The following is a 242493-nucleotide window of genomic DNA, read 5'->3' on the forward strand; positions in this document are numbered from 1 at the left end:
TTCATTGACTCTCTACTTTACCAAGCATGATGTCCTTCTCCAGGGACAAATCTCTCCTGACAACATGTCCAAAGTATGTAAGACGCAGTCTCGCCATCCTTGCCTCTAAGGAGCATTCTGGCCGCACTTCTTCCAAGATTTGTTTGTTCTTTTGGCAGTGCAGTCCACAGTATATTCAATATTCCTTTGTCTTGTTTTGCTTTAAGTGAAAGTTTAAAAATCAAGTCAGTCTCTCATAAAAAAAAATTTATATATACCTTGCTATATAATCCTAGTTGCTCTCCCCCTAATGAGACAGCACACTCCTCTCCACCCTCTATTTCTGGTCCATTCAGCCAGTTTCTGTCCCTCTCTACCTTCTCATCTCCTCTCCAGAAAGGAGCTGCCCACATAGTCTCATGTGTCTACTTGAGCCAAGAAGCTCACTCCTCACCAGTATCATTTTATATCCTATAGTCCAGTCCAATCTCAGTCTGAAGAGTTGGCTTCGGTAATGGTTCCTGTCTTGGGCTAATAGAAGGTCTGGGGATCATGACCTCCGGGGTCCTTCTAGTCTCAGTCAGACCATTAAGTCTGGTTTTTTTACTAGAATTTGAGGTCTGCATCCCACTGCTCTCCTGCTCCCTCAGTGGTTCTCTGTTGTGTTCCCTGTCAGGTCAGTCATTGGTTGTATTATTTTGTGTTTTTTGCATTAATGCCAGCCTTGATGGAGTGAGATAGCATCTCATTGTAATTTTGATTTGCATTTCTCTAATGGCTAATGATTGTGAGCATTTCCTCATGTATCTATTAGCTACCTGAATGTCATCTTTGGTGAAGTGCCTGTTCATATCCTTTGCCCATTTTTTAATTGGGTTATTTGTCTTTTTGTAGTTAAGTTTGTGCAACATCATGTAGATTTTAGAGATCAGACACTGATCAGAAATGTCATAGCTAAAAATTTTTTCCTAGTCTGTAGATAATCTTCTTATTCTTTTGGTAAAGTCTTTGGATGAGCATAGGTGTTTGATTTTTAGGAGCTCCCAGTTTCTAGTTTCTCTTTGGTGTTTGTGCATTGTTAGTAATGTTTTGTATACTGTTTATGCCATGTGTTAAGGCTCCTAGTGCTGCCCCTATTTTTTCTTCCATGATCTCTATCATTTTAGATTTTATATTTAGGTCTTTGATCCATTTTTGAGTTAGTTTTTGTACATGGTGTGAGGTATGGGTCTTGTTTCATTTTTTTGCAGATGGATATCCAGTTATGCCAGCTCCATTTGTTAAAGAGACTGTCTTCTCCCCATTTAATGGACTTCGGGTCTTTGTCAAATATCAGCTGCTCATAGGTGGTTGAATTTACGTCTGGATTCTCAATTCTGTTCTATTGGTCTATGTATCTGTTGTACCAGTACCAGGCTGTTTTGACTGCTGTGGTGGTATAATAAACCAAACCCACTGCCGTCGAGTTGATTCCGACTCATAGCGACCCTATAGCAACCTTATAGGACAGAGTAGAACTGCCCTATAGAGTTTCCAAGGAGCAACTGGCGGATCCGAACTGCCAACCTTTTTTAGGTTAGCAGCTGTAGTACTTAACCACTACATCACCAGGGTTTTTTGATGGTATAATAGGTTCTAAAATCAGGTAGTGTGAGGCCTCCCACTTTGTTCTTCTTTTCCAGTAATGCTTTACATATCCGGGGCCTCGTTCCCTTCCACATTAAGTTGGTGATTTGTTTCTCCATCTCATTAAACAATGTCATTGGAATTTGGATTGGAATTGCATTGTATCTATGGATTGCTTTTGGTAGAATAGACATTTTTACGATGTTAAGTCTTCCTATGCATGTGCAAGGTATGTTTTTCCACTTATGTAGGTCTCCTTTGGTTTCTTGAAGTACTATCTTATAGTTTTCTTTGTATAGGTCTTTTATGTCTCTGGTAAAATTTATTCCTAAGTGTTTTATCTTCTTGGGGGCTACTGTAAATGGTATTGATTTGGTGATTTCCTCTTCGATGTTCTTTTTGTTGGTGTAGAGGAATCCAACTGATTTTTGTATGTTTATCTTGTATCCTGGTACTCTGCTGAACTCTTCTATTAGTTTCAGTAGTTTTCTTGAGGATTCTTTAGGGTTTTCTGTGCATAAGATCATGTCATCTGTAAATAGAGTTACTTTTAGTTCTTCCTTACCAGTCTGGATGCCATTTATTCCTTTATCTAGCATAATTGCTCTGCCTAGGACCTCCAGCACAGTGTTGAATAAGAGTGGTGATAAAGGGCATCCTTGTCAGTTTCCTGTTCTCAAGGGGAATGCTTTCAGACTCTCTCCATTTAGGGTGATGTTGGCTATTGGCTTTGTATAAATGCCCTTTTTTTTTTTTTTAATAATTTTTATTGAGCTTTAAGTGAACGTTTACAAATCAAGTCAGTCTGTAACATATAAGCTTATGTATACGCCTTACTCCATACTCCCACTTACTCTCCCCCTAATGAGTCAGCCCTTCCAGTCTCTCCTTTCGTGACAATTTTGCCAGTTTCTAACCCTCTCTACCCTCCCATCTCCCCTCCAGACAGGAGATGCCAACACAGTCTCAAGTGTCCACCTGATACAAGTAGCTCACTCTTCATCAGCATCTCTCTCCTACCCATTGTCCAGTCCCTTCCATGTCTGATGAGTTGTCTTCGGGAATGGTTCCTGTCCTGGGCCAACAGAAGGTTTGGGGATCATGACCGCTGGGATTCCTGTAGTCTCAGTCAGACCATTAAGTCTGGTCTTTTTATGAGAATTTGGGGTCTGCATCCCACTGATCTCCTGCTGCCTCAGGGGTTCTCTGTTGTGCTCCCTGTGAGGGTAGTCATCGGTTGTGGCCGGGCACCAACTAGTTCTTCTGGTCTCAGGATGATGTAAGTCTCTGGTTCCTGTGGCCCTTTCTGTCTCTTGGGCTCATAGTTATCGTGTGACCTTGGTGTTCTTCATTCTCCTTTGATCCAGGTGGGTTGAGACCAATTGATGCATCTTAGATGGCTGCTTGTTACCATTTAAGACCCCAGACGCCACATTTCAAAGTGGGATGCAGAATGTTTTCATAATAGAATTATTTTGCCAATTGACTTAGAAGTCCCCTTAAGCCATAGACCCCAAACCCCCGCCCTTGCTCCACCGACCTTTGAAGCATTCAGTTTATCCCGGAAACTTCTTTGCTTTTGGTCCAGTCCATTTGAGCTGACCTTCCGTGTATTGAGTATTGTCCTTCCCTTCACCTAAAGCAGTTCTTATCTACTAACTAATCAGTAAATAACCCTCTCCCACCCTCCCTCCCTGCCCTCCTCGTAACCACAGAAGTATGTGTTCTTCTCAGTTTATACTATTTCTCAAGATCTTATAATAGTGGTCTTATACAATATTTGTCCTTTTGCCTCTGACTAATTTCACGCAGCATAATGCCTTCCAGGTTCCTCCATGTTATGAAATGTTTCACAGATTTGTCACTGTTCTTTATCGATGCATAGTATTCCATTGTGTGAATATACCACAATTTATTTAACCATTCATCCATTGATGGACACCTTGGTTGCTTCCAGTTTTTTGCTATTGTAAACAGAGCTGCAATAAACATGGGTGTGCATATATCTGTTCGTGTGAAGGCTCTTATTTCTCTAGGGTATATTCCGAGGAGTGGGATTTCTGGGTTGTATGGTAGTTCTATTTCTAACTTTTTAAGAAAACGCCAGATAGATTTCCAAAGTGGTTGTACCATTTTACATTCCCACCAGCAGTGTATAAGAGTTCCAATCTCTCCGCAGCCTCTCCAACATTTATTATTTTGTGTTTTTTGGATTAATGCCAGCCTTGTTGGAGTGAGATGAAATCTCATTGTAGTTTTGATCTGCATTTCTCTAATGGCTAATGATCGTGAACATTTCCTCATATATCTGTTAGCTACCTGAATGTCTTCTTTAGTGAAGTGTCTATTCATATCTTTGCCCATTTTTTAATTGGGTTGTCTTTTTGCAGTTGAGTTTTTGCAGTATCATGTAGATTTTAGAGATCAGGTGCTGATCAGAAATGTCATAGCTAAAAACTTTTTCCCAGTCTGTAGGTGGTCTTTTTACTCTTTTGGTGAAGTCTTTCGATGAGCCTAAGCGTTTGATTTTAAGGAGCTCCCAGTTATCTAGTTTTTCTTCTACGTTCTTTACAATGTTTTCTATACTGTTTATGCCATGTATTAGGGCTCCTAACGTTGTCCCTATTTTTTCTTCTTCCATGATCTGTATCGTTTTAGATTTTATATTTAGGTCTTTGATCCATTTTGAGTTAGTTTTTGTGCATGGAGTGAGGTATGGGTCTTGTTTCATTTTTTGCAGATGGATATCCAGTTATGCCAGCACCATTTGTTAAAAAGACTGTGTTTTCCCCCATTTAACTGTTTTGGGGCCTTTGTCAAATATCAACTGCTCGTATGTGGATGGATTTATGTCTGGATTCTCCATTCTGTTCCATTGATCCATGTATCTGTTGTTGTACCGGTGCCAGGCTGTTTTGACTACTGTGGTGGTATAATAGGTTCTAAAATCAGGTAAAGTAAGGCCTTCCACTTTGTTCTTCTTTTTCAGTAATGCCTTATTTATCCGGGGCCTCTTTCCCTTCCATATGAAATTGGTGATTTGTTTCTCCATCTCATTAAAGAATGTCCTTGGGATTTGGATTGGAATTGCATTGAATGTATAGATCGCTTGTGGCAGAATAGACATTTTTATAATGTTAAGTCTTCCTATCCATGAGCAAGGTATGTTCTTCCGCTTATGTAAGTCTCTTTTGGTTTCTTGCAGGAGTGTACTGTAGTTTTCTTTGTGTAAGTCCTTTACATCTCTGGTAAGATTTATTCCTAAGTATTTTATCTTCTTGGGGGCTACTGTAAATGGCATTGATTTGGTGATTTCCTCTTTGATGTTCTTTTTGTTGGTGTAGAGGAATCCAACTGATTTTTGTATGTTTATCTTGTATCCTGGTACTCTGCTGAACTCTTCTATTAGTTTCAGTAGTTTTCTGGAGGATTCCTTAGGGTTTTCTGTGTATAAGATCATGTCATCTGCAAATAGAGATACTTTTACTTCTTCCTTGCCAAGCTGGATGCCCTTTATTTCTTCATCTAGCCTAATTGCTCTGGCTAGGACTTCCGGCACAATGTTGAATAAGAGTGGCGATAAAGGGCATCCTTCTGTGGTTCCCGAACTCAATGGGAATGTTTTCAGGCTCTCTCCATTTAGGGTGATATTGGCTGTTGGCTTTGTATAAATGCCCTTTATTATGTTAAGAAATTTTCCTTCTATTCCTATTTTGCTGAGAGTTTTTATCATGAATGAGTGTTGAACTTTGTCAAATGCCTTTTCTGCATCAATTAATAAAATGATGTGATTCTTGTCTTTGGCTTATTTATATGATGGATTACATGAATTGTTTTTCTAATGTTGAACCATCCCTGCATACCTGGTATGAATCCCACTTGGTCATGGTGAATTATTTTTTTGATATGTTGTTGAATTCTATTGCCTGGAATTTTGTTGAGGATTTTTGCATCTATGTTCATGAGGGATATAGGTCTATAATTTTCTTTTCTTATGGTGTCTTTACCCGGTTTTGGTATCAGGGATATGGTGGCTTCATAGAATGAGTTTGGTAGTATTCCATCCTTTTCTATGCTCTGAAATACCTTTAGTAGTAGTGGTGTTAACTCTTCTCTGAAAGTTTGGTAGAACTCTGCAGTGAAGCCGTCCGGACCAGGGCCTTTTTTTTTGTTGGGAGTTGTTTGATTACCTTTTCAATCTCTTCTTTTATTATGGGTCTATTTAGTTGTTCTACCTCTGTTTGTGTTAGCTTAGGTAGGCAGTGTGTTTCTAGGAATTCATCCATTTCTTCTAGGTTTTCAAATTTGTTTGAGTATAGTTTTTCATAGTAATCTGATATGATTCTTTTAATTTCAGTTGGGTCTATTGTAATATCGCCCATCCCATTTCTTATTCAGGTTATTTGCTTCCTCTCCTGTTTTTCTTTTGTTAGTTTGGCCTATGGTTTATCAATTTTGTTGAGTTTTTTTAAAAACCAGCTTTTGGTCTTGTTCATTCTTTCAATTGTTTTTCTGTTTTTAATTTCATTTAGTTCAGCTCTAATTTTTATTATTTGTTTTCTTCTGGTGCCTGTGGGTTTCTTTTGTTGCTCTCTTTCTATTTGTTCAAGTTGTAGGGATAATTCTTTGATTTTGGCCCTTTCTTGTTTTTGGATGTGTGCATTTATTGATACAAATTGGCCTCTGAGCACCGCTTTTGCTGTGTCCCAAAGGTTCTCATAGGAAGTGTTTTCATTCCCATTGGATTCTATGAATTTCTTTATTCCATCCTTAATGTCTTGTATAATCCAGCCTTTTTTGAGCAGGGTATTGTTCAGTCTCCAAGTGTTTGATTTCTTTTCCCTGCTTTTCCTGTTATTGATTTCCACTTTTATGGCCTTATGGTCAGAGAAGATGCTTTGTAATATTTCAATGTTTTGGATTCTGCTAAGGCTTGCTTTATGAGCTAATATGTGGTCTATTCTAGAGAATGTTCCATGTGCACTAGAAAAGAAAGTATAGTTGGTTGCTGTTGGGTGGAGTGTTCTGTATATGTCTATGAGGTCAAGTTGGTTGATTGTGGCATTTAGGTCTTCCGTGTCTTTATTTAGCTTCTTTCTGGATGTCCCGTCCTTCACCAAAAGTGGTATGTTGAAGTCTCCTACTATTATTGTGGAGCTGTCTATCTCACTTTTCAATGCTGATAGAGTTTGTTTTATATATCTTGCAGCCCTGTCCTTGGGTGCATAAATATTTAATATGGTTATATCTTCTTGGTGTATTGTCCCTTTACTCATTATATAGTGTCCTTCCTTATCCTTTCTGATGGATTTAACTTTAAAGTCTGTTTTGTCAGAAATTAATATTGCCACTCCTGCTCTTTTTTGATTGTTGTTTGCTTGATATTTTTTTTTCCTTCCTTTGAGTTTTAGTTTGTTTGTGTCTCTAAGTCTAAGGTGTGTCTCTTGTAGGCAGCATATAGACAGATGGTGTTTTTTTATCCATTCTGCCACTCTCTGTCTTTATTGGTGCATTTAGTCCATTTAATTCAGCATAATTATGGATAGGTTTGAGTTTAATGCTGTCATTTTGATGTCTTTTTTTTGTGTGTTTTTGACAGTTTCTTTTTCCCACTTAATTTTTTGTGCTGAGTAGTTTATCTTTATATAGTGCCTTTTCCTCTTATTCGTTGTTGTTGATTTTGTTTCTGCTGGGTCTTTATTTTTTTTCTTGTATTTTATTTTGATGAGTAGGGTTGTTAATCTCCTCTGTGGTTACCTTAATATTTACCCCTATTTTTCTAAGTTTAACCTTAACTTTTATTCCTTTATATCACCTTGACTTCCTCTCCATATGAAAGATCTATGACTACATTTCTTAGTCCCTCTTTATTGTTTTAATGTTGTCTTCCTTTACATAATGACATTGCTGTTTCCCTGTTTTGAACATTTTTTTATTCTTCATTTGTTTTCGTGATTTCCTATCTGGGCTGACATCTGGTTGCTCTGTCCTGTGTTCTAGTCTTGGGTTGATACCTGATATTATTGATTTTCTAACCAGAGAACTCCCTTTAGTATTTCTTGTAGTTTTGGTTTGGTTTTTTTTTTTTAATAACTTTTATTAAGCTTCAAGTGAACGTTTACAAATCCAATCAGTCTGTCACATACAAGTTTACATACATCTCACTCCCTACTCCCACTTGCTCTCCCCCTCTTGAGTCAGCCCTTTCAGTCTCTCCTTTCTTGACAATTTTGCCGGCTTCCCTCTCTCTCTATCCTCCCATCCCCCCTCCAGACAAGAGTTGCCAACACAATCTCAAGTGTCCACCTGATATAATTAGCTCACTCTTCATCAGCGTCTCTCTCCCACCCGCTGACCAGTCCCTTTCATGTCTGATGAGTTGTCTTCGGGGATGGTTCCTGTCCTGTGCCAACAGAAGGTCTGGGGAGCATGGCCACCGGGATTCCTCCAGTCTCAGTCAGACCATTAAGTTTGGTCTTTTTATGAGAATTTGGGGTCTGCATGCCACTGATCTCCTGTTCCCTCAGGGGTCCTCTGCTGTGCTCCCTGTTAGGGCAGTTATCGATTGTGGCCGGGCACCAACTAGTTCTTCTGGTCTCAGGATGATGTAGGTCTCTGGTTCATGTGGCCCTTTCTGTCTCTTGGGCTCTTAGTTGTCGTGTGGCCTTGGTGTTCTTCATTTTCCTTTGCTCCAGGTGGGTTGAGACCAATTGCTGCATCTTAGATGGCCGCTTGTTAGCATTTAAGACCCCAGACGCCACATTTCAAAGTGGGATGCAGAATGATTTCATAATAGAATTATTTTGCCAATTGACTTAGAAGTCCCTGCAAACCATGTTCCCCAGACCCCCGCACTTGCTCCGCTGACCTTTGAAGCATTCATTTTATCCCGGAAACTGCTTTTGGTCCAGTCCAATTGAGCTGACCTTCCATGTATTGAGTGTTGTCTTTCCCTTCACCTAAAGCAGTTCTTATCTACTGATTAATCAATAAAAAACCCTCTCCCACCCTCCCTCCCTCCCCCCCTCGTAACCACAAAAGTATGTGTTCTTCTCAGGTTTACTATTTCTCAAGATCTTATAATAATGGTCTTATACAATATTTGTCCTTTTGCCTCTGACTCATTTCGCTCAGCATAATGCCTTCCAGGTTCCTCCATGTTATGAAATGTTTCAGAGATTCGTCACTGTTCTTTATCGATGCGTAGTATTCCATTGTGTGAATATACCACAATTTATTTACCCATTCATCCGTTGATGGACACCTTGGTTGCTTCCAACTTTTTGCTATTGTAAACAGAGCTGCAATAAACATGGGTGTGCATGTATCTGTTTGTATGAAGGCTCTTGTATCTCTAGGGTATATTCCTAGGAGTGGGATTTCTGGGTTGTATGGTAGTTCTATTTCTAACTTTTTAAGAAAACGCCAGATAGATTTCCAAAGTGGTTGTACCATTTTACATTCCCACCAGCAGTGTATGAGAGTTCCAATCTCTCCGCAGCCTCTCCAACATTTATTATTTTGTGTTTTTTGGATTAATGCCAGCCTTGCTGGTGTGAGATGGAATCTCATCGTAGTTTTAATTTGCATTTCTCTAATGGCTAATGATCGAGAGCATTTTCTCATGTATCTGTTGGCTGCCTGAATATCTTCTTTAGTGAAATGTGTGTTCATATCCTTTGCCCACTTCTTGATTGGGTTGTTTGTCTTTTTGTGGTTGAGTTTTGACAGAATCATGTAGATTTTAGAGATCAGGCGCTGGTCAGAGATGTCATAGCTGAAAATTCTTTCCCAGTCTGTAGGTGGTCTTTTTACTCTTTTGGAGAAGTCTTTAGATGAGCATAGGTGTTTGATTTTTAGGAGCTCCCAATTATTGGGTTTCTCTTCATCATTTTTGGTAATGTTTTGTATTCTGTTTATACCTTGTATTAGGGCTCCTAGGGTTGTCCCAATTTTTTCTTCCATGATCTTTATCGTTTTAGTCTTTATGTTTAGGTCTTTGATCCACTTGGAGTTAGTTTTTGTGCATGGTGTGAGGTATGGGTCCTGTTTCATTTTTTTGCAAATGGATATCCAGTTATGCCAGCACCATTTGTTAAAAAGGCTATCTTTTCCCCAGTTAATTGACACTGGTCCTTTGTCAAATATCAGCTGCTCATACGTGGGTGGATCTATGTCTGGGTTCTCAATTCTGTTCCATTGGTCTATGTGTCTGTTGTTGTACCAATACCAGGCTGTTTTGACTACTGTGGCTGTATAATAGGTTCTGAAGTCAGGTAAGGTGAGGCCTCCCACTTTCTTCTTCTTTTTCAGTAGTGCTTTACTTATCCGGGGCTTCTTTCCCTTCCATATGAAATTGGTGATTTGTTTCTCTATGCCCTTAAAATATGACATTGGAATTTGGATCAGAAGTGCGTTAAATGTATAGATGGCTTTTGGTAGAATAGACATTTCTACTATGTTAAGTCTTCCTATCCATGAGCAGGGTATGTTTTTCCACTTAAGTATGTCCTTTTGAATTTCTTGTAGTAGAGCTTTGTAGTTTCCTTTGTATAGGTCTTTTACATCCTTGGTAAGATTTATTCCTAAGTATCTTATCTTCTTGGGGGCTACTGTGAATGGTATTGATTTGGTTATTTCCTCTTCGGTGTTCTCTTTGTTGATGTAGAGGAATCCAAGTGATTTTTGTATGTTTATTTTATAACCTGAGACTCTGCCAAACTCTTCTATTAGTTTCAGTAGTTTTCTGGAGGATTCCTTAGGGTTTTCTGTGTATTTAATCATGTCATCTGCAAATAGTGATAACTTTACTTCTTCCTTGCCAATCCGGATACCTTTTATTTCTTTGTCTAGCCTAATTGCCCTGGCTAAGACTTCCAACACGATGTTGAATAAGAGCGGTGATAAAGGGCATCCTTGTCTGGTTCCCGTTCTCAAGGGAAATGCTTTCAGGTTCTCTCCATTTAGAGTGATATTGGCTGTTGGCTTTGCATAGATGCCCTTTATTATGTTGAGGAATTTTCCTTCAATTTCCATTTTGGTAAGAGTTTTTATCATGAATGGGTGTTGGACTTTTTCAAATGCCTTTTCTGCATCAATTGATAAGATCATGTGGTTTTTGTCTTTTGTTTTATTTATGTGGTGGATTATATTAATGGTTTTTCTGATATTAAACCAGCCTTGCATACCTGGTATAAATCCCACTTGATCGTGGTGGATTATTTTTTTGATATGTTGTTGAATTCTATTGGGTAGAATTTTGTTGAGGATTTTTGCATCTATGTTCATGAGGGATATAGGTCTGTAATTTTCTTTTTTTGTAATGTCTTTACCTGGTTTTGGTATCAGGGAGATGGTGGCTTCATAGAATGAGTTGGGTAGTATTCCGTCATTTTCTATGCTTTGGAATACCTTTAGTAGTAGCGCTGTTAACTCTTCTCTGAAAGTTTGGTAGAACTCTGCAGTGAACCCGTCCGGGCCAGGGCTTTTTTTTGTTGGGAGTTTTTTGATTACCGTTTCAATCTCTTTTTTTGTTATGGGTCTATTTAGTTGTTCTACTTCTGAATGTGTTAGTTTAGGTAGGTAGTGTTTTTCCAGGAATTCATCCATTTCTTCTAGGTTTTCAAATTTGTTAGAGTACAATTTTTCATAATAATCTGAAATGATTCTTTTAATTTCATTTGGTTCTGTTGTGATGTGGTCCTTCTCATTTCTTATTTGGGTTATTTGTTTCCTTTCCTGTATTTCTTTAGTCAGTCTAGCCAATGGTTTATCAATTTTGTTAATTTTTTCAAAGAACCAGCTTTTGGCTTTGTTAATTCTTTCAATTGTTTTTCTGTTCTCTAATTCATTTAGTTCAGCTCTAATTTTTATTATTTGTTTTCTTCTGGTGCCTGATGGATTCTTTTGTTGCTCAGTTTCTGTTTGTTCAAGTTGTAGAGACAGTTCTCTGCTTTTGGCTCTTTCTTCTTTTTGTATGTGTGCATTTATTGATATAAATTGGCCTCTGAGCACTGCTTTTGCTGTGTCCCAGAGGTTTTGATAGAAAGTATTTTCATTCTCGTTGCTTTCTATGAATTTCCTTATTCCCTCCTTGATGTCTTCTATAACCCAGTCTTTTTTCAGGAGGGTGTTGTTCATTTTCCAAGTATTTGATTTCTTTTCCCTAGTTTTTCTGTTATTGATCTCTAGTTTTATTGCCTTGTGGTCTGAGAAGATGCTTTGTAATATTTCGATGTTTTGGACTCTGCAAAGGTTTGTTTTATGACCTAATATGTGGTCTATTCTAGAGAATGTTCCATGTGCGCTAGAAAAAAAAGTATATTTTGCAGCAGTTGGGTGGAGAGTTCTGTATAAGTCAATGAGGTCAAGTTGGTTGATTGTTGTAATTAGATCTTCCGTGTCTCTGTTGAGCTTCTTACTGGATGTCCTGTCCTTCTCCGAAAGTGGTGTGTTGAAGTCTCCTACTATAATTGTGGAGGTATCTATCTCACTTTTCAATTCTGTTAAAATTTGATTTATGTATCTTGCAGCCCTGTCATTGGGTGCATAAATATTTAATATGGTTATGTCTTCCTGATCAATTGTCCCTTTTATCATTATATAGTGTCCTTCTTTATCCTTTGTGGTGGATTTAAGTCTAAAGTCTATTTTGTCAGAAATTAATATTGCTACTCCTCTTCTCTTTTGCTTATTGTTTGCTTGATATACTTTTTTCCATCCTTTGAGTTTTAGTTTGTTTGTGTCTCTAAGTCTAAGGTGTGTCTCTTGTAGGCAGCATATAGATGGATCGTGTTTCTTTATCCAGTCTGTGACTCTCTGTCTCTTTATTGGTGCATTTAGTCCATTTACATTCAGGGTAATTATAGATAAATAAGTTTTTAGTGCTGTCATTTTGATGCCTTTTTATGTGTGTTGTTGACCATTTCATTTTTCCACATACTTTTTTGTGCTGAGACGTTTTTCTTAGTAAATTGTGAGATCCTCATTTTCATAGTGCTTGACTTTATGTTAGTTGAGTCGTTACGTTTTTCTTGGTTTTTATCTTGAGTTATAGAGTTGTTATACCTTTTTGTGGTTACCTTATTATTTACCCCTATTTTTCTAAGTAAAAACCTAACTTGTATTGTTCTATATCGCCTTGCATCACTCTCCATATGGCAGTTCAATGCCTCCTGTATTTAGTCCCTCTTTTTGATTATTGTGATCTTTTACCTATTGACTTCCATGATTCCCTGTTATGTGTATTTTTTTTTTAATTAATCTTAATTTGTTTGTTTTTGTGATTTCCCTATTTGAGTTGATATCAGGACGTTCTGTTTTGTGACCTTGTGTTGTGCTGATATCTGATATTATTGGTTCTCTGACCAAACAATATCCTTTAGTATTTCTTGTAGCTTTGGTTTGGTTTTTGCAAATTCTCTAAACTTGTGTTTGTCTGTAAATATCTTAATTTCGCCTTCATATTTCAGAGAGAGTTTTGCTGGATATATGATCCTTGGCTGGCAGTTTTTCTCCTTCAGTGTTCTGTATATGTCATCCCATTCCCTTCTTGCCTGCATGGTTTCTGCTGAGTAGTCAGAACATATTCTTATTGATTCTCCCTTGAAGGAAACCTTTCTTTTCTCCCTGGCTGCTTTTAAAATTTTCTATTTATCTTTGGTTTTGGTGAGTTTGATGATAATATGTCTTGGTGTTTTTCTTTTTGTATCAATCTTAAATGGGGTTCGATGAGCATCTTGGATAGATATCCTTTCGTCTTTCATGATGTCAGGGAAGTTTTCTGTCAGGAGTTCTTCAACTATTTTCTCTGTGTTTTCTGTCCCCCCTCCCTGTTCTGGGACTCCAATCACCCGCAGGTTATCCTTCTTGATAGAGTCCCACATAATTCTTAGGGTTTCTTCATTTTTTTTAAATTCTTTTCTCTGATTTTTTTTCAGCTATGTTGGTGTCGATTCCCTGGTCCTCCAGATGTCCCAGTCTGCATTCTAATTGCTCGAGTCTGCTCCTCTGACTTCCTAGTGCGTTGTCTAATTCTGTTATTTTGTTGTTAATCTTTTGGATTTCTACATGTTGTCTCTCTATGGATTCTTGCAACTTATTAATTTTTCCAGTATGTTCTTGAATAATCTTTTTGAGTTCTTCAACAGTTTTATCAGTGTGTTCCTTGGCTTTTTCTGCAGTTATCCTAATTTCATTTGTGATATCATTAAGCATTCTGTAAATTAGTTTTTTATATTCTGTATCTGATAATTCCAAGATTGTATCTTCATTTGGGAAAGATTTTGATTCTTTTGTTTGGGGGGTTGGAGAAGCTGTCATGGTCTGCTTCTTTAAGTGGTTTGATATGGATTGTTGTCTCCGAGCCATCACTGGGAAACTAGTTTTTCCAGAAAATCCACTAAAAAAAAAATGCAGTCAGATCCCTATCAGAGTTCTCCCTCTGGCTCAGGCTATTCAGATGTTAATGAAGCCGCCTGGGGAGGGTGGGGGAGGGAACAGAGAGATAGGAGAGTAGCACCTCAGAATATATCCAGAGTTGCTTGTCTTGCTTGGAATGACTATTATATCTGAGATTCCCGCGGGGCGCGTCGCCTATGTGTGCTGGCTGTGTGGAGATTGCCCCTGGGGGGTCTGGCCTGCTAGAGTCAAGGTCAGGTCCTCTGCTTCCAGCCCCACGCCCAGCGTCAAGGCTCCCCTACTGGGACGGTGCACTCTCGACTCCAAAATCAGTCGCTGCCTCCCGGGGACTTCTCGTCCCTCCAGTCGCGTGGCCGTGCCGCCTCTAAGAACCAGTTGGGTCTCCTCCCGGGTTTAGTTCAGATGGGTGGAGCAGGTCCCCGTGCTTGTGCCGTGCCCGAGTGTCCCGGCTGGGACACTGTTCTCCCCGCTCCAATACCAGTCGCTGCCTCCCAGGGACTTCTCCTACTGGCTGCGTCCCACGCCGCCCCCGCGACCCGGCTGGTCCCCTTCCCGGGGTTAGTTCAGGGGGGTGGAGCAACTCTCCGTGTTTATGCCGTACCTGCGTCCAGTCCAAATCCCTGTGGGACGGTTCCCCGGCTCGGACGCTGCTCTTTCTGCTCCAGGACCAGTCACTGCCTCTCGGGGACTTCTCCTACCGGCTGCATCCCACGCCGCCCGTGGAACCGGCTGGTCCCCCTCCTGGGGTTAGTTCAGGGGGGTGGAGCAGCTCTCTGTGCTTGTGCCGTACCTGACTGGTACGCTGGCTCCAGGCTCTGGAAACAATCGCTGCTTCCCCGTATTAGTTCGTTCTCCGTCTCTAAATCTGTGTTTGTTGTTCAGGGTTCGTAGATTGTTATGTATGTGATCGATTCACTTGTTTTTCCGTGTCTTTGTTGTAAGAGGGATCCGAGGTAGCGTCTGCCTAGTCCGCCATCTTGGCTCCGCCCCCTTGGTTTGGTTTTTACAAATTCCCTAAACTTCTGTTTATCTGGAAATGTCCTAATTTTGCCTTCATATTTGAGAGACAGTTTTGCTGGATATATGATTCTGGGCTAGCAATTTTTTCCTTCAATGCTTTATATAAGTCATCCTATTGCCTCTTCCTCCATGGTTTCTGCTGAGTAGTCCGAGTTTATTCTTATTGACTCTTCTTTGTAGGTGACTTTTCATTTATCCCTAGGTGCTCTTAAAATCCTCTCTTTATCTTTGGTTTTGGCAAGTTTGATTATAATATGTCTTAGTGACTTTCTTTTGAGATCTACCTTATGTGGAGTTCGATGAGCATCTTGGATAAATATCTTCTCATCTTTGACGATATCAGGGAAGTTTTCTGCCAACAAATCTTCAACAATTCTATCTGTATTTTCTGTTATCTCTCCCTGTTCTGGTACTCCAATCACTCATAGATTATTTCTCTTGATACAGTCCCACGTGATTCTTAGTGTTTCTTCATTTTTTTTAATTCTTTTATCTGATTTGTCTTTGAATATATTGGCGTCAAGCTTTTAATCTTCAGTCTCACTAATTCTGCCTTCTACTTCATCTATTCTGTTCCTCTGACTTTCTATTGAGCTGTCTAATTCTGTAATTTTATTGTTAATTATCTGAATTTCTTGATTGCTGTCTCTCTATGGATTCTTGCAGATTATTAAATTTTTCATTATGTTCTTGAATAACATTTCTAATTTCTTCAACTGCTTTATCTGTGTGTTCCTTGGCTTTTTCTGCATTTTGCCTGATTTCCTTCCTGATGTCTTGAAGAGTTCTGTATATTAATCTTTTGTATTCTGCATCTGGTAATTCCAGGAAGGCACCTTCATCCAGAAAATTCCTTGATTCTGTGTTTCAGAGCTTGTTGAAGTGATCATGGTCTGCTTCTTTATGTGATTTGATATTGACTTTTGTCTCCAAGTCATCTATAAGTTATTGTATTAGTTTATTTTATGTTTGCTTACTGTATCCTAGCTTCTTGCTTTGTTTTGTTTTGATATGCCCAAATAGGCTGCTTGAGTGAGCTAGCTTGATTGTTTTTGCCTTTGAAGCTCTAACATCCTGTCACCAGATGGCTAGAGCTGTTAACAGGTATATAAGCCTAGGAGTCCATTCACTTTTCTTGTATCGATTCAGCTTACTTGTCCAGGTAGTTTGGTCATCAAGTGTGTGGTACAGGCTCTGTGCTACAGCCTTAGAACGGCAAGGGTGACTTGTGTAGGTACAGGTATCTGGTTGCAGCAGGGAGTCACGCTCTGAACAAGGCAGGGGGCTGACAACTGTCCCCCGAATGTCTGTGAGGAAAGCGCATCCCTGTTCCCTAGGGTGCACAGGTGGGTGGGTTCTGCAGTCGGACTATGGGCACCCAGTGCTTTTGGTTGTAAGGACTGGCAGGTACCACTTATCCTTGGACCCCTGTTGTGGGTTGCTAGGTGACATGGTGGAGCCACCAGTCCTTAGGCCACTGATGTGGGTAGGTGAGGACCCCATTTAATAGACAAAGTGATGTCAAACATCAAACACCCACCTCTCCACCGCATAGCTGAAACAGTTGCAGTCTGCCAACAAGGGCCTCTTCTCCTGAAATGGGGCCACACAGGTCCATGCAGGGGTGAAAAGTATTCAAAGTCCACAGACCGTTTATGCCTGGAGAAGAGCTGCTTCTGTCCTGAACTCCCCAGCTTAGTGGAGCTGGCAGATTATCTTTACCCCAAACTGTGAATTTATTCCTTCTCCAGGGCTGGAAGAATGGCTCAGGACGCACAGCAGGGCCTATCTCAGGCCCAGGGAAATCGACAGCCACTGACGTCAGCTTGGGGGCTGGGGGCATGGTAAAATAAACACAAGTACTTAGCTTTTGCTAAGAGTGCTGTCCTTCTCTGCTTCTGGAGGTGTGAATAGGCTGTGCAGCTCGCTGTCTCTTCCTGAGGAAACCACGTCTGAACGCTACCGCCAGCCCTGTGGTGGTTGCTCCAGGGAATGGTGCCTGAGGGTTCCTGGTGATTCAGGTCCAGCAGCTCCTTACTGCTTCTGAACTGTCTCTCCCTCCCCCTGCTGCTTAGTCCATTTTCTAACTTTACCTTTGATGTTCAGGGCTCCTAGCTTGTCATAAATATAATCATTTCACTTTTTTTTTTTTTTTGGTGTTTTTTGTAAGAGGGATCACCGGAAGCATCTGACTACTCCACCATCTTAAACCCAGTGAACTCTGCCATCTTGGCCTGGCCTATATTCAATATTGTTCACCAACACTACAATTCAAAGGTGTTGATTCTTCTTATGTCTTCCTTATTCATTGTCCAGCTTTCACATGCATATGATGTGATTGAAAATACCATGGGTTGGGTCAGGCGCACCTTAGTCTTCAAGGTGACATCTTTGCTTTTCAACATTTTAAAGAGGTCTTTTGCTGCATATTTACCCAGTGCATGGTATGTAACAATAAAGAACAATGATGAACCTGTGAAACATCTCATAACACGGGTGAATCTGGAAGGGATTAGGCTGAGTGAAATTAGTCAGTCATAAAAGGACAAATATTGTATGAGACCATTAACATAAGAACTGAAGAAAAGATTTAAACACAGATGAAAACATTATTTGATGGTTATGAGGGTGGGGAGGGAGAGAGAAGGGAATTCACTAGATAGTAGAGAAAAATCATCTTAGGTGAAGGGAAGGACAACATGCAATACAGGGAAAGTCAGCACAACTGGACTAAACCAAAAGCTAAGAAGTTTCCTGAACACTTCACTTTGAGGGACAGAGTAGCTGGGGCTGGGGTTTGGGAACCATGGTTTCAGGGGTCATCTAGGTCAATTGGCATAACAAAGTTTATTAAGAAAATGTTCTGCGTCTCACTTTGGTGAGTGGCGTCTGGGGTATTAAAAGCTGGTGAGAGGCCATCTAAGAGGCAGCAATTGGTCCCAACACACTTGGAGCAAAGGAGACTGAAGAACACCAATGACACATGGAAAATATTAGCCCAAGAGACAAAAGGACCTCATACACCAGAGATTCCATCAGCCTGAGACCAGAAGAACTAGATGGTTCCCAGCTACCACCAATGACCACCCTGACAGGGAACAGAACAGAGTCTCTGATGGAGCAGGAGAAAACTGTGGAGAACTCAAATTCATGTAAAAAGACTGGAATTAATGGTCTGACTGAGAGACTGGAGTAACCCCCGAAGCCATGGTCCCTGGATGCTTTGTTAACTCAGAACTATAGGCATTATTGAAGCCCACTCTTTAGACAAAGATTAGACCAGACTGTAAAACATAAAATAATACTCATGAAGAATGTGCTTCTTAGTTCAAGCAGGGATCAAAGGGATGGCTCCTGTCCAGAGGGAGGATGAGAAGACAGGAAGGGAGAGGAGCTGGTTGGATGGAGACAGGAAACCTGGGGTGGAAAGGGGGAGGGTGCTGTCACATTGTAGGGGTAGCAACTAGTGTCACACAACAATATGTGTATAAATTTTTGTATGAGAAATTAACTTGAGCTGTAAACTTCCACCTAAAGCACACACACACACACACAAATTTCTCTTTGTTAAAGCCATCCACTTGAGGTATTTCTGTTATAGCAGCACTAAATGACTAAGCCAACTATGCGAAGTCATTCAGCTGTGCAGATCATAACAAATCATGGATAACATTGTGAAAACGGGAATTCCAGAACAGTTAATTGTGCTCATGTAGAACCTGTACATATTCCAAACAGAACAAGGGGATACCGAGTAGTTTAAAATCAAGAAAGGTGTGCATCAGGGTTGTATCCTTTCACCACACTTATTTTATCTATATGCTAAGCAAATAATTTGAGGAGCTGGACTATATGAAGAATGTGGTATCAGGATTGGTGGAAGACTCATTGTCTTGTTCATCAAGTGCTGCTGTAACATAAATACAAGTGGATGGCTTTAACAAAGAGAACTTTATTCTCTCACAGTCCAGTAGGCTAGAAGTCTGAATTCAGTCCAGCTCCAGGGGGAGACTTTCTCTCTCTGTTGACTCTGGAGGAAGGTCCTTGTCATCAGTCTTCCCTTGGTCTGGGAGCATCTCAGCACAGGAACCTCAGGTCCAAAGGACACACTCTGCTCCTGGTGAAGTTTTCTTGGTGGTATGAGGTTCCCATGTCTCTCTGCTTGCTTTTCTTGTTTATATCTCAAAAGAGATTAGCTTGAGACACCATCAAATCTCGTAGATCTGATCAATATAACTGCCACTAATCCATTACAATGTAGTGATAGCATTTACAATACATCCGGAAATCACATCAGATGACCAAATGGTAGACAACCATACAATACTGGGAATCATGATCTAGCCAAGTTGACAGATATTTTGGGGGGACACAATTCAGTCCATGACACTCATTAACAACTTGCAATATGCAGATGACACTTACTGATGAAGCACTTACTGATGAAGATAAAAGACTACAGCCTTCAGTGCAGATTACACCTCAACATAAAGAAAACAAAAATTCTCACAACTGGCCCAATAAGCAACATCATGATAAATGGAGAAAAGATAGAAATTGTCAAGGATTTCATTTTACTTGGATCCACAATCAATGCCCATGGAAGCAGCAGTCAAGAAATCAAAAGGCACATTGCGTTGGACAAATCTGCAAAAGATCTCTTTAAAGTTGAAAAGCAAAAATGTCACTCTTTGGACTAAGGTGTGCCTAACCCAAGCCGTGACATTTTCAATCACCTTATATGCAAGCGAAACCTGGACAATGAATAAGGAAGACTGAAGAAAAATTGATGCCTTTGAATTATAATGCTGGTGAAGAATATTGAATATACCATGGACTGCCAGAAGAACGAACAAATCTGTCTTGGAAGAAGTACAGCCCAGCCAGAATGCTCCTTAGAAGCGAGGACGGTGAGACTTTGTCTCATGTACTTTGGACATGTGATCAGAAGGGACCAGTCCCTGGAGAAGGACATCACGTGTGGTAAGGTAGAGGGTCAGCGAAAAAGAGGAATATCCTCAACGAGATGGACTGGCACAGTGGCTACAACAATGGGCTCAAACATAGCAACAACTGTGAGGATGGCGCAAGACCGGGTAGTGTTTCGTTCTGTTGTACACAGGGTCGCTATGAGTCGGAACCGACTCAACGGCACTTAACAACAACAACATATGGTTTTATGAAATATTTATATATTTATGTTGCCAAATGTATTCATCTGTTGTGGTGGTGGTTTTGTTCGCTTTTTCTTTTTGCATTTGTCTTTTTAAAGAAGGCCTTGCCTACCAATAGTCTTAAGCACAATGTGTTAAATTTTATCTAATAATTTTATGGTTTTTTATGTTTAAGTCTCTAATATACCTGGATTTTATGATTGTGAGGTAGGCTGGGGTCCAAATTCATTTTTCCCCCAGTGGATGTTCCAACACCATTTACTGAATGAGTCACCATTTCCCAACTGACTGAATGTGTTTCTTTTATCCTAAACCAATTCCCACATATACACAGACTTGTTTCTGACTCCCTAATTTATTCCAATCATTCAATTTCTCCATTCGTACACCAACACACTGTGTTATCTACTCTATAGTTTTATGACATATTTTGATAGGACCAGCTCCCTCATTCCATTTTTCCAAAACTGTTTTGGCTATTGTCATGCATTTTCTCTTTCATATGAATTGAAGAGTCAGCGTATCAAATTCCATGAAAAATGATCTTGGGACTTCAGTTGAGAGTACACTGACATTACGGGTTAATTTAGGGATAATTGACCTCTTTCATAATATTGCATTTTTCCATTCATGATCAGGTTATTTATTTGCATTTATTCCTGGTCTTCTTTTATGCTCTTCTGTAAAGTTCTATAGTTTTCTTTGGAAGGTCTTGTCCATTTCTCACTGGGTTTATTATTGGGCTAGAATCTTTAAAGCTGGAGTCTAATTCCTCCCCAGGCCCTTCTGCAGTTCCTCAGCCCTGACAGAGAGCCTCTACTGGATCCTTTTGCCTTGTTGTTTTTGGGTGCAGTTGAGTCTATTTGGACTCATAGCGACCCCATATGACAGAGAATAGCCACATATGGTTTTCTAGTCTATATAACCTTTAAGGAAGCAGCTCACCAGGTCTTTTCTCCCGTGGAGTTGATGGTGGGTTCGAACCACCAACATTTCGGTTTGCAGCCAAATGCTAACCCTTGTGCCACCAGCTTTTGCCTACACAGTTTAATTATTATTATTACAGGTTGCATATATTTTTCAGTTGTACTAAAGTTGCATCTTGCCTGCACTTCCATCACCTCAACTGCAGGGTAAGCCCCTAAAGGGCCAGGCAGGGTTTTCAATTCCTGGCTGGGGAGGGGCCCTGCATTGAATGCGGGAGATCTGCTGCTCACAAAGAAGCGAGGGGTGAGGGGCCCCAGGCTGAGCAGGGAAGACTGGGCTTGCTCACTCAGTCATGGGCAGGGGGCATGTTGGGAAAAGAGGTCTCTGCAGGCAGCAGCCTAGGCTTGAGAGGTGGAGTGGCATGAAGAAATGATGTCTCCCTTCTTGGGAAGGGTGGTGGGAAGCAGTAAACACCTTCAGCCTCTGTGTCTGGCCCCTGGGGCTGTTGCTGGTAACTGTTCCTTAGTAGCCTCTCACAGGTCCCCTAGCAGCTACTGCCTAGCTGCCTGGGTTCCAGAACTCAGCTCTGCCGCTTACTCCCCTGTGACCTAACTCCTTGAACCTCAGATTTTTCACCTGTAAAATAAAACCCTTGGGCATTGAGTCCGACTCATGGTGACCGTATGTGTTACAGAGTAGAACCGATCCATAGGTTTTCTTGGCTGTAATCTTTATGGAAGCAATTGGCAGGTCTTTCTTTCATGGCATTGCTGGGCAGTTTCAAACCACCAACCTTTAGGAAAGTAGTCAAGTACAAACCCTTTGTGCCACCCAGGAACCTACGTGTAAAAGAGGCGTAATGAAAACCAACCGTTGTGCGCATTCAAGGAGAGGATGTGTGTGAAGTGTGGCATAGAGCCAGAGTCGCAGTCACCACACAATAGGTGATGGTTTTCTTTTTCTTTTAATAACTTTTCAGGTATTTATTCACTTACTGGCAAAAGAAGGTGTGTGTGGAGAGAATATTCTAATCTTAGGGAAAGGACAAAAGGCCTGAGGCAGGAAATGGCTTGGCCTTCAAGAGAGGAGCCTGGGGTGGCTGGGGCAGGTGCAGACCTTTGCAGGGCAAGTAAGTGCAGGGGAGCCGTGAAGGTCAAGGTCATTTGGTAAGGACAGTGGTTGGAGGGAACGGGGTTGCTACAGCCATCCAGGTGAGAGGTGTGGAGGGCTATGGGCTTCAGCACACCTGCAGGCGGCAGGTGCAGTGACTCTTTGAGTAGCTGAGAGCGCATCACAGTCTCAAGCAGCCTTACAATCTCCCCAATATTTGTGAATCATGACAGAGGAGAGAAATAATTGTCGATTTTACAGCTATAGAAACTAAGGCCGAGAGAAGAGAAATGGCTTATTCTCTTTAAAGCAGGACAGACGCACAGTTAGGATGATGAGTTTTGCCCTTGAGGAGGTACCTGCTCAGGTCATCACCCCGTCCACTTCAGGGTATGAATCCCAATCCCAGTCTTGCCCCTTCAGTCAAGGGTCATGTGGAATCTTCCCCCATCCAACCCGCCAGGTTTGTTCCCTTTCTGGCATTGGTGTAGCATTTTGGGTTGATCCTCTCAATTCACACATTACTTATGGCTACCCGCCCATCCATCCATCTGTCCATTTACCCAGTAGTCACCGAGCCCTGCTATGTGCCAGGTACTAGGCTGCCAGAGACGATGCAGGCACCTCCTTAACCTAGGGTTGGGACATCTGGCAGGAGAGAAAAAAGACCCGGACATAAATAACCAAAACATGAGAAAACATGATGATTGCCACAAGATGGGCCAAGAAAATTCAATGGGAAGGTTTCCTGGGGGAAGTGACATTTAGTCTCAAAGTCTGGGGCAAAGAAAAGAAGATGGGTGCTTCAGGGGTGGAAAAGCATAGGAGTAAAGGCATGGAGGCAAGAAAGTGGTCCAGTCTGGTGGGTGTGTGGGAGGGAGCCATGGGCACCTGTCATTCAACAGACATTCTGCATATCTGCTCTATGCTGGATCCTGAGCTTAGCACTATGGACAGTGAAAGGAATATAAAACAGGTCCTTCCCTAAAGAGCTCACCCGCTAGTTGGGGAAGACACAAGTCCAGAGTGGCATGAGCCATGAGAGAGGGAAGCGTGTGTGAGCCCACCTGATAGAGACCAGGAGGTCAGGAAGGGCTTCCTGGAGAAGGTGATGCAGAGTTGGGCATTGAAGGACGTGTAGGAGTTCACCAGGCGGGAGAAGTCAGGGATGAGTATTCCAGGCAGAGAGAAGGACATGTGCAAAAACCAGGAGGCGGCATGAATGTATGCCAGGCTCTTCCTGAAAGTCTTTGCATTTCTCTACTCTTGCCTTGCCCAAGAATTGGAGGCCTGGAAGCCCAATGCCGACATCCTTTGCTTCATGATAATGGAAAAATTATTTTTACTAGGAGGTCCCCTGGGCCCAGGTGTTGACATGCATCATTCTCACCAGTAGGGGGTGTCACAAAATTAGTGACAGAAGAGTGTTAGGTGGGCATAGGCACTGAGTAACCGCTGGCATTTGTCAGGTCCAAGGCCTCTGCTCTGTGGGGGGGGGTGCCGTCAGCCCTGGTGAGGCTAGGGTGGGCAGTATCGGGGGGACACACACAGACACGTGACCCTAAGTATGAGTACTTTATTCCAATTACAAGAGTGCCACACCCAAACTACAGTAGCACAAAACATAATAATACAAAAAAATAGATTCCCAGCTCCAAGCCCCACACCCATGTACCTCCAGAGAGGCCCACCCTCTGACTCCTCCGGTCTAAGGGGAGGCCTCTCTGAGGGCACTGCCCATCTCATCCTCACATTTTTCAAAGCTCTGGAGGGGGAACTGGCATGGGGGGGACTTCCTTTGTGTCCGTTCTGCTGGGCTGAGCCCTTTCCTCCCCCCAACCTCCCGTCGCTCCGCACATCCTGAACAGTGAGTGCAACCCTACACTGCCTCTGGCGGGACCCCAGCCTAGGACATTTGCTTCTGGCTGGGAGGTATGACATCTCTGAGGACTGTGACCCTCATGGGGAAGGAAGGAAGTGGGGGCAGGGGGTGCAGTGAGGATACCAGGCTGGGGGAGCCCTATTTCTATGTGGAGAGGTGCATACAGCAGGCTCCTGGCTCTAGCTCCTTCTTTGGCTCCTGTTCTACACTTCCTCTGAGAAGCCCCCAGGTCTGCTGCTTTGGGGGCTAAGGGCCTCCTCCAGAGTAAGGCTGTCCTGAAGGTAGACAAGGCCATCACTGGCTTCCTGGGCAAGGGGAATGCCCTGTGGGAGCAGAAGTGTGGCCAGGTGGTCTAGGCTGCTGGGAGATGGGCGAGCCTCAGCGTCCACTCAAGCTCCTGCCTCAGCCCCAGGTGCTTCTCCAGAGGACCGGAGTGGTGGTCCACCCAGGGGAGCCCCTGAGCCTCCTGTGCAGAGAAGCTGTGGGCTCAGGCAGGGGAGGACATTCCCAGCCCCCTGACCCCACAGGCCAGACTGGGATGGAGGAGCCTTCCCCTCATAGCCTCCCATGGCTAAAAGCATCACCCAAAGGAGAGAGTTCATCTAGCTACAAGTGCTGTCTGGACTTAACCCAAGAGGCCGAGGGTGGGCTGGAGCCCAGGGCAAGCTCAGCACTTCCTCAGACTCCTGGCCTCCAGGGCTGCTGACCCACAGGCCAGAGCTTCTTGGCTGGTGTGAGGTGGTGGAACTCTGCAGGCACAGGGAGTAGAGGGTATGGCCTTGTGTTTTATCAGGACACTTGGGGGCTGCACTGAGCAGGGCTAGGGTCCTCTGGGGGAGGGAGGCCATTTCCTGGGGTAAGTGGCCCTGGGACCATAGCCTCAGATAAGGCACTAAGAATGGAGGCTGGGCTGGCTACAGTCCTGGGAGCCAGGCCCCAGACCAATGGGCAGGGAATGGAGCTCAAAGGGAGAATTTGGGCCCTGTGGGAGACAAGGGCCATTTTCTCTTTTCTCCTTCCCCTGGCAAGGAGAGCCAAAGTGGCCAGGACGTGAGGGTTGCTGAGGACAGGCAACAGCCGCTGGGACAGACACAGGGCAGCCACAAGAGAGGAACGGAAAGAAGGTATCTATGGCCCAGCAGTGTACATCTGATGGGGATTCAGCCTCAAGGGCTCCTGGAGTCCGGATCCAGGCTGCTGGGGTACCCCAGGCTTGGCTGGAGGGCCCTGACATGGCCTCGTTCTGCCTTAGCCATCCCTGCTGCCAAGTCGGGGCTCAGACCTGCCTTGCTGGGGTGCCCACTGTTAGACTCTGGGGACAGGAGCAGGCAAGCTGTGGGGGCGATGCCAAGGAGCTGGGCCTCCCACCTCCCAGAGATGGTTCCTCCCCTCTGTGGGGCCTTTCCTCTCCTCTCTCTGCCCTGCCCCAGGTGACCTGCCCCAGGTGACTGCAGCCAAAATTGCAAACCCCGAGGGCTGAGGCAGCTCTCTGCTTTGGCAACCTGTTCAGGGGCCTAGGGATCACTGCCTCACTCGCAGTGAGTGAGGAAGGGGGGCGGAATCAGTGGTGCTTCTCCCATCCATAGGCTATTTAGAAAAACTGAACATAATAAATAGACCAATCCTTTCTTTAAAAAAAAAAGTTTTAAACGCTTTTTTTTTTTCCCTGAAGGTTTCCAGTGTATTCCACAATGATTAAAAAATAGTTTCCCCAAAAATATATCTTTAAAGCATTTAACACAGTGGTGTTTGTGGTATATCTGGTACTGGCTGGGGGCTGGGGACTGTGTCCCACTGCCCTTGTTGGCTTGGGGCCCAGGCCTGGGGAGCAACCAGCCTGACTCCCCAAATGCCCATTGGAGTTGGTGCAGGTATGCCTGGGGTGACAGGGCTTTCACAGGGGATCAAATCTCAGATTAGGTTGAGAACCACATCACAGGCTTGGTTCCAGCTGAAAACCCTCCAGTCGGGAAGGCACTGGAGTGGCCGAGGGGGCCTGGCGGTGTCCTAAACCACGATGGAGGGGGCAGGCTTGTAGATGTGCTGGCTCCACCCTGGGGCTTGTCCTCAGCCCCTCCCGCTCCTCCTTCTTGGCGCTCTGCACTTCGCCCCTTACCAGACTTCACATTTGTGGTGAGGGTTCATGGGTGAGCCAGGTGGGCAGTGGAAGTGTTCTGAGAACTCCTTGGAGTTGGAGACGGAGCCGATGACCCGGAAGCGGGAGGGGCTGTGGGGGTCCGTGATGAGGCCTTCGTGGGAGCTCTCAGGTGTACGGACAGAGCACCAGACCTTCATGAGGGGCAACACGGAGAAGCTGGGTCACGGCAGGGTACTGAGGCTGCCAGACTGTCCCCCTCCATGACAGCAGAGGAAAAAACCCACTCCCCTCCTGGTTCTGAGATCCTAGGGAGTCAGGAGGGCCTGCCAAGTGGGTGAGGAAGAGACAGTGGGCCCCCTCCCCCAATCACAGAATCCTTTAGCCCAGTCATTTCCAGAAAGTTCCTCCAGCCAGAGAAGCATCTCTGTCCATCTTAGGCATTTGGAAAACCTTGGCTTGAGTCCAGATGCCTCCTCTCCTGAGCAGAATAAACTATCTAACAGCCTGATAGCTCTGGGGGCCAACAGAACACTATATATACGCTGAATGCCCAACTCAAGGGACAACTGGGGGCATCTTGAGTTTAAGAAACTTCCAGAACCCCAGAACCAGAAAGGACCTTAGCGACCAACTCGTCCTCCCATCATCTACCTAATGCAGGAATTCTTTGAATAGCATTCCTGGCCCTTCCTTGAATCTCTCTAATGACAGGAAGCTCGCTTCCTTACTGGGAAGATGTCCTGTGGACAGTCCAATGAGTTAGGAAGTTCACCATTTGAGTAGACACTTGCCTTTTGGCTCTCAAGAGGTTCCAGAATGTCAAGATGGTGGAATTTGCCCAAGTTTAATATTTCTTCCTAATGAACTCACCTGCGCAAACCCCAGGAAGAAGAGCTGGTTATTGGTGAGCCCCAGAGTGGGTAAGGTCTGCTCAGCCCCATTCTTCTTCACCCAGTTCTGGTAAGCCTGGGAGGAGAGAAAATCCAGGCTCAGGTGTGCCATGAAGCAGAAGTAGGCAGGGCTGGGATGGAGGGGCTCAAGTGGGAGGTCTCAGGCAGCTCCACCCTGTTGGGGCAGGGCCTGGTTCCTGGGGGTCTGAGTCTCAGCTTTGATGGCCCAGCTCAGGCAAGAAGAGCCCTCTTTGTGATATGCTCTTATGCCGAAGAAGATTGCACTCAACCTTACGGCTTCAAGTACCATCTGCATTCAGGGATGGCTCTCAAATTTATACCTTCAGCTTTGGCCTCTTCCCTGACATGTATATTCAACTATCCTAGCTGGACATCCAAAAGGGATCTCAAACTCAACATGGCCCAAATAGAATGACAGATTTTCACAAACACACACACATGCCTGTGTGCACGCACATACACACATGCATGCTTTCCCCATCATAGTAAATGTCACCACCAGCCACCCTGTGCTCAGGCCAAAACCCCAGAATTCTTCTTTGGTTCTTCTCTTTCAGTCAACCCAAACATCCCAAATCTGACCACTTCTCACCCTTTCCGTTGGTATATCCCTTCTCTTGCCTGGACAACCTCAACAGCTTTCTTACTAGGATCCCAAACTCAAATGGGTTCAATTCTAATCCCCTCTCCACATAGCAACTTAAGTGACCTTATAAAGCAGGGGTTGGCCAGATAGTAAATATTTTTGGCCTCACAGGCCATAGGGTCTCTGTTGCAGCCACTTAGCTCTGCCCCTATAGCACCGTAGAAGCCACACACAATATGGAAACGAATGGGCGTGGCTGCAAGCAAAAAAATACTTACAAAAAGAGGCTGGATTTGGCCCATGGACTATAAAAAATAGGTTTGCTAAACTTTGTTTAAGAGGATAAATCAGATCATGCCATTCTTCGAATAAAAAACAAAACCCTGCAGTGGCTCCCCATTGCATCTAGAATAAAACCAAGCTCCCTACTCAGCCTACAGAGGTCCGGCTGATCTGGTCCTCACACTGTTCAACCTCACCTTCTCCGGCTGGACCCTACATTCCCTCCACTCCCACCCCCTGCCCTACCCTGCTTCCTGTCCTTCAACGTGCCAGGTTTGTGCCCAGCTCAAGGCCCTTGACCTTGCTGCTCTTTTTGCTGAGACTATTCTTTTCCCACTTTTCCCTGCCTCTCCCTCACCACTTAGGTCTCAGTTCAAATGTCATCCTCTCCGGAAGGCCTACAATGACCATTTCCTTCCCCTTCCAGCCCACCATTATTCTTTCTTAATTTACCCTATTTTATATTCTTTATCTTATCAATACCTCACATTATCTTATTTATTTGTTTAGGTATTTATGACTATCCCACCCCCCACTAAAATTGTAAGCATTATGAAAGCAGGACTGCTGTCTGTCTTGCCACAGAATCGCTAGTGCCTAAAACAGTACATGGTGCGTCGAAGGTCCACCATACATTTTCATTGACTAATAGACTTTAGGCAAGTTATGGAATGTTTCTGGGCTCAGTTTCCTCATCTGTAAAATGGGGGTTATAATATCTAATTGTGAAGTTGTTGGCGGATACAGAGCACAGAGCCTGGTATGTCATCAGATCTCAGTAAATGGCACCTCTTGGTATTGCTGCTCTTTCCTGTTGTGGTGGGGGGACTCTCTACTGTCTTCACTGACAGACACCTCCTCCTTCTCTCTCATGCCTTTTCACTCTCCCATCTGACTCAGCTAACATTCTGAGTGCCACTCCAGGCCAGGCCCTGTGCCTGAGTTATCTTGTCTCATCTTCTTCTTTACCAGCCAATGAGGCAGGTGTTAGAGATTCACAGCCCAGCAAACTGAGGCTCAAGGAGCATGAGCGACTTACTCCAGAGCCAGAACCAGCTCCATGTCTAATGTCCCTTCCCCCTTGGCCCACGGGAGCCTCCCAGGCGCACTGCTGACTGACTTAGTGGTAGCCTCCCTGCAATGGTAAGAACAAGCAGGCTCTTCATGCAGACCCATCCCAAGCCCTTTCCTGTGTCTCTGAGTCCAGGCCAGACTCAAGAGTCCAAAGCGTCTGTGTGCCAAGCTCTGCGTTCGGCACCGTCATAGACATTACTTCCATCAGTCCCGTCACCACCCATTTCACAGATGAGGAAACGGAGGCTCAAATTGCTGCTACGGCTTGCCCAGGGGTGCCTGCCATGCCCCTTCACTGATGAGGTATCTGGACAGACCGAGACCTGGGGCCGGCATGTGTGGTGGTGGGGCTCTTACCCGGTAGGCGGCCTTGAGGCCCCCGTTGTCGGCGATGTTCTCGCCGAGGGTGTGCCGGCCATTCACCGGCTCCCCATTCACACTGTAGTTGCTGTACTGCCCCACCATGCACTCCGTCTGCTGCTTGAACGCCTCCACCGACGAGTTCTTCCACCAGGGCCGGAGGTTCCCGTCCTTGTCATATTCCCGTCCTGTGGGCCAGGGAAGCTCAGGTCAAGGAGAGGGTGGCAGAGCATGGGCCTGCTGCTCCCCATCTCTCCTCCTAGTGAGAAGTGGCTTCACCTGTTTATCTACCATCTATTAACTGGAGCAAGGATGCCTGTCTGAGCGCTAAAGTGGGTGAATTAGCTAACTGGCAGGGGGAGATGATGGAGGACAGTGAGCGAGGCAGAGGGCCAAGCATGTTCAGACATGAACCTTTGGGGTAGGATTTATTTTCAAGATGGGCTCAGAGCCCCTGACCCTGTGTAACTGATGCCCAGGGAGTGGCCACTGCAGCCGGCAGCACTTGGGTCACAAGAAGGGCCCCAGCCTCCGACATCTCTGACTCTTCCTTCCTGGCTTTTGGGGCTCCCCAAGGCAGGAGGCAATGGGAGAAAGTTCTGGATGTTAGCTGCTAAGAAGGGGACTGACTTCAGCTGTGCTGATTGCGGTGGGACAAGGGAAGTCTCTAGATCAGTGGAACTGTGTGTTCCCGCTGATGGCTAATACCCACCACCATGTACGGAGCACTCCCAGGTACATGCTGCTTTGCCACACATTTCATTCAGTCCTCACACTCTCAGTGAGATTGGGCCCAGCACTCCCACTTTATAGACAAGGATATGGAGGCCTGGAGAAATGGTGGGGCTTGCGAAAGTTCATACAATTAGCAGATGGCAGGGCCAGGATTGGAATCCAGATCCATCTGTTTCCAAAGCTAATCCCCTTAGAGGTGAGGGAGCAGAAAGCAAACGCAGTGGGGCTGGGATGGGTCCTGTCTAAAGGGGACCAAGGAGGCTGTACCTTGATCGTCGAACGCATGAGTCAGCTCGTGGCCCACGACGACACCGATGCCACCAAAGTTCAAGGCTCTGGAGCGGAGGGACACAAAGGTGAGGGTGACGCCATAGGGGAGGGCCCCTTGCTCTTGTTTAGGTACGTGACCCTCGCTTGTCAGGCCTGGAGACACAGTTGAGTCCCACAGGGCTCTGTCAGGACATGACTAGCCTGGGTGGAATCGGCACTGCGGTAGATGCACCACAGAACTGTGCTGTTCTCATCAGGCGTTACTAACTGATGCTGTAAGTGACTCAGCTAAGGCTTGGAACAGTTCAATCGCTTTGCCCAAGGGCCACACAGTCAGTAAACAGCAGACCTGGGGTTCAAACCCACGACATGTGGATTTCATTTCTCAGATAGTGCCCTCACCCTTCCCAACTCACCAGCTAAGACTCTTTAAAAAATTACTAGAGGGGCATTTCCCCAATCTAGGGCTTCTAACTCCATGACAAACCCCAAGATTCCACTGTGCAGGGGCTCCCAAATCCAAGAGACCCTTGAAGGGAAAGGGAAGGAGTGAGGATATTAATTTTGCTTCTCTGAAACGGGCCACTGGCACAAAGATCGCTCATTCAGAATGGCGTGGTCATGTGCTCCGCTGTGGACCACAGGGTGGGCTGGGCTGGGCTGGGCTGGGCTGGGGGTTCTCCAAGTAGTGGGGTAAGGAGGATGGGCGGGAGCACCAGAAGTAACCTACTTGGGTGAGGAGCGGGTGTAGAAGGGTGCCTGTAGGATCCCAGCCGGAAACACGATCTCATTCTTGGTGGGCGAGTAGTAAGCATTCACCATGGGTGGGGTCATGCTCCACCTGCAAGGGACACAGGCGTGAGCACTCAAGCACAGCTGGTGGGGAGGGCAGGTGGGGGCGGTCCATCCGGAAGGCAGCTTGGTAATCAGTACAAAAGCCTTAAAAATGTGATTCCCATTTGCCTTGAGCATTGTGCTCTTTTAAAGAGCTGTCTACCTGGGATCAATCTGACAAAAGCAACTCAAAAAGTCAGACAGAAAGCTTAGGGGGCAGTGAGTTTGTTAGTAGGGGAGGAACAATTTGGTAAAGGAGGGTGAGAAGGTTACACAGCTTGAAGAATGTAGTCAAAGTCGCTGAATTGTACCTGTAGAAATTGTTGGATTGGTGTATGTTTTGGTGTGTACATTTTCAACAATAACAATAAATTATTTTAAAAAAATGTGATTCCCTTTGACACCTGTGCCCAGGTGCACACAGTATAAGGATATCCATAGCAGCACTGTTTCTGAAGGGGAAAAATGGAAAAAACCTTACTGTCTATAAATAAGAGACTGGTGAAATAAATGATGTCACACCCACACAGTGGGATACTAAGGCTGTTAGAAGGGGCAACGTGGACCATTCTACACTGCTCAGCAAGTCATCGCTGTCTAGGTTCCAAATGGATCTACTAGCAGTTCTCAGAAGTGTGGTCTGTGGACACCTCAGCAGGGAGGGTACCCAAGATCCTTTTCGGGGTCTGTGAGGCCACAACTATTTTCAGAATAATTTAAAAACATTATTTGCCTTTTCCACTGTGTTGGCATTTGCATTGGTGGTTGCAAAAGCAACGGTGGGTAAAACCGCTGGCTTAGAACACATCAAGGTACCAAACTGTTCCAGTAGTCATCATATTGTCACCAGGATGCACTCAAAGGAGGAAAAAGCCATTTTCACTTAAGAATGTCTTTGATCAAGTAGCATAATTATTAATTTCATTAAATCTAGACTCTGGAGCCTAAGTCTTTTTACTAATCCGTGTGACCAAACGGAAGTACACGTAAAGCACTTCTGCTTTCTTCATGAAACACGACTTTTACTTGAGAAAACCACTGAGAGAAGACTATGGAAATTCAGACGTGAGTATTTGCCAACATTTTCTTGAAAATGAAAAAAGTGAGCTTGTCACTTCAAGGCTGACAACTGGCATTATTTGTTGCCAATGATAAAAATTCAAGGTTTCAAGCAAAAATTAAAATGGAAAAGCTTTTATTCACCACCATAACCTTGACAGTTTCCCAAAACTTAAAGGCTTTTCTCATAAGATCAGTGTTGATATTAAAAATATAGTATTTTTTGATCTCATATAGCATTTCCCAAATGATGCAATGCATGATGTTACAAAATCATGCCGGGGCACAAGATTCACTTAAAGTGTCAGACAGGCCGATGGATTTTGACGTAACAGTATGAAAAGGTCATGGATATGGTTTCGCATAGCAACTAACCTTTAAGAAACTCCTACTTGCCAAGCTTTGGTGTAGTATCAAAGAAGCATATACACTGGTATCAGGAAAGACTATCATAGTATCTCTTTCTCTTTTAACTACCTTATCTGTGTGAAGTTAGATTTTCTTGACGTATTTCAAAACAGCATACTGTAACAGTAAAACAACACCTTTTTCCACAATTTCTGTTTTGTTTTGGAAAAGAGTGATTTTTCAGAAAATAAAATTTTTATAAAAACTGGTATAACTTACATAAACAAAAGATCTTTTGGGCCCAACAATTTTTAAGAGTACAGAAGGATCCTGAGACCAAAAATTTGAAACCGATTGTATAGTGTAATACAATATCCGGCTTCTCAAGGTCTTTCTGGAATGGGGGTGGGGGATAGAGGTAGGGGAAGGGCCATTGAGGAGTGAAGCAAGACAGAAAGGGTACTCTCCCCAAGAGCCCAGGCAGTGGCTCTGCCTCCTCTAGGTGAGCACCACAGAGATGGGTTAAGGGGTGCATAAAGCCACAGAAAGATATTGAGAAATTTAAGGCCTCATATTTCTATTCAAATAACCATGGATGCATTAATGGGTTGTTGTTGTTGAGTAGATTTCACTCATAGCGACCCCATGTAACAGAGTAGAGCTGCTCCATAGGGTTTTCTAGGCTGTAATCTTTATGGAAGCAGATCATCAGGTCTTTGGACTGCAGAGCTGCTACGTGGATTCAAACAGCCAACCTTTTTGTTTGCAGCCGCATGCTTACCCGTTGCTCCACTAGGGCTCCTTACATTAGGAGACAAAGTTTACGTGAACTTTTTAAGCTAAATTAAGATTCCAAATAAAACTCAACCTTGTGGCAGTACTTGTGCTGTACTCTGGAGGTTTAGGGGGCACCCTAGTTGAAGTTATTTTCCAGTTGAAGGTGGGAAACTTAAAGGAAACAGAGATGTTCAAACCTCTACTGTCCATGAGGGGGCGCCATATACAAAGAGAAGTTGCTTTGGCCTTTTGGTAAGATTTCTCTGCAAAATGTTTTAGGAATGGAGGAAACATAGTCTAAGGAGCAGGGCTGGGCTGACTACATCTGACTTTTCTGAGGAAACTCTTAAAAAAAAAACAACAAAAAAAACTCCAGGCCTTACTCCATGTTATTCTGATTTAAGGTCTGGGGCAGGGACTAGATGGAGGGAACAGGAAGCTATATTTTTAAAATTTTCCAGAAGATTCTGAGTACAGTGAATGTGGGAACCAGAGCTTTCAGGGACCCATCCTGAAACTTCCCCAGGCTACTGTGGGGAACTGTCCCTGAGAAAGCACTGCTCCTGTTAATGAGGAATTATAGGAAACTAGCCCTTCCTGGGAAACCCTGGTGGCGTAGTGGTTAAGTGCTACAGCTGCTAACTAAAGGGTCAGAAGTTCAAATCCACCAGGCGCTCCTTGGAAACTCTATGGGGCAGTTCTACTCTGTCCTATAGGGTCGCTATAAGTCGGAATTGACTCGATGGCCCTGGGTTTGGTTTTTTTTAGCCCTTGCTGAGGGCCACCAAGTTCTTGCAAAGAATGAAGAATCAGCTACTCCCACCCTATTTTGCAGATAATGAAACAAAGGCTCAGGATGCTGGAGTGGTGGAGTTGGGATTTGGTGCCAGACCTGTTCAACTTCAGATGCCAGGCTTACTCCAATAGCCTGAGTGCTAGCTTCCAGCGGTGGATCCCAGCTCCACTGCTTGCTAGCTAGGCAACACTTCTTTGTTCCTTGGATCCTTCATTTGAAAAGTAGGGATAGGAAAAATATCCACCCTCCAGGGGGCTCTGATGACAGTTATATCTGGCACAAGATAAGTGCTCAATAAATGCGAGCCCAGCCCAGGGCACCCCAATGTGCCAGGAGCCAGCTCTTTCCAGAGAAGACCAGGAGGACTCACTGATCTCGGTTGGGAGCTTTCCTGAGCTGGTCGGCAGTAACCCTCCATGAGAAGTTGAAAAACCGCATGGCATTCTCAAAGTAGAGGTCCGGGACTGCAGTGTACTGGAAGGAGAAAACAGTCACAGGATCAGAGGGTGTCTGAGCTAGGAGGCACTGCAGATCCGCTCCTTCAAAACCTTCCTTCTAAAACTGAGGAAACTGAGACCCCGAAAGGCTCAGGAATTGGTTGCAGGTCAGAGACTAGGTGGAGTGGGTACCCTAGGCTGTATGCCTTGGCTCTTCCCTTGGCCCTGATGGGGCCTGGCACTAGCTCTCCACTTCAAGAACACACTAAAAGCTTCGGCCAGGCAGCTCCTGACAATATCAGGATGCCTGGGCCTTAGGCAAGAAATATCTCCAGGGCTACCCAATAGAACCTTCTGTGAAAATGGAAACGCTCTGTATCTGCACTGTCCAATATGGTAGGCACAGTTGGCAAAGAATATTGAATATAACATGGACTGTCAGAAGAGCAAACAAATCTGCCTTAGAAGAAATACAGACAGAATGCTCCTTAGAAGCGAGGACGGAGAGACTTCGTCTCACGTACTTTGGACATATGATCAGGAGGGACCCGTCCTTGGAGAAGGACATCACGCTTGGTAAAGTACCGGGTCAGTGAAAAAGAGGAAGACCCTCAAGGAGATGGACTGACACAGTGGCTGCAACAATGGGCTCAAACATAGCAAAGATTGTGAGGATGGCACAGGACTGGGCAGTATTTTGTTCTGTCGTACACAGGGTCAGTATGAGTCGGAACCAGCTCGATGGCACCTAACAACAACAAGCCACGTGTACCTACTGAGCATTTCAAATGTGTGCAATACGACTGAGGAAATGGATTTTTCATTTATTTAATTTTAATTACTTTCAATTTGAATGAATCAAATATCTATGTATGGGTAATGGCTACCATACTGGACAGCACAGATCTAATAAATCAAGCCAGGATCTATCTCTTTCTCTGAAATGTCCAAGGACAGGCCTTTTCCCATACCCTCTTCACCACTCAGCCCAGTCTTTTAGTTCTTGACAGCTGCAACATTCCCCCCATAGATCCACTCCAGATCTTTCTGGCTTTACATCAGGTCTTGGGTAAAATGTTTGGCTCTCTGGGGTAGGACTCAGCCTGGGCTGACTCCAGGAGCCCCTGGAACTTGTATCATGACATCCTGGGGCATCTTCAATTATTCTCAAGAGAAAAGGCTACTGCAACTATTGGTCTCATCTCCTCTGGAGCAAAAGAGAAAGAATGAAACCAAAGGCTTAGAGAAGAAATTATATGGTCTACAGGACTAACAGTCTACATGAACCATGTCCTCATTTACCCTGAGATCAGAAGAACTAGATGATACCTGGCTACCACTACTGACCATTCTCATCAGGGCCACAATAGATGGGGAGAAAAATGTGGAACAGAACTCAAATTCTTAAAAAGTCCAGATATACTGGATTGGTTGAGACTAGAGGACTCCCCGAGACTATCACCCTGAGATACTCCATAAACCTTGAACCGAAACTACCACCTGAGGGCATCTTTTAGCTAAGTAACAGAATGGCTCACAAAATAAAAAGTATTACCAGTGAGTACTGTGCACCTTTAAAAAATCACCTACACGAGACCAAATGGTCAACAATTACTCTAAAGCAAAGATGAAAGGGTAAGGGGACTGAGAAATCAGATTACTGGAAATGAAAAACCCAGAAAGGAACTAATGAGAATGTTGACACTTCGTGAAAAAGTAACCAATATCTCTGAACAATATGTGTAGTAACTGTTAAATCCCAAATGCATTTTAAAGCTTAATTTAGGCAAAAAGGGTAGTTTATACATCCCCGATGGTGGCTCCAGGGAGGCAGGGACCTCGGCTTTCCTTCCAGGAAAGGAAGAAGGAAGGAAAGGCTTCCTCCTATCAGAGCCATCCCCAAGCCCCCACTGCAATCATCTTGTAATATTGCAACAGCCACGATGCCTCCAGCAGCCATCCGGACCCAGCCCTGCCTCTGCCCTTTTCCAAATGGGGATCTCCAAGGACATATGGGGATCAAGGGGACCGTGGAAGCCACTCACATCATTGAACACTTTGTCCAGCTCCTTGGGGTCCATGATGAAGTTGGGGTAGCCTATCATGTTGTAGATTGCATCCGCCTGGGCAGAAGAGACAGACAGGGCAATGAGAGGTGAGCCATGTGGGCCAGGCTGGCCCCTTGTTCTAGGGGCATGGGGTTTGGGGTCTGGGCCAAGAGAACACAGGGGCCAGTCTCCTCCCACCTTACGGACTTGAAATCTCTTTCTGGAGCGATTCCCCCTTTGGCTAACTTCTACTATTCTCTGCTTAAATGTCATTTCCAGAGGGAAGCCTGCCCTGACTACCACCGCACTGGACTGAGTCTGAGTCCTCACTGCCCATTACACATGCCATTGTTCCCTGCACTTTTCTCTCGCACACTTGGCACAGTTTGTTTTTATACAGTCATTAGTGCAATAGTGTGTCTAAGGCTGTCCTCCATCCTGCCAGATGACTCACCCCCTGAAGGCAGAGGCCATGTCCGCACTGTGCTCACTCCATAAAACTAGTCCCTCCTTCATCTACCTTCCTCCAGCTGTGGCTGCTGCCCCACGTGCTGGAGGCCTCCGCGACCCTTTCAAGCACCTGGCGAGCCTCACCTTTTCCTTGGCTGACTTCCGAGTGTCTTCATCCATCCACTTCAGCGTGCTCAGGCTTTCCTCAAATGCCTTCTTGATCTCCAAGATGATCTCGCTGGCCTGAGGAGACAGACGCTACACCAGTGAGGCCTGGGCACTCTGCTCACCTAAACACAGCAGGCACCCCGTGTAGAGAGATTACGTGGGGACAGAGACTGAACTCAGGTCTTGGCTGAAAGTTTTAGGCTCCCAGGTTCTGGGCTAAGAAGAAGAGCCACAGCCATGTTTTCCACAGTGTGTCCCTCAGAACACTAACATCCTGTAAGACCATCCTGAGTCTCCACAAACAGGGTTCCATGGTCTAATAAGCTTGGAACAAGATGTGGGAAAATCAGAAAAGTCTTTGCTGGAAGACTTTTCAGAGCCTTTAATGTGATCATAGGCACTGTGATTCTTTTGGAAAGAGAATAAATAGTCTTTCCCAAAGTTATTGGATCACAGAACTCCTCTGTGATGGAATGGGCTTCAAAACCTAGAGATGAATGACTGCTCTTGAGGACAATAATGTCATAAGCAGATCTGGAGGCACAAGATTCTAGAACGGGAATTCAGGGTCATGCAGGAGAAGGAGCAGAGGGGCTGATGTCCAATGACGTCGACTCTGATTCTGCCTCAGCTGCTCACTCATAAGCCACTTAGTGTATATGAGTCCTGGCTTGCCGACCTTCGACTGTACATGATAGCTATGTAATCAATAATATTAGTGATAAAAGCTACAACAATAATATAATGGCTACTATTCATTAAGCTCTTCTTTTGTGCCAGGTGCTCTGCTAAGCCTCTTACATGTAGTATCTCATTTAACTTCCCTCTGCAGATGGGGGTCACCACCTCCATGTTATAGATGAGGTGAGAATATTATCTCAAGTCACCCAGCCAGGAAGGGGTGGAGCCAGGATCTGAGCTTGGATCTGGTTATCTCCATGGTACTTAGCCACAATGTCCCTCTGTCTCTCTCTTTTCAAAAATTTTTATTGTGCATCAGATGAAAGTTTATAGAGCAAATTAGTTTTCCATTCAATAGTTTGTACATAAAGTGTCCCAGGATGTTGGTTTCATTCCCCACAATGTGTCAGCACTCTCCCCATTTCCATCCTAGGTTCCCCATTTCCTTTCGTTCTGATTTTCCATCCCTTCCTGCCTTCTTTGCTTTTGGGCAAATGTTGCCCTTTCAGTTTCATATAATTGATTGTTCTAAGGAACACCTTCTCTCAGGCATTATTGCTCATTTTATACCTGTCTATGGTTTGGCTGAAAGTTGGTCTCCAGGAATGGCTTCAGTTCCAGTTCAGAAGAATGTCTTAGGGCCATAGTCTTGGGGGTTCCTTCAGTCTCTGTCAGACCAGTAAGTTTTGCCTTTTTTGTAAATTTGATTTTTTGTTCTACAATTTTTCTTCCACTCTGTCCAGGACCCTCTGTTGTGATCCCAGTCAGAGTGGCTGGTACTGGTAGCTGGACACCATCTAGTTCTTCTGGTCTCAGGGTTATGTAGCCTGTGGTTCACGTGGTACATTAGTCCTTTGGACTAATTGCTCCCTCGAGTTTTTGATTTTCTTCACTCTCCTTTGCTCTGGACAGTAAAAGACCAACTGATGTAGTTTAGATGGCCACTTGCAAGCTTTGAAGACTCCAGATGCTACTCACCAAAGTAGGATGCAGAACTTTGTCTTTATGAACTATGTTGTATCAATTGACATAGATGTCCCCTGAGTCTATGGTTGTTTGCCTTCGAGCTAGGAACTTTGTCTCACGAAGTGTTTGGTTATGTCTAAGAAGCTGCCCTGACTGTAGCCCTTGTGTGCTCTGTTATCTATGTTAGCACGTAAGCAGCGCCTACAGTTATGTATGTAGAAAGAGCCACCACCAAACCCCTATCTGCAGGTGGGTGTGTTCCTTTACACCCTCCCACACCTCTTGGCATACCCATCTACCTATGTATCCATTCATAAATTAGTGTTTGTTAATACTTGTCTTAGTCAGAAATACAAGTGGATGCCTTTAACAAAGAGAAGTGTATTCTCCCACAGTCCAGTAAGCTAGAAGTCCAAATTCAGGGCATCAGCTCCAGGGGAAGGCTTTCTTTCTCTGTCAGCTCTGGAGGAAGGTCCTTGTGATGCATCAGTCTTCCCTTGGTCTAGGAGTATCTCAGTGCAGGAACCTCAGGTCGAAAGGATGCTCTCTGATCCTGGCACTGCTTTCTTGGTGGTATGAGGTCCCCCTCTCTGCTTACTTTCCTTTCCTTTTATCTCTTAAGAGATAAAAGGTGGTGCAGGTCACACCCCAGGGAAATTCTCTTTATATTGGATCAGGGATGTGACCTGGTAAGGGTGTTACAATCCCACCCTAATCCTCTTTAACATAAAATTACTATCACAAAATGGAGGACAACCACAGAATACTGGGAATAATGGCCTAACCAAGTTAATACACACATTTTTGGGGGGACATAATTCAATCCATGACAGTACTATTGCAGGATTGTTTATGCTATAGTAAATACTGTTGTTGCCCCTTGTTCTTGCATTCCTTTCAGTGTCCTCCCATGCTTTGGTTATGTTTTGCTGACTTCTCCCATATTATGTATTGCTTTTCTCTTCATCAATATTAATATGTGTCATCTAACTATTTGATAATTTCCCCTACCTGCCCCCCTCCCATCCCTGGTAACCATCAAATAATTTTTTTTTCTGTGTGTAAACCTTTTCTTGTTTCTTTATAATAGTGGTTTCATACAATATTTTTCCTTCTACGATTGACTTATTTCACTGAACATAATATCCTCCAAATTCATCCATGTTGTGAGATGTTTCTCAGATTCGTCATTATCTTTATCGTTGTGTGGTTATTCCGTTGTATGTACATACCACAGCTTATTAATCCATTCATCTGTTGATGGGAGCTTAGGTTGTTTCTATCTTTTTGCTATTGTGAATAATGCTACAATGAACATGGGTATGCATATGTCTATTCGTGTCACAGCTCTTATTTCTTTAGGGTATATCCCTAGGAATGGGATTGCTGGGTCATACAGCATTTCTATTTCTAGCTTTTTAAGGAAGCGTCATACTGTTTCCTAAGTGGTTGTACAATTTTACATTCCCACCAGCAGCATTTAAGAGTTCCAATATCCCTGCAACCTCTCCAACATTTGTTATTTTCTGTTTTTTTTTTTTTTTTTTGATTGGTGGCAGTAATACTGGTGTGAAGTGGTGTCTCATTGTAGTTTTGATTTATATCTCTCTAGGGTTGCTATGAGTCGGAATTGACTCGATGGCACTGGGTTTGGTTTTTTTGGGTTTTTTTAGTGGCTAATGGGAGCCCTGGTGGTACAGTGGTTAAGAGCTTGGCTGCCAACCAAAATGTTGGCAGTTCGAATCTACCAGCTGCTCTTTGGAAACCCTATGGGGCAGTTCTACCCTGTCCTATGGGGTTGCTGTTGGTTGGGATCAACTTGACAGCAACAGGTTTGGTTTGGTTTTTGGAATGGCTAATGATTGTGAGCATTTCCTCATGTGTTTGTTAGTGTTCTGGATGTCCCCTTTGGTGAAATGTCTGTTCATATCTTTTGCCCATTTTTTAATTGGATTGTTTGTCTTCTTGTTGTTGAGGGGTTAAAGTTTTCTATAAATTTTAGAGATTAGACTTTTTTTCCATGTACTTCTTAGTGACTTCATTTACCCTGGTCAAGTTGTGCAGACTTCACCCATATTTGGTCTTGCCTTTCCCATCACCAAAGATAACAAGTGTCTACTATCTAGAAAGTGATTCCCTCTCCCTCTCCTCCCATCCCTAGAGAACTAGAGATTGTCTAGTTCGTTTTCTGCAGTTCACGCATCCTTAGTTATGTTTCGAATTGAATTTAAGTCACGTATTAGGGTACCTAGTGTTGTCCCTATTTTTTCTTCCATGATCTTTATAGTTTTAGGTGTTATATTTAGGTCTTTGATCAATTTTGAGCTACTCTCTGTCTCTTTTAGAACAAGCCTATCACCGCAGAGTAAGAAAAATGTCATCCCCTGGGCCAGCGTTGCTCTGCCAACACCTCACTGGGTTCTCACAATGCCCCCTGGAGGCAGAGATGGCTATTATAACCACGTAGGGTTGCTGTGTGGGTCAATTGAGATACTGTGATAAAGCACCTGGCACTCAGTAATGATAGCTATTATGAGTAACTCACATTATTTAGGGCTTGAGAAAATAGAACCTTTGAGTTCAGGCTGGAGCCTGGGGGCTCTCTGGCCTGGAGTTGGAAGGATCCAGAACAAACCAGAGATGGGCTGTCAAGACCACGAAATGCCACTGCAGGCATGATATACCTGTCTATGTCCACGGGGAGACACTTACTATGTTTTTGCTGTCCTCGGCGAAGGTCGCTTTGACAAACATGGGGCCCAGTGCAAAGCCCAGGTTGTTTTCTGTGTCACTCACGCAAAACTTCCAGCGAGGAAGACAGGTCTGGAAAGCACAAAGGAGAGAGTTACTCAGCCCCAGTCCTCCTTCCCTCCAACCCCTTTCTGTCCAAGAGGTAGCACCATCTTGCGCCCATGCTTCCTTCCGGAATGTCAGAGAGCCCTTTTATGACCCGGTGGAAGTCATTTTATGTATTCGACCAAGAGACCATGGGATATCCTTCATCACCATAAACCATGTCCGCATGCCATGCTCTGTACTCAGAAAGCCACAAACATGTCACAGAACCAGCAAGATGACCCCAGGAGCCAGGGATCACGGGTGCTTGGCAAATGAGAAACTCAGAAAGATGAAATCACTGGTCCAGGGTCCCCCACTGAGTGAGGGGTATTTCTGGGACGTGAACTCAGAAATCCCTGACTCTACACCCCGTGCTTTCACCCCGTGTTGTCCTCTTTCCTAGAGGAGCCTAGGAGTCCTGGGAGTGAAGAATGTTGGGAAATTATCTTGTTTGCCCTTCCCAGGAAGGATCCAGGAAATCCTTCCCAGAAGACCAGGACCCTAGCCCCATCTTAAAGCCTCCTAGAGAAAGACTAGCCCCAGCAATGCTGTAGGATTTCACTAGGTGCAGTTTTCCTTGGGTCTCAGCCCCTTTAGCTCACGGGATGCCTCTGTGCGAATGGGACGCAGGCGTCCCTGTGGGGCTTTGGCCTCATGGAGCATGGCTCGGTGGAAAATGGGAGACCTGTTTCAGCCCCAGCTGCGCCCTTGGCCAGGCCAGGCATCCCTCCGTGGGACACAGTCTGTAGGACCACATGTGGTGGCCCTGCTCACACAAACCCTAGTGCTGCTGGGGAGCCCATGTGCTCCCCCCTGAAGAACACACCCTGGCTCAGGGTAGCCTGCCTCATAACAGCCCCAAACTGAAAGCAACCCAAGTGCCCAGCAACAGACAGATGAATAAGCAAAATGTGGTATTTTCATACAACACCATACTACTCCTTGGCAACAAAAAGGAACGAACTACTGATGTATGCAGCAACATGAGTGAATTTCACAGGCATTATGCCGACAAAAGCCAGACACAAAAGGGTACAGAGTGAATGGCTCTATATAAAGTTCTAGAACAGGCAAAACTAAGTTATGGGAATAGTAGTCAGAACTGGGCTGCCTCTGGGGGATGGGGGTGGGATTGCCTGGAAAGGGGCATGAGGGAACTTTCTGCTTAGAGAACACTGGATAAATGGGTGATGGGAATGTTCTCGATCTTGGCTGGGGTAGTGGTTACAGTGGTGAGTTCTTTTGTCAAAACTCATTGAACTGAATACTTTATGTATACAGTACATTTTATTGTATGTAACGTATACTTTAGTTAAAAATTTTCTTCCAGGCAGGCAGGCAGGAAGGAAGAAAGAAAGGAATGAAGGACAGCAAGAGGTGAAAAAATGCACTCTGGGTCCTCTCTAAATTTAGTTGTCCAAATTCTTTCAAGCTTTTCCTGCCATGTGTGCACCTGGATGCCTGCCTTCTGTTCCATCCCCCAGACCCCCCCTTTCCTCAGCTTGGAAGTCCACAGCTGGACACACAGGCTACACCTGGATCTGACCAAGGCTGACCACACAGGAGGTCAGGACTAGGGGTATTCTAGAATACTCTTGGCTCCATGGAGGCTCCAGGCTGTGACGGCAGAATCATGGACAGATTCTTATTTGTTGTCTTCTCAGGAGGTTCTCTGGATAAAGCCATTCATTGCTGCATGCACTCATTAATTCACTCATCCAGCATTCTCTGAACAATTCCTCTGCATCCTGGCTGTGCTAGGTCTTTGGAATCTAGAGATTCCATAAGCCTTGCCCTCAAAGGGCTCATGACTGAAATGCCCAAAACATTTATAATATAACCACAGCAGTAATCATTAAAAAAGAAAAACATGATTCCGACTCATGATGACCCCATGTGTGTCAGAGAACAGTGTTCCATGGGGTTTTCAATGGCTGATCTTTTGGAAGTAGATCACCAGGCCTTTCTTCCAAGGTACCTCTGGGTAGACTTGAACAACCAACCTTTTGGTTAGCAGCCAAGTGTGTTAACTGCCGGCACCACCCAGGGACTCTACAGTACTTGTTGTTCTTATTGGGTGCTGTCGAATCATTTTGACTCATAGTGACCCCATGTGACAGAGCAGAACTGCCGCATAGGGTTTTCTTGGCTATAATATTTATGGACTAGGTCTTTCTCCTATACAGCCGCTGGGTAGGTTCCAACCATCAACCTTCTGGTTAGCAGACAAGCATGTTAACTATTTGCACCACTGAGGGACTCTGCAGCAATTGTAGTAAACATTATTGAGTGTTGACTCGGTGCCAGCCCCTATTCAGAGTGTTTGACATGCATTATGCCATAATCCCACAGGGCAGGTACTCTCTAAACCTCTTTTTACAGATGAAGAAACTGAGGCACAGAGAGGTTGAGTCACCTGCCCAAAGGGGTCACGCAGCGATTAAGTGGCTGAGGTAGAACCTGAACCCAGGCAGTGTGGCTCCAATGTCATCCCTTAAAATGGCTCCACTGACTGCCTACAGGTCATAAAATGCCCAGAAGGGCTCCAGGATGATGAGCAAAACCTGTGACAAGGCGTGAAGGGTCAGGTCGACCTGACAGGGTCTGGAAGCGTTCGCCTCAGAGGAGATGGTGACTGAGCCTGGAAAGATAAGGAGGTGGCAGCCAGCCTGCCTCCTCTGCCCTGAATTGGCTGCATTTTCCCCCTTTTCTTCATTGTAGTACGAGGAGCACTAGGCAAGAGGGGGAGAGGCGCTTATGGGGGCTGGGGAGGGGGGAGTATCTTCCTCTCTGCCAGAACTCTCAAATCATAAATGGATAATAACAAATGATAAACAGCCGGTGTGGAGTGCTTCAGTTTCATGACAAGCTTTATAAGGATTCCCCCCTTATTCGATCCTCATGTTTCAGGGAAGCGGGGCAAATTATTTACTCCTTTTTACAAATGAGAAGATTGAAGCTCCTCCCCCAACCCAATTAAGTGACTCACCCAAGACTATGTGGTTAGAAAAGGGCATTTCAAAGTTGCATGTTCTAACCCAAAGTTCTGTACTATTTTCCCACACCACAAGGGTGAACAACTATATGCTCTATACTGCTTTACAAATACAAGTGTTTTCCCAAAGAGTGGTTATTTATAAGGCTCTTGTGAGGCGGTCAGGAATTATCCCAAATTACATATGAGGAAATTTAGGCTCAGAGAGGTTCAAGGACTAGCCCAAGGTCACACATTTAGGATGTGACTTTGAGTTCTATGCAGGACACAGGCAGGATGGACCTGGCCTGGGCCCAGAAGCAGCCACGGTGGCAGTTGGAGGGGGGTGGAGAATAATAAACCGGAGCAGCAGCCTCTGCACCTCAGCCCTGGGGCATCCAGTAACCCCTGGTTCAGAGCCTTTAGCTTTTGGGGTCTCCTACCTGCCACAGCCCCTGCTAAGGCCTCCTGTGCCTCACCCACTCCCAGCACCATATTAGGTAGAGTGGCACCCCACACTTTGAATCTGAGAAGCTCGTTTCTACTTTTCGGTTCTTACAGGGCAGGGGCTGAGAGGTTTAATGCTTAGGGGAGTGTACTGTGGATTCAGACGTGCCAGGGTCTGAGAGGCAGCTCTCCACTTATAAGTTGTGTGACTTTGAACAGTCCCTTCACCTCATTAAGCCTCTGTTTCCTCATCTGTAAAATGGGCTGATGATCATCGTTTCTAACATATAGAGCTATCGTTGGAATTTGGTGACAGACTGCCTATAAAAGGTAAACATCCTATAACGCTATCTTTTATTATTACTATTGTCGTTATTATTAATAACTGAATGTGCATAAGAGTTGTAACTATACAGACCTGGGCTTGAGTTCTAGTCTGGCTGCTTCCTTGCTGGGTGACTTAGGAAAATGCCTTTACCTCTCTGAGCCTCCGTTTCCTGGTCTATAACCCAGGAGGGTTAATGACGATGCAGGTGAACCCCGGGCTCACAGTGAACTGCCACATGCAGAGTGTGTCTATAACTATCATCCCGGGTCCTGGCCAGACCCTTTCTGTATAAAGACCCCTGTGTGCTCCAGGGGATAGAATCTATGCCTTGGTTATGTCTGTGACCCAGGGCTGGTCCAAGTAAATGTAGGTGGAGCAGGAAGGCGGGTCAGCCAGGCAGGACAGTGACTCTGCCACTTCCTCTTGTCCTTCTCTGTGGGCTAGGGTGACTCATGGCCAAGCCTTCGGAAGCCCCACTTCTCAGGAGTAGGATTTTCTCCAGCCACCTTTTCCCTCAGTCCTCTTCCCGCCAGTTGTTGTTGGTTGCCGGAGTTGATTCTGACTCTTGGCCTCCCCACATGTGTAGAGTAGAACTGCTCCATAGGGTTTTCAAAGCCGTAACCTTTCAGAAACAAATCTCCAGGTCTGTCTTCCCAGGCGCTTCTGGGTGGGTTTGAACCACCAATCTTTTGGCTAGTAATCGAGCACCTAACTGGCTGCGCCACTCAGGGACTCCTTCCTGCCAGAAGTGGGTGTACATGAGAATGAGATAGGATGAACCCCAGTGTGGAGGCAGAAGCCCATATCCTTCCTGGGAGTCTTGATCTGGCTCCTTTTGCTCCACTGCACTAGGGGAGGGGCTACTGGGTGGGGTGCAGTGGGGCCTACTCTGGCCCCTCCAGGAGGCCTTATGGGTGTCTCACTAGCTGCTGTCAGGAGCCCAGAGGCAACTGTCCTGGGTGAGGGTGGAATGTGCTGGGCAGCTCTGGCACTTCGGCCTCCACTGCTCTGTGGCTGGGCACCCCATTAGCCGCCCTCTGGGGCCCCTGTTGTGGTGATTTCCATCAGCGCACATGAGGGTTGATCAGTTCCCCTCGTCTCTCTGCAGATGTGAGCTCCCGGGGACACTGATCCCATCTCCCTCATCTCAGTATTCCCACTGAGCTCTGAGCCTGGCGGGCAACAAGGGTTTGATTCAGTGAATAGCCTCTCACTGGCTGTGCGAACAGGGAGGTGACTGCCACTCCCGTGTGGAGAAGGTAGAGGTGGCTGGGGAGCTTTCCGTGGGGGTGGTTTCCCTAGGGCCTGGGAAAGAACAGACAGACCCTCAGGGTCCTGGTGGGGGCATTTAAGGGTGGGTAGAGACCACCTGGTCTGGGATTTGAGACGTTTACCCCAGAAAGATCAGGGCTGGATTAGGAGAATAATAATGACAGTGAACACTTATGTAGCACTTACTGTGAGCCAGACATGGCCCTAAGCACTTTATGTTTATGGGAAAGAAGCAATACTGTTGGGGTGTCCTTTGTAAAATGGAGGTAATAATACTACCTACCTCAAAGGGTAGTGAGAATTACATGGGTTATACAGAGTTATGGATTAAATCATGTTCCCAAAAACATATGTTGTAAATCCTAACCCTTATATCTGTGGATGTGATCTCATTTGGAAATAGGGTTTTCTTTGTTACATAGATGAGGTCATATCAGTGTACAGTGTGTCTTAAGCCAATCGCTTCTGAGCTATAAAAGGAGCGGATTAGGCACAGAAGCAGGAAGCACAAATGGGGAAAGACCGATGCCATGTGGAAATCACCAAGGAACCCAGGAAGAGAAGCTGAAAGAGACAAGCATTTCCCCCAGAACAGACAGAGAGAGCCTTCCCCTAGAGCCAGGGCTCTGAATTCAGACTTCCATCCTACCAAACTGTGAGAAAATAAATTTCTGTTCTTTAAGCCACCCACCTGTGGTATTTCTGTTATAAAAACCAAACCAAACCCATTGCTATTGAGCCGATTCTGACTCACAGCTCATAGAGACCCTACAGGACAGAGTTGAACTGCCCCACAGATTTTCCAAGGAGCGCCTGGTGGATTTGAACTGCTGACCTTTTGGTTAGCAGCCATAAAACTTAACCACTACGCCACCAGAGTTTCCATTTCTATTACAGCAGCCCTAAATAACTAAGACAACAAGGAAAATGTTTATCACCATTGCCATCTAGAGAGAGTTGGAATGGAGAGAAGAGACTTATCTTTTACTGTAAAGGAACTAAGTTGCTAACACTTCCTCTTCACCCTTTGAGACTCAGCATAATTACCCCCTCCCAGCAGCCTCTGTGCCCTGGGGCTGGCTATTCAGTGGTCCTGTCACTGTCTTCCTATCACAGGTCTGTCTCCCTCATGAGTTCCACTGCCTCGGGATGACACCACGGTAGCGGTAGGGTCAGCCCCCAGCCGAGGGCCTGGCACACAGTAGGTGCTCAGCATGTGCACAGGATGCACAGTAACAGGCTCACCTTCTTGGTTCCATACATGACTTCCATGAACTTCTCATCAGCATCTTGAAAGCGCTGGTCAAGGAAGGAGCTTGTTTTCCTCACCAGGTTCCAGACCATGTAGTTGTTCAGCAGGCTGGGGCACGAGGAGACCAAAATGGCTCAGAAACACAGTTGGAAAGGTCACAGCACCTCCCACGCTGACCCCTGGGGGCATCCGAACCTGACCTTCTGGTCCCAGGCTTAGGCCTCTCCCCACTCCAGGTTAGCTGGTTGCTCCCCTGTACGGGCAGAGCCTGGGTCTTCTACTGTGGGAAGCTCCTCAGTATTCAGTGCAGTGGCCTGCATGCTACAGGTGCTCAGTAAATGCTTGTTGCTTAGCTGTTTTTTTTCTGAAGCTGTGAAGCAGCATGGACACTCACCCCAGTGGCAGGGGCTACAGGGCTGGAGCTGGGAGAAGGCTGCCATTTCCCCATCATGGAGATGTCTCAGCCAGAGGCCAGAGAGGGGGAAGAGGGGCTTATGAGTAGTAGGGGCAGGACAGGAAGCTCCAGCCAGCCAGGCCAAGTTTTCCCTGAATGAGACCTCTCCCTGTCCCTACCCCCAGGACTCAGCAAACTATCTGTGGCTGTTGTCACCTTTACATAGCACAAAGATATCCACTACAGTGATTACCTACCTTCAAGTTGGAAACTACCTAAATGTCTGACAATAGGAGAAAACCAAACAAAAAAAACCAAACCCAGTGCCGTCCCGTCGATTCCGACTCATAGCAACCCTATAAGACAGAGTAGAACTGCCCTGTAGAGTTTCCAAGGAGCGCCTGGAGGATTTGAACTGCCGACCCTTTGGTTAGCAGCCGTAGCACTTAACCACTACGCCACCAGGGTTTCCGACAATAGGAGAAGGGGTGAGTAAATAATCCTATTTACACTCAATGAAATACTGTGTAGCCATGAAAAGTGATATTTGGGATGACATGGGGAAAAATCCTTGTGATAAAGGTCAATGGAAAAAAGTGGACTATACACTGAATTACAATGATGGAAAAAAAAAATAGAACCAAGAGTAAACAAATCTGTCTCTCTCTCATACATACTCTCTCGTACGTACACACAGAAACACACACATCCACAAAGATCAACACAAAGTTTTGGGTAATTTTAATTTTTTTCTGCATGTAGTTTTCAAAATGTCTACAAGCCCTTAAAATTTAAAAATAGTGTCAGTACACATTTATTGAGTCCGGTTGTGTATCAGGTACTATGTAAGACACTTCTCAGGGATTATTTAACTTGTCCTTACAACCACTCTACACGGTTGGTACTATCTATATCCTCATCTTCTAGACGAGGAAAATAAACCTGAGAAAGGGGAAGAAACTTGCCCAAGGCTATGGAGCTGGTAGGTAGAGAAGCTGGGATTTCAACTGGTGCTCATAACCAAGAAGCCCTGATGCCTCTCATAAAAGTCAACCTGAGGGCCCATTTCCTGAATCAGTTTTTCACTCCCCTCGCCCCCACCTGTCCTGCCTGAGAGAGAAGCCTGCAGCAGCTGCCTGCTAGAAGCCCATCTCAGGCAGCTGAGAGCCCCCTTACCATTTGTCTGTGTTGTTGATGAGGGTGGAGACCTGCTCAAGGTACTCTTTGTCATAGACCACAATAGGCTCGGATTCATTGATCTCCACAGGGTAGAAGATGGTGTTGAGAAAGGGCAGCCAATTGATGGCGGGTGCTAAGGACTGGAAGGAAAGGGAAAACAGTGTGAATCTGGCTGTGTTTTCTCCTCATGGTTCAGGTCTCCAGGACATTTGGAAGAAAGGCATTATTGCTACTTTCCACCCTTTCACAAAGGAAAAAGCTTGGAGCTGTCTGACAGTGGATTGGGCTCTTTGCTGAGACAGATAGTCAAACCGAGGCTGGCTGACTTTTGTCAGAGATGCTGTAGACAGACTTCTACAAGAACCAAAAACCAAAATTTAACCTGGAATGGAACTAGGATGGGATCCAAAAAACCAAACCCACTGCTGTTGAGTCGATTCTGACTCATAGCAACCCTATAGGAAGAGTAGAACTGCCTGCATAGGGTTTCCAAGGCTATAAATTTTTACAGAAGCAGACTGCCACATCTTTCTCCCACAGAGCAGCTGGTGGGTTCAAACCGCCAAACTATTGGTTAGCAGCCCAGTGCTTTAACCACTGTACCACCAGGTCTCTTTACTAGTAGATCAGTGGTTCTCAAAATTCATTATGCATAAGAATCACTTGGGAATCTTGTTAAAATGTAGATTCTGATTCAGTGTATCTGGGGGGGAAACGTTCGTTCCAGTTTGAACCCCTGTCTGTAATGGTCAAGTGTGTAGAATCTGGAGCCAAAGCGCGCAGGCTCACGTTCCAGCTCTCTCATCTACCAGCTGTGTAGCCCTGAGCAAGTTTATGGAACTGGCTAGTTCATGAACAGTTAACCACTGTGGCCTTGGTGTCTCATCTGTAAAATGGGGATCACCATCATTATCGTCATCATGTTGTTGTTGTTAAGTGTCATCAAGTTGATTCCGACTCATAGCGACCCTATGTACCACAGAACAAAACACTGCTGGTCCTGCACCTCCCCACAGTCATTGCTATGCTTGAGCTCATTGTTGCAGCCACTGTGCCAACCCATCTCGTTGAGGGTCTTCCTCTTTTTCATGGACTCTCTACTTTACCAAGCATGAAGTCCTTCTCTAGGGACTGGTCCCTCCTGATAACATGTCCAAAGCGTGAGACGAAGTCTTGGCATCCTTGCCTCTAAGGAGCATTCTCGCTGTACTTCTTCCAAGACAGATTTGTTCATTCTTCTGGCAGTCCATGGTATATTCAATACTCCTCATCAACACTACAATTCAAAGGCATCAATTCTTCTTCAGTCTTCCTTATTCACTGTCCAGCTGTCGCATGCATGTGAGGCGACTGAAAATACCATGGCTTGGGTCAGGTGCACCTTAGTCCTTAAAGGGACATCTTTGCTTTTTAACACTTTAAAGAGGTCTTTTGCAGCAGATTAGCCCAGCACAAAAAGTTGTTTGATTTCTTGGCTGCTGCTTCCATGGGCGTGGATTGTGGATCCAAGTAAAACGAAATCCTTGACAATTTCAATATTTTCTTGGCACCTGGATCCTGCGTCCAGTGCGCCACTGTCTGACCTCTGATTCTTGGGACTTGAGCCAGTGGCCTACCACCTGATCTGACAATTCTGGGATTTGCCAGCTTCTGCAGCCCTGTCTGTGGATCAGCCTATCGCAGCCTTGTGAGCCAGCAGCCTGTCATCTGGTCTGCCGATTTGGGTTCATCAGCCCCTGCAGCCAAATGGGTCAGGAGAAGCCTCCAGCCTAACTCCTGATCCACGGATTTGGGACTTGCCAGCCTCCACGACTGCATGAGCCATTTCCCTGAGATCCGGTCTGTGAACTCTACGAGACATTGAAGTGAACTACGGAACCCAAGGACAGGAGGAAGAGTACTGAGGGAGGAGGAGTAGTTGGTGTTAGAGATGATGGAGTGGGACAGCAGTTTGACAAAGTTGGACATTTGGGACATCTTTAACCTCTGCCTTATAGGAACCAGCTTTGTGCTGATCCTTATGAAAGAAATTATTCATCATCACAGAAGCCAGTATTAAGCCGGTTAATACTGTCTGCTCTGCTCAACATCATTCTGTAATATCAACTAGCTCATTTGTGATTGGTAAATTCAAGAAGGTGGTTCTTCCCAGGTAGAGGCATCTGGAATAGCAGGAGTAGAACGATAACCTCTGAAGGGAAGAGCCCTCATTTCAGCTAAAGCACACACAAGCACTCTGTCAGCTCTATTTTAAGAAAACTAACACTGAGCACCTGCGCCTGGGGGGCCCTCCCCAGAGACACACGCCCAGCTTTGCATAACTCTCAGCTTGGAGCAGGCTGCACTTCCTCCTCAGCCCACCTCCACGGCAGCCCCACCGCTCCGAGCTCCACCTCTAGCTGCAGGGTCTCAGCCTCCACGAGCCAGCATATCCATTTCCCAAGGGCGCCTCCAGCTACTCTGAGCTATTCCCCAAGGTTCCAATTGTTTTGTCCGTATTGTGCAGGGCTGATCTGAACCCTTGCTGAGAATCTGCATTTCTAACAAGTTCCCAGGAGATGCTAATGATGCTGGTTAGGGGCTAATTCCAAGACCCATTAGTACAGCCCAAACCATTCAGACTCGGACCCCCACAGGGTTTCCAAGGCTGTAAACCTTTACCGAAGCAAACTGCCACATCTTTCTCCCACAGAGCCACTGCTGGTTTTGAAACACCCACCTTTCGTTTAGCAGCCTAGTGCTTTACCCACTGTGCCACCAGGGCTCCTACTAGTAGAGCAGTGGTTCTCGAAATCCATTATACATAAGAATCACTTGGGGATCTCGTTAAAATGTAGATTCTGATTCAGTATATCAAGTGGAAAGGCAAATTTCCAGCTGTGGTTCGAACCGAATGAACTGAAACAAACCTGTTCAAAGCTCTGCTACAGTGATTATAAAACTACGTAGCTTTGGAATGGTCTGCTCTACCCGTATTCTCCCTATCGTTGATGTTATTAGTTCCTGGTGAGTTGATTCCGACTCATGGCGACCCCACATGTGCAGATTAGAACTGCTCTATAGGGTTTTCAAGGTTATGGCCTTTCAGAAGCTGATCACCTGGCCTGTCTCCCCAGGCACCTCTGGGTGGGTTTGAATCGCCAATCTTTTGGCTAGTAGTCAAGTGTTTAACCATTTGTGCCATCCAGGGACCTATATGTCCCCCATATGCCCTGTTATTTTTCATGTGCAAGGGTTTTTTGGGCTCCATATACTGTGTTACAGTAAAAGTGCCTGTACGTGCCAATCTCTTGGAATGCTATGTGTCATTCAGCAAGCACTCAATCAATGTCAGCTGTTGCAATTATTGTGCAAGGTCTCCTGCGAGTGGCCTTGGTCCTATTCAATTCCAAACTCTATTCTTGTTCCCTTGAAAAATGGGAAAAATGCAAGACAGATTAAGAAAGTGACAGATGCATTACAAATGGCCTTCACCTGGCAAGCTCAATCAGTAGCCTCAGCCCAATCAATAATCACCCTTAGTGAGACAGGCAGCCATAAACCCCTCAACTTAATAGCCACTGACATGCAAATGAGCTCAGAGGACTTTCTGGAGACCATGCAGTTAAACGGTGACTGTGCAGGCCTAAAACGGAGGCTCACTTGGCTCTCTGGGCTTTTGGGCAGCTTAGCAGTAAGGAAACAAGAACTTCCAAGGACAGGGTGAGACTGAAGGGGCCAGTGCTGAGGGCAGTGGTGTTGTGTGCTGGTATATGCTTAGCAACTGGCTCTCCAAGGGGAATACAGGATTTGCAGCATTCTCTCTCTAAGGTGAATACACGACCCATTGCAAACTAGCCATGAAATGTCACTAACGCAGAGTTGGGAAGAGAGATGCACAGTCAGCTCTAAGCCGGTGGGCCCCAGCACATGCCTGTCCACAAGGCAGCGAGATGGCTAGGAAGCGCCCCGGACTTGAAAAGAGGACCTGGAGCAGAGTTCTCTCCTTGAACCAGCTCTGGGACCTGGAGCCATTTTCTACCTTCTCTCAAAAGCGAGGACAGCAATCCTCCCGCCCAGAGTTGGCTATTCTCTATGCCTCACTTGGGGATGGCTGTGCGGTAAACTTGAGTTTCCTTTCTCCCTTGTCTTTTCAGCTTTCTCTTCCTGGAAGGAGACCCTCAGGCAGGCCATCTCTAGGGGACTCCTTAACATTTTCTGTGGCTCTAAAACTCAGACGTGTACCTGTGAGGTCTTCAAATAGGGTTGAGCAATTGGAGCCGCTGGCGAAGCCCCTGGGAAAATCGCTATGTTTACAGAATGTCATTGATTACACTCTTCACAGGAGCCTCATACACTGCAGGCAACTGGAATTCTTTGATGAAAGTTCAGATAACAGATGCTGATAAACCCCTATATACTTAATAGGGAGAGCGGGTGTTCTGTGCTGGTAAATTCCCACCACTCTGAGATACGGAGATGTATGCTGAACATTAGGATTTTTCACGTTTTCAATCCTCACTGCTTTGGCCAACTCTAAACACTTGTGCCTAAGTCCTTCTCTGTGGACACTGGAGAGACTGTTGTTTTAATTGACTCAAATGTTCCACTGTGACTCAAACCCTCAGAGGCACACTGATGAGCTCTATTTTCCATGTCCGAAGAGCCGGCTCCCGCTGCTTGCAGACCGGCGACTGAAGTAGGCTGGAAAGGCTCACACTCGAAGGGGGAGAGACAAGGAGAATGCTTTGGGTTTCATCTCAGCTGGAGAAAAGAGGTCAGAGGATGGGGCTCATTCCCAAAGAGCCTTTGGTGTGGAAGGTTTTCAGAGAAGAATGGAAAGTTCTCAGGCCCCTAGAGAGAGGCAACGGAAGGATGTCTGGTCCATGGCTCTGAATTCAGTCTTTGCTGGGGGGTAGTCTGGAACTGCTCTGTACTCTGGCAGGGTTAGCCTGGAACCTCATCTTGAAGGTTGGAGTGCCTTTTGGAAAGAAAACTAAATTTCCAGGTATCAGAGATCAACAAGGCATTCTCTGTTCCATGGTGGGATGAATCAAATTGGTTTAGTGCTGGGGAGCTGGACTGGCATCACCAATAACCAAGGAATAGCCACAATGGCTACACTAATATGTTAGGTTTGTATGTTCCATGTCAGTTTACAAGATGAAATCTCCTTTGCCTCGTTTCATCCCCTTGCAATGCCATGGGCAGGCCAGGCAAAGAGAGTCTTACCCAGGACACCAGGCTTCCAGGGGTTCATGCCCATTGTGGCTGAGTTCATTCCGACTCATAGCAACCCTCTAGGGCAGAGTAGAGCTGCCCCATAGGGTTTCCAAGGCTGTAAATCTTTACGGAGACAGACTGCCACATCTTTCTGTGGAGTGGCTGGTGGGTTTGAACCTCTAGCCTTTTGGTTAGCAGTCGAGCACTTAACCACTGCACCACCAGGGCTCCTCCAGGGTCCATGGACTTCTTTAAATGTTAGACATGTTGTTTTATATGTTTGTTGCTGTTGTTGTGTTAGATGCCATCGAGTTGGTTCTGATTCATAGTGACCCTATGTACAACAGAATGAGACACTGCCTGGTCCTGCGTCATCCTCACAATTATTGCTATGTGTGAGCCCATTGTTGCAGCCACTGTGTCAATTCATCTTGTTGAGGGTCTTCCTCTTTTTCGCTGACCTTCTGCGTTACCAAGCATGATGTCCTTCTCCAGAGACTGGTCCCTCCTGATAACATGTCCAAAGTACATATGCCTATTTCTTATGAGAGACATTCCATGGATTTCTACCTGTTCTCAAAGGACTCGGATTTAACAAACGTTAAGAATCACTAATCCTTTTGAGGCAAGGGCTGCATCTCATTTATCTGTGTCCTGGCACACGGCAGGTGTTTAAGTGCCTGGATGAGTAAAGCCCCATTTTACAAGGAAGGAAACCAAGGCTCAGACCAAGAAAAACCAAACCTGTTACTGTCGAGTGGATTCTGACTTATAGTGACCCTATAGGACAGAGTAGAACTGCCCCATAGGGTTTTTGAGGAGCACCTTGTGGATTCGAACTGCTGACCTTGTGGGTAGCATCCATAGCTCTTAACCAATACACCACCAGGGTTTCTCCAAGGCTCCAAGAGGTGGGTAATGTGTTTTGCCCAAGGCCATGCGGCTAGCAGCAGAGCTGTCTTCTGACTCCAAGCCCAGTGCTCCCATCACCCCAGGCTGCTGCCTCTACCAAAGTCCTCCCTACCCTGGGAGTTGTGCAGCTGGGAAGCAGGGAAGTTCTTTCCTTCTTTCTTTGAAGAACACAGCCAAAGCAACGGTGATGAGATGCCTGGGGGTACAATCCAGTAGGCTCTCTGGGATCCATATGCTCAGGGCTACAGTGTCTTGTTTGCCACTCTTGGGACAGACAGACAGCATCATGGTCACTGCTGGGGGCTGTTGAGGGGCTGCTGGGGCCCCTCTTGGGCTGAGAACTGGGTAGCTGAAGTGAACCAAATTACTGCTGCACAAACAGTATCTCCCTCGACCCTCTGGCCTCAGAGCAGAAAAACAGTGCAGATGGTGCCAACACAGGCTGCTGATCTCCATAGCAACCCACTCAGCACCACTCACCCTGATGCCAACTTCCCTGGGGACCCAAAGGGCAGCTGGCACCCAGCAGGAAGCCCGGTTCTCTTGCCCTTATCCCCAGGCTCTTCCTCTGCCTGGGATGCCCACCCACCATTGGACTCTCCTTCCCTAACTTCTCCTGACCCCCAGCTCCCCATGCCCTGCTTCTTTTTCTCAACACACCTAAGCAGTGAGACTGCTGTTTCCTAGATGCTGTCTCCCAACAGCCTGGAAACACAGAAGCCGAGTCTTGCGCTTGTATCTCCCAACGGGGCCCCTACACAGTCATCTGACGGAGGAATAGAGGAAGAAAAAAGAGTAGGGGTCTAGTTCTTCCTGAAAGGGGCAGCACATAAGCCAAACTCTAACACATGGGCAGAATTCAGCTGGTCGGAAAGAAGAGAGAAGACATTGGTGGTAGAGGCCCAGCACACAAGTGACCTAGACAGCTGCCTCAGGGGAAGGAGCAAGGCTTAGCTTGCATCTTGGGTGATGGCAGGAAGACCCCAAAGCCAGAGAGTAGAGGCATGCCTGCTGATTCCCCTGTGATCCTGGGACCAGCCCAGGACAAGGCTGGATGCCAACATCTGAAGAACTGGAAAGAAGGAACTGGAAGGCAATCAACTCACGGACCTCAAGCCCCCAGCAGCCACCAGGGGGCAGCCTTTGGCAGATGCTCAGTGAGCCCAGAGAGAGCCTGACACAGACTCCCCATTATACCTCCAGGACAATTCCAGGGGAGGTGGTTAAGAGCAGCATTTCAGAGAACCAAGTCTGAGTTCAATTCCCAACTTAGGAGCCTTGAGGCCTTGAGCACTTCACTTAACCTCCTAGCCTGGAAAAGAGAGATGACAGAATCCGCACCTTACATTTATTAAACACTGTACACGCTGGTGGCATAATGGTTAAGTGCTATGGCTGTTAACCAAAAGGTTGGCAGTTCGACTCCACCAGGCACTCCTTGGAAACCCTGTGGAGAGGTTCTACTCTGTCCTATAGGGTCGCTATGAGTCAGAATTGAGTTGATGGCAATCGGTTTGGTTTGGTTTTGGTTTACTGTACACCAGGCTTGATGAGCTTGGTGCTTGAGAGATCGGAAATGGTCACAGAGTCTGCCCGGGGAAATGCCATGTGACGGGAAAGCAGGCTGGCCTAGGGGAAGAGACTAGCTCCAGGGTCACTTACTAGCTGTGTAACCTTTGGCAGATAACTTAGATAACTTTACCTTAGTTTTTCTATCTGTGAATCGGGGATAGCAACCATCCCTACTTCCCAGAGTTGTTTCAAGGATTTGATAAACCAAAACCCATTGCCATCAAGTCAATTCTGACTCATGGCGACCCCAAGTATGTCAGAGTAGAACTGCACTCCATGGCTTTTCAATGGCTACAATCTTTCAGAAGGGGATTTCCAGGCCTTTCTTCCGTGGTGTACCACTGGGTAAATTTGAACCGCCAACCAGTAGCCAAGAATAAACTGTACCACGCAAGGACCTGACTTGATGAACAACTGGGTGTGACAGCCCCCAGCCCAGCACCCTATGTCCTGAAGCCCAGCGGCAGTCCCAGCCTCTGTGGCAGCCGTGCTCAAGGTACCTGTAGCTGGGCGGCCGTTACTTTGTGGTAGATGAGTTCCTCGTCCCGGCGCTTCTCCTGGGGGATGGTGATGTTGGCCAGTGCTGTCTCAAAGGCCAGGATCTGCTGCATCTGCGGCCGGATTCTGTCCTCATCCCCCCCGCCCAGCAGCTTCCCCAGCTGGACCATGTAGTTCAGGTATCCGGTCAGCACCTGTGGGACCCAGCACCCCCAAACCATCAGTAGCTGCCACCTGCTGCTGCCCAGCACAGGGAGGGAGCCCAGGAAACCTGCTTGGGAAAAAATGCTTTTGGCACTTCACCTTCTCACTGACTCCCTAACCCACGGGATAAACCTAAAGGCCTTCCTTCTCGCAGCCCCCAGGTCCCACGCAGGTTGGTCTCTGTGGTGCCAGCTCACATGGCCTCCCTGTCACAGATTCCAGGAAAGCCAGCAACAGGGCGGGCCATCTCTCAGTTCCTGGAACACAACAAGCCTTTTCTGAACTGTCCTCTGCCACTGTGCCCCAGATCTGAATTCAGCCCTGTGTTAAACTCTCTCAGCTCACCTTTCACTTAGCACAATTTGTAATCACACCTTTAACTGCGTGGTTAGTTAGCTAATGTCTGTCTCGCCTACTAGACTTTCTGCTCCGTGGGGCAGGGACCATGTGGACCTTGTTCATCACTATGTCAGCACTTAGTAGGCTTGCTCAACACTAGTGGGTCGAATAAATGAATGGATGGATGATCAACCTTAGGCAAGGTCCCCCGGGGGCATCATGAGATGCAGACCGGGGGAGGGAAAGGTGTGGGCTTTGGAGGGAGTGGGTGTGGATGAGAATCTCAGCCCCACCACTTTCTGGCTATGTGACCTTGGTGTCTCTGAGCCTTATTCCTTCCTCTGTAAAAGACAAGGTCAAAATCATAACCATTTGACAGAAAAGGCTAATGAAGCTCAGAGAAGTGAAACTTCTGCAGGGTAACTGGGAGGGTTAGAGGTGACATATATAAAAGGTCTAGCACCCACGCATGGTGGTGGCTGTTTTTGCAGCCTCTCTTTATATTGGGGAAAAATGTTATCTGTCCCTGGCCTTTTGTGCCCATGCTGCCTGAATGGGACACAGCCAGCCTGGGAGGATCCCTACCCTCCCAGGTACTGCCTGTTGCCCATCAGGGGACACCTCTGTGCTCCTCCTTCAAAGACCTCGGAAGGTATCGTGGGGGTGGGCACTGAAGGGGGTGGGCTGGGCTCGGGAGCTGCTCTCTGAGGAGGCACACCCACCTTCTCGTTTTCGGTTTTGTTCAGGTAATAGTCTCTTGAGGGTAAGCCCAGGCCTGACTGGTCCACCTGGAGAGAAAGGCTGGAATGAGAGGGAATCCCGGGAGCACACGCACACATTCTGCAAAACCTCCACCCACACCGGGTAATGGCAGGCGTGCAGTGTCAGAGAACCCGCCTGGAATCCAGCAAGAGCGCAAGCTGGTAGCTGGGGTCACGTGTGGGGCGGGCCTCCTGGGGATGGGACAGGCATACTTGGAGCTGCATTCCTGCCCATACATTTGGTCAGCTGCAGGGATCCTGGGCCCTTCTGAACCACTGGACAGAGCCACCCTCCTCCTTAAATGCCTTCTAGCCTTGGCACAGCACCTCCATCTCACCAAACACCTCCCAAAGATGGTGCACTGGTTAAGAGCCACTCAAGCTCTGTAATCTCGGTCAAGTTACTTAGCCTTTCTGATCCTTGGGTTCCTTATCTGGAGAATAGGGGAATAATACCTAACCTTCAGAGCTGGAATGAGGAGCCAAGGAGATACTGCTGGTAAAAGGCTTGTACCAGGTGGTAAGTGAGTCAATTCCCAGTAGCGTGTATTTGAGCGCTAGGGGGCCCCTGGGGGTAGGTGTTATTACAGCTCTTTTGACGACATGGAAAGTGCAGCTCAGAGAGGTTGAGGCATTTGCCAAGGCCACACAGTGAATGAGTGGCACAGATGGGCTGAGAGCTCAGCATTCATGACCCCCAGCCTGAGTTTCTCACTTCTGCATTTGGGGTGGGGCAGACCAGTGCTGGGCTCCCCTGGGAGTGCTGGTCCTCTGGGACAGGCTTGGTAGGAAGAGATGGACTCAAAACCATGCCAAGCATAGCAACAAAGGCCAGAGGGCTGAGGTGAGGGGATCATGAGGTGTCTCTAACCATGTCCAGGAGCTGGCATCATTCCTGGGACCCACAGTGATCCATCAGAACCCTGAAGACACCTGTGGCTTCCTTTCATAACTTCTTAGTTATAAAAATCTCATGGCTGGGAGCTTCCAGAAACAGCCCAGGCTCAGAAACCCAGAAGCCTGCCACCCAGAACAAGCCTTCCCCAAACTCAAAACCAAGCCCATTGCCATCAAGTCAATTCTGACTCATAGCAACCCCATAGGACAGAGTAGAAAGAACTGCCTCATAGAGTTTCTAAGGAGCATCTGGTAGATTTGAACTGCTGACCTTTTGGTTAGCAGCCGTAGCACTTAACCACTATACCACCAGGGTTTCTCCAGCCCTAGTGCTTGCTAAACTCCAAATGGGCCATGGGGTCATACCCTCTGTTCCCAGGCCAGCTCACCTGGATCACGTTGCTGTTGGAGTTCTTGGAGTCAGCACTGACATAGACAGAGAAGAAGGGAGAGGTGCGGTAGTGGGCAGTGACCACCTGCAGAGTGTCCTGGAAGTTGTCCTTGTCCCAGGGACCTGTGATGTTCCAGCCCCCAAGCTGTGGGGAAGGGGAGGGAATGGGGAGGCAATGAGGTGGGGGAGGCCTCAGAGACTCAAGTGCGAATTCTGGCTTTGGAGCTGACTTGCCATCTGACCTCTCAGGGTTTCAGGAGCCTCAGGAGTAACAAGAGGGATAATCTTCATTACGGGTTTCTAACCAGAGAGCCAGGGATCCCTGGGTGGGGAGCAAAGACTTACCCTAGACAAGTGAACCATGAATCTATGTGGTGGCTGCTCCCCATGGGTGCGGGGCTGGGGACATGGATGGGAAGGAGACTTCCCCTGTAAACTGTTCACTTTTTGAATATTGAACTGCAATAGTACCTATTAAAACATAGATACAAAATTCTGCCTATAGAAAAAAAAAGACTCCATATTTTCAAAAAGGTTGACCAGCTTTAGTGTGCTCTAGTTCCCCTCAGCCCTCCGTCATGCCACCAGTCTCTCACTGGCATACTGGCACGTGGGAGCCTGTGCCAGAAAAGAGGGACGGGTACAGCCCCAGGGCCTGCAGCTACCAACCCCTGTACAATACGTGCTTTGAGTTGAGCTAGGAAGCAGGCCCTCAAGACAGCACTGGGCAGCTGGACTCCTGCCTGTGCCAGGACGCCTGGCAGCCTCCTGCAGCACCCCCTTGGAATCTGCTCACAGCTAGCTGGGAGGTGCCCAGGAGAAAGACTTCTTCCCCTGCTCAGGAGGAAGGAGAGGCCTCCAGGTCAGTGGGTCACTCCTCCAGGGAGGGCTCTCTGCCTGGTCCAAGACTCTGCCTGTCTTTCTGGAACACCCACACACATCCCTCCAACACACATAAACGCACCCTAGAGGAAAGGGAAGCAGCAGCTCAAAGGAACATTTCCTTTGTAAATATGGCCCCTGTCCCACACACAGATGCACAGAGAGACACATACATAGGACAGACAGCCGCAACAGACGCTGACATACATCCCCATCCAAATACACATACAGACATTCTCACCTACACAGAAATACACAAACACACACACACAACCCCAACACATCAGCAGATAGGCCCCCCAGCTACAGTCCAGCTGGGTGTGAGTTGGCTGGGCCCCGGTAGTACCTGACAGCTGGGGCGGAAGTAAGAAGGGCCGGCAAGTGGCTGGGCAAGAGGAGACTGGGGACTCACCTTTTCAATCAGTTCCATCAGGGGCTTGGCCTTGAGCTCCTCGATCCTGGTTTCGTTCATACACGCACGGTAGTATACTTGGGCCTTCCTCTCTGCCTCACTCACGCTGGCTGTGGAATTCTCTGGAACAAGAAGAAACAGCAAGTTTGCCAGTCTTCCTCATTTGCCCGCAGGATGGCCTTGGGTGAGGTCTTCTTCTCAGAGCCTCATTGTATTCGGCTGTAAAACAGAGTACGGCTCCTGCCTGTCAAGAACTCGGTCACGGTGTGTAACTGAATGCCCCTGGGCAGAGCTTGGCAAACTGGAGGTACTTCCTAATTTTATTGCTGTTTTGTTGCTAGCTGCCCTTAAGTTGGCCTCCAACTCATGGTGACTCCACGTACAATGAAACAAAACACTGCTGGGTCCTGTGCCAATCTCATGATCAGTTGTGGATCAGACTGTTATGATCCATACAGTTTTCCTTGACTGATTTTCAAAAGCAGATCACCAGGCCTTTCTTCCTTGTCTATCTCAGTCTGGAAGTTCTGCTGAAACCTGTTTAGCATCACAGTAATGCACAAGCCTCCACTGACAGACATGTGATGGCTAAGCATTAGGTCTATTGGCTGGGAATCGAACCTGTGTCTCCTGTATGGAAGACAAGAATTCTACCACTGAACCACCACTGCCCTCTCCCTAATCTTAGCTGACCGCAAATAAGAAGAGTCTACTACTTTTCTAACCATCGGTCAGGTTCACAGGTGTGTCCCTCAGTTGGCAGAATGGGCCCACCCAGCAGTAGGACTGTCTGCTCCCCCCGATGGACAACACTTGACACAAACACCCCGCCTGGGGCATGGAATAGAGACCTCTCTTGGTTTTCACGACCCAGATTACCTTCCCTCTGTCACGAAGACTGGAGTCGGATGGAAGCTTTAAAGGCCTCATCCATTATGAATTTACTTGCTGTATCCTCCTCAGAGGGGCTGGGCACGTTCATCAGATTTTCGTGACTCCGAGGCCCGTTCTCCAGTCCCTTTCCTGCCCGGCAAACAGCGTCCCAATCCTCAGTGTGGATTCTCAGACCTTACACTTAGACCCCAGCAGACTCTGTTCGCCTTCTCCCTGGTCCAGATGCCACCTGCTAGAGACAGTGCTCCTGTATGCTCACAGCACGGGGAGCCCCCGATCTGCACCCAGTGAAGGCGACCATGTCCTCCTGTTCAGGCCCGTGGAAAAAAAAAACCACACCAGTTGCCATCAAGTTGACTCCAACTCATGGTGACCCCATGTATGTCATGGTAGAACTGTGCTCCATAAGGTTTTTGATGGCCGATTTTTTGTAAGTAGATGGCCAGGTCTTTCTTCTGAGGTGCGTCTGGGTGAATTCGAACCTCCAACCTTTCAGTTAGCAGCCTAGTGCATTAACTGTGCGATCCAGGGACACAGGCCCATAAAAGACCTACTACGTGCTGGGCTCCTGCGCCTGGGCCTTTGTTTCCAAGCCCTGCTCCAGACCATACCACGTTCTCTGAGTCCCTCAGTTCCGTCTGTTCTGCTTGCTCCCTCCCCGGGGAACTCCTCGCTGTCTTGGCCACTCTTCCTCACCTCACCTCACCTTCATGTCTCCCAAGTCTGAAACCCTTTCCTTTGCTTCTTTCAAAAAAAAAAAAAAAAAAAACCCCAAATCCTACCTCTCTCATGAAGACTTTTTGGGTAGAACTGTATTCATCCGCTCACTAAGCTGATACCAGATGCTCACTCTGGACCAGGCACCGTGCAAGCACAGTGCTGACCGAGCCTTGGAAGCCCTTGTGTGACTCCATGGCCCCCCCACAGGGAGGACAGGAGGTAGGGCGGAAGTGGAGGGAGCTGGAGCTTCTCCCTGCTCCTTGTGAACTGGAGCTTCAGAGAAAGAAAAGTGGGAGTTCCCTGCTCAGGATGGGAGGAGAATGGACAATCCCAGGGCAGCTGGTTTTCTTGTAAACTGGGCACACAGGCTTTGTTTCTATGGCAATGCCTTTCTTGGGAGGGAAAGCACGAGAATCAGTGTTCCTTAGGCCTGGAAGCAGCATCTCTCCATTCACATCTGGCTCTGGCCGTGACCCTGAAACGCTAGCACCAGTGCTGGGGGAGGCCACTCTGTGCTCTAGGCCTTGAGATGCCTGACATTCCCTCCTCCAGTGCCCCAAGGCCAGTGAGATAAGAGATCCAAAAAAAGGCCTCTGCAGGAAGAGCTTGGCTGAGCCAGCTACAGCACCTTCTGAGGCACGGCCATGCCCTCTTTCCCTGACACCTGTTCCATCACCAAAAGGGAGATAGAACTTGTCCTTTAGCACAGCCTCCTTCTCTCTTCCTCAGACAGGCTGCCTCCAAAGTGCAAACTTCCTTCCTCCGAGCTCTCACAACCTAGGTGTCAGCTCTACTTGTTTGCCAACAAATATTTATAAAGTCCCTACTCTGTGGTGAAGGAGCCCTGGTGGTACAATGGTTAAGCATTTGGCTGCTAACTTTGGCAGTTCAAACCCAACAAGGCAGAACTGTATTCTGCTGATTTGAAAAAAAAAAAAAAATTTTTTTTTTTTTTTTTTGATTTGAAAGACGTGGCAATCTGTTCCCGTAAAGGTTACAGACAAGAAAACCCTATGGGGAAGTTCTACTCTGTCACAGGGGGATGCTATGAGTTAGAATTCACGCCCTGGCACACAACGACAACTCTGTGGTGGCTGCTGGGCTGGATGTGGAGGACGCAGTGGGCAAGACACACACAGGCCCTACCCTCAGGAGGCTTCCAGCCTAGGGGGGAGACAGCCAGCAGGAAGACATCACAGGGGTATCTAATTACACGCTGGGGTGGGGCAATAAAGAGAAGGTCCAAGAAGCCCTGAGAGGGATGACAGGAGCTTCATCGATGTTGGGGGCATGCGGCGGGGGGCAGGGAAAACTGCCCAGAGAAGCCATGTCTGAGCTCTAGGCTGGAACCGAGTTCAACGTGAACAGGAAGTGGGGGCTGTGCTGCCTCACCCCCATCCCACGCCTTAGTCATCCCTCTATCTCACACACTAGGCCCTCAGCAACATTTGCTGAAAGAACAGAGCCTGGTGTCCATTCTGTATGAAGAAGGACACTGCATCTGGTAGGTGAAAGGGTAATGAGGCTGTGTGCCTACCAGTGACTTGCACAGGGAAGGAAACGAGGCCAGTGGGGCAAGAAGGGTCAGGCGTGGACAGGATGTCTGTTCTTACCAGGAGTTAGTGTTCACATACCCCCTCATGTATCTCACCTGTATTCCCACTGCTGATGCTGGCTGCACAGGAGCCCTGGTAGAGGTTCAAGCACCTCTCCCAATGTCCTACCCTCGTCCACTGTTCATAGACCCCTCAGGAACAACCCATAGCATGCTCTCACCTCCGTCCACCATGGGGCACCTGCTACACTGCAGGCTCAGGAGGACAAGAGTAGATACAAGATGGCCAGGTGGGAAGCTACTGCAGTAGGCCAGGGGACTGAAATGGGGCTTGGGCCAGGATGACAGCAGAGGAGGTGAGAAGTGATTAGAGCATGAGTGGGAGAGAGAGGTGTTGAGAATGATGCCAAGTTTCCTTGGCCTGAGTAAGGGGTTGCCATGAATGCGAGTGGAAGGCTGGGGGTGGGGCCAGGTTAGGGAAGTCAGGGGAGCAGCTCAGTCTGACGTTCGAAGTGTGAGATGTCTTTTAGACTCCCAGGCCTGGGACTTTATAGAGTTGTTGTCTTCAACTGTTTTCAGTTCATACAGGCACTGGAGCCTATGAATTCCTTAAAATTGCCTTGTTGTTATTAGGTGCCATCTAGTCAATTTTTGACTCATAGCAACCCCATGTGACAGAGTAGAAGTACCCCATAGCACTTTCTAGGCTGTAATCTTTACGGAAGCAGATCACCAGCTATTACTCCCATGGAGCTACTGGGTGGGTTCAAACAACCAACCTTTCAGTTGGCAGCTGAGCGCTTAACCATTGCACCATCAGGGCTCCTTAAAATTGCCACCCACTTCTGGTATTTCTGTTGCAGCAGCACTGGGTGACTAAGACACTCTCTAAGAAACCAGTTGCCATGGAGTTGATTACGACCCAAAGCATCCTCAGGTGTGTCAGTACCACTGTGCTCCACAGGGTTTTCAGTGGCTGATTTTTTGGAAGTAGACCATCAGACCTTTCTTCCAAGGTACCTCTGGGTGCCCCCAATCTTTTGGTTAGCAGCCGGGCATTAATTGTTTGCACCATTCAGGGATTTCTCTTACTGTCTACTACTATATTATTTACTCATTTACTTGCTTGTTGTCTGTCTCCTGTGCTGGACTATAAGCTGCATAAGGAAAGATTGTGTTATTTCTTACACGATTCTCGAACCAGGTGGCACACAGTCTGTCTGGTACACAGTGCACGATATTGAAATGTTGAGTGAATAAATGAATGATGAATAAATGAAGGAGTGTTCTAGGAGCCACACAGAGGAAGGTGCCACTTTGGCCTGAGGGATGAGACTTGATTTCAAAGTAAAATAAGTCAAAAGCAGTTTTTTGTTGCTGTTGTTAGGAAAGGCTTCTTTCAGACACCTCTACTTGGTGGTGCAATGGTTAAGAACTTGGCAGCTAACCATAAGGTTGGCTGTTCGATCCCACCCAGTGGCTCCACCTCCATGGGTGAAAAAGATTCCTGTAAAGATTACAGCCAAGAAATCCTATGGGGCAGTTGTACTCTATCACACAGGGTCATTATGAGCCAGAAATAAATTTAATGGCACCCAACAACAAGGTTCCAAGGGAGAAGGCAAGGAGGAAACCAACAGCCAACAGGGTGGCTTCTAGGACTGAGCCAGCGCACACATTTTGGAGATGGGCATCTCCAGGGCACCAGTGACATGGAAATAGTTTGGTAGCTCAACGCCAGACCACAAGGCTCTCAACTGCCTAGGTACTTACTTCCAGTGGCCCCAAGTTCCAGAAACCTCCTCAGCTTCACTAATGCCCCAGAGAGAAGAAAAGACAACACACTATTTAATCGGCCTGCTTCTTCCTCTGGAAGTCTTCAGGGGACAACCCTCTCCCACATCACTCCTCAGGGAGGAAACAAACATCCCAGCAGGCAGAGCCATGACTGAGGGCAGCTGCAGGGACAGGGGTGACTGGGATTTCTGTGGCCTCCCTTGCTGCAACAGGATCAGCTGGACAGGAGCATCATGAAGCTCTGAACTCCACATCAGGGCAGGGCCAGTGTTTGTTTTAGATAAAACACAGACTCAATTCAGACCATCACAGGTCTCTGGAGCCCCATCCTGTGAGGGGGAAAGGGGGAGCCGATAAGGGAGGCGCCTTTTCCTTCAGAAGAACAAAAATAATGATAACACCACTGCCATTTACTGGTGGCTACTGCAGGCCAGGCTCCGTGCTGAGATCTTCACAAAGGTACCGCTACTCATCACACTGATACCCCTGAGGAGGATACTATCATCTCATTTCACAGAGATGGAAAACAAGGCCCAGGGGGTGAAGGCAGCTGCCTAGGAAGGCAGAGCTAAGAAACAGCATTGGCTGGACTCTGGACTCAGGCAGGCATGCTTATGCCTTCCAGAGAGAACGGACTGCTTCCTCTGTGTGTGGGTATGGCTGTGTGTCTGTATCTTGTCATAATAATTTCAACAAGTGGGCGTTATGATTAGCACACCCAATTTATATACAAGAAGTTGGGCAACGCATCCAAGGCCACAAGAGTAACCGGCAGAGGCCAGGACTGGAGCCCAAGCTCCTTCTGCCAGGTTGGCTCAGAAAGCCACAACTGGAGTGGAAACAGTCTAGCTGCTCCCTAAGAAGCCCTGGACACCACTCCCTCCTTGAGTTAATCAATCAATCAATCCATTTAATCACTCCACACACAAGGAAGGAGAGCCCATGGCTGGCATACCCTAGACTGGATAGAAAGCATTTAAGATGCAGATCCTGCCCACAGAGGGTTCCTGAAACGCGCTGGGGGAGGAAACTAACACAATTAGACAGAAAAGGCTGAAAAACAGATCAAAACAAAAATACAAGAGATGCCCCAAGGCGACACTATTAATTACCACATCATTGACACAGACAGATTTAACGCTTTTGAATGATTTTGTCTTGTTCCCAGGAGATTGGTTTGGGGGTAGAAAGAATGGAGAACATTACCTTTTTTCTTTATAGAATCTGTGTTGCTTGGATTGTTACAACAAGCCTGCACTAATCTTACAGTGTAAAATATAGTAAAGTAAATTTGATAGGCACACAAAATGTAATTGAGGCTCAAGCCCTGAAAGGCCCTTTGGGAGTCAGGGAAGGCACTAATAGTGGAAGTGGGTTTTGAGCTAAGCCTTGAAGGACTGGAAGAGGGTAGAGTTGTTAGTTGCCTTCGAGTGGCTCCTAACTCATGGTGACCTCATGCACAGCAGAACAGAATGCTGCCCAGTCCTGTGTCATCCCCATGATTGGCTGTGGATTGGACCATCGTGACCCATAGGGTTTTCACTGGCTCATTTTTGGAAGTAGATTGCCAGGCCTTTCTTCCTAGTCTGTCTCAGTCTGGATGCTCTGTTTAAACCTGTTCAACATCATAGCAACACACAGGCTTCCACCGACAAATGGGTGGTGGATGGGCGTGAGGTGCACTGGCTGGGAATCGAATGCAGGTCTCCTGCCTGGAAGGCGAGAATTCTGCCACTGAACCACCAATGCCTCAGGAGGGTGGGGTAGGCACTCTAAAAGCACAGAGGCTGGAAAGCCTAAGGCAAGGTCAAGTGTACAGGGCCGTGGTCTGGCTGCAGTTCCAGGGCCCCTTCCCCTGATGCAGGGAGGCCATACTCTTGTCTCCCACAAGAACAGCCAAAGCTGGCTACTTGCGGGAGCGGCAAAGTCTGAGTGCGAGGTGGCTGTGTCTCACGTAGCTGAGGTCATCTCCCTCTGGCCAGCTGGCTGCAAGGATATGCCACAGTGGCACCTGGTCTAGTTCAGCCCACCTGCTCCAGATCTGCCTAGATTTCCTCTGAGGGGGCTAGAGGGACAAAGATTCATGCCCAGAGAAAGGACAGGCTTGTCCAAGGTCACCCAGCAAGTGGCTGCCTGGCCAGCCGACAGCCTAACCAGCATATGGAGTGTCCTCTCTCCTTCCTCCACCTTGAGAAGCCCACCCCAGGCTAGCTTAGAGCAGCCCATGCGCCCCCTTGGCTGTCCCCATCAGCTGTAGCTCCCTTCTGAGGCCTGCGGCTCCCCCCTTTTTCTCAGGGAAGCTGAAACCAGTCTGGCCTTAAGCCTAAGAATGTGCTGGATTTGTCACCCATTCACCTGTCCCCTGACCCTTACGGGTTTCCAGGTACACAGGAGGGGCCATTTCCAGGTTAGTGCCCAGGAGTGAGCTTGGGGCTAGGGGACCCCGAAGCGTGCCTTCTGGGGAAACTCCTGGGGTGACTCCAGCTATTGTAGTCACTGGGCCTGGGCAGCTCAGCCAAGTGGCCACTGGGGAAAGGAGGTTGGTGACCTATGCTTCTCAGCCAGTCTCCTCCTAAGCAGTGTTGATTGTGGTCTCTACTTGGTGAACCTGACTTAGCAGAGTCAGGTGAAAAGAGGCAGCCGTGGGTTTGAATCCTAGCTCCACCACTTCCTAGCTTAGTGATCTCAGGCAAGTAGCTTTATATTTGTGAGTCTCATCTGTAAAATGGGCATATGCAACCTATTCCATGGGTTTACCATGAGAATTGAATGAAATAATGTAAGTAAACAACCCAGCATGTCATAGAAATGCCTTGTACCCTCTTCCCTGGTAACTGGGCCCATATCAGTGTTTCTATAAGAAATAAAATATTCACAAAAAGCAATATATGCTCTTTTCATTGACCCCTCGATGAATCCTTAGAACATTCTTCTGATGCCCTGAGTTCCCACATTACAGGCAGGTGCCTCTCTGCAGTCAGAACCCTGTTGGAGAAGTCCAGGCTGAAGCTTATATACCATCACCCAGGGGGCGCTGACTTTCTGCACTCCCTGTGTGCCAGTCTCTGTACTATGCCCTTCCACCCACCCCACGTGATTCAGTACTGACAGTAACTTCCTGCATTAGGCACTATCCCATTTTACAGATAAGGACACTACTGGAGAGAAGTCAGGTCACTTGCCCAAGGCTGCACGCCTGATAAGCAGCAGAACTAGCAGTTACAGCCTCTAGACTTCAAAATGCTATAATCTGGCCTCTGGATACCACCAGACCCTGGTCCTGGAGTCAGGGGCTTGAATGCATGGTTCTGGCTGTTCTGTGCCCAGCTCAGTGCAGATCGCCATTCACAACATGGCCCAGGAGACTAGTATCCACTCCTCATGAGCCCTGCCACCTGGGGAGGGGGCTAGGGGGTGTGGACTCAGCCCAGACAAGCCCAAGGTCCTCCTGATAAGAACCAGCCCCAGAACCAGCAGGATCAGAACCCATGGGCAGATATACGGGCAGCTCCCAATACACAAGGGTCAGTTCTGGGCCTAACTGAGAAATTAGAGGGCTCAGCTGCCTTTCTTGTCCTGTTCTCTCTTGGTGGTGACTTCCCTTCAGAGCTTGAGCGCCTCTCCATTCTGAACTGGCAATGTGTCCTCAGCAAAGTTACTTAACTTTTCTGAGCCTCAGTTTCTTCATCTATAAAATGGGGCAACGATTCCTAAGTCCCAGGGTTGTGGTGAAGATGAAGGAGGCAATGGATACAAAGAGCCTGGTACAGTGGGCACACAGCAGGCACTCAACAAACATCAACATAAGCAGCAGCCACCATAACATGCCAGGCCTATGCAGAGCACTTTAATATACTTGCCCATTTAATTCTCACAGCCCTAAGGAGGAAGCATGGATCTTATTTTATTGATGAGAAAACAAGCCCAGAGAGGTGATGTAGTTGACCGAAGATCATGCAGCCAGTAAGTGGCTTAACCAGGATTTAAACCCGGGTCCTCTTTCTGCTAGGCCTTTAGTGCTCTGTGCTCTCGTGAGAATACAGTCCTATCAGTCCTGTAGCTGAAGGAGGTGGTATGGAATAGGGGAAAGGATCAGGCCCATAAGCCAGGCAGGCAAGTCTCAGCTCTGCCTCCTACTAGCTTGTCTTGGGCAGGACATCTAACTTCTCTGGACCTCAGTTTCTCCATCTATCAAATGGCATGAACAACACTTTCCCAGCTTCCACCCTACAGGATCATGTGGGATGACATCTACAAAAGAATTCTGTAAACTGTAAAATGCCACGCAAAGCTCAGAGGTGAATAACAGTAACATCAACATAAACAGCAGCCACCATGACATGCCAGGCCTATGCAAAGCATTTTAAATGTACTTGCCCATTTAATTCTCATAACCCTAAGGAGGTGGTATGGTTCCCATTTTACCGATGAGGAAAAAAGCCCAGAGAGGTTATGTAACTGATCCAAGATCACACAGCCAGTAAGTGGCTGAGCCAGGATTTGATTCAGGTCCTTGTGACTCTGGAGCTGGGGTTCTAGCCCATCTTGTTATGCTACCTGAACTGTTCCCCTGCTTCTGTTGATGGTCCCCACCAAGCCCTCAGCTGGGTCTTTGGGCGCTGCGGAAGGGCCATCTCTGAGTTTTGGTCTCACTACGACAGACAAACAGGAAACCCTGATGGTGTAGTGGTTAAGTGCTACGGCTGCTAACCAAAGGGTCGGCAGTTCGAATCCGCCAGGCGCTCCTTGGAAACTCTATGGGGCAGTTCTACTCTGTCCTATAGGGTCACTATGAGTCAGAATTGACTTGACGGCACTGGGTTATGACAGACATACTTGCTTTTTAAGTTTCTAGTTCTAAAATGAAGGCTGTGATCTCTTTCAAAGATACCTTCGGTAGCCCAAAGCAGGCAGGAAGAGAGCTCAAGCTGGGCTGTCCTGTTTCTGACATAGAGTTCCTTCAACTCACCCCCATATACCACCCTGCTTTGATCCTCCAGGGGACGAGCAGGAGACTATTGCTGCTTCGGCTGCTGCTAAGGGCTCCTGCCCGGGTGGCTGTCACCCAGCAGCAGCCACAGCCCCTGGGGCTGGGGTGGGAAAGAAAGGAAAAGTCTCCTTAACCAGGCTTGCTTTTTGCCACTTTGATCTAAAAGACGCAATTGCCTTACATTCACACTTGTCAAATTCTCATCTTTTCCTGTCTCATGGGAAGGTTTCTGTCCTTTGAGAAAACATATCCCCTTTTAGGGGTCTCCTATTTTTTATCCACTTTTGAGTATCTCGAGGGCTTTAAAAAAACTCAGTGCAATAAGTAGTTGTCAAATCTATGTTATGCTATCGGTAGATTAATTGACTGGCTTTTCATGATCTGGCCTCTCCCAGCTTTTAGGGTCCCAGGATGGGGCAGGGGCCAGCAGGCAAGGGAGCTGATGAAGGTCTCAGTACCAAGGAGCTCAAGTGAGGACCTCTGCATGTTACAGCGTGAGGCATTGTGATGACATCCCAGAGAGGACCCAACTGGGCAGCTGGTAATGCAGCAAACATTAACCAGGGGCAGAGCTGCAAACAAGGAGACCTGGGATTCTGATTAGGGATAAAACCGCCAACGCCGATGTCAACTAGAAGTGCCGGAGGCCTAACAAGATGCAAAGAGAAACACTTTGGTTAGATGGCTTATCATACAAGCCTTATCACCAGGAGGCCAAAGATTTCTGCCTTAGGAACCAGCTCTCCAAGGAACTGTTACAACTTTTGTTGGATCGAAACCTTAAAATTGGATCAAGAATGCTCAGCCTCGATTCTTTTTGCTTACAACTTTCTAAAAACCACAGCCAATACTAGGCAAAACTAAGCTGCACTCATGAAGTCATCTTTAAACTAAACAACAATTTAACTCATTTAATAAAGAAGATTTGCCTTGAGAATTGTGCTTTTTAAAAGAATTATCTATATAAGGTTAAATGGTCAACAGTAACTCTAAAACACAGACGAGAACTTTAAGGGGCAGAGAGTTTAAGTTAATGGAGGTGAAACAATACGGGCAGAGAGAGGGAGAACAGTGACACAACAGGAAGTATGTAACCACTGTCAGTGAACTGTACGGGTAAAAATTGTTGAATGGGTGTATGTTTTGTTGTATATATTTTCACCAAAAATTTAAAAAAAAGAACAAAAAACTAAGCTGCAGACTAGGAGTAGCTACATCACTATAGCTTTATGAATCAAATCCAAAGACAGCCAATTTTCAGGTTAAAGCTTTACTACCTGTCATTGTTGAGAAAACTCCGTGCTATACTTGGCATGGAAACCCTGGTGGTGCAGTGGTTAAGAGCTACGGCTGTTAACCAAAAAGTCAGCAGTTCGAATCCACCAGGTGCTCCTTAGAAACCCTATGGGGCAGTTCTACTGTGTGCTATAGGGTTGCTATGAGTCAGAATCGACTCAACTGCCACAGGTTTGGTTTTTGGTTTTATACCTGGCATATAGCAATTGTTCAATAAATGTGAATTTGTCTTCTAAAAAGAAAAATGAAACGAAGCAAAACAAAAACTCAATGAGATATCACTTCACACCCACCCAAATGACTATCATCAAAAAGTCAGATAATAACAAGTGTTGTGGAATAACTGAACCTTTACATATTGCTGGTCAGAATGTAAAATGGTGCCGCTGCTTTGGAAAAGAGTTTGGCAGGTCCTCCAAATATTAAACATAGAGTTAGCAAATGACCCAGCAATTCCACTCCTAGGCGGATACCCAAGAGAATTGAAAACATATGTCCACACAAAAATTTGTACACAAACGCTTGTAGCAGCATTCTTCGTAACAGCCAAAAGGTGGGAACAACCCCAAATGTCCATCAACTGATGAATGGATAAGTAACATGTTTTATATCCATATAAGGGAATTCAGCAATAAAAAGGAATAAAGTAGTGATACATGCTACAACGTGATGAACTTGAAAACACCTTACTGAATGAAATAAGCCAGTCACAACAGCCCATGTGCTGTACAATTCCTTTTATATCAAATGTCCCGAATAGGCAAATCTGTAGAGACGGAAGGTGGATTAGCGGTCTCTGGGGCTGGGAGAAGGAGGAATGAGAGTGACTGCCAATGGGCACAGGGTTTCTTTTGGGAATAATGAAACTGTTCTGGAATTAAACAGTGGCGATGGTTGCACAATTCTGTGGATATACTAAAAACCACTAAATAGTATACTTTACAAAGGTGAATTTTAGGATACATGAATTATATCTCAATAAAAATCTCGTACAAAAATTAAAACATTGAGCTCCAGGCTGAAGCCACAAAAGTAACAACCACAGCTACCAGTTCTGTGCACCCACTATGCACCACAGACCATGTGAATGCTTTATATATGCACTCTGTACCTCTCAAGGGAGCCCCGGTGGCACAGTGGTTAAGCACTTGGCTGCTAATTGAAAGGTACGTAGTTCGAACCCATGAACTGCTCTGTGGGAGGAAGGTTTCTTCCATAAAGATTACAGACTTGCAAACCCTATATGGCAGTTCTGCTCTGTCCTATAGGGTCACTATGAATCAGAATTCAACTCGACGGCAGTGGGTTTTGTTTTGTTTTTTAGATACCTCACAAAACTCTGCAGTTTGGGTATTACAGGTGAAGAAACCGAAGCTTGGAGATAACAGCTTACCCAGGATCACACAGTAAGTGACGAGGCAGACATTTTGACCCGGTTCCACCTACTCCAAAGCCTATGGCCTTCCCATTTTCCACCTACTCCAAAGCCTATGGCCTTCCCATTCTGCCAAACTCCTTCTTTCACTAATCTTGGCTGGGTGGGCCCGGCTGACGGTCCCCTCTGAGGCCCATTCACCCTTTCCCCTGCTGAGTGCTTACCAAGAAGGTGCTTGATGATGGCTTGGTTGTGTTCCCAGAGGTTGCTGAAGGTCCCCCAGCGCGAGTGGCCATCTGGCACGGGATTGGCTTTGATCCAGCCACCACAGGCATAGGTGAAAAAGTCTTGGCAGGGGTTCACCGTGGGGTCCATGGAGCTCAAGATGGAGCTGGTCACTGAGACGCAGGCCTCGCTTAGGCATACTGAGGGGGCTCCTGTCAGGACAAGAGGCCAGTGAACGGCGGGCAGGGAGGAGTCTGGGGGAGCATAGTGCAATTGGCCTGGGCCCAGGGATGACACGTCCCATCTGGCCCTGACCAAAGATTTGCAACTGGATGATCTCTAGGCCCTTATAGAAAAATGATTTCAACAGATTTACGATCTCCTGGCTCATAAAATCAGACACTTGTTTTATTTCTGATTTATTTACCCTGGATTGTAGTTGCCTACAATCCTTTCTACGGCTTTAAAAAGTACCAAGAACCAAAGTGTTTCTCTTAGTCCTTCCTCCCTCCCTCTCTTACTTCCACAAATATTCATTGAGTTTTTAAATTCTGCCCCTGGCATTCAACAAATTTATTCACTCATTCATGCATTCATTTATTCAACAAAATAATTACTGAGTATCTTCCAGGTTCTTTGCTGGGTATGGGGTGTGTGTGTGTGTGTGTATGTGTGTGTGGTGTGGTGTGAGGCTATAAAAGGCATAGCCCTTTCCTTCTAAGAGCTAATGATTTAGTTAGGGATACAAACATTTATATAAGTCAAAAGACAACATTTTGCAAACATAAAGTATTTACTACGTGCAGACAAGATGGTGCCAGGACTTAGGGAGAAGAAAAAACAATTAGGAATAGGAGACAGGAGCTATGAAAAATCACTCAGAGGCAGGAGAGTTACCTCACTGAATCCTCAAAAAACAAAACCAGAACAATCCTAACAGACTGGTTTACTTACAGCCATTTTTATACATTTTTTTTACTTAAGGCACAGAGAGGCTAAGAATCTTGCTTAATGGCCAATCCGGGAGGTGAGCCGTGCTGTTCCTCTACTATACCACATTCTTCCCACTATGGGCCGGGCGAGAGTACTTTTTGGGCACCGACTACGTTCTCCCGTGATAACTGCCCCACATTGTCAGGTGGCAGGGAAGCCCTGCCTCCCAGATGCCAGAGTAAGCAGGGACAGCAGTTGGTACAGCTGGTCAGTGGAGAGGGCTGCCAAATGCTACACATGCCCCCAAAACACAAATGAGCAGAGAAAGCAGCTTCTGAGCAGGTTCTTAGAGGACTCAGGGCAGCGGTGGTGAGGGCTGTCCAAAGGCCAGAGGAAAGGAAGAGGACAGACCTCTGCCTCGAGGCACGTGAGGACCCATAGTGGTGGGCTCTAGCAAAGAAACTAAATCAGACCATGGGCAGCCTCAGGAGTGGTCCGATCAGAGGGGCAAGGCAAATCTGACTGCAAGAGACTGGGACGAAGACCCGGGCTTGCGCTAAGAACACAGACGCAGCCTAATCATCTGTTGACACAAGCCGGGCTGCAGACAATAGGGACTGTTTACTGAACACCAAGCGTGCCAGATACTTCACACGCAGTCATGATCTCATTTAAGCGTCACAATGGGCAGCAGATACAGGGGTGATAGCCCCATTTATAGATGAGGAAATGGAGGCTCTGAGAGAGTGAACCAAATAAGGTCACAAAGTTGAATGGGAGAGTTAAGGTCTGAACCCAGGGGTGTCAATTCCAGCGCTGTGGTCTTCTGCTTTCCCAGTCACAAAGGGGCTGGTGGGTGGCCTGACTGGCGATGGCGAGTTTGATTTCCCCACTGTGCAGGGAGGCTGTTAGACCTGGGTTCAAATCCCAGCTTTCTGCTTCCTGCTGTGAGCCTTACTTGAGTGACATCATCTCTCTAAGCCTCGGTTTCTCTATCTAGAAAACAGGAAGAAGAAAGAGCAGGACCAAATTCACAGGGCTGCTGTGAGGATGAACTAATTTCATGTCTGAGAGATCAGACCTGAGACTCAGTGAATGGGGGCTGATGTTCCTAACACACGACCTCCCCTCTGGCTCTTCATGTCCCATTGGACAGAGATCCAGGCAGAAGTGACTGGAGAAACGCTAGAAGTTTGGGGTCAGTGTGCTTGACCCCTCTCCCTTTACTGTCTTTGCCTTCCTGTGTGCCCACCCATGTCCTCTGGTCTGGAGGGGCTGAATGGTTGGGGATGGGGCCTCAATGCCCTTGATGATAACAACAAAAACCTAATTCTTTTTCTTTCTCTCTTTTTCTCGTGTACGTGCACACACACGCGCACATGCACACGCACTCAGATTCTAAGGTGCCCCCTCCCTGAAAATAATTCTCTTCTAGTCTTTCTTTTGGATAGTCCCATCAGCTGAAATTTAGTCAAGTTTTACTTCCTATAATTTTTTGTATTGAAAAAATAGGTATTCCCAGGCCAATCTTTAGAGAGCAGAACAGAATACAGGGACTGGCAGGGGCAGTCTTCACCTTACTCAGAAAACATAATCCAGCCAATCTTGTGTGGTTAACTTGTGGGCTTATTAATATCTGATGACAAACACAAGGTCCTTCAGACTGACTTAGGGCTCAGAGGAGCTACACAACAGCTGAAAAATTAGAGTTTCTGGATTTTGAGGTAAACATTTGCTTTGAGATAACTGTACAATTAAAAAATTATTTATAACTATGGGTCTCTAGTCACCAGAAGCAAAGCAGTAAGAAGGCAACTGAAAGCTCAGAGAAGAAGCAAGTCTACATGAGCCATAACCTTATCTACCCTGAGACCAAAAGAACTAGATGGTGCCCAGCCATCACCACTGACCATTCTGACTGGGGTCACAATAGACACTCCCATGTAGAACAGGAGAAAAACGTGGAGCAGAAGTCAAATTCTTATTTAAAAAAAAAATTAGACAAACTTGAACAGTAGAGAATAGAGGACTCCCTGAGACTATCACCCTGAGATACTCTCTAAACCTAGAACTGATCCTAGCCCCAGAGATTACCTTTTGATGAAACAGCAGAGTGGCACACAGAATAAAGGACATTATCTATAAGATTGGTGCCCTACTTAAAAACCATCAGTATTAGACCAAAAGGCCAAGAATTACTCAAAAGGAAAAATGAGAAGATAAGGGGACAGGGAAACTAGAGTACTGGAAAGGGAACAAACAGAACACAAAGAGAATTTTGACACATTTAGATAAATATAACTAATGTCACTGAGCAATTTGTGTAGAAATTATCAAATGGGAATCTAACTTGCTATGTAAACTTTCACCAAAAACTCAATAAAATATTATTGTAAAAAAATATTGAGCTATAAAGTATGATAATGGAGCTCTGGTGGCACAGTGGTTAAGAGCTATGGCGAGCTATGGCTGCCTACCCAAAAGATCAGAGGTTTGAATTCACCAGCTGCTCCTTGGAAATGCTATGGGGCAGTTCTTCTACTCTGTCCTATAGGGTTGCTATTGGTTGGAATTGACTCGAAGGGAATGGGCTTGGTTTTGGTTAAGGTAAGACAATATAGAGAGGAAACGGTAGGGAATATGACTCCATTTTAAATGTCTCCAGATCAGATCATCTTAATTGGAGTTGTGTTTCCCCCTCCCCGACTAGGGGATGTATCAGAATCTTTATGGGGCTGGGGGAGAAGAGGATGTCTGCGTAAGTTTGAAAAAGCCTATTGACTATTAGGATATAATTTCGTATTTGGAAAGGAAAAAGAATTCCTACTGTTATACAACAAATATAGGAAGTAAAGCTTGACAAAATTTCGGTTGATGGGACTATCTAGAAGAGAGACTAGAAAAGAGTGGTTTTCAGGGGCACATCAGAATCTCTGTGTGTGTGTGTGTGCACATGAGAGAGAGAATAAGGTTTTTGTGGTTATCATAAGGGAACTTGGGTTTAAAAACAAAATAAGAAGTCAGTCCCAAGGAGTCCGTCTCAGAGGTTTGAATTCTTCACTGAGGACCTACTCTGCCAGGCACTGGGCTAGGCACCTAAAAATATCAGTTGCTGCCAAGTTGACTTCAACTCATGGCAACCTGATGTGTGTCAGAGTAGAACTGTACTCCATAGGGTTTTCAATGGCTGATTTTTCAGAAGTAGTTGGCCAGGTCTTTCTCCTGAAGCACCCCTGGGTGGACTCCAACTTTCAAACTTTTGGTTAGCAGTCAAGCTCATTAACCGTTTGCACCAGCCAGGAACGCTTGGCTAGGTGCACAGGTGAAGCTTAGAAATGAAACTGTTTGATTATTTAATTGTCTATTTAATGGTTTGTAGATTCCTTACCAAATATGCCTGGCTCAGCTGGTGCTACTGCATATTTGATTAATGGTTTCCAGGTCCTCCTCAACTAACATCAAAGTCAACACCTTCAAAATTTGGCTCACGTTCCATCTTCTTAGGGAAACCTTCCCAGACTTCCAGCTGGGCTAGTCCCCCTTCTTCTGGGTCTATTGGCTGCCTGATATCCGCTGTCCCAGCACAGACTATGCAGTGCTTGATGGCCATCCACCTGTCTACCTCCCCTACTAGACTGTTAACTTGAAAGTAGGGCTAGTGTTTTATTTGCTTTTATATTTCCTTTGTCCAGCATTGTACTTGGCACCTACCAGTTGTTCAACACATGTTTGTTGAATGAATACATGATCGAATGATGAATGAATGAAAGAGCTTGTCCAACACTTGGTCACCAAACATGGAGGCAGAAAATATTTCTTTCCTTCAGGCCAGGTATGGTCAGTCAAGAAGGCAGGGGCAGGTCCCAGGTTTAACTCACAGACACTCGTCTGGATGCACCTGGCCTTAACACTCTGAAAGACACTCTAGAGGATTTTCTGGGAGAATTTGTTGGTTGTTTTCCTGCTGCTGTTTGAAAAGCCCCTGCAGTGTCTGGAGAGGAGGGTGCAGCAGGAACGGGGATAAATATGTACTCAAGTGTCCGGACGTAATATACAGGTAGGTCCTTCAGAATCATCACAGGATTTGCCTTGACAGGACTGGTGTTTGGTCAGATGTGGCTGATGCCAGCACCTGCTGCTGGGTAACGAGGTGGGTGTTGATATCTGGGGTGGCCACTGCTTTCCCAGGCCACTGCAGCCCACGAGATCATGTGGGTTGACTCAGGGGTCACCTGATCCCCTGCCTGGCTCCATCTGGTAAGAAGGGATGTCCCTCTCACCCAATTCTGGGCCTAGGGAAAGCCCTTCCTTAGCCCTGAGCTGGGATAGAGATGGAACAGGACTTCACCTTTGTGGGCACCATCTGGGAATAACAGCAGACGTGTTTTGGGCCTGATCAGCAGGAGCTGGCCCACAGGGGCACCCTGTTAGTTTCTGGTGAAGAAATACCTTGGGAACACCTAGAGGCAACATTCGCTGCTGGAGTCTGGTCTGCTCCCACACGCAGGGCCAAGAGCTGGGCAGACGAGGCTGGCCAGGGTCCAGACTGGACCGACAGAGTGTTCTGAACTGAAGCTGATTTAGGGTGAGCGTGATCAGCAGAAAAAGGTTGCCCCAGGTCGAATCCTCCTCCTAGTTCCTCTAATCATTTGCTTTGCAAATTCTTGGCATACCTATGGCATGCAGGCATTAGGTCAAGCACATATGGCTAAGGGCTGGAAACCACGAATCAATAAATCAAGTATGCATTCAGGACCTGCTGGGCTAGGCACAATACGAGGCACATTTGGTAAAACACAAAACAAAAACAACAAAAAAATCTACAAACTTAAATAATTAGTTACTTATTTTTTTTTTTAAGCACCATCTACATACTTTTTTTTTTTTTTTTTTACATACTTAGCCCAGTGCCTGGCAGAGTAAGCACTCAATGTTTATGGAATGAATGAATGAATGGATATGTACTTGAGCCAGAACGGAGGCAAGGATGACTCAAATGAAGTCTCTAGGCTCTTCCCCATCCCAGTCCAGCAGGGCCACCTATGCAGGCCAACAACTTCACAGTGGGGATGGGCTCAACCAAATCTGGGGGAAAGTTTCCCAATCCTGTGAAGGCTCATGGTCTCTTTGAAGGGGCGAGTGACCAAGTTGGTAGGGTGGGACCCTAAGGAAAGCCCCCAGATGCCCCTTAACCAGGTGGGCCATCTGCAATCAGAAAGCTAAATGCTGGGGCACAGGGGAGGGGGAGAGACCCTGGAGTTGGCTGGACTCCCCATCCTTGTTTGTAACTGGAACCCACTCTTTCTAGCCCCATAAATGCCTATTGAGCATTAAGCCTGTATGAGGCACTTGCTAGAGGCCCAGAGAGCCAGCCTTAGAGTCCTGACAGTGTGGTCAAAGCCAAGCTCTCCATGTCACCATACACAAGGTCAAAGAGATCCATCCATTACAGACGTACACAAAGGGCAACTGGGTCACGGAGGGCAGCTTTCTAAGGACAGGGCTTTTTCAGAGCTGAAAGGCCATTTCTGGGAGCAGCATGTACACTCAGACACACTGGGATTACCCAGGGAGGCGGGGCCTGTGGCTGAATTCCAGCCTCCCCTCTCCTTCTCTCCCCAGCCCTCTAACCTCGGGCAAGTCACTTAATTTCAGAGCCTCAGCTTCCTCAGATGTAAAATGGGGCCCAAGGTAACCACACTGCACACAGTTGCTGTGAGGAGGAAATGAGATCACATCTGTAAGGTAGTGTTTGGACCATGGGAAGTATCCAGAAAATGGACGGCACTGGGTGTTTTTTTTTTGATTACCATTTTACTGGATCTAAGAATGGCAGACAGTACCACCTGTGTATCTAATCAGCCCACCTCCTATCAACAACAGTACTTAGAGCTGAGGTTAAAGAAGCCCTACTAGGCACCAGGAATGTCATATTATCTTGAACCCTCAAAGCCATCCCCAAACTGACCACTGTTTCCCCCCCTTAAAGTAGAGAAGACACAGACAGTCTCTGGCAGGTCAAGTGACTTGTCCAAGATCACACAGCCAATAAGTTGCTGGGCCAGGGTTTTAAATCAGATCCTTCTGTCTCCAAAACCTTTACACCACCCGCCTCCCAGGTCTTGGTCTATCTCAGCAACCTGAGCCCTCCAGGCTACATCCCCTTCTTGGGCTTGGAGGCCACTCCTGGCATGAGCAGGGAAGACCTCCCCTGACCTTGGACAAGTGGACAGAGCCAGGGACAGAAGTGAGCCAAGTCCACGATATGACACGCAGGCACCTACTTGTCTGGTACTGGACGCCCAGTGCTGCCAAGCAGGCCACCAGCCCCACCGCCAGAAGCACCACCAGCACCACCAACCGCTTCTCCACCTGGGTCCGGGCAGCCCAGCACCTCTGGCTGTTCCCCTTCCGGGGGCTGTGGAAGTTCACCTGCAGGGAAGGAGGTGAGAGGGGTGGGGAGAATATAAGCCCAGTGCTCCCCTTCCCCAGAAAGATGGGGCTCCGCTGCAGGCCCAGGCCCTGGGGAGACATCAGGGCCACCCTGGGTCTCAGGGGTGGTCTGGTTCCCACGGACTCAGCCCTAATCTAGGAAAGGATCCGCCACCCTGCTCAGCAGCTTGGATTTGCTTCCAAGCATCAGAGAGTCCGTAGCTCAATCCAGCCAGGCCCGTGTATTTAAGTGTCATCGGATACGGGCGGAAGGAAAAGGGGAAAAAAAACCCAGCTTTTCTCTGTTTTTCCTGTAAGAAGTTCAAAAAAGAACAGGATGTTTGGACTCACAGGCATCCAGGGAGTGTCCAGCTGGGCTCTCCTTGGAACCCCACACCACCAGGCTGGGGACATGGATGCCACAACCATGCTCACACTGATGGCACTATCCAGGAGCACAGATGTCCCTAGCACATTAACCCCTTACAGTCCCATAAGGGCTGCATTCTTATCTCTCTTTTTACAGATGAGGAAACTGAGGTCCAGAGAGCTGTGTCCCTATCAGCTCTAGAGGCCACAAGTGGGTCAGAGATTTGGGTCTTAGGAGATGTTGGGGGAGATGCAAGGAGAAATAGCTCCAGACAGGTCCTTAATGGGAGGAAAATGCCCCCAGCCTAACAGTCTAGCTAAACAGGAAGGGAGGCACAATGAGAGGAAGTGTGGCAGGGCCCTCCCAGGCTCGAGGACGGGACACACCAGCCACCAGCACTCAGAGCCCTCAGCCCAGGCCCTTCACACCTGAGGCCAGTTCAGGGTTCCTAGGGGTGCTTCCTGCAAAACCCAGGGCCCCAGGACAGAAAGGGTCTCCTGAAGGTGAGGCTTCGTTCAGTGAACATGTGGCACTGACTCAGGGTCACACTGAACATACATACAGAGGGGAAGACAGGCTGCCTCGATTTCAGCTGCTTAGAGTACAGCAGGGAGACAGATAAAGAAACAGACAGGGGTGGGCAAGGTTCAGTCAGGGAAGGCTTTCTGGAAGGGGTGATGCCTTGACTAGATCTTCAACAGTACATAGGAGCTAGAGAGGTGAATGCGGGAAGGGTGAGGAAGGCAAAGCCTAGATCCTAAGGGGTACTGTAAGCCAGGTTAACAAGTTTGCACTTTTTCCTGAGGGCCGGAGTGGCATGATTAGATTATCCTTTTGGAAAAGGTTAAGGTGAAGGAGCAAGGCTTGGACGGGAGTGAGTATGGAGGCAGGGAGACTCCTAAGGAGGCTGTCCCAGCCTGTCAAAGAGCAGGGAGAGGGGGCAGCCACTGGGAAGAAAAGGAGACCCAGATTCTGAGCTGCAAAGGGCTCTACAAACAGCTGAAGTGGCGCCTGCTCCCAGGAGCCAAGTCTCAGTCCTGTGGGAGTCTGGCACCTGGGGGTCTGAGGCAGGTCACCTTAGGGAAGGGTACCATGTAGTCATCACTGGGTGTTCTCAGCGCAGGAAGCGAGTAGGAATTGATGACCAGAGAAAGGAGAACACATGTACTCTCTGTGGAAGAAACAGTGGGTTCTAAATATAAAGCCGAGAAAAGGAACTTGAGGCTTGGTGTCATTTCTAAAACAGTCCAGCCTGGCTGGATCCCTGGAAACCGAGAAAAGGAATTTGAGGTCTGGTCTTATTTCTGAAGAGGTCCAGTCTGACTGACCCCTGTTCCCAGCCCTTCAGCGGCCCAGGAGGCTCTGATGCTAAAGCAGCAGTGTCAGGTTGAGGGAGGGACGCAGCCTTCTGAAACTCCTTGAGAACCTTTTTTAAAGTGTGAGAAATGAAACCTTCTGACCATGCTACTCTACTCTGGGCTGCGAGGGCCTGGTGCAGAGACACACAGCCTGGGAGGGTGCTAATGTGTTCACCACACTCAAAAGTTCACAAGTTTACAAAGTGCTTTCCAGAGACATCAATTATCTCATACAATCTACCCTGGGGACCAGAGATCAGAGGGGCCCCAGAGGATATGAAGCCCGTGCTATCTCACCTGGTGGTACCGACATTTATTTCACTCTTCTTGCTGTCAGTCTGTTCCTAGACTTGTCACCTGTCTCACCCCTCCTCCTCCTTGAGGCCTCTCAGTCCCCCCATTATCACAGCTCAGCTACTGGGAGGTGTGTGTGTGTGCATGCGCACAAGGTGAAGAGGCAGTGGGACCTTGGTTTAAGAGGCACCCCTCTGCCTGGTGCCGGATCTAGGAAGCCTGAGAGGTTCTGGGCAGCACAGCGAGTCAGAGCTGGAAAACCGGAAAACTCCACCTTATTTAGACAGAGAAATACTATGGTATGGAGAGCATAGAGATGGCCAGGAGGAGGACAAAGAAAGGAGCAAACTGAGAAGGTGAAAGGGGAAGAAAGAAAGAAGAAATAAAGGGAGTTAGGAGCCCTGGTGGCGCAGTGGTTAAGTGCTTGGCTGCAAACTGAAAGGTCAGCAGTTCGAACCCACCAGCCGCTCCGCAGGAGAAAGATGTGGCAGTCTGCTTCCATCAAGGGTACAGCTTTGGAAACTCTATCGGGCAGTTCTACTCCGTTCTTTAGGGTCACTGTGAGCCGGAATTGACTCAATGGCAAATGATTAACATTTGACTGCGTACTAAGTGTCTGTGGCATTGTGTTAATTCTATTTTGTTGCTTGAGTATGCTATTTCATACTCACAACATCCCTAGGGGTAAGTATGAGTCTTAGCTCTAGAAGAAATACAGGAAGTGTGGGTGGGGCAGGGGTGGGGAGAGGAGGGAGGACAGTGGGACAGCCCAGCTCTCCAGAACTGGCAGCCTTGTCCTCTTTCGGCAGCGCTACCCCTGAGGCACAGAGCCTGGAGCTGAGCCTCTCTGTCTGATGTCAAGCTAAGTGCTGAATCTAAACAGATGGTGTTTGCTGTGAAATTAAATTAGAATTAAGTCAGAATTAAATTAAAGATTCATAGTTCCAGGCAGGAAGAGCAAGCGGAATTTGAAAACAGGGTTTTTAGCCTTTGCAATGTGCTTCATTCAACTTGTGCTGCCAGGCGGAGGGCCTCGTGGTTTCTAGATAAGCCCTTGTTTCTGAGGGCAGAATGAATCCAGAAGCATCCTCCTGGGGAGGATGGGAAGGGAGTCAGCTAGAGGTGCTGTGCTGGGAACAAGGGCTCTTTGGAAGAGGCTGTCCACACATTCCTGGGAGCAATGAAGGGGCCAGGGTGCAAGTCAGAGCACTGCTTCCTAAAGGCTGCCTCCCTGAGCCCCAGGCACACCTGCCCGGCCTCTTTCATAGGATGGTGCGGAGGAGCCTGGGAGATGAGGTCCCAGGTGGGGAGGATGCTGGTGCTTTTTCACTCTTTTTGGAAATGAAGGCATGTCAATCATGAGAAACTGGTCTGCTGTGACTTGGAGAATAGGAAGATTAGTGGCAAGCAGCCTAATCCCTCTCAGGCGAGGTAACTGGGAAGTGACCATCAGCCAAGGAGCAGAACTGATGCTTGAAGGATGGAGTTGAGAATCACAGAAGACACTCAGCTCACTGGTAGGTTTAATTTCCTCCGTATTGTCGTGTGAGGCAGAGAAAGGGGTGCCCTCAGAAGAGAGAGACAGAAGGAAAGAAAAACTGAGAGAGAGAAAGAGAGTCAGGCTGTGCAGCCCGGGAGTTCCCAGGGTTTTCACAGCCAAGGAAACAAAGCTCTAATGAGGGATAAATATTTGGTTACAGAAGTGAGTGTTCGGCTCACCTAGGCTTAGAGCAAGAACGAGTTTTGCAGGCCAGGACAGGGCACAGCCTGGGGTCCAGGAGACAAGCCAGCAACAGAAGGGTGGGGGCTGGGCAGAGCCCAATTTTCAGAGGAAGCAGGGAGTCAGGAGGGAAGGCAGAGGCATTCCCTGAGGCTGCTTCTCTTGAGCCATGGCCAGAACTCCCCCTACCCCTAAGACCTAGGTTGCACGGAACAGCAAACAGGAGTAGTTTGGCCAAGGGCTTGGCAGGGATCCGACCCCCTGCAGTCCAGGAGCTTGGCTGGCCTCTGTGAGAGCTGGCAGGGGGACCAGGCTTGGAGTCAGCCTTTCACAGCAGGCAGACCGTGACAGCTTGCTCAATGAGGCACCCTGCCTATCGAGGGTGTCCATTTGGGGAAGTTCCGTCCAGTTAAGTTTCCATGAAGTAGACTTCCAGCTGAGGTCACTGGGGCCAGTTGAGGGCAAAACTATAATGTCCTCTCATTTTCCCATGCTCCTGCCTGAGCCCTACCTGCCCCCTGCCCCGACAGTTGACTCTCTTCCAACTACTGGTAACAGCTTACAGCATTACCTGTTGCATTGCCCCTGTGGGCATCAGTCTCCGGTCTCTAAAATGAGGAAACTGGATGAGGCCCTAGGTTTGACCATCTCCCATTGTAGAACAACTTTCAGCCAGGAGTATAATGCTCTAACAGGTGGATGGAGTTGAATGGAGTTGGAAGTACCTCCTGGTAAGCAGAGAGAGAGGTCTTTTTAAAGTACAGGGTGGAACTGTCCCTTAAATCCTCCTCAAGAAACAGCCCTGTGCATAGAGAAAAATGAGAAAAATACTACTAAGAATGAATTAATATCTCAGCTTTCCTTTTTCTTAAAAAAATTTTTTTTTTTTTTAGAAGTAACTGGATGAGTGTCAAAGGTTTCAGTAAATAGTTGTGGCCATCTGTTCCCCAGTTTAGGATGGGAGCATAACAACTTCGGTTATTTCCCTTCAAGCTGCTGAAATGGTGTGTACTGGGGGCTAGGGGGGTCAGGCAGCCAGGTTTAGCAGAGCAGGAGCTTTGGAGGCAAAAGCTATTATTTAGGGCATGACTGAGATATTACGCATGGTGGGTTTCAATACTAAGCCTGGTAACAAGCACATCTACTTTCTGAACGCTATACAAAATGCTTTCACTTATACTGTTTAATCTGTGTAACAGCTCTGAGAGGTGGGTTAATAGTATTAACCCCATTTTACAAAGAAAACTGCTTGAGTTGCTTTCAGGTCTCACAGTTCACAGGAGACAGAGCCAGGGCTTCAAGTTAGGGCTGTTGTCTGGCTTTGAATTCTGTGCTTGGTCCGCAAGTGACTAATTTTAGTGGATGGCAAGTAATTTGTGCCTAAAATATGAGATAAAGGGAAAGAAGAAAAACCCTTTCAGGTGAGACATAGGAGGAACTTTGCTCTAAATTTTTTTTTCACTAGCTAAATTTGACGTAGTTTGCTAGCACCTTCGATAATAAAAGTGGCAAGTTTGAATGAAAATTATATGTTGTTATTTGATGGGTTATTGGTAGTGGTAACTTTGGAGCTTCTAGAACCCATGGGCTTCCAAGCCTTAAAAAGCAAATGGGTTATTTTTATAGTTTCCTGTGAAGGGAGAGCGATTTGGGGGGCATTGCCAGTTTTAAAAAGTCTAAAATCGAGGAAACAATTGTGTTTCTAGCAACCAGTACACAGGAAATGACCTGAAAAGGTAACACACACGGTCACCCATAGTATTTCTCAGGAGCCCCAACACAGGGCCCCCTTGGATGTCCATGACTGCCAACTCCCTCCCACCCACCTGCCTGGGTTTGAAGCCCACCAGGGCTGAGGTCCTGCTCAGGACTGTCCCAGCCCAGACCTGCAAGGAGAGGAGAGCAGAAAGCAGCCTCACTCACAGCTCTGGGGAAGTGGTGGGGCATGCTACATTTCTACAGGGGCAGACCCTGGGGAAGGGAAAACTTGGCTTCCTGAGTAGGCTGAAAAGGGGCAGGAAGAGAGAGGGCAAAGGACAGGGTCCTCCCCTTTAGGAAATTCAGGTACAGTTGGCCAATTTGTCCAACTACAGCAGACTAAATAAACACATTTTTTATATTGGTACCATAAGGTGTTATGATCTTTAATAGCAGCATGTTTCAAAAGTTTTCAACCCCATAGAAAAATTCTTATGAAGTCGCATTAAGTGAAAAAAGCAGGGTACAACATCGTGTATTTACAGTGAGCTCAATTATGTTTAAAAACATTCACACACATATAAAACACTAGAAGTAAACATGCCAAAAATGCTAAGTGGTTAGCTCCGGATGGTGGGATTACTGTTCTTATTTTAATCCTTTTTTATATTTTACTCTATTTTTTTTCTTTCACAAATGAGCATTGTTGAGGAAATTCGTTGAGGAAAAAATATATTAAAAGCATAAAATTAATAGACCACTGCTTTGTAAATTGAGGTTCATGGGTTCTTGATTCTTAGCTAGTTCAAGCTAAGAGCTAGTTCAAGTTTGTTTTGGGGAAGTTGTGAAGGGTCAGGGCAAGCCAGGCTGGGTACCCACAGAAACGGCCCAAATTCTTGGGACAACCTTTTTGGCTTTCCTTCATGAAAAGCTGAAGATGTGCCCAGTTCTGCAGCTTGGTGTAGGGCAAGCAACATTGAACTCCAACCCACATGATAGCTGTGTGACCACAGGAATGTCCCTCTCTCTGAAACTCGGCTTCATCATCTGTAACGTGGGAACAGCAACCCTTACCTCATAGGTCATAAAAATAACAGCCATAATTCTAGCAGGCCCCATGCTGTGTGTTTTGCACTCACTTTCTCCAACTCCCATTTCACAGGTGAGGAAATTACGGCTCAAGAGATTAATCGGCTCCCCAAGGTCATGAGTAGAGTCAGAATTCAAACCCAGGTCCCCAGCTTCAGAGACAGGGCTCCTTCCTCTCCCCCAGGCGGCCTCACGTGGATGAACATACTTTGTGATGCGCAAAAGGCTATAACATGTGGGCTGCTGTTAGGATGATGATAACAACACGGCATACTATTTTTGTTGTGAATTCCAAATGCTTCTGTGCTGATGATATATTTAGAACCTTCTGTGAAAGATGAGACTCAGAAAGATTGCTGATTAGATTCTGTTTTGATTTGTGAAGCGTAAGTGGCTGCCACAGAAATCCAATGTCCTGTTCTTGAGATGGGCCCACAGGGAAGAGGTCCCAAGCAGACCTGGGTTTGAGCTCTCATTCCTCTAGGACCTAAGGCAAGTCATTTCCCCTCTGAGAGCCTCAGTCTCCTCATCTGTAAATGGGGAAGGCAATCCCACAGCTCAGGAGGGTGGTCCTGACAGTTAAGCAAGATGATGTAGGTTGTCGTGTGGCATAGGGTCGATTCTAACTCATTCGGCCCCATTGATACGACAGAGTAGAACTGCCGCATAGGATTTCCTAGGCTGTAATCTTTACGGGAGCAGATTGCCAGGTCTTTTCTTCTGCAGAGCTGCTGGTAGATTTAAACAGCCAACCTTTCAGCTAGCGGCAGAGCGCTTAACCATTGCACCAGCAGAACTCCTGATGATATAGGTAAAGCGTGCCATGTTTCAGTGGGGAGAGCAGTGGTGGTTCTGAGTTTTGGTCTCCCTGGGTGCATTTAACTATCCTGGAGGAGGGACTCAAACCAATGCTGTTTCCTTTTGTAAGTATTACTATTTCAGCTTCTAAGAGGTGCGTCTGAGTTGGGTTAGGCCTGGGAGCCTGTTTCCACTTACCCAAAGCTTGCCCTCAGGATGAGTTGTGATTTAATGTGAGTTCAATGGGTGGCCCTAATACTCTCCCTGATACTTCCCTTGGCCAATCTGGCAGAAGTTCTCCTGGACCAAGGTGCTCACTCCTCCCTCTATGATGGTTTCTCAGGAACCCTGTCTCAGGGCCCCCTTGAGTGTCCTTGACATTTCCAACTCCCTTCCACCCAGCCCCACAGGGAGAGGAGAAGACAGCAGAATGTAGGCTCACCCATTGCTCTGCCCCAGGCAGGGAGATGGTGAGGCCTCCCTCCCCACTGGATGGGCAAAGAGGGGCAGACCCTGGGGAGGGGAGGGACTGGGGTTGCTGAGTAGGCTGAAAAGGGGCAGGGGGAGAGGGTAGAGAACGGGTTCCTCCCCCTCAGGAAATTCAGGTATTTGGAGGAAAAGAGAAGAAACGGTAATGGCCACCAGATAGGGTGATTAACTATCCCACTTGCTCGGGACTGAGGGGCTTCCAGGGACACAGGGCTCTCCATCCTAAAACGAGGAAAGTTTTAGACTTGCCAGTAACTGGCTTTGTGACCCTGGGCAAGACCTTTTGCCACTCTGGAACCACCTCTTCAGTGAAAAAGACCAAGTCAGGTTTGGGGGTGTTTCAACTCTGCCCACTCAGCTGTTGCCCCAGAAGCAGGCGGCCTGGAGAATTTGGTGACAGGCAGAGCTGGTCAGGGGAGGGTGGTGGAGGGAACCCAGAGCCTCGTGGGCACGCCTGCTCCAGGAAGGATTCTGGATTCTTCCCCATGAGCCCAGGACGCGTGTTTCCCCTGAGGTGTCTGCCTGCGGAGTTGGCACGGCCCGCTCCAGGGCTGGCAGGGAGGACACTTGCGCGCATGCCGGATCTGGGCTTGATCCCGGGGCGCCACTGCGCGGGGAGGAGAGGGGCAGGCGGGCTCTTACCTGCAGGCCATTGGGGTACACGTCGCCCTCGGAGAGTGAGTCCACCAGGTCCTCCTCGTCCAGCGTGGCTCGCTTGTAGGTCGACATCTGCAAGGCCAAATGCAGCACGGACTCCCTCAGCGCCTCCATGGCTCTCGCACGCTAATGGGGAAGCGCCCTGGGCGCCGCTGCGCTGCCACAGCCGCCGCGCCCCGCCCCGGCCAGGACACCCAAGACTGGCCCGTGGACCAGCCAGCGCGCGGGAGGGGGTCCCCGCCCCCCGGGCACCCTCCGCGCTTATGCAACTCCGTGTCTCACCCCCAGCGCCGTCAGCGCGGTGGCCACTGGGTGCGGCAGCCACACGCTCCACATGCTGCGTCCGGTGACACCGGGTCCCTGCCGCCACTACCGCGCGCCTGGCCGGCCGGAGAGCCCGGCAGCAGCAGCCCGGCCTGGGCGGGCGGGGCCTGCTCTGAGACAGGCTCCCCTTCCCGCCCTACTTCCCTCTCCCGCTGGGTAGACCCCTGCGGTCCGAGAGAGACCCGGGGGAATGAGACAGGGCACTCCTTTTCCCTGAGGTCCAGAGAGGGTGCTCTCCACGACAAGACCCTAGTTGGCAGGAAGGAGCCTAGCTGCGACCCCACCCTTCTAATAAGTCCTGCTTTAATAAGGGGGTTCCCAATGGCAGATCCACAGAGTCAAGAATTAGGAAGATGCCCCCACTTGACTCAGAGCAGGTAAGTGAGAGGTCCCCCTCCATCAGCCCTTAGGTTGGGGTAAGGGGGTCTTACCCATCAGATCTAGAAAGGAGGAAAAAAGGTGAAATAAAAAAGGCAGGGGTCTCTCCAATCATTTCCCCCTTCCTCTAGTTCAGGGGTCTCCAAGCCAGAGTTCATGAATGAGTTTCAGGAAGTTCCAGAGAACTCCCTTGACACAGAATGAAAAATGCTGTGTGTATACTTTGGGGGTGTGGGGTGTAAATCTAGGGCTTGCCTCCATGCTCAAAGGAGTGACCTTCCAACCAAAACATGAACAACCATTGTTTTGGGGCAAGTAAAAAACCAGGAAGGTGACCTTCCCTCCCATCCTCTCTCTCAGGAGTCAAGAGCCTCAAGCAGGTGCCCCCTCCCCAGCCCCTGAGGCCTCTCAGGGACCTCTGTGACCCTAGCCTGGAAAAGTGGGTTCTGCTGCATGTGGGCTACTTAGATAGGGACTCCGGGTACCCCACATTCTCCCTTTCACTCATGAACCCTGAAAAATCTACCCAGCAGTTTCCCAAAAGGCCCTCCACTTCTAATGAGAGGTGAAATCCCCTGAGGTTTTACACATATTTTTCAGCTTTCTAAAGTGCATTTCCATTTATTCCCATATTGGGTTTTCATAATCACAAATGTGTGAGGAAACAGGTTTAGAAGGAGACTGCCCGTGGGCACGAGGAGAGTGACAGCGATAGCTCCCGACTGGTCTCTCGGCTTCTATGCCTGTCTTCTACAACCCACTGAGCAGCCAACGAGCCTTTAAAAATAAGACTCATCTTGCCATCCCTAGAAGAACATCTGAATCCTTTACCAGGTCCCTATAGCCCCTGCCCAGCTCTGCCACCTCATCTTGTGCTGCCCCACCTCACTCACTCAGGCCCCAGCTTCTGTGGCCTTCAGATTCTTCCAATTCTCCAAGCTTCCCCTTCCCCCAAGACATTTTGACCTGCCATGGCCTGTGTGTGGAACATTCTTTCCTCGTCTCTACTCTTCCCATGGCTGGTTCCTGTTTCAGATCTCAGCTTAAATGCCACCTCTTTAAATGTGCTAGCCACCCTCTCTAAGTTGTTGTTGTGTGCCATCGAGTCAATTCCGACTCATAGCAACCCTACAGGACAGAGCAGAACTGCCTCATAGAGTTTCCAAGGCTCTACATTTTTACAGAAGCAGACTGCCACATCTTTCTCCCAAGGAGCAGATGGCGAGTTCAAACCGTAGACCTTTAGGTTGGCAGCCAAGCACTTGACCACTGTTCTCTATTACAACACTGTGTTTTCTCCTTTACGGTATTTTGTATATCCTTACCCCAAACCTGTTGCTGTTGAACTGATTCCAACTCACAGTGAACCTATAGGGCAGAGTAGAACTGCCCCATAGGGTTTCTAAGGAGCAGCTAGTGGATTCGAACTGCTGACCTTTTGGTTAGCAGCTGAACTCTTAATCATTGCACCAACAGGGCTCCATAGTTAGTATACAGTATCTATTGCAGTTTGTTAATTTACTTTATTGTCTATTTCCTTCCCCCTTCCCAGGATTGTGAGCTTTATCAGGGATGGGACCTGGTCTGGCATGACCAACAGAGAATTCCATCATCTGGCACACAGTAGGTGCTCAATAAACAGTCGCTAAAACTAATGGTGTAACAAGGAGGGGAGGTGAAAATTATTCTGGGGCAGTATCTTTACATTTTTTTGCTGTTAACTTTGTAATGTCCAAGGACAAAGGAAATCTGTCTAGGGGCATGGCACAGATGGGGGGGGGAGGGCAGGATGCCTAGGAAGAATTTTGATTCTAGAGCCTTCTGCCTCACTCCCACTGGGTAGAGGAGTTCCTATTACCCATTCCAGAAAGAGAAAGGATTCCAAGTCTTCTTCATTTAACTCTGATTTTTGTTGTTGTGTGCCATTGAGTCAATTTTGACTCATAGCGACTCTACAGGGCAGAGTAGAACTGCCCCATAGGGTTTTCATAGGCTGTAATCTTTACGGAAGTAGATCGCCAGGTCTTTTCTCCTGCAGAGCAGCTAGTGGGTTCAAACCCCTGACCTTTCGGTTAGCAGCCATGTGTTTTACCATTGCGCCACACAAGGCTCTAGTTACAGATGAAATTTTTCTAAAATCATGATGCTTGGCCTAGGGCACAGACAATTTGGGGACATGATCTTACCCCTAAGATATTCAACCTGGACCTGGAAGCGGGGGGCTTGCTTTTTACAATGGAAGGAGCAAGCTTTCAAGCCAGGCAGACCTAAATTTGAATCCCAGCACTGCTCTTTTCATGCTATGCAAACTTGGGCAAGTCCCTTGGCCTCTGATTCTTAGTGTCCTCATCTGTAAAATGGGGCTATAATAAAACTGAACTGACAAGGCTACTGGAAACCCTGGTGGCGTAGTGGTTAAGAGCTACAGCTGCTAACCAAAAGGTAGGCAGTTCAAATCCACCAAGGCGCTCCTTGGAAACCCTATGCAGCAGTTCTACCCTATCTTATAGGGTCTCTATGGGTCAGAATTGACTCAACGGCGTTTTTTTCTTTTACAGGTTTTTACGGGTGACAAGGCTACTAGGAGGATTAGGTGAGTTAATATATGTAAAGCATGTAACCCAGGGCCTGGGACATAGTAGGCACTCAACAAATGACAGTTCCCTGTGGCATCATTGCTTAATGGCCCCCTCAATTGTGTTTGTATACCCCCAGTGACAAGGAGCTCACTACCTAAAGTCAAGACATTCTGTCTAGCCTGTCAAATAAAGCATCTCTCTGCACACAGCCAGCCTGGATCATTCTGATGAGGAAAAAAAATCTACCTGGGATTAGAGTCTTAGAATATATCTAGTTGGGATGCTCCCATCAAGCAATCCAACGTCCTCTTTTCACGTAGGGTGAAGAGGGGTTAGCTAAGGCTCAGAGAGGGATAGGGATGTATCCAAGGTCACAGCAAGTTAGTAGCAGAGCCAGAACTCAGTCTCTTCTCCCAGTTCCAGCCCACCATTCTTCCCACAGTGCTAATGGTTTTAGACTGTGTTCTGTGTAACCCTAGATGTCAGCAGAGATACCATGGAGTAGTTTTGCATTTTTCTAGGCTTCTCTGGGTGTGTGGCGGGGGGGTGGAAAGAGTTCTTTCGCTAAAACAAAAATGGTGTGAAGACTTCTGCACAATGCCTGCCTACCATCTTTTTTTTTCATTTAAATAACTTATTTTGTTGTTGTTGAGAATATATACAGCAGAATATATACCAATTCAACAGTTTCTATATGTACAATTTAGTGATATTGATCTTTCTTCGAATTGCACAAACATTCTCACCCTCCTTTTCCAAGTTGTCCCTCCCTCATTAACATAAACTCACTGGCCCCTAAGTTTCCTACCTAATCTTTTGAGTTGCTGTTGTCAGTTTGACCCCATATGGATAGATCTTAAAACAGCACAATGCTCAAGGCAGACATTCTTTACTAGTTAATCTAAACCTCTGTTTAGTTTTAAGAAGGCTTTACGGGATATTTTTGGTTTAAGGTTTAAAGATTATCTCATGGCACTAGTTTCAGGGGTTCATCCAACCTCCATAGCTCCAGAAAATCTGGATTCCATGAGAATTTAAAATTCTGTTCTGCAATTTCCACCTTTTGATCAGGATTCATCTATAGAATCTTTGATCAAAATGTTCAGTAGTGGTAGCCGGGCACCATCCAGTTCTTCTGGTCTCATGGCAAAAGGCCCGCCCATGGTCTTGAGTTGCAAACACAGTGTCAACTCACCAGACAATCCTCCCCATCACCACTGCTCCCTGCTACATCCCTGCCTAGACCTGGCCATTGGGCTCCTCCCCGAATTCCTGAGGATCTCTAAAGTGCCTCTCTGGTTTTAAGATGGCAGGGCTTGGGGGAAGCTCCATCCCATAGGCCTCCCTATGCCTGGTTTGAGAAGGGCCAGACCAGCCTTCTTGCTGACAGAGGGCAAAGGTGATACCTAGGGCCTCAGTCTGGAATGAAGGGAGTTTGAGCATCCTCCTGGGAAAAGGGGGAAACAGAGAGGAACCAAGCCCAGGGCTGGGGGTAGTTTAAAGGCCCAGGATGGGGGGTACAGACTGTAGAAACCCAGGGCTCCTCAATGCTGGGGCATGGAATCTGGTTGAGAAGGTATGGACTTCAGGTGTCCCTCACTGTCTGAGGCGGCCTGAGATGAGTATGGGCTTAGGAGGCTGGCAGGCCTGAGTTCCAATTCCAGCGCCCAGCTGAAGTGCTGTGTGCCCTGGGCAGAGAACAAATCTCTCTGAGCCCTGGCTTCCACATCCCTCAGTGGGGAAATTACTCTAAGTAACAGGTGTGAATTGCTTTTCAAGAGAAAAGATCCTTGAAAAAGAAATTCCATTCACCAAACAGCTCCCCAGCCAGGCATAAACCCATTACCGTCAAGTTGATTCCGACTTATAGTGACTCTGGGAGACAGAGAAGAACTTCCCCATAGGGTGTCCAAAGCTGTAATCTCTATGGAAGCAGACTGCCACATCTTTCTCGTGTGGAGTAGCTGGTGGGTTCGAACTGCTGACCTTTCTGTTAGCAGTTAAGCACTTAACCACTGCGCCACCAGGGCTCCTTTAGCCAGGCATAGCAGCTACTATTTCTTGGGCACCTAGTTGGTATAAGGTATTTGTTGGTTCCTTTACACCCATCAGGAATCCATGGGTGATAAAAAGTAGTTATGTGCTTGGCTGCTAACTGAAAGTTTGGTGGCTCAAGTCCACCTAGAGGCACCTCTGAAGAAAAGCCTGGCAATCTACTTCTGGAAAACCAGCCATTGAAAACCCTACAGAGGAGCACAGGTCTACTCTGACACACATGGGATTGCCATGAGTTGGAATCAACCTAATGGCAACTGGTTTACACCCATCGCCTCACTTAAGCCTCTTGTACTTCCCTCGCATCATATGCATGCGAAAGCTGGACAATGAATAAGGAAGACCGAAGAAGAGTTGACGCCTTTGAATCGTGGTGTTGGCGAAGAATATTGAATATACCATGGACTGCCAAAAGAATGAACAAATCTGTCTTGGAAGAAGTACAACCAGAATGCTCCTCAGAAGCAAGGATGGCGAGACTGCATCTTACATACTTTGGACATGTTGTCAGGAGGGTTGAGTCCCTGGAGAAGGACATCATGCTTGGCAGAGTACAGGGTCAGCAGAAAAGAGGAAGACCCTCAACGAGGTGGATTGACACAGTGGCTGCAACGATGGGCTCAAGCATAACAAAGATTGTGAGGATGGCGCAGGACCGGGCAGTGTTCTGTTCTGTTGTGCATAGGGTCGCTATGAGTCGGAACCGACTCGACAGCACCTAACAACAACAACACTTCCCTCTGAAGTAGGTATTATTTGGCCCCCTTTTATAGACAACGAAACTGAGGCTCAGGTGAGTACCTTCCCCAGGTGTAGTTAAGCAATGGCTCCTCCTGCTTCTCTCTCAGTTCTGAGACCATCCTTCTTGGAATCTCTCCTGACTACCGTCCCTACCTGTAGGCAGGGTTCGGCCCCCTGCTTTTTGTTCCTGCACAGCCCTGGCCCACTCTCTTTCTTCTATGGAGCACACAGCACTCTGGACGTCAGAACCTTGAAGGCAAGGCTGGATCTCGTCAGATCCTGTATCTCCCCCCCGCCGGTGGTGGTGGCCATGGCCAGGTTGCCCCACTCCACTGCAGCCCATGGATGAAAGACCTGAGATGCTCACATATCTCCCAAGCAGAACTTGGTCAAGATGGAGCAGTTTATTTTTCAGCTCACAGAGGTTGAGAGTCCCTTCCTGAAACACCTGCCTCTGGGCCATAAAGTGAAACTACACCCACCTCAGACGTGGGAACGGCTTAAAGGGCTCTGTTCAGTGGGTGTACCACAGGCCATAGTCAGCGAGTGACATGCCGCCAACAGGGGCAGCCCTATCTCCAGAGGCCCAGGGCCTGCCATTCACTGTCTCCTTGGATCCCTGCACCCACCCAGAGCTTTAGCCTCAGGCTTGGCAGGTGTCACTCCCATTTTATAGGATAAGTAGGAGGGGGTGTGGGGAGCGGGTTGGACAGACTGAACATCTACTACATGCTACTTGGCAAAACCTTTAGGAGGTGGGGAATCCATTAAAGGCATTTGAGCCTTGTGTCTTACAAGCAATCATAACACAAATGGTAACAACTAACACTGAGGGGGTACCTGTTGTGTGCCCGGTACTCTTCTAAGTGCTTTACCTATATTAATTCATCTAAGTATTACAGCAGCCCTATGAGGGGGGTGCTATCATTGTCATCCCCATTTTACAGATGAGACAACTGAGGCACAGAGAGACAGAGTCATTTGTCCAAGATCACACAGCTGAAATGTGACAGAGTGGGAATCTAAACTGAGGCTTAGATTCACTATATTATCATGCTTGTTACATATAAGTACTCAGCTAACACATAACATGAGTGTGAGGTGAGAATCATCACTGCCACTTTATGCTTCACACATGAGAAGACAAAGGGCTAGTGAGGAAGAGGTGTTGGCTTGCCCCAGGTCACCTGGCTAGAGTGAGGGACCCGGGATGTGGATCCTTGCCTACCTGACTCCAAACCGCACACTCTTGACTTTATTGCACTGTCTCCAGAGAACCCAAGGCCACACAGATACCAAGTGGCAGTGCTGAGCCTAGAACCTGGATCCCAGACTCCTGGTTCAGCGCTCATTGAGGGGCTACTTCTTCAGGCAGGGACCTCGTGGACTGCGAGCAGCCTGGGCAGACAGAAGTGCTGCGCTGGCAGGGCGGCCAGTGTTTGTTCTCCCTAATTGCCTCATTTGCGGTTGTGGGTGCCACACCTGGCCCCACGAGCTTCAGGGAAAGAGGAACAACTGCTGCTTTGTGGGTAGACTCCACCTTGGTTTGCTCAGTTCCTTTCTGAACCCTGTGGAGGGGAAGTCTGCTTGAATCTGGGTACGGTGCTCATGAGAAGGGCTTGGCGGAGACCAAGAACAAAGGATTGGGAACATGGCTCCCTGCAGACTGGACTGCCTGTCCCCACTCCCCCAGGCTGCCAGCTCCACAGAGAAAGTGATGGAAGCCAGATGAGATGCTAGGGGCGCCCAGCCCTGGAAACCCCACTCTGCGGACAGCATAGGCCTGGGGTGAACAGAAACGGGAGATGCTATAAACACTTGTGTGTTTCTGATGTCAAAGGCTGGCCCTTGTGGCCCAGTGGCACCGGGCATGATCTCATCTGTCCTGGCCACATTAGTCACTCAGATGGCTCCTGTGGGTGGTTCGCTGAAGGCGGGGATCTTCAAGGAATCTTGGAGCATGTCAGAGGCAGGAAGGAACAGCCCCCAGAGTGAAATTTGGAGGCCTGGGCCTCAGTAGCCACACCCTCTGAGCTGTTTTCACATTGTCTTTCTAAGCCTCAGCTCCTTAGGGACGTTGTCCTTTGTGGCCCATAAATAAATAAATAACACTTAGTTGCCATCGAGTCAAGTCGAACTCATGACGACCCCATTTGCTGCCAAACTAGAGCTGTGCTCTGTAGTGTTTTCAAGGCTGTGACCTTTCAGAAGCATATCACCAGGCCTTTCTTCTGAGGTGCCTCTGGGTGAGCTCAAACTGCCAAACTTTCAGTTAGTTACCAAGTTCATGCCATCCATCAGTTCCTGCCTCTTGTGCTGGTAATTGGCTGGGATCAGTTAACTTCTTACATGTTACCGAATATGCACCCATGTTATATTAGCCACATACTTATATTTAACAGGCATAATAATATAGTGGTTCCAAACCTTAGTTCAGATTCCCACTCTGTCAGTTTCCAGCTGTGTGATCTTGGGCAACTGACTCAGCCTCTCTGTGCCTCAGCGGTCTCGTCTGTAAAATGGGGATGACAATCATTGGGCTGTTGTAACACCTAAATGAGTTAATATAGGTAAGGTTAAGGCACTTAGAACAGTACTGGGCACACAGCAGTTACCCATTTGGTGTTGTTATCATTTGTATTTTGATTGCTTATAAGACACAAGGCTCAAAAGCCTTTACTGGGGCCACTCCACCTAAAGAACAAAGTCCAAACTCTTAGCTTGGTATTCAAGGACTCCCTGGTCTGGCCAAAACCTACCTCTCCAGTTCAACCCCTATATGCCGTCTTCCACAGGTGTGTGGCCATCACCTTGACTCCTCACCTAACAGGAATTCACTGAGTCTTTGATGCTTGTCAGGCCCTGTGCTGCAAGCTGAGGGGCAGCCCTGATAAGGACAAGGTCCCCTCTCTCGAGGGGCTTGCAGGCTGATACACCCTGTCCCAAGAGTGCACCCCTTCCACCTCAACTACTGCTCTCCATGTCAGGCCTGTCTCCTCCTCCACGAAGCCCTCCCCTCCTTCCCAGTCAAAGAGAATCACCCCCTTCCCTCTGATGTGCCTCAGGCATAGCACCTGCATTACATTCAGACACTTGTCTCCCTGGGGTGGACAGCACCTGGGGAGATGGGCAACAATCATTACTCTCCATCCCCAGTGCCCGACACAGAACCTGGTACCTAGATAACTGGTTAATTTGTATCCCAAATTTTCCCTAGGGCATGGGTACCTGTGACTTCAGCAAATAAGAAATAGCAGAGTTTAGCTGTTTGACGCCAAAAGAAAAAAACCAAACCTGTTGCCGTCGAATTGACTCCCACTCACAGCAACCCTATAGGACAGAGCAGAACTGCCCCATAGGGTTTCCAAGGAGGGGCTGGTAGATTTGAACTGCCGACCTTTGGGTTAGCAGTTGATCCCTTAACCACTGCACCACCAGGGCCCCAATTGTTTGATGACAATGAAGTAAAACTCAAAAAGGACAGCTTTGGACGAGGGGAGAGAGAGTACGCGGTGCCATTACTCCTGAAGATGACATCAGGTAACAACTATTACTGCTATTACATTTCTCAGTGTCTTTTACATGAGAAATTTCCATGTGACCAGTTTCTTTTTTAATTTACCACAAATTTCCTAAAGAAGTGAATTGCTTCTTTGCTTTTTGATAGTAAGAATCATAGGCGTTGCCCTGTATCCCTTTTTTCCTTGGCTGGTAGGAAGCTCACAGCCAGTTAGAAACTCATCAGTGAGAACTTCACTGGCCTTTGTGGTCAGCTTTTTCCTGGCCCACATTTTCCACTGTATGTTCCCCAATCCCGATGTTCCATTTCTACCTCAAATTGTCTTACTGACTGTGTTTTAGTCATAGTCCATCACGAATCTTTGTGAATAAAGTGAGCTAGGAACAGCCCAGTATCAGGAACACACCTTCCCTAACTCACTCTCCTGGGAATGCAGATTCAAGGTATTCACTCAACAGTGGGAAGACTGAAGCAGTAAAGACAGACTGAGACCCCATCCTAAGTCCCCTAGCTCATGTGACCTTGGGTATGTCATTATCCCTCTCAGGGTCTCAGTTTTCTCATCTGTAAAAAGGATTGTCATGAAGGTTAAATGAGCTGAAACACACACTTCCTGCCATATAGCAGCTCATCCCCAAGTGAGCTGGCATGTGAGGGACATGCTGCACCACCACCCCATACCTGCTTCTCTTCATTCTCTTTCCCCTCCCCTCCCACTTGCTTCTGCTCTAATGCATATTTTTCTGCCTTTGGCCTTAGTTCAGCAGCTCTTGAGCAATGACCTAGCCCTGCTGCTGTATTCAGGGCAAAACAACTGGCTGCCTAAGTAGCCAAGGTTAACATCAACAGTGATGTCATATTGATAATAGGTATCCTTGATAGGATGTGATGAAAATGGCCCTTGACCTCTGTGGTCTTCCTCCCAAAAGCACATTTTCCCAGTCTAATCATAAGAAAAACAACAGACAAATTCCAAATGCGGAAACATTCTACAAAACACCTGACCAGTACTCTTCAAAATTGTCAAGGTCATCAAAAACAAGGAAACAGGCATCTGACTGTCCCACCAAGCGGAGCCTAAGGAGACATGACAACTAAATGTAATGTGGTATCCTGGATGGGATCCTGGAACAATTAAGGAAATCTGGATAAAGGACTTTCAATAACGTATCAATACTGGTGCAGTAATTGTGACAAAGGTACCATACAACGTAAGATGTTAATAATAGGGGAAAGTGGGTGCGGGTCATAAGGAGCTCTCTGTAGTATCTTCACAATAATTCTGCAAATCAAAAACTTGTCTAACACAAAAAGGTTATTATAAAGAAGAAAAACTGGCTGTGCTCTCAAACAGGACATAGATCACCGACCCCTGACACCGGCACAGCACCGCCCAGTTCCCAAGGCTCTTTTATACCATTAGCTCACTTGTGTGTTACGATCACCCTGTCAAATAAGCCTTGGATCCCCATTTTACACACGCAGAGGCTAAGGCTCAGAGAAAGAAAGTAGTTTGCCAGTTAGTGGCTGAGCTGGCATTTGAACCCACATCTTCCTAACCCAGGGTCCAGGTTCCTTCCCTTTTCTTGTACCATGTCCCTGAGGTCTAGCTCTCCAGGCTGACTCCTTTGGAGGTTATAGGCTGCCCCATCCTGGGAAGTGGGAAATAGGGAGGGATATAACTAACTAGGTCACTGGTGGCACAAGCAGATTGCAATTAGTTACTAACCTAATGGTTGGCATTTCGAACCCACCCAGCAGCACCACGGAAAAAAGGCCTGCTGGTCTGCTTCCCTAAAGATTACACCCAAGAAAACCCTATGAAGCAGTTCTACTCTGTAATACCTAAAGTCACCAGGAGTCGGAATCAACTTCACACCAACAGGTTATAACTGGATAGGAAGGGAGACTCCACCTCCCAGAGGCCCTGGATCAGCCCTGGAGACTGGGTTCATGCAGCCAAGGAGACAAATGGAGCTAAAGGCCTGTGCACAGAAAGGGGGAAAGTGGGCAGGAGTGGCCTAAGGGTAAGACTCAGGGAGATCTTCAAAGACCAAGGGCACAGAGCACATGTGGGAGGTCAAGGCTGTTAATAGCCTTCTCTGAGAAGAGGGTAGCTCTGCCAGCTGGGTGAGTAGATCACCCTGGTATAGACCAGAGTCACAGGGCTGGGCTTGCCCTGAGTGCAGGCCATGGGCAAGCCACCCACACATGCTGGGAGCTGGCACACAGTCACCCACCAGCCTAGTGCTACTCACCTGCCTGGGGGCCCCAGAAGGTGCTGACAGCCTTGCCTAGTACTGCCAACTCACTGCCTCAGGGCCCACTGTGGAGGCCGCTCTACCCCAATCCTCAAACCTGGCCAGCAACCTTTCCATCACTCCCTGGCCTAGGCTGCTCACCACCCTGCTGACTTGCCTGTTCCCTGCATGCATGGCTCCTACCATGCCTCTCCCTGCCAGCCTGACAGCCACCATTGGTCACTCAGCCCCTCTGTCCAAGCCCTCTTGGTTTTTCCCCTGCCCCAGGAAGCCTTCCCTGGTTAGCCCTCTGCCCCCTTTGACCTCCAGTTATAGCTCCCTCTAGTCCCTCATGTGGCTGCAACAATGGGCTCAAGCAAAGCAATCATTGAGAGGATGGCACAGGACTGGGCATTGCTTTGCTCTGTCGTGCACAGGGTCTCTATGAGTCGGAACTGATCCTATGGCACCTAATAACAACAACTAGTCCCTCATCTCCTGGTGGGTCCAAGCAGAGCTTTCTAAACCAATCGTATGAACTAAATGTATGATTTAAACTAACTGCATGATCTAAACTCCTCTACTTTGCATGGCAACTCCTTGGAGCTGGCAGAATAAAGACCACAAACCTTGGCCTAGTTTTCAAGCTCTCTCTTCCTCCCCCACCTCTGGGAGCTGGCTCCTCTCCAGCCTCATCTCTCAGTGCTCCTCCCTCATATGATCGAACCATAATAAAGTATGTTGAATTAGTGCCCCTAAACACACCCTGCTTCCTGCTTCCAGGCCTCTGTGTATCCACTGCCCTCTGTTCCTAACGCCTTTCCTCTCCTCCTTTCCCCAGCTCTCTGCTCAGCTCAAGTGCATCTTCCTCCAGGCAGCCTTCTCTGATTGCCCTATGGCCCTTCTGCTATGCTCCCCAGCAATACCTGCCTACCTTCCAGCATCTCATCCCGGCAAAGTGACCAGCAGCAAAGTGCAGCTGTGTGGCATTGGCAAAGGCACTTCACTTGCTTTCTGTGCTTTGGTTTTCTCATCTGTCAGATGGAGATAAAATGGTACCTACCCTGTAGGTTCTTTGTGTGTATTAAACAAGATAAGACATGTAAAGTCCCCAGCCCAGGACCTAGCAGAGAAGCATCACCCAGTAAATGTTAGCACATGTGGTGGAGAATTCTGAAATGACTGGCTCTTCAAATCATCCTGAGAATGATGGGGATAGGGAAGGGAAGGAATGATTAGAGAGGGTCTATTATATGCCTGGACCCTCCTGTTGGCGCTATGATTAAGGGAGGGTTAGTAACTTGCCCGAAGTCATACATCTATAAGTAACAAGGCCTGGATTTGAATCCAGGTATATCTAACCCCAAAGCTTGTGGTTTTGCCACTATAACAAATAAGATGGTGGCCACCACCTCCTTCCCTGCACTCACCTACTCCATCCTTACCACTTCAGCTGTCACCTCCCAGATGGAGTAAAGGGGCCAAGTTGTCCACTCTGCTCTTCTCAGAGGACTGAGTTTTGAGACAGACCAGAAGCCTATAGCTGGCCTCGACTCTGAGGCCACCTCTAGATGTCCCATACCTTCTCGTGCTCCAGCACTCCTGGGGTGATTTCTTAAGCTATGCAGGACAACCAGGATGGGCACAACCCAAGCTGGGGAGACCAAGTGTTCCCAAACAATCTGCTGATCTCATCACACAAAACTTAGGACAAAGTCAATCTGTCTCCTTTGATGATATTCATCATGATGATGACTGAGCTGCCTGACTGAGCTATAATTAGGCTCAACCAAGAAGCAGCTCATGGAAACAGCTGTGATTAGTATTTGTGTTACCCAGATGGATGGGTGGGGGCTGGGAAGAGAGAGCAGGAAGTAGATGGGGCAGGAAGCTATTGGGAATCCTTGGACCCATGAACTTAGGGTGCCCAGGGTCTTCACTGTTAGTGCGAGGCCCTGTGCCAACCAACTCATATGAATGATCTCATTTAATGTTCATGATAACCCCAAGATGAGGCCACTGCAGGTGAGGAAACAGAGAACTTCATTCACTTGTCCAAGGTCACAGGGTAGATGACAGTGGCAGGGCTCACGGTCTTGCTCATCTTCCTCTCCAGCACAGGTGATGCTCAGGACAGCAGGAGGTGATTAGGGCTGGGGCTGGAGGCAGGAGGTGATTAGGGCTGGGCCTGGGAGGCAAGAGATCCAAATTTTGGTCTTAGTTCTGACACTGCCTTACCCTGGTCCTCCGCAAGTGACTTCTCTCTGGAATACAAAGAGAAGGTGTGTCCGCCAGGTTGCCAGTAACAGAGAATGTAGGCTTGGAAGCTGTGCTCCTTGGATTCTAACCCTTGGTTAAGCCAAGGCTCCTTGGATTCTAACCCTTGGACCAGACACTTTACCATCTAAGCCTCAATTTCCTCATCTGTAAAATGGAGATAACAATAGTGTCTGTCCACACATGGTGGACAGGCTTCACTGGAGCTACCAGACTAAGACAGACTAGGAAAAAGGACCTGGCAATCTACTGAAAAAATTGGCCAGTGAAAACCTTATGGATAGCAGCGGAACATTATCTGACACAGTGCCGGAAAATGAGGCCCTCAGGTTGGAAGGCACTCAAAATACTACTGGGGAAGAGCTGCCTCCTTGAAGTAGTGTCGACGTTAATGACGTGGATGGAATAAAGCTTTTGGGCCATCCATTTGCTGACGTGGCACAACTCAAAATGAAAAGAAGCAGCTGCAAACATCCATCGGTACGGTCACGCGCTGCATAACGTCTGTTTGGGCAACGTCTGACTGCATATACATCCGTGGTCCCTTAAGGTTATAGTAGAATGCAGAAATCCTGATTGGAGAAGGGCATGTAGCAGATTTAGGCATGCTGCACTCGACAATCACACAATCCTCAAAAACAAAGAAAAAATTCTCCAAGCTGTTAAGGGATCTGCTTCCCTGCAAGGCTAATGAAAATGCAAGAAAGGCCTATGTCAGATCTGAAGAAACTGCTAACCAACGTGGACTGAGGACCAAACACAAAAGCGAATCCTTCTTGGCATGACGATGATCACTAAGGCACAAAGCTTATTTGAGATACTTAAAGAAAAAGCAGGACCGGACTACGATACTGAGTTAGTGCTAGCTCTGGGTGGTTCCAGCACTTCAAACAACATTTTTTGCTGCATAATGTGAAAGTGAGTGGTGAATCTGTGAGTGCTGATGTGAAGGCAGGAGAAGAATTTCTTAAAACCCTAGATAAACTAATTGTAGAGGGAGGTTATTTGCCCCAGCAAATTTTTATAAGGAAGTGAATGCCTGAAAGAATCTTCATCTGTAATATAGTGTTTGGACAGTGTCCACACCACATAACCTATTTCACAAAACGTACTGTGGACATTAAGCAACACATGACTGTAATCAGAATGTGGAATGAACGAAGTATGAATTTAGGAAAATTAGAAGTTGTCAAAAATGAAATGGAACACTTGAAGATAGATATCCTAGGCATTAGTGAGCTGAAATGGACTGGTATTGGCCATCGTGAATCAGACAATCATATAGTCTGCTATGCCGGGAATGACAGACTGAAAAGGAATGGTGTCTCATTCATCAATAAAGAGAACATTTAAGATCAATCCTGAAGTACAGTGCTGTCAGTGATAGAATAATATCCATAAGCCAACAAGGAAGATTAGTTAATATGACTAGTATTCAAATTTACACACCAGCCGCTAATGCCAAAGATGAAGAAATTAAAGATTTTTACCTTCTGTAGTCTGAAATTGACCAAACATGCAATCAAAATGCATTGAAGATTACTAATGATTGGAATGCAAAAGTTGAAAACAAAGAATAAGGATCAGTATTTGGAAAATAAGGCCTTGGAGACAGAAACAACACCAGAGATGGCATGATGAAATTTTGCCAGACCAACAACCTATTCATTGAAAGTGACTTTTTTCAACAATATAAATGGTGACTATACACGTGGACCTCACCAGATGGAATACACAGGAATTAAATTGACTGCATCTGGGTAAAGAGATGATGAAGAAACTCAGTATCATCAATCGGAACAAGGCCAGGGGCTGACTGGAACAAACCATCAATTGCTCATATGCAAGTTGAAGTTGAAGAAAATTAGAACAAGTCCATGAGAGCCAAAGTACAACCTTGAGGGTATCTCACCTGAATTTAGAGGCCATCTTAAGAAGAGATTTGATGCATTAAACACTGATGACTGAAGACCGGATGAGTTGTGGGATGACATCAAGAACATTATACATGAAGAATGCAAAAGGTCATTTAAAAGACAGGAAAGAAAGGAAAGAACAAAACAGATGTCAGAAGAGACTCTGAAACTTGCTCTTGAATATACAGTAGCTAAAAGAAAGGAAAAATGAGGAAGTAAAAGAGCTGAACAGAAGATTTCAAAGGGCGGCTCGAGAAGACAAAGTATTATAATGAAATGTATAAAGACCTGGAGTTGGAAAATCAAAAGGGAAGAATACATTCAGCATTTCTCAAGCTGAAAGAGCTGAAGAAAAAATTCAAGCCTCGAGTTGCAATATTGGAGGATTCTATCAGCAAAATATTGAACGACATAAGAAGTGTCAAAGGAAAATGGAAGGGGCTACCACCAATGGCTGCCCTAACAGAGAACACAACAGAGAGTCCCAAATAGAACAGGAGAAAAATACGGAACAGAATTCAAATTCATGTAAAAAGACCAGACTTAACAATCTGACAGAGACTGGAAGAACTCCTGAAGCCATGCCTCCCAGACACCCTGTTAACCTAGAACTGAAAACATTCCCGAAGCCCACTCTTCAGACAAAGATTACACAGGACTATAAAACAAAAAATAATACATGTGAGGAACATGCTTCTTAGTTCAAACAAATGTACGAGACCAAATGGGCAGCTCCTGTCCAAAAGCAGGATGAGAAGGCAGGAAGGGACAGGAACTGGCTGAATGGACACAGGGAACTTGGGGTGGAAAGGGGGAGTGTTCTGTCACATTGTGGAGATTGCAACCAATGTCACAAAACAATAAGTGGATAAATTTTTGAATGAGAAATTAACTTGAGCTGTAAACCTTCACCTAAAGCACAATAAAAAATAAAATAAGATGGAAGGACTACACAGAGTTACTGTACCAAAAAGAATTGGTCAACATTCAACCATTTCAGGAGGTAACATACAATCAAGAACTGATGGTATTGAAGGAAGGTGCACTAAAGGCCTTAGCAAAAAACAAGGCTCCAGGAATTGACAGAACACCAACTGAGATGTTTCAATAAGCAGATGCAATGTTGAAGTGCTCGCTCATCTATGCCAAGACATTTGGAAGACAGTTACCTGGCCGACAGACTTGAAGAGATCCATAGAAAGATCACCAAAGAAAGGCGATCCAATAGAATGTGGAAATTATCAAACAATATCATTAATATCACACCAGATAATTCAGCAAAATTGCGTGGGTCATAAGAAATTATGCATAACATTGCAAAGAACAGGAATTGCAGAACACTTAGTTGTGCTCCTGTGGAACCTGTACATAGACCAAGAGGCAGTCATTTGAACAGAACAAGGGGATACTGTGTGATTTAAAATCAGGAATGGTGTGCATCAGGGTTGTATCCGTTCACTACATGTATTCAGTCTGCATGATGAGCTAATAATGTGAGAAGGTGGACTACATGAAGAAGAGTATGGCATCAGGATTGGTGGAAGACTCATTAACTACCTCTGATAGGCAGATGACACAACCTTGCTTGCTGAAAGTGAAGAAGACTGGAAGCAATCCCTGAGGAAAATAAAAAACTATTTTTTTTTCAGTATGGATTACACCTCAACATAAAGAAAACAAAAATCCTCACAACTGGATAAGCAACATCATGATTAACAGAGAAAAGACTGATGTTGTCATTTCATTTTACTTGGATCCGCAATCAACGCCCATGGAAACAGCAGTCAAGAAATCAAACAATGTATTATTGCATTGGGCAAATCTGCTGCAAAAGACCTCTTTAAAGTGTTAAAAAGCAAAGACGTCATCTTGAGTACTAAGGTGCACCTAACCCAAGCCATGGTATTTTCAATTGCCTCATATGCATATGAAAGCTGGACAATAAATAAGGAAGACTGAAGACAAATAGATGCATTCGAATTATGGTATTGGTGAAGAATATTGAATATGCATGGACTGCCAGAAGAATCAACAAATCTGTCTTGGAAGAAGTACAACCAGAATACTTCTTAGAAGGAAGGATGGCAAAACTTTGGCTTACATACTTTGGACGTGTTATCAGGAAAGACCAGTCCCTGGAAAAGGACATCATGCTTGGTAAAGTAGAGGGCTAGTGAAAAAGAGGAAGACCCTCAAGGAGATGGAATGACACAGTGGCTACAACAATGGGCTCAAACACAGCAAGGACTGTGAGGATGGTGCAGGACTGGACAGTGTTTCGTTCTGTTGTACACAGGGTCACTGTGAGTCAGAACTGACTTGATGGCCCCTAACGACAACATACTTGTGGATCAAGTTTTCCTGAGCTGGATCTGGGACATGTCTACCCTTGCAAGGCCTATTCAATTGAGTAACTATTTCCAGGAAGTTCTATGATGCCCGTTTACTGAGAGCATCTCTCATAGACCAGGCCCTCATTGCAACCCTACATGGTAGATAGCATGTTCCCATTTGAAAGAAGAAGAAACTGAGGCTCAAAGAGGTGACATGACTGCCCAAGTCCAGGCTATCCCTCTCCACTGTACAGGATCTGAAATCAGGCCTGGAGCGCTACCCTGGCATAGAGGCTGCTGTAAGGTGTGTGACGGCCCTGGGTACTAGCCCAAGTTGCTTGGCATCCTCACAGGTGCTGGCATCTTCAGAGGGGAGAGATCCAACTAGCATTAGGTCTTACCCAGAAAGCAGCCTTGGACCCATGGGAATTAGCAGCCTGAGAGGCTGAGCACCCCCCAAGCCCAGTCCTATGCCACATCCTCCAGGAAGCCCTCCTTGACCAGTCCTACTGCCTCATCCCTCCTCTATCACTGCCCTAACCCCTAGCACTTTGCTGTGGGCAAGGGCAGTGCTAAGCACTCTATATACATGATCTCAGTCGATCCTGGCCACAATTTTTCTGGCCACGTGACCCTGAGCCTCAGCTTTCTCATTGGTAAAATGGGTGACAATAATAACACACATCTTACATGTGGGCAGGAGGATCAAATTGAAAAATAACAGTAATAACGGCAAAGATGTATTTAGCACTGACTTTGTGTCAGGCCCAGCTCAGTGACTTGCAGATTTGATAAGGGGCACAGGGGAGGGTCTGGGCCCATCTGCTGGGTCCTCCCTGCCATACCCCTCAAGCTCCTGGACCTACTCCCTGCCAGTGACCAACTCCCAGTTCTGAAGAATGCAGGCAGCCACGTGGAACAGAAAGAGCTCAGAGCAGATTTGAGTCCTGGCCGTGCTTCTAACAAGTTTTTGCTTCCTGGGCCTCAGTTTCTCCCCCATCCCCTGCAGAGGTGGGAGGGAGTGATGGAAGTGCAGCATTATTTTGCCAGGTGATCCTTATCTTTTTCTTTCCAACCTGCCCCAGGTGATGGGCTTGTATGGACGAAGCTCTGGTGGTGGGGGGGGGATGCCCCCGCCACCAGCTCCCCTGGCAGCAGCAGCCTGTCCTGGCCCTGGGCCCGGGCTGGCTGATTTTTCTGTCGTCATCAACCCCTCTCCCCTGCCACCTTCTGGGGCCTAGGCTCTCCCCTGCCAGCTTCCTGCTACCTCTGCCCCCACTTGCCCAGCTGCTCCTCAAGTCCTCTGATGGCTCCTCCTGCAGCATCAACCAGGCCTCCGTTTGGGCAATGCCAGCAGGGTGGGGCTGCTCTCTCATTGCTCCTTCAGGGGGGTAGCACCCTTCGTGGCTGGCAAAGCTGCACCCCAAGTAGTATAACCACTCCAGCAGCTGCACCCCCCAGCCTCAGGGGGAGTATATATAGTGGTTGGGAACAGAGACTCTGGAACCAGACAGGGTTCAAATCCCAGCTCTGCCAAGTCCTCACTCTATAACCTTGGGCAAGGCACTTTATCCCTCTCTCAGGTTCAGTTTATTCATCTGTAAAATGGATTTATTAATGCATCATTACAAGGATTAAATGACTTAATAACAGAGAGCACTTAGAACAGGACCTGGAACAAAGGAACCACTCCACAAACACCAGCTACTATTCTTATCCACACTCTCACTAGCCTGAGGCGGAACTCAGAAACTGGCAGTCCACGGATCAAGTCTGGTCCAACCAAAAACCCTTGCTAACGAGTTGGTTCTGACTCATAGAGACCCTGCAGGACAGAGTAAAACTTCCCCACAGTGTTTCCAAGGCTGCTTGCTGAAAGTGAAGAGGACTTGAAGCACTTACTGATGAAGATCAAAGACTTTAGTATGGATTGTACCTTGTCATGGATTGAACTCTGTCCCCCCGAAATATGTATATCAACTTGGTTAGGCCATGATTCCTAGTATCATGTGGTTGTCCACCATTTTGTCATCTGATGTGATTTTCCTATGTGTTGTAAATCATCTCTTTATGATGTTGATGAGGTGGGATTAGTGGCAGTTACGTGAACGAGGCAGGACTCAATCTACAAGATTGGATTGTATCTTCAGCCAATCTCTTTTGAGATATAAAAGAGAGAAGTTAGCAGAGGACCTCATACCACCGAGAAAGAAGCACCAGGAGCAGAGCACGTCTTTTGGACCCTGGGTCTCTGAGTTGAGAAGCTCCTCAACCAGGGGAAGACTGATGACAAGGACCTTCCCCCAGAGCCAGCAGAGAGAGAAAGCCTTCCCCTGGAGCTGGCACCCTGAATTCGGACTTCTAGCCTCCTAGACTGTGAGAGAATAAATTTCTCTTTGTGAAAGTCATCTGCTTGTGGTATTTCTGTTATAGCAGCATTAGATAACCAAGACATACCTCAACATAAAGAAAACAAAAATCCTCACAAATGGACCAATAAGCAACATCATGATATACAGAGAAAAGACTGAAGTTGTCAGGGTTTCATTTTACTTGGATCCACAATCAACACCCAGAGAAGCAGCAGTCAAGAAATCAAATGACACATTGCACTGGGCAAATATGCTGTAAAAGACTTCTTTAATGTGCTAAAAAGCAAAGATGTCGCTTTCAAGACTAAGGTGCACCTGACCCAAGCCATGGTGTTTTCGATTGCCTCGTATGCATGTGAAAGCTGGACAATGAATAAGGAAGACCAAAGAAGAATCAATGCCTTTGTAACTATGGTGTTGGCGAAGATTATTGAGTATACCATGGACTGTCAGAAGAACGAACAAATCTGTCTTGGAAGAAGTACAACCAGAATGCTCCTTAGAGGCAAGGATGGCGAGACTACATCTCACACACTTTGAACGTGTTATCAGAAGGGACCAGTTCCTAGAAAAGGACATCATGCTTGGCAGAGCGAAGCGTTAACAAAAAAGGGGAAGGCCCTCAATGAGATGGACTGACACGGTGGCTGAAACGATGGGCTCAAGCATAACAACCACTGTGAAGATGGCACAGTACCAGGCAGTGTTCCATTCTGTTGTACGTAGGGTCACTATGAGTCAGAATTGACTCCGTGGCATCTAACAACAACAATTTTTACGGAAGCAGACTGCCCCATCTTTCTCCCATGGAGTGACTGGCGAGTTCGAACTGCCACCTTCTGGTTAGCAGCCAAGTGTTTAACCACTGTGCCATCAGGGCTCCTTAAATATGGCCCACAGATGTGAATTATTTGGCCTGCAGTACTGTAAAATTGAACGAAATGACAAATTTCGAAAACAGGAGATTTTGCGCAGGAATCAGTATTTTCAGCTTTCCATAAGGAAAAGAAAAGGAAAAGCCTTGGCAGTGCTCATCCACATTCTCGCGTGGCACCAGCCAGCTGGAGCTAATGAACCTTTGCGCACCACAGCCCTCTCCCCAACTCCCTCTTGGCTCCAGCTGCCACCTTTCATCATGCTGGGCTCTGTTTCTCATAGTAAAGAGAAAAGCAAAATACTTCTTGCACCCTTGTTGCCGTCAAAAGTGGGAAAATGATTTATGTGAAGCTTAAAATCAGGCAAAACTAATCTGTGGTGACAGACCTCAAAAGAGTGATTGCCTCGGGGGCTGGGACTTACTGGAAAGGAGCATGAAGAAACTTCCTGGGGACTGGGAATGTTCTGTATCTTAATTCCGGTGTGGTTACACGGATGTCTACGTTTGTCAAAATGCATGGAACTGTTCACTTCTGGTCTGTGTAAGTTATGTGGAGCCCTGGTGGCGTCATGGTTAAGAGCTCAGCTGTTAACCCAAAAGTCAGCAGTTCAAATCCACCAGCCACTCCTTGGAAACCCTATGGGGCAGTTCTACTCTGTCCTATAAGGTTGCTATGAGTTGGAATCGACTTGATGGCAATGAGTTCTTTTTTTTTGTTTTTAACATAAGTTATAGGTCCCTCGGTGGGTCAACGACTACTAACCAAGGTTGTCGGTTTGAACCTGCCGAGTGGTGCCACGGAAGAAAGGCAGGGCGATCTGCTTCTATAATGATCAGAGCCAAGAAAATCCTGTGGAGCAGTTCTACTGTGTAAAACATGGGGCTGCCATGAGTGTGAATCAACTTGATGGCAAGGGGCTTGGGTTTTTCGGTATGTAAAGTTATATCTCAATTTAAAAAAAGTGGGGAAGGAGAAATGAAAAACAGATCAGGAGGTTTCATGTTTCAAGGAAAACAGGGCCTGATTCCTTTGTGGATGTGAAGAGAATGCCTGTGGGTTTAATACACTGACAATTGTGAAAGAAGACACAATTAAAGGTGCCCCTGGGAAATCAACCCACTCCCTCTGCTTGGCCCCTGCTCACATTTGTCTAAGGCTCAGAATGTCACTCTTCCAAGAACTGTAGAGACCCATGTTCCCAACACAGGAGCCACTGGCCACATATGGCTATTTTAATTAAAGTTAAACGCAGATAAAACTTCAATTACTCGTTGGCACTAGCCACATTTTGAGTGCTCAGTGGTCACAGCTGGTTAACGGACAGCAGAGAGAATATTTCCATCATCACAGAAAGTTCGATTGGGCAATGCTAGTATACATGCCAGCTACAAAGCTGGGCTAGCTTCTGGTCTGATTAATGTCTGGGTCCCCAGCCAGGGCAGGCACCATGATCACTGCTGTGCTGTGCCTGACAGAGTAGGTGCTCAGTAAACATGAGCTGAACAAATGAATGAATGAAAGTAGAAGAGGCAAACAGTGAGACCTGGGTTTGAATCCTGACTGTGGCCCTCACCAACTGTGGGGCCTTCAGCAAACAGAGCCTTGGTGTCCTACATACGAGATGGTGTGACAACCTCTCCTGTCTTCTCAGGACTGGGCACATAAAACCAATGCCTTCAGGGGCACTCAGAGCACCAGAATCAAACCAAACCCATTGCCACCAACTCAATTCTGACTCACAGGGACCCTATAGCACCAGGGGCCAAAAAAAAAAAAAAAAAAACCTGCAGGAGAATTGATGCATCAGCAGTCCCACCCTGAAATTCTAGAACAGGAGGGAGGCACAGGGAGGGGTCTGAGGGGCAGTTGGGGCGTTTCTGTTCGTGAAAGCAACCTTTGAAAATGGGAGGCAGTTAGAGATAAAGCAGGCTGGGCCCAGCTCTGCGGGTTCAGAAGGGAGGGCTGCTGAGCACAGGGAAAAAACTACGTTGGCCCCCATGCTTGGCGACTGGAATCTGTGGTAGGAAAGAGTGCCAAGCCCACCTGCCACAATGGGCGGCGGGCGGAACACAGGGCCCCCTTGATCTCAGAGAGGCCCCTCTGCCCTATGGAGGATGGACCCCCCCACAAAGGCAGGGTGGGATGGGGCCAATTATGGGTGCTGCTGGGAGCAGAGAGGGTTGGCTGGGCCCTGGGCAAGGAGCTGGCCCAGGTCTGTCTTCCAGCATCTGTTCTTCTCTATATCCAGCTATACAAAGCCTCGTAGAAACCAGAGATGTCAGCACTCATCTGTTTATTCGCTTAACCACTCATTCAACAAACATTAGGTACCTACTATACGCCAGGAAGGAGTCCCTGCGTGGCACAAACGGTTAAACACTCAACTACTAGCTGAAAGGTTGGTGGTTTGAACCCACCCAGAGGCACCTCACAAGAAAGGCCTGGTGATCTCCTTCCAAAAGGTTACAGCCTTGAAAACCCTACAGAGCACAGTTCTACTCTGGGGCTATACAGTTCTACACAGGGGTGGCCATGAATCAGAATCAACTTGAAGGCAACTGGTTTGGCTTTTTGTTTTATGTGCCAGGACATGAGGTTGGTACTGGGGGTACATCACTGAACAAGACAAAGTCCTTGCTCTCAGGGAGTTAGAATTTTAATAGGGGAGGAAAACAATATTCCTAATAGTGACAACAAAAATAGCTAACATTTATTGAGGGCTTTTGGGTTTTTGGTTTTTTGCTATTGCTTTTAAGCACTATACTGTTTTTTTTGTTTGTTTTAAAGGCACACAGTACTTACAGGTGATAGTCATTATTTTTTGAACCAATCTGTTATTTAGCTACAAGGTGACCTCAGGTGCTAGTTTCAGTTCAAGGTCTGAAGAGTATCTCAGAGCAATAGTCTCGGCAGTGAGTCCTCCAGTCTCAATCAGTCCTGTAGGGCTGATTTTTTTAATAGGAATTTGAGATTTTATTGCACATTTTTCTCCCATTCTACCGGGGTCCATCTACTGTGGCCCTGATTAGAATGGTTGGTAGTGATAGCTGGGTACCATCTAGTTCTTCTGGTCTCAGAGTAGTTGAGGCCATGGTTCATGTATACACTAAGTGCTTTTTAAGATATTAGCTCATTTAGTGCTTACACAAATAATAATACATATTACTATTGACCCTATTTTATAGGTGAGGAAATAGGCACAGAGAAGTTAAGGTCAAGATCATTCAACTGTAAGTGGCAGAAATGGGAATTCAAACCCAGGCAATTTGACTCTGGAGTCTGTGCCCCTAACCAATACACTAATCATCTCACACAGAGAGTGATTAGTGGTATAAAATACAGCAAGGCAGTGTGATAGGAAGTGCCTGGAAAGGAGTCATGGAAGGCCTCTGTGAGGTAACATGTGAACTGAGACCAGAATGACCAGGCATCAGTCATGAGAAGGGCATTCTAGGCAGAGGGAACAGCAAGCACAAAGCCCTGGAGGCAGGATCAAGTGTAGTGTTTTAACGAGTAGGAGGAAGGCTGGTATGGTTAAAGGGGAGGGAGCTCTCTCTGAACCACCACCCCGCCGCCCCACTCTACCCCTTCCTACAGATGAACTGAGGCCTTGAGAATGGAAGACCCTGCAGAAGTAGAATCAAGGACACAGCCAGGACAAGAAGCCAGGCCTCTGGACTTTCAGCCCAGTGCTCCTTCTGGATTCCTACACCCTGGACCTTGAAGGCTACAGGTTTGGTAGCTGGGACTGAGCCAACTCTTGGGCTTAGGATGACTGAGGTCAGCCGAGTGGCCCCTTTCCTCCCTGCGCCCAGAACCTCCCCTTCCCCTGGGCTCAGTGTGTGCCCAGCTTCCAGACTGCTCCCTGCTCTGAACTCCTGCCCATGTAACCTAGCCACAGCCACTTGACACTGGCCACTGGCTTTCTCATTTCCACTCCTTTAATTTGCTGTTAGCAATTCTGAGGGACTGGAGTTGAAATCTCCACATCATGGATGGGAAGACAAATTTTGTAGTTAAGACACATGTGGCTTAGCTGCTTAGTAGCTGTGCGACCGTGATCAAGTCACATCACCTCTCTGAGCCTCAGTTTCCTCCCACTCCACAATGAGGACAGTAGTGGTCTCCTGCAGGATTGCACTGAGTGTTAAATGAGACACTGTGCATGAAGTGCCAAGCTTGGTGCCTGGCATACAGTAAGCATTCCATAAAAGGCAGCCTTTAAACATTATTATTGCAGTTATTGGTGAGAGGACATCAGGAACATGGGAGCACTCTGGAGACAGTTCATGTACTCTGGGGCCATTCTGGTCAACTGTTCCCCCTGAGGCCTGGGGCACCAGGTTCTAGTGCAAAGGGCTTGGGTTGGAAGGGGCAGCTCTGCCTCACTGGCCGACAGACCAGACCTGCTGTCATTGCCCAGTGGCACTTGTGCAAGGGGCTGCTGCTCCTGGGCGTTGGGCTCAAGATAAGAAGTGGGAAGAGACAGATAAGCCTTTGTGGGAGGCAGCCAGGCAAGAGGAGAGGCCCCAACCACTTTGGAGTCTGGTTCGCCCTTGAGCATCCCTGGGGGGTACAAGAAGGTAGGGAGGTACAGGTTTCCCCTGCTATCCGAAAGTATAGCGTTCCTATGACACCACCCATAAACTGAAATAGTGTGAAGCGAAAAAGCAATTACCATTAATTTATATGGGAAAAATTCTTGAGTGTTCCCAGGCCCAAAAGATAACCTACCAAATCACATCAAATAACACATAAAAACCCTTGCAAGCTCTCTTAGGCTTTTCTGATACCTTAGGACATATCTTGCTAATAGGTGCACACAGACACAGTTCAAAGCTATGGCTGCTTGATACTGAGATGCTGAGTGCAGTTCCCAGGGAAGGAGCTTGGCAACGCCACTCTCACTGCTCAGGGTGCCTGCTGCCACTTTAACAGCTTGCTGCAAAACAAATGCCGAACGCTATTTCTGCTTTTTGCCTTTCTTCGTAAAATTCTCTTCGGGTCTCTTTCGGTTAGCGATAACAGGTACTAATGTAGGTCTTTCGTAAAAGCAAAGTGGGGTAAAGCAGACTTTCGAAAAGCGGGGGATACGTGTAATTGGGTGGGGTGGGCAGAGCAGATCTGGGGCAGAACGGAAGGGATGAAGGGGTAGGGGAAATCTGGCTCACTGTTTTCCTAACACCCCAATGGGTCACATACCTCTGGGTGACCCCAGAAGGTTTAGAAACCTGCCTGTCCTGCTCTTGGCATGGAACTATAACTTCTCCCACCCACGTGGAGTACACCTTGTACTTCTGTACCTCCAGACCTCTGCTTATGCTGTTTCCTCCGCACAATAAAAAAACAAAAAAAAAAAAGAATGCCTTGCCCCTCACAGAAAAGGGCCAACCTTTTGAGGCTAAACCCGAACAGCCTTTCCTTTGCAAAAAACCCAAAACCAAACCCAGTGCCGTCGAGTTGATTCCAACTCATAGCGACCCTATAGGACAGGGTAGAACGGCCCCGTAGAGTTTCCAAGGAGCGCCTGGCAGATTTGAACTGCCAACCCTTTGGTTAGCAGCTTTAGCACTTAACCATTACTCCACCAGGGTTTCCTTCCTTTGCAAAGTCTTTCTTAATCCCTGCTCCCTCGCCCCCAGGTTAAACTGGGTTAATCACTAGTTGCTCAGTATTTTAGTTCAATCAGCATTTATTGAGGCTCTCAAGACTGGTTTCCTCTCTCACATAGCCCACTAGGGTCTGGCCACAGGGGACAATCGAGGTCTCCGTCCCTAGCCTCTGCCTCAGAGCACTGCTGTGGGACTCCAGGGGCCCATGGGGGCCCTCCCCATAAATGAAGAGATGATCTTTCATTGGGGAAAAAAATTCTCCTCTGGAATAGGGGTAAGGAGGGGAAGAGGGCCCTGTGGGAGAGGCCAGGAGGGCTGAGGGACCTCTGGTATAAACTCCAGAGCCCCTGCCCTGTGCCCCCTCCATCATCCTCAGATCAATGACAAGGTCAAAGAGGCAGGGGTGAGGTCATCCAGAGCCTGGGACCTGGTGCAGGCTAACTGGCTGTGTGACCTCAGGCAAGTCACTTACCGTCACTAAGCCTCAACTTCTCACTGGTAAAACAGGGCTAATAATCCCTGCCTTTAAATAAGAAGGTGAAAGTCTTTGGCACACAAAGGTGCTTTAGCCCTGGGCATTGAAGGCAAGCGGGAGCTGTGGACGATGCTGCAATTACCAGGCCTCCGTTCTCAAACACTGCAGCTCAGAGCTCCTCTCCCCTCCTTCCTGTCCCAGGCCTCCCCTGCGGGGTAAGGTTTTAAAACTCTCCAGTGCCTGGGCTCCAGGCCAGAGCTTCTTAAAGTTACTGGCCTCCTGCCGAGGGTTTAGTGGGACTAGCCAGAGCCCATCATCCCCTGCTTCTGGAGATTATCACAGCTGGAAGGAACGGCAGGGTGCCTTGCAGGAACCTGGCACTTGCTCACTCACTCAGGCTGGAACTGGGACAGGACTGCACCCCACTTCCTTTGAGAGAATCCACAGGGCCTTCCTTCCCTTCCCCCATCATCCCAGGCTCAGCCGAGACTCTGAAGTTCTGGGGCCACATCCCAGGCCTGGGCACTACAGTGTTGTTCCCACCAGGCCATGAGATATGGAGTTCCACAGAAAGAGCTCTGGGCTAGAGTTAGGGGACAGTCATTCTCTCTCTGTGGTTAAGAGTATTTACCAGCTGTGTGGCCTTGAGCAAGTTAATGTTTAATCTCTCTGTACCTTGATTTTCTCACCTGTAACACAGTGAAACAATAGTACCTACCTCACTGGGTTCTTAAAAAACAAAACAAAACTAGTTGCCATTGAGTTGATTCCAATTCACGGCAACACTATGTGTTTCAGAGTAAAACTGTGCTCCATAGAGTTTTTAATGGTTGTGATCTTTTGGACGTAGAATGCCAGGACTTTTCTTCTGAGGTGCCTCAGGGTGGATTCAAACTGTCAACCTTTTAGTTAGCAGCTGAGTGTGCTAACCATTTGCACCAGTCAAGGACTCCCATTGGGTTGTTAAAACTGAAACAAACAAAAAAAACCCCACAAAAAACAGAAAAAAAACCATTGCCATTGAGTTGATTCTGACTCATAGCAACCCTATAGGACAGTGAAGAACTGCCCCACAGGGTTTCCAAAGCTGTAATTTTTATAGAAGCGGACTGTCACATCTTTCTCCTGTGGAGCAGATGGTGTGGGGACCTTTTGGTTAACAGCTGAGGACTTTAACCACTGAGCCACCAGGGCACCTTACTGGGTTGTTGTTAGATGCCGTCGAGTTGGTTCTGACTCATAGCGACCCTATGCACAACAGAATGAAACCTTCCTGGTCCTGAGCCATCCTTAAAATTGTTGTTATGCTTGAGCTCATTGTTGCAGCCACTGTGTCAATCCACCTCGTTGAGGGTCTTCCTCTTTTCCACTGACCCTGTACTCTGCCAAGCAAGATGTCCTTCTCCAGGGACTGATCCCTCCTGACAACATGTCCAAAGTATGTAAAACGTACTCTCGCCATCCTTGCTTCTAAGGAGCATTCTGATTGTACTTCTTCCAAGACAGATTTGTTCGTTCTTTTGGCAGTCCATGGTATATTCGATGTTCCTTGCCAACACCACAACTCAAAGGCGTCAATTCTTCTTCGGTCTCCACAGTACAACAAACTGACAGACACATGGGGGTACTGGGTTGTTAGGAAGATATTATCAGTTCCTCATAAAGTGTTTAGAAGAGTGCTTGGTATATAGTGAGTGCTGGGTTGGTTCACTGAATGAATAGATGAATGGATGGGCCAATGCATCCAAGCTCTGTTCTGCGGCACATATGTCCTTTAGGATCTGTCTCCAAGCACCCAGACATCACCACCTACCATTCCTCCTATGCAGGTCATGGTCATATTCTCCCCACCAACTCCCTTTGCCTGCTGCAGCCTCGCCATTGCAGTTTATTTCAGAAACTCCCTCAACACATGGCTAAAATGCCACCTGCTCCATGAAGTCTCCTCAGTCAGGACCTTCAGAGTTGTAAGGGACAGAAATCCAGCTCTAACTGGGTTTTGTAACAAAATAAATGTCTAGGATTGCACTGTCTGAGAAGGGGAGGGAGGACCAGGCATCAGACAGTTGTTTAGATGATGCTACTGGGTTTCTCTCTCTCCCCTTGACCTTATTCCTCACCTTGCCTCTGTGCATTACCCTCATTCTCATCTCCTGAGAGTAGATAACCTTCATGGAAAGAGAACTAGGCCAGGCTTACCTCATGGCAGCTGAGAACCCCAGAGAAAAGAAATCTTCTCTCTTTCTGTGTTAAATTATAAAGTCCTGGGGAAGAACTCTGATTGGCCAGGCCTGGTTCATGGGCCTGCCCCTGTGAAGTGGTGGAGGTGGGGCAGATACTGTGATTAGTAGCCCAACCAATACCACATGGAAAGGGGTAGAAATAGTTCCTCGAAGAAAGGGGGCTGCTGTTAGCAGAGGAAGAGGGGAGCATGGCTTGAGTCGGAAACAACCTGTGTCCACGCCACCTCCCCCAAAACACCCAGACCTGTGAGCTCTCCTTGTGCTTCCATGGCACACTGTATACCCCTCTCCCAGACCCCACACTGCTGCCAGGTGCTACTTGGGTATGTGACTGTCTCTCCCATCAGACTTTGAAGTCTTACAGGGCCAAGGCCCCAGTCATCTTGGCTCTCTCAGCTCTAACCCCCTGATAGTAAACAAATGAGGAAACTGATAGTTCAAGAAGTAGAGGGGTCACCAACGGGCCAACCAGGATAAAAACCTTAGTCTAGTCTCTTCTGACCCCACTCTGCGGCCTCCTCCTAAAAGCACTTTTGACAAAAAGACTGGATTCCAACCTGTAGGAAGCAGGAGATGGACCAGACCAGTGCTCCACGGAGCAAGAGCACTAGCTTTGGAGTCATTGGATTTAGGCTCAAAACCAGCTTTTTCCAATGACATGCTTTATGATTTTGGGCAACTGGGATGGTCATGAAGATGAAACAAGTGCATGTCGCAGGGTGCGTAGCACACAGTAGGCAGTTGGTGAGTGGTGGCAATTGTTTTCAGAGTTAGGCTCCCTGGTCCTCTCAGACCAACCAACGGCCAGGTCTAACTGGCTGCCCAGACGGCAGGGGGTCACAACCCCATGCCTCCCCTCACCCAACATGCAGGAATGTTCACAACGTTCATTCACTTCTCTGTCCATCCATTTATAAACCCAATATGCCCATCCCACACACCACCAACAGTGTGGTCTTCTGAGTCAGACAAGAAAAAGCATGTTCAACATCCCCTGTTCACACAGTGCTTTTCTCAGGTATCGTCACACATGTCACCGAGAGGCAGGACAGCAGCTGGCAGGAATGTGGACGCTGGACCCAGGCAGCCTGGGTTCAAATGCCAGCTCTGCCTCCTACTATCTGTCTCTTCTGGGGCAAGTAACATGACCTCTCTGTGCCTCAGTTTCTTCGTCAGGAGAATGGAGACTGTAATGATACCACTCTCACAGGTGGTTACAAGAATTAAATGAGTTAAAGGAGGTAAAGCATTTTGAACATTGGCACTGTTAGCTATTTGATCCTCTCATGCATCTGTGGGGTAATTATTGTCATCATCTCCCATTTTGCAGATGAGAAAACTTCAACTCAGAGAGGGGCAGTGACTTGACAGGGTTACACAGCAGGAAAGTGACAGAGCCAGGACTGGGAACCAGATCTGTCTGACTCCAAACTCCCTGCTGTTTTCACTCTGCTCTCTGCCCCCATTAATCCCTCCCTGAACTCTGAAATCGCATCTCAGCACCAAGTGCTAGTCCCTACCTGCCAAGGTCCCAGCCAATCAGGGTGGACCCCTGGCCAAAGCAGATGCTACTGAGCTGATGCTGCCCCAGTGACCAGGAATGTCTGCCTAACGAAGCTCACCCCAGGCTTGGCTTCCCATCTGGTCCCCATTACCTTCCCCCAAACATGTGTCGTGCTTGCCTGGGTGGGGGAGCCAGGAGGAAATGCCTGGTGGGAGATGTGACCCGGTTCCTGCTGACGGTGGGGGAGCAATGGCTGTAGTGGCTTGAGAAGATACCAAGCCGCCCCATCTGCAGACTTGGCCCCCAGCCCTCACCAGAGTAGTCCCCAGGCACAGAGCAGATCTGAGGGGGCGGAGAAGCAGAGATGTGGGGGGAGGGGTGGGGAAGGAAGGCAGGTGGGTGAAAGGGCGACTGAAGAGAAGGAGAGAGCCAGGCTCAAATTCCATGGGAACAAGCCACTCCCTCCATCCTGGAGTGGGAAGAGCAAAGATTTAGAGCAGAGCAGACAGGCCTGGTCTTGAATCCTGTGATTTACTGCTGTGTGACCCTGGGCAAGTGGCCTCACCTCTCTGAACATACTTCCTCATCTATAAAACAGGGATGTGTGAACCTACTTCACCAGGCTGTGGTGAGACTTAAGAAGGTAATCCTCAAAAAAGCACGCAGGGAATTCTAGCTCTTCCTCCTCCTGCAAGAGGTGCTGCCGAGATACTGGCCAGATACTGGCTGCTAGGCTGCATGCTAATGTCGTAGCACAGGAAGGTGCCAGCTCAGGAAAGACAGCGAGGGCAGCTGCAGCGACCCTGGGGTTCAACCTGAGTAATAGTGTGGCCTGGGTTATGGAGGTCGTGGCAATGGAGATGATGATAAACAAAAATCATAGCAACAACCATTTCTTGAACAATTATTACATTTTCTAATTTAACCATCACTTCAACCCCATGTGAGAGATGTGGAGGCACAGAGAGGTTAAGTAACCAGTCCAAGTTTGCTCAGCTGGTGCAAAGATGAGCTAAGTTTTAAACCCAGGTCTACCTGACTAATAGGGACAACAGGATCCTGCAGAATGGAGTGGGAGTTATGGGCAGGGAGCCAGGCCAGGCGGGTGTCCCTGCCTGGGCTCTCACACAGTGGCATTCCCAAACCCTCTCTCTGGTCCCCCAACCCCTGGTCTAGGAGCTTCTCTGCACAGGGACGCCAGATCCAAAGGATGGGCTCACTTCCAGCTCTTCTTTCTAGGTGGTAGGAGGTCCCTATCTCTCTGCTTACTTTCTCTCTCCTTTATCTCTTGTAAGATAAAGGTGGTGCAGGCTACATGCCAGGGAAACTCCCCTTACATCAGGATCATGGATGTGACCTGAGTAAGAGTGTTGCATTCCACTCTAATCCTCTAGCATAACATAACCTTGCCTCATTAACCATGAGATTAGGAGTTACAACACATAGGAAAATTATATCTGATCACAAAATGGAGGACAACTATATAACAATGGGAATCATGGCCCAGCCAAGTTGACACATATTTTGGGGGGACACAATTCAATCTATAACACCCTTCTCAGCACCAAGTCTTGTACAGGATACACAGAAGTTGCTTGACCCATGGTTTCCTCCTCAGCTTGATGAACTCCTATTCACCCTTCATAATCCAACTCAAACATCATCTCCTCCATGAAGTCCTCATCTGTGTCCTAAGCCACCCCCATCTATGTGCACCTATAATAATTTGGATACATCTGTAATAGAACCTTCTCCCCCTATGCTGTAATTAATAACTCCTGTGCACTGGTGTTTCAGTGGCAGAATTCCTGCCTTCCATGAGAGAGACCTGGGTTCAATTTCCAGCCGATGCACTTCAAACGCAGCCATCCCTCATGCATCAGTGGCGGCTTGCATGCTGCTGTGATGTTGAACAGGTTTCAGCAGAGTTTCTAGACTAAAGTGGACTAGGAAGAAAGGCCTGGCCATCTACTTCCAAAAATCAGCCAATGAAAACCCTGTGGATCACAACAGTCTAATCTGCAACCAATCATGCGGATGGCACAGGACCAGGCAGTGTTTTATTTTGTTGTGCATGGGATCACAGGCAAACTCAACGGCAGCTAACAATAACAGCAACATCTGCAATGACTACTGTGTGTCAGGCACCCACTCATTAATTCTAAATCTTCCAATAACCTGACAAGGTAGAGTCAATACTCCCATTTAACAGATGTGATGATTAGGCTCAGAGAGGTTGAGAGACTTACCTAAAGTCACACAGTAAGCAGCAGGGCTGGAATTTGAACCCAGCTCTGCGCATCTCCTAAGCCTATAATTGTTGGATCAGGCTGCCTCCTCCATGATCTGTCTCTGCCATCTGACTGCATTTGAAAGTTTCCCAAGGATCAGCCCCAGAGATGAGATGTTACTCACCCCCAATCTACCTGGAGCCACCTATGGTGACATCCCAGGCCAAAGGTGACCATCCAGCTGAACCTGCCTTGCTGTAACAGGACAACCTCAAGAGCCCCAGGGACTTGTATCTAGGCAACTAGGCATGAGAAGCAGCTCCTGTTTTCCTCATATTCCAGGTGTCTGTGGATCCACGCCCTTTGCCCACAATGGGCAGGACAGGGCTTGTAAAAAAGCATAGGATGCACAGAAGTTACTTGACCCATGGTCGACTTGGGTCAGCTGACTTGGGTACTGGCTATGGGACCTTGGGAACAGGACTTAATGTCTCCGAAGCTTAGTTGGCTCATCTGTGAAATGGGAACAATCCTTCCTCACTGTGGACTGAGTGAGATTGTGAATGTCGGGTGCCTTACACAGTACCTAGCACACGTCCACTCATTCAATCAACTGAGATATTAACCGAGCACCTATGATGTGCCAGACATGTTCTTGGCACTCTTCACAGTGGCAGACAAAGCAGACTAACATTCCTGTTCTTGGGGGAGGGAGTTTTAATCCTCAGAGTAGGAATCCCCCAATTTGCTAGCCAATTCTCTCAGCCTGTAGTCCCGTGACACAGTTGTTGTCATTGTTGTTAGGTGCCGTCGAGTCAATACCAATTCATAGCGACCCTATGCACAACAGAATGAAACACTGCCCGGTCCTGCGCCATCCTTACAATTGTTGTTATGCTTGAGCTCGTTGTTGCAGCCACTGTGTCAATCCACCTCATTGAGGGTCTTCCTCTTTTCCGCTGACCCTGTACTCTGCCAAGCATGATGTCCTTCCCCAGGGACTCATCCCTCCTGATAGCATGTCCAAAGTATGTAAGACGCAGTCTTGCCATCCTTGCCTCTAAGGAGCATTCTGGTTGTACTTCTTCCAAGACAGATTTGTTCGTCCTTTTGGCGGTCCATGGTATATTCAATATTCTTCGCCAACACCACAATTCAAAGGTGTCAACTCTTCTTCGGTCTTCCTTATTCATTGTCCAGCTTTCATATGCATATGATGCGATTGAAAATACCATGGCTTGGGTCAGGCGCACCTTAGTCTTCGGGGTGACATCCTTGCTCTTCAACACTTTGAAGAGGTCCTTTGCAGCAGATTTGCCCAATGCAATGCATCTTTTGATTTCTTGGCTGCTGCTTCCATGGCTGCTGATTGAGGATCCAAGTAAAATGAAATCCTTGACAACTTCAATCTTTTCTCCGTTTATCATGATGTTGCTCATTGGTCCAGTTATGAGGATTTTTGTTTTCTTTATGTTGAGGCGTAATCCATACTGAAGGCTGTGGTCTTTGATCTTCATTAGTAAGTGCTTCAAGTCCTCTTCACTTTCAGCAAGCAAGGTTGTGTCATCTGCATAACACAGGTTGTTAATGAGTCTTCCTCCAATCCTGATGCTCCGTTCTTCTTCATATAGTCCAGCTTCTCGTATTATTTGTTCAGCATACAGATTAAATAGGTATGGTGAAAGAATACAACCGTGACGCACACCTTTCCTGACTTTAAACCAATCAGTATCCCCTTGTTCTGTCCGAACACTTAATTGTGCTCATGAGGAACCTTCACGTGGAACAAGAGACAGTTGTTCGGACAGAACAAGGGGGTATCGATTGGTTGTGACACAGTGGGTCTACCCAATTCTGCCCCTTAACATACATAACATAGAACCTTGGAAACTCCATGGTCACCAGGAGACATAGACAGTGAAGCCCTCACAGTATCATTTATAATAGCAAATAAGAAGAAACAACCTGAACTCCCGTGTATAGCAGCATGGATAAACCCTGGTACATTCACACAATGAAATACTATATAGCACTGAAAATGAACTTGATACATCTCAAACACAATGTGAAGAGGGAAAAGCAAGCTGCAGAAACAAACATGTAACATCTTACCAATTATTTAAAGTTTAAAAACACATGAACAATACTGTGTATCATTTGGTGAGGTAGCAACAGGGTAGTAAAAGTATCAAGACAGTCATTCAAGAAACTGGTTTCTTCTGAGAGGGGATGGTAGGGCATGGATGACGGAGGGACACATGAGGGTCTTCAACTCTACTTGAAATGCTGTATTTCTTAAGCTGGATGGTTGGCTCACCAGGTCTGTCCTTACTAAGCTCTATGCTTTTTATTGGGGGAGGCAATGGTGGCGCAGTGGTAGAATTCTCACTTTCCATGTGGGAGACCTGGGTGCGATTCCTGCAGAACACGTCTCATGCACAGCCATCACCTGTCTCCCAGTGGAGGCTCGCACGTTGCTATGTTGCTGAACAGGTTTCAGAGGAGCGTCCAGACTAAGACAGACTAGGAGAGGGGTCTGGTGATGTAGTTCCAAAGATCAGCCAATGAAAACCCAACGAAGATCCCGTTGTGCATGGGGTGACCATGAGTTAGGAGCCAATTCAAAACCTGCTTTTTAAATGTCTGAAATACTTTGTTGTATATCCAAAAAGGCATGGGCTTTGAAGTCAGACAGACTCGGATTCAAAGTCAGGGCCCTTCTCTGCTGCTGTGCGCTCTCAGTTTTTCCTCTGTGAAGTGGGGATCATAGTGCCCATTTCTCCAGTTCCCAGGTCTCTTCTGAGAATTAATATCCTGTTTGGAAAGGGCCTGGTGCCCAGTAGGTGCTCAACACACACCTGCTATGGTGATTGCTGCTTTGAGGAGATGGATGGAGGGGAAAGGCCCAGGCCACAGGCCTCAGACTAAGGGGAAAAAAGCTTACTTGTCCCGAGGAGGAGGGCCAGGCTGGCCTTCGTGCATTTTAGCTGGTGACACATCTGGGCTCTGGGGGTTGGGCAGTCTTGGTTCCTTGACCAGTATGTATAAAGCTATGGGCCTAGGCCGGATGGACTTCCTCACCAGCCCCTCCTCTCTTCTCAAGGACTTTCTTTTCCTGGCCTTCTCGAGACCCTCCAATGTCAGTGGCCACGCCCTCCTCCTCTGAGCTGAGCAGGAAGGCCGGGCTCCCCCTCTGCCCAGTTCTCCTCAGTCTCTCCTGAGACCCCAGCACCTTATTCTCAAGTGCAGTCTTACCCACACTGTACCCAAATAAATCCTCTAGAATCACTTTTGCAGGTCCCTGGATTTAGCAGATGTGGCCGAGAGTGTGGGGCCCAGGTGTACTCTCCCGGTTCAAATCCAGGCTCAGGGGTGACCCCGAGGTCCTCAGCCTTAAAGTGGGGCCAAAGCCACTTCTTTCTCCAAGTGGCAGTGAAGAGGGAGTATGCCTGGGACTGCACCACCTCGAAGGCATCAGGTGTACATTGTCAGGGCCCAGTCACTGGCTGCCGTTGTATTTAAATAATTCCTCCCAGCTCTGGTACAACCCATGTAGCAACCCTGTTGGACTCAAGGAGGAATAGGGGTGAGGGAAATATTTGGGGAAAGAGCAGAAGACCTGAGATGCAAAGTAGCAGGAAGTGGGGAGCCCTCCATGGGCCCTCAACTGCCCAAACCCAATCAAACAACAACCTTCTGGCACATGCACAAGAACTTGTCAGCATTCCCGGGAGTCCAAGGGACAGCTCAGAAAGGACAGTAAAAGAGAGTGGGAGTAGCTGTAAAGTCTGGTTTCAGGTGGCAACGCACTGTAGGGAACATATTAATGTACCCTGCCCTTTCCTAACCCTGCCTCACCCCCATTAACAAAGACCAGCCTGGACTAGGGGTGTCCACTCTAGAGGGCTAGCTCCAGTTCTGCCTTGGCTGTCACTGTGAGTCTTAGGGGCAGACATTTCCCCTTTCTGGGCTTTGGTTTCTCCATCTATAAAATGGGTAGGATGATACCTAAGGTCTTATCAATTCCTAAAGGAGTCCCTGGGTAGTACAAACGGCTAGGTGCTTTGCTACTAACCGAAAGGTTGGTTTGAACCCACCCAGAGGTACTTTGGAAGAAAGCCCTGGCACTCTGCTTCTGAAAGATCACAGCCATGAAAACCCCAAGGAGTGCAATTCTACCCTGCAACACATGCGGTCACCATGAGTTGGAACTGACTTGAAGGCACCTGGTTTTCAATCCCTAAAATCCCATATTTTGAGGACCTAAAATTAGCCAGCCTGCCTCAGGCTCACTCCAGATACCTAAGTAACCAGAGCCAGCAAAATCGCCTTCCCTAGGGGGGAAAGGGGCAAAACCCCTGGGCTGGGGCAGGCTGGTCCCCCAAGAAGGCCACCAGATCTGATCCCCAGCCTGGCCAGTTCCACACCTGGCCATGTGCCAAAAAGTAGACCAGGGAGGTAACTTATGGCGAGAGCTACCCGTGGATCCCTCTCAGGGGGAGGGAAACTGAATTAGGGTCAGAGGTGAGTTCAGATGGAAAGTATGCAATGAGCAACGGGCAGAAGCAAAGGAATATGATCCAAGTCACGCATTCACAAACCCACCCTCTCGGCAAATGAAATTTTGTGGCCTTTCGGTGGAGCTGGGTCTGTACAATCCCCAGGGCTAAGTTTCCTTATCTGCTAAGTACAAACAACAAAATAGACCAGTAGGGATGTTGTAAAGATGGGCTACCCTACTTGACAGGGTAGAACTGCCCCACAGGGAGGGATTCCTAGTTTGTAATCTTTATGGAAGCACACTGCCACATCTTTCTCCCACAGAGCAGCTGGTGGATTCAAACCACTGACCTTTTGGTTAGCAGCCGAGCGCTTATCCACCGTGCCACCACGGCTCCTAGGTGCTCAATAAATGCTGGCTCCATGCCACCTCCCGTCTGTCTAACAGGCACCCCTGGCACCACACTAGGCACCAAGAGGCACTGGTTCTTGGCTCCCTCCAGCTTGTCTTGGCCCCCCACTGGGCCTACAAGCAGTGCGGATGTTTACACTGGCCGGTTGGGGGCCCCTGCCTGCCGGGGACAGGCTGAATAAACACACACGTTCACAATGCTCCTGCCTCCAGCTTCCCACAGACCACTCGCCTCTCAGGCACTTCCACCCACCCCAGATCCTCTGTTTACAGGTTCTTCCCATGGATTATGCTCGAGGTTTGCTTGAGGTTTGCCGCTTCCAGCTGACACCTGGCAAGACACTGGCCCAGTCCATGACCTTCCAGACCAGGGGCAAAGTAAGAGTGGGACCAGGCCCCCCGCAGTCAAGAGCTGTGTGACCTTGGGCAGGTCACCTGATTTCTCAGAGACTCAGTTGCCTCATCCATAAAATGGGGATGATAACAGGGCCTACCCCACAGGTGATGATTAAATGAGATAATGTGATGAAGGAACTAAGTGGTGCCTGGCTCATGGAAGGTGCTGGAGAAATAAACTTAAAAATATATATATATATTTATTACTGTTTTGTGAGTAATTGTGGAGTGTAGCCAAGAAGTCACACTGAAAACATATCCTAAAAATAAATAAGAGAAAATTCTTGGCCAGACTGTGCTAAGACCTTTCCATGCACTATCAACTACTGCTCACAGAAACCCTGGGAGATACGGTGCATCATTAGCCCCCGTTTCATAAGTGGGGAACTAAGGCTCAGAGAGGTCAGATCATTTATATGGGGTCACACAGCCCTTGGCTAAGTGGAGGAAGTGTGTGCCAGATCCAGAGCCCGTGGTCTTAACCTACACACTTGCCCATGTCCCTGTAAGAGCCTCATCTCTGTGCCTCCCCTTCCCACCCTCTCTTGATTCTGGGGAGTCTTCCTGAGGTCCTCCTGGGGCTCACTGCCAGCAGCCTGGGACTCAGCTGTGCAGTCACCCCTGCCCACCGCCTGAGTGGTGACTGGATCATCTGTGATGCTCTTCCCTTGCTCTGGGTCTGAGCTGTAGGATCCTGCAGCTGCTGGGCCCCTGGTTGGAAAACGGGGAAGCAGCTATCACTGACTGATCATCTACCTCATGCCAGACACCGTGTGGGCATTTTCTCCCATAATCTTCACGAACACCCTGTGCTATAGGTATTATTACCTCCATTTTATATAGGAAGTGGAAGTCCCCAGAGGCAAAGTCATTTGCCCAAGGTCCCACAGCCAGTGTGTGGCAGAGCTGCTTCCTCTGACTTGAAAGAAAGCCACCATCCTGGTGCTCACCAGGCTGCCCTGTCTCCTGGGGGAGATAAGATGGGACATAAACAATCTTAACACAAACCAGAGAGCGATAAGGACCTTCAGGGAAGGCCAGATAACAGGCTGCAGACGTTTACCAAGAAGGGCTCGGCCTTTCTCGGGAAGTCTTTGCGTGAATCAGACCAAGAGGAATTCCTTGTTGGGAAAAGAAAGTCCTGGGGGCTCCCGGCAGCCATGCGCAGAAGAGGGCCTGTGGGGACCATGGCCTGGGTAGGCAGGGCTGATCACAGGAAATGCCCTCCCCTGTGCAAATGTGGCCAGCTCTAGGCCTTCATGGGAAATCAGCGTTTAATGAGCACCTACTAGGAGTGCTGGGCTAGGCTTTGGCATAACACACACTATCTTATTCCATTTTTCCAGCAATCCTGTTGGGAGAAGGATTAGGGAAGGGGAAACTGAAGCTCAGAGAGGAAAGGGGCTTCCTCAAAATTGTACTGCTTGGAAGGGGCAGGTTTGTCTGATTCCCAAGTCCTGATGCATTGTTGCATCCCTGGCCACCTCTTGCTGCTCCGGTCCTGCCTCTCTCCTCTCTCTGAGGCTCACAGGACTGCTTCCCTGGCTCCCTGACCACTGCCCCTGCATGGCTCACGTGGGCAACTAGGACAACCTCTAAGGTTGGCGTTAAACCCCCATTTTACAGATGAGGAAACCAAGGCGCAGAGAGAAGTCAACAGGGCAGCTTCCCAATGAGATGGGCCAGGAACAGCGGTGTGTGTGGATAAAGCCTGGAGACACCACTGTACCCTCATTAAGGACTGGGGACAGGTCAGTGCTACCCAACTCTGGTCTCCTGACAGATGCCTCCCTTCCCATGAATGACCTTCTTCTAGCAGAAGCCAAGACAGCCTGGCTGCACAGTTGCCATGGAAACACCAGAGGATGCTCTGAGGGCAAGAGGCCAACCCACCTTTCTCACCTGGCCAGTGTAAAAAGCAGACCAAGGGTACACACTGGGGCTGTGCCAGGGCCCCTCCCCACATCGTCCCACCCTAACGCCCCAGGCCTTGTGACAAAAAGGCAGTGCCACTGTTGGTAGAGCAGACAGGACCCAGGAAGCTGGTGCTGTTTTGGCCCCAGGAGTCAGAAGATGGGCTAAATACCTAGGCAGGTGACAAGGAATGAAAAACCTAGAGATGGAATAGAAGGATCAGAAGAAGAGGGGCAGATACAGGGACTGTCTGAGAATAGAGTCAGGAAGGACAAGGGGTTCGGGTTTGGCAAAAATTTCCTGAGCCTGTAGTACGTGCCTGTCATCAAGCTAGCATTTTCTTCATACTGATGTTGTCACCCGATTCTCTAAACTACCCTGTCCCACAAAAGAAATGGATAATCCATAATTCAGGAGCAAGAAAAATTGAGGCTTGTTGGGGTGGGGGGGGGGCTAGTCCAAGGGTATAAAGTTAGGGGTGGTACAGGAAGAGAAAAAAGGTGAGGGAAAGGGGATTCAGACAAACACAAAGGTGTCTGGGTGGAGGGGACGGTGGTGGAATCAAGGCTTCAAGCCTCCCAGGGCCCCTTGGCTATGGAGGCAGGAATCCTCCCTCAGTCGCAGGCCAGTGGCTCCCTTACCAGCTGCCTGCCAGTGGGGCTTGTCCCTGTCCTTCCAAATGGAAAGAGCTCTGTGCTCTGAGAGTCTTGAGTTCAAGAGCCATCCCTGACGCTCACTTGCTGTGTGACCTTGGGGAAATCACCTGCCTTCTCTGTGTCTTACAGTTTGCTCTTCTGTAAAACGGGAGCAAAAGTTCGAATCCTGACTCTGCCATTACCTAGCTGTGTGACTTTGGTCAAGTCACTTAACCTCTCTGACCCTCAGTTTTCTCATCGATAAAATGAGTCTAATAATGGTATGTATATCTGAAAATTAAATAAGATTATGTAGGTTAGGTATTTAGCCCATAGAAAAATCCATTGCCATGGAGTCGACTCTGCTCATGCCAACCCGATAGGACAGAGTATAACTGCCCTATAGGGTTTCCGAGGAGTGACTGGTAGAGTTGAAGGGCTGACCTTTTAGTTAGCACCATAGCTCTTAACTACTGTGCCTCCAGGGCTCCATTTAGCCTATACTGGGCCATAAACAATATTAGCAGGTATTAACATTAATATATGTTTTATTGGATTTTCAGTAGGTTTTAATCAGAAACAATCCTGCTTCATTAAGGGGTTTTTGCATATTTGGGAGCATTTTCAGCTGTCAAATGACTAGAGAGTACCAGCGTTCATTCCCAGGGGCCAAGAGAAGGTAGAATAGGGTGGTGGGCTCTGGGTTAGTCAAACCTGCTTTCAATCTATCTTTGCCAACAACTATGACACTTTGGGAATATCATGTCACCTCCCTGGGCCTCAGTTCCCTTGTCTGTAAAAAGGGGATACAGCTTTGTGCCTTGCATGACTGCTGTGTGGCTTAAGCGAGGTAACAATCACAGAACACTTGGAGCAGTATACTTGGGACAGTGGTCATTGCTGTGACTGGGCAGGACAGATGGCTCTGAGGGCAAGTGGCCCAGTGGATGAGTGGGTGGGGCTGAGTGGATTCCTGAGTTATCAGAACAGCCCTTCCACACCACAACCCATTAAAGTCTGGTGTGTGAGCCAAGGCTGCTTTCCATGGCTCCTGCAGGACTCGGGAAGTGGGCCATTGGGATCCTAGCATCTTGCTGATTAGAACATGAGGTGGGTGTGGGGGGCAGGTCTGGGTCAGGAGAAGCAGTGGTACTGCGTTTCCTCCCAGGGCAGAGGCTGGTCGGTGGTGGTCAGTAGGGACAGTGCCCAGGCTCCTGGCTGGGGGGGTGGGGGAGGGAAGGGAAGGCCCAGGAGCCAGGAGGTGAACAAGATGGCTGGGCGGTGAACCAGGGCCCAGAGTTAATGACTCTGTTAGCAGCTTGCAGCAGCAGGAGCAGGGTGACAAAGGAAGGGAGGCAACTAGACATTATCAGCTTCCCAACTATGTACCCACAACAGGGTAAAGTGCTTTACATTTCTTATTTCATTTTATCCACACGACAACTGCTCAAGGTAGATGATTTCTGTCCCTGTTTTACAGACAAGAAGACTGAAGCTCAGGCAGGCTAAGTGACTTGTCTAAGGTCACACAGCTAGGAAATGATCATGACTCTCTCTCCTTCTTTGGTTTTTCCCGTCTCCCCCACATCATCCTTCCTTCCCTCCCTTTCTCTCAATCTCTCTATACACACACATACACACACACTTTCTCTCTCTCAAATCCCATTCAATGACCTCCTATTGTGCTGTGAGGGCAACGATAAAACTCCCAACCGTGGCCTACAAGGACCTTGGGCTCTGGCTCTGCTACCTTGTCCAGCCTTATTTCACAACATGCCCCAACCCTATGCTCCAGTGACTCTGCTTTTCTTTTAGTCCTTCATATTGCCTTACACCACAGGGCCTTTGCACATGCTGCCTCCTGGGCCTAGAATACTCCTCCCTTTCTACCTAGTTAATATCGTCTCTCCATCAGATTGCACATCCTCAGGTAGCCCTCTCTGACTTCCCTGACTAGGTCAAATCCCCCCATTTAAAGGCTTGTGTAGCACCAGCACCCTTGACTTAATGGCATTTGTCACTGCTGCAATTTCATGCTCATTTGTAATTATTTGGTAAACAGCTTTCTTAACAGGCATTTATCAAGTACCTAGTATGTGCCAGGCACTGTCCAAGGTATTTGAGACGGTGGAGATCAAGCCAAATAAAGTTTCTACTGTCATGGGGTTCACACTGTAATGACAGGAAACAGACAAAGAGGGTACAACACACGCAAAGACGTGGAGGTGGGAGACAAAAGCAAGCTGCCTTGGAGGCATTATAGTTCTGTCTGGCTGAAGCAGGGAGGGCAGGGTGCAGAAAGAAGAGAGATGAGGCTAAAGAAATAGGCAAAGACTAGATCATGAAACATTCTAGAATTCTTTTGGAGGAGTGTTCCTCACTCCCCAGAATAATGGGGAGCCATGAAAGGTTTTAAGCAGGACAGTGTCACAGCTATACATGTGCTCAGAGAGATGGCTGAGGCTACAGTGAAGAGGGAAGGTTGGAATGGCAGGACCAGAGGCAGAGAGGCCACGGAAGAGGCTTTGCCTTAATCCTGATGAGACAGGGGGCTTGACTGAGCCAAGCAACTATAAGGGGTGCAAAGAAGTAGAAGGATTTACGCTTTGGGGAGGCAGAATTGATACAACTTGGTGAAGGATCAGAGGGGTGAGGAGGAGTCTAGTGACAGCCCAATTTCCATTCGGACAACTATACATGGTACCGTTATTCACTGAGGTAAGTAGATAGATTGCAGGTATAGGAGGTAGGAGGGGCAGGTATCAAGGCAGCCTCCACCAGGGTACAGCAGAACAGCGAAAAGAGAGAGGACAGATGGAGTCTAGGGCAAAGGAAGAGGTGACGGCCTTGGGGACCACTCTGATGGGCAGCTGAGAGAGGAGAAGGTGTCACAAATGAGGTGAAGAAAAAACCCAAATTGAAGGACATTCCACAAAATTCCTGGCCAGTGCTTTCCAAACTGCCAAGTTGATGAAAACAAGCTGTCGGAGGGACTGTGGCAGACCAGAAGTGGTGATATCCAAGTAAAGTCTGCAGCTTAGTTAATAGTAATGTACCAAGGTTGGCCTCTTAGTTTAGACAAATGTACCATGGTCATGTAAAATGTTAACATTAGGAGAAACTGGGTGAGGGGCACATGGAACACTGTATCATCTTTACAACTTTTCTGTAATCCTGAACTTATTCCGAAATAAGACCTGCATTTAAAAAGAAAAAGACCAATGGCAGGATTCTCAGTCCCAGGGACTGACTCTTCTGAGAGAAAGAAACAGGGTGGTCAGGGAAGGGAGCCAGCCCGGGCCCAGTTGATGAAGTGCTTGGATCTGGACCCTGGGGAAAATCACATGAGTTTGCCGAAAATTCCTGATGGGGCTTCAGAGGAAGGGCAGACCCTGGGGGTCTGAGGTGGAATTCATTTCCAAAAACGCCTCCAGGGCAGAGGAGAGTGAACTTGTACCCCTGGGAAAGTTTGAGGCCACTGCTCAGTTTTCTCTGATGCTCATTTTTAAAGAATCTTAAACATTCAGGCCAATTCTGCATTCTTCTCCAAGGTAGTACCTCTTAGTTTCACAATAAAAGCACCTCTTTTCCCCACGGCAATTTGTACAGTGATTTGAAAAGTCCAGATACAAGAATGAAGCATAAAACCTCAAGAGCAGACAAGCTGACCCAGGGAGTCGGGAGAAGAAAGGACAAAGCTTTCCAGGAGTAAGGTAGTGGGAGAGAAGGAGGAAGAGAGGAAAGGAGCCAAACTGTACATGGCCCCTCCAATGGGCCAGAAACTGGGCTAGGTGCTTCTACCCCTCCATCCGTCCATCCGTCCATCCATCCATTCACTCGTACATGCCAGCACTGTTCTAGGTGGCTATAACAAGGAACAAAACAGACAAAAATCCTCGCCTTCATGAAATTTGTGTGCTAGTGGAAGGAGGCAGAATAAATAAAATACATATGTAAAATACGAAGTGTGTTGTTAGGTGCCATCAAATCATTTTCAATTCATAGTGACTCTGTGTACAACAGGATGAAACACTGCCTGGTCCTGTGCCATCCCCACAATTGCTGCTGTTTGAGTCACTGTGTCAACCCATCTTGTTGAGGGTCTTCCTCTTTTTCACTGACCCTCTACTTTACCAGGCATGATGTCCTTCTTCAAGGACTGGTCCCTTCCGATAACACGTCCAAAGTATGTGAGATGAAGTCTCTCCATCCTTGCTTCTAAGGAGCATTCTGGCTGTACTTCTTCCAAGACAGATTTGTTCATTCTTCTGGCAGGCCATGGTATATTCAGTATTTAATATTCATATAACATATGAAGTATGTTAGATTGTGGTTAAGTATGGAGAAAAATCAAGTGGGAAAGGGGATAGAAAATGGGAAAGGGGTGCAGCATTAAATACGGCAGCCATAGATCTCTCTGGGGAGATAACATTTGAGAAAAGACTCAAAGGAAATGATGCTACTTTGTGGATGTTTTTTTCATTTATTTTTCACAACTGTGGTGGTAATAACTTCCCCTGTTTTACAGATAAGGAAAGTGAGTCTCAGAGAGGTAAAATGATTTGTCTCAAGTCCCCCAGAAAATAACTGGGAAGTTGGGGAGGGCATAAGACTGAACCCAAGCCATCGATTAGTTCCTCTCTAGGGAAGGTAATTCTAAGCACCCCTGACAACCCCTTCCCAGGCCCTGTCAGACATCACAAATCAATCACACTTCTCTCCCTTGATGAAGCCAGATCTTCAAATCCTCAGAACAGCCACTACCAACCCATATGGGTGGCATAAGCTCCCTGGAGATGGCTGAAAAGACCATAGGGGACTTAAGAGAAGAGGATTGGGTCGGGGTATCTTCCAGGACTGAGGAGCACTCTGTCACAGTCCCCCTTATATCTTCTTAACTTGACCAAGTTTCAGAGAGGTAATAAGGCATGGGATGAATCTGCACACCCCCGAGGCTGATGGGTGGGCAGAGGACAGGGCAGTGGGTCAGCATTGGCCCTGGACAAATCCTGAGGGGAGAGACCGTCCACCAGTGGGGAACTGAGAGGACTCTGCTACCCACTCCCCCAGCACAGTCCTGTCCAGGGTGACCCAAACGCTGTCAGAGCTGTGGTTTATGGATTTAACCAGGTCTCACTGCCCCATCAAACAATCCCCCTGGAATCCCTCCTTCTGTGGTTAGAGTGTTCCTCATAGCTGAGAAACAAGTTTGGAGGGAACCAATGGGGCTCTCCCCACCCTTGCCTCTTTTCCCTTTCTTCCCACATGAAGAGAAATATTTCAGGGTTAAAAAAATGACCCATTTTCCTCAGAGAGGGCCAGGGCTGGGCTGAGTCAGGCTGGAAGAGCCCAAGGGTCACCAAATCCACCTCCCTGCTCAGGCTGACATGGCTCTGGGCCATAGAAAGGCTGCAGACACATGGAGGTGGTGGAGGAGGCAGAGAAAAGCAGCTAAGGAGTGTGCCCACCTCTCCTTACCCAACCTCGAGTGTGTGTCATCAGATGTCACCCACACTGCTCAGTGGAACCTGATGCAGAAGAAAAATTCCTCTGGACTTTCCTGAATGAGCTCTCCTGCTGACTCACTCACTGCCACCTGGGGACAGCAAGAAAATTCACAAATCACCAAAGAAGGAGGAAAATGGCTCTCATGGGGCAAATGTCCTCAGTGGAAAGATCAGAGAGGGCCAGTGGAAATGTTCACATACATTCTGTTCCGGGTTCTGTTCCCTAAAGAAACACATTACACAATAGATGGGGGTCGGCATTGGCGGCAAAGTGCAATTTTGTACACTGAATTCTACTTCTCTACTGTTTTTTTTTTTTTTTTTTTTTTTTACTGTTGCTGTTGTTGGATGCTGGCCAGTCAGTTTTGATCTTTACGGAAGCAGATTGTCAAATCTTTCTCCTGCAGAGTGGCTTGGTGGGCTCGAGCCACCAACCCTTCGTTAGCAGCTGAGCTCTTAAGTGTTGCGCCATCAGGGCTCTTTATTTCTCCATTAACTGACATTAAATACTTAAAGATGTGTTTCTTTTGACAATCTGAACAATAAATTGGTCCTAGGATTATGAACCTGGGACACAAAGGCTTATTCTCAATCTCGACCTCTTCACTGTTTTAGCCCTGTGAGGTTTCTCCCTCCCTCCCCTTATTGTTCACTGGGTATCTGCTAAGGGCAGGGAAGCCAAGACAAATAAGCCAGGGTCCCTGCCCTCGAGGGCTCCCCCTGCAGGGGACTGAAGGAATAGGCGTGAGCACCTGGAGGAACAGTGCCAGCTTCTCATCCAGCTGGGAACTTGCTTCCACCTCCCAGGCCCCTCCCAAAGGGCACCACCTCCTTCCCATCCGGAGAGACACCCAGGTGGGGCTCCTAGAGCAACCTTCTCATCTTCCTCTGCTGGCCTCTCTCTTCAGTATGAAAAGCATGTTCACCTGTCTTAGTCATTTAGAGCCGCTATAACAGAAATGGAAACCCTGGTGGTGTAGCGGTTAAGTGCTACAGCTGCTAACCAAGAGGTCTGCAGTTCCAATCCGCCAGGCGCTTCTTGGAAACTCTATGGAGCAGCTCTACTCTGTCCTATAGGGTCGCTATGAGTCGGAATCGACTTGACTGCAGTGGGTTTGGTTTGGTTCTGGTATAACAGAAATACCACAAGCGGATGGCGTCAACAAAGAGAAGTTTATTCTCGCAAAGTCTAGTAGGCTACAAAGTCCAAATTCAGGGCGTCAGCTCCAGGGGAAGGCTTTCTCTGTTGGCTCTGGAGGAACGTCCTTGTCATCAGTCTTCCCTTGGTCTAGGAGCATCTCAGTAAGGAACCTCGGGTCCAAAGGATGTGCTCTGTTCCCAGTCCAGATTTCTTGGTGGTATGAGGTCCCCATTTCTCTCTACTCCCTTCTCTCTTTTATATCTCAAGAGATTGCCTCAAGGCACAATCCAGTCTTGTAGATTGAGTCCTGCCTCACTAACACAACTGCTGTCCATCCTCCCTCATTAACAACCTAGAGGCAGGATTTACAACATTCACACAATACCAGGAATCATGGCCCAGCTAAACTGATACACACATTTTTGGAGGGATATAATTCAACCCATGACACCACACTCAGCCCTGAAGTTGGACATTCCACCAAAGCCTATGAAAGCCAGATTCTGGAGTCAGCCTGAATCCTCGCTCTCCCACTTCCCAGCTGTTTGGCCTTGGCTGAGTCACCTAGCCTTGCCAAATCTCAGCTTCCTCATTTGTTAAACGGGGACACAATAGGACCCATCTCTTTAGAATCGCTTGGGGATGGAATGAGTCAATTCACATATATTGTTTAGCACAGGCCTTGGCTCAAAGTTAATTCTCAGTAAGTTGTGGTTCTAACTCCTGCCCATGGAGCAGACAGGTAATGGGCAAGAGAAGCAACGAGATCAGCGGGCATAAAGAGCTACACAAACACAAGGGCTCCTGGTTACTGTCCTTTTGACATCAGCCAGGGGCTCCAGGAGATTCTGGTTTCTCTACGAAGCTCTTTCGCAGACCTACCTCTTCTTTCCAAGCCTGTTTCCCAATTTCCCACCAGGGCAACCATTTCTACCACTGAGCTCCCTAGTAGGGGAAGGGGACTTGCTTTGACTGGTCCTAAACTTGCCTCGCCCTGACCCTATGGGGTATGGGACCAGTGGCTGAGTCTGTCTGTAACTGTGAGTGGTTTTCCTGCCCTCAAAGGAGACCTGGTGGCGCAGTGGTTAAGCGCTTGGCTGCTAACCGAAAGGTCGACAGTTGGAACCCACCAGCTGCTCTGTGGGAGAAAGATGTGGCAGTCTGCTTCTGTAAAGATTTTAGCCTTGCAAACCCTATGGGGCAGTTCTACTCTGTCCTATAGGGTCATTATGAGTCAAAATAGACTCAACAGCAATGAGTTTACTTTTTGGTTCTCAGCCCTCATCTTTCTTCCACGTGATGTTCTGAGCCAACAATAGCTGCTTCCCAGGCTGGGCTGTCACACGGCATGCTCCCTGAGCAAAAATACCCACGCGGGGGAGGGAGAAGGAGGTGCGGGGGCCACAAAGCTTGGTTCGGGGTGCTGGGAGAAGGAGTGGCAGGAGGAAGAGAACACATTTCTTGAGCACCTAGTAAGTATCAGGGTGAGAAGGGCCCAGTCCCTGGAAGATTTTGTGTGCGTGTGTGTGTGTGTGTGTGTGTGTGTGTGTGTGTGTGTGTGTGTGTGTGTGAGAGAGAGAGAGAGAGATGGGGGAGGGTCTCCAGGAGTGAGGGGAACACTGTTCCCAGAGAGGGATCATGCCCAGGTCCAGGGCTCCGGGGCAATACCCAGAGAGAAGGGGCCTGAGGGGAGAACACCCCAAAGAGAGATCCAAACCCTAAGGAAGATAGGGCTCAGCTGCAGGGAAGTTGAGGTTCATACCGGGGAAAAGTCTGGCTGACCTGCCTCCAGAAGGGGGATGGTGTGGACTAGGATAGGGAGGTAGGGAGAGGCCTGCAGAGCTAAAAATTCACTTATTGAACATCTCAGAGGCCTTATTTGCCAGACAGGGGTTATTAGGGGAAGAAAAAGGAAATCTTAAAATGCCAGTGAGCAGTTTCCAGTTCAAGCAGTTTGGATGAGGGGGCATCTCCCTACTTCTGGAGAGACCCTGTGGGACATGGGGACCAGGCTCTGGCCCTGCACCTCCCTTCCGGAGAGCTGCTCACAGGGAAACCCTCTCCCAGACAGGGGGCAGCTCCCCGGGCCCTTGGAAGCCCCACACCCGCTCCCAGGCTCCCCCTTTCCCAGTCAGGAGCTCCAACTTCCGACCCTCTTTCCCCCTAGGCCCATTTCTGTGGAACTCATCAAAGCCTGGGGAGGGCAGGGTCCCTGAGGGCCTAGACCTTTGGTGCAGAGGTCACAGGGAAAGAATCTGGAGGTCACAGAGCTGCCCCTCCCCCATCAGATGCTTCAAAGACAAACCTCTCTGCCCTTAAAGCACCCCCTGGCGCCCCAGGCTGTGTAGGGGAGGGGCAGGGGCAAGGGAGGGCAGTACAGCCACCAGGAGGCCTGAAGAGAAGTTCTGGGGTTCTGCGAAAGCAGCTGCCAGAAGTTGGACTTTTCAGTGGAAGGTCCTGGGACAGGAGGCTCCTGGCTTGGCATCTAGGCATCTGCTGTCAAGCTGTGTGACGCTGGCAGCTCACACACCCTTTCTGAGCCCCTGTGCTCTCATCTTTCGAAGCAATGGGCTGGATCACCCTCCCAACCCCAATCAGTCACCAAGCCCTGCCAACTCTATCCTGTCCACCTCTCCCTTCTCACTGCCACTGGTCTGGTCTGAGCCACCACCATCTGCTATCTCCATTCTGGCCCCCTCCCCCAAGTCCATCTCCACTCAGCAGCCAGGGAGAGTTTAATAATAGGCAAGTCGGGTCTTATTATCTCCATGCTGACAACCCTTTCGGGTTATAAATCTTTGCCTTTTCTTCCTTGTAGGCTTTATTAAATAGAGCCTTTCTACATAGAAGAAAATAAAGTCTACAGTTTATGGATTTGAAAACACACACACATGCCCTTTGTGCCTTCCCATTGCTCTTGGGGTGAAATGCAAACCTCTCACCCCAGTCTGCACTACCCTGTGGGGTCCAGCCTTGGCCACCCCGCCAGCCTCACCTTGAGTGTCACATTCTCCCTTGCTCTCCACTCGTTACACTGAACAGGCTATAGGTCCCTGCCTCAGGGCTTTTCCACATGCTGTTTCCTCAGCCTAGAATCTTTTTCTCTCTACTTCTTTACCTAGTTCACAATTAACCCATCCTTCAGGTCTCCACTCAAATGTTACTTGCTCAGGGATCTTTTTTCTGCCCCCGCTCTCTGCTCAGCCCCTGCCTGGCAGAGGCTCCTGATATAAACTCACATAGTTGTTGTTACTGGGTGCTGTCAAGTCCATTCCAACTCATAGTGACCCTATATGACAGACTAGAACTGCCTTGTATGGTTTCTAAGGCTGTAATCTTTGTGGGAGCAAATTGCCTGGTCTTTCTCCCCTAGAGAGGCTGGTGAGTTCAAACTGAGCAGCTAAGCACTTAACCGTTACATAGTACCTTCCTCATAGTTAAGAGATTTGCGTAATTTGCATGAGACCATGTCTGCATGCTCGCCATTCTATACCCCGTGCCTGGCACACAGTAGGTGCTCATAAAATGGTAGCTATTGCCACCACCAATCCTCCCATATTTACCTGGTTACTGTAAGAGCTGGACTCATACCTCCACGAATCTCTGTATAGGAGCTGGTGCTAAAGAGGCAGTGTGGGGTACTGGGAAGAGCACAGGCCTTGGCAGCTGAGGGATCTGGGTTCTGACAGCAGCTCTGCCACTAGGAGCTGTTTCGCTCTGGGCAAGTGCCTAGCCTCTCTGAGCCACAGTTTCCTTATCCCGTTGACTTGAAGATTAAATTAATACTTTGGACACGCTGGTTACAAATGTCCTCACCATGGCTGACAGAAATCTCCTTCAAGGCTCTCCACCTCCCTTTGCACTGATGTCCCCTATCAGGTGACCTTCTGATAGCTAAAACGACAAGAAAATGTCCAGGATAATGCGGGGCCTAGGGCAGACATGCAGTAAATCGGGATCTCCAAAGTGTGGTCTGTGGCCCACCAGGACTGGAATCACCCCGGGAGCTTGTTGGAAATATAGGTTCCTGGATGCCACCCTAAACTTACTGCATCAGGGGCAATGAAATCTGTGTCTGTAACCAGCATCCGCAGTGAATCTTATGACTTAAACTCAAAAGTTTAGGAAATGCTGCAATCAATGCAACGTCATTGGTGTCGCCACTTCCCGGGTGCCCTGATTATGAGCACGGAGGTTTTCCGGAACAAGGGTGAGACATCTGTCACCAGAAAGGCACATGGTCTATCATCACCAGTGTCCCCACTCATGGTTAAAAACATGAGCACAAGCCTTGGAGTCAGACAGGTCAAGGTGCAAATTCTGATTCCTCTACTAACTAAATAGCTTAGCTGTGCAACTGTCTTAGCTACCTAGTGCTGCTATAACAAATACCACAAGTAGATGGCTTTAACAAACAAAAATTTATTTTCTTACAGTTTAGGAGGCTGTTGTTGTTAGGTGCCGTCAAGTCGGTTCCGACTCATAGTAACCCTATGTACAACAGAATCAAACATGCCAGGTCCTGTGCCATCCTCACAATCATTGCTTTGTTTGAGCCCACTGTTGCAGTCACCATGTCAGTCCACCTCGTTGCGGGTCTTCCTCTTTTGCTGATCCTCTACTTTACCAAGCATGATGTCCTTCTCCAGGGACGGTCCTTCCAGATAACATGTTCAAAGTACACGAGATGAAGTCTTGCCATCTTCATTTCTAAGAAGCATTCTGAGTATACTTCTTCCAAGACAGATTTTCTCATTCTTCTAGCAGTCCATGGTATATTCAATATTCTTCATCAACGCTATAATTCAAAGGCAGCAATTCTTCTTCAGTCTTCCTTATTCATTGTCCAGCTTTCACATGCATATGAGGCAACTGAAAATACCATGGCTTGGGGCAGGCGCACCTTAGACCTCAAGTGATATCTTTGCTTTTTAACACTTTAAAGAGGTCTTTTGCAGCAGATTTGCCCAATACAATATGTTGTTTGATTTCTTGACTGCTGCTAGAAGTCCGACTTCACAGCACCGGCGCTCTCTCTGTTGGCTCTGGAGGAAGGTCTCTTCAGCTTCTGCTTCCTAGTTCCTTGCAGATCTCCATGTGTCTCGGGATCTATCCTACCCCATCTCTGCTCTGCTCACTTGCTTGTTTAATCCCTTTTATATCGCAAAAGAGATTGACTCAAGACACCCAAACTGAAACCAACCCCATGGCCATTGAGTTGATCTGACACATAATGACCCTAAAGGACAGAGTAGAACTGCCCCATAGGGTTTCCAAGGTTATAATCTTTATGGAAGCAGACTGCCACATCTTTCTCCCACATCCTCATGTTTAAAGTGGTGATAAACAACCTCTATCTGCCCGGGTAGGTCTACTTCCAAAATCAGCAGATGAAAACCCTGTGGATCACAACGGTCTAGTTCGCAGCTGATTATGGGGATGGCACAGGAGCAGGCAGCATTTCATTCCATTGTGCCTGGGGTCACCATGAGTGAGGGGCTGAATTGATGTCAGTTAACAACAAAAATAACCTGCTGGGGTTGTTGGAATGATATGAGGAGGTGCCTTATGCAAAGCACTTGGCACCTGGTCTGACCACTGCAGGTGCTCAGGGAAAACGGTTAAAAAACATACCAGGAAATGCTTCGCTGTCTCCTGGTGCCTCTTCCACTGCCACAGGTGTACTGGGGGATATACATCTTGGGCCATACAGAGAGGGCAGAGAACTTTCCTGCAAGGCTGGTCAACCAAACACACTGGCAGAAGGGACAGGGAGTGGGGTTTGTGGGGAGCAGAAGCAGGGGCTAGGTGGGATATGGCTTGCACTGAGTGACCTGGGACCCCAAGAGTTGCATCTCCCAAGGCCAGGCCTTGCAGGGCAGCAGAGCCAAGCACACCATGGGAGGTGAGCACACAGCCTCTGAGGCCAGACTGCTCAGATTAAATCCTGACTCCATTACTACTGGCTCTGCCTGGCTGGCAAACTCCTATTCATCCTTCAAGACCCAATTTAAACATCACCTCCCAGGGCCAAGTAAGTCATCCCTTTCTCTGGGTCTTTGAAGGCTCCTGGCCATACACTCAAACATTATTCAGCAATTTACCTGTTGACCTGTCTACCTGTCCCACAAGCCTGGAAGTTCCTTAAGGCCAGAGACACCCCTATCTGTCACAGAAGAGGCACTCAGCAAATGCTGGCACAATTTGAACTCCAACTTTTTCATCCTTCTGAATTTCCTTCCTCTCCCCATCAAAATGCCTCCTATTCTAATCCCTATTCCTCTCCCTGATATAGGGCCTTCATTTTCTAGGGTTTGGACTTCCTGACCTTCTTTCCTGAAGGTCTGTATCTGTTTAAGAGCTGATGCTGAAGGCAGGCTGTACTGAAAAAACTAATATTAATTTCCTCACTTTTGCTGGTTGCAATGGACCCCCATGGAAGGTGAAATGCTCTTTGTTCACAAGATTGCCCGACCATAAGGTTTGTGGAGAAAGGTGAGTTACCGAGGAAGCACTATAACATAGTGGTTAAGAAGTCGAACTCTGGAGGCAGACTATCTGAGTTCAAATCCTGCTCTGGTACTTACTGGCCGAGTGACACTGAGCAAGATATGTTGCTGCTCTGTGCCTCAGTTTCCCCACCTATAAGATGGAAGTAATAATAATAGACACCTCACAGGGTTGATGTGCGGGGTAGGTAAATTTATACCATATAAAACATTTAGTGTTGGGCCTGGCACACAGCAAATGCTGAATAAATGTGATGTTATAGCTAAGACTAGAGTCCTGGTAGTGCAATGGTTAAGAGCTCAGCTCCTTACCTAAAGGTTGGCCGTTCGGATCCATCCAGTTACTCTGTGGGAGAAAGACCTGGCGATCTGCTCTCATGAAGATTATAGCCTAGAATACCCTATGGAGCAGTTCTATTCCGTCACATGGGGTCACTATAAGTCAGAACCGACTTGACAGCACCTAACAACAACATAGCTAACAGTGGTAAAAACAACTGACAGGAAAAAACAAATTGAATAAATACATTGGATAAAACCCCAGTGTAGCCAGAAATTAATATTATATCATCTCCCAAGGAATTATCCAGTGTCACCAACTCCAGGAAGCCTTCTCTGAAGCAACCTGCCCAGCCTTGTGCTGATCATATTGTATCAGAGTGATTCTGCCCTACTTCCCCCTGCGGACTGTAAGCTTTGCTAAGGGCAGCCCTATGTCTGAACCTCCTCCTCACCTTACCCCCAGTGCAAGATGATATAGAGCAGGTTGTGGGAAATGTCTGCGAAATAAAGTAGCTTAAAACATGGCCTGAGTCCTTGACCAAGAACAGAGCAGTGGCCATGAGAACACGAGAAGCTGCTGACATTGGCTGAAGACTGTGTTCCCTATGGCAAGATGGTGCTTGCAGAACAAACAACTGAGGCATTGTGTTCAATCCCTGAAACATCACTCCAATTAAAATCAGCCTCTACTCATGAAAACAGGCCAACAAGCAAAGTGGATGAGGTATCCAGGTTGTGGTGAGAAGAATGGTCTGCTGGGCCAGCAACCTCTCATGTTCTGCAAAGATGCTTTTCCAAACAAGTTCTGGGTGGACATATCTTTTTGCAAGACCACCTTTCAACCCATCACAAGGGGGTTCAAATCCAGCTTGTCTGACTCTCAGGGCTGTTGTTTCATAATCAACAATATCTGGTGGGGACATCTGGCACTGTGCTGGGTGCAAGGATAGAGTGGGAAACAAGTAGACATGGTTGCTGCCCTCTTGGAGCTTGAGTCCAGCTCTGAAACCTGCAGGAATGAGCCACCAAGGACTCTAGAAGGGTCTCTAAAGGTTTTTTATAGACAAGTGAAAAGAGAAAATGCCACTCCAGGGCTGCTAATAAACAATGTGAGGCACCTGCCCTTCCAGGGCAGCCCCCGCCCGCCATCTGATTAGATTGCTCCAAAGCTACAGCAAGGTCTGGGCTGGAAGTCAGGGAGGTCTGAAGCCAAGCCAAGGTCACTGCCTTGGTTTTCCTACCTAACAAATGGGTAGGTTGGCCTAGAATAATCTATGAGGTTCTTTTCAACCCTTTGATTTGTGATTGTGTTGGAAATCACACTTCCATCTTCAGAAACTGACAAGAAGTGATAGACAAAGTCTACCCCAAAGACCTCCCTCTTCACTTGGCCAGCCATTCCCCTTCCAGGGTCCACATCCTGCTCAGTTCCAGGGCACAGGCTGAGGAACCAAGTCTTTCTGGCAAGGTCTGTTTCATTGGTAAAGCAGCTCTTCATCGCTTATGATGCAAATCCCTGTTGTTGTTATTAGTTGCCATTGAGTTGTCGTCAGTGTGGCCCATTCCTGCACCATCCTCACAATCGTTAGTGTGCTGAAGAGTCCATTATTGTGGCTATTGTGTCAATTCAGCTCATGGAGGATGTCCCTCATTTTTGCTGACTCTCTACTTTGTGAAACATGATGTCCTCTTCTAGTGACCGGTCTTTCCTGATGACGTGTCCAAAGTAAGAAGCCTAAGTCTCACAATCTTCGCTTCTAAGGAACATTCTGGTTGTACTTCCTTCAAGACTGATTTGTTCATTCTTCCGGCGGTTTACAGTAAACTCAATATTCTTAGCCAACACCAGAATTCGAATACACTGATTCTATTCTTCTTTAATCTTCCTTTTTCATTATCCAGCTTTTGCTTACATATGAGGCAATTGAAAATGCCATGGCTTGGATCAGGCACACCTTAGTCCTCAAAGCGACATCTTCGCTTCTTAACCCTTAAAAGAGGCCTTTTGTAGCAGTTTTCCCAACGCAATACATCATTTGATTTCCTGACCTCTGCTTCCATGGGCCTTGATTGTTGACCCAAGCAGAATGAAATCTTCGACTACTTCAATTTCTTCACCATTTATCATGATGTGTTGCTGTCCATAAGGTATTCACTGGCTAATTTTCAAAAATAGATTGCCGGGCTCTTCTTCCTAGTCTGTCTTAGTCTGGAAGCTCCAGTGAAACCAGTCCACCATGGATGACCCTGCTGGTATCTGCAATACTTATGGCATAGTTGCCAGCATCATAGCAACACACAAGCCACCACAGTATGACAAACTGACAGACCCCAAATCCGTTCCAACTCCATTCCTATTAGGAGAGCACCGGACCCTTGCCAGGTGCAGGGATGCAGAGATAAAAGGCAACGGCTCTGCTCCAGGAGAACTCTGTCAGTGATGAAATAGCTAGCATTTAGTTGGTGCTTTCTGTAGGCAGGCTGGTCCAAGAGCCCATGCTTTGGTCTGTGTTAGTGCGGGAGGAGACAGCAGACACTTTTGGTCCAAGGTGACTAGTGCCCTGACAGAAGGCAGCCTGGGGAGCTGGGGCAACACATGGTAGGGGAGGAGGCGTCAAGAAAATTTCTGGGAACAGCTACAGGAAGAGAAATAGGCCTAATGGGCTTGGGGCATATCCTGATATTGTTGATAGCGACACCCACCTCTTTGTGTCGAGCGCCGGACATGCACCCCACATGCTCTGAGCATATCTTCTCTCATTTAAGGTTTGCAGCCACCGTGGGAGGGAGTTGTTAGCCCCACTTCACAAATGGAGAACCTGAGGCTGAGAGAGGAAAACTCACCTGCTAAAGGTCCTTTAGGAGCCCTGGTGGCGTGACAGTTAAGCACTCAGTTGCTTAACCCACCCAGCTGCTCTGCAGGAGAAAGACCTGACGATCTGCCTCTATAAAGATTCCCATAAACCTGTTGCCGTCCCGTCGATTCCGACTCATAGTGACCCCATAGGACAGAGTAGAACTGCCCCATAGAGTTTCCGAGGAGCGCTGGTGGATTTGAACTGCCAACCTCTTGGGCAGCAGCCGTACCACTTAACCACTATGTCACCAGGGTTTCCCTATAAAGATTACATCCAAGAAAACTCTATGGGGCAGTTCTACTCTGTCACATGAGGTCACTACGAGTCAAAATAGAATCAACAGCACCCAGCAACAACAACGAAGGTCCTTTACAACAAATAAGTGTTAGATCCGGGATTCAAACTCAAGCTGACTCCAAGGCCCTTGCTCCAATCCCTAGGCACCTCTGCACAAACAGGTGTCGTGGATGCATGGTGGGGACCCGATGCAGAGGGCGGGAAGCCACCCAGCTTTCCATCTTGGGCTTCACATAGTACCTGTCTGCCCACCGTTCGCTGTGCAGACAACACAGCTCCAGCCCACGCAGAGCCTTGTCAGGGGGTAATTAATGGGCCATCAAAGGGTCTACCAACTACACTGGGGAAGAAAATTGCACAAGCAGCAGTGAGATGGGCAGCCGACAGGAATTTCATCACCTCCCCTAATAAGTGTGTTCATCAGAACTGGGAAGCAGGATAAATGGGGCCAGGACCAGCCACTCTTTCAGCACTTTACAAGGCTTAGAATATCAGACCCACAAGCCATAACGCTAATCATAACAGCTCCCATTTATTGAGGATCTATGGGCACCACCCTACGAGCTTTACATGAATGATCTTAACCAGTCTTCATAATGACACTATGAGGTAGGTGTTACCATCATCCCTTTCCACAGAGGGGAAAACTGAGGCTCAGAGAAGTGAAGTGCTTCACCCGAGGTTGCACAGCTGGGACTTAGCAGCAGTGCAGAGACTGGAACCCAGGTCTGTCTGATTCCAAAACCCACATCTTTTGTTTGTTTGTTGTTGTTGAAAATGTACACAGCAAAACATACGCCTATTTAATCATTTTTACATGTACAATCCAGTGACATTGATTATATTCTTCAAGTTCTGCAAACATTCTCACTCTCCTTTCCTGAATTGCTCCTCCGCCATTAACATAAACTCATAGAAACTAAGCTTCTCATCTGACATTTCGACTTGCCTGTTTGATCCCATACAGATAATTCTTTAAAAGAGCACAATGCTCTACATTCCTATAGAATGGCTAAGGTTAAAAAAAAAAAAACAACAGAAAAAAACAAATGTTGGCGAGGATGTGGGGAAACTGGAACCCTTATGCATTGCTAGTGGTAATGCAAAGTGGCACAGCCGCTTTGGAAAGCAGTGTGGTGGTTCCTCAAAAAACTCAAAATAAAACTACAATATGACCAAGCAATTCCACGCCTAGGTATGTACCCAAAAGGCTTGAAAGCAGAGACTTAAAAAGAGACTAGTATACCAATGCTCATTGCAGCACTATTCATAATAACCAAAAGGTGTAAACAACCAAAATGCCCATCAACAGATGAATGGATAAACAAAATGTGATACACACATACAATGGAATACTACTCAGCCAGTAGGAGAAATTAAGTTTTGATACATACTATACAGTACGGATGGAGCTTGAAGACATTATGCTGAGCAAGATAAGCCAATCACAAAAGGACAAATATTGTATGACCTCCCTTATGTGAAAAGGCAAATGTATAGAGATCAAAGTTTATTAGTGGTCACCAGAGGTGGGAGGGAGGGGGAAAAGGGGGATTAACGGTGATGGAAAAAGCACATGGATTAATGGTAGGGTTGCATAGCTGATTATTGTAATTGCTGTCAATAAGTTGTATACCTGTAAAAAGTTAAATTGGCAAAAGTTGTGTGATAGATATATTTATAACAATGATTGGGAAAAAAAAAAAAGAGCAGCTGCTGAAGCTGCTTATGTACAACCAAATACCTCATGGGATTTGGTTCCTAGGTTTGGAGGTTTAAGATCATGGTTTCACGGGACATCGCAGTTAATTAGCCTAATAATGTGTTTAGTGCTTCCGTTCTACCTCCTAATTCACTGCGTAGTTCCTGGGCTCTTAAAAGCTTACAAGTAGCCATCCAAGGCACAAAAGTTGGTGTCTACTCACCTGGAACAACAGAGGAAGAAGGAGTCGGGAATAGGGGGAGGATATGGAATGTGTGGCTAATTGCCTCTATGAACAACTGCCTCCTTTGCCATGAGACCAAAATAATTGGATGGCCGGGCTACCATTACTGAATGTTTTGATCAAAGATTCTATAGAAGAATCCTGATCAAAAGGGGGGAAATGCAGAACAGAATTTCAAATTCTCATGGACTCTAAACTTTCTAGAGCCATGGAGGTTGGATGCATCCGTGAAACTGGTGCCCTGAGGTAATCTTTAAACTTTAAGCCAAAAATATCCTCTGAAGTCTCCTTAAAACCAAGCAACAGTTTAGCTTAACTAGTTTAAAAAAAGTCTGCCTTGAGCATTACGCTCTTTTAAGAACTATCTATATGGGATCAAAGTGACAACAGCAACTTAAAAGATTAGATAGGAAGCTTAGGGAACAGTTAGTTTATGTTAATGGGGAGGCACAACTCAGAAAAGGAGGGTGAGAATGGTTATACAACTCAAGGAATGTAATCAATGTCACTAAATTGTACATGTAGAAATTGTTGAATTGGTATATATTCTGCCATGTATATTCTCAGCAATAACAACAAAATAAATAAAATTTAAAGAACACTGTGCTCAAGCAGACATTCTTTACTAATTGAGCTAAACAATTATTTGCCAAAACCCACATTTTAACCAGAAGCAGCGCTAGATTAGGAAGCTGGAAGTGGGTGTCTAAATCCTGCCTCTAATTCACTGTGCAGCCTGTGAGAAGTCTCTCCCTTTTTGAGCCTCTGTCTCCCCATAAAGGGGTTGGTCTAGATGATGTCTAAGTCCCTCCTCCACTCAGACCTTCTGTGGCCCTGTGAGCTCCCCTCCCTCTCTCCCATCCCCCAGGCCCCTAAAGCCCAGCAGGATGCAGATTAACCACCCACTCACCACTCAGGGCAGAGAAAGAGGAAGTGCCACCTCCCCAAAGTCATCTCCTGCCCAGGCCAGCCCGGGACACCCAGGAACCACAAAGCTACAGGATCCCCTGGAGCCTGGCCGTGGGAGCAGCAGCCCAGAGCCAGGCTGAGGGCAGAGGGCCGGGCATCTCCTTGTGGTCACAACTTCCTCAGCCCTCACTCCTCGGCAGGGTGTGCAGAGGCAGGGGAGGCTCCCTCTGTCTTGGTGCCCTTCTGGCCCCGTTTCCCTAGGTCCCCAGGGTCTCAGGTGGTGGGAACTTGGTCATTTTGGGAGAATTCCTAGTTCACTCTGGACGGCTGAGTTCAAGCAGAGGTTGCAAGGCAGGTCTGTCTGGTGGCTCCAAAGAGAGTTTTTACCCACCATGCACTGCTGCTGCCAGGAACAGCTCTCCCAGGGTGCTGCAACAGTTAAGAGCTCAATTAACTGTGAGGTTAATTCGAACTTACCCAGCGGTGCCTCAGAAGAAAGGCCTAGCGATCTGCTTCTGAAATGTCACCACCTTGAAAACTCTATGGAGCAGTCCTACTCTACACACGTGGGATTGTCATGAGTTGAATCGACTTGACAGCAACTAGTTTGTTTGTTTTATCTCTCCCCTGTCCTCTGATCACTTCTGACTCATAGTGACCCTTTAGGACAGAGTAGAACTGCCCCCATAAGATTTTCAAGGAGCGGCTGGTAGATTTGAACTGCCGACCTTTTGGTTAGCAGCCTGAGCTCCTAACCACTGTGCCACCAGGGCTCCCTATCCTCTGAAGTAGCTCCTAAAATCCCAGGCCCTAGAGAGACGTAAGTCCCCTTGCCGTCAGGACAGGGTGAATATACTGACACCTAAAAAAAAAAAAAAAAATTTTTTTTTTTTTACTCTCACCGGTGGCGTAGTGGTTAAGTGCTACGGCTGCTAACCAAAGGGTTAGCAGCTCAAATCCGCCAGGCGCTCCTTGGAAACTCTATGGGGCAGTTCTACTCTGTCCTATAGGGTCGCTATGAGTCGGAATCGACTCAACGGCACTGGGTTTTTGTTACTCTCACCCAGCCCTGGCCTCCCTGCCTCCCTCCTGCCTACTCCAGTCCCTCCTTCACACAGTAGCCAGGGTCTTTCTAGACATAAACCACATCAAGTCATCCCCCTACTTGAAGCCCTTCAGCGACTTCCCATGTGACCTGGCCCCTCCGTGCCCACCTCTCTGGCCTCTTCCAACAGCCCTCCCCGGCCCCCTCCGTCCCTATAACACAGGCCTTCTTGCCACCCTCAACTTGCCAAAGTCCTCATCCCTGTTCTCAGGACCTTTGCACTTGCTGTTCCTTCTGCTCTTCTCCCACATCTTTGCCCAGCTGCCCCCTCCTCATCCCAGGTCTCAGCTCAGATGTCATCTCCTTCCCTGGCTTCCCAGCTAGAGTAGCCCCCGCCCCCACCTCCCAAGCACTCTCCACCATATGACCCTATTATATTTTCTTTTTTCTCTCTTAAATGGTCCTTCTGGTTGGCTTGCTGGCCTGTTTAGTCTGTCTCCTTCCCCAAGAACATAGCTCAGGAAGGGCAGGGGTTTAGCTGCCCCATCCATTTCTGCCCTTGCAATGAGGCAGGACCTTGTTTGGTCCCCACAAACCTGCAGGTAAGGAGGCTGGCTAGAGCTCAGGGAGGTGGAGTCACAGGGCTACAGAACCAGGTTGGCCTGACCCAAGGTCATCTCTGCCAAGCCTCCACAGTGGGCTCCTGAAGCCAGGGCACATTCCAGGGGGCTGTCACCCAGAGACTGAGTCACAGTGAGGTCCTTAGGGAGGGTACCAAGAACAAAGAGACTACCCACTTCCAGAAGGGTTATTTCATGGAGACATGGGGCAGCAGGGTCCCATCAGTGGGTCAGGTGCAACCCTGGAGGTGGAATAGCACAAGGCAAATGGGAGCAAATGGCTCCCAAAGAGAGGGGACCACCAGAAGCTGGGGAGCTGGGGGAATCTTTAACCACCCACTGTTTTGCAGAAGAGGAAACTGAGGACCAGGGAGGGGAAGGGACTTGCTTGAGGTCACACAACCAAAGAGTTGTAAAGCCTTATGGCCTGTGGTCTCTAGTACCTGTTCCCTGCTCTGAGGATACCTGGTGAAGCCATATGCCCAGGGTTCAGGCAGAGAGCCACCCTAGAGTGGCCAGGCCTCATGGGTAGGGGCAGGGCCGGCAGAGTGGATCTGAAATGATAAGACAAAGAAAGGACTCTAATTCCTTCCATCTTTAAAAAAAAAAAAAAAAACCATAATTGAGAACCAGTTCTAAGCTAAGTCTTGGGCCCCTCAGCCAAAGGGTGGGCAATACATTCTGAAAATGAAACCACCTGAGAGAACTGAGTAGCGGCTTCTATGAAAGTTAAACAAGCCTCGACCCTGAACCCAGCCGTTCCACTCCTAGGTACGTGCTCAACAGAAATGAGCTCTCAGGTCCTCAAAGGGACATGCAAGAATGTCACCGCAGCTTTGTTCACCATAACCCAGAACTGGAATCAGTGACACATCCATCCAATGGGACACTATTCAGCTTCACAAGGTGCAGATACTGATACAGGCAGCAACTTGGATGAACCTCAAAAACACTCACTGTTGACTGAAGGAAGCCAGACACGAAAGAGTCCATACTGTGCAAATCCGTGCACATGAAGTTCCAACCCAGGCACAGCTACGCTGCCAGAAAGCACGTCAGCGGTGGCCTACGGCAGGGGGATTGCTGGAAGGGGCACGTGGGAAATTTCTGGAAAGGTGGAAATGTTCTGTATTTTGAGCTGGAAGGTGGTTACCCAGGTGTATGCATTTGAAAACACTGCACCGTACAAGACGTGTGCATCTTAAGTAAATTATACCACAATTTTTTAAAAAAATGCACAATCTCTACCCTCAGGAAGCCCCAGAGCCAAGATTGGCATCCAGTGTCATCGTAATGACAGTTGTGACAATAACAGCAGCTGAGATTGATTAAGCCCCCCCATAAGTGCCAGCTCTGAGCTGCGTTCTTTCAAAACACCATCTGATTGAATCCTTCCAACTACTGCACCAAACAGGCCCCGAGAGCTCCATATTGGTATTGTTGTTGGTGTCGTCAGCTGACGTGGAGTTGGAGGAGGAAAATCAATCTCAGAGGGCTGATTTAACTGTTCAAAGTGACAAGCAGGGTTGAACCTGAGCCCTGTGGTCTCCAAGGTCAGCTTCCACTGCGCCAGCAGCCCCCATCTCTCTACCCTCCCCACTTTCCACTGCCTGTTTGGGCCTGGCACTTCACGTTGCCCGTCACCAGCCAGATCCCCTCCTCTCCAGAGCTGGAGTAAACAGCTTATGCGCTTACGGGACCCGGAGCTTCTGCGAAATTGCTGCTTAGGAAATGCGTCCTTCCTCCCGTCCCAGCCCTCTCTCCCTCTCTCACTGCCACATATCTCTGAGGTCATTGTAGCCTTGGACCTCCGCCCAGCAAGAGGGAACTCCAAAGGCTGGGTGGCTGGGGGTGTGTGCAGTGTTGATCAAGGGGCTTTCTCAATCCCCAGCCTCGCCCCGGCCCAGCTTGGGCCCCAGAGTCCTAGCAGGGCTTGAAATTAGAGTCCCCACCCTTGGCTCCAGTTCCCAAGTGATGCAACCCAGTGGCTGGATTCAGAGAATTATAAAACGTTTACTTGGGATAACGACCACCACCACTATTTATTAAGTCCTTATACTGTGCAAGAGCTAGGCTGAGAGTGCTACAAGCGGTATCTCATTAACACTTACCACCAAGCCTCCACTCATGCTGTTATGGTCCCCATTTTACACACGAAGAAACCAAAGCTCAAAGGGTTAAGTGACTTGCCCAAATTCTCCCATCCAGGAAGTGGTGGAGCTGGGATTCAAACCCAGGTTTGACCTGGCTCTTGACATTGTGTTCTGAACCATAGCATTATGCTTGTTATCCTACAAGTAATTGCTGAAAAAGACCCTGGAGCCAGTCGTTCTACAGATGCCATGTAATTTCTTTGTTTGTTTTTGTGGTTGCTTTGGAGAAAAAACAGCAGAACATACACCAATTCAACAATGTTTACACGTACAATTCAGTGACGGTGATTACTGTCTTCAAGATGTGCAACCATTCTCACCCGCCTGTTCTGAATCGTTCCTCCCCCATTAACATAAAGATACCATGGCATTTTACAGATGGGAAAACTGAGGCCCAGGAAGGGAGAGCGTCTTGTTCAGGCTCCTAGGAAAGGTTAGTGGCACAGCTTGGCCTGGAAGCCACACTCCACACAGGGTCTTGCTCTCAATCATCAGACCAGACCCACGGAGCTGGCCACGGGCACCTGGACAGACACTGAGGAGGGAGGCAGGCAGAGAGGTGGGAGGCTCTGGTTGCAGGCAGGAGTAAATATTGACACGGCAGTGTTTATATTGTAACCCTACTCTCCTGGCTGCCGCCCACACCAGACTCCCAACTTCCCAGCCAAGGAGGCAAAGGAGCAAGTGGGGAGGAGAGCAGGGAGAGGAGGCTGCTGGACCTGGGGCAGCTCCTTACGCCCATGGGGGCATGTGATCAGGAAGCCTGGGGCATCTCTAGTCAGGGAGCCATTGAAGATCTGGGAGGGGGCCCCAGACAGTGCCAGGCAGGAAGGGGGTGCTACCCAAGCCAGGGAGATGGGGGTCTGGGCTGGAAGTTACCAAAGCCTGGGTTTAAGTTCCAGCTCTGCCACCAACTGGTAGTGGGACCCAAGAACAGTCAGCAAATGGGAAGGAAAGGGCTGTACAATCAAGTGCAACGCAAAGGTGAAAGATAATCAGCACCTCAGCCTGGCCAAGGTCCAGCCCCAGGCAATTCCCAACGCCTCCGGCCATGGCCAAACAGTCCCAACCCCGTCTCGGGGGAGCTTTCCCAGGAAGGCAGAGTTTCTGCTAAATCAAAGTGGCAGCTTGGGACAGAGGCCAGGACCCTGAGGCCGGAGGTCAGGAAGCTGCTGCCTAGCTACAGTCCCTAATTCCCTACGTGACTTTTGAGCCTCAGCTTTCTCAACTCTAAAATGGGGACAACCTATTTCCTAAGATTGGCGTGAGAATCAAAGAGATTACGTTTAAGTGCTTGGCATGAGGTAATGCTCAAGAACAGAAGCTTCCTTTTGCCCTCAGTTTTCCCTGCTGTAACACATTATTATGTTGGCAGAGAATATTGAATATAGCATGGGCTGCCAGAAGAATGAACAGATCTATCTTGGAAGAAGTACAGCCACAGTGTTTCTTAGAAGCAAGGATGGCGAGACTTTGTCTCATGTACTCTGGACATGTTATCAGAAGGGACTAGCTCCTGGAGAAGGACATCACGCTTGGCAAAGCAGAGGGTCGGAGAAGAGGAAAACCCTTAATGAGATGGATTGACACAGTGGCTGCAACAATGGGCTCAAGCATAGCAACAATTGTGAGGATGGCGTAGGACTGGGCAGTGTTTTGTTCTGTTGTACACAGGGTCCCTATGAGTCAGAAGCAACTCGACGACACCTAACAACAACACAGGAAAGCTGAATTAGATGGTTACTAATTCCCTTTGCACACAGCACTCTATGCTCTTAAGAGGGTCCAACAGCCATGCCCAGCTCCCTGGCTTCAGGCCCTGAAGTTAAACCCTTCCTCAGTCTATTTCCTGAATGTTCTCTAGAAACTTGCTTCTCTGTTTACAACTCCCCTCAGGACCTCCAAGAGCCCTGTATGCTGGAGGGAGCCATTCTGAAGTTTGTCAGTGAGCGAAGACAGGCCTGTGGATTTCCCAGCCACCCCTGGCCTCAGGGCCCCGGAAGGGGTAGAACTCCCAGGCCTTCGACACCTCGCCGCACTATGACAGTGGGGTTCAGGCAACATTGGTTGTTCATTAAACTTTGCCTCTCTCCACCCCCGGAGTATGAACTGTTCAAGGACAGGAGAGTCTCCTGTCATTTTTTCTCTCTCCAAACCTGACACCTAGGAAGCCTTCACTAAGTGCTGCCACAGGAAGCTCAAATGCCACCTCTTCTAGTGAGGAAGGCTTCCCTGGTGCACATCCCCAGCCAGGATGACTCTCGAGCTGCATCCCCAGGCTGGTACTTATCACTTTCTATCTTGTTCCAGAGCCTTTTGAGAATGTGTCTTTCTCTTCTATTAGATCAAAGTTCCTTAAAGGCAGGAGCCCCCTGGTTATTTACCTGAAAGGATGAGGGAAGGAAGGGTGATGCCTCAGGTCTGCATCCCACAGGGGCAGGAGTGGAAGCCTTCTCCTCTCAACACTACCCACTCTAGGCGGTGTGATGGGGGTGTGATGTGAGAGTGGAGAGGGCCGGACCACCATCAGCTCTCCCAGGGCCATGCTAGCAGCCTCTTAACTGGTTTCTCAGCCTCCAGCCTTGACCCTCCTACCCATTCTCCACCAAGTATCCCATGTGACCATCCCAAATGCAAATCCAACCATGTCGCTTCCTCACTCTAAACTCCTGAGTGGCTCCCAACTGCCCTTAGGATCAACTCCTTAACATGACCTTTCCTGTGTGTGCCTACCCCTGTCCATCTCCCAAGCATGGACTTCTGCACCTCTAGTGAACTATACTTCCTGAATGAACCATGCTCAGTATTACCATGCTCGGTACTACCTCACATATACTGCTCACTATGCCCAGAATGTTCTTACCGGTATCGTTCATTCTTAGACCACAGTTCAGTGTCATATCTTCAGGAAGCCTTTTCTGATGCCCAGGCCAGGCTCCCCTATCTCCCCTCACAGCACCCTGAGTGTCTCCTTGGAAACACTAATTGCACTTGTCATTTCCTGCTCAGCATCTGCCTGCCTGTCAGATTGCGGAAGAGGGGCTTATGAATATCCTCTGCACTGGCTGTAGCCCCAACAGCCTCACATTAGGCCAGACAGCCTTGTTCAGTGAACCACTGAATGAGTGAATGAATGAATGAAGCACTGACCATTGCAAGGGTGCTTACCTAATCACCTGGGAAAGAAAAAATTAGGCAGAGACGCAAAAAACTGTAAACCTTTGCTGATGGTTTCCTCCCTCACTGTAGACATTGAAGTGTGGACTTTACCCTCCCTGCTTAAGTCTTGGCTAATGACCAAAACGTTCTGCCAAGATGATTATTGGTGATGGTTGCACAATACTATTAATGTAATTGATGCCACTAAATCATACATATGAAAAACGCTAAATGGGCAAATGCTGAGCTACATATATATTCAAAACAGTAAGATGCAAAAAAAAAAAAAAGAAAAAATGCCTTTCTGCAATGCCTACCAGATAGCCCCCTAGCTAATCAAATCCCATCCCTCCCTGACAGGCCTGGCCTCTCCAATTCGGTCTGGGAAACAATGTACTTATTCTTTAATAAAAGTTAACAACATTCCTGTGTGCCAAAAATCATAGCAATGCAAGGGAACAGGAGTAACCCAGTTACCAGCACCGGCACGGGCCACCCAGGGAAAGGTACTGGTTGTGCTCCGGAGACCCCATTTGGGCTGGTTCTGGGCACCCGGCTGGCCTCACATCTTTAAACGATAACACCTGCCTTTGCACTCTTAATAATTTGCCGAGTGTCTCTGCATCATGGTATCCTCACGGTGTCTTGAGAAGTGGGACAAATTGGCCTCATTTGGTAGGAAAGAAGGCAGAGAGGGGCGATGGCTGGCCTAAGGTCACAAAGCAAATCACATCCAGGATTCAAATCTAGGCCCTGGACCCTGTCTGTCCTGTATAGTAAAGATGATTCCCACCTCTGACCATTGCTTTAAGCTCAGCCCCTAGCTTGGAATGTGAAGGAACATTCTCAAGGCACCACAACAGCAGACTAGGAACGTCGGCTTGGGCCTCCTTTCCCCCCACTTGCCTGCCTGGTTAACCCTCCAAACATCCAGGAGGTTGTTCTTGCTCTGGCACTATGTTGCTGAGTGACCATGGGCAACTGTCTCTGTCTCTCTGCGCTCACTGCTGGGTGGTTTGAGGATAACCAGGCACAGGAGATATAAAAAGCCTGCTCAGAACCCTCATCCTACAGCTTATGTTGGGGGGCCTACATAAGGCCTTTATGAACAGTGTTCATAACCAAACAACTTGCAAGACTGGTTTACTGGGTCAAAAGGCTTGGGATCACAGTCTCGGGGAACAACTGAGTCAACTGGCATAACATAGTTTACAAAGAAAATGTTCTATATCCTAGTTTGGTGAGTAGCATCTGGGGTCTTAAAAGTCTGCAAGCAGTCATCTAAGATACAACTATTGGTCTCTACTCATATGATGCAAAAGAGAATGAAGGAAATCAAAGGCTCAAAGAAGAAACTAGTCCATGGGACTAATAGCCCACATGAACCACAACCTCTTCTAACCTGAAACCAGAAGAACTAGATGGTGCCCAGCTACCACTTCTGACCATTCTGACCAGGGACACAGCAGAAGGTCCTGGATAGATGGGAGAAAAATGTAGAACAAAACTCAAATTCCTTAAAAAGGCCAGACCTACTGGACCGATAGAGACTAGAAGAACCACCAAGACTATAGCCCTAAGATACCCTTTGAACTTGGAATTGAAGCCATTTCTGCAGGTCACGTTTCAGCCAAATAATAGACTGGCTTATAAAATAAACAATATCATCTGCTCCCTTAAACAATTAACTATATAAGACCAGATATCCAACAGTTACCCAAAAGGAAAGATGAGAAGTCAAGAGGGGGAAGGGAAGCTAGATCAATGTAAAGAGAACAAACAGAATGGAAATGAGAATGCTGACACATTGTAAAAATTGTAACCAAGGGCATGGAACAATTGTATAAAAATTATTAAAGGGGTACCTAATCTGCTGGCAAATTTTCACCTAAAACACGCATACACAAAACAGTGCTGACTCACTGCCAAGGGGTTAAAGACCTGGGTGGGGAGTTGGGACCATCAGGGAGATTCAGCCAGGACAACAGGAAACAGTTCTCCAAAGAAGCCCAGTTAGTCCTCGCTGGAGGGGAGGGAATGTTGGATTTGTTTAAAACCCACAGAGCAGGAGATCCAGGGAATAAACACTTGCGCAGGCCTGACTCACCCTCGCCTCAGGAATGACAGCACAGGGGCTAGCGTTGAGGGGAAACCAAAATGACAGGGGCCAGGGAGGCCTGATCGCTGCCTCCACCCGACCCACATGTGGTGGGTCAATAAACGACAGGGAATTTTCAACTCTCACTGTCTTCAGCCTTTGACTATTGGGCCCCAGCAACTCCCTTGCTGACCTGTCTCCTCTTTCCCGGCTCCCCTATGCCCAGGTGCCAAGCAAGCCTCATGCTGGCCTTTCCTGTGCTCTAACACCTCTGGTCTTCTGCTCCCTACCTGGGATATTCCTTCCAATTCAGATGCCACCTGTTCAGTGACGCTTTCTCTCATCTCTCCAGCCAGAAAAGAGCCCTCACTTGGCATATGATATCCCCAGCCCTCTTAAGGACATGCCACCTCGCCTGAGAATCAGCGTAGACACTTGCAGGCTGGTGGAAGATTCCTTAACACAGAGTTTATGTCAGTTTCTTCCTCCCTAGCACAGGGCTTCGCATATATTAAATGCTCAATAAATCTCTGTTGAATGACGAACAAATGAATGGTTGGTTCTCTAAGTATCACTGTCCCCTTCCTCTCTCTAAAAAAAAAAAAAAGCAAAACAAAAACTCCCTGTCGCAGAGTCAATTCCAACTCCTAGCAACTCTAGAGGACAGAGTAGAACTGCCTCATAGGGTTTCCAAGGCTGTAATCTTTATGACAGCCGACCGCCACTTTCTCCTATGGAGCAGCTGGTGGGTTCAAACCACTGACCTTTCAATTAGCAGCCAAACACTTAACCACTGCACCACCAGAGCTCCTTTTCTCTGGACAACATGATAAACATTAATGCTTATTTCAGACAAGGAAATAGGTTAGAGGTCAGGTTGAACTTCTCAACTTGAGTTTCAGGTTATAAAAGAAAGGGAACTAGACTGCATTTGAGTGAGTATTCTCACTTAGATTATATCATCATGTCCCCACAATACCCCTGCGAGATAAGGCCTATCATCTCATTTTGCAGGTTGAGGAAGCTGACCTTTAGAGATGATGGTGAACCCTGACCAAAGTCCTGTAGGGAAGTGGCAGAGGTGGAATTCTAATCCAAACCTGTCAGATGCCAAAGCCTGAGGTCTTCCCCGCTAGGCTGGAAGCCTTCTCAGGTTGTGAGGCTCTGAAAAGTGTCACCGGGGTGGGGTGATGACCTCTCTTTTGTTGGTGGTTTTTACGGAGGAAAGTAATTCTTTTTTCTGGGTGACTTAGGTCAGGGCAGCCTTGGAGGTGGAGGAATGGATGATATGACCTCAAAGTCTTACCCCCTTCTACTGTCCATATACTGAGACCTTAAATCAAGGGCCAGTCCACAGGTAGTGAGCTCCTCACCACTGAACTATTCAAGCAGCGCATTCCAAGGAAGATTCCTGACGAGGAGGTAGGATTGATACAAGATGGTCTCTAAGTATCTCTGGGTATTAAATTATGCCATAATTCCATTACTATTGACTCAGGAGAGGCAAGTAAGTGGTGGGTGGACAAGGAAGGTAGATACTAGGGGGAATGAGAAGAAGGAGGGAACCTAGAGGGAAGGATTAAGGGGTGTTGTAAGGCGATTCCAGCTTTGGGCAGAGCTGGGGGACTCTTCAGGTCTACGGGGGGGGGTCCCATCCTGGCCCCACCTAGGCCCCCAGGCTGGCAACATTGATAGGACTAGGAGAATCAGAGGGACTTGCCCATGGGGAAGGAAAGCAAAGAACTAAGTAGCCTCAGCCCCCTAGATAGAGAGGTGATTACCAGGACCTCCAGAGGTGATAGAAGGGCCCTGGCTCTCAGGCTTCAGAGACAGCCCCCCTCCCCACAACAGCCCTCAGCTAGCCCAGCCTAACCGGATAGATTTCCCTCCTGGGCACTGGTTCAGAGATCCCCATGAAATCTCCCTCCCCAGTGCCCTTTCCCTGGTGCCCCTGCCCATCCCAGACAGCGCTGGACCTCAGCGACTCCCTCCTCTGAGAATCCCTGCCATTATCGGGAGATACTGGGGAGATTGGGGTCGCTGGGCACGGGACACCAAGTGTCCCCTGTACTCTGACAGCCGCGATCTGGCTGCCCAGATCCCCTCATCCCCCTAGGCCACTGCGGGATCAGCAGTCCCACAGTACTTCCATACTCCCAACCCTGCACTCCGAATGCGCTCAGGAGGCACCCACGGCCACCCACGATGCTCCAAACCGTGCCTCGGACCTAGACCTCCTTCAGCGTCCCGGCCGCTTCGGAATCGCCTCCCACCCCCGAACTGGGCCCAGCCCGTCTGCCGAGTCTCCAAAACCAGCTAGGTCTGGGTGGGGTCCAGGGATTTCTGGACGCCCAAAGTCAGACCGTAACTGCTCTCGAGCCGAACCGGCTACCCCGAGCCCTCCACACCGGGCCCGCTCCAGCCGCCCAGAATCAAGCTCAACGCTGCAGCCCCCGACCGGGCCGAGCGTTCCGCCGCCTCGCGAGCCGAGCCTCCCGGGCCGCCCACCGACTCCTCGCCAGCCTAGGGTCGGGCTGCGGCCGCCGCTGCCGCCGGCGTTCAGCCTCCCGCGAGCCCGGCCGTCCCGGGTCCGGCCCGCGGCGCTGCCGCCCGGGACCTTCGCGGCTAGAAGGGCCGGGGCAGCGGGCTGGGCGCCGCACTCACCATAGCGCCCGCGCTCCGCCCTGCTCTGCTCCGGCCGCGCGCCCTTCCCAGCAGCCCGGCTCCGGCTCCCGGCTCCGGCCCGCGCTTCTCGGACGGCGCAGCTGGTGGACCCGGCGCGCGCTCGGCTTCCCGCGGGCGAGTGCACGGCTTCGGCGCCGAGTCCGGGGAGGCGGGCTCGCCCGGAGACCAATGGCAGGGCGCGGGGGCCGGGGCCGGGCTGCGCAGCCAGTCAGGCCCGGAGGCCGACTTCCCACTGCCGGCTCCTTAACCCTTGGTGCGCTGGGGCTAAGGCCTGGGCTTCGCCGGGAGCCCAGAGGGCGGGTGTGGGAGGGAGCCTGGCATTCGGGGTCTAGACCTCGCCTGGACCGGTTTCGGGGGCGGGGACAGCTCGGAGAGTGGCTCTGCGGTGCCCGGTGCAGGGCGCCAGGAGCCTTGGCGACCTTTGTCTCCTGCCTGGAGCCTGCCCCGAGAGTGACCCAGGGCGCTGCAGCTGCGTGCTCTGTGTGTGCGTGTGTGTGCGTGTGTGTGTTGGAGGGAGGCGTGGGGGGATGGATTCGGCGCTGCAGCTGCGTGGTTGCTTGTGTGTGTGTGTGTGTGTGTGTGTGTGTGTGTGTGTTAGAGAGAGGGGAGAGGGAGGCGGGGAGGGGCGTGCCTATGCGTTTGTGTGTGAAGGAAAGACAGAGACTGACTATATTTGGGGTTTGTTGCTGCGTGCTCGGGCACGGTGTGTGTGTGTAAAAACTGAGAAACGGGGGAGAGAACAGGATGGGAGGGAAACCAGAGAAGGAGCGACGGCTCTCTTGCCTGTGCTTTTGAACGTCCCGGAGAGAGACTGTCTCCATGTGTATGTTGTGTAATGTAAATGCGTAAGTGAAAGAGAAAGGAACAGAAAAATGTGGGTCTGTGTGATGTGCAGTCTGTACACTTGGGTCCTGCTGTATATGCATATTGGTGTGATAGAAACAGACTTTGTGCCCTGTTGTAAATATGTAGAGATCAAATGGTTGTGTGCTGTGATATGAGTATGTGTGTGTGCACATGAGTGATAGAGAACCTGGCTTTGATTTGGTACAATGGCAAAGAGAAACACTGTGTGTGTGGTAAAAGTGTATGTGCTTTGTCTGTGTGAGTTTGTGATCATCATTTTTTTGTGTTGGGTTGAGAAAGAAACTAATCTTATGAAGCATAAAGTTCTTGGCTGCCAACTGAAAGGTCGGCGGTTCAAACCTACCGGGCTCTCCATGGGAGAAAGATGTGGCAGTCTGCTTTGGTAAAGATTTACAGCCTTGGAAACCCTATGGGGAGGTTCTCGTCTGTCACATGGGGTCATTGTGAATCGATATAGATTCAGTGCCACCTAACAACAACAATGTCTAGCACACAGTAGGTGCCAAAAGAATCCTCACTGGCTAACTTTTTTTTCCGGAGGGATGTCCCTCCATGGCACAAACAGTTAAAATGCACAGTTGCTAACTGAAAGGTTGATGGTTTGAGTCCATACAGAGGTGCCTCGGAAGAAAGTCTTGGCAACCTACTTCTGAAAGACCACAGCCGCTGAAAACCCTGAAGTACATTTCCACTTTGAAACATGAGGGGTCGCCATGAGTTGGAATCGGTGTGACAGCAACTGGTTTTTACTGGTATTGTTTTGGATGACAATACTGGTGCCACATGCCGGGCCTGATAGAGGTTAGACAGATTGGCAGCCCACTGGCATGCATATAGAGTGGATCTCATGATAAGAGTTTTTTCATTTTGTCTTATCTTCCATAACTGAACTGAAACTGCAGTTGAAAGCTCCTTGGGAGGATGCCACCTGCCTGTCCAAGAGGATCTAGTTGAGAAGACATCAGAAGGAACCCACTAGGAGGATGGGGAAGGAGAGAGGGGGAGCTCCAAGCTCAGACCCTGCAGAGCTCTGTAGAGCAGAGTGGCAGGCAGAACTTGTCAGACCCAATTAGGCTATTTCTTGCCTCCTTCGACCCTAGAGAGAGGTTGCCAGGATCTTCCCTCCACCCTTCTCTGGGCTCCTGATGTGGGGCTGGAGAACAGGACATCCTAGCTCAACTCCCTCTAGCTTCTCCTTGAGCCACCAGCGACGCTGATTCAATTTGACAGTTAGTGTTTCTGTGAGATATAAAAACAAAAAACCAAACTCACTGCCACCGAGTTGATTTTGACTCATAGTGAACCTATGGGACAGAGTAGAACCGTCCCATAGGGTTTCCAAGGCTGTAAATCTTTTTTTTTTTTTTTAATTGTGCTTTAAGTGAAAGTTTACAGCTCAAGTTAGTTTCTCATACAAAAATTTATACATAAATTGTTACTTGACCCTAGTTGCTCTCTTTATAACATCACAGCACACTCCTCCTTTCTACCCCGGATTCCCCATGTTCATTCAACCAGCCCCTCTCTCTTTCTGCCTTCTCATCTCACCTCCAGACAGGAGTTGCCCATTTAGTCTCATGTATCTACTTGAACTAAGAAGCACACCCTTCAGGAGTATCATTTTACATCTTACAGTCCAGTCTAATCTTTGAAGATTTGGCTTCAGGAATGGTTTTAGTTCTGGGTTAACAGAGAGTCCTGGAGCCATGTCTTCCTGGGTTCCTCTAGTCTCAGTCAGACCATTAAGTCTGTTCTTTTACTAGAATTTGAGTTCTGTATCCCACTTTTCTCCTGCTCCCCCAGGGACTCTCTGTTGTGTTACCTGGCAGGGTGGTCATTGGTGGTAGCTGGGCACCATCTAGTTCTTCTGGTCTCTGGCTGATGAAGTCTCCGGTTTATGTGGCCCTTTCTGTCTCTTGGGCTCATATTTACCTTGTGTATTTGATGTTCTTCATTCTCCTTTGCTCCAGGTGGGTTGGGACCAATTTATGTACCTTAGATGGCCTCTTGATAGCTTTTAAGACCCCAGACGCCACTCACCAAAGTGGGATACAGAACATTTTCTTAATAAACTTTGTTATAAGGCTGTAAATCTTTACAAACACAGACTGCCACATCTTTCTCCAATGGACGGACTGGTGGGTTTGAATTGCAGACCTTTTGGTTAGCAGCTGAGCACTTTAACTACTATGCCACCAGGGCTCCACTCATGAGGAAAAACAACAACAACAACTCGTTGCCTTGGAGTAAATTCTGACAGGACAGAGTAGAACTGCCCCATAGGGTTTCCAAGGAGCAGCTGGTAGGTTTGAACTGCTGACCTTTTGGTTAGCAGCCAAATGCTTAACCACTGCCCCACCAGGGCCCCTCCATGAGGAATACAGGTGCATTAAATCCTGACCAACAATACCTACCTACCATTGCTGTTCAGTCAACTCTGGCTCATAGCAACCCCATGTGTTACAGAGCAGAACTACTCTATAGGGTTTTCTTGGTTGAACTCTTTAGGGAAGCAGATTGCCAGACCTTTCTTCCATGGCACCATTGGGTGGGTTTGAACCATCAACCTTCAGGTAAACAGCCGATTGCAAAATTCTTGTACCACCCAGTGACCTTTGACCAAAAATAGCTGCTATTTAAAAGCGCCTACTATGTACTGTCTTTCTTCATGTATGATGTCATTCCACAACTCTTCTGGTCTTTGGTCATTAGTGATTGATGTGTCAAATCTATCCTTGAGATGGTCTCTAAATTCACATGGGATATACTCAAGGTCATACCTTGGCTCTCGTGGACTTATTCTAATTTTATTCAGTTTCAACTTGAACTTGCATATGAGCAATTGACGGTCTGTTCCACAGTTGGCCCCTGGCCTTGTTCTGACCGATGATATTTAGCTTTTCCATCATCTCTTTCCACAGATGTAGTCGGTTTGATTCCTGTGTATTCCATCTGGCTAGGTCTACATGTTTAGTCGCCGTTTATGTTGATGAAAAAAGGTATTTGCAATGAAGAAGTCATTGGTCTTGCAAAATTCTATCATGTAATCTCCACGATTGTTTCTATCACCAACGCGATATTTTCCAACTACCAATCCTTCTTCTTTGCTTCCAACTTTCCCATTCCAATCACCAGTAATTATCAATGCATCCTGATTGCATGTTCAAAAAAAAAAGAAAAAGACCAGACGAGACTCTGAAACTTGCTCTTGAATGTCGAGTAGCTAAAGCAAAACAAGTGATGAAGTAAAAAAGCTGAACAGATTATTTCAAAGGGTGACTTGAGAAGACAGGGAAAGTACTATAACGACATGTGCAGACCTAGAGATAGATAACCAAGAGGGAAGAAACACTCAGCATTTCTCAAGCTGAAAGGAATGAAGAGAAAATTCAGGCCTTGAATTGCAGTACTGAAGGATACTATGGAGAAAATGTTAAATGACACAGGAAGCATCAAAAGAAGATGGAAGGAATACATAGAGTCACTATACTGAAAACAACTGGGCAATGTTCAACCATTTCAGGAGGTAACATATGATCAGGAACCAATGGTACTGAGGGAAGAAGTCCAAGCTGCACTGAAAACAAGGCAAAAAACAAGCCTCCGGGAACTGACCGAACACCAATCGAGATGTTTCAACAAATGGATGCAGCACTGGAAGTGCTCACTCATCTATGCCAAGAAAGTTGGAAGACAGCTCCCTGGCCAGCTGCCTGGAAGAGATACATGTTTATGCCAATTCCCAAGAAAGGTGATCCAACTGCATGTGGAAATTATTGAACGATATCATTAATATCACATGCAAGCACAATTTTGCTGAAGATCATTCAAAAGGAGCTGCAGTAGTGTATTAACAGGGAACTGCCAGAAGTTCAGGCCAGATTTAGAAGCGAATGTGGAATAAGGGATATCATTGCTGATGTCAGCTGAATCCTGGCTGAAAGCAAAGAATACCAGAAAGATGTTTACCTGTGTTTTATTGACTATGCAAAGGTGTTTGACTGTGTGGATCTTAACAAATTATGGATAACATTGTGAAGACTAGAAATTCCAGAAAACTTAATTGTGCTCATGAGGAACCTGTACATAGACCAAGAGGCAATCGTTCGGACAGAACAAGGGGATACTGCGTAGTTTAAAGTCAGGAAAGGTGTGCATCAGGGTTGTACCCTTCCACCATACCTTTTCAATCTGTATGCTGAGCAAATAATCCAAGAAGCTGAACTATATGAAGAAGAACGGGCATCCGGATTGGAGGAAGACTCACTAACAAACTGCATTATGCAAACGACACAACCTTGCTTGCTGAAAGTGAAAGGACTTGAAGCACTTACTGATGAAGCTCGAAGACCACGGCCTTCACTATGGATTACACCTCAACATACAGAAAACAAAAATCCTCACAACAGGACCAATAAGCCACATCATGATAAACGGAAAGTTGTCAAGGATTTCATTTTACTATGATCCACAATCAATACCCATGGAAGTCCAAACCCAGTGCTGTCGAGTCGATTCCAACTCATAGCGACCCTATAGGACAGAGTAGAACTGCCCTATAGACTTTCCAAGGAGCGCCTGGCAGATTTGAACTGCTGACCCTATGGTTAGTAGCTGTCGCACTTAGCCACTACGCTACCAGGTTTTCCAATGGAAGTAGCAGTCAAGGAATCACAAGACACATTGCATTGGGCAAATCAGCTGCAAGAGATCTCTCTAAAGTGTTAAAAAGCAAAGATTTCACCTTGAGGACTAAAGTGCGCCTGACCCAAGCCATAGTGTTTTCAATTGCCTCATATGCATGTGAAAGCTGGACGATGAATAAGGAAGACTGAAGAAGAATTGACGCCTTTGAATCGTGGTGTTGGAGAAGAATATTGAATATGCCATGGACTGCCAAAAGAATGAACAAACTGTCTTGGAAGAAGTACAACTAGAATGCTCCTTAGAAGCAAGGATGGCGAGACTGCATCTCACATACTTTGGACATCTTACCAGGAACGATCAGTCTCTTGAGAAGGACATCATGCTTGGTAAAGTAGATGAGATGGACTGACACAGTGGCTGCAACAATGGGCTCAAGCATAACAAGTATTGTGAGGATGGCGCAGGACCGGGCAGTGTTTTCGTTCTTTTGTACGTGGGGTCGCTATGAGTCGGAATTGCCTCAATGGTACCTAACAATAACAACAACACTATATGCTGGTATCACAATGGGTGATTTTGTGATTTAAATGCAGGACAAGTGGAATATATTTTTGAATATTCACCTTATCCTTACGTTTGCTTACCTTTCTTTTTAAAAAAAACAAAATTTTTTTTCCCTTTGCTCTGATTTCCTTATTTAATTAAAAAAAAATAAGTTAAATCTGTATTTTTCATGATTTCAAATGAAATACATGTTCACTGAAAAATAAATTTAAATAAAAGAATGAATATAATAGAAAGAAAAAAAAAAGTCCCTCATAATTTTACTTCCCAGATATAGCCACTGCTAACTCCTTGATATTTAGCTGTATCAACATATATGTGTCCATCTTTTTGAGAGGAAAACATTATTAAGCTATTCATTGCATCCTTTCCTCCCTGGCTTCTTTGAGGAAGGAAGTTTGTAGTTCAGGCTACTTCAGCTTGGGTCTTTATTGTGTGAATCAGGGTAATGGGTCAGGGGAGAAGGCAAAAACAAGATACCAGAGAAATGGCAGAGGTTGCTGGGGCAGGTAAAGACGAAGGGAAGCTGGAGCAGAAACAAAGGAGGTTAGAGACAGCACAGGCTAAGCTTTGAGGGAGAGTTTGAGGGAACCAGAAAACACTTGGGGGCAACTGCTATGCTGTAATTATCTATCCATCCATCCATCCATCTATCTGAGAAAGGAAATAAGAACAAGAGGAGGAGGAAAGAGAGAAGGATGAGAAAGAGAGGAAAGGAGGGAGGGAAAGGGAATTTCAGGGAGTTTATGGCGCAAGCAGTTTGCTATGGGCTGCTAACCTAGGGATTGGTTGTTTGAACCCACCCAGCTGCTTCACGTAAGAACTACAGCCAAGAAAACCCTATGGAGCAGTTCTACTCTGTAACACATGGGGTTGCCATGAGTGGGGGGTTGACTCGATGGCAGCTAACAACAACAATTGGAATTATGACAGAAATATGCTTTAATATTTTCAAAAAGAATTGGATATATATTTAAATTGTTTTTCAATGCTTTTTGGGAGGAGGAATTGGTATTTCTTTTGAATTCAATAGGGGGCCGAGACTGCCCTCAAATTGGCTCAGCTTTATCTAGATTACTTTTTCGTAAACAAAAAATGAGATTATATAATAATAATAATATAACTGCTAAAATATATTGCCTACTTACTATATGCCAGGCACTATACTAAGTATTCTTCCTAATTTATTTAATTCTACAATACCCCAATGGGAGTAGGTACTATTATTATACCCTTTTTATAGATAGGAAAACTGAGGCCCAGAGAGGTGGAGCAACTTGCCCAAGGTCACACAGCTACAAAATGGAGGAATTGGGATGAGACAACTTGTTATTATTTTAATCTTCTGCTAAATTTGTTTGTTTTTGTAAGCTGCTGTAAATCCTTTTCTACTTGTGATCACGTAGGGATATTCACAAATAAATGTTACTGAACTATCATTGAGCCCATCTCACAATTCTTTGCATAAGTATTAGCACCATTTTCTACACTAAGAACTTGAAGCTGAGTGGGACATGGTCACTAATTCAGGCTAAGGCACCTTTTAACTTGTTATAGATTTGAACCCAACTGTGTGTTTTCTGGAGTTGCTGGGTGGTGTAAAAGCACTCGGCTGCTTACCAAAAGGCTGAAGGTTCAAGTCCACCCAAAGGCTCCATGGAAGAAAGGCCTTGTGATCTACTTTGAAAAAATCATCCATTAAAAACCCTGTGGAGCACAGTTCTACTTTGACATACATGGGGTCACTGTAAGTTGGACTCAACTCCATGCAACGGGTTACTGGTAGGGGTTTTCTACAGAACCATATAGGAGTCTGGGTTGGGGGCGGGGGCTGGGTTATATTTCAGTTATCCAGGCACAAATTCACAGACCCTGAAGGCTGGATTGGACAAAATGTGAAAATTTCTGTATTCCAGTCCCTCTTTCAGTGTATGAATCTCCTCTCCAGTTTCCCCCTCAGGGTCACCTGGTCCATGTTTGAGCACCTCTGCTGATGGGGTACCTGCTACCTTTGCAAAGCCCAGGCCAGGGAAACACAGCTGAGAAAGTAAGCCAGGCTGAAGCAGTGAAGCAGAAAAAGTGCCAGAGAATTAGCAGGGGTGAGTGCAAGGAGGATGCCAGAGGGGACAGGAGTACAGAGTGAAAAATCATTTCCTGAAATGCCTGTGTTCCCAGTAGCAGCTCCTTTATACAGAGCCCCTGCCTACTGAGGGAGTGAGGATGTGTTTTTTCAAGGAATCAAGTCACCCTACAGCCAGACTACTATACTCAGTATATTTCCCTTTTTGCCATGGCTACCAGGAAACTCTTAAGTATGTTGCATATTCAATCTCAATAACTACTTCAGCCCAGGTAGCTGGTAGATTTCTCCCTATCTCTTTCTAATGACTTCCAATCTCTATTTTTGATAATGTTCTATAATGTTTGCGAAAGACATAGCAGCTGCCGCATAACACTTTTGTAAGTAGAGGAGATGTTGATTATAAACAAACACTCGTAATGTGAATTTGTTGGTTGACAGCCGAGGAGAGCCTGATCCTGGGGAATGGCATAAGGGACTGTAATGGACTGAATTATGTCCCCCAAAATATGTGTTAACTTGGTTAGGCCATGATTCCCAGTATTGAGTGGTTGTCCTCCATATTGTGATTTTCCTATGTGTTATAAATCATAATCTTTGCCTGTGGTTAAACAGGATTAGGGTGGGATGTAACACCCTTGCTCAGGCCACATCCCTGACCCAATGTAAAGGGAATTTCCCTGAGGGTGTGGCCTGCACCACCTTTTATTTTACAAGAGATAAAAGGAAAGAGAAGCAAGCAGAGAGTTGGGGACCTCATACCACCAAGAAAGCAGCACTGGGAGAAGAGCGCATGCTTTGGACCTGGGGTTCCTATCAGGACAAGCTCCTAGTCAAAGGGAAGATTGATGACAAGGACCTTTCTCCAGAGCTGACAGAGAGAGAAAACCTTCCCCTGGAAATGATGCCCTGAATTTGGACTTCTAGCCTACTAGACAGTGAGAAAATAAATTTCTCTTTTTTAAAGCCATCCATTCATGTTATTTCTGTTATAGCAGCACTAGATGACTAAAACAGGGACCAAGGTGGGGGAAGGTGGGGCAGGTAGAAGGGAGAGTATGTCAAGACCAACTTAGCAGAAAGAAACAAAGGTCTCAGAGAAGAAACTAGTCTACAGAGCTAATAACCTACACAAACTACAACCTCATCTACCCTGAGACCAGAAGAGCTAGATGGTGCCCAGCTACCATTATCAACCCTTCTGATCAGGCCACAACAGACGGACTCTGATACAACGTAAGAAAAATGTGGAACAGAACTCAAATTCTTAAAAAGTCCAGACTTGCTGGACCAGTTGAGACTAGCGGGTTCCCTGAGACTATCACCCTGAGATACTCTTTAAACCTTGAATCAAAACCATCCCCTGAGGTCACGTTTTAGCAAAATAACAGATTGGCGTACAAAGGATATTACCTGTGAGTGCAGCGCTCCATTAGAAAACCATCAGTATGAGGCCAAAAAAGGTCAACAATTACTCAAAACCAAAGATGAGAAGATAAGGGGGCAGGGAAACTAGAGTACCAGAAATGGGACAACCAGAACAAAATTAAAGAGAATGTTGACACATTGTGAAAAATGTAACTAACGTTGCTGAACAATTTGTGTAAAAATTGTCAAAAAGGAACCTAATTTGCTGTGCAAACTTTCACCAAAAACACAATAAAATATTAAAAAAAAAAAAAAAAAAGACCAACTTAGCAATGGTGATAGGTCACATGGGGAAGAGGCTTTTGGCAGGAGATAACCTATGTGGTGGGGAGATTGGGGGCCTGAAGAGAGAGCAGGTGACTGTAAAGGATGAAGGAGTTAAGCAGGTTAAGCGGGCCAGGAAGAGTGCTGCAGGCAGAAGGAATGGCTTATACAAAGGCCCAGACATGGGAAGGGAACATGGGGAAGGACAGGAAGCAGGCCCTGGTGGCTGGCATGTCTAGAACAGTGAGGACAGTGGGTGAGCTGGGGCTTGAGGGTGGTAGACCAGCCCAAGCCTTTCCCCTTAGGTAAGAGCCTGACTTTTATTCTGAAACCCGAATACGCATGTTCCCTGGGGAGCTGGCCTCAGGGACAAGGCTAGGACTGGCAGTCCCAAGGTGGGTGATGCTTCCTACTCCTGGGTGTCTTAAATGGATGCAGCTACAACCTTTGGGCTGGGGAAGGGGGTGCAGGGTCCAGGGCGATGGCAGGAGAGCAGCATCGACCCAGGTGCCTGTGACCCAGAACGAGACTGTTCAGCTTGGGTATGGGAAGATGGCAGCATCCTCCTTGGGGGCTGACTGGCCAGTCAGAGCTAAGGATGAAAGCTCCGGGCTTCCCCCAGGCCAGTGGGTGGCCAGGACCCACCAAAAACCCCCATCTGATTAGGTCTGGGCACAGTGCATGAAGTAGCAGGATCTCGGGATGAGCTTTTCCCCTGGACTCTGAGCTCTGCTCTCCTTGGCTGGGTGAGCCTGGGCCAGTCTCTTTACTTCTCTAACCTTCTCACCCTGAAGGGTTGTTTCAAAAATTAGATGAGTTAAATGCAAAAGATTTAGCACAGAGTAGTTATTCAATAAATGCTGATTCTCCAAATCCAAGGTACTAGGAAAGAGACCCTTGATGCAGCCAACCCTGTACCCCACACCCCTGCCACATCTCAAGTCTGCCGGTCAAGCTTCAGAAGGAGAGACTGACCAGGTGATCGTCAAGCCTCTGTCTTAAGCCTCAGAGCCTTTGCCTAAGCTGGCCTCTCCACCTTGGATGCCCTTCACTTACCTCTTCACCTACCTAAATCCTAACTCCTTCATTAAGACTCAGCCCAAACCATTACCTCTTCTAAGAACTCTTTCCTGATCGCCCAGGCCTGATTTATCCCACCTGTGTTCCCACAGTCCCCTGTGTTCCTGCTAATGTAGAACCTCCCACTGTCTTGGCCGGTCTGTTTACTCTGTTAATATCCCCTGCCTGATCCCAGCTGTGTAGTCCCAGCCCCAGAAACAGAGACTTACACATAGATGATGCTCAAGAAATCTCTATGCGACTGTACTGGTGGTCTCTATTAGGGGTTAACCAGCAACAAGTTGCCATTGAGTTGGTTCTGGCTCATGGCACCCCCATGTGTGTCAGAGTAGAAGTGTGTTCCATAGGGCCTTCCATGGCTGATTTTTCAGCAGTAGATTGCCAGGTCTTCCTTGCATGGCATCTTTGGGTGACCTCAAGCCTCCAACATTTTGGTTAGCAGTAGAGTGTGTTAGCTGTTTGTATAACCCAAGGACTATCTTTTAGTTTAATGACCACTTATTCTCTGCATACGCTATCTTATTTAGTTGTCACATGTCTCCTATTTTAATAGACGAAGAGTCTGAGGGTCAGAGAGGTAAAGTGACATGCCCCAAGCCACACAGCCAGGAAGTAGCAACCTAGGATTTGAAACCGCCTACTGGGCACTGGATATGTCTGATTTCGAAGTTCCTTCTCTCAACTGTGGCTTATACCTCCTTGCTACAGTTTTCTCCCATGGAGGGGAGAATTCAGAGACTTCAGCTGCAGCTGCAAATGACCAGGGGCCTTGAGGATGGGGACAGTCACTTAGAATCTCTGGGTGTCAGCTTCCTTGTGATTCTCAGCTCTGGCAGCCCATTTGAATCATCTGGGAGCTATTTTTTTTTAAGGACTTGGATCTTTTTTTTAAATTGTGTTTTAGGTGAAAGTTTACACAGTTCCAGTTAATTTCTCACACAAAAATTTATATACGTATTGTTTTGTGACATTAGTTGCAACCCATCTAGCAGCTTTTTAAAGGTTCTGATGCCTGGGCCCATCTCAGATCAATTAAGTCCACGTCTTTGAGGATGGGCCCCAAAGCCCCCAGGTGATTTGGATGCACAGGGAGGGCTAGGAACACTGGACCAGCGCCTCGGTGGGGGCCTGTTGCAAGAAGCCACTTAACCAGGCACAGTGGAAAAACGAGGGCTTCAGAGTCAAGTGGATATGGGTTCAAATGGCAGCTCTGCACTTTCCTATACATCAACACCCTCATCCAGCAACGAATCTCAGAGAAGTCCCAGGTTACACAGCTAGAAAGTGGCATAGGGTTTGAATCCAGGTCTGTCCTCAGGAACTGCAGGTCATTGGGAGAGGGGCCTCAACAGGGAGAGGAGGTGAGAGCTGGCTGGTCTGCTCAGAGCCTGTGGCTCTTCTGGCACCCTAAGGCCTGGATGGGGCCCATCGCAGGGATCCCCAGCCATCCCTGCCCCATGACTCACACTGTTTGGGGAGCAGGTGTTGGTGCAGCATGAGATCACCCACACCTCAGCCTCCATTTCACTGAGCACGAGCCCAGGCACCTACACTACGCACTGTGGCCCAAGGCTGGGCAATGGCAGGCCAGTGTGGACACGCAGACAAGCCTGTTTGTGAGTGGGGTGTCTGTACAGCTGCAAGAACAGAGTGGCAGGGAGGCTGATGCCAATTCCAGGCACAGCAGACCTTGTTTCAAACACTAGCCCCCTCGCTCATGTGCTGTATGGACTTGGGCAGGGCACTGCACCTCTCAGAAACTCGGTGTAATGTGTGCAGAAGTGTGGCTCAAGGGCTTCATGTCAGCTCCAAGAGCACCACGCTGTTCCCTCCCCACAGGCCTTTCACCTCACCATTCCCTCCCTTGGCGTGCCCTTCCTCACCTCTCTTCCTTTAAGTATCTGCCCAAATGTCACCTTTTCAGAAATGTCTTTTCTAGCCTCTCTCTCTGAGGAAACATCAACAAAACAAAAACCAGTTGCCAATGAGTTGACCCTGACTTATGGCAACCCCATGTGCGTCAGCGCAGAACTGAGCTCCATATGGTTTTCAGTGGCTGATTATTTCAAAGTAGATTGACAGGCCTTCCTTCCAAGGTGCCAGAAGTGGCCTTCCAAGGTATACTCAAACCACCGCCTTTTGGTTAGAAGCAGAGCATGCTAATCCTTTTCCCCACCCAGGGATGCCCTCTCTAAGGAGGTTCCCTTTTTATTCTCTATCACTGCACTCACGGTATTTCCTTCATTATATTTACCAGAATTTATAATTCTATGTTAATTTGATTGATTACTTATCTATTTTCCATATCCCCAATTAGATTATAAAGTTCACAGAGGGAGGGACTCTGTCATTTTTGTTTTGCCACGTCTCTTTATTGAGGTATAATTTAAATACTATAAATTCAGCCAGTGTAAGTGGACAGTTTGATGAATTTTTAGTAAACATATACCATTGTGCAGCCATTGTCGCAATCCAATTTTAGAACATGTCCACCACCCCAAAAAGATCCCCTCATTCTTGTTTGCAGTCAATTCCCACTCTGACCTCATCCCCAGGTGACCAATGCTCTGCTTTCTGTCCCTCTAATTTTGCCTTTTCTAGAAATTTATATAAAGGGAATCATAGAATATGTAGTCCAGGTTCTTTCACTTATCAATAAAGCCTTTCGAGTTTCATTCATGTTGTTGCATGTATCAATAGTTCATTTCTCTTTATTGCTGAGTAGTATTCCATCATATGTATTATATCAGTTTGTTTAGCCATTTACCTTTTGATTTGCATTGTTTTCAGTTTTTGTCTATATAGCAATATTGCTATGAATATTTGCATACAAGCCTTTGTGTAGGTGTCTTAGTCATCTAGTGCTGCTATGACAGAAATGCCACAAGTGGATGACTTTAACAAAGAGAAATTTATTTCTTCACAATAAAGTAGGCTAAAGTCCAAATTCAGGGCATCAGTTCCAGCGGAAGGCTTTCGTTCTCCATTGGCCTTCTCATCAATCTTCCCCCAGACTAGGAGCTTCTCTGCTCAGGGACTCCAGCTCCAAAGGACGTGCTCTGCTCCCAGCACTTGGTGGTATGAGGTCCCCCAGTTCTCTGTTTGCTTCCCTTTCCTTTTATCTCTTGTAAGATAAAAGGTGCTGCAGGCCACACCCCAGCAGAGAAACTCCCTTTACATTGGATCAGGGATGTAACCTGGCGAGGGTGTTGATGTCCCACCCTAATCCCCTTTAACCACAGGCAGAGATTATTATTTATAACACATAGGAAAATCACAACATGGAGGACAACCACACAGTACTGGGAATCATGGCCTAACCAAGTTGACACATGTTTTTAGGGGACACTATTCAGTCCATTACAGTGAACATACATTTTCATTTCTCTAGAGTGGATACCTAGACACCCAGGAGTGGAATTGCTGGGTAGTATGGTGAATGTCTCAGAAGAAAGGCTGGTGATCTGCTTCTGAAAGGTCACAGCCTTGAAAGCCCTATGGAGTGTCAGTTCTATTCTGCAGTACATGGGATCACCAAGAGTTAGAATCAACTTGACAGCAACTCATTCGGTTTTGGTACCTCAGGAGCAGCTACCACCGTCTGTCAGTGGAGGCTCACCTGTTGCTATGATGCTGAACAGGTTTCAGGGGAGCTTCCAGACTAAGCAGGACTAGGAAGTAAGGTCTGGCAATCTGCTTCTGAAAATCAGCCAATGACAACCCTATGGATCACAGTGATCCAATCCACAGGACAGGACAGTGTTTTGTTCTGTCGTGCATGGAGTCGCCATGAGTCAGGGACAGCTAACAACAACAACATGTTTCACTTTTTAAAAAACTACTAGACTGTTATCCAAAGTGGCTATATTATTATACATTCTCATCAGCAACGTACGAAGGTGGCATCATGTCTTTTTTTCCCCAAAATATCCTCAGAATTTAGCCCCAGCATCTGGCACATAATAAGTACTCAGTAAGTTGAATGAGTAAACAGTGCTGGCTGAACTGGTACGTGCTTAAGTCCCTACTGTGAGCCAGACACAGTGCTAACCCCACTGTCTCAGTCAAGACAATTCACACCTGGGAGACTCCATGTGAGTCGCTCAGTGGCTGCTTCCTCTGAGGTTGACATGAAGCCAGCAGAACACTTTATACCCAGGCTATGTTGGTGGGATGAGTCGTTACTGAATGATATCTTAATATTACGCCCTTGGCTCTACAAGAAGGTGATGGAGAAATTAATCCTGAAATGTCTGTAAATTCAGCATCTCCGAATTGTCTGTAAAAGGCTATAAAGGGATTGTCCAGAACATAGGTCTACATAGCAGCATCTGTGTAACAAATCCTTCTTGCACTTTAGTGCCAGGGAAAGGGTGCTTCATTCTTTAATCATAAGTCTGAGACAATACACCATGTTTCCCTTTTTGCCTTGGCTGAGAGGATGCTCAGAGCAGAATTCTGTTGACTGCAAACTCCTGGAGGGCAGAGACCTGTACCTTCTGAACTCTGGTCCCCAGGGCCCAGCACAGCTCTTGTTTCAGAGAGTTTTTGTCAAATGTCACATGGATGGGATGGAATGGAATTGCAGTAACTTCATTGACTCAGAATATTATTATAAAATATTTCCAGTGCTTTGTATATTTTTACAGTCTAGATGTGAAAAGAGGAAGGCCCTCAACGAGATGGACTGACACAGTGGTTGCAACAAAGGGCTCAAGTATAACAATGATTGTGGGCGTGGTGCAAGACTGGGCAGTGTTTCGTTCTGTTGTACATAGGGTCCCTATGACTCAGAAGTGACTCGATGGCACCTAACGACAACAACCTAACAACAAATGTGTATTTAATTGGAGCCCCTGAGTTAATCTGCTCAGCTGCTAACCGAAAGTTTGGAGGTTTGAGTCCACCCAGAGGCACCTCAGAAGAAAGGCCTGGCAATTTGCCTCTGAAAAACCAGTCATTGAAAACCCTGCAAAGCACTGCTCTACTGTGACATACATGGGGTTGCCATAAGTCTAAGTCTACTCGATGGCAACAGTTAAAACTGATAGTTTACTGTGGATGCTGAAATGTTACTTGGTGATGTATAAACTCTGAGAGAATAACAATGAAGAAAATGGAGTTCCTGACATCAAAACGTTTACATTTGGAAGAAGAGACAAACCACACAGGAAAATGGCTATAGAGGAAATTGGAAGGTGATGAATGCCATAAACGAGTTACTAAGGACTGTAGAAGTCCATGTGTACATTTCTGAATGAGAAATTAACCTGAGCTGTAAACTTTCACTAAAGCACAACTAAAAAAAAAACAAACGAAACCAAAAGCACAAGCAACAGTAACAATAACAAAGAGATAAAAACTGATATATAATAGCTTTGGTGCATCAAAGAGCCTGATCAAGAAAGTGAAGAGACAACCTACAGAATGGGAGAAAATATTTGGAAATCATAAATCCGATAAGGGTTTAATATCCAGAGTATCTAAAGAATTCCTACACCTCAACAACAAAAAGACAAAAAAAACCATTAAAAAACAAAGAAATTGAATAGACATTGTTCCAAAGAAGGTATAACAAATAAATGGTCAACAAGCACATGAAAAAATGTTCAACATCACTAGTCATTAGGAAAATGCAAGTCAAAACTACCATGAGATAGCACTTTGCACCAACCAGGATGGCTATTATTTAAAAAATGGAAAATAACAAATGTTGGAGAGGATGTGGAGAAATTGGAAGCCTCATCCATTGCTAGTGGGAATGTAAAATGATACAGGCGCTATGGGAAAACATCTCCTCAGAAAGTTAAACGTAGAATAACCATACGACCCAGCAATTCCACTTCTGAATTCCAAAATACCTGAAAGCAGGACTCAAACAGACACTTATATACCAGTATTCATTGCAGGATTACCCACAATAGCCAAAGGGTGGAAACAATCCAAATGCCATTAATAGAGGAATGGATAAACAATATGTGGTCTATACATACCAAAGACAAAACACGTTGCTGTTGAGTCGATTCTGACTCGTAGCAACCCTGCAGAACAGAGTAGAACTGCCCCATAGGGTTTCCAAGGCTGTCATCTTTACGGAAACAGACTGCCCATCTTTCTCCTGCGCGGCGCCTGGTGGGTTTGAACCACTGACGTTTAGGTTAGTAGCTGAGTATTCAGCCACTGCATCACCAGGGCTCCACTAGTATATACATACAATGGAACATTATTCAGCCATAAAGAGAAATGAAGTTCAAATACATTCTACGACGTGGATGAATCTTGAAAACAGTATGCTAAGTAAAATAAGTCAAATGCAAAAGGACAAATATTGTATGATCCCACTTATATGAAATATCTAGAATAGGCAAATGCATACAGACAAAGTAGATTAGTGGTTACCGGGGGCTGGAGGGAGGGAAAGAATGGGGAGTTATTGCTTAATGGGTACTGAGTTTCAAAAAAAAAATCCCTTTTGATCCAGACGTTCCACCTTTAGCAAATTCTCCTGCAGAAATAATTAGGGACTTGCACAAAAATACAGTTACAAAGATGTTCCCCTGCAGAGAAGATTTTAATAGAAACAAATTAATTATGCCTATCCCGGGGAATTTGTTGAGAAATTTTTGGCAGAATCACGACAGCTATTTAAAAAGATACTGATATAGTAGATTTATTGAAATGGAAAACGTTCATGATGTAGGGTTGAATTAAGTAAAAGGAAGGTTATGATATTTCATGTACTCCATGACTCAGCAATTCTACCTTGGGAATTTATCCCGGAGAAATTCATGTTCTTGTACATAAAAAGGCATGTACCAGAATGTTCTGTAACACTGTTTGCAAAAGCAAAAAAATTGAGAACCACCTAAGTGCCCATCATCAGTAGAATGGGTAGAGAAACTGTGGTCTATTCATTCCACAGACTCGTGTATGGCAAGACAAAGAAACAAATTAAAACTACACAAATCAACACGAGCACATGTCTGGAACAGGACGTCAAACCTAAAAAGCAAGTCGCAGAAGGATGTGTGCAGAATGATGCCACTCATTTGGAGTTCAACAGCATGGAAAGGATGAATGGAAATGACAAGCCCCAAACTACAAGAGAGAGTGATGCTGAGGGGGTGCAGGAGAGGGAATGAGAAGAGGCATCCAGAGGATTCCAACTATATCTGCTAGTTTTTATTTCAAAAAAATCTTTTTTAAAAAAGGAGATGAAGCAAAAATGTTAAGATTTGTCAAAAGTAGGTTTTGGGGTATGGGTGTATGTTATAGTATTCTGCATATGTTTTTGATTACTCGTGATACTTCATTTGAGAAACAGCTTTCATTTCATTTTGTTAATATAAATGTATGCATGGGGGAAAAATTGTAATTTAAAGAGTTAAAAACCAGTTGCCTTCAAGTTTATTCCAACTCATGGCGACCCCATATGATGCAAAGTAGAACTGCACTTGTGAGTTTTTTTTTTTTTTTTCCCATGGCTGTTTTGGTGAAGAATGTTCCTTAGAAGCAAGAATGGCAAGACTTCTCTCACACACCTTGGACATGTTATCAGGAGGGACAGTTCCTGGAGAAGGACATCATGCTTGGTAAACTAGAGGGTCAGTGAAAAAGAGGAAGACCCTCAAGGAGATGGACTGACACAGTGGCTACAATGATGGGCTCAAACATAGCAATGATTGTGAGCATGGTGCAGGACCAGGCAGTGTTTTGATCTGTTGTGCATGCGGTCGCTGTGAGTTGGAACCAACTCCATGGCACCCAACAACAACACTTTCCGTAAGTAGATCCCCAGCCTTTTCTTTTGAGGTGCCTGTAGGTGGATTTGAACCACCATCCCTTCAGTTAGTAGCCTAGCGCTTAGCCATTTGTACCACCCAGCGACCTCCAATTTAAAGAGTATATAGCAAATAATAAGGTAACCATGATTATTTCTATGTGATGATTTTTATTATTTACTGTTTATTTTTATTTTCCTACTTTTGCCTATCTGTATTTTTTGGTTTTCCTTCATGTTACCTGTGCAATGTTTTAAAACTAAAGAAAGAGGGAGAGAGAGGGAGAGCTTGGCTGTGGAGAAGCTCCTAGCATCTTTGGGTACCAGTCAGGGGTGTGAGGGGAAGAAAAACTATTGGAAAGTGGGCATTAGCAGGACAATGTGCAGGCTTTGAGTACAGGGCCAAGGACCTGGGACTTGACCTTACAGATTCATGGGGCCTTAAAATGAGGCCCATGGCCTCTGGGGAAACTCACTTATTCCCAGGAATCTGGCTCCACCAGGATTTTCATAATTTGGGGCTTTCATTTTAGTGATAACCAACAAACAATGAGCATAAATATACTCTGATTGCTCTGAATGACCCAGACCTAATAGCCTACAGCTGCCAACTGTATTTCAGTGCCCACATTGGTCTGTGCTCGGGGTCAGGTTGGCGCCCGCTGCCCCACTTTAATTGTCTTGGGCTGATGAGGAAAGAAAGAAGCAGGTCTCAGCTTGGACCAATTTATTCCTCAGGCACCAGTGGCTCAGCCTTTGGGCCTGGGAGGATTCCAACGGCCTAGATGATGTTTCAGACCTGGAAAAACAATTTTAATGACGCTAAAGGAACAAAAACGGCAGCTACCAAAATAACACAACAAAAAGCAAAGGGGGAAAAAAGAAACCCTGTTAATTGAATGATAATTTCAATAGCAAAATTATAAAAGTAATTCCTTTTTATAGCCAAAAGTTAAATTTTGATGTGGAATGTGGGTACATTTTAACATGTTTGACAAGGGATAAGGTGGAGCCTCCAGAGGTAAGAATGCTGGGAGCCTATGAAGCTCCTTAAAACTGCTCTGGGCTTAAAACACTGAGGGATGAACGTGCCCACAGCGAGGGAGGGCCAGTGATCAGGCTGTGTGCTCACAACATGAAAGGTTTCCCCTTACCTGAAGGAGAAACACCACCAACAACAAAAACAGTTACTGTCAAGTCAATCATGACTCACCGCGACCCCATGTGCGTCAGAGTAGAACTGTGCTTCATAGGATTTTTAATGGCTGACTGAATGAAACGACATTCGTTACATTTTGTTAATATAAATGAATGCATGGGGGAAAAAGCCTGGAATTTAAAGAGTTAACCAGTTGCAGTTGCTGTCAAGTCTATTCCAACTCAGGGCGACCCCATATGTTGCAGAGTAGAACTGCATTCCTGGGCTGTTACCTTTCAGAAGCAGACTGCCAGGCCTTTCTTCTGAGGTACGCCTGAGAGTGAGACTCAAACTACAAACCTCTCAGTTAGCAGCCAAGCACATTAAGTGTTTGCGCCACCCAGGGACCAAAGGAGAAAAGAGGTGAGCAAATTAAATCAGCAGCGTAGGAGCTCTACAGTTAAAAACAGACAACAACACACTGGCACAGCCAGTAAAATATTCATAGTTCAAAGGAGTGATTTTGATTCGGCAAAACAACATCATCCGGCATGTTAAATGTTGTTAATCTGAATGTTATTGAGTTCATAGGTGTGCTTGGGTTTAATTTGTAACTTGGTTTTATGGCTGTTTAGGGGCCCTGAGAGTTTGTACCTAGCTTTATGTTTTAAGGAACTGTATATTAAAAATAGTATAAATCAACACTGCCTGCCCAGCAGAATCTTCTTCCTTTCAGAAGGCCTGTGTGTCTGTTACTGAAGTTTGGGAAACATGCCACTGGAGGGCTGTGAGTGGCGCGTGGCCAGATGGGAGCATGGGTTGAGGGAGAAGAATTGTTCTGGATGGCCAGCAGTAGTCAGAGCAAGATTGGCATAAGGCTTGAACTCCCTGAGGGCAGAGTTGGAGGTCTTATTTTTGGGCCCCAATAGTGCCAAGGGTACAGAGCCCTGGTGGTGCGGTGGTTAAGCACTCAGCTACTAACCAAAAAGGTCAGAAGTTTGAACTCACCAGCTGCTCTGCGAGAGAAAGACGTGGCAGTCTGCTTCTGTAAAGATTACAGCCTTGAAAACCCTATGGAGCAGCTCTACTCTGTCCTATAGGGTCGCTATGAGTGGGAATCGACTTGATGGCAATGGGTTTGGTTTTTGGTTTAGCACCCGAGGGTAGGACAAGGCTGCTGCTGGAACTTCACAAGGACTAGCCACCACCCTGGGATTTCCTGTGAGGTGAGAGTCCCAGGTCTCCAGGCTGAAGGGAGATGTGTCTATTCTGATCCCCAGTGGATCCACTGGGACAACTCAGCACACTGAAGCCTTAGTGTATGAAACAGGCCAGGAGAAAGGAAATTCCTCTTTTTCTTTCATCCCTTACATCCAATCCATCAGTAAATTGTTTTGCTCTACCTCCAGAGTATATCTGGACCCAGCGCCTTCACTCCTAGCCTCCACCATCTCTCACCTGGGCTGTGTCAATGGCTACCTTTGCCTCCCGATAGCTTCTCCACACATACCAAGAGGGAGGTTTTTAAAATGTAAACACCCTATGCTCTCAAAACTTTAATGACTTCTCACCAAGCTCAGAATAAAATTCAAACTCCTTCAAAGGCCTGTGTGATTGACCCCTGCCATCTCCTCTCCTCCCTCTCCACCTTGCTCACTGAGCTCCAGCCACATGGTTCTCCTTGGTGTTCCTGGAAAACGCCAAGCTCATCAGCTTTCAAGGAGGCCTTTGTCCTTGCTGTTCCCTCGGCCTGGGATGCTCTTCCTCCAGGCCTGAGCATGGTGGCGGCTCCTTCTTGCCAGGCAAGTGTCATTACAAATGTCACCTTCCCAGAGGAACTCATTCTAACCCCTTGGATAAGGCAGCTCCACCACTGGCCCCCAATCCATTACTCTGCTTCAAGTCTTCAGGAATTTAACACGTCTTAAACTTGTTTTGGCAATGCATTTTTTACTTGTTTAATATGTAAATCTATTGTAGGCCTTGAGACCCATGAAAACTCTACTCAGTGCTGTCGAGTTGATTCCGACTAAAGAGGCCCATGAAAGTAGGGCCCGTATCTGTCCTGGTTGCTGCTGAATTTCCAGCACTTAGAAAACGGTTTGGAACGTAGAAGGCACTTAAACCAAAACCAAACCTGTTGCCATTGAGTCGATTCTGACTCATGGAAACCCCATGTGTTACAGAGTAGAACTGCTCCATAGGGTTTTCTTGGCTGTAATCTTTATGGAAACAGCCAGGTCTTTCTTCCACAGCACTGGTGGGTGAGTTCCAACCACCAATTTTTAGGTTAGTAGTCCAGCACAAAGCGTTTGCGCTACCTAGGGACCCTAGTAGGTGCTTAGTAAAATTTTACTGAATAAACAATGAGATACCACTTCACACCCATTAGAATGTCTACAATAAAAAAAGACAGGTATTCATCAACAAGTGAAGCCCTGGTGGTGCAATGGTGAAGAGCTCAGCTGCTAAATAAAAGGTCGGCAGTTCAAATCAACCAGTTGCTCCTTGGAAACCCTATGGGACAGTTCTACTCTGTTCTATAGGGTTGCTATGAGTTGGAATCGACTCAGGGACAATGGGCTTGGTTTTACGGGTTTCGGTTGGCAAGGATGTAGAGAAATTAGAACCTTTACACATTGATGATGAGAGTGTAATATGGTGCAGCCATTTTGGAAAATAGTTTGTCAGTTCCCCAAAAAGTTAAACACAGCGTTATAGTATGACCCAGCAATTCTATCCCTAAGTATCTACCCAAGAGAAATGAAAACATAAGTCCACACAAGAATTTGTATACTCTTCAATACCCCACTTTCAGTAATTAACAGAACAACTAGACAGAAGATCAAGAAGGAAATAGAAGACTTAAACAATACTATAAACTAACTACCTCAGCCAGCTGGTCGAGGTCAACATCAACAATCATAAATCACGTTGATATGACGTGATGAAAATGGCACTTTACTTCTGTGGTTTTCCTCCCCGAAAATGCATAACCTCAGTCTACTCATGAGAAAAACATCAGACAAATTCCAGTAGGAGGACTTTCTACAAATTACCCGGCCAGTACTCCTCAAAACTGTCAAGGTCATCAAAAACAAGGGAAGTCTGAGAAACTGTCCCAAGCAAGAGGTGTCTAAGGAGACATGACAATGTAATGTAGTATCTGGGTTGAACTCCTGGAACAGAAAAAAGACATTAGGTAAACACTGAAGAAATGTGAATAAAGTATGGACTTTCATTAATAATAATGTGTCAATACTCTTTATGATGTTAGTAATAGGGGAAACTGACTAAAGAGCATACATGAGAACTCTTAGTACTATCTTTGCATTTTCCTAGAAATCTGAAACTATTCTAAAAATAAAATCTATCTTAAAGGGAAAAATTAAAAATTATAAGTAAACTTAAAAAAAAAAAAAAGCCTAGCAAACTGAGTCTAGTAACATATAAAAAGGATTAAACATCATGACCAAGTGGGATTTATCCCAAAAATGCAAAGTTGGCTCAACTTATGAAAATCAATCAATGGAATAAATGGTATCAGCAGAGCAAAAGACAAAAAACACATGATGATCTCAATAGACACGGAAGCATTTGACAAAAATCCAACACTGTTTCATGATCATACCACTCAGTAAACCATGAATAAACAGCAGCTATGAAAAACCCACAGCTGACATCATGCTTCAAGGCTAAAGACTGAATGTTTTCGCCCTACGATCAGAAACAAGATAAGGATGTCTGCTTTTACTACTTCTATTCAACGTTGTACTGGAGCTTCTAGCCAGGGAAATCAGGCAAGAAAAAAGAAACAAAGGGATCCAGACTGGAAAGGAAGAAGGGAAACTATCTCTCTTTGCAGATGGCATGATCTTGTACATAGGAAATCCACAAAAAGTTTTACTAGAACTAATAAACAAGTTCAGCAACGTTGCAGGATAAAAGGTCAGTATATAAAAATTAATTGTATTTCTACACATTAGCGATGAACAGTATAAAAATGAAATTAAGAAAACAATTCTGTTTACTATAGCATCGAAAAGAATAAAATACTTACGAATAAATTTAACAAAAGAAGTACAAGCCTTGTACACTGAAAACTATAAAACATCAGTGAAAGAAAGAAGACCCAAATAAATTAAAATACATCCTATGTTCTTGATTGGAAAACAGTATTTTTAGGTTGTCAGTACTCACCCAAATTGATCTACAGATTAATACAATACCTATCTAACTCTGGAAACCATGGTGGTATAGTGGTTAAGTGCTACAGCTGCTAACCAAGAGGCTGGCAGTTCGAATCTGACAGGTGCTCCTTGGAAACTCTTATCAGGCAGTTCTACTCTGTCCTATACGGTCGTTATGAGTCAGAATCGACTAGACAGCAGTAGGTTTGGTTTGATTTTTTGTCTTAACTCCCAGCTGCCATTTTCCCTAAGAAATTGACAAGCTGATTCTAAAATTCACATGGAAATGTAAGAGATCGAGACAACCTTGAAAAAGTCAGAGGACTCACCCTTTCTGGTTTCAAAACTTACTCCAAAGCTACAGTATTCAAGACAGTATGGTACTAGCATGAGGCTAGATATACAGACTGATGAAATAGAATTGAGAGTACAGAAATAAACCCTTACATGTATGAATAACTGGTTTTTGACAAGGGTGCCAAGCCAATTCAATGAGAAAACAAGCCTTCTCAACAAATTGTGCTGGGACAAGTGGATATTCACATGCAAAAGAATGAAGTTGGACGCTTACCTCTCAATAAAAAAAAAAAAAAAACTAACTTGAACTGCAACAGACCTAAATGTAAGAGCTAAAACAATAAAACTTTAGAAAAAAGTATAGGGGTAAATCTGTGTGACCTTGTTTTAAATAAGAGTATTTTAGATATGACACCAAAAGCACAAGGGAGGAAAGAAAAAAGTAGATAAATTGAACTTCATCAAAATTAAAAACGTTTGTGTTTCACAGAACACCATCAATAGAATGAAAAGATGACCCACAGATTGGGAGAAAGTATTTGAAAATCATATATTTGAAAAGGTACTTGTATCCAGAATATATAAAGAGCTCTTACAACTCAACAACAAAAAGTCAGCTCAATTAGAATATGGATAAAGGACTTTGACAGTTCTCCAAAGAAGGTACACAAATGGCCACTAAGCACGTGAAAAGATGCTCAACATCATTAGCCATCATGAAAATGCAAATCAAAACCACAATGAGATACTACTTAACACTCACTAGAATGGCATAAACAATATTAGTGAGGACATAGAAAAATTGGAACCCTCATACACTGCTAATGGGAATACAAAACTGTGCAGCTGCTGTGGAAAATTGTCTGGCAGTTCCTCAAAAAATTAAACATAGAGTTTCTATTTGACCCAGCAATTCCACTCTGGTTTTATGAGCAATAACAAATCTAAAAGTAAAATTAAAAAAAAGTTCCATTTACAATAGCATCAAAATAGAAACATCCACACAAAAATGTTCATGAATGATCATAGCAGCACTATTCACGATAACCAAGGAGTTGAAACAACGCAACGTTCATCAACGGATAAATGGATAAAAAAATGTGGTATGTCCATACAAAGGGATATCACTTGACAATAAAATAGAATGAATCTCAAAAGATTATATTAAGTGAAAGAAGCTAGTCACAAAAGACCGGATACTGTATGATTCCATTTATATGACACGTCTAGAATAGGCAAATCTATAGAGACAGAAAGCAGATTAGTGGTTGCCCAAGGTTGGGGCGTGGTAGGGAGGGGGCTGGGAGCGGGCTGGGAAATGACAACTAATGGGTACAAGTTTCTTTTGAGGACGAAAATTTCTTAAATTGAATTTATTGTAATGGTTGCACAACTCTGTAAATAGACCAGAAACCATTGAATTGGACACTTCAAATGAGTGAACTTTTATGGTACGTAAATTATATCTCAATTGTTATTGTTAGGTGCCGCTGAGTCCGTTTTGACTCAGGGACCCTATGTGCAGCACAAAGAAACACTGCCCAGTCCTGTGCCACCCTCACAATCGTTGCTGTGTCTGAGCCCATTGTTGCAGCCACTGTGTCGGTCTATCTTGTTGAGGGTCTTCCTCTTTTTTGCTAACCCTGTGCTTTTACTGAGCATGACATCCTTCTCCAGGGACTGGTGCCTCCTGATCACATCTCCAAAATATGTGAGTCAAAGTTCTGCCATCTTAGCTTCTAAGGAGCATTCTGTCTGTATTTCTTCCAAGACAGATTTGTTTGTTCTTCGGGCAATTCAATATTCTTTGCTAACGACATAATGCAAACGCATTAATTTTTCTTCAGTTGCCTTACTCGTTGTCCAGCTTTTGTATACATATGAAGCAATTGAAAACATCATGGCTTGGGTAAGGTGCGCTTTACTCCCCCAGATGATATCTTTGCTTTTTAGCACTTAAAAGAGGCCTTTTGCAGCAGATTTGCCCAATGCAATGCATTTTGATTTCCTGACTACTGCTTTTATGGGCAAGGCTTGTGGATCCAAATAAAATGAAATCCTTGACAACTTCGGTCTTTTCTCTGGTTATCACGATGTTGCTTATTGGCCCAGTTGTGAGGATTATTGTTTTTTTTATGTTAAGGTGTAATCTGTACTGAAGGCTGTAGACTTTGTTCTTCATCAGTAAGTGCTTCAAGTCCTCTTCACTTTCAGCAAGCACGGTTGTATCATGTGCATATCACAGGTTGTTAATGAGTCTTCCTCCAATCCTGATGCCACGTTCTTCTTCATACAGTCCACTTTCTTGGATTATTTGCTCAGCATACATATTGGTGAAAGGCTACAACCCTGATGCACACCTTTCTTGATTTTAAACCACACAGTATTCCCTTGTACTGTTTTGTTCGAACAACTGCATCTTGGTCTATGTATAGGTTCCACATGAGCATGACTAAATGTTCTGAAATTCTCATTCTTCACAATGTTATCCGTAATTTGTTATGATCCACACAGTCAAATGCCTTTGCATAGTCAATAAAACATAGGTAAACATCTTTCTGGTATTCCCTGCTTTTAGCCAATATCCACCTGCCATTAGTAATAATATCCTTTGTTCCACATCCTCTTCTGAATTTGGCTTGAATTTCTGGCAGTTCCCTGTCGATGTACTGCTGCAACCGTTTTTGAATTATCTTCAGCAAAATTGTACTTGTGTATAATATTAATGATATTCTTTGGTAATTTCTACATTCTGTTGGATCGCCTTTCTTTGGAATGGGCACAAATATGGGTCTCTTCCAGTCGGTTGGCCAAGTAGCTGTCTTCCAAATTTCTTGGCATAGGTAAGCGAGCTCTTCCGGTCTTGCATCTGTTTGTTGAAACATCTCAACTAGTATTCCTTCAACTGCTGGAGCCTCGTTTTTGCCTTCAGTGCAGCTTGGACTTCTCCCTTCAGTACTATCACTTCTTGATCATATATTACCTCCTGAAATGTTTGAACATCAACCAGTTCTTTTGGTAGGGTGATTCTGTGATTCCTTCCATCTTCTTTTGATACTTCTTGCATTGTTCAAATTTTTGCCCATGGAATCCTTTAATATTGCAACACGAGGCCTGAATTTTTTCTTCAGTTTTTTCAGCTTGAGAAATGCCAAGCGTGTTCTTCCCTTTTGGTTTTCTAACTCCACGTCTTTGCACATTTCATTATAATACTTTACCTTGTCTTTCGTAGCTGCCCTTTGAAAGCTTCTGTTCAGCTATTTTACTTCCATTTCTTCCATTCACTTGAGCTACTCTACACTCAAGAACAAGTTTCAGAGTCTCTTCTGACATCCATTTTGGCCTTTTTTTTTTTTTCTGTCTTTTAAATTACCTTTTGCCCTCTTCATGTATGATGTCCTTGATGTCATCCCACAACTCATCTGGTCTTTGATCATCAGCGTGTAATGCATCAAATCTATTCTTGAGATGGTCTCTAAATTCAGCTGGGATATATTTAAGGTCATACCTTGGGCTCTCATGGACTTGTTTTAATTTTCTTCAGCTTCAACTTAAACTTGCATATAAGCAAGTTGGCCCCTGGCCTTGTACTGACTGATGATACTGAGCTTCTCCATCATCTTTTTCCACAGATGTAGTCAATTCGATTCCTGTGTATTCCATCTGGAGAAGCCCATGTTTATGTTGTTGTTGTTGTTAGGTGCCTCCAGTTGGTTCTGACTCACAGCGACCCTATGCACAACAGAACAAAACACAGCCCAGTCCTGAGCCACCCTTACAATCGTTGTTATCCTTGAGCTCCTTGTTGCAGCCACTGTGTCAACCCACCTTGTTGAGGGTCTTCTTCTTTTACACTGACCCTGTACTCTGCCAAGCATGATGTCCTTCCCCAGGGACTGATCCCTCCTGACAACATGTCCAAAGTATGTAAGACGCAGTCTCGCCATCCTTGCTTCTAAGGAGCATTCTGGTTGTACTTCTTCCAGGACAGATTTGTTCGTTCTTTTGGCAGTCCATGGTATATTCAATATTCTTCATCAACACCACAATTCGAAGGTGTCAATTCTTCATTGGTCTTCCTTATTCATTGTCCAGCTTTCACATGCATATGAAGCAATTGAAAATACCATGGGTTGGGTCAGGCACACCTTAGTCTTCAAGGTGACATCTTTGCTATTCAACATTTTAAAGAGGTCCTTTTGCAGAAGATTTACCCGGTGCAATGAGTCTTTTGATTTCTTGACTGCTGCTTCCATGACTGTTGATTGTGGATCCAAGTAAAATGAAATCCTTGACAACTTCAATCTTTTCTCCGTTTATCATGATGTTGCTCATTGGTCCAGTTGTGAGGATCTTTGTTTTCTTTTATGTCGAGGTGCAATCCATACTGAAAGCTGTGGTCTTTGGTCTTCACTAGTAAGTGCTTCAAGCCCTCTTCACTTTCAGCAAGCAAGGTTGTGTCATCTGCATAATGCAGGTTGTTAATGAGTCTTCCTCCAATCCTGATGTCCCATTCTTCTTCATATGGTCCAGCTTCTCAGGTTATTTGCTCAGCATACAGATTGAATAGGTATGGTGAAATGATACAACCCTGATTCACACCTTTCCTGACTTTAAACCAATCAGTAACCCCTTGTTCTGTCCAAACAACTGCCTCTTGATCTATGTAAAGGTTCCTCATGAGCACAATTAAGTGTTTCAGAATTCCCATTCTTCGCAATGTTATCCATAATTTGTTATGACCCACACAGTTGAATGCCTTTGCGTAGTCAATAAAACACAGGTAAACATCTTTCTGGTATTCTCTGCTTTCAGCCAGGATCCATCTGACATCAGCAGTGATATCTCTGGTTCCACGCCCTCTTCTGAAACCGGCCTGAATTTCTGGCAGTTCCCTGTTGATATACTGCTGCAGCTGTTTTGGAATGGTCTTCAGCAAAATTTTGCTTGCGTGTGATATTAACGATATCGCTCTATAATTTCCACATTGGGTTGGACCGCCTTTCTTGGAAATCCAGGAAGCTGTCTTCCACATTTCTTGGCATAGATGGTTGAGCACCTCCAGCCTGCATCTGTTTGTTGAAACATCTCAATTGATATTCCATCAATTCCTGGAGCCTTGTTTTTCGCCAATGCCTTCAGAGCAACTTGGACTTCTTCCTTCAGTACCATCGGTTCCTAATCCTATACCACCTCTTGAAATGGTTGAACATCGACTAATTCTTTTTGGTATAATGACTCTGTGTATTCCTTCCATCTTCTTTTGATGCTTCCTGTGCGGTTTCATATTTTCCCCATAGAATCTTTCACTATTGCAACCCTAGGGTTGAATTTTTTCTTCAATTCTTTCAGCTTGAGAAATGTCGAGCTGTTCTTCCCTTTTGATTTTCCATCTCCAACTCTTTCCACATGTCATTATAATACTTTACTTCGTCTTCTCGAGACACCCTTTGAAATCTTCTGTTCAGTTCTTTTACTTCATCAATTCTTCCTTTTGCTTTAGCTGCTCGACGTTCGAGAGCAAGTTTCAGAGTCTTCTCTGACATCCATCTTGGTCCTTTCTTTCTTTCCTGGCTTTCAATGACCTCTTGCTTTCTTCATGGATGATGTCCTTGATGTCATTCTACAACTTGTCTGGTCTTTGGTCGCTAGTGTTCAATGCGTCAAACCTATTCTTCAGATGGTCTCTAAATTCAGGTGGGATATACTCAAGGTCATATTTTGGCTCTCGTGGACTTACTCTGATTTTCTTCAGTTTCAGCTTGAACTTGCATATTTGCAATTGATGGTCTGTTCCACAGTTGGCCCCTGGCCTTGTTCTGACCGATGATATTGAGCTTTTCCATCGTGTCTTTCCACAGATGTAGTCAATTTGATTTCTGTGTGTTCCATCTGGCAAGGCCCATGTGTATAGTCGCCGTTTATGTTTGTGAAAGAAGGTATTTGCAATGAAGAAGTCGTTGGTCTTGCAAAATTCTATCATTTGATCTCCAGCATTGTTTCTATCACCTAGGCCATATTTTCCAACTACTGATCCTTCTTGTTTCCAACTTTTTCATTCCAATGGCCGATAATTATCAATGCATCTGGATTGCATGTTCGATCAATTTCAGACTGCAGCAGCTGATAAAAATCTATTTCTTCATCTTTGGCCCTAGTGTTTGGTGCGTAAATTTGAATAATAGTCGTATTAACTGGTCTTTCTTGTAGGTGTATGGATATTATTCTCTCACTGACAGCGTTGTACTTCAGGATAAATCTTGAAATGTCCTTTTTGACAGTGAATGCTGTGCTGCTCCTCTTCAGTTTGTCGTTCCCGGCATAGTAGACCATATAAAAGATCGTCCAATTCAAAATGGCCAGTTATTAGTCCATTTCAGCTCACTCATGCATAGGATATATATCTTCAAGTGTTGAATTTCATTTTTGACGACTTCCAATTTTCCTAGATTCATACTTCATACATTCCACTTTCTGATTTTTAATGGATGTTTGCAGCTGTTTCTTCTTATTTTGAGTTGTGCCACATCAGCAAATGAAGGTCCTGACAGCTTCATTCTATCCACGTCATTAAGATTGAGTCTATTTTGAGGAGGCAGCTGCTCCCCAGTCGTATTTTGAGTTCCTTCCAATCTGAGGGGCTCATCTTCGGCATTACATCAGACAGTGTTCTGTTGCTATCCATGAGGTTCTCACTGTCCATTTTTTTTAGAAGTAGGTCACCAGGTCCTTCTTCCTAGTTTTAGTCTGGAAGCTCTGCTGAATCGTGTCCACCATGGGTGACCCTGCTGGTGTTTGAAATACTAGTGACATAGCTTCCAGCATCACAGCAACATACAAGCCACCACAGTATGACAGATTGACAGACAAGTGGTGGACATCTCAATAAAGTTGTTAAAAAGTTTACAGAGTGAATGAATGAATGAGCAAATGAATGAAAAAGGGAAGATAAAGAGAAGGAAGACTGGGGAGGAAGAACCTTTGAGACACTCTTCCCTGGGTCTAGACAGAGCTGATTCCTCAGGATACCCATGCTGGGAAGCCAAAGTCTTCTTTTGCTCTCCTCCTCTCCCCTTCCTTTACTCCTTTCCCCTTCCTCTTCCTCTCCCCGGGTCAAATTCTGGCACAAGCTCAGGCCTAAACCCGGCAGGTGGGAGGAAGCCCTTGACACTGAGCACGCCTGACCCCTAGCGGCAAACTGAGGTGAGCACTTGAGAATGTGGTCTATGGGGCGGGCCTGTGGGGATGGGAGGCCGACAACGAGCTGGGGATGCCTGGGACGGAACCCCGTGGTCCTTTGCTAAGTTTCTGAGGCTAAGATATCAGAATTCATAGTTATTACTGTGCTTGTCTTTGCTAATGTTGTAGTCCACTGGTTCACTCCATGTGCCCAGTTCCCAGCCAAGCACTTAGTAGATGCTCAATGAAATTGTGTTACTTGTACTTTGTTAGAACAGAAAGAACGGGGAGAGAAGCCTGAACTGAATCTAGTCTCCACTCTGTTAATTCTGTGACTTCGGCAAGTCATGTGACCTCAGTGAGCCTCACGTTCCACATTTATGTGTGACATGGGGAGACTATCCCTTTCCTCTCAGAGTTATGGTGAGTTAAATGATCTAGTATATGTAGAGAACAACACACATACTAGGAACCCCCAGGCCTTGGGGGCAGGGTGGGATGGGGCTGGAGGAGCGCAACATCTGGGTCTGCAGGCCCAGGGCAGGTCCCAGCAGCTCCACTGACTCTTTGGGTGATGTCTGCCAAGTCCCTTTACTTCCCAGGCCTCTGTTGTCTCACCTTTAAAATGGGGAGAATAATACCTTCACTCATTTAGTGAAAACGTGTCGAGAGCCCACCTGTGCCAGGCACTGCTCTCGTACGGGGTTCACAGTGACAAACAGCAATCATGTCCCTATTCTTCAGGGGTTAACATTCCTGTAAAGAAGGTCAAACGCGACAAGCAATCACACACCTAAACATACAATCAAAAATGGGGGCTGGGGCCTATGAGAATGCTTAGGCACCTTGAGAGAAGATGAAGGAATCTCTCTCAGGAGAAGGGTATTCAAGTCGAGAGTCAAGGGAGGGTTAGGCTTGATAAGAAGAATGTTCCAGAGACATGTAAATGCACTCAGTTGGGAAGGAGCTCAGCTCATGGGGAATCCCATGGAGGCCAGGACTGTGAGTGCAGAGAGTATATGGCTCAAACTAAGAGGTAGTGGTGAGCAGGGCTCAGATCACATGGGGCCTCATGGACCACCTTTAAGATATGGATTTCATCCTAAGTATACCAGGGAGTCATTGGAGTGACCTGAGCTAGTTAAGCGTTAATCTAACTTAGGTTTTGAAGACTCCCCTGGCTGCTGCAAGGAGAACAGCTTGTTTGGGGGCAAAGGTGGAAGTGCAGGTAAGTCCAGGTGAGAGAGGAAGGTGTCTTAGAACAAGGTAATGATGGTGAGGATGGAGAGAAGTGGATTGGTCCCAGACAGAGGCTTGGGGGGTATGAATATGAGTGGTGAGGAGAGGGTCCTGAGCAGATGAGTGAACAGAGGCGCCTTTTACTGAGCTGGGCAGGTGAGGAGAAGCAGGTTTGACAGGGGAGACCGAGAGTCTGGCTGTGTTAATTTTCACACATGTGTTAATTTAGTGATGTCTGTTTAGAGATGTCTGTTCAAAAACTGGAAACCCTGGTAGCATAGTGGTTGAGATCTATGGCTGCTAACCAAAATGTCGGCAGTTCAAATCCACCAGGTGCTCCTTGGAAACTCTATGGGGCAGTTCTACTCTGTCCTATAGGGTCACTATGATAGATAGCTATGAGTCGCTATGAGTCAGAATCAACTCGATGGCAGTGGGTTTGGTTTTGGGTTCAAAAACTGGGTGGCAATGACAGGTAAGCAGCTGGATAACAGGGTCTGCAGCTCAGAAAAAGAGACCTGGACCAGAAGCTCACTGGATATTAAAAAAGAAAAGAAAAAAAAACCTATTAGTTTTTCTTTTTTAATTGTAAAAGTAATGCCTGCCAGTCATTACAAAACCAATCCAAAAGGTGCAAAGAAAAAATATGGGAATCATTCTCCTCCCAACCACTGCCCACCTCTCCCAGGTCGAGTCCATATTGATTTACTCAGGAAAAGAGAGACGACGAGGGGAAGAGAATTGAAACCTCAGAGTTATTTGGAGGCAGAGCCTAGTCAGCCTTGACAAAACACAAACCCATCCTTGGGGATTCTCTTTCTGAAATAATTAAGGCTGTTTGCTAGGGCACGATTCTCAAGACTACACGGTGTGAAAAAAGCAAAATGTTGGATGCCGTCTTTGTGGCTGAAATAGTTGTTTTGTTGTTAGCTGCCATTGAATCTGCTCCAACTCTTGGCAATCCCGTGTACAACAGAAAGAAGCGTTGTGCGGTCCTGTGTCATCTTCACTAAGATTAGTCTGCTCGAGTCCATTGTTTTGGCCATTGGGTTTTTGGGTTTTTTTTTTTTTTTCCTACCCAGGGGGCTTATCTTCCAGCACTCTATTGGATAATGTTCTGTTGTGATCCATAGGGTTTTCACTGGCTGATTTTCAGAAGTAGATTGCCAGGCCTTTCCCTAGTCTGTCTTAGTCTGGTCGCTCCACTGAAACACGTCCAACATGGGTGACCCTGCTGTCATTTGAAATACTAGTGATGTAGCTTTCAACATTATAGCAGTCCTCATGCCTCCACAGTATGACAAACTGACAGACAAGCTATGGGGCAAAAGTAGAGGACTGGTTAAATCTATAATTTTCAACCCTGGCATGCCCATCAGAATCTCCAGGGACAGTTAAAGAAGTAGCAGTTCCTGAGAGCCACCCAAGTCTTGCGTTGAATCAGAATCTCCTGGTGGTAGGACTTGAAAATCTTTATTTTATGCTTTATTAAATACAGCTGGTTCTGATGCAGCAGGTCCACTGAGAACCCCTGGGTTAAAGAGAGAACCTATGTTCTTTATATACGGTGAGGTTATTATGCATGAAAAACAATGTTGCAGAAATGTTGTTACGGACACGCATCTATACCTATTGTCTATGTTACATTGTTTGGGGTAAAAAGCAGTTTCCAAAATAGTAAAAACTACAGGATTATATTTTTCCCTTTTTGCTTGTCTGTTTTCTGATTTCTCTACAACCAGCCTAGATTGCTTTTGTAACAAGGAAGGAAAGGAAGAAATGCTCTTCAGGAGTGGGAATAAAGGCTATTACTCAGAGTATCTTCTTGGTTTGATTTGCATCTCACTCCAATCTTCACTGATTGTACCGAGCCCCTCTGTGCCCTGTCTGCCCTGGAGCTGGTGAGTAAGCACAGATGTGGTTTTGCCCCGTTGGGGGCAGAGTTAAGTGGGGGAGACACATTAATCAAGTCATCATGGTTGTATGGGGAGTTATAAAAACCAATTTTGTAGAGTTGACTCTGACTCATGGTGACCCCATGTGTGTCAGAATAGAACTGCGCTCCATAGGGGTTTCGATGACTGATTTTTAGGAAGTAGATCACCAGACTTTTCTTCTGAGATGACTCTGGGGGGACTCAAACCTCCAACCTTTTGATTAGCAGCCGAATGCATTAATTGTTTGCACCACCCAGGGACTCTAGAGAATTACAAGTCGGGGAATTAAAAATCAGGGAATTACAAGTTGAACTAAATGCACTGCAGGAAAGAAATGGCTCTTTGAGAGGTTTATCGTAAAAGTTGACTGAGATTCCGGAGTCATGGAAGGCCTCCCTGAAGAGGTGACCTCTGAGGTGAGATCTAAAAGATGAATAGGAGTAACTAGCCAATGGGGAGAGGGAGGGGAGGAGAGCTGTCCAGGCAGTGGGAGGAGCATATGCAAATATTCTTCAGTGGGCAGGAACCTGGTGGATTAGAAGAATTGAAAAGGAGGGCCATGGAGGCTGGAATGCAGAGGGGATGGGCAAGGACCCCAAGCGAGGCTGAAGAATTGCCAGGGGCCAGAATACGTGGGCCTTACAGGCTCCTTTAAGAATTTGGGTCTTGATCCAAAGAAAGAAGTCATCAGTTCTGGATTTTGACTTGGACCACTCTAGCTGCTGGATGGTAGACTGATTGGAGGGGGTCCCCTGAGACAATGCCAGGAGTTCAGACAGACACTTTTTAAAAAAAATATTTATTTTTATTGTGGTAAATGTATATGTAACAAATCTTTTGCCATCTCTACATTCTCAGACAAAAGACTATTATAAATGCCTGGGCCGGAGATGACGGAGTGGGGCGTGGGGGAAATGCTGAGGAGGTCAAAGGAGCAGGACTTGGGAAGGGGTGGATGTGGGGTGAGGGACAGGGAGGTTTCCAGGGTGACTCCCAGGTTTATCGCTCATTCTATGCATGCAACTGATGGAAGAAGACTGTTAGAGGATCAGATTGGGGACAGCATGGTTTCGACTTGCATGCATTGAGTCTGAGGTGTGTTTGAGTCACCCAAGTGGAGGTGTGGTACAAGCAGTTGGATAGTTCAGCTGAGAGGTTAGGAAAGAACAGCACTGTTGACACTTGGGGCTGAATAATCCTTTTTTGTGGAGGCTGTACTGTGCATTGTAGGATGTTTAGCAACATCCCTGACCTCTACCCACTAGATGCCAGTTACACCTCTCTCCTGGTGTGACAACCAAAAGCATTTTCAGACAAGGCCAAATGTCCCCTGGAAGGCAAAACTGCCCCCAGCTGAGGATACCCTGGGCTAGAAGTATACCATTGGGAGTCATCAGCATCTCTGTGGGTGTGGATGAGATTCCCCAGGGAGAGCGAATAGGATGAAAGAAGGGGATCTAGGAGCAAGTATTTCGGAGCAAAACCATTCAATGGGCAGAGAAGTTACAATGGGCCATCAAAGGAGGCTGAGGAGGACAAACCCAAAGGTGTGTGGAGAACAAAGTGGAGGTAGTGTTTCCAGAAGGAGAGTCTGGTCAACAGAAATCAAGTGCCCTGAAGCCTGAATAATGTCCATTGGGTTTGGTAACACAGGGTGATTGGGGACCTTAGGGTGATTTGTTGGAGTACTGAGCCAAAAGCCAAAATGGATTGGGCTGAGAAATGGGGAGGAGGCAAGGAAATGAAGACAGTGAGTGTAGGCAGCTGTTACAGAACTTTGCTGTCACGGGAAATGAGTAGCTAGATGTAGGGGTGGATGGGTGGGCAGACTTTCGTGTGCTTGTTTTCTAAGATGAGAAAGACGTAAGCATTTTAAGTGTCTCTGGGAAAGATCTGGCTGAGAGGATGGGGTGGAACGTGCAGGAGAGGGCTACTTGTTTGAAGGCAGGAAGGAATGAATCCAGAAGACTGGGGAACAGACTGGCCTGTAGTAGGAGGGAAGCTGAGGATGTAGGTGCAGGGGTTTTGCATATTTTCTGGGCAGTTTGAGGAATTCCTTAGTGGCACAAATGGTTAAGCACTTGGCTACTCACTGAAAGGTTGGAGGTTTGAATCCACCCAGAGGTACCTTGGAAGAAAGGTCTGGTGATCTACCTCTGACAGGTCACAGACTTTGAAAACCTATGGAGCACAGCTCTACTCTGCAACACATGGCGTCACCATGAGTCAGAATCAACTAGAAGCCACTTAGCTTCTCTCTCTCTCTTTTTTTTTTTTTGAGGATCCCTAGCTGAGAGGAGGCAGGCTATGCAGGCTGTGCCTGTGGAAGGGGTGTTGGAGGTATGGGAAGAATGGGGAATGTTTGATTCCAGGTTGTGCAAAAGGGGGAGAAAGCATATTCATTTTCTAGGGCTGCTGTGCCACAAACCGGATGGTTGAAAACAGCAGAAATGTATTCTCCCACAGTTCTGGAGGTCAGAAGTCCGAAATCAGGTGTCAGCAGGGGCATGCTCTCTGAAGAAGGCTTCAGTGGAAAATCCGTTCCCTTCCTTTCTCTTAGCTTCTGGCGTTGCCTGCAATCTTTGGCGTTCCTTGACTTGCAGATGCATAACCCCAATCTCTGCCTCTATTGTCACACGGTGTTCTCCATTTGTGTCTGTGTCTCTTCACCCCTTCTTACAAGGACACCAATGATATTGGACCAGGGCCCACACTAAAGACCTAATTTTAACGACATTATTTCTGCAAATACCCTATCTCTACATGAAGTTACATTCACAGGTACTAGGGTTTAGGACTTCAACGTATCTTTGTGGGAGACACAATTCAACCAAGGAAAGAAGGTTTAAGGAGATGATGCATTTAAACAGTTTGGTTAATGTTGGCTGCTTTCATTTTTATTACTAATTTTATTGGGTTAAAAACTGACTCTACCCCTTACTTCCCAACTCAGTGTCTTAATTTCCAATCTGTAATATGGGGATAATAACAGAACCTATCTCAAAAAGTTGCTGTAGAGATATGTTTAGATAAAGTGTGGTAAGTGCTTACAACTCCGAGGAATACAGTACATGGTAGCTTAGCGGCATCCCCGGGCCTGGAAAACTGTTCAGATTTAATAACAAATTGACCAGCAGGGGGCAGCAGATGTCCATTCAGGGAAGAACTTGGTGGAAGCTTTCTGGCTGTGGCCCCCAAAGAAGTAACAGTGGAAGTGGAGGGGGGCGCAAACAGTTAACATGCTTGTTTGCAAACCAAAATATTGGCAGTTTGAGTCCACCCAGAGACGCCTCAGAAGGAAGGCCTGGTAATCTACTTCCGTAAAATCAGCCATTCAAAACCCTGTGGAGCTCCGTTCTCTGACCCACATGGGGTCGCCATGAGTGGAAGTCTACTCCGCGGCAAATTGTTTGGTTTTAGTTAAATACGGGGAGAGGGAAGCGTGCTGGGATTGAAAACACAGAGTTCAGGCTAGGTTGTGGGGCTGGGAATGGGGGGAGTGAAGTGGACTGCGTAGGGCTTTGTGGGCTGGGAGTAGAGACCAGAGTTGGCAGCAGGGAGCTGGGACAGGGGAGCAGGGTGGGAGCCTGAGGAAGGAGAAAGAGGGAGGACAAGTCAAGGCCTCCGGGATGGTCAGGGCTTCAGAGTAGGCTTCTGGCAAAGTCCCAGGCTCAGCAACTGGAGCCAAGCTGGGCTGGCCTCTAGCCCTCCTCTATCCAGTAAGAGATCTGCAAAGGGTCAGGGAGGCCCTACAGTGGGACCAGTCTCTACCAGGCTTGACTCCCCTGCCAGTAGGTGTCAAGGCAGCCTTCTCTCCCTCCTCCTCCTTCTCCCAGGCCCCTTCACTCCCCTGCTGGTTGCCTGAGCAACAGTTCTCTCAGGTATTGGGATCCATACCAGGCTGCAAGCACAGCTGAGCCTGGGATCACAGCTCCTGTGTACATGGTGGCCTATGTGGACAATGCTTCCACCAAGTATTTCCCTTCTTCACTTGGTTCTGTTTGTGCCCCTTGAGCTTGGCCTAACACCCCCAGGAAGGTGTCTGGGAATCATGGAGGTCTCAATTGCCAGGATTCAAGTGCTTCTCAGGACTGTCTGATCCCATGCCCCTATTTTATGGAGGAGGAAACCAAAGCACGAAGTCATAGAGGCAAATTCCTGTGGCAAAGCAAGGGCCAGAGCCCAAGACCCAAGTGCTCTTTTCTCTGGTCAGCAGAGTTAGGCACAGACGGAACTACCGGGTGGCTGGGGGACTTCTGCCTGACCAACCAGCCCAGGGGGTGACGTCTCCTAGAGGGGTCCTTTTCAGGATGCAAAATGACTCACTAAAGGAGAGTGTTTGCTTAGAGGGCATTGAGTTTATGTTAATGGTGGTGGAATAACCTGGAAAAGGATAGTGAGAATGGTTGTACCACCTGAAGGATGTAATCAATGTCATTGAATTAAACATGTAGAAATTGTTGAATTGGTTTATGTTTTGTTGTATATATTTTCACTGCAATAAAAACAAAATAGAAAAAAATGTAGCTAACTTGTCTCTGTGTGGTCTTTATTAATTTCATTCCTCTCTCTGGGAGGAGAGAGAGATCAACTCAAAAGCAGGGAAAAAGAGGGAATGTTGTCCAACTCATTTTATGAGGTGGTGCCACCTTACTTTTAAAATTAGAAAAAAAGAAAAGAAAATTACAGGTTCATTTCACCTATGGACCTCGAGGTGAAAATACTAAAAAAAAAATTGGCTAACTGAACCCTAGTTTTTAAAAATCATGACCAAGTGGTATTTATTCCCAATATGAAAGGATAATTAGCCACCAGCAATTCACCCATGACATTTGCCAAGTTAAAGGATTAAAAGAGAAAAATCACATGATTACTTCAATGTGGGTGCACACATACACACACACAGAGGCCTTTGATAGAATTAAGCAATCTTTCATGAATTTAAAAATATCTTAGCAAACTAGGAATAGATAGGAACTTGTAAAATTTGATTAAAATTGTATGCCAGAAATTTAGAGCAAATATACTCTTAATGGACAAACTATAGGTACCTTTAAGATCAGAAACAATTCAAGGATGCCCGTTATCACAGCTCCCATTTAGCTTAGCCCCGAGGTTCTAGGTGACGTTATAAAACAACGAAAGGAAAAGAAGTGTATGGATCAGAAGATAAGAGGTAAAACTGTCATTACTGGCAGACATACAGCTGCCTGCATAGAAAAACCAATGGAGTCATTACCAGATAAAATGCCTACTTATAAAAATTAATTGCATGTGAAATAGCCGTAATGGGCAAATAAATCCAGACCAAGGTTGATGGGTGGTTACCAGGTGTGACTGGAAAGAGCAAGAAAGAGGGACTCATTGCTTGGGGGGCCCTGGGCTTCTGTTAGGGGTGATGGACGAATTTGGGGGTGGATGGTGGTGGTGGTTGTACAATGTGAACACAATTGATGTCATTGAATTTTCCGTATGAAGAATATTGAGATGGCAATGTTATATTATGTATATATTTACCACAATAAAAAAATTAATAGCGTTTTTCCATAGCAGCAATTACCAGTTGGAAAATACAAAGGAAAACAAATACTAAACCATCTAAGAATTAGCTTCTTATTCCTCTTCCGTTCCTCTTTTTTCTTTTCCCTTCCCTTCCTGAAAAATTCAGTCCTCAAGCCGTTAGTTCGGCACAACAAGGTGGGCATCTGAGCAGAGGGGCAGTCTGTGTGGGGTGTTGGAGCTTGAGTAGGGTGGGAGGGTGATATATATTCCCTAGCTCTGTCCACTAAGAGGGCCTGGGGGCAGTGATACTCCAACAGCAATGAGTACCCTTAGTACTCAGATCTTGACTTCCAAATACTATCCTCCACTAAAAAGAACTAGGTCTCCTTGGATAAATAGCTGATTCCAGGGTTGGGGCAGGGAAAGTAGAAGATGAACCTGGAACATCTTGTTGTACCAGAAAGCAAGGAAGTACTCAAAGGATGATGGAGACATGTCTAAAACACATGCTCCCACTGGACAAATGTGGGACAATTTTGGCAGCAAAATAAATAATAGTAACAGATTATAACCCATCAAATAAAATAGAAAGCCATGAGTCATACTGCTATAAATAAATGCATGAATAAATTGAAAGTTTGTTGAGAATGGAAAGTTGACATGATTTTAATGCACCTCCCTGCAAAGCACTGTCAATTACAAAGGAAAGAAGAGTATCTCTACGGTGACAAAACCTGGCACCCGAAACCACCTTAATCAAGTGGTCAGAGTGAGTACCATCAGCAATGGGACAAATTGAAGTTATGTGCCATTTGACAGGATGCAATGAGAAGGACACAGCATACTTCTGTGGTTTTCCTGCCAAAGATGCATAACCCGAATCTAATCAGGAAGAAACATCAGATAAACCCAAATGGAGCGACATTCTATAAAATAACCAGCCTGTAATCTTCAAAAGTGTCAAGGTCATCTCAGTCAAAGAAAGGCTGAGAAACTGTTCCAGCACAAAGGAGATTAGAGACATGAACACTAAATCCAGTACATGATCTGAACACATGATTCCTTTTTCCATAAAGAATATTACTGGAACAATTGACTAAAGTTGAATGGAGCCTGAAGCTTAGATGATAGTAATGTGTCGCTCTATCTTAGTGGAAAATCTTTGACTTTTCTGACAGGTTTCTGCCTTACACAGATTCCAGCTTTCAAAAGTTTTCACTGTATCAAAAATTTTTGTTGGGTGAAGGACTCGCAGACAAAATTAATAGATGGAAAACTGATTTATAAGAGATGTTAGCAATGTCTAAAGCTGGCAAAGGATTAATATCTAGAACATACATGGAACTCCTGCAAATCAATGACAAAGGAACAGAAAACACGAGGGGAAAATGAGCAACGGATATGAACAGGCAATTCACAGAAGGCAAATCCAAATGACTAACAAGATGTGAGGAGATGCCCAGATGCGTATGTAATCAGAGACACCAGGTAAAACAACAGTGAGACACCTTTTTTTTTCAATTGTCTTTCTTTTAAAAAAAATGTTTTTTATTGTGCTCCAAGTGAAAGTTTACAAACCAAGTCATTCTCTCATACAAAAACTTATATACACCTTGCTGTATACTCCTAGTTGCTCTCCCTCTAATGAGACAGCACACTCCTTCCCTCTACTCTCTATTTTCGTGTGAGACAGACACCATTTTACATCCATCAGTCTGACAGCAGTAAGAGAGTTGGACGATGTTGAGCATTGGTGGGGATTTAGGGAAACGCTTACCTTTGTGAACTGCTGGTGGGAGAGTACACGGGTACAGCCATTCAGGAGAAAAACCTGGCAGTACGTAGTGAAAATACCACTAGCCATCTGTCAGTTTGTCTTACTGTGATGACTAATATGTTGCTATGATGCTGGAAGCTATGCCACTGATATTTGAAATACCAGCAGGCTCACCTGTGGTGGCAGGTTTCAACAGATCTTCCAGACTAAGACAGACTAGGAAGAAAGGCCTGGAGATCTACTTCCAAAAATCAGCCAATGAAAACCCTATTAGTCACAACAGAATGATGTTCAATATAGTGCTGGAAGATGAGCCCCCTAGGTTTAACCCAAAAACCCACTGCCATTGAGTCAACTCCGACTCATAGGGACCCTATAGGACAGAGTAGAACTGCCCCATAGAGTTTCCAAGGAGTGCCTGGTGGATTCAAACTGCCAACTTTTTGGTTAGCAGCCATAGCACTTAACAACTACGCTACCAGGGTTTCCCTAGGTTGGAAGGTGGTCAAAATACACAGTGGCTACAACAATGGATTTCAGCATACCAATGATCACGAAGAAGATGCACGACCAAGCCAAGTTTCATTCTGTTGTACATGGGGCCATCCGGAGTCAGCCAACTCAACAGCAACTAACAACAGCAAGTAAAATTAAGCATGCGTGTACCCCATGAGCCAGAAAGCCCAATATGGCATTAGTATCTGTGTAAATTGAATAATGGTGCCAATTTTTCACTCTATATCCTTGTCATGGTCTCATGGTAGGCAAAGAGGATTTCCCTGCCCCTTGACTTTATGCTTGGGCTTGTAGCTTGCTTTGGCCGATAGTGTGTTAGCAAATGAGATACACGCAGAGGCCTCAAATATGCGTATGCAGTTGGGCTTGCTCTCTTGTACTTCTGCCATCAACGTGAGAACACACCCCAAGTTGTCCACTGCCCTTCCAGCCAAGGTTCCAAACTGAAACATGTGGAGCCGACCCAGCAGACCCACAGACACCTGAGCGAGCAACAGATGCTCACTGCTGCACGCCATTAAGTTGTTTTTAAAAATTATTTATTTATTTTTCGTTGTTGAGAATATACACAGCAGAACATATGCCAGTTCCACAATTTCTACATGTACAATTCAGTGACATTGATTATATTCTTCAAGTTGCACAGCCGTTCTCACCCTCCTTTTCTGAATTTTTCTTCCCCCGTTAGCATAAACTCACCACCCCCTAAGGTTCCTATCTAATCTTTTGAGCTGCTGTTGTCAGTTTGGTCCCATATAGATACTCTTAAAAGTTAAGCTAAACTTCTGTTTGGTTTAAGGAAGACATCAGGGGATATTTTTGGATTAAGGTTTAAATATTATCTCAGGGCGATAGTTTTGGGGGTTCATTCACCCTCCATGGCTCCAGAAAGTCTGGATTCTGTGAGAATTTGGTTCTGCATTTTCCCTCTTTTGATCAGGATTCTTCTACAGAATCTTCGATTAAAACATTCAGTAATGTGTATACCACTAAGTTTTGAGATGATTTGTTATGAACCATCGTGGCAATGGAGCCCTGGTGGTGCAGTGGTTAACAGTGATTAAGAGCTACAGCTGCTAACCAAAAGGTCAGTAGTTCAAATCCACCAGCCGCTCCTTGGAAGCCCTATGGAATAGTTTTACTCTGTTCTATAGGATTGCTATGCGTCAGAATCGACTTGATGACAACAGGTTTGTTTGGGTTTATTGTGACGATAGCTGACTGATACAATATCCCAGAGAAATTCTAACACATGTCCATGAGGAAATAGGTATAAAGAGGTGCAACACAATGTTGTTTGTGGTCGTGGGAGAGTTGGAAACAATTTAGGTGTCAATCATTGGAAGGAATGGATAAATAACATAGAATAAAGACTACATGGCAGTAAGAAACAACACATTACATGTACGTAACACGATAACATGGATAGATATTAAAAACATAGGGCTCAATGAACCAAGTAAAAAACAAGACAAGGTCTCTAACACAATACCACTTATGTAAATTGAAATTAGTTTCACTCAACAGTAATGCAGATTTTAGGAAGATTATGCCCCAATTCAAAGATACATATCAAACACGCGGCTGCTTCTCCAACTCATCTGAGGACAGAACTCAGGGTTTGCGGAGAGCAAAACATCATGGAATATTGAGTTCATAAACTTCAAACTGTCAGTGATTTTGTGCTCAGTTGGACATTGTCTTTTACAGAGGCATACATACATGAAAAGGATAAGACAAATTTGAACAAATGAGTATATTCCTTCCTGAATTTCTTTCTCTTTCTCTCTCACCCTGGGAACCAGAAAAAGCGAGTGTTATTCAGCAGTAGGAGTTCCTGGGTAGTGTCAACAATTAAGGGCTGAGCTGCTAATCGAAAGGTTGAGCTTCAGGTCCAAACAGAAGTGCCTCAGAAGAAACACCTGATAATCTATTCCCCAAAATCAGCCATTGAAAACCCTGTGGGGCACAGTTCTACTCTGACACACGTACGGTCTGTTACAGATTGAATTGTGCCCCCCCACCCCCGCCAAAATGTGTGTCAACTTGCTAGGCCATGGTTCCAAGTATTGTGTGATTGTCCACCATTTTGTCATTTGATATGATTTTCCTATGTGTTGTAAATCCTACCTCTATAATGTTAATAAGGCAGGATTAGAGGCAGTTATATTAATGGGGCGGGACCCAATCTACAAGATTAAGTTGTGTTTTAAGCCAATCTCTTGACATATGAGAGAGACAATTGAACAGAGAGATATGGGGACATCATAACACAAAGAAACAAGAGCTGGGAGAATAGTGCGTCCTTTGGATCCTGGGTCCCTGAGCTGAGACACTCCTAGTGCAGGGGAAGATTGATAACAAGGACCTCCCTCCAGAGCCGATAGAGAAAGAAAGCCTTCCTCTGGAGCCAGTGCCCTGAATTTGGACTTCTAGCTTACTTGATTTATGTCTGTCGAAGCCATCCACTTGTGGTATTTCTGTTATAGGAGCACTAGATGACTAAGACAGGGTCGCTGTGGGTCAGGGTTGACTCCACGGCAGCTGGTTGGTCGGTTGGTTATTTAGCTGTAGGGCTAGGAAGGGCTGATTTTGCCTAAGCTTTTTATTTTGCTAAAGAGAAAAATGAGCCCCAGGGAAGGGCGGTAGCTTGGAAGTTGGTGACTGAACCCAGCCCAAGATTCTGTGGAATCTCCAGTGCTGGCCCAGAGCCAACTCTCCATGCGTTTGGACTAAGGTTGGCATCTAGCTGCCATTTCCGGCTGTGGGGGAGAATGAGTTGGAGTGGGAGGCGTGGAGGAAGCGTGCGATGAGAACAGCATGCCTCCAGCCTGACATACAGACCCCTGCTGTGACGCGCCACGCTCTCTCACACTCCAGCTGCAGTGGCCACCTGGAGTTTCTGCCTGTCCAGACTCCATCGGCTCTTATTTGGCAGCAGCATCCTAATTTTTCTTTTTCCTCATTTCGAGTCTGTGTAATTCTAGCACGCTGAGGGCAGGGATGTGACTCAGGCCTGACAGTCAGAGCAAATCCGGGAGCTATTGGGAAAAGGGCTCTTTACCCCCATGGTTGCTGATGGAATCTTGGTCTCCACTTGGGGAGAGTCTGCTGGAGAATTAAGTGAATGCAGAAAGGATAGAAAATATAGAAAATTATTTTGAGGAATACCATTTGAATAGCTAGAGCCAACTGCACCTAAAGCCAGAATTCTGGACTTTTCAGTTATACAAACTAATAAAGTCCCTTTTTGCTTAAGCCAGTTTGAGTTGGACTTCCGTCACTTACAACAGCATCCTGACTAATTCATCTCCCTTGCTGTAATTGTCTCCTCCAACCTCACTGTATTACCCACCAATCATTAAACACGCAGTGTCTCTCTGCTTTTGCTTAAACTCGATTTAACTCATACTTTTGTGAGTGAATACCATATGGTGGTGGGTTCCAACAATAAGGACCATCTGGCATATGTGCTTTTATTTCCCCAATTTCTTGCCTATGGCAGATATCACTTATGCAATTTTATCAATATTTTCAAAGAACCAACTTTTAACATTGTTGATCTTCATTTCTGTTCTTACCTTTGATATTTTCTTCCTTGGGTTTCATTTGCTGCTCTTTTCGTAGTTTCTTCATATCCCACTCCACACTCCCACTGCATGATTTTCAAGCTTTCTTCTCTTCTAATATATATATATAGGCCATAAATTTCACTCTAAGTACTGTATTAGGTACATATTACAAGTTTTGATATGTCATATCTTCATTTTGCTGGAGCCCTGGTGGTGCAGTGGTTAAGAACTCAGGCTGCTAACCAAAAGGTCAGCAGTTTGAATCCACCAGCCGCTCCTTGAAACCCTATGGGGCAGTTCTACTCTGTCCTATGGGGTGACTATGAGTTGGAATTGACTCCATGGCAACTGTATTTTTTAATCTTCATTTCATTAAGCTCAAAATGTGTTCTAATTTCCACTTTTATTTCTTCATTGGGCTATTTAGCAGTATAACTGAATTTCCAGGCAGTTGGGGATTTTCCATTTATCTTTTTGTTATTGATTTCTACTTTAGTTCCTTTGTGGTCAAAGAACATAAATCTTTCGAAACGTGTTTAGCCTTTTTATAATGGTCCAGCACATGTTTGATTTTGTGTGTGTGTGCGCTTACGTAAAAGTTTACAGAGCAGATTAGTTTCTCATTAAACAATTAATACACAAATTGTTTTTTTATTGTACTTTAGATGAATGTTTACAGAACACACTAGTTTCTCATCAGACACTACACACAGTGTTCTATGACAGTGGTTAACAGCCCCACTACATGTCAACACTCCTTTCTCTACCGTGGGTTCCCTATTAAGAGCTTTCCTGTTCCCTCTTGCCTCCCAGTTCCTGCCCTAGGACTGGTGTGCTCCTTTAGTCTTGTTTTGTTCCATGGGCCTGTTCAATCTTTGGCTGAACGGTGAACCTCAGGAGCGAACTCATTACTGAGCTGAGAAGGTGTCCGGGGGCCATACTCTCAGGGTTTCTCCAGTCTCTGTCAGGCCAGCAAGCCTGGTCTTTCTTTTTGAGTTAGAATTTTGTCCTACATTTTTCTCCAGCTCTGTCCAGGACCCTCTATTGTGATCCCTGTCAGAGCGGTCAGTGGTGGTGGCCAGGCACCATCTAGTTGCACTGGACTCAGTCTGGTGGAGGCTGTGGTAGATGTGGCCCATTAGTCCTTTGGACTAATCTTTCCTTTGTATCTTTAGTTTTCTTCATTCTTCCTTGCTCACGAAGGGGTGAGACTGGTGGAGTATCCTAGATGGCTGCTCGCAGGCCTTTAAGATCCCAGGCTCTACTCACCAAAGTAGAACGTAGAACATATTCTTTATAAACTATGTTATGCCAGTTGAGTTAGATGTTCCCCAAGACCATGGTCCCCTCAGCCCAGCAATTCAGTCCCTCAGGGAGTTTGGATGTGTCTATGGAGCTACCATGGGCTTGCCTTGTACAAGTTGTGCTGGCTTCCCCAGTATTGTGTACTGTCTTACCCTTCCGCCAAAGTTTCCTCTTATCTATTAATACACAAATTGTTTTGTGACATTGGTTGCCAATCCTGCAATGTGTCGCTCTCCGCTTCTCAGCCTCGGGTTCCCCATTTCCATTTTTCCAGTTTTGCTGTCCCTTTCTGCCTTCTCATTTTTGCGTTTTGGCCTAGTGTGCCCATTTAGTCTTGTACACATGGTAGAGCTGCATGTGTTATTGTTTGTTATAGGCCTGTCTAATCTTTGACTGAAGGATGAACTCCAAGAGTGGCTTCAGTACTGTCTTAAAAGGGTAGCCGGGGGCCATACTCTCGGGGTTTCTCTAGTCTCTGTCAGTAAGTCTGTTTTTTTTTTTTTGTGAGTTTGAATTTTGTTCTACATTTTTCTCCTACTCTGTACAGCATATGGTTGATTTTGATAAACGTTTCATGATCAGTTCAAAAAAATGTGAGTTCTCGGGTCAAGTTTGTTAGGAACATGTCACAGCCCTTCTTATATTTCATCCCAGAGACAACCTCAGAATCCTTCCCAGCACAGGCTTCATGCAGCCACTATCAACTGATATCAGTAGGCATTCAATATGGAGCCTATTTCCTGGATAGCACAGGAATTATGGGCCAGACGTCAGACTACTTGTGTTTAGATCCTAGCTCCGTCACCTTCAACTTATATGACCTTGGACAAATTTACCTAACCTGTATGATCCTCAGGTTCCTTGTCCAAAAAATGCTAATAATAGCAACGGTGCCACCTACAGTTATTGTAAGGATTAAATGAGAATAAAGTGCTTAGCTTAGTGACTGGCATCTAGTAAGTGCCTTCTAGGCAGGCACATAGGCCCTTGCCCTGGTCTGAATTCCTCCACCTCTCATAACCCCTTCCAGCCTAAGTCTGATCATCCTTTCAGGCCCAGGTGGAATCACCTCCTCTTCTGGGAAGCCCTTGGCACTGAACTTTTGCCTGTTTCTGTTTGTTTTGGCTGTTCAGTATCTGAAGCCTGTTCATATTTTAGGGGAATTCCTACTTCCCACTTTAGGAGCAAAATTTTCTGGATATTTGCTTTCCTGGGTTCCCTTTGTGGCCAGGGCTTGGTCATGTGACCTTGGTTCTGCCAATCAGATGTTCCCACTCCATACTCTGAATTTGAAGCAGGGACAGAGAGAAGGTGCCCTGGAGGAAGTAGCAGTGGCTGGGAAGAGTGACCTGTCATGTCTGATGCAATTTGTGGGTCAGGATTGGCAGTGCAGCTGTGGCTTTGGGACAGAGCTATTCCTCAGTTGACCAGCTCTGTGGGAGATGCTGGCAATTCTTAGCTCTGAGGCCTCTGAGCCTGTGTTTCCCGCCCTCCTAAGGATTTTGGAACTAATCCAATACATTTCCAACAAATTCCCAATTTTTTAAATCAGCCAGAGTCAGTTGCTGTTGTAACCAAGACTCCACTCTGGTGAGTTCTCCTTTCTCTCTTACCTCTATAGCTCCTGCAGCACCAAGGGTCTCTCTGCCCCACCCCACCCCCTCTGGCACCCTGCTAGCCCTGGCTTTGACCACAATAATGTCACTTTGACTCTATCATATCTCCCCTACTATAGATTCATAACCCTATGTAGGGAGCACAGTTCTACTCTGACAGTCATAGGGCCACCATGAGTTGGAGTTGACTCCATGGCAACTGGTACACAGGCCCACTATTCCTATTCAAAAAACTGAATTCTGAGATGACTCAGGATTCAGAATTGTCCAGTTCTAGAGAGGTGATTGGAGCCCTGGTAGTGCAGTGGTTAAGAGCTCAGCTGCTAACCAAAAGGTTGGCAGTTCAAGTCCACCTGCTGCTCCTTGGAAACCTTGTGGGGCAGTTCTACTCTGTCCTATAGGGTTGTTTATGAGTCAGGATTGACTTGATGGCAATGGGTATACATAGAGAGGTGATTTGGTCCATACTCTGAAACCACACTCAGAAATCAACTACAGTAACATATTCATAAGCAGTGGACTCATTAAGACGATAAATAGCCTGATGTCAGTTCAGGTCAGGTTTTGCCACCAAAGCAAAAATGCTTTCAATTTTCAGAGCTTTTTAGTTCTCAGATTGCAGAAAAGAATTGTAGACCTTTAATAAAAACTCACGGCCAATATTAGCTACCATTTATTGAGCATTTACTATGTGCCAGGAATTGGCCTAAGTGCTAATCCTCATATCCACGCCATAAATATGATTTTTATGCCCATTTTACAGTTGAGGAAACTGAGCTTTAAACTTGAGTGGATGAAGAGAAACTATTGGACTCCCGGAAGTAATTGTTAATTTAATGTACTAGAAGATAAAACAACTTGCCCTGGGTCACACAGCAAGAAAGTGTCAGGAGAACACTTATACGCTGCTTGTGGGAATGTAAAATGGTACAACCACTTTGGAAATCTATTTGGTTCTTCCTTAAAAAGCTAAAAATAGAACTACCATACTATCCAGCAATCCCACTGGTTGAAATATATCCTAGAGAAATAAGATCCCTCACAGGAATAGATGTATTCACACCCACGTTCATTGCAGCACTGTTCACAATAGCAAAAAGATGGAAACAATCTAGGTGCCCATCAAAGGATGCATGGGTAAACAAATTATGGTATAGTCACACAATGGAATACTACGCAACAATGAAGAACAATGATGACTACGTGAAACATCTCATAACACGGATGAATCTGGAAGGCATTATGCTGAGTGAAATTAGTGAGTTGTAAAAGGACAAATATTAAATGAGACCACTATTATAAGAACTCAAGAAAAGGTTTAAACACAGATGAAAACATTGTTTGATGGTTATGAGGGTGGGGAGGGAGAGAGAAGGGTATTCACTAACTAGATAGTAGGCAAGAATTATTTTTGGTAAAGGGAAGGACAACACACAATACAGGGGAAGTCAGCATGACTGGACTAAGCCAAAAACCAAGAAGTTTCCTGAATATAACCAAACACTTTGAGGGACAGAGTAACAGGTACAGGGTCTGGGGACCATAGTTTCTGGGGACATCTAGGTCAATTGGCATAACAAAGTTTATTAAGAAAATGTTCTGCATCTGACTTTGTTGAGTGGCATCTGGGGTCTTAAAAGCTAGCAAACAGCCATCTAAGATGCATCAATTGGTCCCAACCCACCTGGACCAGAGGGGAATAAAGAACACCAAAGGCACAAGGAAAATATTAGTCCAAGAGACAAAAGGGCCACATAAACCAGAGACTTCATCAGCCTGAGACTAGAAGAGCTAGATAGTGCCCAGCTACCACCAATGACCGCCCTGACAGGGGATACAACAGAGAGTTCCTGATAGAGTAGGAGAAAAGTGGGGTACATAACTCAAATTCTAGTAAAAAGACCAGACTTAATGGTCTGACTGAGATCTGAGGGACCCCAGAAGACATGGCCTCTGGATTCTCTGTTAGCCCAAAACTAAAACCATTCCCAAAGCCAACTCTTCAGACAAAGATTAGACTGGACTATACTGCACAAGTAGACACATGAGACTAAGTGGGCAGCTCCTGTCCGGAGATGAGATGAGAAGGCAGAGGGGGACAGGAGCTGGTTGAGTGGACACGGGGGATACAGGGTGGAGAAGAGGGGTGTGCTGTCGCATTATAGGGAGAACAACTAGGGTCACAAAACAATGTGTGTTTAAGTTTTTGTATGAGAGACTGACTTGAATCATAAACTTTAACTTAACACACAATAAAAAATAAATAAAGTATCATGATAGGACCCAAGCCAAGCCTTCCTTTGAAAGAGGGCAGCCCAGTGTCCCCAGGGTCCAGCCCAACCCCCCTCACCTGATCCTGCCTCCCTCCTGCAATCCAGAGGCTCATCTCACCCCTGCCGTTCTCTGCCCCAAGCCTGGATTACAAAGAGCAGGTAAATCACAGGAAGAAAATGCCACCTGCAGAGAAACAATTGCTCTGGCAAATGGGCAAAAGATGATGCAAATTTCTTCTCAGAACTCCCACAGGCTTAGTCTACTGCCTGTACTGGCTGTTTATACACATGCAAATGCAAATGCCTGGGTGAGCTGAATTTATTGACTCCTGGATTTGGCTTTGTCCTCTTATACAGGGTCGCCTGAGTGCAGTGGTTCCCAGCCTTCCAGCTTCACAAACATGCAGTTTCAAAAGAAAAGACACAGGGACTGACATAGAGTTGTGACATTAAAAAACCACAACTTCCAGCTACCTATCTCTATCTTTTGAAATTAAGAGTATTTTAACACCAGCATGCAGGGGAGGGCCAGCCTTTCCATTGATTACTCTTGTTGTGTTGTTGTTAGTTACCCTTGAGTGGATTCCAACTCATGGCGACCCCATGTGCACTCTTAAACCCACTGCCATCGATAGCTTTGTTAAAGAGTCATGCTACTGTTCTTATTTTTCTTTCTGTTGCTGAGAAAATTAACCCTCAATTGCCAGCATGGCTATTCTTGTCCCCCAGGATGTAACTGACCTTCATTTTAGACTGGAAACTCCTTGGAGTCAGAAGCTCAGCCAGTTTAACCTGCAGTCTCAGCCAATTCAAGGTTCTCATTTTACTCCATCTCTTCCCAATTCTAGAACAACCCTGGTGTTGCTATTAGTTGCCATCGGGTTGGCTCCGACTCGTGGTGACGTTATGTATAACAGAATAACATGTTGTCCAGTCCTGCACTATCCTCATAATCATTGGTATGTCTGAGCACATTGTTGTGGCTGTTTTCTCAATACATCTCATGGAGGGTTTCCCTTGTTTTTGCTGACCCTCTGCTTTACCAGAAATGATGTCCTTTTCTAGCAATTGGTCTTTCCTGATGACATGTCCAAAGTAAGCAAGATGAAGTCTTGCCATCCACACTTCTAAGGCACATTCTGGTTGTTTTTCTTCTATGGTGATTTATCATTATTCTGGCATTCCACAGTATATTCAATATTCTTCACCAACACCATAATTCAATTGCATCAATTCTATTATTCTTTAATCTTCCTTTTCATTGTGCAGCTTTCATATGCATATGAGGCAAGTGAAAAGATTGTGGCTTGGGTCAGGCACACCTTAGTCATCAAAGTGATGTTTTCCCTTTTTAAAACTTTAAAGAAGTCTTTTGCAGCAGATTTGCCCAATGCAACACATCATTTGATTTCTTTTTTTTTTAATTGCACTTTAGGTGAAAGTTTACAGTGCAAATTAGTGTCTCATTCAAAAATTCATACTCAGATTGTTTTGTGACATTGGTTGCAATCCCTGAAATGTGTTGGCACTCTCCCCCTTGCCCCCCTGGATTCCCTGTGTCCATTTATCCAGTTTTCCTGCCCCTTCCTGCCTTCTCGTCTTTCCTTTGGGCAGGAATTGCCCATTTGGTCTTGTACACTTGACTGGACTAAGAAGTATGTACCTCATATGTGTTACCATTTGTTTTATTATTAAAAAAAGAGGAGGCGGAGCCATCATGGACACTATAGACAGAAGCACCACACCGTCTCTGCACAGCAAAGACCTGAAAAACTAAGTAAAACAGAGACAAATCTCAATCCTGTAACTCTAAGCATCAAATGAAGAGATAAAGGGCTCAACCAAGCATCGAATGGAATAAGAAACTGAAAGAGAACTGTGAGGAGAGATACGAGTGGAGGTCCCCTATCACCTAACGCAGCATGTATTCACCATCTTGGACTCCTGTTGGAGATAGGTGGACAGGAGAGGAAAGCAAAGTGGTTCTAAGTAATAATAGACTGGTTCAAACCTAGGAAGATAAGTGTAGGTTTCAAGGTAACCACAAAGAAAGTTAACAAGTCTTCTCATCAAAATAAAGAAGAAAAACAAAATTTCAGGTAGAAACAAAATCTACAAAAGCAAAATAAATAAGAAAGAAATCCACAAACAAAAGGAATTCAGCACAGGAGAGTAATAGGAACAAAGAAAACGTCAGCACCACACACACACAAAAAAAGGCACTACAAAAAGACACCAATAAACTCACACCTATTAATAATTATACTGTACTTAAGTGGCCTAAATGCACACATAAAGAGACAGAGAGTGACAGAATGGATAAAAAAAAAAAAACAGGATCCATCAATATGCTGTCCACAAGAGACACACCTTAGAAACAAAGACATAATTATATTAAAACCTAAAGGATAGAAAAATGTATCAAGCAAACAGCTACCAAAAAAGAGCAGGAGTGGCAATACTAATCTCAGATAAAATATACTTAAAAAAAAAAAATCCACCATAAAAGACAAAGACTGGCACTATATAATGATTAAAGGGATGATCCTTCCTGAAGACATAGCCATAATAAATATCTATGTGCCCAAAGACAGGGCTCCAAAATATATAAAAGAAACTCTAACTGCACTGAAAAGAGAAATTGACAGTTCCACAATAATAGTAGGAGTCTTCAACACACCACTCTCGATAAAGGACAGAACATCTAGAAAGAAACTCAGTGAAGATACAGAAGATCTAAAGGACACAATCAGCCAACTTAAACTCATAGACATATATATAACACTCCACCCAACAGCTGCAAAGTACACATTCTTTTCCAACACACATATAACGTTCTCCAGAATAGACCATATCTGAGGTCACAAAGCAACCCTCAACAAAATCCAAAACATTAAGATAATACAAAATATCTTCTCTGACCACAGAGCCATCAAAGTAGAAATTAACGACAGGAAGAGTAAAGAAAAAAAAATTAATTACATGGAAACTGGATAGCACCCTGCTTAAAAACCACTGGGTAATAGAAGAAATCAAAGACGGAATAAAAAAATTCCTAGAAGCAAAAGAGAATGAAAACACATCATACCAAAACCTTTGGGACACAGCAAAGGCAGTCCTCAGAGGTCAATTTATAGCAATAGTTGCACACATCAAAAAAGAAGAAAGGCACAAAATCAAAACATAAGCTACACAACTCAAACAAATAGAAAGAGAACAGCAAAAGAAGTCCGCAGCCACCGGAAGAATGGAAATAATAAAGATCAGAGCAGGAATAAATGAAACAGAGACTAGAAAACAATAGGAAGAATCAACAAAACCAAAAGTTTGTTCTTTGAAAGGATCAACAAACCACTGGCCAAAATGACAAAAGAAAAACACAAGAGGACGCAAGTGACCCAAAAAAGAAATGAAATGGGGGACATTACAATAGACCCAATTGAAATCAAAAGGATCATAACAGAATATTATGAAAAACTACACTTCAACAAATTCGAAAACCTTGAGGAAATGGAAAAATTTCTAGAAACACACTACCTACCCAAATTAACACAAAATGACGTTGAAAATCTGAACAGACCCATAACAAGAGAAGAGACTGAAAAGGTAATTAAAAAAACTTCCCAACAACAACAACAAAAAACCCTGGCCCAGATGGCTTCACTGGAAAATTATACCAAACATTCAGAGAAGATCTTACACCAGTACTACTCAAACTATTTCAGAACGTAGAAAAGGAAGGGATACTTCCGAATTCATTCTATGAAGCCAGCATAACCCTGATACCAAAACCAGGCAAAGACACCACAAAAAAAGCAAATTGCAGACCAATGTCTCTCATGAATAGAGATGCAAAAATTCTCAACAAATTTCTAGCCAGTAGGAATAAAAAAAAAAAAAATACACCACGACCAAGTAGGATTCATACCAGGTACGTAAGGATGGTTCAACATTAGAAAATCAATCAATGTAATACACTATATATATAAAATAAATAAAATAAGAGAGATGCTGATGAAAAGTGAGCTACTTGTATCAGGTGGACACTTGAGACTGTGTTGGCATCTCCTGTCTGGAGGGGAGATGGGAGGGTAGAGGGGGTTAGAAACTGGCAAAATGGTCACGAGAGACTAGAAGGAGGGAGTGGGCTAACTCATTAGGGGGAGAGTAAATGAGAGTATGTAGTAAGGTGTATATAAGTTTATATGTGACAGACTGACTTGATTTGTAAACTTTCACTTAAAGCACAATAAAAATTATTTTAAATAAATAAATTAAATAATCACATGATCATCTCAATTGAAAAGACATTTGACGAAGTCCAACATCCATTCCTGATAAAAACTCTCAATAAAATTAGGTATAGAAGGGAACTTCCTCAGTGTAATAAAGGGCATTTTTTTATACAAAACCGATGGCCAACATCATTCTTAATGGAGAGAGGCTGAAAACATTCCCCTTGAGAATGGGAATAAGACAAGGATGCCCTTTATAACATTGTGCTGGAAGTCCTAGCTAGAGCAATAAGGCAAGAAAAAGAAATAAGGGCAACCAAATTGGTAATGAAGAAGTAAAACTGTCCCTATTTGTGGATGATATGATACTATAGGTAGAAAACCCAAAAGATTCCACAAGAAAACTATTGGAACTATCAGAAAGATTCAGCAGAGTAGGAGGATACAAGATAAACATACAAAAATCATTTGGATTCCTATACACCAATAAAGAGAATGATGAAAAAGAAATCAGGAAAACAATACCGTTTATAATAGCTACTAAAAAAAAACTTAGGAATAAATCTAACCAGGGATGTAAATGACCTATACAAAGAAAACTACAAAACACTACTCCAAGAAACCAAAAGAGGTCTATGTAAATGGAAAAACATACCAAGGCTCAACATTGTGAAAATGACAATTCTACCCAAAGAGATTTACAAACACAATGCAATCCTGATCCAAATACCAACAACTTTCTTTAAAGAGTTGGAAAAACTAATCATTAACTTTATATGGAAAGGGCAGAGGCCCTGGATAAGTAAAGCACTATTGAAGAAGAAGATTAAAGTAGGAGGACACACACTACCTGACCTCAGAACCTACTGTGCAGCTATGTAGTCAAAACAGCCTGGTACAGGTACAACGACAGATACATTGACCAATGGAACAGAATTGAGAACCCAGATGTAAATCCATCCACCCAAAGTCCATCACATGAGGAAAAGACAGTCTTTTTTAACAAATGATGCTGGCAAAACTGGATGTCTATCTATAAAAAAATGAAACAGAGCCTATACCTCACACCATGCACAAAAACTAATTCAAAATGGATCAAAGACCTAAATATAAAATAAAAAATTGTAAAGATCATAGAAGAAAAAATAGGATCAACTCTAGAGGCCCTAATAATGGCATTAACAGGATACAAACCATAACTAACAACACATAAACTTCAGGAGATAAGCTAGATAACCAGATCACCTAAAAATGAAACACTTAATGCTCATCAAAAGACTTCACCGAAAGGGTAAGAGAACCTACAGACTGGAAAAAAACGTTTGGCTATTTCGAATCTGACAGAGGCCTAATCTCTAAAATCTACAGAAAAATCCAACACCTATACAACAAAAAGACAAATAATCCAATTAAAAAGTGGGCAAAGGAAATGAAGACACATTTACCAAAGAAGACATTCAAGCAGCCAACAGACGCATGAGGAAATGCTCATGATCACTAGCCATTAAAAAAATATATATTTTTTTGAAATGCAAATCAAAACCACAAATATGTACCATCTCACCCTGGCAATACGGGCATGAATCAAAAAAAGAGAAAATAACAAATGATGGTGGGGCTGCAAGGAGACTGGAACTATTAGGCACTGCTGGAGGGAAGGCAAAATGGTACAACCATTTTGGAGAACGATATGGCGCTTCCTTAGAAAGCTAGAAATAGAAATACCATAAGACCCAGCAATCCCACTCCTAGGATATATCCTAGAGAAACAAGAGCTGTCACAGGAATAGACATATGCACACCCATGTTCATTGCAGCATTGTTCACAATAGCAGAAAGATGGAAACAAATTAGATGCCCATCAACAGATGAAAGGATAAACAAACTATGGTACATACACACAACAATAATGAACCGGTGAAGCATCTCACAACATGGATGAATCTGGAAGGTATTATGCTGAGGTGAAATAAGTGAATCAAAAAAGGACAAATATTGTATGAGACCGCTACTATAAAAACTCATGAAAGGGTTTACACACACAAACAATCTTTGACAGTTATGAGGGAGAGGAGGGGTGGGAATGGAAAAACGCTAAATAGATAATAGATAAGTGGTAACTTTGGTGAAGGTTAAGACAGTACACATTTCTGGGGAAGCCAGCACAACTTGTACAAGGCAAGGTCATGGTAGCTCCACAGACATATCCAAACTCCCTGAGGGACCAAATTGCTGGGCTGAGGGCTGTGGGGACCATGGTCTCAGGGAACACCTAGCTCAACTGGCATAACATAGTTTATAAAGAAAATGTTTTACATTCTACTTTGGTGAGTGGCATCTGGGGTCTTAAAATCCCGTGAGCAGCTATCTAAAATACTCCACTGGTCTCACCCCTTCAGGAGCAAGGGAGAATGAAGAAAATTGAAGACACAAGGAAAGATTAGTCCAAAGGAGTAATGGACCACAACTACCACAGCCTCCACCAGACTAAGTCTGGTACAACTAGATGGTGCCCAGCTACCCCCATGACTGCTGTGACAGGGATCACAATAGAAGGTTCCCGACAGAGCTGCAGAAAATTGTAGAACAAAATTCTAACTCACACACAAAAAAGAATAAACCTACTATCCTGACAGAGACTGGAGAAACCACAAAAGTATGGCCCCCGGACACCCTTTTAGCTCAGTAATGAAGTCACTTCTAAGGTTCATTCACCCTTCATGCAAAGATTAGACAGGCCCATAAAAGAAAAAAGACTAAAGGAGCAATGAGCACAGGGGCAAGGACTAGAAGGCAGGAGGGGACAGGAAAGCTGGTAATAGGTAACTTAAGGTCGAGAAGGGAGAGCGTAGAAGTGTTGTGACGTTGTTAACTAACGTCATAAAACAATATCTGTACTAACTGTTTAATGAGAAGCTAGTCTGATCTGTAAACCTTCATCTAAAGTACAACAAAAACAAACAAGCCTGTTGCCGTCTGAGTTGATTCTGACTCATAGAGACCCTATTTTGTTTTATAGGACTGTCTAATCTTTGGCTGAAAAGTGGGCTTTGAGAGTGGCTTCAGTTCTGAGTTAGCAGGGTATCTGGGGGCCATAGTCCCGGGAGTTCCTCCAGTCTCTCTCAGACCAGTAAGTCTGGTCTTTTTTTGTGTGTGTGTGAATTTGAATTTCATTCTATGTTTTTCTCCAGCTCTGTCCAGGACTCTATTATGATCCCTGTTAGAACACTTGGTAGTGGTAGCTGGGCACCATCTAGCTCTTCTGGGTTCGGGCTGGTGGAGACTGTGGTTCACGTGGTCTTTTAGTCCTTTGGGCTAGTATTTTCCTTGTATTTTTGGTTTTCTTCATTCTCCTTTGCTCTGGATGGGATAGGATGGATAGATGAGATGTATCTTAGAGTCATTTGATTTCTTGACAGCTACTTACATGAGTATTGTTGATCCAAATAGCATGAAATCCTTAACTTTAATTTCTTCACCATTTGTCATCATGTTGTTTTTTGGTCCAGTTGTAAGGCCTTTTGTTTTCTCCACGTTCAGGTGTAATCCATACTAGAGGCTACGTAGTCTTTAACCTTCTTCACTGTCTCAAGTCGTCTTCATTTTCAGGAGCAAGGTTGTATCATCTGCATATCCGAGGTTGTTGATGAGCCTTTCTCCAATCCTGATGCCATGTTCTTCATATAGTCCAGCTTCTTGGATTATTTGTTTAGCATAAAGATTGACTACAGTGAAAGGAAACAACTCTGCTGCACACCTTTTCTAATTCTGAATCACGTAGTATCCTCTTGTTCTGTTCAAATGACTGCCTGTTGATCCATGTACAGGTTCTGCATGAGTACAATGAAGAACAATCCTAGCTCCTGTTATAAACACCTGCTTTGCGCTAGGACCAGAGCTGAGTGCCTTTCGTAACCCTGAAAGGCAAGCACTATTCTCAGCCTCATTTTACCTGTGGCTCAGAGAGATAAGTAACATGACCAAGGTCACCCAGCTAATTAAGTGCCAGGCCAGGTATTTAAACTCAAGTTTGGCTAGCTCCAAAACCACTACCCTGCAATGCCTCTCCAAGAAAGGTAGAAGAGGCAGAGGGACAAAGAGCTTCATGTCATATGTACATACATCACTACAGGGAGAGGATCCCGGAATCAATGTGATGAACAAACAGAACAGAGTGTTGGGACAAGGATCTGATGTTTCCAAAGAAGTTGGATTCACAAGGTGCTCAGGCCCAAGAAATGCACATTTGGAATTCTTTGCCATTCTATTACTGTCCCTCAGATTTGCATGGAAAGTTCAGTTCTGATGTGCTGAGGCTAACGAATTCAGAGAAGGCAATGGAGGTGAGGTTGATGCTGATGACCGCCTTCCTGTTGGTGATGATGAAAGGCAGGGGCGGGGTGGGGGTGGGGAAGGTGACCCCAGAAGCTGTACCATAAGGAACACTGGCTTTGGAATCAGAAAGACCTGGGATATATGCAGGTTCTTACGTCTTCTTCTTTGTGACCTTGGGTAAGTGGCTTCACTTCTCTGAGCCTCAGTTTCCTCTTTTGTAAAATGAGGAAATGTAGAATGAGACAAAGTAGACAAAACACTTGACACAGCACTTGGCACATAGGGAGGGTCCAACGTTCATTAATTTCCCCCCCCAGCTTTTTATTTTGAAAAATTTCAAGCCTACAGAAAAATGGGGGAAGTAATATTGTCAACGGCTGTATATGCTTCAGATTTACCATTTGCTAACATTCTGTCACATTTGCTTTATCATTGTTGTTAGTTGCTTTCAAGTCAATTCCAACTCATGGCGACCCCATGTGTGTCAGAGCAGAACTGTTCCATAGGGTCTTTCACCTCTGGGTGGGTTTGAATCGCTTACATTTTGGCTAGTAGTCAAGCACGTAACCATTTGAGCCACCAAGGACCGCTTAGAAACTGATGATGATGGAAATATTCTATGCCTGCACTGTCCAATACTGTAGCCACTAACCACCACATGTGGCTATTGAGCTGTTAAAATGTGGTTAGCGTGACTGACAAAATGAATTTTTAATTTTATTTATTTTTAATTAATTTCAATGTAGATAGCTACCTATGGGTAGTGGCTATCATACTGGACAGCATTGGTATGTGTAAATACATTCTTTTCTTTTGCTGAATCACTTGAAAATAAGTTGCAAACATCATGATACTTCACCTCTAAATATCTAAGTATCTCTGCAGAGCAAGGACATTTCCTGCATAATCAGAGTATCATTATCACACCCAAGAAATTTTTTGATAACAAAATTTTTGATACATAATTCACATAACATACAGTTCAGCCATTTAAAGTGTACAAGTCAATGTTTTTAAGTATATTCACAGGGTTGTACAACCATCGTCGCAATCCATTTCAGAATGTTTTCACCACCCTAAAAAGAAACCCCATACCCATTAGCAGTTACTCCCTACATTCCCCAAGCCCTTCACTCCCTCCACTCTGACAGCCACCAATCTACTTTCTGTCTCTACAGATTTGCCTATTCTGGGCATTTCATATAAATGGAAACGTACAATATGTTACTTTTTGTGTCTGGCTTCTTTCAGTTAGCACAATGTTTTCAATGTTATCCATCAAGTCCATCACTCCTCTTTATGGCTGAGTAACATTCTATTGCGTGGGTATACAGTATTTTGTTTACCCAGTCATCAACTGATGAGCATTTAGGCTGTCTCCAATTCTTAGCTATTATGAATAGTGCTGCTAAGAACATTTTTGTCTGAACACCTGTTTTCAGTTCTCTTGGGTGTATGTCTAGGAGTGGAATTATTGGGCCATATGATAATTATAAGTTTAACATTTTGAGGAACCATCAAAATGTTTTCCCCAGTGGCTGCACCATTTTATATCCCCACCAACAGTGTATGAGCATTCCAATCTCTCCACACCCTTGCCAACACTAATTTTCCAACTTTTTGATTCTAGCCACCTTAGTGAGTATGAAGTGATATCTCATTGTGGTTTTGATTTGCATTTCCCTGATGACTAAAGACACAGTGACTGAACAATGAGCTCAAACATAGCAACAATGGTGAGGATGGCACAGGGCTGAGCAGTGTTTCATTCTGTTGTACATGGAGTCCCTGTGACTTGGAACCAACCCGATGGCACATAACAAGAGCAACAAAAATGACTAAAGATGTCGAGAAATTGGCTTATGTGCTTATTGGCCATTTGTGTATCTTTGGAGAGATGTCTATTCAAGCCCTTTGCCCATTTTTTAGTTTGGTTGTTTGTCTTTTTGTTGTTAGTTGTAAGAGCTCTTTATATATTCTGAACACTAAACTCTGGTCAGATAAATAATTGCAAATACTCCCATTCTACGATTGTCTTTTCACTTTCTTGAAAGTGTCCTTTAATGCTTAATTTTGATGACTTCCAATTTATCCATTTTTGTCATTTGTGCTTTTGTTGTCATTTGTCAACTTTCCATTGCTTAACACCAGGTCAGGAAGGCTCATCCCTATGTTTTCTTCTAAGAGTTTTATAGTTTTAGCTCTTAAATTTAGGCCTTTTATCCACTGACTGGAAACCCTGATGGCGTAGTGGTTAAGTGCTACAGCTGCTAACCAAGAGGACAGCAGTTTGAATCTACCAGGCGCTCCTTGGAAACTCTATGGGGCAGTTGTACTCTGTCCTATAGGGTCGCTATGAGTCGGAATCAATTCGACAGCAGTGGGTTTGGTTTTGTTTTTTATCCATTGACTTATTTTTTTTATATAGTGTAAGGTAACAGTTCAACTTCATTCTTTGACATGCTGAGAATCAGATGTCTCAGCACCATTTGTTGAAAAGACTATTCTTTCCCCATTGAATGGCTTGGCACTTATACATAGGATAACTCTCTTGGACAGCAACTGAAAGGAAAACTCTGACCATAAGAATCAGCATCAATCTGGTTCCTATGAGGCAGAAGGTCAAATATACCCCTGTTCTTCAACTTCACCATTTCTGATACCAGCTGTTTCTCTGTTCAGTTTGATAATTCATTGGAACAATCACAGAGAATACATGGAAACAATACAACTGCAATGACAACTTTAGTAACAAGAAGGATATAAACAGAAATGAAGATATGCAAAGAACAAGGTTTGGGAGGGGTCCCAGGACAAGGCCTTAGAGTCTGAAAGGAGACCCATTTATATCTCAGAGAGGATCCATATACTCTTTCCAAATACCAATATTCATCCTCACCCATCAGGAAACTTTCAAACAGGAAACTCAACGATGTCACTTATCGGGCTCAGCCATCAGTTGCTCCTCTCAGCTCTCAGCTTCAGCTCTCTGCCAGGGTCTGGTCTTTACTTTGCTGCCACTGCCTGGGTCTGCTCATTTTCGCTGCTTCTTCTAGTACCCTCATAGTCACTGCCTTCATTGCCATAGCAGGTTTACTTGGTCTGGGAGGATCACAGCAGAGGGCCCTGGTATCCCAAGGACATCCTCCTCTCCTGGCTCTGTCCATCAGGAAGCTCCCTCTGAGCCTCTGTGTTCCAGGGCTTTGATCAGTCACCAGGTGGGCCCCCCAGACAACCCGTGTAAAAGTCATAGACTATGGGTTTATTTCTGGGCTCTCAATTCTATTCCATTGATCTATATGTCTATCCTTTTGCCAGTATCACACTGCCCTGTAGTAAGTATTGAAATTGGGAAATGTGAGTTCTCCATCTTTGTTCTTATTTTTTGAGATTGTTTTGACTATTCTGTGTCCCTTACAATTCCGTATGGATTTTAGGGCCAGCTGGTCAATTTGTGCTAAAAGAAAAAAAAAAAAGGTAACTGGGATTTTGATAGATATTGAATCTAAAGATCAGTTTGGGGAATATTGCCATGGATAGCACTTCAAAGGATGGGAATTCCAGAACACTTAATTGTGCTCATGAGGAACCTTTACATAGATCAAGAGGCAGTTGTTCGGACAGAACAAGGGGATACTGCTTGGTTTAAAGTCAGGAAAGGTGCGCGTCAGGGTTGTATCATTTCACCATACCTATTTAATCTGTATGCTGATCAAATAATACGAGAAGCTGGACTATATGAAGAAGAACGGAGCATCAGGATTGGAGGAAGACTCATTAACAACCTGTGTTATGCAGATGACACGACCTTGCTTGCTGAAAGTGAAGAGGACTTGAAGCACTTACTAATGAAGATCAAAGACCATGGCCTTCAGTATGGATTACACCTCAACATAAAGAAAACAAAAATCCTCACAACTGGACCAATGAGCAACATCATGATAAACGGAGAAAAGATTGAAGTTGTCAAGGATTTCATTTTACTTGGATCCACAATCAACAGCCATGGAAGCAGCAGTCAAGAAATCAAAAGACGCATTGCATTGGACAAATCTGCTGCAAAGGACCTCTTCAAAGTGTTGAAGAGCAAGGGTGTCACCCTGAAGACTAAGGTGCTCCTGACCCAAGCCATGGTATTTTCAATCACATCATATGCATGTGAAAGCTGGACAACGAATAAGGAAGACCCAAGAAGAGCTGACGCCTTTGAATTGTGGTGTTGGGGAAGAATATTGAGTGTACCATGGACTGCCAAAAGAACGAACAAATCTGTCTTGGAAGAAGTGCGGCCAGAATGCTCCTTAGAGGCAAGGATGGCGAGACTGCGTCTTACATACTTTGGACATGTTGTCAGGAGGGATGAGTCCCTGGAGAAGGACATCATGCTTGGCAGAGTACAGGGTCAGCGGAAAAGAGGAAGACCCTCAACAAGGTGGGTTGACACAGTGGCTGCAACAATGAGCTCAAGCATAACAGTGATTGTGAGGATGGAGCAGGACCGGGCAGTGTTCTGTTGTGCACAGGGTCGCTATGAGTCAGAATCGACTCGATGGCACCTAACAACAACAACAATGCTAAATCCCCCAAGCCATGAACACAGGATGTCTTTGCATTTATCCAGGTCTTCTTTAGTTACTTTCAACAATGTTTTATAGTTATCAGTATAAAATCTTGCGCTTCCTTGACTAAAATTATTCCTAAGTATTTATTTATTTTTATTTTATTCTTTTGGATGCTATTCTAAATGGAATTGCTTTCTTAAACTCACTTTCAGGTTGTTCACTGCTAGTGTGCAGAAATTACAATTAATTTTTGTATATTGACCTTGAATCCTGCATGTTCGTTGAACTTATTTGTTGTAATAGGTTTTTTTGCGTGTGTGGGATCTGTTAGGATTTTCTATATAAAGATCATGTTACCTATGAATAGAGATAGTTTCATTCTGGATGTCTTTTGTTTATTTCTTTTTCTTTTTTTCTTGCCCAGTTTCCCTGGCTAGAACATCCAGTACAATGTCAACTAGAAGTAATAAGATCAGACATCCTTATCTTGTTCCTTATCTCAGGAGGAAAGCATCCAGTCTTTTACCATTAAGTATGATGTTAATTATGGGTTTTTTGTAGATACCCTTTATCAGTTGAGGAAGTTCCCTTCTGTTCCTAGTTTGTTGACAGGGTGTTGGATTTTGTTGAATGCTTTTCCTGCATCAGTTGAGATGATCATGTGGTTTTTCCCCTTCATTCTATTAATTCGGTGTATTACTTTGGCTATTTTTGTATGTTGAACCACCATTGCATTCCTGGGATAAATTTCCCTTGATCATGGTATAAAATCCATTTAATATGCTGCTATTTAGGTTTGCTTGTATTTTCTTGAGGATTTTTGTATCTATATGCAGGAAGGATATTGATCTACAGTTTTCTTGTGATGTCTTATCTGGCTCGTCAGGGTAATAGTACCGGCCTCATAGAATGAGCTGGGAAATGTTCCTTCCTCTTCTACTTTTTGGAAGAGTTTGAAAAGGATTGGTGTAAATTCTTTAAATTTTGATAGAATTCATTAGTGAAGTTGTCTGGTCCTGGGCTGTTCTTCGCTGAATTTTGCTGTTGTTATTCTTGTTTTGTTTGTTATTACTGATTCAATCTCTTTACCTGTTATAGGTCTGTTTGGATTTTCTGTTTTTTCTCTACTCAGTTTTGGTAGCTTGTGTCTTTCTAGGAATTTGTCCATTTCATCTTGGTTATCTAATTTGTTGGCATCTAATTGTTCATAGTATTCTGTTATAATTCTCTGAGGTCTATAGTAATGTCCCTACTGTCATTCATGATTTTTGTAACTTGAGTCTTCTCAAAATGGTGTATTCAGGGAACTAAAGGAAGGCCCAAGTATAGAGTAAGGGGCAACCTGTGGCTGAGGGAGGCAGGGGCCAGACCTTGCAGGGCCCAGTCAAGCCTTTAGCACAAGAACAAGGAGGAGCGAGCCATCAGTGGCTTTTCAGCAGGGGGTAGGGCATGGCATGATCAGATTTTCTTTTTGGAGGGAGAGTAATGTGATGGGTTGAGACCATCAGATGGTCTTTGCAGTCATCCTGGTGAGGAATGATTGCTGCTCGGACCAGGATGGTGGTGGTAGAGATGGAGGGAACAATCTGAATTTGGAAGTATTCAGGGATTTATCAGGTAAAGAAAACAGGACTTGGAGATGGTCTGGATATGGGAAGGGAGGGGTGAAGGCAATCCTCAAGTTTCTGGTATGAACCATGGATAGACAGTGATGCCAGTGATACAGGGACTTTGAGCAGGGACCAGGACTCAGGACTAAGGGGTTAGGGTGGGGCTGAGTACTATTATCCTCATTTATGAGGCAGTAGTGTTTCCTTGGTAGAATTCTCGCCTTCCATGCAGGAGACATGGGTTCGATTTCCAACCAATCCACCTTATGTGCAGCCACCACCCATCTGTCAGTGGAGGCTTGGTTGTTTCTATGACGATGAGCAGGTTTCAGCAGAGCTTCCAGACCAAGACAGACTAGGAAGAAAGGCCTGGCAATCTACATCTGAAGATCAGCCAAAGACAACCCTATGGATCACAGTGCTCCAATCTGCTGTTAATCACGGGGATGGCACAGTACCAGGCAGGTTTTCATCCCATTGTGCACGGAGTCACCGTGAGCTGGGGGCTGACTTGATGGAAGCTAACAACAACAACCCTCATTCTGAGTTGAAGAAGCCAAAGTTCTGTGAGGTAGAAGGACTGGTTAAGGGCAGACATCTAGATGGAGGGACTGTGATGCTGTTCTGAACACCTGCTGCTCCCGAGGCAACTGCCAACTGGTGTGTGGGTGTGTGTGGGTGGGGGAGGGTTAGAAACCTTCCAATGCTTTAGGCCTGGGAGTATCCTGCCTGGGCATTCTGGAAACAACTTCACACCCCAGATGGATGATAGCACCAGCAAGAACGAAGCCAGAAAAATGTTTCCTGAGAGCACAAAAATATCCTGGGAAGCAGCTCTGGAAGCCTGGCACACAGCAGGTGCTCAGTAACCACTAGGCCTCTGTTGAGGCTGGCACTCCCAGGACCTGAAGCCTGGGGGCCTGGAGGTGACTGCTTCACTCACTCACTCTCACCTACCTCTTGGCTACCTCAGCCTTAAGGTCAAATTAGGAATAATAACCACTTTCTCCACCCCAGAAAGCTCAAGTACCGGGACAAAAAGGAAAGGGAAGGGGAAATTTTTTGAGCACCTACTATGTGGTAAAACAAAACAAAACAAAAACCAGTTGTGATCTAGTCCAACTCATGATGACCCCATGTGTGTCAGAGCAGAACTGTGCTCCCTAGGGTTTTCATGGCTGTAATCTTTAAGGAAGTAGGTTGCCAGGCCTTTCTTCCAAGGCACCTCTGGGTGGCTTCAGACCGCCAATCTTTTGGTTAGTAGTCAAGTGCCTAACCATTTGCACCATCCAGGGACTCATGTGGCAAGGACTGTGTTACACCTTTACACATATTGTGAGGATTTAATGACTAGATTGCTTTGAAAAGTAAAGGACTTTCCATATTAATAGACAAGGAGACTGAGTATCACTTCAAAAGAGGGAAGTATTTTGCCCAAGGACACACAGCTTCCAAGTGGGACAGCTGAGGTTCCAGTTCCGGCCGGTCTAGTCCTTTCTGCTATAGGCAAGGGAGAAACGGGGTATAAAGGGGAAGAGAGCAAGGTTGCTTCTGAAGCATTCCATGGTTCCGGAATCTTAAAAAGTGAAACTGATGCTGATATACTTGGCAAAGTGGAATTTTAATTTCCAGAGCACCTCTTCCTCCTCTCCCTGGGGGTGGGAGATGATAAAATTCCCAAGCTAGGGGACATAATCACAGCCCATTCAGACACTCGGCAACCTGCCCCAGAGAATAATTATCACTGAATGCTGAAAGCAGGGAGAAAGCAAATGCTGGCTGGGGCCATGGGAGAAGTGGCAACAAATTATTGTCCTTTTATAGCTACAAGTATCAACAGGCCAACTCCTTGTATTGGGGGTTATTTTCCCGGAGAAAAAGTCTGTCTCATCCTCCTGTTCAGAGGCCTCTGTGTCAGCCTAGGTTGAGGCACTTCACTCTAGTTCCACCCCTGCTTACAAGACCTCAGGACCCAGCAGCAGTTGTAGGCCGTGAGATCCCACTCCCCACCCCAACACTCTTATCCACAGGCTCCCCCCTCCCCACGCCCTTTCCCTATTAGAAATCTGAGGGAGGCTGCTTGTCCCCAGCTTGGTCTGTCACAGGCCTGGCAGGTTGCCATTGTCAGGGAACACCCAACATGCAGGAAATATTTACCAAGCACTTAATATGTGTAAGACATACTGCTAGATGCTTTGGGAGAAACAAAGGGCATCTGCTCATCTCTCTCCCCCAGGGAACTCACAGCCTCCCTGCCCAGGGTAGGAAATGATGTGGGTGGTACCCAGACGTGGTCTTAAATAACACTGAATCACGTATTGAGAAGGTTCTTCCTTTTTCAATTTTATTTCAATCTATCTGGGCCAATATAGCCTCAACACTTCCCTACCACTTGCTAAAAGCCTTTGGCAGGCAACAGATTCAAGCTTGCATTTAGTGACACATTTCGTTTTCATGGGATCCACCGTCATGGTTACCTTCTATTTATGGCAAGACTGGTTTTCCATTTATGACAGTGACTTAAAGTTTCTTCTAAAATAAACCTCCAAAACCAAAAACCTGTTGCTGTCGAGTCAATTCCAACTCATTGTGACCCTATAGGACAGAGAAGAACTACCACATAGGGTTTCCAAGGAGTGCCTGGTGGATTTGAACTGCCAACCTTTTGGTTAGCAGCCAAACTCTTAACTACTACGCCACCAGAGTTTCCAAAATAAATATATTGAAGTTAAAAAAGAAAAGGTGCAGTCACTTGAAAAAGCATGCCAACCAAGAAATAGTACAGGTGGTGGTATGCGGACATGTCAGCAACTGAGATAGAGATAAGCAACTATCTAGAGTTTGAGAGAACTCTCTTTAAGCAGCTCACTGCCCGCCACCTGGCGCCATGGATTTCCAACTATCCTGTGGAATCCCTGTCCCACCTATTTTCAAAATACTCCAGAGAGTAGAGGACTTTCCTTTTGGCCCAGGATCAACTGGCAAATGTTTTACTTGGAATGAAAGCAGCAATTGACAGCCTTACTATTGTTTTCCATGGGGACTGTCTCCCTTCCTCCCACTGCACCCCCTGGGAAAAAAATTAATACAAACAAAAACACTCAGACTGGGTTAACACTGGGTGAACTGGATGTTGTTTTGCAACTAAGATCTTAAGATAGCTTAGGGAACAGTGATAAGAAAACAGACAGGGCTCTGCGTCCCTCAGTCTTCTGCCAAGGGACAGAGGAGCAGTAATGTGGGGTCACCTGACTCCAAGTGCCAGGGCCTAATTTAGACCTTTAGATGTCCTGAGTACTGTGGTGCCTCTAACTGAAAGGTTGGCATTCAAGTCCACCCAGAGGCACCTCAGAAGAAAGGGCTGGTGATCTATGTTCAAAAAATCAACCATTGAAAACCCTATGGGATGTAGTTCTACTCTGACACATGTGGGGTTGCCATGAGTTGGAATCAACACAATGACAGCTGGACATGTGTGAAATGGCAGCAGTAGGAGAAGCCTCAGAACCTGTCTAACTTCATGGGGGGTAACGAGAATCACCATCAGCACAAAGCTGATTTCCATGAGGTGCAGGTCAAACATACTTTCAGTCTCAAACCTTTTTACCAATTCTGACAGCAGCCATCTTTCCCACAGTACTTTCTACTTCTCTGCTAGGTTCAGTAATTTGCTGCGATGGCCACACAAAACTCAGAGACCATACTTACAGTTAAGTGGTTTATTAAGGAACAAGGTACAACTTAGGATCAGGTCAACATGCTACAATTCAGGATCAGGATCAGGAAGGATGTAGACAAAGTACAGGACAGCTCTCTCAGCTCCTCTTGGCCATGCAGGCCTCCTCTGGTCCCCCTCAGGACAGGCTCCTCTTGGGCTTGTCATCTGTCACCATCAACTCTGCCACTATGTTCCTTTCCGGGCCTGTCACTGTCTTCGGTCTTATAGCCTTTGGCCCTTGTTACAGCTCTTTTGGAAGGTTCCTTGCTTCCTCTTTCTCTCTGCTTCTTCCTTCTTCTCTTCCCGCCTCTTTCTGTCTCAAAAACCTCTGTGGGGCTGACTATTTAAATATACAAACTCCTTGTCAATTTCAAGGCAGGGCACTCACACCAGGGCCACAAACTAACAATGCCCTCTTAGTAGGCCACAGACACTTCATTTGCATAGCAGGCTACAACTCACCTTATTTGCATAGTCTACTGACCAATCCCTGCAAAGTACGTACCAATCACAGGGCAGTCTGAAGCCCAGGGCCTGGCAAAAAGTATCAAACCATCCTTGTTTACAGTTTACCCAGGAAATATCAATCAACCTCAACACAAGTAACAAAACCTCTGCATTAGAAAACTAGGGTCAAGGTCACTCTTCAGGGGCTGGGGGAAAATCGGTCAAGGTGTTTTTCCAAAGAACCAAGGCGAGAGGTCACATAAAGGAACTCATTTGACTTCAGCATGTAATTCAAAATATAAATAACCTTAAACCACAAACACATACCTAATATATATGTCAAAATTAAAACAAGTTTATGTTTCAGAATTTTAAATTTACTAATTATAAAAGGGAAACCCTGGTGGCGTAGTGGTTAAGTGCTACGGCTGCTAACCGAGAGGTCAGCAGTTCAAATCCACCAGGCGCTCCTTGGAAACTCTATGAAGCAGTTCTACTCTGTCCTATAGGGTCGCTATGAGACGGAATTGACTTGACGGCAGTGGTTTTTTTTTTTGGTTATTATAAAATTCTTGATAAGATTGTTGAAGTGAAACTTTGTTCTTGGTTTTGTCTGTATTTCAGAGGGTTCTCCTACTTTCCTGGTGCCCTGGTTACTAAGGAAGGACAGAGGGGAGGGCTGGTAACATGGTCCAGCCCGGACGCTGGCGCTCAGTCCAGCTATCAGCTGGTCAGCTGGAGGCTCAGAATGCTGACCTGTCACCTGCCAGGGTCAATTCCGTCAGTATCCTATATCCCTTTAGCCAGTTGGGGATATCATGGGGGAGGTCAGGAACTTGTCCAGTCTTCCCTACAGCACCTGGGATCTCAGGCCAACAATGATGAGAGTTTACTCCACACAGAGCCCTGCACTCTGGCAGTGGGGAGATTAGGAAAACAGCATCTGGAAAACAGCCTGAAAATAGGGAATACAATAACCTATCATCCATTGTCATGGCACACAATAGCAATGAGACACCTCATTCTTAGACAGTCAGAGTAGGGCAAGGCCCAGACCACACCTTGTCCAACCTTGCCATTTTACAAATAGAAAACAAACATTCAGGATAATTTGCCAGATGAGAGATGAGGCTGAAGCCAGATCTTAGTTGAGCTACAGGTTTGATGGGGAGTTGGTGGCGTAATCCCATTTGAATTGAGCTTTCTTTGTTATGTTAATGATGTCATATGGGAGTTGGGTTGTGTTTTAAACCAATCACTTCTGAGATACAAAAAGAGCAGATTAAGCACAGAAAAAAGCAAGCATGAATGGAGGAAGGACAGATGCCTCACCACATGAAGATCTCCAAGGAACCAAGGAACAGAAGCTGGAAAGAGACAAGGCCCTTCCTCCAGAGCCAACAGAGCTGGTGCTCTGAATTCAGCCTTCCAGCCTCCTAAACTATGCGAAAATAAGTTTCTGTTCATTAAAGCCACCCACTTATGGCATTTCTGTTACAACAGCTCCAGCAAACTAAGACTCCCTGTGCCTAACTGGGTGCAGAAGCACCAAGGTTGGTGCTTTGGAGTTAATATTTTCCAGAAAGCCCTAGCTGCTCTGCTTGGACATGCCATGACCAGCCCAGTTCTGAGGCCTGGAGAAGGTCTCCCCCCTCTGCATTCTGGGGACCCTCCCCTGCTGCCCTTGGGGGACTAAGTGTCCTCGTTCTGGTCATTTCAGCCAAGTTGCTTCCTGTCCACTCCCTGGTGATGTTGGGACAAGGAGGGTATTGTGGTGTGTGGCATCCGAGGTGTCCTTAAATGGATGTGGTTCTGGTGCACGCTCTAGGCACACACAAGCACATGCCCACGTGCGTGCTTGTGGGACGTTAAGCAGAAGACATAAGGATGCTGGCTGATTGTGTTCCCTGTCTCTGGAGAAATGAGGAAGTTAAATTATTTGAAGCTCATTTAAGGGAGAAGTGAGGAAGTGGATTTTTCTGGACAGGACATTTCTGGTGATACAAAACATAAAAATTTGGGTAGGTGGGGGGCATTGTGAAGCTGTAATTGGCAATTTCTGGGAATTGCATGGGCCCAAGAGAGTTAAACCCATCCAGGCTCCTCAGGTCCTTGAAGTGGGAACTGGAAAGTCAGAGGCTGAAGGTATGCCCTCAATATCTTGGCTGCAGGTCTCTTACCTCAGTTTCTCTATGGACAGCTGCTCTCTTCTCTCTCTAAACTGGCCTACTCTGTGTCCTCAGATTCCACATGGCTCAATGTGGAGAATTTGACCCTCCATTTCCCATGGCCAACAACTGCCCTCCCCTCAGGCTTTCTTAGTTTAGATTCTCAAGGGTGAATCTGATTGGCCTTCCTTCTGGTCCAATCAGCTGTGGCCAGAGGAATGTGTGTGCGTGTGTGTGTGTGAACGAGCGAGTGAGCGAGAGAGAGACAGAGACAGAGACAGACAGAGAGAGTTGGGAGTGTCATGCAAAGGCTACTTAGAGCAACAGGGGCTGTGGGTAGGGCTTCGCCCAGGATAAGAGAAGCTATACGCAGGCCAAGTATATAGCAAGATTGGTAGAGTGGAGATGAAAGTGTATCCCTTCAGTTGGAGAGCCAAGGAGGAAAAGTGGTTTGTGACAGAATGAAATGGGATGACCATATTTCATCATCTGGGGTGTCTCATCCCATTCATCTACCAGTCTCATTTCCTTTGGGAGCTGCCATGTTGGCACCTCATGATTCCGACCCCCGTCCATAGTTGATTGGCCCAGGTGTGGACATGCAACCAATCCAACCTGTCTCCCTGGGAAACCCTAAGGAGGCCATGTCCTGGAGAAAGGACTGGGAAGAGGAGAAAGTGGGTCTGCAGAGACAGAGAGGAGAATGAGGCAAACATAGGGAGAAGAAACTCAAATCTGGACTGCTGACTGATCAAATATCTGCTACAAGTCTCTTCTGGAGGCCTATCTGCCTCTCTGTCCTGGGCTGCCATGGACAAACTCCCTTTTAATAAGTTCCTCTTTTTATTAATCCAGCAGGAGTGGTTTTCTATTATCTGCCATCAGAATCCAGATTAATACAGTTGTCCATTCAAATGATAACAACAATACCTGATATTTACCGAATGCATAATACGTGCCATACACTCTTTCAGAGGATTTATAAGGATTATCTTATTTAAACCTTTCAATAGCTCTATGCATTAAGTATTATTATTTCCATTTCACAAATGAAGAAACTGAGGCACAGAAAGGCTCACATACTCAAGGTCACACAGCTAGCAAGTGGTAATTTAGGAAATAATATTGGAGTCATTATTCCCTGTCCTTGAGCATAGAGAGTGTGACCCAGCTGGAGCTGGACTCGCAAGGACTCACAAGGACACATCAACTGGGCCCTGAGATATAAAGACAATAGCTAGGACATCTTGGAAAATATCTGTTAGAGAAACTTTCACATAAACCAATCAAACAGAACACAAAAGACTTTCCACTCTTATCTTTTTCTATTGATGTTTAGTGAATAGAAAATGTGTTGGACCAATGAAGACCCTCCTGACTGTGGTTACTGAAACCTGTACCACTGATTAGTAAGAAGGATGATCCAAAATGTAGAATCACGTTGATCTAGCGGTTTTTAGCCAATTGGTGAAAAGGCAAAGCTTTCGATGATTTTACTATCTGTGCTGTTAATATATACTGATGATTCTGTAATGTCCCTCAGATTCAGGCAGACATTAGCTCTGGCAGCATGCTTGTCCGCTTCCCACTTCTGCCTTTTTGAATATATGCTGAATAAAACTTTCTTCTTGCTTTACTGAACTTTGTGATACTTTTTTCCCTACGACAGTGGTAGAACCAGATTTAAAACCAGGCAGTCTGGCTCCAGAGCCTCGGCCATTGTCCATTACACCCTTTTCAGTTGAGACAGCTGGGAAGGTGAGAAGAGGGGAAAGGGTCCAGTCCTGTACCCACATGGAAAACTTGAGCTGGAGGAATTGGTGAAGCATTTGCCCTCTGCCCACCTCTGCCCTGTCCGCCCCCAGCCCCTGGAGGTAGAGGGAGAGTCCAGAGTCCCTGGCTTTCCATGACACTGCACTTTGGGGTGGTAAACGTTAAACTCATTGGCCTTGCTCTGAGTGCTCAGAGATCTCTGGGACCACGTAGGAGAAGGCTGACAAGGGGACTAGACTGCCCTGGGGGTGTGGAACACAATCATTGCCACCCTTCAGTAACACTCATGGGCACTTCCTGGAGTAGCAGTTCTTCCTTCCCTTCCTCTTCCAGAGACCCTGGGACACCATGAGTGGCAGCCTGGGCTGCAGACCACTTGGTGGGTATCTGATCTTGACTCACTCTCCAAGCCTCCATTTCATCATCTGTAGAATGGGAATCACAACAAACCTTACCAGGAGAGATGAATGAGAGTGTATCCAAAGGGTTTAAAAACCTGGATGGGATTGGGAAGATGTGAAAAGCAAAAGACCCTCAATATGTATCCTAGGATCCCATTCCTTTAAGATTTTTTTTTTTTTAAATAAACATAAATACCAAGATGTTAAATGGGATATCTCTGTGTGATAAGATTACAGCGTATTTTAATTTACTTTCTCCTTTTGCATTTAAACTTTCCACGATGAACATAGATGATTTAGGTACTGAAAACAGAGCAGACTTTAAACTATCAAACATTTTTATTATCCTTTACTTCAGCGTGCTTTGGCAAGTGTAGAGCCCTCCACAGATGCAAGGGGTGGTGGCGATATGTGTGTGTGAAGGCTTCCCTGAGTCCTAAAGCCGTTGCGTAGGGGACATTTGTGAATTGCCTCGCCTACACCCGCTACCCTCTTCTCTCTTCAGGGTAGACTGGGTGGGTTGGGACCATCCCATCTTGGGAGGGCCTTGATTGCTTAAGTCAATCATCATGGTGACTGGATTAGGGATCCCATGATAGAAGTTAGGTCCGTGAGACTCAATTCCAAGACTTTTGTTTATCTGAGGAAATAGATTTTCACTCTTTTGACATGTCACCTGGGAGCTTCCACCTGAGAGAGAATGAGACCAAGAGGGAGGAAGAGGAGCTGAGAAACGGAGAGAGAGAAAAACGAGTCCCAGATTACATTACCGAGCCACTGGGAAAAGCCTCTCTTGAATTTAGACCTTTCCACTTAGTGAGCCAGTTAAGGCCCTTCTCTTTTCAAAAGCAGTTTGCAAAGTTGCATTTTCTGTTACTTACAACTCCTAACTGGTAAAGACACTGGCCAGAAGTGGAATGTTACAAGTAATAGACACTGTGATGTGGATCTTGTTGGTCTGAGGAGGCAGGTGGGGGGCAGGGGGACTCAGGTCTCCTGCCTGGGAAGCTGACACTTCTAAAATAAAATAGCTGGTAGCAAAACGGGTAGGTAATCTGCAGCCTGTGGGATCTGGGGATTCAACACACATTGAAAGGTTGTCCTTTTAGGAGACTTGTAGCCAACCTTCAGGATGTTGGAATGGTTGGCCACTTCTTGCAGTCATTAAAGAAGTGACTAAAGTGACTTACGTTAAATTCCTACAAGAAAGAGACATGCTTATTTTGAAATGGGCCTTTTTGAAAGGAGAAACGCCAGAATTGTGGCTTTGCTAAGAGAGGCCCTTTATATTTGAGGCTTGCAATCCAAATCTATTGTGAGTCCAGGATTCCAGCCAAAAAAACTGGCTTCTGTACCCCAAGCAATATTTAGCGTGAGCAGAGGCCAGCAGGTGGGAGACTTAGCAGGAGGAATACTGAACCCCCTCAGGTCCCTTCCAAGCACATCCTATTAAGCATTTTGTTGTCTGACAAGGAGATCCAACTCCTGTTCTCAAATTCCTACCTGGATGCAGACTGTGGGCAAAAGGCCAGTTAGTGGTACCTCTTCACCCCACCAATGACTTTGACCTGCCAATGGAGAGTCCATGCATTTAACCAAGGGCTATGAGGGTGCACGGATTCCAAGGCCAGTTGTCAGGAGAGAGATATTTCCAGGTTATGTTCTTGACATGAAGACTTGGTAGGGTCTCTGGCTTGGGTTACCAGTCCATGCAATTGACTGGAAGCGAATAAACAAACACCTACTAAGTCTATAAGAATATTGCTGAGGAAATCCCCAAACTGGCCATTATTAGCCTACCACTGCCCAAGCCCTAAAGCTTCCTCAGGCCCTTGAACTTGCAACCAACAGCAAGTAGGCCGCTAACATGGTGCAGCCCCCGGGGGAGGGGGGTCATTCTCCAGGGCCCACTTCAGATGTGTCCATGGGAGAAGCAGAGGTAGAGAGACAAGCCAGTGGCCATGCAGGAAGATGGATAAATCTTCTGGAAGATTTTATCAGAGATGATGAATGCCCTGTTGGGTTTGACCCTGCCATGCTGGGTACAGCACAGCCAGGCCTTTCTATTTATTAGGAATGGATTCTTGCCTGCCTTTATTCTGGAAAATGCCATGTGGCTGCTGAGGGATGGGTGGCTGGGCCTGCCTGAATCTGCCCTGGCCTCTGGAATCCATCCACCAAGAGGCAGCCCTGACCCTTTCTCTTGGCCTGCAGCCTTCCTCAGGGCTGGGAATAGGAAGCAACACGCTCCCTCTCAGAGCTTAGAGCCTACTCATAACTCCCTTTAGACAGAAAGGACAAAATAGGGACATTGTTCCCTGGACAATGGGGTTTTCTCACAGGGCGGGCTCCCTGGGTCTTTGTAAAGGAGGTTTCCTTTAAGGGAAGCTGGGGCTGGAGGACAGCCTCTGGGCCAGTCATTTCCTGGGTCTTGGGGTACTGAGAATGTGGCTGACTGCTGGGAGGGTCTGGGAGCTAGGGGGTGGACCTGTAGGTTTAAGGGTATACCTTGGGCAAATTCTATCTGTGAGAGAGGACTCAGACAGAGAGGATCAGGCTGGACAAGTACTAGGCTCCAGTTGGGATTAGGGGGTTAAGCCTAAAACTGAGGCTGAGGCCAGGGCTGGGGTTAGGATTGGGGGTTAGGGCTGGTCTCAGGAGGGTGTGTTTCACACTGTTCAGGAGCCCAGGCAGTGGGCACAGGCAGCCTAGGTTCAAGCCCTGGCTCTTTCCTGACTCTGGGTGGTCCTGAGCAGGCTCCTTCACCTCTGGTCCTCACTCCAATCTCACCTTCTCAGTGGGGTTCTCCCTGAACACTCTACTTAATACCATAATCTGCCCTCCCCAGGTGCTCCTGTTCCCTCTTATCTGCTCTTTGTCTACTACCTTTATCATCTTCTAACCGAAGATATAATTTACTTATTCAAAATGTTTTTTGTTTACTATTTGTCTTCCCCCGCTAGAATAAAACTCCATGAGGACAGAAATGTTTGTTCTGTTCACTTGCGTCCCTAGTTTCTAGAACAGTACCTAGTGCACAGTTCTTGTTGTGAGTTGCTGTCAAGTTGGTTCGGATTCATAGTGACCTTATGTATAACAGAACGAAACGTTGCCTGGTCCTGCGTCGGGAACCCAGTAAATGTTTGTTGAATAAATAGCTAAAGGTACTGAACCACTCTGAGCTGAGAGGTTCCTTGTCTGAAAAGGGAGGACCATAATGATGCTGCCTGAGCAAATGAGATCTCACCTGTAAAGAGCTTTTCACCAGGCTCTCAGGCACAGAGAAAGTGCCCAGCAAATGACAGCTCATATGTGCCTGAGTTTCCTCATCTGTCCAGTGGGAATAAAAGTCTCTACTCTGTAGGGTTGTTGTGAGGAGTATATGGGTTAAGACAGACAAAGCTCTTAGGATAAAAAACTTAGGATAGTCATTGTTTAATAATGTTGGCCGCCGTATCATCAGTTTAATAATATTGCCTCCTTGGCTGAGCCATTTTGGATTTAGTTTTTTATTGACTTGAAGGTAGGGCTGGAGGTGGTACTAGGGCCAAATGGCTGAATCTTTGGCTAGGTCTGAGCTTGAAATAAAATGATCCCTCAGGTTCAAAGATAGAAATAGACAAATGGTTTCTAGACCCCTCCCCTTTAAATGTCTGCCTAGATTTCAGGCAGTCTTTTTCCCCAGCTCCAGGCCAGAGCTGACTCCTCACTGCCCCCCATGAAGAGACCTCAGAGTTTTGTCTCCTCTCGCTCCGTCCTTTCTCCTCCATCCTTGACTACTGAGGTCCTGCCATCCCCATCCAATCCATGCTCTCTGCTCCAGTGTCTTCTTGCAGGAGGCTCCCCAGGGCCCATTGGAAGTGAGAATTAAAACTCTTGGGTTCCTGCCTTCTTGTTCCTTGCATAGTGCCTCAGGTCTTAAAAGCTTACAAGTGGTCATCCAAGGTTCAATAATTGGACTCTATTCGCCTGAAGCAACAGAGGAAGAAGGAGAGTCAGGAATAGGAGGGGGAAATGGAATGTGTGGTTAATTGCCTCCATGAACAACTGTCTCCTTTGCCACGAGTCTGGAAGAACTGGTCTGCCATTACTGAACATTTTGATCAAAGACTCTATAGAAGAATCCTGATCAAAAGGGAAAAAATGAAGAACAGAACTTCAAATGCTCCTGGACTCTAGACTTTCTGGAGCTATGGAGGCTGGGTAAACCCCTGAAACTATTGCCCGGAGATAATCGTTAAACCGCAAATCAAAAATATCCCCTGAACTCTTGAAACAAAACAACAGTTTAGCTTAACTAGTGAAGAATGGCTGCCTTGAGCATCGTGCTCTTTTAAAGAACTATTTATATGGAATCAAGTTGACAGCAGCAACTCAAAAGTTGGCTAGGAAACCTAGGGGGCAGTGAGTTGTGTTAATGAGGGAGGAACAGCTTGGAAAAGGAGGGTGAGAATGATTGCATAACTCAAAGAATGTAATCAATGTAATCAATCAGTGTATATGTAGAAATGGTTGAATTGGTATATGTTCTGCAGTGTTTATTCTCAACAACAAAACCAATAACTCTTGGGCTCCTGGCCTCCTTACCTCTAACAGCTAGTAATGCTTGATGAACTTTAGGTCTTGTTCCAGGCAGGGGTTCACGAGTGAGCTTAATAAATATGGAATAACTGATTGAGTAGGAAAAGCCCTGCACTGGGCTGGAAGTCCTGGCTTCCAACCTCAGCTCTGACTCTGACTTTTAGGTAGCCAATCTTTCTGGCTCTCAGTTTCCTCATTTCTGATGA

The 242493-nt window shown here is 46.1% G+C and overlaps 1 protein-coding gene and 1 long non-coding RNA gene across 7 annotated transcripts; one reads left to right on the forward strand and one right to left on the reverse strand.

The window, feature by feature from the left end:
• Positions 1–23817: 23817 nt before the first annotated feature.
• ECE1 (endothelin converting enzyme 1) lies at positions 23818–163311 on the reverse strand. Of its 6 annotated transcripts, none has more exons than XM_010593029.3 (19): positions 163186–163311; positions 90448–90534; positions 81842–81989; positions 74624–74836; positions 61773–61894; positions 60477–60623; positions 59152–59217; positions 57889–58080; positions 49700–49842; positions 48123–48237; positions 41731–41841; positions 37348–37446; positions 36751–36828; positions 34639–34742; positions 31185–31295; positions 30452–30519; positions 29447–29637; positions 27107–27202; positions 23818–26427 (listed from the first exon to the last, which is right to left on the reverse strand). In XM_010593029.3, the coding sequence occupies exons 1-19, from the start codon at positions 163186–163188 to the stop codon at positions 26251–26253; spliced, it is 2271 nt and encodes a 756-aa protein (XP_010591331.1). In that variant the 5' UTR covers positions 163189–163311; the 3' UTR covers positions 23818–26250. The 6 variants fall into 6 exon arrangements, with proteins under 6 accessions (XP_010591331.1, XP_023407713.1, XP_023407714.1 ...); XM_023551945.2 differs by lacking the exon at positions 163186–163311 and adding an exon at positions 137476–137511; XM_023551946.2 differs by lacking the exon at positions 163186–163311 and adding an exon at positions 103234–103263.
• LOC135230703 (uncharacterized) lies at positions 84740–93767 on the forward strand. The gene is made up of 3 exons (XR_010321317.1): positions 84740–85528; positions 92717–92787; positions 93723–93767. It is a non-coding gene; the product is annotated as an uncharacterized LOC135230703 (long non-coding RNA).
• Positions 163312–242493: the final 79182 nt, after the last annotated feature.

This window comes from Loxodonta africana, chromosome 3 (assembly GCF_030014295.1).
Source record: "Loxodonta africana isolate mLoxAfr1 chromosome 3, mLoxAfr1.hap2, whole genome shotgun sequence".
Lineage (NCBI taxonomy): Eukaryota > Metazoa > Chordata > Mammalia > Proboscidea > Elephantidae > Loxodonta > Loxodonta africana.

Coding starts and splice junctions, on each gene's coding strand:
- ECE1 (XM_010593028.3), bottom strand. CDS start 90,798: ATGTGGAGCGTGTGGCTGCCGCACCCAGTGGCCACCGCGCTGACGGCG. Junction 48,238..49,699: donor ATCAACAACACAGACAAATG/GTAAGGGGGCTC, acceptor CTCGTGCCCCAG/CCTGCTGAACAACTACATGG. Junction 29,638..30,451: donor TCATGCGTTCGACGATCAAG/GTACAGCCTCCT, acceptor CCTGGCCCACAG/GACGGGAATATGACAAGGAC.